Raw genomic sequence first — 243,793 nt, 5'->3', positions numbered from 1 at the left:
GGTGAATTGGCCACACTAAATTGCCCCTTAATTGGAAAAAAAAGGGTACTCATAAAAAAAGCTTTAGGGCAAATGGAGATGGGCAATAAATGATGAACTACCAGTGACCACAGTCCTTTGAATGAATGAAAAAAAAATTACTGGTTTGTCATTTGTATCTTTTTGATTTGATATTTCAGCCAATAATTTTTTCTCGAAAGGTGTAGAGTATATCAACTCTATTTTCACAGTTGATCCACCATTAGCAGCCATATATTCAATACCCTCAGTCCAAAGCTATTGAATTACCTCTATAAACATCACTTTCCATCTTTAATACACTCCTTAAATCCTACCTCATTGGCCAAGATTTTGGCCATCTCTCCTAATAGCTCTTTATGTGGCTCAGTGTTTAGACCATAAGACATAGGAGCAGAATTAGGCCACTCGGCCCATCGAGTCTGCTCCACCATTCAATCATGGCTGATATTTTCTCATCCCCATTCTCATGCCTTCTCCCCATAACCCCTGATCCCCTTATTAATCAAGAACCTATCTATCTCTGTCTTAAAGACACTCAGGTGAATTGGCCTCCACAGCCTTCTGCGGCAAAGAGTTCCACAGATTCACCACCCTCTGGCTGAAGAAATTCCTCCTCATCTTTGTTTTAAAGGATCGTCCCTTTAATCTGAGATGGTGTCCTCTGGTTCTAGTTTTTCCTACAAGTGGAAACATCCTCGCCACGTCCACTCTAACCAGGCCTCGCAGTAACTTGTATGTTTCAATAAGATCCCCTCTCATCCTTCTAAACTCCAACAAGTACAGACCCAGAGTCCTCAAACGTTCTTCATTCCAAGTATCATTCTTGTGAACCACCTCTGGACCCTTTCCAAGGCCAGCACATCCTTCCTTAGATATGGGGCCCAAAACTGCTCACAATATTCCAAACGGGGTCTGACCAGAGCCTTATACAGCTTCAGAAGAACATTCCTGTATTCTAGCCCTCTTGACATGAATGCTAACATTGCATTTGCCTTCTTAACTGCCGATTGAACCTGCACATTAACCTTAAGAGAATTGTGAACTAGGACTCCCAAGTCCCTTTGTGCTTCTGCTTTCCGAAGCATTTCCCCATTTAGAAAATAGTCTACGCTTAGATTCCTCCTTCCAAAGTGTATAACCTCACACTTTTCCACATTGTATTTCATTTGCCACTTCAGTGCCCACTCTCCTAGCTTGTCCAAGTCCTTCTGCAGCCCCCTTTCTTCCTCAATACCACCTGTCCCTCTACAGATCATTGTATCATCTGCAAACTTAGCAACAGTGCCTTCAGTACCTTCTTCCAAATCATTAATGTATATTGTAAAAAGTTGTGATCCCAGCGCAGACCCCTGAGGCACACCACTAGTCACCGGCTGCCATCCTGAAAAAGACCCCTTTATCCCCACTCTTTGCCTTCTGCCTGTCAGCCAATCCTCTATCCATGCCAGGATCTTACCCTTAACACCATGGGCTTTTAACTTATTTAACAGTCTCCTATGTGGCACCTTGTCAAAGGCCTTCTGGAAATCTAAATAAATCACGTCCACTGGTTCTCCTTTGTCTAACTTGCTTGTTACCTCCTCAAAGAACTGTAACAGATTTGTCAGACACGACCTTCCTTTGACAAAGCCGTGCTGACTCAGTCCTATTTTATCATGCACTTCCAAGTGCTTCGCGATCTCATCTTTAATAACAGACTCTAAAATCTTACCAATGACTGTAGTCAGGCTAACCAACCTATAATTTTCCGTCTTCTGCCTCCCTCCCTTCTTAAACAGTGGTGTTACATTCGCCACCTTCCAGTCCTCTGGGACCCTTCCTGCCTCAAGTGATTCCTGAAAGATCATCACTAATGCCTCGACAATTTCCTCAGCTATCTCTTTTATGACCCTGGGGTGTAGTCCATCCGGTCCAGGTGATTTATCCACCTTCAGACCTTTCAGTTTCTCCAGTACCTCCTCCTTAGTAATTGTCACTGCACTCACCTCTGCCCCCTGGTTCTCCTGGAGCTCTGGCATCCCACTGGTGTCTTCCACTGTGAAGACTGCTGCAAAGTAACTATTCAGTTCGTCTGCCATTTCTTCGTTTCCTATTATTACTTCTCCAGCCACATTTTCTAGTGGTCCAATGTCTATTTTTGCCTCTCTCTTACCTTTTACATACTGAAAAAAATCTCTTCCTATCTTCCTTTATATTACTAGCTAGCTTGCACTAGTACTTCATCTTCTCCCCCATTATTGCTTTTTTAGTTGTCCTCTGCTCGCTTTTAAAGGCTTCCCAATCCTCTGGTTTCCCACTAAAACTCGCCACTTTGTATGCTTTTTCTTTAGCCTTTATGCGGTCCTTGACATCCCTCGTCAGACATGGATGCCTTGTCCTCCCCTTGGCATGTTTCCACCTCCTTGGGATGAATTTCTGTTTTGCCTCCCTAATAACCCCCAAAAACTCATGCCATTGCTGTTCCACTGTCTTCCCTGCTAGGCTCCTTCTCCAATCAACTCTGGCCAGCTCCTCCCTCATGTCTTTGTAGTTACTCTTATTTAATTGCAAAACCATTACATCTGATTGCAGCTTCTCCCTCTCAAATTGCAGGGTAAATTCTATCATATTGTGGTCACTGCTCCCCAAGGGTTCCTTCACCTTAAGTTCCCTAATCAAGTCTGCCTCATTATACATCACCAAATCCAGAATTGCCTGTTCCCTAGTAGGCTCTGTCACAAGCTGCTCCAAAAACCCCATCTCTTAGACAAAGAACAAAGAACAAAGAAATGTACAGCACAGGAACAGGCCCTTCGGCCCTCCAAGCCCGTGCCGACCATCCGACCATGCTGCCCGACTAAACTACAATCTTCTACACTTCCTGGGTCCGTATCCTACTATTCCCATCCTATTCATATATTTGTCAAGATGCCCCTTAAATGTCCTTATCGTCCCTGCTTCCACTACCTCCTCCGGTAGCGAGTTCCAGGCACCCACTACCCTCTGCGTAAAAAACTTGCCTCGTACATCTACTCTAAACCTTGCCCCTCTCACCTTAAACCTATGCCCCCTAGTAATTGACCCCTCTACCCTGGGGAAAAGCCTCTGACTATCCACTCTGTCTATGCCCCTCATAATTTTGTATACCTCTATCAGGTCTCCCCTCAACCTCCTTCGTTCCAGTGAGAACAAACCGAGTTTATTCAACCGCTCCTCATAGCTAATGCCCTCCATACCAGGCAACATTCTGGTAAATCTCTTCTGCACCCGCTCTAAAGCCTCCACATCCTTCTGGTAGTGTGGCGACCAGAATTGAACACTATACTCAAAGTGTGGCCTAACTAAGGTTCTATACAGCTGCAACATGACTTGCCAATTCTTATACTCAATGCCCCGGCTAATGAAGGCAAGCATGCCGTATGCCTTCTTGACTACCTTCTCCACCTGTGTTGCCCCTTTCAATGACCTGTGGACCTGTACTCCTAGATCTCTTTGACTTTCAATGCTCTTGAGGGTCCTACCATTCACTGTATATTCCCTACCTGCATTAGACCTTCCAAAATGCATTACCTCACATTTGTCCGGATTAAACTCCATCTGCCATCTCTCCGCCCAAGTCTCCAGACAATCTAAATCCTGCTGTATCCTCCGACAGTCCTCATTGCTATCCGCAATTCCACCAACCTTTGTGTCGTCTGCAAACTTACTAATCAGACCAGTTACATTTTCCTCCAAATCATTTATATATACTACAAAGAGCAAAGGTCCCAGCACTGATCCCTGTGGAACGCCACTGGTCACAGCCCTCCAATTAGAAAAGCATCCCCCCATTGCTACTCTCTGCCTTCTATGGCCTAGCCAGTTCTGTATCCACCTTGCCAGCTCACCCCTGATCCCGTGTGACTTCACCTTTTGTACTAGTCTACCATGAGGGACCTTGTCAAAGGCCTTACTGAAGTCCATATAGACAACATCTACTGCCCTACCTGCATCAATCATCTTAGTGACCTCCTCGAAAAACTCTATCAAGTTAGTGAGACACGACCTCCCCTTCACAAAACCATGCTGCCTCTCACTAATACGTCCATTTGCTTCCAAATGGGAGTAGATCCTGTCTCGAAGAATTCTCTCCAGTAATTTCCCTACCACTGAAGTAAGGCTCACCGGCCTGTAGTTCCCGGGATTATCCTTGCTACCCTTCTTAAACAGAGGAACAACATTGGCTATTCTCCAATCCTCCGGGACATCCCCTGAAGACAGCGAGGATCCAAAGATTTCTGTCAAGGCCTCAGCAATTTCCTCTCCAGCCTCCTTCAGTATTCTGGGGTAGATCCCATCAGGCCCTGGGGACTTATCTACCTTAATATTTTTTAAGACACCCAACACCTCGTCTTTTTGGATCACAATGTGACCCAGGCTATCTACACCCCCTTCTCCAGACTCAACATCTACCAATTCCTTCTCTTTGGTGAATACTGATGCAAAGTATTAATTTAGTACCTCGCCCATTTCCTCTGGCTCCACACATAGATTCCCTTGCCTATCCTTCAGTGGGCCAACCCTTTCCCTGGCTACCCTCTTGCTTTTTATGTACGTGTAAAAAGCCTTGGGATTTTCCTTAACCCTATTTGCCAATGACTTTTCGTGACCCCTTCTAGCCCTCCTGACTCCTTGCTTAAGTTCATTCCTACTTTCCTTATATTCCACGCAGGCTTCGTCTGTTCCCAGCCTTTTAGCCCTGACAAATGCCTCCTTTTTCTTTTTGACGAGGCCTACAATATCACTCGTCATCCAAGGTTCCCGAAAATTGCCGTATTTATCTTTCTTCCTCACAGGAACATGCCGGTCCTGTATTCCTTTCAACTGACACTTGAAAGCCTCCCACATGTCAGATGTTGATTTGCCCTCAAACATCCGCCCCAATCTATGTTCTTCAGTTCCCGCCTAATATTGTTATAATTAGCCTTCCCCCAATTTAGCACATTCATCCTCGGACCACTCTTATCCTTGTCCACCAGTACTTTAAAACTTACTGAATTGTGGTCACTGTTACCAAAATGCTCCCCTACTGAAACATCTACCACCTGGCCGGGCTCATTCCCCAATACCAGGTCCAGTACCGCCCCTTCCCTAGTTGGACTGTCTACATATTGTTTTAAGAAGCCCTCCTGGATGCTCCTTACAAACTCCGCCCCGTCTAAGCCCCTGGCACTAAGTGAGTCCCAGTCAATATTGGGGAAGTTGAAGTCTCCCATCACCACAACCCTGTTGTTTTTACTCTTTTCCAAAATCTGTCTACCTATCTGCTCCTCTATCTCCCGCTGGCTGTTGGGAGGCCTGTAGTATACCCCCAACATTGTGACTGCACCCTTCTTATTCCTGATCTCTACCCATATAGCCTCACTGCCCTCTGAGGTGTCCTCTCGCAGTACAGCTGTGATATTCACCCGAACAAGTAGCGCAACTCCGCCTCCCCTTTTACATCCCCCTCTATCCCGCCTGAAACATCTAAATCCTGGAACGTTTAGCTGCCAATCCTGCCCTTCCCTCAACCAGGTCTCTGTAATGGCAACAACATCATAGTTCCAAGTACTAATCCAAGCTCTAAGTTCATCTGCCTTACCCGTAATGCTCCTTGCATTAAAACATATGCACTTCAGGCCACCAGACCCGCTGTGTTCAGCAACTTCTCCCTGTCTGCTCTGCCTCAGAGCCACACTGTCCCTATTCCCTAGTTCTCCCTCAATGCTCTCACCTTCTGACCTATTGCTCCCGTGCCCACCCCCCTGCCATACTAGTTTAAACCCTCCCGTGTGACACTAGCAAACCTCGCGGCCAGGATATTTATGCCTCTCCGGTTTAGATGCAACCCGTCCTTCTTATACAGGTCACACCTGCCCCGGAAGAGCTCCCAGTGGTCCAGATAATGGAAACCCTCCCTCCTACACCAGTTGTTTAGCCACGTGTTTAGCTGCTCTATCTTCCTATTTCTAGCCTCACTGGCACGTGGCACAGGGAGTAATCCCGAGATTACAACCTTCGAGATCCTGTCTTTTAACTTTCTGCCTAGCTCCCTGAACTCCTGCTGCAGGACCTCATGCCCCTTCCTGCCTATGTCGTTAGTACCAATATGTACAACGACCTCTGCCTGTTTGCCCTCCCCCTTCAGGATGCCCTCTACCCGTTCGGAGACATCCTGGACCCTGGCACCAGGGAGGCAACATACCAGCCTGGAGTCTCTTTCACGTCTACAGAAGCGCCTATCTGTGCCCCTGACTATAGAGTCCCCTATTACTATTACTCTTCTGCGCTTTGACCCTCCCTTCTGAACATCAGAGCCAGCCGTGGTGCCACTGCTCTGGCTGCTGCTGTTTTCCCCTGATAGGCTATCCCCCCGACAGTATCCAAAGGGGTATATCTGTTCGAGAGGGGGACAACCACAGGGGATTCCTGCACTGACTGCCTGCCCTTTCTGGTGGTCACCCATTTCTTTGCCTGCACCTTGGATGTGACCACATTTACATAACTGCGATCTATGACGCTTTCCGCCACCTGCATGCTCCTAAGTGCATCCAATTGCTGCTCCAACCGAACCATGCGGTCTGTGAGGAGCTCCAGTTGGGTGCACTTTCTGCAGATGAAGCCATCCGGGACGCTGGAAGCCTCCCGGACCTGCCACATCTCACAGTCAGAGCACAGCACCCCTCTAACTGACATTGCCTCAATTAATTAAAATTAAAATTAAAATTTGTCCTTTTTTTATAATATTTTTTTTAAAAATTTCAAAGTTACTGTCAACTATCTGTTTCCTAGCACTAGATTTCTAATAGAAATGCGATAGCTAACTATAGTACTCTCCGATCTCTGGCTTAGATATCCCTCTAAATTATAATTAAGTTATTATGTTTAATTAGTTACCAAATACTCCAATTTTTTAAAAAATTTAGTGTAGAATCCCAACCAGCCACTCTGGCCACAGCTTTTCTGTGATGTCACTTCAGTTTCCCCCCGACACACACAATTTGAAAAAAGGTATAAAAGTAAAAATGAGTAAAAATCCCATTTCTTGGGATCCACTACCAACCTGATTTTCCCAGTCCACCTGCATATTGAAGTCTCCCATGATTATTGCAATATTGCCTTTTTTACATGCATTTTCCATCACCTGATTTATTTTCTGCCCCACAACCTGACAACTGCTAGGGGGCCTATACATAACTCCCATCAGGGTCTTTTTACCTTTGTGATTCCTCAACTCTACCCACAGAGATTCTATGCCTTCTGATCCTATATCGCTCCTTGCTATCGATTTAACTTAATTCCTTACTAACAATGCAACCCCGCCCCCTTTGCCCATCTGCCTGTCCTTTCGATAGGACACATATCAATCCTGAGATTACTACCTTTGAGGTCCTACATTTTAGTTTAACTCCTAACTCCCTGAATTCAGCTTGTAGGACCTCATCCCGTTTTTTACCTATATCGTTGGTGCCTATGTGCACCACGACAGCTGGCTGTTCACCCCCCCCCCCCCAAATGTCCTGCAGCCGCTCAGAGACATCCTTGACCCTTGCACCAGGGAGGCAACATACCATCCTGGAGTCTCGATTGCGTCCGCAGAACCGCCTGTCTATTCCCCTTACGATTGAGTCCCCAATCACTATAGCCCTGCCATTCTTCTTCCTGCCCTCCTGTGCAGCAGAGCCAGCCACGGTGCCATGAACCTGGCTGCTGCTGCCTTCCCCTGGTGAGCCATCTCCCTCAACAGTATCCAAAGCGGTATATCTGTTTTGCAGGGAGATGACCGCAGGGGACATCTGCACTGCCTTCCTCCTCTTGCTCTGTCTTTTGGTCACCCATTTTCTATCTCCCTCAGTAACTTTCACCTGCAGTGTGACCAACTCGCTAAACGTGCTATCCACGACATCCTCAGCATCGCGGATGCTCCAAAGTGAGTCCATCCGCAGCTCCAGAGCCGTCAAGCGGTCTAACAGAAGCTGCAACTGGACACACTTCTTGCACGTGAATGAGTCAGGGACAGCGGACGTGGCCCTGAGCTCCCACATCGCACTCGAGGAGCATGACACGGGTCTGGGATCTCCTGCCATGTCTTAAACCTTAGGTTAACTTATAAAACTACAATTCCAAAAATCAAAAGAAAAAAAATAAATAAATAAATAGACAAAATGAAAAGAAAAACTACTTACCAGTCACTTCCCAAGGATAAAAAGCACCCCCTCCCAATCCAGCTTCGAATTCCCAAATTCACTCTTCGCTGTGCTTCACTCTTCTCTGTGCCTCACTCTGGCTGTGTCTTCTCTGGCTCACTGGGAGAACTCACTGGAAGTGAGTTAAAGTTGCACTTTTTAAATTGGCCTGAGTTGACTCCCCTCCCCCCCACCTGCTTTCAGATCAAAGTAGCTTAAGGTGAATGACACTTAACTGCCAACCAGTTATGTGAGTGGGTGGGGCAGCCCCTTGTTAACCTTCACTGCACAATTCTAGATTAATTTAAATTCCTGAAATTTAAAAAGGAACAGTCTTACCGATTCAATTCCCACCTAGCTTCAAATTCCCAAACTCACTCTTCACTGTGCCTCACTCTGGCTGTGTCTTCTCTGGCTCACTGGGAGAACTCAGTTTGATAATGTTCTGTTTCATAATGCTCCTGTGATGGACCTTGGGATATTTTAGTATGTTAAAGGCACTATATAAGTACAAGTTGTTGTTGTGATTCAAATAATGAGAAACAATTATTTCTTCACCTGATTATGTGCTGTTAATCTGGGATTATTTTTTATTGAGCCAATAAACTGTGACCAGGCAATGACTATCTCTAACAAGGGAGAGCCCAACTATCTCCCCTTGTCATCCAATGGCATTACCATCACTGAATCCCCCACTACCAACAGCCTGGAGGTTACTATTGACTAGAAACTGAACTGGGATCAGCCATATAAATACGGTGTCTACAAGAGTAAGTCAGAGGCTGGGAATTTGGTGGGGGGTAACTCATCTCTTGACTCTCCAATGCCTGTCCATTATCTACAAGGCACAAGTCAGGAGTGTGATGCAATACTCTCCATTTATCTGGATCAATGCAGCTCCAACAACACTCAAAACGTTCACCACCACCCAGCACAAAACACCCCATCCACAAACATTCACCCCCTCCAACATTGACAGACAGTGGCAGTAGTGTGTACCATTTACTTAAAAATTTTTTTTAGAGTACCCAATTCATTTATTCCAATTAAGGGGCAATTTATTGTGGCCAATCCACCTACTGTGCACATCTTTGGGTTGTGGGGGCGAAACCCACGCAAACACGGGGAGAATGTGCAAACTCCACATGGACAGTGACCCAGAGCTGGGATCGAACCTGGGACCTCGGCACCGTGCGGCAGCAATGCTAACCACTTGCACCACCGTGCCGCCAGGTGTGTACCATTTACAAGATGCACTGCAGGAACTCACTAAGGCTCCTCAGACAGCATCTTCCAAACCCGGCACCTCTACCACCTAGAAGGACAAGGGCAGAAGATGTGTGGCAACTCCGCCCCTTGCAAGTTCCCTTCCAAGTAACACAGTAGCCTGACTTAGAACTATATCACTGTCCCATCACTGTCTTTGGGTCAAAATGAAGTTACTGTGAAAAGCCCCTAGTCGCCACATTCTAGCACCTGTTCGGGGAGGCTGTGACGGGAATTGAACCGCGCTCTGCTTTCAAAGCCAGCGATTTAGCCCTGTGCTAAACAGCCCCTTAAGAAGTCTTTACAACATCAGGTTAAAGTCCAGCAGGTTTGTTTGGAATCACTAACTTTTGGAGCTTAGCTTCTTCATCATGTTTCAGGGCGACCAAATGTGCTGGATTTTCTGGGACCATCCTATAACTCATCCTTTCATCCCATTTCAGGCCTTTTAGAATGCACTTTTTCAGGCTTTCTGCTGCAGACATCACCCCTGGCCTCAAGATCTTCTCAGCACCCCCCCCCCCCTCCTTTTCCACCCAATGGGCCTCCTCACCTTTACCAAGATGGCGGGCCCAGATTTAGCGCACCGACCCGCCTCACGTTTACCAAGATGACAGGTCCGGCGAGATGGCCCGCACCGCCTCACCTTTACCAAGATGTCGGGTCCGGCGGTAGCGCGCCGACCTGATCCACCTTTACCACGATGGCGGCCGCCGCCCCGCCCGCTGGTCATGGAGGTGCAGGGGGGGCGGGGCGCAGAGTTGGCGCCGGCGCAGTTGCCACGTCTCCGGCCTGAGTGCGGGCGAGGAAGAGATCGTGGTGGGGCGGCGTCCGCCCGGGCGGGAGGCGGATTGCAGGAGGGATCAGCGTCCTCTGACGGTAAGCAAGCGGCCGCCGGGGTGAAGGGGCCTGGAGAGCTGGCCTGCCAGCCGGTGCATCGATCGATCAATCGATGGGTGATCAGGCAGGGCCTGGAGCTGCAAGGCCCGGGCTGGTGCTTCAGGCACCGGTGGTGGGGGCTAGAGTGAGTCACCCTCCCCTCTGTAACAGCCAGGGAAGCGGCCGGCACCCCTCAACCCCACCCCAGCCTGCACCCCCCCCCTCTCCTCAGTCTGCACCCCCCCTCCCCTCAGTCTGCACCCCCCCCTCCCCTCAGTCTGCACCCCCCCCCTCCCCTCAGTCTGCACCCCTCCCCTCAGTCTGCACCCCCCTCCCCTCAGTCTGCACCCCCCCTCCCCTCAGTCTGCACCCCCCCTCCCCTCAGTCTGCACCCCCCCTCCCCTCAGTCTGCACCCCCCTCCCCTCAGTCTGCACCCCCCCTCCCCTCAGTCTGCACCCCCCTCCCCTCAGTCTGCACCCCCCCTCCCCTCAGTCTGCACCCCCCCTCCCCTCAGTCTGCACCCCCCCTCCCCTCAGTCTGCACCCCCCCTCCCCTCAGTCTGCACCCCCCCTCCCCTCAGTCTGCACCCCCCCCTCCCCTCAGTCTGCACCCCCCCCTCCCCTCAGTCTGCACCCCCCTCCCCTCAGTCTGCACCCCCCTCCCCTCAGTCTGCACCCCCCTCCCCTCAGTCTGCACCCCCCTCCCCTCAGTCTGCACCCCCCCCTCCCCTCAGTCTGCACCCCCCCCTCCCCTCAGTCTGCACCCCCCCTCCCCTCAGTCTGCACCCCCCCTCCCCTCAGTCTGCACCTCCCCTCCCCTCAGTCTGCACCCCCCCTCCCCTCAGTCTGCACCCCCCCTCCCCTCAGTCTGCACCCCCCCTCCCCTCAGTCTGCACCCCCCCTCCCCTCAGTCTGCACCCCCCCTCCCCTCAGTCTGCACCCCCCTCCCCTCAGTCTGCACCCCCCCTCCCCTCAGTCTGCACCCCCCCTCCCCTCAGTCTGCACCCCCCCTCCCCTCAGTCTGCACCCCCCCTCCCCTCAGTCTGCACCCCCCCTCCCCTCAGTCTGCACCCCCCTCCCCTCAGTCTGCACCCTCCTCCCCTCAGTCTGCACCCTCCCCTCCCTCAGCCTGCACCCCCCCTCCCTCAGTCTGCACCCCCTCCTCCCTCAGTCTGCACCCCCTCCTCCCTCAGTCTGCACCCCCTCCTCCCTCAGTCTGCACCCCCTCCTCCCTCAGTCTGCACCCCCTCCTCCCTCAGTCTGCACCCCCTCCTCCCTCCGTCTGCACCCCCTCCTCCCTCCGTCTGCACCCCCTCCTCCCTCCGTCTGCAACCCCTCCTCCCTCCGTCTGCAACCCCTCCTCCCTCCGTCTGCAACCCCTCCTCCCTCCGTCTGCAACCCCTCCTCCCTCCGTCTGCAACCCCTCCTCCCTCCGTCTGCAACCCCTCCTCCCTCCGTCTGCAACCCCTCCTCCCTCCGTCTGCACCCCCTCCTCCCTCCGTCTGCACCCCCTCCTCCCTCCGCCTGCACCCCCTCCTCCCTCCGTCTGCACCCCCTCCTCCCTCCGTCTGCACCCCCTCCTCCCTCCGTCTGCACCCCCTCCTCCCTCCGTCTGCACCCCCTCCTCCCTCCGTCTGCACCCCCTCCTCCCTCCGTCTGCACCCCCTCCTCCCTCCGTCTGCACCCCCTCCTCCCTCCGTCTGCACCCCCTCCTCCCTCCGTCTGCACCCCCTCCTCCCTCCGTCTGCACCCCCTCCTCCCTCCGTCTGCACCCCCTCCTCCCTCCGTCTGCACCCCCTCCTCCCTCCGTCTGCACCCCCTCCTCCCTCCGTCTGCACCCCCTCCTCCCACCGTCTGCACCCCCTCCTCCCACCGTCTGCACCCCTTCCTCCCTCCGTCTGCACCCCCTCCTCCCTCCGTCTGCTCCCCCTCCTCCCTCCGTCTGCACCCCCTCCTCCCTCCGTCTGCACCCCCTCCTCCCTCCGTCTGCACCCCCTCCTCCCTCCGTCTGCACCCCCTCCTCCCTCCGTCTGCACCCCCTCCTCCCTCCGTCTGCACCCCCTCCTCCCTCCGTCTGCACCCCCTCCTCCCTCCGTCTGCACCCCCTCCTCCCTCCGTCTGCACCCCCTCCTCCCTCCGTCTGCACCCCCTCCTCCCTCCGTCTGCACCCCCTCCTCCCTCCGTCTGCACCCCCTCCTCCCTCCGTCTGCACCCCCTCCCTCAGTCTGCACCCCACCTTCCCTTCTCTCCCCTCTCCTCCCCTGGGCTCCCTTTGCCCTAGTAAGCCCCCCCTCCTGCTGCTGACAGCCACCTCCAGACCCTTTACCAGTCAGTGTGGCCCAGCTTCCATTCACCGCCGTCCTGCATTCTGCACCTCTAATCCCAATCACTTGTTGCTTCTCTGCTCCTCCACACAGCAAGAGGTCCTGCTTGACCCCCCCTCTTGCCCTGGCTGATCCACCTGGTACAGTGCCTCAGCTTTAAAATTCCCTCACCCTCACCAATTCGCAGCTTTTACTGCTCCGCCCCAACCTCTCCTTCTCTGCCCCTTCACCCACCCCACCTTGATCGTGTTGCCTTCTGCACCCCGCCGCACCTGCCAATTGTGCCTTGCGCTGCCCAGAGGCACCAAACTCTGGAATATACTCACTCTGCTTCCCTCTTTCCGTCCCCCACCCCCTTCCTTTCAGGTTGTTAGTCTTTGACTCAATGGGTGACACTCCTTGTCTCTGAGTCAGAAGGCTCAAGTCCCACCCCAGAGACACGAGCTTGTCATCTGGCATGGCAATACTTGGTGGAGTGCTGCCCACTTGGAGGTTCCCTTTCTCAGATGAGAGGTGACATTGAGCCACCCCCTGCCCTTTTGTTTGGATGCAACATGTGACATAACGCTATTTGACAAAGAGCCCAAATTCCTGCTGGTTTTTAGGCTAACACTTATCCTGCAATCCGCTCCAAAAACAAGCGATTTGGTCAGTTATATCGCTGCTCGTGGAACTTTTAGAATTGTGTAATGCTGTGCTTGTCACTGGTGATGGTGCCTCGGGTTCATGTGCCCTTAACCTCCTTCATCGACGTGCTTCTCTGTGCCGTCTACCGTCCCCGTCCCCCCCCCGGAGTCCATACGCTGCCCGTCGAGGTTGTGGTCCCGTTTCCTGTCACTGCCCCTCTCCTCAGGCACTTGCCTCTGATCTCGGTGCTGTCTGTTCCCCTGAAGGCTGTGTGTTAAGTTCCTATGCTCCCACCATCCCCACGGGGTGCCTGTGCCTTCCATCCTTTGCGAGAGACTTTTCTTGTGTCCGTGTGGTCTCAATCCCCAGATTTTAACCCCCTCCTGCGGACTGTGCCCAGGTTGCGATCGATCTCCTTCCTCCTGCAGTTATATACCTAAGTGCCGCTCCCATTGTTGTGTCCCAGATGTGGGTTTCTGCTTTGCAAGGTGCCTTTTTGAGATTGCTAACCACTGGATCAGGGAGATGCTTTGGGTTGCTGACTTATTGGAATGTTGTCTCGAACCATTAGGGGTTTTGCTTGATACTTTGAGCAGTTGGATGAGGTTAATGCCCTTGGGTGACTGCTGGCAGTTAAAAAATAAGGTTATTTTTAATTCTTTGATGAGATGTGGGCGCTGCTGGCTAGACCAGCATTTATTGTCCACTCCTAATTGGCCTTGAGAAGGTATAAAGTATACAAGAATACTAATATTGCTCAGTTGGAATTGTTTGCTAATTTGCTTGTTTTTAGTAAATGATTTCTGTTTGCTTTTGAATTGCTTAATTCAAACTTGAAACTCTGATCTAGTTCAAGATAAAATGAATGGAAGTTGACTGCACCGTCCACATCGATCATTTCCCATTATTCCTTTGCACAGAACCCCTAAGTTGCCGAAGAAGCACCGACCCGCTGAAAGATCACTCTACTCAGGCCCACTCCCCCACCCTATCCTCGTAACCCCACCTAACCTACACCTCTTTTGACCCTAAGGGCAATTTAGCACGGCCAATCCACCTAACCTGCATCTCTTTGGATTGTGGGAGGAAACCGGAGCACCCGGAGGAAACCCACGCAAACACTGGGAGAACGTACAAACTCCACAAAGTCACCCAAGGCCAGAATCGAACCCGAGTCCCTGGAGCTGTGAGGCAGCAGTGCTAACCACTGTGCCACAATTCTAGTATCATTGCAATTGCTTTGATGCTATTTTTTGATCCATGCAGAATAAAAATCTGGCTGACATTCCAGTGCAGTGCTGAGGGTTTGTTGCACTGTTGGGAGGTACAATCTTTCAGGTGAGAGGTTAAGCTGTGTCCTCAGTTAGGTTTGAAATGCAGGGTCCCAAATGGGGTTGCGGAGACAGCAAATGGGATTGCAAGCTCCCCCTCTCCTGAGAGTGCATCCCACACCGAGATACAGGTGATGTCCCGGGTTCGATTCCAGCCTTGGGTGACTGTGTGGCGTTTGCACATTCTCCCCAAGTCCGCGTGGTTTTCCTCCGGGTGCTCCGGTTTCCTGCCACAGTCCAAAGATGTGCAGGTCAGGTCGATTGGTCATGCTAAATTGCCCCCTTCGTGCCCAAAGGTTAGGTTGGGTTACGGGAATAGGGCGGGGCAGTGGGCATAGGTAGGGTGCTCTTTTGGAGGATCGATGCAGACTTGATGGGCTGAATGGCCTGCACTGTAGGCATTCTATGATTGTTTGAACATCACTGAAAAACACATCATCTGGTCATTCTCCCATTGCGATGGGACTTTCCGCGTGCAAATATGTTGGTGCATCTCCTACATTCCAGCAGTGATTGTCTTTGAAAGACACTTCACTTGCGGTAAAGCGGTTTGGGACATACTGCTGTTGTGAAAGGTGCTATCTAAATGCAAATCCTTTTTTTTGGTTGAGTGAAAACTTTTTCCACATCGCTGTTGCATAAACATCTCTGGCAACCCTTTGCGTCCTTGTTTTCTGTAGGTGATTTCTTAGTTGTTTCCTCTTTATGCTGAGTGTGACTCTATTGGTGAGGCCAAAGTTCAAGAATTTATTTATTTATACTTCTTTTCAATATACAATATGCACTGTATTTGATCCTGTGTGGGGATTCTTTTTTTATTGCTGTTGGTAAAGTTCCAGGATTAACTTTGTTTCCAGACATGTTCCAGTGGCCCGGAGCACTGCTCTGCACTCGTTTGCATCTTTGCAAAGTTATCAGAAAATGTCTTTAGTCGATTATTGTGAAATACATGTCCCGTACATTAAATCGTTTGGTGTTAAAGGGAGGGGGAGGTGTGGGAGTGCTTGACAGGGTAGATGCTGAAAGTTCAAAGATGTGCGGGTTAGGTAGATTGGCCACGGTAAATTGCACTTGTGTTTGGGCAGCACGATAGTACAAGTGGATAGCACTGTGGCTTCACAGCGCCAGGGTCCCAGGTTCGATTCCCTGCTGGGTCACTGTCTGTGCGGAGTCTGCACGTTCTCCTCGTGTGTGCGTGGGTTTCCTCCGGGTGCTCCGGTTTCCCCCCACAGTCCAAAGACGCGCAGGTTAGGTGGATTGGCCATGATAAATTGCCCTTAGTGGCCAAAAAGGTTAGGAGGGGTTATTGGGTTCCCAGGATAGGGTGGAAGTGAGGGCTTAAGTGGGTCGATGCAGACTCGAAGGGCCGAATGGCCTCCTTCGGCACTATACATTCTATGTTAGGTTGGTTTGCTGGGTTATGCGGATAGGGTGGAGATGTGGGCTTAAGTGGGGTGCTCTTTCTAAGAGCCGGTGCAGACTCGATGGGCCGAATGGCCTCCTTCTGCACTGTAAATTCTATGTCTATGGAGGTTTGCCCTTGTGGCAGGGTTTAGGACCAGAGGGCATAATCTCAGAGCAAGGAGGTCGCCCATTTAAGACCGAGATGAGGAGGAATTTCTTCCAGAGGGGAGTGAACCCATGGAATTCTTTACCGCAGAGAGCTGTAGAGGCTGGGTCGTTAAGTATGTTCAAGGCCGAGATAGACAGATTTTTAATCAGTGAGGGAATCGAGGGTTAGAGGAATAAAGCGGGAAAGTGGAATTGAGGATTATCGTATCAGATTAGCTCTGATTTCGTTGAATGGCAGAGCACTCGATGGGCCGAATGGCCTACATCTGCTCCTACGTCATACAGTCTTGTGGGATGACTGTTCAAATTGAGGGAGGTTTGGAGGTTCTTCGTCAGGTCGGTTTGGTTTTGTACTCGTACCCAGTCTTATGTGAAGTATTTTTAAAAAAAAACATGTATTGGTTCTTGCCGCACTCTGCTGTTGGTATCTTGTAAAAGTTCATCTTGAAACCAGCAAACGTTGGCATCTCTGCTTAATTTTTCTCCTGTGACAAATGGCAAAATTAGCCAAGTCTTTATAAACCTGAAAAACGCCTCCACCTGACTTTGCAAATTTGGATTAAGTCACTAAGCACCACTTATGCTGGCTGAACCTCTTTGGATTTAGTCACAGGAAGAGAGCATCTGAAGGTCAGCTGGGGTTTACTAATTCTGCTGTTGTATTAGATTGGTTGCTACCATGTGGAAAGGCAGAATTTCCAGGAAGATGTACAGCAGCAAGAAGTGACTTTCTCTCTTGTGCACTCTTTGTTATATTATGCACCTTTGTTCGTATTATATTTAAATAAGATAATCTTCCATCAACTACCCTGCCAGAAATGCAAAACCTTTTTGTCATGCTAGTTTCCAAGCCTAGTTTCTTCCCCACCCTGATTAGAACTGGTTTTGTTCATCTCTGTAAGATTGGCTGTCTTCTGCTGCTCCTCCTTCAGGTACCAAGCTCCAAGAGGCTGTTGGAGACCATAGATTTATTATAATCTTTATTATTGTCACAAGTAGGCTTACATTAAGACTACAATGAAGTTACTGTGAAAAGCCCCTAGTCGCCACATTCCGGCACCTGTTCGGATACACTGAGGGAGAATTCAGCATGTCCAAATTACCGAATAGCGGGTCTTTTGGGACTTGTGGAAGGAAACCGGAGCACCCGGAGGAAACCCACGCAGACACAGGGAGAACGTGCAGACTCCGCACAGACAGTGACCCCAGTTGGGAATCGAACCTGGGACCCTGAAGCTGTGAAGCAACGGTGCTAACCACTGTGCTGACTTCCATTGATTGGTCCATGATTATGCTTGGCAAAGTCCTGCAGTGGTTTGCTGATGCCTTCTGCAGTATGGCTGACCAGAAAACTCTCCCACTCTTTAACTGCCTGCCATCAGGCATATTGGAAGGATTTACAGGATGAGAACCAACCTGCTTGCCCCACATTATGTATGCTTCTTCCATGGCCATCCAGTCCTGAAGTGAGACTTGAACCAGGAGCTTCTGGCCGAGAGGTATGGACAGTACAGCTGTGCCCCAAGAACATCTGCTGCTGACAAAACCCCAGCTTGGCTCCTCCAATGCCCCTCTAGCTGTCCGCCCTGTGTCAACCTTTTACAAGGATTGTATTGGATTTGTTTTATTGTCACATGTACCGAGGTACAGTGAAATGTATTGTTCTGCATACAGTCCAGACAGATCATTCCATACAGGACATACATAAATACGCAATGTAACTACATAGACATCGGGTGAAGCATACGGAGTGTAGTACTACTCAGTAGTGAAGATGTGTGAAGAAATCAGATCAGTCCATTAGAAAGTCATTCAGGAGTTTGGTAACAGCGAGGAAGAAGCTGTTTTTGAACCTGTTCATGTTAGTGCGTGTTCTCAGACTTTTGTATCTCCTGTCCGATGGAAGAAGTTGGAAGAGTGAATAACCTGGGCTGGAGGGGTCTTTGATTATGCTGCCCGCTTTCCCAAGGCAGCGGGAGTTGTAGCCAAAGTCGATGGATGGGAGGCAGGTTTGCGTGATGGACTGGGCTGTATTTACGACTCTGTAGTTTCTTACGGTCTTGGGCCGAGCTGTTGCCATACCAGGCTGTGAACAGCCTTCACAACCCGCTTGCACGCTTGAGTGCTGCACTGAATTGCCCAGTAATGTGCCCATTCCACATGCTTCAGTGTGCCCATCTCCAGATTCTCAGCTTTCAAATATCTCTCTGAATTTTCTCTATTGTATTTTAGTAAATTCTTCATCCCTGCATTCAACACTGACAAGCTTGGCCAATATAAATTACTGACTTGTGTGATGAATATAGGAAATTGTAATTTTGCAGTAATATTATTAAAACCTGGGTTAAAATGCTTAAAGACCATATGTCTGCCAGAGCTGTGATTAAAAGTGAGGCAATCAGTGATGTTTGCGGGGGGGTAAGTGTTTTGCTAATAGATATTAAAAGCCATTTTACCTGTTTGCAGGTGGAGAGCTAATGTAATGTTGGAATCGGTTGAGCCTGGCTAAACCAATTAAGATACATCTTGTAACAAGAGGCAAAAGAATGCTGTGTGCCTTGAGAGCAGCTGACGTAGCTAATGGGATGGGCCAGGTCTATCTGGGCAAAGGAGTTAATCCCAGGATGTGAAGCTGAGCAGAAGATTTTCAACGTGCTCCTAAGAAAAGGTTTCTCTCTCTGGGACTCTGCACCAAGTTAAGGAAATAAAACCTCGTTGTCAACTTTACATATAAGTGGTATTTGAAATATATGGGTTGCTTAATTGGAATGCAGAGGCAGGTTTCAGGAAGCAAGTTAAGATGTTTAAAAAATAGCCTGTTAAATAGGAAGCTATTTCTTTGTTGCTGATGTGGTTAATTCTGTGTTCTAATTAAGGTTTGTTTTAATATAAAAGTTCTCCACTGGTTAGTGTCATCACCCCTGTCATGCAGTAATATTTCCCCTGAAGACTTCCGGTGACAGCGGGCGGGAGGCGGCCGCAAAATGGAGGGCTCCCGGTCGGCAACGGCATTTTGGGGGCTTTAAGCCCGGTCCCAGGGTCCGCGGAGGCGGCAAAAGAAGGGAGAAGGCACGGAGGAGGCACAGTGGAGACACAGGAGGAAAAAAGGAACAAAGAAAAATGTCGAGGGTGAGCAAGAAAACGGACGGAAAAAAAAACAGCTGGAGGTCCATCGGGGAGTGGAAAGGTCACCGTGGGGTCACCAGGAAAAATGGAGGCTGGAGCACCAGGGAAGGCCGCACTGCTTACGGCTGAAGAAATAACTAAGGTGATGGCTGCGGAATTTGAAAAGCAGTTGGCGCAGATTGTGAAATGCATGGAGACGGTGAGGAAGGAGATGAGGGAGGTTTTGAGTGTGCTGGTGGAGGAGGCGGTTTCCCCGGTGAGGACGGAGGTGCGAGAGCAAGGGGAGGCGCTGAAGGAAGTGGAGAGTCAAGAGTATTGAAAGTCAAAGAGATCTAGGAGTACAGGTCCACAGGTCATTGAAAGGGGCAACACAGGTGGAGAAGGTAGTCAAGAAGGCATACGGCATGCTTGCCTTCGTTGGCCGGGGCATTGAGTATAAGAATTGGCAAGTCATGTTGCAGCTGTATAGAACCTTAGTTAGGCCATACTTGGAGTATAGTGTTCAATTCTGGTCGCCACACTACCAGAAGGATGTGGAGGCTTTAGAGAGGGTGCAGAAGAGATTTACCAGAATGTTGCCTGGTATGGAGGGCATTAGCTATGAGGAGCGGTTGAATAAACTCGGTTTGTTCTCACTGGAACGAAGGAGGTTGAGGGGAGACCTGATAGAGGTATACAAAATTGAGGGGCATAGACAGAGTGGATAGTCAGAGGCTTTTCCCCAGGGTAGAGGGGTCAATTACTAGGGGGCATAGGTTTAAGGTGAGAGGGGCAAGGTTTAGAGTAGAGGTACGAGGCAAGTTTTTTACACAGAGCGTAGTGGGTGCCTGGAACCCGCTACCGGAGGAGGTGGTGGAAGCAGGGACGATAGTGACATTTAAGGGGCATCTTGACAAATACATGAATAGGATGGGAATAGAGGGATACGGACCCAGGAAGTGCAGAAGATTGTAGCTTAGTCGGGCAGCATGGTCGGCCCAGGCTTGGAGGGCCGAAGGGCCTGTTCCTGTGCTGTACATTTCTTTGTTCTTTGTTCTTTGAGGAGACGTTATTGCAGCACGGTGATCAACTTGGATCGCCTCGATGGGGAAAGAGATGCGGAAGGTGATGGATACTAACAAGGATCTGCGTGGAAAAATGGAAGACCTGGAAAACAGATCCAGGCGACAGAATTTGAGGATTGTGGGGCTGCCCGAAGGAGTTGAAGGACCGAAACCGACTGAGTATTTTGCCGCGATGCTGGCAAAATTATTGGGGGAGGGGGAGGATTCCTCCCGATATGAACTGGATCGGGCTCATCGGTCGTGGAGGCCTGTACCAAAGGCGAGTGAGCCGCCAAGGGCAGTGACTCTGTGCTTCCGTAGGTACAGGGTGAAGGAGAAGGTCCTGAGCTGGGCCAAGCAGAAGCGGGTGGTGCAGTGGGCTGGAGCTGGTATACGTGTATACCAGGACTTTACGGTGGAGCTGGCAAGGAGGCGGGCTGCCTTCAACCGGGTGAAGAGGGCACTGTACATTGGCAAGGTGCAGTGCGGCATTGTATATCCAGCGAAGCTGAGGGTGACTTACAAGCTCAGGGACTTTTATTTTGGAACGGCGGAAGCAGCGGAGGAGTTTGCGAAAGCAGAAGGACTGTGGCAGAACTGACAAATTGAGGAATGGCCATGTGTCGATGTAACCTCATGACTGTATTTTCTTCTTTTTTGTATCACTGCGCGCGGGTGTAGAGATTAAAGAAGCCAATGTGGTATATATTTGGACAAGGGAAGGGACGGGACTTTCACTCTAAAGGAGGGCTCTTTGGGGTGTAGGTGGATATGCGGGGTTTGTGTGCTAAAAGGGAATCTTTTGGCTTCCCTAGGGCCGGGCAAGTGGGAAAGGGACCCGGGCGGGGGCCTCCACGCTGGCCGGTTTAAGCCGGCCAGTGAACGGGAGTGAGGTGTGGGGAGGGGCTGCGGCCATCGGAGCCTGGCAGAACAGGGTCCGAGTGGTCTAGCCGGGGTGGAAAGTTGGGGGGGGAAGGAACCGAGGTTGGGAGGAGGAGTTTTACAAGAGGCAATGGACAGGAGGAGCTGGAGACCTGTTTTTTTTTTGGGGTGGGGGGGGGAGCTGTGTAAGATTAAGGGTGACTACGAGTAATCCCTGATTCCTTTTTGCCATTTGTTTATGTAAACATGTGGGTTGAGGTTTGGGAGTTGGTGGGTAGATGGGATCGTTGTTATTATGGGGACTGACATATCTTGCTGATTATTGTTTATTGTTGATGGATGTAAATGTGGGAGAAAACGTGAAAAAGGAGGAGAATAAAATATTTTTTAAAAAAGTAATATTTCCCCTCGGTTTTTACCAAATGCAAATAGTTGGGTTCTGATCTGGAATCTTAACTAAAACTGGGGGTTCCAATCCGGAACCATAACACTACACTGTTTTAGCTACATTCATTAATTTTAGTTAGAAAACGTCTTGCACAATAGAGGTGAATATAATTCACGTGCATTTACTTATCAAACCTATTAACTTATCAAATCATTCATTATGAACCTTGTAAAATCGGTCTCTTCCAGCAGATTATGGGAGTCTGGTATAAATTAATCAGCGACAGTACATCTTAGGCAGGGTCGAGGCTTCTGTCCTGCAAGCAGTACTTGGACTTAATCAGAGTAATCCCAGAGTGCCTCGCTCAAACGATGTACCTCACCTGCCGCTGCTCTCCACGTGCCATGATATGTTTTGTTGAATCTGTTCTTCGTTGATTTGCCTTGCATTCTCCTGGCCAGGGAGACGCTATTCCTCTTGTTCGAATTTAGCACAATAACAACTCCCCACCCCATGCAGTTTTACTGGGTGTGTCCAAGATGCCAAAGTCAGGTGTTTTCTCCTATGTTACAGACCATTCCAGCAGATGGCCTATAACCAAGTAAGTACATGGATCCGTGTTGGAGCCTCAATGTTTTACAATTTGGGTAAATTACTTGGATAGCTTAGAATCCCTACAGCGCAGAGGAGGCCGTTCGACCCATTGAGTCTGCACCGACCCTACTAAGGCCCACACCCCGCCCTATCCCCCTAACCCCACCTAACCTGCAAATCTTTGGACTGTGGGAGGAATCCGGAGCATCCGGAGGAAACCCACGCAGACACGGGAAGAAAGGGCAAACTCCACACAGACAGTCACCCGAGGCCAGAATCGAATCCAGGTCGCTGGCGCTGTGAGGCAGCAGTGCCAATGCTGCCCTATGAAGGTATGGTTGCCAAATTTGCTGACGATACAAAGATAGACAGGAAAGTAAGTTGTGAAGAGAACATAAGGGGGCCCCCAAGCAGACACGGGTATGTTAAGCGAGTGGGCAAATATCCGGGAAATGGAGTACAATGTGGACAAATTGTCGATTTTGACAGGAAGAATAAAAAAGCTCATTATCGAAATGGTGAGAGATTGCAGAGCTCTGAGACTCCGAGGCATCTGGGTGTCTTTGGGCACGGGTCACAAAAGGCTAGTATGCAGATATGGCAACTAATTGGGAAAACTAATAGATTATTGCGAGAGGAATTGAATGGGATGGTTGTACAAGTCACTAGTGAGACCACATCTGGTGTCCAGTGTACAGTATTGGTCATCTTATTTAAGGAAGGATGTAAATTAATTAGAAGCAGTTCAGAGAAAGTTTACCAGCCTAACACAAGGAATGGACGGGTTGTCTTATGAGGAAAGGTTGGACAGGTTAGGCTTATATCCACAGGAGTTTAGAAGAGTAAAATGTAATTTTATGGAAACATACAAGATCCTGACGGTCCTGAAAGGGTGGTTATGGAGAGGATGTTTCCACTTGTTGGAGAATCTAGAACCAGCTTAAAAATAAGGATTGCCCATTTAGGATTGAGATGGGAAGAATTGTTTTTCTCTTGAGGATCGTGACTCTTCGGAACTCTCTTCTTCGAAAGACGGTGGAACCAGGGCCGTTGAATGTTTTCAAGGAAGTGGTAGATAAATTCTTGATGAGCAAGGGGGGTGAAAGGTTACTGGGCATAGACGGGAGATTACACTTAGATTAGCCATGATGCTATTGAATGGTCTACTCGTTTGAAAGCATGTAAAGTGGTTAAAATACCTAGCAGACATTTTTGCTCTCTGCATCTTACTGTTTTTGCAACAAGCATTAAAAAAAGGTTAAAGTTCATATTGTCATTTGTGGAAATGAATACTCGGACCACATGGAACATAGAACATTACAGCGCAGTACAGGCCCTTCGGCCCTCAATGTTGCGCCGACCTGTGAAACTACTCTAAAGCCCATCTACACTATTCCCTTATCGTCCATATGTCTACCCAATGACCATTTGAATGTCCTTGGTGTTGGCGAGTCCACTGCTGTTGCAGGCAGGGCATTCCACGCCCTTACTACTCTCTGAGTAAAGAACCTACCTCTGACATCTGTCTTATATCTATCTCCCCTCAATTTAAAGCTATGTCCCCTCGTGCTAGACATCACCATCCGAGGAAGAAGGCTCTCACTGTCCACCCTATCCAATCCTCTGATCATCTTGTCTGCCTCAGTTAAGTCACCTCTTAACCTTCTTCTCTCTAACGAAAACAGCCTCAAGTCCCTCCGCCTTTCCTCACAAGATCTTCCCTCCATACCAGGCAACATTCTGGTAAATCTCCTCTGCACCCTTTCCAATGCTTCCACATCCTTCCTATAATGTGGCGACCAGAATTGCACGCAATACTCCAAATGGGGCCGCACCAGAGTTTTGTACAGCTGCAACATGACCTCATGGCTCCGAAACTCAATCCCTCTACCAATAAAAGCTAACACACCATACGCCTTAACAACCCTCTCAACCTGGGTGGCAACTTTCAGGGATCTGTGTACATGGACACTGAGATCTCTCTGCTCATCCACACTGCCAAGAATCTTACCATTAGCCCAGTACTCTGTCTTCCTGTTATTCCTTCCAAAATGAATCACCTCACACTTTCTGCATTAAACTCCATTTGCACCTCTCAGCCCAGCGCTGCAGCTTATCTATGTCCCTCTGTAACTTGTAACATCCGTCCGCACTGTCCACAACTCCATCGACTTTAGTGTCATCTGCAAATTTACTCACCCATCCTTCTACGCTCTCCTCCAGGTGTTTTACAAAAATGACACACAGCAGTTGTCAAACAATGGTGTCTATTACTCCTCTGCACTATTGTTGACTTCCTGTTTAGGCTGCAATGCTTCTGCCTTCTACTTTGTTCACCTTTGCCAGACTCTTCCCCTGCTTTAGAAACCTCCTCATAACCCTTCCCCCGGAACATGAATTTAGTTCCACATACTCGCTGCTCCATCTCCCTCCCCGTTTCCCACACACCGTGTTTCCTCATTTTAATGGGCTCGGAAACTGTTTTTCTGTAGGTGCGGAGCATTAAATAAATACAAGGTACTGTTGTAATTAATGATTATTGCGGACAAAAATCACAGAGGTTTTAAAGTATTGATGATAAAAGAGATGATGTTGAATTAACCAATCACAGCCAACTTGTTAACCAATCAGCACCCTTTTTCTCATGCAGTATAAATTGTTGTTCCCTTTGAAATTTGGTATTCTTGCATCTGTCCTGATGTGTGCAAGTCAAAAAACTTTTGTCGGCACGCCTCTTTTTATTCAGCAATACTGTGTTTAAAGTTATTTGAACCATGTGATTACTGCAACTTTCTTCTACGGTTTTGCTCTCCTGGAGTTTCAGGGCATCTCCTGTTTTGATACGTTCTTTGGAGTTTTCGCTAAAGGTTTAGCCAGCTGCTTTTCTCCCAAGCAATTGCTTCGTTATCTAATTTACCAGTTCAAGGTTTGAGCCAGTGATGTGGAATTGTGACACCGACTGTGCACATTACAAACACGCGAGCCAGGATGGTCGAGGAGTGGCGATGGGCAGGAATTTCAGCATGCATCAGCTTTATAACCTGCTGGTGAATCCCGTTAATTGTCAGTCGGACGTTGCACTGGAGCATTATACCATTTAATGGAACAATATATTCTTATTCTGCTGACGGTAAACGCGTGTGTTTCTGTATGGCTGCAAAGTTTAATTGGTGAATAAACACTGGAACTTCAACGGTTGATTGCAATTCAAGCTCGGGCTGAGAACCTTGTTGTTAAGAACATGGAGCAGGAGTTGACTATATGGCGCCTCGACCCTGCTCCGCCATTCAATGCGCTCATGGCTAATCATTGGCCTGAGCACCACATCCACGCCTGCTCTCCATATCCTTGATTCCTTTAGAAGCCAAAAATCTGTAAATCCCGGCCTTAAATATATCCAGTCATGGTGCATCCAAACTCTTCTGGGGTAAAGAATCCAAACAATCGCAACCCTTTGAGCTGAAATGTTTCTCCTCCTCTTGGCCCTAAATGATCGAGCCCTTATCCTGACACAGTGCCCCAATGTGCTAGATTCCCCAACAAAAGAATCACTCAATGTTGACCCTGTCAAGGTCTTTCAGAGTCTTGTATGTTTCATTGAGATTACCTCTCATTCTTTTAAATTCCAGAGGGTGCAGAGTCTTAATTTTACCCCTCATCATAGGACACCCCTCTCATCCCAGTAACCACAATCTAGTGAACCTTCGTTGCACTGCCTCCAATACAAGCAAATCCTTCCTTAAATATGGAGACCTAAATTGAGTAGAGCCGTCCCAAATGTGGATTTGTGAGCAGCACGGTCGCACAGTGGTTAGCACAGTTGCTTCACAGCTCGAGGGTTCCAGGTTCGATTCCCGACTTGAGTCACTGTGCGGAGTCTGCATGTTCTCCCCGTGTCTACGTGGGTTTCCTCCGGGTGCTCCGGTTTCCTCCCACAGTCCAAAGATGTGCAGGTTAGATGGATTGGCTGTGCTAAATTGCCCTTAGTGTCCAAAAAAGGTTGGATGGGGTTACTGGGTTACGAGGATAGGGTGGAGGTGTGGGCTTAAGTAGGGTGCTCTTTGTAAGGGCCGATGCAGACTCGATGGGTCGTATGGTCTGCACTGTAAATTCTATGAAAACTCTGTACAATTTGTTCATTCGAAGATATTGCAACTCTGGTTTTTGTGTTTTGGGGGCATTTAATTGACTTTCCCCTCCATTCTTTGGTGTGTAAGACAAATTTTTCAGTGTCGCTTTTGGAAATGGGTTTACATGTAAAACTCGCTGCCACATGGAGTCGTTGGAGTGAATAGCGTTGTTGCATTTAAGGGGGAGCGAGTTACGTACTTGTGGAAGGGAATAGAGAATATGTTGCCCGAGTGGCGGAGGCCCGTGTGGAGCCAAACACCAGTTGGGTTGAAAGGCCTGTCACTACTGTCAATTCTACGTTACTCAATGCATTGTGTTGCATATAGTAAATAATTGGATGCCCTGTTCTGCAAGGCTGAGAATTTTATACCATGCAAGTGTTAATGTCTGTGCGTGGTGCTTGAATTAATTCAGTACCTCTTAATATCTGGGATGTGATGTAGGATGTCATTAAAGATGCTTCATTGGGTAGCCAACCTAAGAAGGCTACTCAATGTGATTGATGCCCCCGGAGGGCAGAGAGGTGGAGGTAGTGGTGGCAATGGATGCCGAAAAGGCTTTTGACCGGGTGGAGTGAGACTATTGGAGGTGCTGGGACGGTTTGGGTTTGGGGAAGGCTTTGTGGACTGGGTTAGACTGCTATATCAGGCCCCGGAGGCTAGTGTAAGGACGAAATACATCTGAGTATTTTCGACTATACCGTGGGACAAGACTGGTGCCCCCTCTCTCCAATGTTTTTTTGCATTGGCCATAGAACCGCTGGCAATTGCTCTGAGAGCGGCAAGGGTTGGAAGGGAATGGCCGGGGGGGGGGGGGGGGGGGGGGGGGGGGGCGGCGGTGTTAGAACACAAGGTCTCTCTCTACGCGGATGACCTGCTTTTGTACGTGTCGGATCCAGTGGCAGGGATGGACGGGATTATGGAAATCCATGGGGAATTTGGCTGGGTTTCTGGGTACAAGTTGAACATGGCAAAGAGCGAGATGTTTGTGGTGCAGGCGAGGGGTCAGGAGAATAGGCTGAGGGAGCTACCCTTTAGGCTGGTTGGGAAAGTTTTAGGTATTTATGGATACAAGTGGCGCGGGACTGGGACAGGTGCATAAGTTGAACTTGTCTAGGCTGGTGGAGCAAATGAGGAGCGAGTTCCGGAGATGGGATGCGCTCCCGCTGTCACTAGTGGGGAGAGTACAGACGGTGAAGATGACGATCCTCCCGAGATTCCTGTTTATTTTTCAGTGTCTCCCTATTTTCATTCCGTGGTCCTTTTTTAAAACGATCAATAAAATCATCCTGGGATTTGTTTGGGCGGGGAAGTCCCCGCGGGTTAAGAGGGGGATGCTGGAACGGAACCGTAGCGAGGGGGGACTGGTGTTGCCGAACCTCAGCAACTACTACTGGGCGGCTAACATAGCCATGATAAGGAAATGGATGGTGGGTACGGGGTCGGTTTGGGGGCAGGTGGAGGCTGCTTCGTGCAGGGGCACCAGCTTGGCAGCCCTGGTCACGGCTCCTCTGCTGCTCCCGCCAGCCAGGTACTCCTCCAGCCCTATAGTGGTGGCGGCTCTGCGGATTTGGGGCCATGGAGGAAGCACGCGGGGGAAGTGGGAGTGTCGGTCTGGTCCCCAATGTGCGACAACCACCGATTTCGCCCGGGGAAGTTGGACGGCGGGTTTCGAGCGTGGCGGAGGGCGGGGGTGGGAAGGATGGGCGACTTGTTCCTGGAAGGGAGCTTCGCGAGCATGAGGGCGCTGGAGGAGAAGTTTGGGCTGGCAAGGGGAAATTACTTTCAGTACTTGCAGGTGCGGGATTTCGTACGTAGACAAGTCCCGTCCTTTCCACGCCTTCCACCAAGGGGGATCCAGGACAGAGTAGTTTCCAGAGGAGAGGGGAGAGCCTCGGATATTTATAAGGAGCTTATGGGAGCGGAGGACACTGGACCAAGGAACAGAAACTCAAGTGGGAGGAGGAGCTTGGTGGGGAGCTGGAGGGAGGCATGTGGGCAGACGCTCTGAGGAGGATAAATGCAACCGCAATATGTGCCAGGCTCGGCCTGATTCAGTTCAAGGTAGTTCACCGGGCCCACATGACGGTGGCCCGGATGAGTGTGCTAGATGTGCGGGAGGACCAGCGGACCATGTCCACAAGTTCTGGGCGTGCCCAAAACTCAGGGGGTACTGGCAGGGATTTGCGGACGTCATGTCCCGGGTACTGAAAACAAGGGTGGCGATGAGTCCCGAGGTTGCGATTTTTGGGGTGTCGGAGGACCCGGGAGTCCAGGAGCGGATAGAGGCCAACGTTGTGGCCTTTGCTTCCCTGGTAGCCCGGCGACGGATACTGTTGGCTTGGAGGGACTCAAAGCCCCCAAAGACAGAAGTATGGCTGTCGGACATGGCAAGTTTTCTCAGCTTGGAAAAAATCAAGTTCGCCTTACGAGGATCTCTATCGGGGTTCGCCCGGAGGTGGCAACCATTCATCGTCTTCTTCGCGGGGAACTAATCGTCAGCTGGGGGAGGGGGGTAGAATAAGGGGGAAGAATAGGTGGGTCTGTTTGCGAGAGAGGAACTGTTATTTGCACTACTATGTTTTTGTAATTGATATTTGCACACTAATATATATTGTTACTGTTTACAAGGCCAAAAATACCTCAATAAAATTGTTAAAAAAAAAGATGCTTCATTGGAGGTGAAAGGAGAGGTGGCTGGTGAACTTCAGAAGGCGATCAATAGTGAAGTTGAATCGTTAATTGACAATGAAGGCTATGCTTGATCTGTTACTGCACAAAATATGGTTACTCTTAACTTCCCACTAAGGAGCTGTCGATGCTTGATTTAGTATTTCTCTGGTGGGCTGGCTGCAATCAGTCTGATTATGGACTGAACTGCTTGTGCTGACCTATTTCCCCACCGGGTTAGCAAGGTGACTGAGCAACGCAGGTACATTATGCCACAAGAAGTGTGAGTATGTATGCTGGCGTGGGACTGGTCCAGCTTTGAAATCGGCCTGTCGTCAGAATTGTGCCAGGAATCTGTCCGTCTCCGTGGATTTCTTTAAAATGATGTGCTTGCTCAAAGATACAAATGTGCCAAAAATCTCCCAGTGGTCCATTCCAGAACCTCGAGCAGCATCTCCCGAAACTATTGACGTTTTGAATGTGCACTGTGTTTTGACCCAATTGTGTTTTAGTATTCACTTTTTGGTATGCACCTGTTTCAGCTCGTGGAGTGAAAACAAGCATGTGTATTGTGTCCACAAAGCTTGTGTATGTGTTCAAGGCCTGGAGCACCACCAGCTCCTGGGAAAGTAGCTTTAAATATGCAGGAATTGAATGGAATTTGACTTTGCGTTTGTTTGGCTGAGAGGGCTCCACACTGCAGCTTGTACAAGGTGTTTGCATGAAAACACTCATGTAACTGTTAACTTGTTATTCGATGGCCACAGGGATAGAACATACAGTGCAGAAGGAGGCCATTCGGCCCATCGACTCTGCACCGACCCACTTCAGCCCTCACTTCCACCCGATCCCAATAACCCCTCCTAACCTTTTTTGGTCACTAAGGGCAATTTATCAAGGCCAATCCACCTAACCTGCACGTCTTTGGACTGTGGGAGGAAACTGGAGCACCCAAACAAACAACAAACAAAGAAATGTACAGCACAGGAACAGGCCCTTCGGCCCTCCAAGCCCGTGCCGACCATACTGCCCGACTAAACTACAATCTTCTACACTTCCTGGGTCCGTATCCTTCTATTCCCATCCTATTCATATATTTGTCAAGATGCCCCTTAAATGTCCCTATCGTCCCTGCCTCCACTACCTCCTCCGGTAGTGAGTTCCAGGCACCCACTACCCTCTGCGTAAAAAACTTGCCTCGTACATCTACTCTAAACTTTGCCCCTCTCACCTTAAACCTATGCCCCCTAGTAATTGACCCCTCTACCCTGGGGAAAAGCCTCTGACTATCCACTCTGTCTATGCCCCTCATAATTTTGTATACCTCTATCAGGTCGCCCCTCAACCTCCTTCGTTCCAGTGAGAACAAACCGAGTTTATTCAATCGCTCCTCATAGCTTATGCCCTCCATACCAGGCAACATTCTGGTAAATCTCTTCTGCACCCTCTCTAAAGCCTCCACATCCTTCTGGTAGTGTGGCGACCAGAATTGAACACTATACTCCAAGTGTGGCCTAACTAAGGTTCTATACAGCTGCAACATGACTTGCCAATTCTTATACTCAATGCCCCGGCCAATGAAGGCAAGCATGCCGTATGCCTTCTTGACTACCTTCTCCACCCGGAGGAAACCCACGCACACACGAGGAGAACGTGCAGACTCCGCACAGACAGTGACCCAGCAGGGAATCAAACCTGGGACCCTGGCGCTGTGAAGCCACGGTGCTAATCACTTGTGCTGCCCAGGAGCTGCGACAGGAGCAACTTGAACCTGCAACTACCTTTCCGTGAACCCTTTCCTCTGAGGGGCAGCCTCCAGTACTGTACAACCTGCAACTATGTTTGAATTTTTTTTCTTTGACATCTTGCCTGCCAGTTCTTTGCTGATTGCTCCCACCTCTGCACTTAACCACCCTCCGAACGTACTCCCATGATCGAAAAGGTAGGCAGCTGAGCTGATGCTGAAGTGTTGCTGCCCTGGAGCACTTAACAGTGCTTCAGAAAAATGTAATCGTTGATTGATGTATTACAATGCCTGGAGCAGTGGACGAACAATCAGCAATACCGTTCGTTACTGATTTGTTCCTTTGAGCTTTAATATAAACTGAGAGTAATTTGAACTACTTTAATCTTGTGGTGAAATAGTGACAGTTGTCAGACTTGTGGCAGTGCTGGGAGCAATTTATGGTGTAGCCACCTGAGTTGGCCACTTCCCGACTTAAAATGGAGAACCGCAAAGGCTGAAGGGAAATTCAGCCAACACAAGCAAAAACTAGCAGGTGCAAGTTTACTGTGTATTAGACTCTGCAGAAACCTAGACAACATTGATACAAGCAGCCATCTGCATAATATTTTTTCTTTTAAAAATAATTTTTATTAAAGGTTTTCATAAAATATCAATAACAAAATAAGAAAGAAAAAAGAACCCAACAGGATTAAGTACAAAACACAATCTTAAAAAAGCAACCCCCCAAACCCCGTACATAAATAATAAATTAACATTAACACCCCGACTTAACACAACAGGTGTATACACCCCCTCAGACCCTCCAGTGTAAATAACATAAACAAAAATAAAATAATCCCCCCCCCCCGAGCTGCTGCTGCCATTGACCAATGTCTATCGTTCTGCCAGAAAGTCTAAGAACGGTTGCCACCGCCTAAAGAACCCTTGTACCGACCCTCTCAAGGCGAACTTCACCCTCTCCAATTTAATGAACCCTGCCATATCGCTGATCCAGAATTCCACGCTTGGGGGCCTCGCATCTTTCCACTGAAGGAGAATCCTTCACCGGGCTACCAGGGACGCAAAGGCCAGAATTCCGGCCTCTTTCGCCTCCTGCACTCCCGGCTCCTCTGCCACCCCAAATATTGCGGGCCCCCAGCCTGGTCTGACCCTGGAACCTACCACCCTCGACACTGTCCTCGCTACGCCCTTCCAAATTCCTCCAGTGCTGGGCATGCCCAGAACATATGGGTGTGAATTGCTGGGCCCCCTGAGCACCTAACACACCTGTCCTCACCCCCAAAGAACCAGCTCATCCTTGTCCCGGTCATGTGTGCCCTGTGCAGCACCTTAAACTGTATGAGGCTGAGCCTCGCGCACAAAGTGGAAGAATTCACCCTCCCTAGGGCATCTGCCCACGTCCCCTCTTCGATCTCCTCTCCCAACTCCTCCTCCCACTTATCTTTCAACTCCACCACCGAGGCCTCCTCCTCCTGCATCACCTGGTAAGTTTCCGAGATCTTCCCCACTCCCACCCACCCCCCCGAGAGCACCCTGTCTTGTATTGTGTGTGGCAGTAGCCGCGGGAAATCCACCACCTGCCGTCTGGCAAACGCCCTTACCTGTAAGTACCTGAAGGTGTTCCCTGGGGGGAGTCCGTACTTCTCCTCCAGCTCACCCAAGCTCGTGAACTGCCCATCCACAAACAGGTCCCCCAACTTTCGTATCCCTGCCCTGTGCCACCCCGAAAACCCTCCACCTGTTCTTCCTGGGGCGAACCGGTGGTTCCCCCGTAATGGGGTTCACGCCGAGGCCCCCAACTCGCTCCCCCCCCCCCCCCCCCCCCCCCCCACCCCCCCCCCCCCCCCCCCCCCCATGCCGCCTCCACCTGCCCCCCAAATTTGAGAGGGCCGCCACACCACCACCGGGGCTCGTGGTAATACCTCCTTGGAGGGAGCGGGGCAGCGGCGCCGTTGCCAGCGCCCCCAGACTCGTACCCACACAGGACGCCGTCTCCAGCCTCTTCCATGCAGCCCCCTCCATCACCCACTTGCGCACCATCGTCGCATTGGCGGCCCAGTAGTACCCACAGAGGTTGGGCAGCGCCAGCCCCCCCCCCCCCCCCCCCCAATATCTCTACTCCGCTCCAGGAACACCCTTCTCACCCTCTGAGTCCCTCGCGCCCACACAAACCCCATTATACTCCTGTTAACCCGCCTGAGAAAAGCCTTCGGGATAAACACGGGGAGGCACTGGAACAGGAACAAAAACCTTGGGAGCACCGTCATTTTGATTGACTGCACCCGACCCGCCAGGGACAGTGGCAACGCGTCCCACCTCTTGAACTCCTCCTCCATTTGCTCCACCAGCCTTGTAAAGTTAAGCCTATGCAGGGCCCCCCAGCTCCTGGCCACCTGGACCCCCAAACATCTGAAGCTCCTCTCCGCCCTTTTTAGTGGGAGCTCGCCAATCCCCCTCTCCTGGTCCCCTAGCTGAACTACGAACAGCTCGCCCGTCCCCATATTGAGCTTGTATCCCGAAAAGTCCCCGAATTCCCTAAGGGTTCTCATTACCTCTGGCATTCCTCCCACCGGGTCGGCCATATACAGCAGCAGGTCGTCCGCATAAAGCGACACCCTATGCTCCTCCCCACCCGCACCAACCCCCTCCAGTTCCTCGACTCTCTCAGTGCCATAGCCAGGGGTTCAATCGCCAGTGCAAAGAGCAGGGGGGACAGGGGACACGCCTGTCTCGTCCCTCTGTGCAACCAAAAGGACTCGGACCTCCTATTTGTGGCCACACTCGCCATCGGGACCTCATACAACAGCCTAACCCACCTGGCAAACTCCTCCACAAACTCCTCCCCACTCTACCCTATCGAAGGCTTTCTCAGCGCCCATCGCCACCTCTATCTCCGCCTCCCCCTCCCTCGCCGGCATCATGATAACGTTCAAAAGCCTCCGCACATTCGCGTTCAACTGTCTCCCCTTCAAACCCCGTCTGGTCTTCATGGATGATCCGCAGCACACAATCCTCAATCCTCGTGTCTAAGACCTTCGCCAGCACCTTGGCATCTACATTTAGCAAGGAAATCGGTCTGTAAGACCCACATTGCAGTGGATCCTTGTCCCGCTTCAGGATCAAGGAGATCAGTGCCCGGGAGATCGTCGGGGGTAAAGCCCCCCCCCCCCTGCCTCATTAAAGGTCCTAACTAACAGCGGGCCCAATAGGTCCATATATTTTTTATAGAACTCGACCGGGAAACCATCCGGCCCCGGTGCCTTCCCCGCCTGCATGCTTCCTATCCATTTGATCAGCTCCTCCAGCCCAATCGGGGCCCCCAGTCTCGCCACCAGTCCCTCTTCCACCTTTGGAAACCTCAATTGGTCCAGGAAACGGCCCATCCCTCCCGTGGGGGCTCGGATCGGTACAATTCCTCGTAGAAGTCCCTGAAGACCCCATTGATGCCAACCCCACTCCGCACCACGCTCCCTCCCCTGTCCATAACTCCCCCGATCTCCCTAGCTGCGTCCCGCTTCCGAAGCTGATGCGGCAGCATCCGGCTTGCCTTTTCCCCATACTCGTAGACCGCCCCCTGGGCCTTCCTCCACTGCACCTCCGCCTTCCTGGTGGTCACCAGGTCGAATTCGGCCTGGAGGCTGCGCCTCTTCCTCAACAATCCTTCCTCCGGCTCTTCCGCATACCTCCTGTCTACCCTCACCATCTCCCCCACCAGCCTCTCCCTCTTCCCCTGCTCCCTCCCTCCTTGTGGGCCTTTACCCAGAGAGTAGTGGGGGCATGGAATGCACTGCCTGTGGAAGTAGTTGAGTCGGAAACATTAGGGACCTTCAAGCAGCTGTTGGATAGGTACATGGATTACGGGAAAATGATATAGTGTAGATTTATTTGTTCTTAAGGGCAGCACGGTAGCATTGTGGATAGCACAATTGCTTCACAGATCCATGGTCCCAGGTTCGATTCCGGCTTGGGTCATTGTCTGTGCGGAGTCTGCACGTCCTCCCCGTGTCTGCGTGGGTTTCCTCCGGGTGCTCCGGTTTCCTCCCACAGTCCAAAGATGTGCGGGTTAGGTGAATTGGCCAATGATAAATTGCCCTTAATGTCCAAATTGCCCTTGGTGTTGGGTGGAGGTGTTGAGTTTGGGTAGGGTGCTCTTTCCAGGAGCCGGTGCAGACTCAAAGGGCCGAATGGCCTCCTTCTGCACTGTAAATTCAATGATAATCTATGATTAATCTAGGACAAAGGTTCGGCACAACATTGTGGGCCGAAGGGCCTGTTCTGTGCTGTATTTTCTATGTTCTATGTTCTAATGGAGATCAGCTCTCCCCTCACCACCGCCTCCAGTGCCTCCCACACCATCCCCACTCGGACCTCCCCATTGTCGTTGGTCTCCAAGTACCTCTCTATACTTCCTTGGACCCGCTTGCTCACCTCATCCGCCAACAGCCCCACCTCCAAGCGCCACAGCGGGCGCTGGTCCCTTTCCTCCCCCATCTCCAAGTCCACCCAATGCGGGGTGTGAGCCATCTGCATAGTAATGTAGCAGCCATCTACATAGTAATGAGCGATCCCCGGGAACAATCGAAACATTTTAAGGTAAACCAGGCCAAGCCAGACTCCTTGGCGCCAGCAGGAGCCAACACAAAAAAGGTTAACGGACACTTAAAGACCGCCCAACGATCAGGGAACAGCTCCAGTATTGGAGAAATCGAATCAAGTGATTGGAACAAAGTCCAATCACTTGAAACCAGGTACGGGGTCCACCCCGAAGGGCGGGAAGCCCCTGGGGACTATAAAGTAAAGCCCCCAAGTTCAAATCGCCCTTCTTGACAGGGTCACTCAGCAACGCGAAGCAACCCCTGAGAGTGAACTGTCCGGCGTAAGAAAGTAAGTCTCAAGTCAACGCTAGCTACGAGATGGGCGCTACGAGCTACCAGTCCATACCAGCTTTTGAATCCTGCAGACTCAGGACCTGAACGAAAGGCCATTTGTTCCCCTGACCTGGTGGGCCAATTCCGAAGCTAAGTATAGGCCTTTTAGTGATAGAGAATAGTCTAGAAAGTAGAGTTTATGCATGAGTAGTGATTTACTGTGTATAATAAATGTGCTTTGATTTGAATCTTACTAATTTGTGTTGAGTTATTGATCATTACTTGAACTTGAACAATTAGGGATACCACAGGAGTGCAATGCCACAACGTCACAGTGTGTTGGCACATTCCCAAAGTGCATCAATACAAATATCTCATGACAAGAACGAGTCGGATGAAAATCCTCTTCCACCAGGCCACCTGAGACTAGGTTTGCAAGCTAGGACTGTGAACACCAATTATTCTCCTGCGGGGAACGTTTCAGTTGGTATTCTGAGTCGGTGAAATGCGGCTCGGCAGGCACTGCTCGGCCCGCTGCGTCCATGTGGAAAGAAGGCTGCCACAAAAAATAGAAAATGCTAGATAACCTCAGCAGGACTGGCAGCATCTGTGGAGAGAGAACGAAGCGAACGCTTTGAGTCCGATTGACTCTCCACAGATGCTGTCAGACCTGCTGAGTTTATCCAGCATTTTCCGTTTTTGTTTCGGATTCCAACATCCGCAGTAATTCGCTTTTACTTTTATAATAGAAGGCTGCCAAATCCGATTACAGTGAAACATCTTGGGGCAACCGAGAGATTTGCACAGATGTCTTTATTTTCAAATTTCGATCTCTCAATGTTTTTTTTTTTCCCCCCCAAATGCTCATTTATACAGCCTTTTTGTGCTTTGGTCTTCTCTATTCACTCTGTAATAAGCAGTTACTGCTGATGGCTGAGGACTGTTCCGACATCAAGATGCTCACTCTCCTCAATTTAGTTTCTCTCGCTTTTCTCATTGCATTGATGCGAAGGGCCGGTCCTCCAACCCCATAATGGATCTCCCAGCCCTGCCTGAAATAGCGTCATCCTCCTACATGGTGCGCTAAAGTTAAATACTGCAGACACTGGCACATCTAAAATAAATAGCATTAAAAAGAAAGTGCCGGGCTCGGTCTGGCAGCATCGTGGAGACCGAAGCAGTTAATGTTCCAGACCACTGACCCTCCATTAGAACATGGTGTGCCCGTCTGATATTAAGGCAGTTTTTCATGATCATCGTGTTCTGTTCCTCAGGTCGAGAAGATAAAATGAAGCTGAAGGAGATTGAGAGGACAGCCATTCAGTCCTGGAGTCCTGCTTCTCACCATCCCCTCTTTTTGGCAACAGGTAACGTCAGAAGCTTCACCCAAACCATTGGGAAATGTACTCTGCACTGTGATAAACAGCTTCAATTTTGGGATTAGTGTTAATATGTCAATTTTGAGCAAATACATATTTAATGTCCTTTCATAGTATTTTGTTTTAAGATATAATTTGTCAAAGTCAATATTTTCCCTTATGTAGCAGAAAGATTCAACACACTCGTTAAGACAGAATAACAAGCTTTATTTTCGAAAACAACTGCACGCAGTAATGGCTGAAACTTGAAGTCCGAGAGCAGTCAACAAAACTGCTGAGTCTTTCACAAGTTCCGCGCTTTCGCGGAGAATTAGCTCAATATTTATACATTATCATTATCAAGATTATGTGACAACAGTATAGTCAGGAGTTTGATCGGAAATACAAACGGAAGCACAGACCAGATCATGTTAGGTCATATCACTCATACCATTATTTAGTCCTTGGAGGGAACATTGACAGGTCGGAATAGACTTGTTTCTTCCTGAACTTATCTTGTTTTAAATTCCTACGGCCCTGGGTTATGACGAGTTAGTTTTATCAGGAGTTGCCGAGGTCCGGTGTTTTGGAATGGCTCGACCTTCGCTGATCTTTTCAGACTTCAAGTTATGCAGAGTTGGCCTACGGCCATACTAGTCTGAAAATGGTTAGGGCAGCATCCTTTACCTGGGCCTGGCGAGCTGGAATGAGTAGTTTCAGCCTTTCTTATATTGTATCAAACCTTTTGACCAGTCTTCCCATTGACCTGTTTTCCCATCATGCCATTACTTAATTCGTACCATATCACACATTCTTTATACTTTGTGTGAATCAAAGATTCCATCTGCTAAACATGGGCTCCAGAAATCAAAATGTGCCGGAAAGTGGGTCACTTTTCCAGTCAGCCACTCCGTGTTCATTGGCATCAATTGTTCCAGATACAGTTTGAAGTATTTTCTGTTTTTCCCAGCAATGTGCCTCAGCCCCAAGGTCAGATGAAGGCCCACTGCTGGATGAGTGTGACTTTTCCCAATCCCCTTCGATAAATACAGCACAGAACAGGCCCTTCGGCCCATGATGTTGTGCCGAACCTTTGTCCTAGATTAATCATAGATTATCATTGAATTTACAGTGCCGAAGGAGGCCATTCGGCCCACTGAGTCTGCACCGGCTCTTGGAAAGAGCACCCTACCCAAGGTCAACACCTCCACCCAACACTAAGGGCAATTTTGGACACTAAGGGCAACTTATCATGGCCCATCCACCTAACCTGCACATCTTTCGACTATGGGAGGAAACCAGAGCACCCGGAGGAAACCCACGCAGACACGGGGAGGACGTGCAGACTCCGCACAGACAGTGACCCAAGCCGGAATCGAACCTGGGACCCTGGAGCTGTGAAGCAATTGTGCTATCCACAATGCTACCGTGCTGCCCTTAAGAACAAATAAATCTACACTATATCATTTTACCGTAATCCATGTACCTATCCAATAGCTGCTTGATAGCTTTTTATTGCTCTGACAAGGTCAGAGAGATGTAAAAGAGACAAGTTGTGGCCAGTCTTCTGCAGCCCTGGTCTTTGCAAAACTAAATGTATTTTTATTCAGTTATGGGATCTGGCCGTCACTGGCTAGGCCAGCATTTATTGCCCATCCCTAGTTGCCCTCGAGAAGGTAGTGTTGAGGGGCCACCTTGAAGCGCTGCAGTCCCGGCGGTGTAGGCACACCAACACTGCTGTTGGGGTGGGAATTCCAGGATTTTGACCCAGCGACTGTGAAATTGGGGCTAATCTAAACTCGGTCCATGCTGGGATCAATTTTTATTCCCACAGCCTCAGTTGAATTGAACCCAACTTTTCGGCATGAATGTACAATGCCAGGTGATATGGTCTTCGTTTTCCTTCACAAATGTTGAAAGTCCTTTGGTAGAGTAAATGCATCATGCCATTTATTGAACTGTGCAGTGCCTTTAGTTCAGTCGAGTATTTGACAACAGAAAGGGTTCCGCGTAATCTTGATATTCAGTCGCACAATGTAAGACCCTAGTGACTTTCTGAACCTAGTGAATTTCACCTTATTGAAGCAAGGGGGGCCAGGACATAGTTGGTGTGGTGTCAGTAATTTTTTTTTTTATTCCTTCATGGGATGTGGGCGTCACTGGCTGCCCATCCCTGAGGGTATTTAAGAGTCAACCACATTGCTCTGGGTCAAGAGTCACATGGGCTGGTTTAGCACAGTGGGCTAAACAACTGGCTTGAAATGCAGAACAAGGCTGTAACAGAGCAGGTTCAATTCCCATACCGGCCTCCCCGAACAGGCGCTGGAATATGGCGACTAGGGACTTTTCAAAGCAACTTCATTGAAGCCTACTTGTGACAATAAGTGATTATTATTATTATTATTATTGTGTAGGCCAGACCAGGTAAGGAAGACAGATTTCCTTCCCTAAAGGACTTTCGTGAACCTTTTTTTAATAGATATTTTTATTCTCCTTTTTCACACTTTCATCATATTTAGAACAACAAATAATTAACAATAACAACAAATACAATGGCAATCCCCTAGCCAACAATCCCCTTATCCCACCCACCCCCCAACAGCCTTTCAATACAAAACACCAATGAAAAAGAATAATCATTAATTTATATATTCCAAACTTCCCCAACCCCCTCCCTCCCCCTAATGGTCGATTCGTCCAATTCGTGAAAATGCATGATGAACAAGGCCCATGAGTTGTAGAACCCTTCCATCCTTCCCCCTCAACTCGAAGTTTACTTTCTCGAGCGTTAGGAACTCCAGCAGGTCCCCCCACCACGCTGAGGCACAAGGCAGAGAAGCCGACCTCCACCCCAACAGAATCAGCCTTCGGGCAATCAGCAAGGCGAAGGCTAAAACATCTGCCTCCGCACCCGTTTCCAACCCCGGCCGATCTGGACGTTCGTGTACCTGATGGGTATTTTAGAACAATCAACAATGGTTTCATGGTTATCATTAGACTTCTGACTCCTGATTTTGTTTTAATTGAATTCAAATTCCACCATCTATCCAGGTGGGATTCGAACCCCGGTCCTCAGAGCATTACCCTGGATTAGTCCAGTGACGATACCATTGCACCACTGCCTCCCCGAGTGTCAAAGTTTTATTATTAGAAGAAGGAAAGAAAGAATTTGAATTGAACTAGCACCTCAATATCCCATAGTGTTTGGCAGTCAACCTTTTGAAGTGTGGTTACTATTGTAATGTCAGAAATGCAGCAGCCAATTTGTGCACAGAAAGACCTCACCAACAGCAAATATAAAAATGACTGCAAATGTTTTAGTGAGATTGGTTGAAAGATAAACACTGGCCAAGATATTGGAGAGAATGTACTGGCTTTCTGCAAATGGTATCCTGGGTTCATTACACGCTCACGTGCTCTCACGCTCCCACTCACTCACTCACTCTCACTCACTCTCACTCTCACTCACTCTCACTCACTCTCACTCTCACACACTCTTACACACTCTCACACTCTCACTCTCATTCACACTCACTCACTCTCATACTCACTCACTCTCTCTCACTCTCACTCTCACTCACACACTCTCACACACTCTCACACACTCTCACACACTCTCTCACTCTCTCTCACTCTCTCTCACTCTCTCTCACTCTCTCTCACTCTCACTCTCATTCACACTCTCTCACTCTCATTCACTCTCTCTCTCACTCACTCACTCACTCACTCACTCGCACTCTCACTCACTCTCACTCTCACTCTCACTCACTCTCACTCTCACTCTCACTCACTCACATTCACACTCTCACTCACTCACACTCACTCTCTCACTCTCACTCTCATTCTCATTCTCACTCTCACTCTTACTCACACACACTCGCTCTCGCTCACTCACTCACTCTCTCACTCACATTCACACTCTCACTCTCTCTAACTCACACTCACTCTCACTCACTCTCACTCACATTCACTCTCTCATTCTCTCACTCACTCACACTCACACTCTCACTCTCACTCTCACTCTCACTCTCACTCACATTCACGCTCTCACTCTCACTCGCTCTCTCACTCACTCTCACTCACATTCATGCTCTCACTCTCACTCTCACTCACTCAATCACTCACTCACTCACTCTCTCACTCACATTCACACTCACTCACTCACACTCTGACTCACTCACACTCTCACTCACTCACACTCTCACTCACTCACACTCTCACTCACTCACTCACACTCTCACTCTCACTCTCACTCACTCACACTCTCTCACTCACACTCTCACTCACACTCTCACTCTCACTCACTCACTCACTCACTCACTCACACTCACTCACTCACTCACACTCACTCACACTCACTCACTCACTCACTCACTCTCTCACTCTCTCTCTCTCACTCACTCTCACTCTCACTCTCACTCTCACTCTCACTCTCACTCTCACTCTCACTCTCACTCTCACTCTCACTCTCACTCTCACTCATACACTCACTCTCACTCACTCACATTCACACTCTCACTCTCACTCACTCACATTCACACTCTCACTCTCACTCTCACTCATACACTCACACTCGGGCTGTTTAGCACACTGGGCTAAATCGCTGGCTTTGAAATCAGGCCAACGCAGGCCAGCAGCACGGTTCAATTGCCGTAACAGCCTCCCCGAACAGGCGTCGGAATGTGGCATCTAGTGGCTTTTCACAGTATCTTCATTTGAAGTCTACTTGTGACAATAAGCGATTTTCATTTCATTTTTCACTCACAATTACTCTCACACTCTCACACTCTCTCACTCTTCCAGGAGTGATATGAAACCAGATTTGATGCAATCCTATCTGCCATCCACTGACAGTCCTCAGTGCGGCCGGGCTACATTATGTACTGAAGTCTTTGGAGTGGATACTCACCCTCACCCTACCACCTTACATTCAGTACGCCGGTGTTGCATAACTAGTTCACCATTGAGTAATGCAGCATCACCCCAGCCCGGCCTAACCACCTATGATGCACAGGGCCCAGCTTTTGATACACAGAGTTACAGGACATCCAACTTGAGATCTAGTGACATAACATCACTCATTCAACCCACATTTAATGGTGCAGCTTTGTGCGTCCAGCAACACAGTAATGAGCACCTTCAATACAACTGCAGTTAGTTGAATCTTGGTCTTTCCCTATATTCCTACAATGACGGTATATTCGCACTTAATTGCTATAAGCCGTCCTGAGGTGGTGGAAAGTTCTATTTGGATATTAGTTTGTTCTTCCGTACTGCTTGCTTATCTAAGTTACAAGATCCTCGGTTGCCGTCTCCAGTCACTTAAAAGGCCTGCGAGTGTTGCTGCCTTCGTCCAATGGGCACCATCTGAAATTCAGCAAATTAATTTGGCTAAAAGAATAACGGCCATAGCAGTTTTTAAAAGTTGTTTCAGCAGACGATTGGCATCAGCCTATCAATTATTGTTGGAGTGGAAGTCACACCTTTCCTTTGCACTGCAGGTACTTCAGCACAGCAGTTGGATGCCACCTTCAGCACGAGCGCAACATTGGAGATCTATGAGCTGGACTTTTCAGATGCCTCATTGGATGCAAAATTGCGAGGTTGCCTACCTGCTACCAGCAGGTGAGTGGTTGACGTATGATCCTAAACACATGGTAATAAAAAAGACTGTGTTTCCGGGTGCGGCGATGACCAGCTGAGTCGCACGTTTCGGCAGCTCCCGGTGAAACGGACTTTTGGGCTCTTGATAGGAGCCCCAACGGCAATTTTGACGGCTAAAAACACTGTGCGGTAAACCAGAAGGGAATCCCCCCTGGATACGGATGGAAAAAGGAGGAGAGAGTGGCCAGATTGCAGTGGATCCTTTAGAACAGCGGCAAGGAAGGCAAGCAAAAACCAAGATGGCGTCGGAAGGTGGCAGTTTAACATGGGGCCCTGAACAACAAGAGTTCTTGAAATGCTGCGTGGAAGAGATCAAAAAGGAAATGAAGAAAGAGCTGTTGGCCCCGATACTACAGGCGATCGAAGGGCTAAAGGAGGAACAAAAGACCCAGGAGCAGGAGCTTCGGGTCGTGAAGGCAAAGGCAGCCGAGAATGAGGACGATATACAGGGCCTGGTGGTGAAGACGGAGACGCAGGAGGCACATCAGAAACGATGTGTGGAAAGGTTGGAGGCACTGGAAAACAACGCAAGGAGGAACAACCTGAGGATTCTTGGTCTTCCTGAAGGTGTGGAGGGAGCGGACGTCGGGGCATATGTGAGCACGATGCTGCACTCGTTAATGGGAGCGGAGGCCCCGGCGGGTCCGTTGGAGGTGGAGGGAGCATACCGAGTGATGGCGCGAGGACCGAGAGCAGGAGAAATTCCCAGAGCCATAGTGGTGAGATTCCTCCGTTTTAAGGAGAGAGAAATGGTCCTTAGATGGGCGAAGAAAACTCGGAGCAGTAAATGGGAGAACGCGGTGATCCGCGTTTATCAAGACTGGAGTGCGGATGTGGCGAGAAGGAGGGCGAGCTTTAATCGGGCCAAGGCGGTGCTTCATAAAAAGAAGATAAAATTTGGAATGCTGCAACCGGCAAGACTGTGGGTCACATATCGAGGGAGGCACCACTACTTTGAGACGGCGGATGAAGCGTGGACTTTTATTGTGGAAGAAAAACTGGAATGAGCGGGTTATTAAAAAGAACGTTCGAACAAAGTGGTGGGGCGAATGTGGGGGGCAAAGAGGGGTTTTATGTACTAATACTGCGATGTGGTAACTTTTCTCTCTCCCACAGGTGGTGATGGGGGGAGGAGGGGAGGTGGAGGAGATGGGGCGTTGGCCATTGGGGGCGGGGCCAAGGGAGAAGCGCGGGCTTGGTTCCCGCGCTATGATAATCATGGCGGGAATAGAGAAGCAGGAAGGAGGGGGCGTCGCACGGTGCGAGCCGAGGTCACGGGGGGAAGCCGAGGTCAGCCAGAGTTTGCTGACTTCTGGGAGCAACATGGGGGGAGTAATTACGCTAGCGGGGGATCTAGCGGGGGGGGTGGGAGGGGGGAATTACTGGGTTGCTGCTGCTGGGGAGAGGGGGGAGCTGGTATGGGAGAGGATGGGCGGGGGGGCACCGCCTGGGGGAGATACAGCTGCGTGGGAACCGGGTGAGGAGCTGGAAAAAGGGGATGGCTAATCGACAAGGGGGGGGTTAGGAAGCCCCCCAACTCGGCTGATCACGTGGAACGTGAGAGGGCTGAACGGGCCGATAAAGAGGGCACGGGTACTCGCACACCTTAAGAAACTTAAGGCAGATGTGGTTATGTTACAGGAAACGCACCTGAAACTGATAGACCAGGTTAGGCTACGCAAAGGATGGGTGGGGCAGGTGTTCCATTCGGGGCTAGATGCGAAAAACAGGGGGGTGGCTATATTAGTGGGGAAGCGGGTAATGTTCGAGGCAAAGACTATAGTGGCGGATAACGGGGGCAGATGCGTGATGGTGAGTGGCAAACTACAGGGGGAGACGGTGGTTTTGGTAAACGTATATGCCCCGAAATGGGATGATGCCAATTTTATGAGGCGGATGCTAGGACGCATTCCGGACCTAGAGATGGGAAAGCTGATAATGGGGGGAGATTTTAATACGGTGTTGGAACCAGGGCTGGATAGGTTGAAGTCCAGGACTGGAAGGAGGCCGGCAGCAGCCAAGGTACTTAAAGATTTTATGGAGCAGATGGGAGGTGTAGACCCGTGGAGATTTAGCAGACCTAGGAGTAAGGAGTTCTCGTTTTTCTCCTATGTCCATAAAGTCTACTCGCGAATAGACTTTTTTGTGCTGGGTAGGGCATTGATCCCGAAGGTGAAGGGATCGGAGTATACGGCTATAGCCATTTCGGATCACGCTCCACACTGGGTGGACTTGGAGATAGGGGAGGAAACAGGAGGGCGCCCACCCTGGAGAATGGACATGGGACTAATGGCAGATGAGGGGGTGTGTCTAAGGGTGAGGGGGTGCATTGAAAAGTACTTGGAACTCAATGATAATGGGGAGGTCCAGGTGGGAGTGGTCTGGGAGGCGTTGAAGGCGGTGGTTAGAGGGGAGCTGATATCAATAAGGGCACATAAAGGAAAGCAGGAGAGTAAGGAACGGGAGCGGTTGCTGCAAGAACTTTTGAGGGTGGACAGACAATATGCGGAAGCACCGCAGGAGGGACTGTACAGGGAAAGGCAAAGGCTACATGTAGAATTTGACTTGCTGACTACAGGCACTGCAGAGGCACAATGGAGGAAGGCACAGGGTGTACAGTACGAATATGGGGAGAAGGCGAGCAGGTTGCTGGCACACCAATTGAGGAAAAGGGGAGCAGCGAGGGAAATAGGGGGAGTGAGGGATGAGGAAGGAGAGATGGAGCGGGGAGCGGAGAGAGTGAATGGAGTGTTCAAGACATTTTATAAAAAATTATATGAAGCTCAACCCCCGGATGGGAGGGAGAGAATGATGGGCTTCTTGGATCGGCTGGAATTTCCCAAGGTGGAAGAGCAGGAAAGGGTGGGACTGGGAGCACAGATCGAGGTAGAAGAAGTGGTGAAAGGAATTAGGAGCATGCAGGCGGGAAAGGCCCCGGGACCGGATGGATTCCCAGTCGAATTCTATAGAAAATATGTGGACTTGCTCGCCCCGGTACTGACGAGGACCTTTAATGAGGCAAAGGAAAGGGGACAACTGCCCCCGACTATGTCTGAAGCAACGATATCGCTTCTCTTAAAGAAGGAAAAGGACCCGCTACAATGCGGGTCCTATAGACCTATTTCCCTCCTAAATGTAGATGCCAAGGTCCTGGCCAAGGTAATGGCAATGAGAATAGAGGAATGTGTCCCGGGGGTGGTCCACGAGGACCAAACTGGGTTTGTGAAGGGGAGACAGCTGAACACGAATATACGGAGGTTGTTAGGGGTAATGATGATGGCCCCACCAGAGGGAGAAACGGAGATAGTAGTGGCGATGGATGCCGAGAAAGCATTTGATAGAGTGGAGTGGGATTATTTGTGGGAGGTGTTGAGGAGATTTGGTTTTGGAGAGGGGTATGTTAGATGGGTGCAGCTGTTGTATAGGGCCCCAGTGGCGAGCGTGGTCACGAATGGACGGGGATCTGCATATTTTCGGCTCCATAGAGGGACAAGGCAGGGATGCCCTCTGTCCCCATTATTGTTTGCACTGGCGATTGAGCCCCTGGCGATAGCGTTGAGGGGTTCCAAGAAGTGGAGGGGAGTACTTAGGGGAGGAGAAGAGCACCGGGTATCTTTGTATGCGGACGATTTGCTACTATACGTGGCGGACCCGGCGGAGGGGATGCCAGAAATAATGCGGATACTTGGGGAGTTTGGGGATTTTTCAGGGTATAAATTGAACATGGGGAAAAGTGAGTTGTTTGTGGTGCATCCAGGGGAGCAGAGTAGAGAAATAGAGGACCTACCGTTGAGGAAGGTAACAAGGGACTTTCGTTACCTGGGGATCCAGATAGCTAAGAATTGGGGCACATTGCATAGGTTAAATTTAACGCGGTTGGTGGAACAGATGGAGGAGGATTTCAAGAGATGGGATATGGTATCCCTGTCAATGGCAGGGAGGGTGCAGGCGGTTAAGATGGTGGTCCTCCCGAGATTCTTCTTTGTGTTTCAGTGCCTCCCGGTGGTGATCACGAAGGCTTTTTTTAAAAGGATTGAAAAGAGCATCATGGGTTTTGTGTGGGCCGGGAAGACCCCGAGAGTGAGGAAGGGATTCTTACAGCGTAGAAGGGATAGGGGGGGGGCTGGCACTACCGAGCCTAAGTGAGTATTATTGGGCCGCTAATATTTCAATGGTGAGTAAGTGGATGGGAGAGGAGGAGGGAGCGGCGTGGAAGAGATTAGAGAGGGCGTTCTGTAGGGGGACTAGCCTACAGGCTATGGTGACAGCCCCATTGCCGTTCTCACCGAGGAACTACACCACAAGCCCGGTGGTGGTGGCTACACTGAAGATTTGGGGACAGTGGAGACGGCATAGGGGAAAGACTGGAGCCTTGGGGGGGGGTCCCCGATAAGAAACAACCATAGGTTTGCCCCGGGGGGAATGGATGGGGGATATGGAATGTGGCAAAGAGCAGGAATAACGCAACTGAAAGATCTGTTTGTGGATGGGAAGTTCGCGAGTCTGGGAGCGCTGACCGAGAAATATGGGTTGCCCCAAGGGAATACATTCAGGTATATGCAACTGAGGGCTTTTGCGAGGCAACAGGTGAGGGAATTCCCGCAGCTCCCGATACAAGAGGTGCAGGACAGAGTGATCTCAAAGACATGGGTGGGGGATGGTAAGGTGTCAGATATAGATAGGGAAATGAGGGACGAAGGGGAGACTATGGTCGATGAACTAAAAGGGAAATGTGAAGAAGAGCTGGGGGAGGAGATCGAGGAGGGGCTGTGGGCAGATGCCCTAAGCTGGGTAAACTCGTCGTCCTCGTGTGCCAGGCTAAGCCTGATTCAGTTTAAGGTATTACACAGGGCACATATGACTGGAGCACGGCTCAGTAAATTTTTTGGGGTGGAGGATAGGTGTGCGCGGTGCTCGAGAAGCCCAGCGAATCATACCCGTATGTTTTGGTCATGCCCGGCACTACAGGGGTTTTGGATGGGGGTGACAAAGGTGCTTTCAAAAGTAGTCGGAGTCCGGGTCGAACCAAGCTGGGGGTTGGCTATATTTGGGGTTGCACAAGAGCCGGGAGTGCAGGAGGCGAGAGAGAGGCCGATGTTTTGGCCTTTGCATCCCTAGTAGCCCGGCGCAGGATATTGCTAATGTGGAAAGAAGCCAAGCCCCCGGGGGTGGAGACCTGGATAAATGACATGGCGGGGTTTATAAAGCTAGAGCGGATTAAGTTCGTCCTAAGGGGGTCGGCTCAAGGGTTCACCAGGCGGTGGCAACCGTTCGTCGAATACCTCACAGAAAGATAGACGGAATGGGAAAAAGAAGGCAGCAGCAGCAGCCCAGGATCGGGGGGGGGGGGGGGGGGGGGGGGGGGGGGAGGAGGAGGAGGAGGAGGAACCAGAAGGACTCTCAGGGTTGTTAATATATACTGTATAGTATGTATAGGTCGTTGCTACAGATAATTATATATTGGACTGTTAAATTATATTTTTGGAGAGTGTTACTTGTGACAAGGCAGTTGCCAATTAGGGCTAGTTTTCATTTTTGTTATTTATTATTTATTCATTTTTTGTTTATAAAATAGGTCATTGTTATTTGTGTTGTTATAATATTGTGTAAAGGATGCACAATGTACTGTGTTGGTTGACCAAAAATTTTCAATAAAATATTTAATAAAAAAAATAATAAAAAAGACTGTTAACCTTTTGTTAAAAATTGCCCGTACTCTTTGAAAAACAAAGATCCAGAGTCACTGAGATTAGACTTCACGGGATAACTTGTCCTCGTCACTGTTCAAATGTGTTTGTGAGCATTCCTATTGAGGGCATGTTGTTACAAACTTTCCTGTGCATTGTTGGAACGCAGGACCGCACTCAATCTAGTGAGCTAATGATCAGTCCAAAAGAGACTCTTTGCCTCTGCTGTGTGGTGCACCTAGGACAACATTACAAAACAGTATTGGCAGCCCTCCGACATGGAGCCTAATCTTGGAAATGGCGCATAGCCAGGGCAGAGAGGTTTAGATGAAGGATGAACATTGTTTAAATAGAGAATTTCTGTTCTTTTCGAAAAGTAACTCGTATGTGGTGACTGTTGCAGATTTCACAAGCTGATCTGGAGCAACCATGGCACAAGCTCTAATGGAGTCATCGCAGCCGGAGGTGATACAGGAACCATCACCCTTTACAGTGCAGATCAGATACTTGCATCAGGGAACGATCCCATCATTGGGCAGAGTGAGAAGCATGCGGGTCCTGTTCGAGGACTGGATTTTAACCCCTTCCAGGTATTTTTAAAAATGTATCTATTTATTAGGGGTATTTGTAGTTTTTATAATAATAACAGTAACAGCAACAAAAATGGGATCTGTCCCAGGTTACTGAGGGAAGCGAGGGAAGAAATAGCTGGGGCCTTAACAGATATGTTTGCAGCATCCTTGAGCACGGGTGAGGTCCCAGAGGACTGGAGAATTGCTAATGTTGTCCCTTTGTTTAAGAAGGGTAGCAGGGATAATCCAGGGAATTATAGACCTGTGAGCTTGACGTTAGTGGTAGGCAAACTGTTGGAGAAGATACTGAGGGATAGGATCTATTCACATTTGGATAAAAATAGACTTATCAGTGATAAGCAGCATGGTTTTGTGCAGGGAAGGTCATATCTTACAAACCTAATAGAATTCTTTGAGGAAGTGACAATGTTAATTGATGAGGGAAGGGCTGTAGATGTCATATACATGGACTTCAGTAAGGCGTTTGATAAAGTTTCCCATGGCAGGTTGATGGAAAAAGTGAAGTCGTATGGGGTTCAGGGTGTACTAGCTAGATGGATAAAGAACTGGCTGGGCAACAGGAGACAGAGAGTAGTGGTGGAAGGGAGTGTCTCAAAATGGAGAACGGTGACCAGTGGTGTTCCACAGGGATCCGTGCTCGGACCACTGTTGTTTGTGATATACATAAATGAGCTGGACGAAGAGTTAGGTGGCCTGATTAGCAAGTTTGCAGATGATACTAAGATTGGTGGAGTTGCAGATAGTGAGGAGTACTGTCAGAGAATACAGCAAAATATAAATAGATTGGAGAGTTGGGCAAAGAAATGGCAGATGGAGTTCAATCCAGGCAAATGCGAGGTGATGCATTTTGGAAGATCTAATTCAAGAGCGGACTATACGGTCAATGGAAGAGTCCTGGGGAAAATTGATGTAGAGAGAGATCTGGGAGTTCAGGTCATTGTACCCTGAACGTGGCAACGCAGGTCGATAGAGTGGTCAAGAAGGCATACAGCATGCTTGCCTTCATCGGATGGGGTATTGAGTACAAGAGTCGGCAGGTCATGTTACAGTTGTATAGGACTTTGGTTAGGCCACATTTGGAATACTGCATGCAGTTCTGGTCGCCACATTACCAGAAGGATGTGGATGCTTTGGAGAGGGTGCAGAGGAGGTTCGCCAGGATGTTGCCTGGTATGGAGGGTGCTAGCTATGAAGAAAGGTTGAGTAGATTAGGATTGTTTTCGTTGGAAAGACGGAGGTTGATGGGCGACCTGATTGAGGTCTACAAAATTGAGAGGTATGGACAGGGTGGATAGCAACAAGCTTTTTCCAAGAGTTGGGGTGTCAATTACAAGGGGTCACGATTTCAAGGTGAAAGGGGGAAAGTTTAAGGGAGATGTGCGTGGAAAGTTTTTTACGCAGAGGGTGGTGGGTGCCTGGAACGCTTTGCCAGCAGAGGTGGTAGAGGCGGGCGCAATAGTATCATTTAAGATGCATCTAGACCGATATATGAACGCGTTGGGAACAGAGGGAAGTAGACCCTTGGAAAATAGGTGACAGGTTTAGATAAAGGATCTGACGGCGCAGGCTGGGAGGGCTGAAGGGCCTGTTCCTGTGCTGTAATTTTCTTTGTTCTTTGTTAGAAACATGGTACGATAAACATTTCTATCCCCATCCCATTCTTCACACCCCTACCAATAAAACAATACTCTTGCACTCTTTCCCCCACCTTTGGATTTCTGCTTCTGCTGCCATTTTTATTATCTTGGAGAAAGTCGACGAATGGCTGCCACCTCCGGGCTAACCATAGCATTGACCCTCGTAGGGCAAACTTTATTTTATCGAGACTGAGAAACCCAGCCATGTCACTAACCCAGGCCTCCAGTTTCGGGGGTTTCGAGTCCCTCCACATTAGTAGGATCCGCCTCCGGGCTACCAGTGAGGCAAAGGCCAAGACGCCAGCCTCTTTCGCCCCCTGAACTCCCGGCTCTTCCGATACTAGCGAAACCCTGCCAAAACCCTCTAAGCTTCGGGCATGCCCCAAACATGTGGACATAACCCCTTCCAGGTATTGAGACTACATTTTTGCTTTGTTTTGCAAGCAGTGTGTGCTTGAGCAACTCTTGAATCACCACCTATCAGCCCGTATAGTTCTATAGGCTGAAAATATTCATTCCCATTGGCAAAAGTATAACGTCTTAACATATTCCAGTGATGAGAAACTTCAATTATTTACATAGTTTGGAGAAGAGCAGGTTGAGAGGCTGGACAGAGTAGGTGGAGAGCAACTGTTCCCATTGGTGCAAGGATTGAGAACCCGTGGTCATCAGTTGAAGGTAATTGACAAATACGCACGTCTTGTCAACTGCTTAATGTTTGTTAATGTCATGGCAATTATATTGTTCCAGTTAAGAGAAACAGCTGAACAAGTATAAATAGGGGATAGCTGGGACACTAGGCTATGTGGGTTGAGAGCTATGTAGCAGAACATGTCAAAAAACCTCTTGTCAGAAAAGGAAAGCCCAGTCTATTGACTTTGACTTCAGTAATCAGCTTGGATCTTTATTAACATTGGCGACATAAGGAAAAGCATTTTTACGTAGCGGGTAGTTAGGATCTGGAATGTGCTGCCCGAGAGTGTGGTGGAGGCAATTTTAGTCAAAAAATTCAAGAGGGAAGTGGATTATTATCTGAAAAGGAATAATGCGCAGGGTTCTGGGGAGAAGGCAAGGCGGTAATATTAGATTAATTGCTCCTTCAGAGAGTCAGCACACAGATGGTGGGCAGAATGGCCTCCTGTGCCACAACTGTTATATGATTCTACTGACAAGCGTACACAATCATTCCGTTTGTGTGACATATTTGCACATTTACCAATCAGAAGTTTCAAACATTGTTTACTGATAAAAATAGAAGAAATTATGAAACATTGTTGGAGTGGATGTATTGTCATGGACAAATTTATGTTTTCTTACTGCCCGTGATCAATTTTGTTTGTGTGTGTTTTCTTACCCTCTGAATGATTGTCCCAATTTAAATAATTTCAGCAGCAATTTTAGTTTTGAATTCAAAAATAAAGGAGGGTGTTTATTATCTCACTTTGCCTGGAGTTTCAAAATGCAGTCTCACTCACTTGACCTAACCACACTATCACGCACGCAAAGATTAGGGTGAAAAGACAATATCATTACAATTTGCAATTGTGTCAGTCTCTTTCGTTGCAGGCCTATGGTTTCTGAGATGAAATGATATTTTGGTTGAAGTGAACCTCTTGTAAAATTTTCAGTAGACTGCAGGGCCTCTTGTAGTCAACTTCCAGAAGGGTGATCCCCAGGTGAACCTGAAGTTATGAGGTTGGGAGGAGCCATTCAAGGTACGTTTGTTTGTTACCTTGGCTGCTTAGTAGATGTGTAGCTGGTTCAATGGCTACCTAATTGATTCTGTCCAGAACAGCTTCTTGTTGGTTTAAGAGCAGGTAAGAAACATGGCTGTCTTAGCACGTGCCCTGTTACAAGTCCAAAGTCCTTTCCCAAATAAGATGGGTGGTGAGGCGGGTTATATATCCTGTATGATTACTTTTTGCAGCTTTAGAGTTTGCGAGGTAGTGTCTTTGTATCTGAGTGTCCCATTCAATTTGAAATTACCCTTTTGCATTAGTTTCAGGAAAGGGCATTGAGCTAACATCAGTCGCGAAAGTTCCTTTTGTTCCATGTTGAGACGAGGAATGTTTCCATCCACAGGAGACATTCGGTGACTGTCAGGCGGTCGCCTTTTTTGTAGCCCTTTGTGGTTTTTAATACCCTAAAATATTGGCGAAGTTCGCAATATACTGGAACATGACAATATGTATGAAATTGCAGCAGAAAGATGTTGCAGCTTTGGACATCCAAAAGTCTTGCAAATAGTTTATCATGATAAGTGAATGTTTTATTCCAAAGTCAGGAGTGAGATGTGTTGGATTTGGGATGTGCTGAATTGCAGTGCTGTCTTAGTAAACCGTTGTTTAACAGCTACGATATTTCTCTTTGATTTGATTTATTATTGTCACATGTATTAGTGTACACTGAAAAGTATTGTTTCTTGCATGCTGTACAAACAATGTATACCATACATAGGGAAAGGAGAGACTGCAGAATATAATGTTATAGTTCTAGCAAGGTATAGAGAAAAGATCAACTTAATACGAGGTAGGTCCATTGAAAGTCTGCTGGCAGTAGGGAAGAAGCTGTTTTTGAGTCGGTTGGTACGTGACCTCAAACTTTGGTATCTTTTTCCTGACGGAAGAAGGTGGAAGAGAGTATGTCTGGGATGCGTAGGGTCCTTAATTATGCTGGCGGCCTTTCTGAGGCAGCGGGAATTATAGATAGAGTCAATGGGTGGGAGGCTGGTTTGCGTGATGGACTGGGCTACATTCACGACCTTCTGTAGTTTCCAGCGGTCTTGGCCAGAGCAGGCTCCATACCAAGCTGTGATACAACCAGAAAGAATGCTTTCTATGGTGCATCTGTAGAAGTTGGTGAGGGTCGTAGCTGACACGCCAAATTTCCTTAGTCTTCTGAGAAAGTTGGTGGGCTTCTTAACTTTCGTATCGGCATGGGGGGGGGGGGACCAGGACAGACTGTGGTGATCTGGACACCTAAAAACCTGAAGCTCTCGACCCTTTCTACTTCATTCCCATTGATGTAGACAGGGGCATGTTCTCCACTACGCTTCCTGAAGTCGATGACAATCACCTTCGTTTTGTTGACATTGAGGGAGAGATTATTGTTGGCGGACCAGTTCACCAGATTCTCTGTCTCATTCCTATACTCTGTCTCGTCATTGTTTGAAATCCGACCCACTACGGTGGTAGCATCAGCAAATTGTGACCGTTGGCTTTCATCACGGTAGTTCAGAGGGTCGGTGCAGACTCGATGGGCCGCATGGCCTCCTGCACTTTAAGGATTCTATGAATCTATATAAATGTGTGTAATAGGGCGGCATGTGGCGCACTGGGACTGCGGCGCTGAGGACCCGGGTTCGAATCCCGGCCCTGGGTCACTGTCCCTGTGGAGCTTGCACATTCTCCCTGTGTGGGTTTCACCCCCACAACCCAAAGATGTGCAGGTTAGGTGGATTGGCCACGCTAAATTACCCATTAATTGGAAAATAAATGATTGGGTACTCTAAATTTATTTTTAAAAAATAAAATAAATAAATGGGTGTAATCATGTGTGTGGGCATTGTATGTCTATATGTGTGTATAACAGTAATCCCTAGGCTGCTCAGTGGAAATGTAGCTGGTTCAATGGCTCCATTAATAATTCTGTCCAGAACAGCTCTCTGCTGGTTTTTCGGCAGGCAACAAACATGTGCTCTGTTATAAGTCCAATGGCATTGAGCTCGGTGTTGCTGTCAGATTGTAATATGTACATGATCTGAGAAAATTACATAAGCATACCAGGGATTATTAGTTAAATAAAACTCTTAGGCTAAACCAATCACATCACTTGAACAACATGTTGAATTTTGGGCAGAGATTATTCCTTACCTTTTGTTTTTTTTTGTTGTTCGTGGTGGGAATTCTCCATTTCAGGCACAGCATCGAAGCCAATCGCAGAATCTATAGCGCAGAAGGAAAGCCTTTCGGCCCATCGAGCCTGTGCTGGCTCTCCAAAAGTGCATGTCATTGGTGGAGGCATTAAAGTGGAATTGGGAGTACTATTTTCACCCAGAGGCTGCTGAGGATCTGGATCCCACTGACTGAAAGGGTGGTGGAGGCAGAAATCACATTTCGAAGCACTTGAATGCACACTTGAAGGAATGACTTTTCCACATCTATACAATCCCATCCAACACTCCCAGACATGTACAGCGCAGGGTTAGATGCAGAGTAAAGCTTTCTCTACACTGTCCCCATCAAGCACACTCAGTGTTTCTTGATTAATAAGGTGATTGGCGGTTATGGGGAGAAGGCAGGAGAATGGGAATGAGAAAAATATCAGCCATGATTGAATGGTGGAGCAGACTCGATGGGCCGAGTGGCCTAATTCTGCTCCTATGTCTTGTGATCTTACGGACGTACCGTACAGGTTAGATACAGAGTAAACGCAGATTTCAGCTAAATATTGGAAAAAGAGTTTGATTCTCCCACCTCGGTAACCCAACCCCACGTTAGAAATGGTTGAGTGGCTAGCACTGCTGTCTCATGGCGCCGAGGTCCCAGGTTCGATGCCGGCTCTGGGTCACTGTCCGTGTGGAGTTTTCACATTCTCCCCGTGTTTGCGTGGGTCACGCCCCCACAACCCAAAGATGTGCCGGGTAGGTCGGTGGATTGCCACATTAAATTGCCCCTTAATTGGAAAAATGAATTGGGCATTCTAAATTAAAAAAAGAAAAGAAATGGTTGAGTGGATTAAGTGATTCTGAGAACATGCTGACAGGTACAGCAAGAACTTAATGATTTTAAATGTTCGACCCAATTTTGTGGAAAACGGTGTGCCATTTTATTTGCACTGATAGAATCTTATCTTGGTAAAAATCTTGGTGAGTAATTTCACCCTGTACAGCGTGTTCTCCCTTTGCTCTCCCGCTTTCTCCAGTAAATTTTGTGGGATTTGACATTTAACTCTGCAATAAAGTTATACTGACATGGCAGAGGGTTAAGGTGGGGCTTCTTAATGAGCTGTGGTCTCTTAAGAAAATTAAGGTAATAAACATGAGCAAAGTGTTGAGAGCTGGGGGAAGTCCTCCACAGAATTGCCAAATATGGGACAGTGGGAATAGTCGAGCGATTAGCTATAACTGTTGAACCAAAAAAAAAACCCTCCAACGCTAAAGAACAATCTATGGTCGGAAGATGCCATATTGGTCAAATGATGCTATTCACTTTGCCCAAGAGTTTTTTTTTTTGTAATGGCCCCGGTACTCTTGTGTCATGCTACAAAGTGGCAGGAATTGAAAACTGACGTGGGGACAGATTTGGCTAATGAGGTTGTTTGAAAGAAAAGTGCTTTTCTGGGTTTGGTTTTAAATCTTCTGCTCATTTCTCTCTTTGGCTAGATCCCTTTGATCAGCACCCATTTGGAGTATTGCATTTGGTACTGAATACCACCCCCACAGGCAAGGTGTATTGGCTTGAGGGGGATGCAATGCAGATTCACCAGAACGATACCAGGGCTCAAAGGGTTAAATTAACGAGGGCAGTTTGCATAGACGAGAGCTTGTCTTCCCCCGAGTATCGAATAGTAAGAGGTGATCTGATAGAACATTTTGAGATGATTGCAGGATCTGATCGGATAGATAGAGAGAAACTATTTCACTTGGTGGGTGAGGGAGTAACAGCAGGGAATAATCCGTTCGAGCTCGATCTATCTGGAGTGATGTCAGGAAGTACTTCCTCACTCAAAAAAATGCGGAAAGCTTGAACTTTCAGACCTAAAAGAAGCTTGTTTTTTAAAATTTGTTCTTTGGGATGTGGACGTAGCTGGCTGGGCCAGCATTTACTTCCCTAATTGCTCTTGAACGGAGTGGCTTGCTCGGCCATTTCAGTGGGGGGCAGTGAAGAGTCAGCTGCATCGCTGTGTGGATCTGGAGTCACATGTAGGCCAGACCGGGTATGGATGCAGATTTCCTTCCCTGAAGGACATTAGTGAACCAGATGGGGTTTTACGACGATCTGCAATAGTTTCATGGTCATCATTAGACTTTTAATTCTAGATTTTTATTCAATTCAAATTTCACCCTCTACCCTGGCGGGATTCGAACCCGGGTCCGCAGAGCATTCCCCCGGGTCTCTGGATTGCTAGTCCAGTGACAATACCACTATGCGGTTGGGTGTCGATTGAAAATGTTAATACTGTGCATGGTGCCTCTTTTTAAGGTAAGGATATTAAGGGATACGGAACCAAGCTGGGACAAATGTGTTGGGATGCTGATCAGCCATGTTATAATTGAGTGGTGGAAGAGACTTAAGGATCTGAATGGCCGACTTAGGTTCCTATATTAAAATGTTGAGTTTCATTGTGTACTTTTCTCTGCCCTGTTTTGTTTTCACATTTTCTTTAGAGCAACCTTATGGCTTCTGGAGCGAATGATTCTGAGATATACATTTGGGATCTAAATAACTTCAGCACACCAATGACACCAGGAGCAAAGTCCCAGGTATTTTGAACTCATTACTAATTGGTTAGCAGTGTCGACCGTCTTTGATAACACTGGTGGATAGCAGCATGGCGTTAGCAAACTCTAATTTTGAGTGCCAACTGTTGGTGGGGGCAGATATTTTAGGCTCCTCTGTGTGCGTGTGTTAAGCCACATGGAAACAGAATGTTAATCTTGATGCTGCTATATGAGTCCTGGAGTGAATAGATTTAAATCATTGTCAGAATTACCCTCCATATCAGTAGCTGGAACTTACAGTATTTTTCCAAACACTCCATTATTGCACGCTATAAGAATGTTTGTTTAACTTTTAATGCAAAACAAGTAACACCACTCTTTTGCTCTCTCTCTCTCTTTCCTGTCTATCCATCCACAGCAAAGAGAGGTAAGGTTTGAAGGACACATTCTGCAGATGTAGCCTGGTAATGTAGAGATCTGCAGAATTAATCTCCTTTGTTCTATTGCTCCGATATGGTTGCAGTCCTCCACCTTTGTCTGGCTTTCTCTTTACACGCCCTTGCTCTGTGTTGTATCTTAATTCATAGTGCAAGCTACCAGTCGTGTACACGTCCCTCCCTATCACCAGCATTGTCTGTGTAATTCTCTCACCTGCTCTTCCCTCATTGTCCACAAGGAGTGTGTGCCTCCCTGCTCTTCCCTTATTGTCCACAATGGGTGTGCGCCTCCCTGCTCTTCCCACATTGTCCACAAAGGGTGTGTGCCTCCCTGCTCTGTTCTCATTGTCCATAGTGGAGCAAGTCTTTGGCTAATGGTAGAATCCTGTATCAGAAGGTGTACGTAGGAATGGGAGTAGGCCATTCAGCCCCTTGAGCCTGCTCTGCCATTTAATACGTTGATGGCAGATTTAACACTTCAATGCCTTTTGCACCCACTGTCCCCATAAACCTTTATGTTACTGTTGATCAGCAATCTATAAATCTCTGTTTTAAACATACTCAATGATTGATCTTCAACAGCCCTCTGGGGTAGAGAATTCCAAAGATTCACAACCCTCTGTGTAAAGAAATTTCTCCTCTCGGTCCCAAGTGGCTTCCCTCTTATTTTGGAATTGTGCTCCCTGGTTCTAACCAGGTTTGATTCCTGCCTCGGCCAGTCCCAGTTAGTAGACACAGGAGCTCCAGTTCTGAACTTGGTGTTGACTGTTGCTCTTATCCGTTGGGTGAGAGTTTCCTCTGTCTCCCACCACACTAGCTGCAATAGTACGAGTTAAGGGGGCTCATGAAGTCTTTCTGTCATTTTTGGGCTCACTGCCGTTTTTTCTGACTTAATGATATGTTCACCATGGAGTGTTTATACTAATCGACCTGCAAATCCTTCCACCACTTAACACCACTCTCTAAGGAAAGAATGTGAAGACATGAAAACAGCATTTGCAATGTTCATGTCTATCCTCATTGCCTGCAATGTGTCATCTCTTTCTTCCTTTCCATTCTCTTGAAGATATGCACCACATGTGCATTGGTATCTCTCTATCCCCACACTCCACACTGTCTTCACTGTGTTCAGACTATCAGCAGAGTGTCTCCTCCTCAATACATTATATGTGCCTTGCTGTGTCTCTGCCTATGTTTTTGCTCATGCCTCTCTCTCCTTTAGTCCACACTGGCGCCCCTTCCCATCTCTCCATGCTGTCTAGCATCTGTCCACACTCTGATGCACGAGTTGCATGTTGCATGTTAGCCCTGCTGTCTCTTTACGATATATATTTCCCTCTTGGTCCCTCACTTTCGATTCTCTCTCCACCTGTATTGGGCTCTGTGCAATTATATATAAAAATGTTGTGGAGATGCCGGCGTTAGACTGGGGTGAGCACAGTAAGAAGTCTTACAACACCAGGTTAAAGTCCAACAGGTTTGTTTCAAACACTAGCTTTCGGAGCACGGCTCCTTCCTCAGGTGAATTCCTCACCTGAGGAAGGAGCCATGTTCCGAAAGCTAGTGTTTGAAACAAACCTGTTGGACTTTAACCTGGTGATATAAAAATGTGGCAGAATTGTGTCATTTACATACGAATTAGAAGCAGAAGTAGGCCATTTGGTCCCTCAAGCCTGTGATGGTAGAGGCTCCAACCTTCTTTCCACACAGGCACCTGCTCTGTACTTGCCGCCTGTCATTGGCCTGTGTTGGAAGGATTTGCAGAGTGATGTGCAGCATGTTTGGCTGCGTTACGAATGTATCACCTTTGGCCATCAGGTTCTGGGATGAGATTCAAACCTGGAACTTCTGGCTCGGAAGCAGGGATATTGCTCACTGCTCCACAAGATCTGCCAAGACTTGGATACATTGGAGGCCACATAATAATCTTTATTGTCACAAGTAGGCTTACATTAACACTGCAATGAAGTTACTGTGAAAAGCCCCTAGTCGGCACATTCCAGTGGCGGTTCGGGTACACAGAGGGAGAATTCAGAATGTCCAATTCACCTAAAAGAGCGTCTTTCGGGACTTGTGGGAGGAAACAGGAGCACCCGGAGGAAACCCACGCAGACACACGGAGAACGTGCGCACCCTCGTTGTCTGCATGGGCAGTGACGCAAGACGGGAATCGGACCTGGGACCTTGGTACTGTGGAGCAACTGTGCTACTGTGCCGTGCTTAAATGCTCACAGTCCTGGTAGTAATTTACAGCATAAGATACTGAAAAATCCAGGTTAACAGACGATCAAGCGATCAGTGAAGGGTGGCATAAAGATTGGCAGGCCCATAGACAGGGCCATGCCCACAAGAGGGACACACGGAATGAATAAGGAGAGTTGTTGGAATACAAGTGCACGAGCGTAGTTCAGAGGACACCAGTGCCGTGAACAGGATGACCGATGGAGAATGGGGTTCACCATTGTGAATGATTGAAAACATCAGAGCAGGCAAGCAAATGAATAGCAAGAATTAGACAAGAACAATGTACAAACATGAACAACAGAATGGACTTCACAGTCATGGAGACTGTCCAAGATTAGTGAAGCTGTAATGTCAGATGAGCTAGCCAAGCTAGCCACCGCTGGTATGTGGAAATAAATAAGCTACATGCTGGTGCTAACGCCGTGAGATTAAAAAGACTGGGTTTAAGTCTGTTCAGACTGATGAGGGTAAAGGTTTGTTGCTTTTTTGTACCACAACAATTCAAGGGGTTTAGTGCTGTGGTACCATGTCTACACATCAGAAGGTCCCAAGTTGTAATTCTAATCTGATTTTTAAAATGTATTATTTCATGGGACACTGGCATCGCTCAGCATTTGTTGCCCATCCTTAATTGTCCTCAACCAAGAGTGGTTTGCTAGGCTATTTGAGTTTCAGCAGTTTTTTAAAATAATAAATGTAAAGTGCCCAATTAGAGTTTAAGACTAGGGAGGTTATGCTGCCACTGTATAAGGTGTTAGTGAGGCCAAACCTGGAGTATTGTGTTCAGTTTTGGTCTCATTACCTGAGAAAGGACGTACTGCCGCTGGAGGGTGTGCAGAGGAGATTCACCAGGTTAATCCCAGAGTTGCGGGGTTGGATTACGAGGAGAGGTTGAGTAGACTGGGACTGTACTCGTTGGAATTTAGAAGAATGCGGCGGGGATCTTATAGAAACATATAAAATCATGAAGGCAATGGATAGGATAGATGGGGGCAGGATGTTTCCACTGGCGGGTAAAAGCAGAACTCGCCTCAAAATATGGGGAAGTAGATTTAGGACTGAGTTTAGGAGGAACTTCTTCACCCAAAGGGTTGTGAATCTATGGAATTCCCTGCCCAGTGAAGCAGTTGAGGCTCCTTCATTAAATGTTTTCAAGATAAGGATAGATAGTTTTTTTTAAGAATAAAGGGTCATGGTGTTCAGCCGAGTCCACAAAAGATCAGCCATGATCTCATTGAATGGCGGAGCAGACTCGAAGGGCCAGATGGCCTACTCCTGCTCCTAGTTCTTATGTTATGTATTTTTTCCAATTAAGGGGCAATTTAGCGTGACCAATTCACCTACCCTGCACATCTTTGGGTTGTGGGGGCGAAACCCACGCAGACATGGGGGGAATGTGCAAACCCCACACGGACAGTGAACCAGGGCCGGGATCGAACCTGGGACCTCGGCGCCGTGAGGCCGCAGTGCTAGCCACCGTGCCGCCTTTAAGTTTCAGCAGTTGAGACTAAACTCCATGTGAGTAAGTCATATGTAGGCCAGACCAGGCAAAGACGGCAGATTTCCTTCCTTAACGGACATCATTGAACCAGATAGGACAATCGATGATAGTTTCATGGTCGCTGCAGCTGTCTTTAGATTAATATTAGAACGTAGAACATAGAAAAATACAGCACAGAACAGGCCCTTCGGCCCACGATGTTGTGCCGAACCTTTGTCCTAGATTAATAATATTATTAATAATAATAATTTAAATTCTAGGTGCCTCGCTGGCATTTGAACTTGAGGATTAGCCTGAGCACCTGGATTACGGGTCCAGTGACATTGCCGTTAGCCACTGTCTCCCCAATAGCTCTGTATTGAGCTCGATCCCAAATTGGGCTATTAAAATTAACCCCATAGCCTGGACTAGGAATTACGTTCCTGATTGTTCAGTGAACTTTGTTTGAAAGTGTGTGGATGTTACTGGTGTCATAGGGTAGGCACTGGTGTGATTCCTCTGTAGGTAAATAGCCTGTTGACATTTGCCAGCCTGGCTTCCACTTGGACAACATACTGAGCTGTCCATGCCATTGAAAGTGTAGGAGCGTCTGCGAGAACTTATTTTTTGTTAAAGGCAGATGCTCAAAAGTGACCATAATTTTCCTGTGGGTTGATACTCGTCACGATTGATGTTATGGGAATGGAAATGTTGCGTTGATGCATCTTGAGTTTCGAGTTAAGGCATATTGAATTCTGAGGTATAACAGAGTCTTTAATTTTGCACCTGGCCATTTGGCACTTGACTGGGTGTTTCTTAGCTCTGGTGACACCAAGGGCAAAAAGATGGAGGAGCATTCTGATCCCCAGCATTGACCAACTAGGTCAGGGTGAACACAAATGTATAATGTTTTTTAAAAATGTTACATTTTGTAACAGACTTTTTGGCTTCTTTCACATTCTGTTTTGGCAAGGAAATTCAGACAAACAAATTTTAGAAATCCACAAATTCTATAAATTTCTAATGGGGCACAAAATAATGTTTGTAAGAGATGTGCAAAAGTACAATCTTCTCTTCAACTTCACTCGACCACCAATGCATTACTTGTCCCACGTGGCCTTGGGCCTCCCTAACCTGCCAAACTTTCATTGATTTCTAGTGTTGAAGGGGTCAAAACTAAGAGTTGATCTTGAATCTTGTTCCTTCATTCCGTGTAGACGCTGACTTTGTGTAAATGTCGCAACAGCATTACACACCTTCATTCTTGTAATCCCACACAACTCTAATCTCCTGACTGCATTGCTACGCCCCACCATTTGTTGTGCTGCCTTGGCTCCACTCGCTGGAATTCCAACCCCCCCCCCTCTATTTTGCTACCTATCCGTGTTCAAAAACTCTGCTTTTTACCCACGCTATAGGTAATCCCTCTAATATTTCCCTCTCCGGCTCAGTGTCCCTCTTCCATCCATTTGCGGAACACCATGGACCATTTCTAATGTTAAACGTTAAATATAAGTGCAGGTTGTTTCTTTCGTAACTTCTTGTCCGCTGCTTCTTCAGACTGCCTTAGCTGTATATTGCACGAGCCCCACTGAGTTTTCTTTTAAAACTGTCTCGGCTGCTGGAATGCAAGTTTATGTCTGTGCGTGTAGGTGGTGAGAGCGAGATACACTTTAAGTATCTGCTCCGTTGATGCTACTTCCTCAAATTCAGTTGCATGGGTTGGGAGTGCCTTTGAAGGGTGAGTTGTGTTCTGCAGCTAGGAGCCATTCTAACCAATTCCTCTCTCACGCCTTTGTTTAATGGGGCGTTTTGAATTTGTGCAGCCTTCTGAAGACATCAGCTGTGTAGGCTGGAACCGGCAGGTGCAGCATATCCTGGCTTCTGCCCACCCAAGCGGCAGAGCTGTGGTATGGGACCTGAGAAAGAATGAACCTATCATCAAAGTCAGTGATCACAGCAACAGGGTGAGTGCTCACTTGCTGATCCTTGATGTGTGTTCCAGCGCTTTGTGCCCTTGTTTCCAGTGGGTGAAAATGTGACGGTGTTGCTCCAACTGTTTATTGTAACTTGATTTAGCACTTTGTCTTTATTTAATTTCTGTGAGTTGAATATGTAAGAGAAACAAAATGATTTGCGCTGGAAAAAATACATCCTTGTCAAAAACCAAGTCATTAGCACAAGTTGTGCACACTGAACCCTGCACTAATAATAACAATCTTTATTGCCACAAGTAGGCTTACGTTAACACTGCGATGAAGTTACTGTGAAAGGCCCCTAGTCGCCACATTCCGGCACCTGTTCGGATACACTGAGGGAGAATTCAGAATGTCCAAATTACTAACAGCATTTCTTTCGGGACTTGTGGGAAGGAACCGGAGCACCCGGAGGAAACCCACGCAGACACGGGGAGAACATGCAGACTCCACACAGACAGTGACAGGTTGACAGCCTTAACAATGGAATGCAACTGGGCTGTCTCAATCCAGCTCTTAGTAGGCATTGACAAATTCACCAAGTTTCACTTGGAGTGATACAAATGAATAATCTTACAAATAGATGCGGGGATGGAGCTGTCATGTAGTTTGAGCTGGGTTAAGGCACATTATTGAGATATGAAAAGTTGTATTCAGCTTATAATTAGTGCTATACCTGACCTAGTATTGTCTAACGCTGACATTAAGCCTGTGATGAATGTAGGAATTTCAGATGTATTAAATTATATGTATTTGGTGCGGTAAGGGTTAGAATCCTGGGTTAGTGTGTGTGTGACTGCTGCAGTCATGTTTTAAAAAATCCTGGTTTGCCAGACAGCTAGGCCTTTTGGGAGCCAGAGATGCAATTAAAGCATCGTAAAAGTTTGGGCGAATGGATATTTGTTTATATGAAGAGCGTTCCCTGTGACGTAGTTAATTAGAGATTTTGTGTTCCGTTTAATGAGATGTATTTAATGGGAGGATCCAGGGTTGAAGCAGTCAGGTGTTGAGGTTCAGAGTTAGTTTGTGCCTTGAAGGCAAGCTGAGAAGTTTCTGAAGAAATACAGCTAGAGATTCTGCATGGTTCTGACAGGATTCAGGTCTCTTGTTTCAAACAGTCTCTGTACAGCATGTTTTCCTGAGTGCTAACTGTATTTAAAAGTGGATTGGGATCTGAGATGGTTTTGATGTTTGAGTGGAAATAAAGATAGCAGTTGAGGGTTATTGTGTCACTGTATTGATTAGCATTGTTAAGGGGTAATTATAGGCTTTTTCTTGTGTGATAATGTTAGTAATAAAGTTTGGTTTAATATAACATATCCCTACTTTGCGTGAAATCGATCCTTGGAGTGAGGTATCCTTTCCTCAGAGCTGGACAAAAATAAAATAGTGTCCTAGCCACTGTTGGTGACCGGTCCCGTATCGTAATATAGTCCCTGAAATGGGACTTCTGAACACCAGCATCCTTCACCTAATAGAGTCATTATAGCACAGGAGGAGGCCAGTTGACTCATCGATTCAATGCTGGCAATTGGCATTGACGTTTGCCTGAATAAACCTAGCGGTTTGTTCCCTGTAAAGTAACTAGCATGGCTTCTCTTGACCTTTGCAGATGCGCTGCTCCGGAATGGCCTGGAACCCTGACGTTGCAACTCAACTTGTTCTCGCGTCAGAAGACGATCGGATGCCTGTACTGCAGATATGGGACCTGCGGTTCGCCACCTCTCCTCTCAAAGTGTTGGAGAATCACACCAGGTATTAAAACGGCATTAAGGGACAAGTGAGACCACATAGGACCCCAGATGCGCAATTCCAAACTTTGCTTTCTGAAGCAACAAAAAGCGATGGCAGGTGAAGAGATGGGCTATGTGGGGTCGGGAACATGGCGTACTCGGTCGTGAGATGAGATCAAAACAGATTTCATGATTGCTAAGAAACAAACGGATCATGTGCACTTGTGTTTTTGCGGACTTGTCATTTCTTGCAGTGTATGGTTCTGATATTTAAAACGCACTGTACCTTTCCGGGCATTTGTATTCATAGAATCCCTAAGTTGCAGAAGAAGGCCGTTTGGGCCAGCGAATCTGCACCGACCCTCCGAAAGAGCACTCTGCCCAGGTCCACTCCTCTGTCCTATCCCCATAACCTGACCTGCACATCTTTGGATTGTGGGATGAAACTGGAGCACCCGGAGGAAACCCACGCAGACACTGGGAGAACGTGCAAACTCCACACAGTCACCCAAGGCTGGGATTGAACCCGGGTCCTTGGCGCTGTGAGGCAACTGTGCTAACTACTGTGCCGCCTATACCTAGTCCTTTGCTTCTTGTTATTTGTACTTTGTTCTGCTTTATTATTTCTCTTGCGTGTTTGCGCCTGGTTCTGCTCGGTCCTTCCTCCATTCCCAACCTTTTTCTGGGAACTATTCCCTCCCTGTCCTTATTTTTTGGACAGATGCCTTCGTAGTTCTTTAGCCCCAGTCCTGCCCATCCCCTTTCTGCCCCCTGTCTACATAATTGGGTCTGTTCATTCCTACATGGTTTCACTGCAAATGTGGAAAATACTGCTGGGAGGTCAGGGTACCAGAGACTCCTGTAAATACTGAAAAAACTAGGGCAGCACGGTGGCGCAGTGGGTTAGCCCTGCTGCCTCACGGCGCCAAGGTCCCAGGTTCGATCCCGGCTCTGGGTCACTGTCCGTGTGGAGTCTGCACATTCTCCCCGTGTCTGCGTGGGTTTCGCCCCCACAACCCAAAAGATGTGCAGCGTAGTTGGATTGGCCGCGCTAAATTGCCCCTTAATTGGAAAAATGGAATTGGGTACTCTAAATTTAAACAAAAAGAGAGAAAAAAACACTGAAAAAATGAGCTTGCTCACACTATCAGAAACGGAGCGGTTTTCAGAGCTAGGCCCGGACAGCCCCCTTCTGCCCTTAAAGGCTGAGAGAGCAGAAGCAGGCCTACCTGCAGTCCGAACATAAGGATGGAACATAGAACAATACAGGCCCTTCAGCCCACGATGTTGTGTCGACCATTTATCCTAATCTAAGATCAACCTAACCTACAACCCTTCAATTTACTGCTGTCCATGTGCCTGTCTAAGAGTCGCTTAAATGTCCCTAATGACTCTGACTCCACCACCTCTGTTGGCAGTGCGTTCCACACACCCACCACTCTGTGTAAAGAACCTACCTCTGACATCTTCCCTATACCTTCCTCTAATCACCTTAAAATTATGTTCCCTCATGACAGCCATTTCCACCCTGGGGAAAAGTCTCTGGCTATCCACTCTCATCACCTTGTACACCTCTATCAAGTCACCTCTCTGCCTTCTTTGTCCCAGTGAGAAAAGCCCTAGCTCCCCCAACCTATCTTCATAAGCCATGCCCTCCAATCCAGGGAGCATCCTGGTAAATCTCCTCTGTACCCTCTCCAAAGCTTCCAATCATTCCTATAATGAGGCCACCAGAACTGGACACAATATTCCAAGTGTGGTCTAACTAGAGTTTTATAAAGCTGCAGCAAAACCTCGTGGCTCTTAAACTCAATCCCCCTGTTAATGAAAGCCAACACACCATACGCCTTCTGAACAACCCTATCAACCTGGGTAATCCTTTCCGCTAGGGACTTTCCAGTCCATTTTTGAGTTCCTTCCCGGCTATCTTGTACCCCTCTAGAGCCCAGTCAGATCCTTGCTTCCTCAACCTTTGGTAAGCTTCCTTCTTCCTCTTGACTAGAAGCTCCACTTCTCTTGTCAGCCAAGGGTCCTTCACCTTCCCATTCCTTCCTCATCTCAGTGGGCCAAAACTATCCAGCACTCGCAGCAAGTGCTCCTTAAACAACCCCCACATTACAGTTGTGCATTTTCTCAAGAACATTTGTTTCCACTTTATGCTCCTCCGATCTTGTCCAGAAGCAGTATAATTCCTTCCCCCCCCCCCCCCCAAATTAAATACAAAGAACAACAAAGAACAAAGAAATGTACAGCACAGGAACAGGCCCTTCGGCCCTCCAAGCCCGTGCCGACCATACTGCCCGACTAAACTACAATCTTCTACACTTCCTGGGTCCGTATCCTTCTATTCCCATCCTATTCATATATTTGTCAAGATGCCCCTTAAATGTCCCTATCGTCCCTGCCTCCACTACCTCCTCCGGTAGTGAGTTCCAGGCACCCACTACCCTCTGCGTAAAAAACTTGCCTCGTACATCTACTCTAAACTTTGCCCCTCTCACCTTAAACCTATGCCCCCTAGTAATTGACCCCTCTACCCTGGGGAAAAGCCTCTGACTATCCACTCTGTCTATGCCCCTCATAATTTTGTATACCTCTATCAGGTCGCCCCTCAACCTCCTTCGTTCCAGTGAGAAAATAATAGCTTATTGTCACAAGTAGGCTTCAATGAAGTTACTGTGAAAAGCCCCCAGTCCCCACATTCCAGCGCCTGTTCGGGGAGGCCGGTACGGGAATTGAACCCACACTGCTGGACTTGTTCAGCATGACAAGCCAGCTGTTTAGCCCACTGTGCTAAACCAGCCCCTCGAATACCTTCCCATACTGTCTGTTCCTATCCCTCTCCATGACTATGGTAAAGGTCAAGGAGTTGTGGTCACTGTCACTGAATCTGCAGGACCTGCCCAGGAAGTTTCGAATTTCAATGGCCAATTACTCCTCTGGAGAGGGCATGGAAAGGGTTATAGGAAGAATGTGGGAGCCATGGTGTTGAGATCGAAGATAAACCATGATCATTTTGAATGGTGGAGCAGGCTTGAAGGGCTGAAAGACGTACTCTCCTATGCTCTACGCATATGAGTCCGGAACCCTCCGGTAATATCTCCGACTCTGCCTTTGAGCCGGAGACTTTGGAGGGTTCTGGATAATTACCCAGGAAGTGTTAGACAGGATATGAAACCATACTTAACTTTTGGGTAATTATGCAACTGACCTCCTTTCCCCTCATCCGACTCCCAAATCCCCCATACCCTCCCCAACCTTCCAGCTCCCTCCCGCCCGAACAGAACCAAGCTCACCGATCTGCCACCCTACCCAGGCTGGCACCTGCCCCACCCCACCATCCAACCCACTGGCACGTTCATTCACTAACGCCCTGACAATCTATATAACTGTCCCAAAGATTTTCAGTGTGTTATTGAAAGTCTACGTACCAAAATATGGCAGCGAGTGCTGTAAAAAGAGAGGGGTGGGGGCGGAGGGGCTTGGCTCCCCCTGACACGCCTGCACTATGCGGCAGGACTCCCAGGAGATGTACGCTCCACATTTCTGAAGAGGCCTGGGTCGGGAGTCCAGGCGAGAAATGCGGAACTCTGGCGCTGGGTAAAAAAATAGGAGCGGAATGGCGATTGCGAAATCCTACTTGGAGAGCAGAGGTGAGTCTGTCATGGGGAAAGGGTTCCTTGGCAGCTCGTACAGCAAAGTACCGAGATATGGGGAAGCATTGAAAAATTTCAGCAGTTTTAAAATAAATTTAGAGTATCCAATTATTTTTTTTTCCAATTAAGGGCCAATTTAGCGTGGCCAATCCACCTAACCTGCACATCTTTGGGTTGTGGGGTGAAACTTACACAGACATGACATTTCAGCAGTTTTATCTTGCTTTAATTACTCCAGTACTCTTACCTTTTGATCCAAATGGTAGTACGATTCTGTTTACTCCAAACCAAATGTGTACATTCAGTAAGCTCCAAAAAGAACTTTAATCTTTACACACCTGAAGTTGAGTGAAGTTCACCGATTTCAGTAGGCTGGGATGATGCCCTTTATTGGGATCTGAAATAGTTTGTGTTACACAAGTTTGTCCAAGAAAATAAATTGTGAGAATCTGGAATGAATTTACTGGATGGAATCCCCAAGAAGCATAACCTGGATCGAGTTTATGTGAAAGTGGCTGCTGCGAGTGGCTTAAAACAACTAGCCCGTAGAGCTTGAGAGTAACCAAGAAGGAAAGGATTGAAGAGAAACGCAAGTCAGACTGTGAAGAAGTGGGAAAAAGTTCAGGCCACGCATATGGAAATTAAAAGTTTTTTAAAAAACATACATTTCTATAGCCCCTTTCATGACATCAGGACATAAGGAAAACAACTTATAGCCAGTGAAGCACTTTTAAAGTGTAGTCCTTGTTGTCATTAGGAAATACCGCAGCCAATTTGCACTCCGGTTCCCACAAACAGCAATGTGATAATGACCAGACAATCTGCTGTTGATTTTTGAGGGATAAATATTGGGCAAAATCCCAGATGACTCCCCTGCCATTGTAAATGATGCCACGATGGCACAAATAGCACCTCCATTTAATGTCTCGTCTGAAAGACGGCACCTCCGAAAGTGCAACTCCTCCCTGGGTACTGCAGTGGAGTGCCGGCCTGGCTTGTTGTGTCCAAGTCTCTGGAGCAGGACCTGGACTTTCTCTGACTCCGAAATGGGGGTGCTACCAGCTGAGTCGTGGTTGACACAGTGAGAAATGCTGTCAGTCTCGGCAAGTAACAAGACCCCGGCAGGGACTTAAAGACACTGCATTCCTAAAAACCATAAAATAGCGATATAGAAGTCTGGGGTGAAGAGTACCTAGAACAGAAATGAAGCTTAATTCAAACCCCATGGACCTGTGAGAAGGCTAGGCATCACAGTGGAGTAAATTCCAACATTGAGTGAATAAAGAGCGATGTCATTTTTTAAAAAGTAATTTTGTTCTGGTCATTGTCACGAGTAAATGGTATCATGGCTGGAAAGTGACAAGACTGTCAAAACAGCAGAATCACTTTGGATGATTTAATTGGGATGTGTTCCAAGATTGATGTGTTGATGTGTTTAAAACCTTGAAATCTGTTTAATAGAGACATCATAAAGTAACGGGTTGGAAAGCTCTGTACTCCTGGCCATTTTGAAAGTCTGTCAGAGGGGAGTTGGATGTCTGTACAAAGAAAAAAGAAAAGTACAGCACAGGAACAAGCTCTTCGGCCCTCCAAGCCTGCGCCGACCATGCTGCCCGTCTAAACTAAAATTGTCTACACTTCCGGGGTCCGTATCCCTCTATTCCCATTCTATTTATGTATTTGTCAAGATGCCCCTTAAACGTCACTATCGTACCTGTTTCCACCACCTCCTCCGGCAGCGAGTTCCAGGCACCCACTACGCTCTGTGTAAAAAAAACTTACCTCGTACATCTCCTCTAAACCTTGCCCCTCGCACCTTAAACCCATGCCCCCTAGTAATTGACCCCTCCACCCTGGGAAAAAGTCTCTGACTATCCACTCTGTCTATGCCCCTCATACTTTTGTAGACCTCTATAAGGTCGCCCCTCAACCTCCTTCGTTCCAGTGAGAACAAATCAAGTTTATTCAACCTCTCCTAGCTAATGCCCTCCATACCAGGCAACATCCTGGTAAATCTCTTCTGCACCCTCTCTAAAGCCTCCACATCCTTCTGGTAGTGTGGCGACCAGAATTGAACACTATACTCCCAAGTGTGGCCTAACTAAGGTTCTATACAGCTGCAACATGACTTGCCAATTTTTACACTCAATGCCCCGGTCAATGAAGGCAAGCATGCCGTATGCCTTCTTGACTACCTTCTCCACCTGTGTTGCCCCTTTCAGTGACCTGTGGACCTGTACACCAAGATCTCTCTGACTGTCAATACATTGAGGGTTGTACCATTCACTGTATATTCCCTACCTGCATTAGACCTTCCAAAATGCATTACCTCACACTTGTCTGGATTAAACTCCATCTACCATCTCACCACCCAAGTCTCCAAACGATCTAAATCCTGTTGTATCCTCCTGACAGTCCTCATCGCTATCTGCAATTCCACCAACCTTTGTGTCGTCCACAAACTTATTAATCAGACCAGTTACATTTTCCTCCAAATCATTTATATATACTACGAACAGGTCCCAACACTGATCCCTGCGGAACACCACTAGTCACAGCCCTCCAATCAGAAAAGCACCCTTCCATTGCTACTCTCTGCCTTCTATGACCTAGCCAGTTCTGTATCCATCTTGCCAGCTCACCTCTATCCTGTGTGACTTCACCTTTTGTGCCAGTCTGCCATGAGGGACCTTGTCAAAGACCTGACTGAAGTCCATATAGACAACATCCACTGCCCTACCTGCATCAATCATCTTTGTGACCTCTTCGAAAAACTCTATCAAGTTAGTGAGACACAACCTCCCCTTCACAAAACCGTGCTGCCTCTCGCTAATATGACGACTTGCTTTCAAATGGGAGTAGATGCTGTCTCGAAGAAATCTCTCCAGTAATTTCCCTACCACTAATGTAAGACTCACAGGCCTGTAGTTCCCTGGATTATCCTTGCTACCATTCTTAAACAAAGGAACAACATTGGCTATTCTCCAGTCCTCTGGGACATCACCTGAAGTCAGTGAGGATCCAAAGATCTCCAGTCCTCTGGGACATCACCTGAAGACAGTGAGAATCCAAAGATTTCTGTCAGGGCCTCCGCAATTTCCTCTCTTGCCTCCTTCAGTATTCTGGGGTTGATCCCATCAGGCCCTGGGGACTTATCCACCTTAATATTTTTCAAGGTGCCCAACACCTCGTCTTTTTGGATCTCAATGTGACCCAGGCTATCTACACACCCTTCTCCAGACTCAACATCCACCAATTCCTTCTCTTTGGTGAATACTGACGCAAAGTATTCATTTAGTACCTCACCCATTTTCTCTGGCTCCACACATAGATTCCCTTGCCTATCCTTCAGTGGGCCAACCCTTTCCCTGGCTACCCTCTTGCTTTTTATGTACGTGTAAAAAGCCTTGGGATTTTCCTTAACCCTATTTGCCAATGACTTTTCGTGACCCCTTTTAGCCCTCCTGACTCCTTGCTTAAGTTCCTTCCTACTTTCCTCATATTCCATACAGGCTTCGTCTGTTTCCAGCCTTCTAGCCATGACAAATGCCTCCTATTTCTTTTTGACAAGGCCTACAATATATCTCGATATCCAAGGTTCCTGAAATTTGCCATATTTATCCTTCTTCCTCACAGGAACATGCCGGTCCTGAATTCCTTTCAACTGACATTTGAAACCCTCCCACATGTCAGATGTTGATTTACCCTCAAACATCCGCCCCCAATCTATGTTCTTCAGTTCCCGTCTAATGTTGTTATAATTAGCCTTCCCCCAATTTAGCACATTCACCCTAGGACCACTCTTATCCTTGTCCACCAGCACTTTAAAACTTACTAAATTGTGGTCACTGTTCCCGAAATGCTCCCCTGTTGAAACTTCTACCACCTGGCCGGGCTCATTCTCCAATACCAGGTCCAGTACAGCCCCTTCCCTAGTTGGATTAACTACATATTGTTTAAAGAAGCCCTCCTGGATGCTCCTTACAAACTCTGCCCCGTCCAAACCCCTAGCACTAAGTGAGTCCCAGTCAATATTGGGGAAGTTGAAATCTTCCATCACAACAACCCTGTTGCTTTTACTCCTTTCCAAAATCTGTCTACCTATCTGCTCCTCTCTCTCCCGCTGGCTGTTGGGAGGCCTGTAGTAAAGCCCCAACATTGTGACCCTTCTTATTCCTGATTTCTACCCATATAGCCTTGTTGCCCTCTGAGGTGTCCTCCCGCAGTACAGCTGATATATTCTACCTAACTAGTAGCGCAACTCCTGAAGGAGTTGCGCTACTGGTTAGGGAGAATCCTGCCTGAAACGTCTAAATCCTGGAATGTTTAGCTGCCAATCCTATCCTTCCCTCAACGAGGTCTCTGTAATGGCAACAACATCATAGTTCCAAGTACTAATCCAAGATCTTAAGTTCATCTGCCTTACCTGTTATACATCTTGCATTAAAACATGTATACTTCAGGCTACCAGTCCCGCTGTTTTCAGCAACATCTCCCTGTCTGCTCTTCCTCAGAGCCATAGTGGCCTTATTTACTAGTTCTCCTTTAATTTTTTCACCTTCTAACCTATTGCTCCAGTACCCACCCCCCTGCCATACTAGTTTAAACCCTCCCGTGTGACACTAGCAAACCTCGCGGCCAGGATATTTATGCCTCTCCAGTTTAGATACATCCCATCCTTCTTATGCAGATCACATCTGCCCCGGAAGAGCTCCCAGTGGTCCAGATAACTGAAACCCTCCCTCCTACACCAGCTGTTTAGCCACGTGTTTAGCTGCTCTATCTTCCTATTTCTAGCCTCACTGGCACGTGGCACAGGGAGTAATCCTGAGATTACAACCCTTGAGGTCCTGTCTTTTAAATTTCTGCCTAGCTCCCTGAACTTCTGCTGCAGGACCTCATGCCCCTTCCTGCCTATGTCATTAGTACCAATTATGATTCTATAGGTGCGGGCAACTGGGACTAGCTTAATGGTAAAAACTGGGCGGCATGGACTGGTTGGGCCGAAGGGCCTGTTTCCATGCTGTAAACTTCTATGATCCTATGAATATGTACCACGACCTCTGCCTGTTTGCCCTCCCTCTTCAGGATGCCCGTTACTTGTTCTGAGACATCCTGGATCCTGGCACCAGGGAGGCAACGTACCATCCTGGAGTCTCTTTCACGTCCACAGAAGTGCCTATCTGTGCCCCGGACTATAGAGTCCCCTGTGACTATTGCTCTTTTGCGCTTTGACCCTCCCTGCTGAACATCAGAACCAGCCATGGTGCCACTGCTCTGGCTGCTGCTGTTTTCCCCTGATAGGCTATCCCCCCAGACAGTATCCAAAGGGATATACCTGTTCGAGATGGGGACAACCACGGGGATTCCTGCACCGACTGCCTGCCCCTTCTGGTGGTCACCCATCTCTCTGCCTGCACTTGGGTGTGACCACATCCAAATAACTGCTATCTATGACGCTTTCCGCCACCTGCATGCTCCTAAGTGCATCCAATTGCTGCTCCAACCGAACCATGCGGTCTGTGAGGAGCCCCAGTTGGGTGCACTTTCTGCAGATCTAGCCATCCGGGACACTGGAAGCCTCCCGGACCTGCCACATCTCACAGTCAGAGCACTGCACCCCTCTAATTGACATTGCATTAATTAATTAGTAAATTAAATTTAAAACATTTTTTTTTTTTTTTAAATCTGTAAATTGCCCAGATGGTCTAATGGTTGCTTTAAATTTTGTTTTGTGTGTACATTGTGTTTTATCACGGAGGGTGGACTCTCTTTTCCTGCAGAACTCGCAGGCTAGGTGATGAGGTGCGCAAGAACAAGCAGCAATGACTTCCCTCCCTCCCTCTCCAGCAAAGCTTGGTAACTATCCCATTCCTTGTGACTGGAAACTTGTGCTTTAGGAAATGTCCGGCTTTGACTCGAGGTGTCTGCCATCTTCTCCGATAACCTCTCCCCCTCCCATCAGCAATGCTTCAAGTTATATCTTTCCCTGTGAGGAATGGCAGAAAACGGAACTGCATCCTATGGCACCGCTACTTCACTTTTGAAAGGCAGGTTTTGTTCAGTTCAATCTCTGATATTTATCATTTTATCATTCAGAGGTATCCTCTCAATCTCGTGGTGCCAGGCTGATGCAGAGTTGCTCCTTAGCAGCGCAAAGGACAACAGGATCTTATGTTGGAATCCCAACACTGGAGAGGTGGGTGACCATCGCTTGCTGAAAGAGAGTTCAACCTCGTGGCGAGCTATATGCAGTAGAACAGGATTTTATGTGACTCCAGAAGATGTAACTTCTGTACAAACCATGGTAACTGGTCTGTTAATGGGAACAAGTTATTCTTCCAGCTCAAATAACACCAGACCAATGGACAGTTTTTCAAACTCTCTCGATCTGCCGTGCAGGAGCTCTGATTTGATCGTGCACTGACTGTTGCTGTTACTTGATTTCAGGTGGTCTACGAGTTGCCGACAAGCAGTCAGTGGTGCTTTGACGTCCAGTGGTGCCCGCGCAATCCAGCCGTCCTCTCAGCTGCTTCCTTTGATGGGAGAATCAGTGTTTATTCTGTCATGGGAGGGAGTCTGGAAGCACAGAAACAAAGCCACGTTGATAAAGTAAGGAGCCGCAAGCAGCAGTGTGATGTTGATTGAGCGATAAATATTGGCCAGGGTAATCTCCCCTGCTCCTCTTCGAAGCACGATCTATTATGTCCACCCAAGGGGGCAGCCTCGGTTTAATGTCACATCTGAAAGATGGTGCCTCCGACAGTGCGGCGCTCCCTTAGTACGGCAGTGGTGTACCAGCCTTGATTTTTGTGCTCAAATGTCTGGAGTGGGGACTTGAACCCACAACCTTTCAGCTCAAAAGCTGAGAAAGCTATTGACTGGACCACAGCAGACCCAGCCGTAGCTCACTGGGCTAAATCGCTGGCTTTTAAAGCAGACCAAGGCAGGCCAGCAGCACGGTTCAATTCCCGTACCAGCCTCCCTGAACAGGCGCCGGAATGTGGCGACTAGGGGCTTTTCACAGTAACTTCATTGAAGCCTACTCGTGACAATAAGCGATTTTAATTTCATTTCATTTCATTGAGGTGGGAGGCACTGGAGGAATCAACATCGCAAGTGTTGGACGCTGGGCGTTTAGCTTTTATCAAACAACTAAAACCTGAATTTTCTAAGATGTATCCTCTTTAAATAAAGTAGTGGGCCATGTTTTGATTTGATTTATTATTGTCACGTGTATTAATATTCAGTTAAAAGTATTGTTTCTTGCATGCTGTACAGACAATGCATACCGTACATAGGGAAGGAAGGAGTGACTGCAAAATATAATGTTGCAGTTATAGTAAGGTGTAGAGAAAAGATCAACTTAATACGAGGTAGGTCCATTCAAAAGTCTGATGGCAGTAGGGAAGAAGCTGTTCTTGAGTCGGTTGGGACGTGACCTCAAACTTTGGTATCTTTTTCCTGACGGAAGAAGGTGGAAGTGAGTATGTCCGGGGTGCGTGGGGTCCTTAATTATGCTGGCTGCCTTTCCGAGGCAGCGGGAATTGTAGACGGAGTCAATGGATGGGAGGCTCGTTTGAGCTACATTCACGAACTTTTGTAGTTTCCTGCGGTCTTGGGCAGAGCAGGATCCATACCACGTGTGATCTTTTAGGAGAATGGGAATTTCTTATTCCGCATTGCTGTTGCACTTCCTGTAAGTTTTTGTTGAATTGTATTATCACCCTGCCCATTCTCCATTTTGAGCTCCTCACATGCCTCATGCCAAAGTGTAGCCCGCTGTGAAGAAGGAAACTGTTTCCTCGTGGACATCTCCTTTTATGCTGCCCCAGTGATCTACCGACGGGAAGTATGGTCTTATGACATTTATTGCTGCAGTTGCTAGCACCGCCTCGCGCGGACGAGGACCCTGGTTCGATCCCGGGTCACTGTCCTTGTGGAGACTCGGACTGTTTTCATTAGAACGACGGAGGTTGAGGGGCGACCTGATAAGAGGTCTACAAGGTTATGAGGGACATGGATAGAATGGATGGGCAGGCACTCTTTCCCAGGTTGGAGGCGTCAGCTCACCAGGGGACATAGGTTTAAGGTCCGTGGGGCAAAGCTTAGAGGAGATGTGCGAGGCAGGTCTTTTTACACAAGAGCGGGGTGAGTGCCTGGAACGCATTGCCAGGGGAGGTTCTGGAAGAAGTACATTAACGGCGTTCAAAGGCATCTTGACAAATACATGGATAGCATGGGTATAGAGGGGTGTAGCAAAACAACAAAGAACAAAGAAATGTACAGCACAGGAACAGGCCCTTCGGCCCTCCAAGCCCGTGCCGACCATGCTGCCCGACTAAACTACAATCTTCTACATTTCCTGGGTCCGTATCCTTCTATTCCCATCCTATTCATATATTTGTCAAGATGCCCCTTAAATGTCCCGATCGTCCCTGTTTCCACTACCTCCTCCGGTAGCGAGTTCCAGGCACCCACTACCCTCTGCGTAAAAAACTTGCCTCGTACATCTACTCTAAACCTTGCCCCTCTCACCTTAAACCTATGCCCCCTAGTAATTGACCCCTCTACCCTGGGGAAAGCCTCTGACTATCCACTCTGTCTATGCCCCTCATAATTTTGTATACCTCTATCAGGTCTCCCCTCAACCTCCTTCATTCCAGTGAGAACAAACCGAGTTTATTCAACCGCTCCTCATAGCTAATGCCCTCCATACCAGGCAACATTCTGGTAAATCTCTTCTGCACCCTCTCTAAAGCCTCCACATCCTTCTGGTAGTGTGGCGACCAGAATTGAACACTATATTCCAAGTGTGGCCTAACTAAGGTTCTATACAGCTGCAACATGACTTGCCAATTCTTATACTCAATGCCCCGGCCAATGAAGGCAAGCATGCCGTATGCCTTCTTGACTACCTTCTCCACCTGTGTTGCCCCTTTCAATGACCTGTGGACCTGTACTCCTAGATCTCTTTGACTTTCAATACTCTTGAGGGTTCTACCATTCACTGTATATTCCCTACCTGCATTAGACCTTCCAAAATGCATTACTTCACATTTGTCCGGATTAAACTCCATCTGACATCTCTCCGCCCAAGTCTCCAGACAATCTAAATCCTGCTGTATCCTCCGACAGTCCTCATCGCTATCCGCAATTCCACCAACCTTTGTGTCGTCTGCAAACTAACTAATCAGACCAGTTACATTTTCCTCCAAATCATTTATATATACTACAAAGAGCAAAGGTCCCAACACTGATCCCTGTGGAACACCACTGGTCACAGCCCTCCAATTAGAAAAGCATCCCTCCATTGCTACTCTCTGCCTTCTATGGCCTAGCCAGTTCTGTATCCACCTTGCCAGCTCACCCCTGATCCCGTGTGACTTCACCTTTTGTACTAGTCTACCATGAGGGGCCTTGTCAAAGGCCTTACTGAAGTCCATATAGACAACATCTACTGCCCTACCTGCATCAATCATCTTAGTGACCTCCTCGAAAAACTCTTATCAAGTTAGTGAGACACGACCTCCCCTTCACAAAACCGTGCTGCCTCTCACTAATACGTCCATTTGCTTCCAAATGGGAGTAGATCCTGTCTCGAAGAATTCTCTCCAGTAATTTCCCTACCACTGAAGTAAGGCTCACCGGCCTGTAGTTCCCGGGATTATCCTTGCTACCCTTCTTAAACAGAGGAACAACATTGGCTATTCTCCAGTCCTCCGGGACATCCCCTGAAGACAGCGAGGATCCAAAGATTTCTGTCAAGGCCTCAGCAATTTCCTCTCCAGCCTCCTTCAGTATTCTGGGGTAGATCCCATCAGGCCCTGGGGACTTATCTACCTTAATATTTTTTAAGACACCCAACACCTCGTCGTTTTGGATCACAATGTGACCCAGGCTATCTACACCACCCTTCTCCAGACTCAACATCTACCAATTCCTTCTCTTTGGTGAATACTGATGCAAAGTATTCATTTAGTACCTCGCCCATTTCCTCTGGCTCCACACATAGATTCCCTTGCCTATCCTTCAGTGGGCCAACCCTTTCCCTGGCTACCCTCTTGCTTTTTATGTACGTGTAAAAAGCCTTGGGATTTTCCTTAACCCTATTTGCCAATGACTTTTCGTGACCCCTTCTAGCCCCCCTGACTCCTTGCTTGAGTTCCTTCCTACTTTCCTTATATTCCACGCAGGCTTCGTCTGTTCCCAGCCTTTTAGCCCTGACAAATGCCTCCTTTTTCTTTTTGACGAGGCCTACAATATCACTCGTCATCCAAGGTTCCCGGAAATTGCCGTATTTATCTTTCTTCCTCACAGGAACATGCCGGTCCTGTATTCCTTTCAACTGCCACTTGAAAGCCTCCCACATGTCAGATGTTGATTTGCCCTCAAACATCCGCCCCCAATCTATGTTCTTCAGTTCCCGCCTAATATTGTTATAATTAGCCTTCCCCCAATTTAGCACATTCATCCTAGGACCACTCTTATCCTTGTCCACCAGTACTTTAAAACTTACTGAATTGTGGTCACTGTTACCGAAATGCTCCCCTACTGAAACATCTACCACCTGGCCGGGCTCATTCCCCAATACCAGGTCCAGTCCCGCCCCTTCCCAAGTTGGACTGTCTACATATTGTTTTAAGAAGCCCTCCTGGATGCTCCTTACAAACTCCGCCCCGTCTAAGCCCCTGGCACTAAGTGAGTCCCAGTCAATATTGGGGAAGTTGAAGTCTCCCATCATAACAACCCTGTTGTTTTTACTCTTTTCCAAAATCTGTCTACCTATCTGCTCGTCTATCTCCCGCTGGCTGTTGGGAGGCCTGTAGTATACCCCCAACATTGTGACTGCACCCTTCTTATTCCTGATCTCTACCCATATAGCACAAGGAACTGCTGAGGGTTCTGGCCAAAGATGGTATCATGACTGGTGCAGGCGTGGAGGACTGAAGGGCCTGTTCCTGTGCTGTATTTCTTTGAAGCATTTGATTTTCACTACCTCGTTCAAAGTGAAGTGTTGTGTTGTTCAATCCACTAGAGTACTCTAAAATGCCTTTTTTTGATTTTGTTTTTGGATTTAGATTTCTTCCTCATTCAACAATTTGGACCCGTTCGGCACTGGACAGACGCTCCCTCTTCTCGATATCTCACAGAAAACAGGTCATCCCGCCATGGTGCTTCCTTTGAAAAAACCTCCCAAATGGATTCGCCGGCCTGTGGGCGCATCATTCGCCGTGAGTTGTGCCTCATTGTGTGGAGGGTTTGATTGTTGAAACACCATCCCCAATCTTCCCTGGTATCTAAAAGCATGCCTGTACTTTGATACAACAAGTCGCCTAACGGTGGAGTTGTCATGTGCTGTACCTGAAGCAGGAATACCATACCTATGGAGGTATGGTAAATTACAACATCCACAAAAGTCTGCAATGTTAATATTCAAAGCCTGGGTGAACAACCTGTTGCTTGCTTCCTTATGCCTGTCGTTCCTCTCTTCAACGTGGGGGCAGCACGGTAGCATTGTGGATAGCACAATTGCTTCACAGCTCCAGGGTCCCAGGTTCGATTCCGGCTTGGGTCACTGTCTGTGCAGAGTCTGCCCATCCTCCCCGTGTGTGCGTGGGTTTCCTCTGGGTGCTCCGGTTTCCTCCCACAATCCAAAGATGTGCAGGTTAGGTGGATTGGCCATGATAAAATTGCCCTTAGTGTCCAAAATTGCCCTTAGTGTTGGGTGGGGTTACTGGGTTATGGGGATAGGGTGGAGGTGTTGACCTTGGGTAGGGTGCTCTTTCCAAGAGCCGGTGCAAACTCGATGGGCCGAATGGCCTCCTTCTGCACTGTAGATTCTATGAACCCCCCACCATCCCCACCAAGTTCGGCCATAGGCTGGATAGGACTGTTAAACTTGGAACAGTTAGTTATCCCATCAGGTATTTAGTATAGAGTCGGTGCAGACTGTATTTGTATTCTACACTCCTCGGTTGGAAACTTACAAAGGGCAGATTTTTCAGGATAATTTCTGGCTAAAAAGCAGCCAGTAAGCTTTTGTACATTTTTTATTTGCTTTCCTCAATAGTTGTGGGTTGTTATTCTCTTCCCCACCCCCTCCACACGCACACCTTGATGTGCCCATTCAGTGTCTATATGATTTACCAGGTCCAAGGACATCAGCCAGAAAGCTGTTGTCCAGAAAATGTCAGAGATGGTGGTGTAGTGGGATTGTCACTGGATTAGTAATCCAGACACCCAGGATAATGCTCCAGGGTCCCAGGTTCGAATCCCACCATGGCAGATGGTGACATTTGAATTCAATAAACATCTGGAACTAAATTCATTGCCGATTGTCGTAAAACCCATCTGGTTCACTCATGTCCATCAGGGAAGGAAATCTACCATCCTTACCCGGCCTGGCCTACGTGTGACTCCAGACCCACACAGCGATGCGGTTGATTCTTAACTGCACCCTGCTGAAATGGCACCCTGCAAGCCACTTGGTTCAAGAGCATTAGGGATGGGCCCAGCCAGCGCGCCCACGTCCCAAGAACGAACAAATAAAATACAGACTTCTATATTCAAAGAGTGTCTGAAGTTCGGACACAAGATGGAGAAAGCCTTAGTTTATGGATGTTTTTATCACTGTAATAATTTCCTGCTTTGGAAGTCTGCTGAGAACAGTATTAAGCTTTGTTAGTTTGCCCTGAAATCAATTTATTTGTGAGATGGAGACCAGTAAGCCAGCAGCTTACTGGCCCTCAACTAGCCACATCCAGCCATGGAGCCGGCTTTTGTTGGCAGAGCACGAGTGGCGGTCATTGTGGTAGGTTCTGGCCCTGGGCGAAAGTGGACCGTTTCAGGAAAGTCGAAGACTTTTGCATCATTCTCCTTGCATAAAGCCGGGTTCTTTTGAGCTTCGCGTAACTGAGCTCTTATCTCAGACATCCGCAGAGTACAAGATGTCAACGAGAGATGTTGTGTGTGAAGTTGGGTAGAAGCAGCAATGTTGGCCGAGGCACTGAAAGCATTTAAACAGTAAAAGTTAGGTTCCCCGTGCTTGCCAAGATTCTCAGTGCATGTTTTAATGCTTTCCATGACTGCCTAAGAGGACATTCTAGTCGCGTCTTAATGAGAACAAACAATTTCCAGAGCATGGAGATATCTTCATAAACTTAGAGAATATAATTCCTGTCTAATGGTCCTGTTAGAAAGTCAGTAAGATTGGTGTAGCAAAGAGGGGCTGTTTAGCACAGGGCTAAATCGCTGGCTTTGAAAACAGACCAAGGCAGGCCAGCAGCACGGTTCAATTCCCGTAACAGCCTCCCCGAACAGGCGCCGGAATGTGGCGACTAGGGGCTTTTCACAGTAACTTCATTGAAGCCAACTTGTGACAATAAGCGATTTTCATTTCATTTTCAAGTGAAAATGCTCTGCACCTGCACCAATTAATTTTGTTTCTTAAAAGGCAAAATCTCTTACTGAAGTAACATTTATAGTTCGGAGCATACGGATGGTCATAGGCACGTGGAGACTTGCGATTGAATCGGCTGGCTATACCAAATTTCTTTTACAAAGTTGAAAACACTTCAGGGAGGCTGGTTGAGCAAAGAATGTGTGCCTTTTACAAGACACAAAGAAGTCGAGATTGTCTTTCAGTCCTTGTCTTTTACACCCGTGTCTTCAATGTTACAGTTTGGAGGGAAGCTGATCACGTTTTGCAACTCGAAAGCTGCTCCACCACAGATACAGCAGCCTGCTTCACGTCAGGTGTTTGTCAGCGTGGTTACCACGGAAACAGAGTTTTTGTGCCGTTCCAGTGAGCTGCAGACAGCTCTCCAGTCCGAGGCTTTTGTCCAATACTGTCAGTCCAAGATTAATACTGCGCCCACAGACTTTGAAAAGAACATCTGGAACTTCTTGAAGGTGCGTATTACTTTGACAGCTTGCTAAATGCGAGATAAAAGCAAAACAATCCGGATGTTGGAAATGTGAAATAAAAGCAGAAAATGTTGGAACAGGTCTGGCAGCAGCTGTGGAAAGAGAAGCAGCGGAGTTAATATTCCCAAGTCCAAATGGCACTCGCACTCACTCACACACACACACACACACACACACACACACACACTCTCACTCGCTCACTTACTCACTCTCTGCCTCTCTCTATCCCTCTCCTCTCCTCTCTCTCACACACACACACACACACACACTGGGCGGCACGGTAGCACAGTGGTTAGCACTGTTGCTTCACAGCGCCAGGGTCCCAGGTTTGATTGCGGAGTCTGCACGCCCTCTCCGTGTCTGCTTGGGTTTTCTCCGGGTGCTCCGGTTTCCTCCCACAGTCCAAAGATGTGCAGGTTAGGTGGCGTGGCCATGCTAAATTGCCCCTTAGTGTCCATAAAGGTTAGGTGGGGTTACCGGGTTACGGGGATGGGATGCAGGTGTGGGCTTAAGTAGGGTGCTCTCTCTCCAAGGGCCGGTGCAGACTCGATGGGCTGAATGGCCTCTTTCTGCACTGTAGATTCTATGATTCTCACACTCACTCTCTCTCTTTCTCTCACTCTCTTTCTCACTCTCTTTCTCACTTTCTTTCTCTCTCTCACACTCTCTCTCACACTCTCTCTCACACTCTCTCTCACACTCTCTCTCACACTCTCTCTCACACACACACTCTCACTCTTTCTTCCCCCCCCCCCCCCTCCGCATGGCCACCTTGTCCCTGGTTCATCTTTGTTCTCCTATTAACCCATTCTGCTATGCTACCATTAACACCCCGTTTTGTCTTATGTTCATGACACCTTTGTCAATCTTTCCTTTGCTCCGATCTATCCCTGTTCTTGTATTCTGCCCCACCTGGAAGGGAACATTCCTGCCTGCCGATTGTCGCGCGATGTCCGTTCATCCATTGTCGCAGCTTCTGCATGGTCTTGGCCAACGTTCTCTACCTCACGCTGCAGGAAAGGATGTCCTGAAGCGTGGTACATTGGCGAGACCGTGCAGACGCTGCGACAACGGATAAACGGACATCGCATGACAATCGCCAGGCAGCAATGTTCCCTTCCAGTCCGGGAGCACTTAAGCAGTCGAGGGCATTCAGCCTTTGATCTCCGGGTAAGTGTTCTCCAAGGCGGCCTTCAGGACGCGCGACAACGCAGAATTGCTGAACAGAAACTTATAGCCAAGTTCTGCACACATGAGTGCGGCCTCAACCGGCACCTGGGATTCATGTCGCATTACATTCACCCCCCACCATCTGGCCTGCGTTTGCGAAATCCTGCCAACTGTCCTGGCTTGAGACAATTCACCCCTCTTTAACTTGGGATTACCCCTCTCTGTGGATCTGTAAATGCTCATATTCAAAGCATCGAATTGCATCTATGACTCTGTCTATATGTATATATGTTTCTGGAATCTTCTACTTCATTCACCTGAGGAAGGAGCAGTGCTCCGAAAGCTAGTGATTTGAAAGAAACCTGTCGGACTTTAACCAAGATTCACATAGTCAACATTTACTACAAACAAAATAATTAGTCCAAAGTATTGAAGTCCATTTCATAATCATAGAATCTACAGTGCAGATGGAGGCCATTCGGCCCATCGAGTCTGCACCGGCCCTTGGAAAGAACATCCTACTTAAGCCCACACCTCCACCCTATCCCCATAACTCCGTAACCAGGACGCTAAGGGGCAATTTATCACGGCCAATCCACCTAATCTGCACACCTATGGACTGTGGGAGGAAACCGGAACACCCGGAGGAAACCCACGCAGACACTGGGAGAATGTGCAAACTCCACACAGACAGTCACCCAAGCCGGGAAGCGAACCTGGGACCCTGGAGCTGTGAAGCAACAGTGCTAACCACTGTGCTACGTGCTGCCCAATGTTTTAACGCAAGTTTCTATTGGAATAGCGTGTGTGTGCGCGCGTGTGCTTCGCTAAGCAATTGCCACTGCCCCAGTGTGGAAACCAACAGGCAGCTCTGTATCCAATCTTTTTGCTTTTAATACGAGACAATTTTCACCAATTAAATGAACAGAAACTTATTTGGCATCTGTTGGGTTGTATGACTTGGGTACTCTAAATTTAAAAAATATATATTATGAAGATTTTTGCTTCCACCACTCTTATCAGGCAGAGTTCCAGATCTCCATCCTCCTGTGGTGAAGCAATTGCCCCTTGAATCCCCTCTATACCTCCTACCTCTTATCCTAGCCCCATGCTCCCAGAAATGGACATCCTCAAACAATCCAATTACTAGCTCCAAATTAGAGTCGTAGAGTTTTACCTCATGGAAAGAGGCCCTTCGGCCCATTGTGTCTTCTCTGGCCATCAAGCCTATCCTCACCCCATTTTCCAGCACTTGGTCCATAGCCTTTTATGCTCTGGTATTTCAAGTACTCATCTAAATACTTCTTTAAAGGTTGAGGGTTCCAGGGCGGCACTGTGACTCAGCGTGTTAGCCCTGCGGCCTCATGGGGCCGAGATCCCAGGTTCGATCCTGGCTCTGGGGGGAGTTTGCACGTTCTCCCCGTGTCTGCGTGGGTTTCGCCCCCACAACCCAAAGATGTGCAGGGTAGGTGGATTGGCCACGCTAAATTGCCCCTTAATTAGAAAAAATGAATTGGGTACTCGAAATTTTTTTTTTTTAAAGTTTAGGGTTCCTGCCTCTACCACCCTTTCAGGCAGCAAGCTCCAGATTCCCACCACCCTCTGGGTGAAAAAGGTTTTCCTCACATCCTCTCTAAATATCCTGCCCCTCACCTTAAATCTATGTTCCTTGGTTATTGTCCGCTCCACTAAGGGGAAAAGTACCTTCCTGTCCACCCTATCGACACCCCTCGATCAGGTTCCCCCTCAATCTTCTCTGCTGCAAGGAAAACAACCCCAGCCTAACCGGCCTCTCTTGACAGCTGAAACACTCGTACTGTCATTCCAAACAATGAAAGTATATGCCAAATAAGCAATCTGATTACTCCCGCAAAAATGTAAATTTTTAACAGTACCTCTGTTTAAAAAGAACTCCAGTGCCACTCCCCCTCCTCTTTTACCTCCTTTGAACTGCCTCAACCACCCACTTCTGGAACATTAATAAATGTGCCAGAAGTGGGTGGTTGAGGCAGTTCAAGGGAGGTAAAAGGGGAGGGGGAGTGGCACGGGAGTGCACCACAGCTGCAGAAAAGGAGTTAGTTGAGGGTTTGTCTACTGAGTCAGTATGGGTGGAAGTCAGAAACAGGAAAGGAGCAGTCACTTTATTGGGAGTTTTCTATAGACCCCCCCCCCAATAGCAGCAGAGAGATAGAGGAACACATTGGGCGGCAGATCTTGGAAAAGTGCAGAAGTAACAGAGTTGTTGTTATGGGTGACTTCAACTTCCCTAATATTGACTGGAACCTCCTCAGTGCAAATGTTTTGGCTGGAGCAGATTTTGTCAGGTGTGTGCAGGAAGGATTCCTGACTCAATATGTAGATAGGCCGACTAGTGGGGAGGCCATATTGGACGTGGTGCTCAGCAACGAACCAGGCCAGGTGTCGGATGTCTCAGTGGGCGAGCAATTTGGTGATGGTGACCACAACTCCTTGACCTTTACTATAGTCATGGAGAGGGATAGGGACACAGTATGGGAAGGTATTTAATTGGGGGAGGGGAAATTATACTGCTATTAGTCAGGAGCTGAGGAGCATAAAGTGGGAACAATTGTTCTTGGGGAAATGCAGAACAGTAATGTGGGGATTGTTTAAGGAGCACTTGCTGCGAGTGCTGAATTGTTTTGTCCCACTGAGACGAGGAAGGAATGATAAGGTGAAGGAGCCTTGGATGACAAGAAAGAGAAGTGGAGCTTCTAGTCAGGAGGAAGAAGGAAGCTTACGTAAGGTTGAGGAAGCAAGGATCTGACTCTGCTCTAGAGGGTTACAAGGTAGCCAGGAAGGAACTTAAAAATGGACTGAAGAGAGCTAGAAGGGGGCATGAAAAAGCCCAGGCAGGAAGGATTAGGGAAAACCCCAAGGCGTTCTACACTTATGTGAGAAACAAGATGATCAGAGTGAGAGTTGGGCAGATAGTGGAGGGAACATGTGCCCCGAGTCAGGAGATGGGGGAGGACCTAAATGAATACTTTGCTTCAGTATTCACTAGGGAGAGGGACCTTGTTGCCCATGAGAACAGTGTGAATCAGGTTAATAGACTCAAACAGGTTGATATTAAGAAGGAGGATGTGCTGGTAATTTTGAAAAGCATCAGGATAGATAAGTCCCCTGGGCCTGACGGGATATACTCAAGGTTACTACGGGAAACGAGGGAGGAGATTGCTGCACTGTGGCGATGATCTTTGCGTCCTCACTCTCCACTGGAGTAGTACCGGATGATTGGAGGGAGGCGAATGTTGTTCCCCTATTCAAGAAAGGGAATAGGGAAATCCCTGGGAATTACAGACCCATCAGTCTTGCATCTGTGGTGAGCAAAATATTGGAAAGGATTCTGAGAGATGGGATTTATGATTATTTATAAAAACATAGTTTGATTAAAGATAGTCAGCATGGCTTTGTGAGGGGCAGGTCATGCCTCACAAGCCTCATTGAATTCTTTGAGGATGTGACGAGGCACATTGATGAAGGTTGGGCAATATGGTGTATATGGATTTCAGTAAGGCATTTGATAAGGTTCCCCATGGTAGGTTCATTCAGAAAGTTAGGGGGCATGGGATACAGGGAAATTTGGCTGTCTGGATACAGAATTGGCTGGCCGAAAGAAGACAGCGAGTGGTAGTGGATGGAAAATATTCCACCTGGAGGTCGGTGACCAGTGGTGTCCCGCAAGGATCTGTTCTGGGACCTCTGCTCTTTGTGGTTTTTATAAATGACTTGGATGAGGAAGTGTAAGGGTGGGTTGGTAAGTTTGCTGATAACACGAAGGTTGGTGTAGTTGTAGATAGTGCAGGTTACAACAGGACATTGATAGGATGCAGAGCTGGGCTGAAAAGGGCAGATGGAATTCAACCTTGATAAATGTGAAGAGATTCATTTTGGAAGGTCGAATTTGAATGCTGAATACAGGGTTAAAGGCAGGATTCTTGGAAGTGTGGAGGAACAGAGGGATCTTGGGGACCACGTACGTAGATCCCTCAAAGTTGCCACCCAGGTTCATAGAATTTACAGTGCAGAAGGAGGCCATTCGGCCCATCGAGTCTGCACCGGCTCTTGGAAAGAGCACCCTAACCAAGCCCACACCACCCTATCTCCATAACCCAGTAACCCCACCCAACACTAAGGGCAATTTTGGACACGAAGGGCAATTTAGCATGGCCAATCCACCTAACCCGCACATCTTTGGACTGTGGGAGGAAACCGGAGCACCCGGAGGAAACCCACGCACACACGGGGAGAACGTGCACACTCCACACAGACAGTGACCCAGCCGGGAATCGAACCTGGGACCCTGGAGCTGTGAAGCAATTGCGCTATCCACTATGCTACCGTGCTGCCCCCACAGGTTGATAGGGTTGTTAAGAAGGCTTATGGTGTGTTGGCTTTCATTAACAAGGGGATTGAGTTTAAGACCCACGAGGTTTTGCTGCAGCTTTATGAAACTCTAATTAGACCACACTTGGAATATTGTGTCCAGTTCTGGTGGTCTCATTATAGGAAGGATGTGGATGCTTTGGAGAGGGTACAGAGGAGATTTACCAGGATGCTGCCTGGACTGGAGGGCATGTCTTATGAAGAAAGGTTGAGGGAGCTTGGGCTTTTCTCACTGGAGCGAAGAAGGCAGAGAGGTGACTTGATGGAGGTGTACAAGGTGATGAGAGGCATGGATAGAGTGGATAGCCAGAGACTTTTCCCCAGAGTGGAAATGGCTGTCACGAGGGGTCATAATTTTAAAGTGATTGGAGGAAGGTATAGGGGAGATGTCAGAGGTAGGTTAGAACATAGAACAGTACAGCACAGAACAGGCCCTTCAGCCCCCGATGTTGTGCCGAGCTTTGTCCGAAACCAACATCAAGCTATCCCACTCCCTGTCATTCTGGTGTGCTCCATGTGCCTATCCAATAACCGCTTGAAAGTTCCTAAAGTGTCCGACTCCACTATCACAGCAGGCAGTCCATTCCACTCCCTAACCACTCTCTGAGTAAAGAACCTACCTCGGACATCCCTCCTAAATCTCCCACCCCGAACCTTATAGTTATGCCCCCTTGTAACAGCTACAACCACCCGAGGAAATAGTCTCTGAACGTCCACTCTATCCCCCTCATCATCTTATAAACCTCTATTAAGTCACTTCTCATCCTCCTCGCTCCAATGAGAAAGCCCTAGCTCCCTCAACCTTTCCTCATAAGACCTATCCTGCAAACCAGGCAGCATCCTGGTAAATCTCCTTTATACCCTTTCCAATGCTTCCACATCCTTCCTATAATGAGGTGACCAGAACCGCGCACAATGCTCCAAATGTGGTCTCACCAGGGTCCTGTACAGTTGCAGCATAACCCCACAGCTCTTAAACTCAAGCCCCCTGTTAATAAACACTAACACACTATAGGCCTTCCTCATGGCTCTATCCACTTGAGTGGCAACCTTCAGAGATCTGTGGACATGAACCCTAAGATCTCTCTGTTCCTCCACATTCCTCAGAACCCTGCCGTTGACCCTGTAATCCGCATTCAAATTTGTCCTACCAAAATGAATCACCTCACACTTATCAGGGTTAAACTCTATCTGCCATTTTCTGGACACTGGTAATGTCCTATTAATTAGAGTACCTATCTGTTACTGTTACTTTCTTCCAAGCCAACTCCCTGAAATGCTCAGAATTATTTTGCATAGATACATATCCCTTGTACTGGAGGCTTCTGTATGACCTTCTCTGATAAGTTAGTTTTTTAAATCTTATTCACAATTCCTCCAATTCGTGTCTCTTCATCTCCTGTAGGTGCCTGTTAGTGTGCTATTTCACAGCTCTCCAATTCCTTTCTCACATGGCTGTTCTACATTTATCTAAGCATTGATGGAGTTTGTCGACCAGTCATTTGACTGTGAATATGAGCCGAGCGTGATCCTGTCCTTATAATCCCGACTGGGAATTCTCCTGCACAGCCTAGGAGCACTATGGCCATTCCATCGGTTCTCCTATGTTATGGATCCCTGGTCAGCTCTCAACAGTGGCTAATGGACTGGGCCAGATGCCATAACATTTTAAAGTTTTAATGTGGCGCGGAAAGATCGATTCGTTCCAGCAGTGATAATATAAGAAGTACGGCTTGGTTATTTTATAAACAAACTTTATTAAAACAAAAGAAAAGAAAACAACACTTAAACTTTTACTTCAAGCTCTAACACTAACCGATTACATGCAGTTTCTTAACCTTAACACACTAGTTCCCATTAATCAGCACTACATGAACATACAGCTCTCGTTCCACTTACACAAACCGGCAAATGCACAACTTGCAATCACAAAGCTATTTTTCTTCTGTTCGGGATGTTTGTTCAGATTTCTTTTCCTGAGTCTTCTGCCTGTAACTATTCAGAACACCATTTTTTCTCTCTCTCTCTTTAAGCACGGCCTAACCCCCCACACAGAGGTTCTCTTGGGTTTCCAGATTTGAACCTATTATGGTTTCTTGGTTGTTTGCCCACTCCCATTTATTCAAAAGAACAGTTATGCCACTTATATGCAACTAACCTTCCATTGACAAATGGGTCACCTGTCTCTAATGGGATAATGGCTGGTCAAACAAGGTTGTCCCGAATGACAATGGATCTTGAGTGGATCATCCTGGCAGAACCGGGGCATCCTCTGTATCCCCGCTAGCAAGGTTAAGTCTGAAGGGGACAAGGTAACTTAGGCTCTAGGCGTATCCTTGTGAGTCTGCTACTAGCAGTCTTTTCCCTAAATCTATTTAATCCCTAAATTGCCTGCTACATCTTGGACCCTGTTTCTGGACCACGTTCCTAATATCTCCCTATCCCAACACCTAAAATCAGATAACTTAGCACAGACCTAGGATCTCCTTAAATCTGTGTGGCACAGTGCCAATTTGGCGGTGCATTTATTGTTTCGGAAAGCGCTCTAATTAAATGTCAAATACGATGATATGGATTAAACAGTTTTGTGCTAAAACAGATTATTGTTTCCCTTCCTCTAGGTAAACTTTGAACAAGATCCTCGAACAAAATACTTGAATCTGCTTGGCTACAGTAAGGAAGGATTGGATAAAAAGGTAAACACATACAATGGCTTTGGGAATTCGAAGTGTAAAAGATATTCACTGAGCATCAAAGTTATATGGCGAGGTTCGACACTCAGCCTGGTCACTTGTGAGGGTCAGTGGGCGTAAGTGAGGTCAGGCCATTTACTAAAAACTCGTGGTTCTGCACCTGATCTACGAAAAGGTGGTCAGGGCGATGATCCAATAAGTAAAGCTAAGTTGCCTTTGTATAAAAAGTGCAATGTTATTTGAAAGGAGCGGTTTGATCTCCTGAGGTGTTGCTAACTGAGATTCTTTCGGGTTGGGTTTTCATTTTGTATCGACTTCAAAATCCCAAATTCTTTCTATCCTGCCTTTTCCTGCACCCATTCCTGTTGGTGTCTCCTATTGTTGCTCACTCCCTTTGCTTGCCCTTGCCGTCATTTGCTTATTTTCTCTTTCTCTCTCATTTGCTCGGATGCTCTGTGCACCCTATTTTGCTCCCCCATTTGCATGCTTTCTCCTTTCAGTTCCTCTCTATTTAAATAACCTATAGCTGTATTTCATGCTTTATTCTGATTTGCCCTTTCTGAATGTTGCCAGTTACCACGTTGAATTGTCGATTTCAGATTGCCTCGTCTCTAGGTAATGGCGTGCGACTGAAAAGTCTCGAAGTGGAAGCTACTGAGCGCGTGCAGAAGATGCCAGGTGTCTCCAGTCAGGTACTTGCTTCAATTGTACTTATCATAGAATCATAGAATTTACAGTGCAGAAGGAGGCCATTCGGCCCGTCGAGTCTGCACCGGCTCTTGGAAAGCGCACCCTACCCAACGTCAACACCTCCACCCAATCCCCATAACCCAGTAACCCCACCCAACACTAAGGGCAATTTTGGACACTAAGGGGCAATTTATCATGGCCAATCCACCTAACCTGCACATCTTAGGACTGTGGGAGGAAACCGGAGCACCCGGAGGAAACCCACGCAGACACGGGGAGAACATGCAGACTCCACACAGACAGTGACCCAAGCCGGAATCGAACCTGCGACCCTGGAGCTGTGAAGCAATTGTGCTATCCACAATGCTACCGTACTTGTTCCTCATATTGCACTGGCACTGACCCCTATTATATATGCACAATCGTATATTTTGCCAGGTTCATTAAGTCTGTGAACAGAGTTAGTGAAACTGTATTTTATCTGTCAAATAGTTTACTTTGCAGTTTAAGTAAAATTGAATTATGAATTAATGAAGCTGCAATTAAATCTCAACTCCAGACTTTTATTACACGTTTTAAACAGGCAATTGCCATTACCGATACTGACTAGAAACATTCATAGGAGCAGAAGTAGGCCATTCAGCCCTTGGAGTCTACTACACTGTTTAATTAGCTTGTGGTTGACCTGTCCCTTGACTCCATTCATTCAGCAGTCATCCATATTCCTTCTTGGTACCCTTACCCAACAAAAGACCTATTGATCTCCATCTTTTTTTTAAAAAATCAATTGATCCAGACTCCACAGCCTTAGGGGCAGTGTTTCAGACGTCCACTACTCTTTTTTTTTAAAATATTTTATTGTAAATTTTTGGTCAACCATCACAGTACATTGTGTATCCTTTACACAATAATATAACAGTATAAATAACAATGACCTGTTTTATAAACAAAGAATAAATAATATATAACAAAAACTAAAACTAAATGGCAACTGCCTTGTCTCAGATAAACACTCTCCAAAAATATGATTTAACAGTCCAATATACAATTATTTATAGCAACGACCTATACATATTATACATATATATTAACAACCCTGAGAGTCCTTCTGGTTCCTCCCCCCCCCCCCCCCCCCCCCCCCCCCCCCCCCCCCCCGCCCCCCTATCTTTCTGTGAGGTATTCGACGAACGGTTGCCACCGCCTGGTGAACCCTTGAGCCGATCCCCTTAGGACGAACTTAATCCGTTCCAGCTTTATAAACCCTGCCATGTCATTTATCCAGGTCTCCACCCCCGGGGGCTTGGCTTCCTTCCACATCAACAGTATCCTGCGCCGGGCTACTAGGGACGCAAAGGCCAAAACATCAGCCTCTCTCGCCTCCTGCACTCCCGGCTCTTGTGCAACCCCAAATATAGCCACCCCCTAGCTTGGTTCGACCTGGACCCCCACTACTTTCGAAAGCACCTTTGTCACCCCCACGTGATTCGCTGGGCTTCTCGAGCATCTCGCACACCTATCCTCTACCCCCAAAAATTTACTGAGCCGTGCTCCAGTCATATGCGCCCTGTGTAACACCTTAAATTGAATCAGGCTTAGCCTGGCACACTAGGACAATGAGTTTACCCTACTTAGGGCATCCGCCCACAGCCCCTCCTCAATCTCCTCCCCCAGCTCTTCTTCCCATTTCCCTTTCAGCTCATCTACCATAATCTCCCCCTCGTCCCTCATTTCCCTATATATATCTGACACCTTACCGTCCCCCACCCATGTCTTTGAGATCATTCTGTCCTGCACCTCATGCGTCGGGAGCTGCGGGAATTCCCTCACCTGTTGCCTCGCAAAAGCCCTCAGTTGCATATACCGGAATGCATTCCCTTGGGGCAACCCATATTTCTCGGTCAGCGCTCCCAGACTTGCGAACTTCCCATCCACAAACAGATCTTTCAGTTGCGTTACTCCTGCTCTTTGCCATATTCCAAATCCCCCATCCATTCTCCCCGGGGCAAACCTATGGTTATTTCTTATCGGGGACCCCACCAAGGCTCCCGTCTTTCCCCTATGCCGTCTCCACTGTCCCCAAATTTTCAAAGTCGCCACCACCACCGGGCTTGTGGTGTATTTCTTTGGTGAGAACGGCAATGGGGCTGTCACCATAGCTTGTAGGCTAGTCCCCCTACAGGACGCCTTCTCCAATCTCTTCCACGCCGCTCCCTCCTCTTCTCCCATCCACTTACTCACCATTGAGATATTGGCGGCCCAGTAGTACTCACTTAGGCTCGGTAGTGCCAGCCCCCCCATTCCTACTACGCTGTAAGAATCCCTTCCTCACTCTCGGCGTCTTCCCGGCCCACACAAAACTCATGATACTCTTTTCGATCCTTTTGAAAAAAGCCTTCGTGATCACCACCGGGAGGCACTGAAACACAGAGGAATCTCGGGAGGACTACCATTTTAACCGCCTGCACCCTCCCTGCCAGTGACAGGGATACCATGTCCCATCTCTTGAAGTCCTCCTCCATTTGTTCCACCAATCGCGTTAAATTTAACCTATGCAATGTACCCCAATTCTTGGCTATCTGGATCCCCAAGTACCGAAAGTCCCTTGTTACCTTCCTCAGCGGAAAGTCCTCTATTTCTCTGCTCTGCTCCCCTGGATGCACCACAAACAACTCACTTTTCCCCATGTTCAGTTTATATCCTGAGAATTCTCCAAACTCCCGAAGTGTCCGCATTATCTCTGGCATCCCCTCCGCCGGGTCCGCTACATATAACAACAAATCATCCGCATACAGAGATACCCGGTGTTCTTCTCCTCCTCTAAGTACTCCCCTCCACTTCTTGGAACCCCTCAATGCTATTGCCAGGGGCTCAATCGCCAGTGCAAACAATAATGGGGACAGAGGGCATCCCTGCCTTGTCCCTCTATGGAGCCGAAAGTATGCAGATCCCCGTCCATTCGTGACCACACTCGCCACTGGGGCCCTATACAACAGCTGCACCCATCCAACATACTCATCTCCAAAACCAAATCTCCTCAGCACCTCCCACAGATAATCCCACTCCACTCTATCAAATGCTTTCTCGGCATCCATCGCCACCACTATCTCCGCTTCCCCCTCTGGTGGGGGCATCATCATTACCCCTAGCAGCCTCCGTATATTCGTATTCAGCTGTCTCCCCTTCACAAACCCAGTTTGGTCCTCATGGACCACCCTCGGGACACAATCCTCTATCCTCATTGCCATTACCTTGGCCAGAATCTTAGCGTCTACATTTACGAGGGAAATAGGTCTATAGGACCCGCATTGCAGCGGGTCCTTTTCCTTCTTTAGGAGAAGCGATATCATTGCCTCAGACATAGTCGGGGGCAGCTGTCCCCTTTCCTTTGCCTCTTTAAAGGTCCTCATCAGTAGCGGGGCGAGCAAGTCCACATATTTCCTGTAAAATTCAACTGGGAATCCATCCGGTCCCGGAGCCTTCCCCGCCTGCATGCTCCTAATTCCTTTCACTACTTCCTCTATTTCAATCTGTGCTCCCAGTCCCCCTCTTTCCTGCTCCTCCACCGTGGGAAATTCCAGCCGGTCCAGAAAGCCCATCATTCTCTCCCTCCCATCCGGGGGTTGAGCTTCGTATAATTTTTTATAAAATGCCTTGAACACTCCATTCACTCTCTCCGCTCCCCGCTCCATCTCTCCTTCCTCATCCCTCACTCCCCCTATTTCCCTCGCTGCTCCCCTTTTCCTCAATTGGTGGGCCAGCAACCTGGGATGATGCCAATTTTATGAGGCATATGCTAGGACGCATCCCGGACCTAGAGGTGGGAAAGTACTGTACACCCTGTGCCTTCCTCCACTGTGCCTCTGCAGTACCCATTGTCAGCAAGTCAAATTCTACGTGTAGCCTTTGCCTTTCCCTGTACAGTCCCTCCTCCGGTGCCTCCGCATATTGCCTGTCCACCCTCAGAAGTTCTTGCAGCAACCGCTCCCGTTCCCTACTCTCCTGCTTTCCTTTATGTGCCCTTATTGATATCAGCTCCCCTCTAACCACTGCCTTCAGCGCCTCCCAGACCACTCCCACCTGGACCTCCCCATTATCATTGAGTTCCAAGTACTTTTCAATGCACCCCCTCACCCTTAGGCACACCCCCTCATCTGCCATTAGTCCCATGTCCATTCTCCAGGGTGGGCGCCCTTCTGTTTCCTCCCCTATCTCCAAGTCCACCCAATGTGGAGCGTGATCCGAAATGGCTATAGCCGTATACTCCGTTCCCCTCACCTTCGGGATCAACGCCCTTCCCAAAACAAAAAAGTCTATTCGCGAATAGACTTTGTGGACATAGGAGAAAAACGAAAACTCCTTACTCCTAGGTCTGCTAAATCTCCACGGGTCTACTCCTCCCATCTGCTCCATAAAATCTTTAAGCACCTTGGCTGCTGCCACCCTCCTTCCAGTCCTGGACCTCGACCTGTCCAGCCCTGGTTCCAACACCGTATTGAAATCTCCCCCCATTACCAACTTTCCCACCTCTAGGTCCGGGATGCGTCCTAGCATATGCCTCATAAAATTGGCATCATCCCAGTTCGGGGCATATACGTTTACCAAAACCACCGTCTCCCCCTGTAGTTTGCCACTCACCATCACGTATCTGCCCCCGCTATCCGCCACTATAATCTTTGCCTCAAACATTACCCGCTTCCCCACTAATATAGCCACCCCCCCTGTTTTTCGCATCTAGCCCCGAATGGAACACCTGCCCCACCCAACCTTTGCGTAGTCTCACCTGGTCTATCAGTTTCAAGTGTGTTTCCTGTAACATAACCACGTCTGCCTTAAGTTTCTTAAGGTGTGTGAGTACCCGTGCCCTCTTTATCGGCCCGTTCAGCCCTCTCACGTTCCACGTGATCAGCCGGGTTGGGGGGCTTTTTACCCCCCTCCCTTGTCGATTAGCCATCCCCTTTTTCCAGCTCCTCACCCGGTTCCCACGCAGCTGTGTCCCCCCCCCCAGACGGTGCCCCCCCGCCCATCCCACCCCATGCCAGCTCCCCCCTCTCCCCAGCAGCAGCAGCCCAATAATTCCCCCCTCCCACCCCCCAGCTAGATCCCCCACTAGCGTAGTTACACCCCCCATGTTGCTCCCAGAAGTCAGCAAACTCTGGCCGACCTCGGCTTCCCCCCCGTGACCTCGGCTCGCACCATGCGACGCCCCCTCCTTCCTGCTTCCCTATTCCCGCCATGATTATCATAGCGTGGGAACCGAGCCCGCGCTTCCCCCTTGGCCCCGCCCCCAATGGCCAACGCCCCATCTCCTCCACCTCCTTTCCTCCCCCCACCACCTCCTGTGGAAGAGAGAAAAGTTACCACATCGCAGGATTAATAACATAAAACTCCTCTTTTCCCCCCTTTTTACCCCCCTCTTCGCCCCCCATACTCGCCCCACCACTTTGTTTCAAACGTTCTTTTTTTAAAAAATAACCCGCTCATTCCAATTTTTCTTCCACGATAAAAGTCCACGCCTCATCCGCCGTCTCAAAGTAGTGGTGCCTCCCTTGACATGTGACCCACAGTCTTGCCGGTTGCAGCATTCCGAATTTTATCTTCTTTTTGTGAAGCACCGCCTTGGCCCGATTAAAGCTCGCCCTCCTTCTCGCCGCCTCCGCACCCCAGTCTTGGTATACGCGGATCACCGCGTTCTCCCACTTACTGCTCCGAGTTTTCTTTGCCCATCTAAGGACCATCTGTTTGTCCTTAAAACGGAGGAATCTCACCACTATGGCTCTAGGAATTTCTCCTGCTCTCGGTCCTCGCGCCATCACTCGGTATGCTCCCTCCACCTCCAGCGGACCCGCCGGGGCCTCCGCTCCCATTAACGAGTGCAGCATCGTGCTCACATATGCCCCGACGTCCGCTCCCTCCGCACCTTCAGGAAGACCAAGAATCCTTAGGTTGTTCCTCCTCGCGTTGTTCTCCAGCACCTCCAGCCTTTCCACACATCGTTTATGGTGTGCCTCGTGCATCTCCGTCTTCACCACCAGGCCCTGTATGTCGTCCTCATTCTCGGCAGCCTTTGCCTTCACGACCCGAAGCTCCCGCTCCTGGGTCTTTTGCTCCTCCTTTAGCCCTTCGATCGCCTGTAATATCGGGGCCAACAGCTCCTTCTTCGTTTCCTTTTTGAGTTCTTCCACGCAGCGTTTCAAAAACTCGTGTTGTTCAGGGCCCCATATTAAACTGCCACCTTCTGACGCCATCTTGGTTTTTGCTTGCCTTCCTTGCCGCTGCTCTAAAGGATCCACCGCAATCCGGCCACCTTCCGCTCCTTTTTTCATCCGTATCCAGGGGGGATTCCCTTCTGGTTCACCGCACAGTACTTTTAGCCGTTAAAATTGCCGTTGGGGCTCTTATTAAGAGCCCAAAAGTCCGTTTCACCGGGAGCTGCCGAAACGTGCGACTCAGCTGGTCATCGCCGCACCCGGAAGTCACGTCCACTACTCTTTATGTGGACAAAGTGCTTCCTGAGCTCACTTAAACGGCCTCGTAATTTATGATTTAAGTGTGTGCCCTCTTGTTATGGACTCACCCACTGGGCAAATAGTTTATCTATATTGTGATGAATGTAAGAAATTATCATGTTATATATTTCATATATTTTGCAGTGATGTTATTAAAAGCTGGGTTAAGATGCATACAGACCTGGCTCTGGGTCACTGTCCATGTGGAGTTTGCACAATCTACCTGTGTTTGCGTGGGTTTCGCCCCCACAACCCAAAAATGTGCAGGGTAGGTGGATTGGCCACGCTAAATTGCCCCTTAATTGGAAAAAAATAATTGGGTACTCTAAAATGTAAAAAAAAAGATTCATACAGACAACATATCTGCTAAAGCTGCGATTAAGGGGCCTTAAAGGTGAGGAAATCATTGATTTTGTAGGCAAGTGGCCTGCTAATGGGATGTTGTTTATGTCTAAAGGACAACTGGGGTGTAGGTAATTTGAGGGGTATTGTGTTTAGTTTCTGGTTTATGGGACATTTTGAGGAAGGAGGCACAGGAATGCCTTATGCTTTGGGTACAGATGATGAAATTAAGGGGAGGAGCCAGGGCTGTCTAAAAAGTTAGTTCTTCTTAGGATTTTGATCTGAACAGAGGTGTTTCAGTTTTGGACCTGAAAAGCGCGCTCATCAAAGGTTTTGCACAGAGAAAAGCAAAAATAATAATCTTTATTAGTGTCACAAGTAGGCTTACATTAACACTGCAATGAAGGTACTGTGAAAGTCCCCTAGACACCACATTCTGTGCCTGTTCGTGTACACTGAGGGAGAATTCAGAATGTCCAATTCATCTAACAAAGACGTCTTCTGGAGGAAACCAGAGTGCCTGGAGGAAACCCACGCAGACACGAGGAGAACGTGCAGACTCCGCATAGACAGTGACCCAAGCCGGGATTCGAACCCGTGACCCTAGCGCTGTGAAGCAACAGTGCTAACCACTGTGCTACTGTCCTGCTGCAAGTAGAAACCTGGTTGTAATTTTATTCATGAGTGGCATTTGGACTATATTGGATTGCTTAATCGGAATACAAAGGCAGGTTTAGGAAGTAAGTTAAGGTTTCTTCTTTTACTTAAGAACTGTTGCAGCTGTTGACTGTAAAGCTATCTCTCTGTTGTTAATATGGTTAATTCTGTGTTTAAATTAAAGTTTGATTTAACAGTGTTATCACTCCTGTGGTGCAGGAACATTTCCTCACAGTTTTACAAACTTCAAAAAGTTGGGTTCATGTCTGGGATCCGAACAAAATCTACCCAATTCAACCCTTTAATTTTAGAATACCTCAGTTAGATCATCCCTCAACCTCTAAACTTGAAGGAATTCAAGCCAAATTTATGCAACCTGTCCTCTTGATTTGACCTGTTAATTGTGTTGGTGAATCTGTGCTGTTCCCCATCCAAGGCCAATGTGTAATTCCTGGGCTTCAGTGCCCAGGACGGAATAGAATATTAAAGGTGCGGTCTGGCCAAAGCTTTGAACTACAGACGCCCCACTTGCTCATCACCCTGAGGTATAGCTTTACGAGAACGGCTGCAGGGATTTGATATCTCAGCTGCGTGGAAGAATTGGCAAAGAATTGGAGAAGAGGGGGGTGAGAGGAGATTCAATAGTGGCGTTCAGAGTCATTGGCCTGGAGAGGGGGAAGCTGCTCCCATTGCCCGAAGGGATGAGAGCACAGAGGACACTGATGTAAGGTGGCTGACAAAGCAAGCAGCGATGACGTGAGGTAAAACCTTTTTATGCAGCGAGTGTTGTTAGGGGCTGCAATCCGCTGCCCGACAGTCTGATGGAGACAGATGCAATCGTGGCTTTCGAAAAGGAATAAGATAATTATCTGAAGATTTAAAATAAAACATTGTGGGTTATGGGGAAAAGGCAGGGGATTGGAACGAGCTGAGTAGCTCTTACAGGCAGCAGGTGCAGACATGGTGGGGTGAATGTGCTGCAGCCAATTAATGATAGTGCAGTTCAACCTTTTGTAACTGCACTAGCCTTTCGCAATTTATGCATGTGGGCATACAGAGAATGGGTGGGATACCCATGTCCTGATGTTCCTACCAGCCTTACTTTCAATTTCACCTTGGATTAATCACTTACTAGATTTGGAAAGATTGAGTGAGCTTGATGAGGTGGAAATAGAAATTGGCACTCACGGCCCAAGTATAAATGACATTTTTAAAAAGGAGAGGTTGCAGAATAAATGGCAGTACGTTTTTCAGACGTTCCAAAGCACTGCCGGGTCAACAGAAGCTATAAACAAAACTACAGAAGCAGATATTATATTAAAAATAAATGCGAGCGTGAGAAACGGAGTTTGGAAAGAGATTAGGGAGGAGGCAGTGTGAAGAAAGGATCTTTGACGAGAAGTGATGGTTGAAAATTGGAAGGATTTGTCTTGTCGGGCAATGCTTGATCGCAGCCAGCAGGTGGAGCAAGAGGAGCACTCCACATTGATATGAGACAATAATGTGAGCTAGGTTTAGAAACTGCACTGTGAGGATTGGCAGAAGGTATTAAATGTCAGAAAGACTGAGTTCCTAAGGGTATGGAAGTTTAAAATTGAGATTGCTCTTTGGTGTGTGACGATCTTCAATATTATTGATTTTTTAAAAAAAGTTAATTTTAGAGTACCCAATTATTTTTTTCCCAATTAAGGGGCAATTTAGCGTGGCCAGTTAACCTACCCTGCACATCTTTGGGTTGTGGGGGTGAGACCCACGCAGACACGGGGAGAATGTGCAAGCTCCACACGGACAGTGACCCAGAGCCGGGATCGAACCTGGGACCTCGGTGGCGTGAGGCAGCAGTGCTAACCACTGCGCCGCCGAGCATTCTAACTGTGAGCAAGAGTACGGATTTTTTTTTAAAACTCAATTTGTGGTGTTTATTTTATGCCAGATTGAATGCAGGATGCAAACACAATCCGTGGTTCGCAAATGAACACCTGATTCAGTTTCTGTGTGGCTTTATGCTAATAATGTATAAATTTGCAATTTCCCAAACCTTTCAAAAACCGGGCACAGTCTTTTGTGAACTAGTCTCATGTAGCTAAGCCTGTCCTTCAAGACGATGATTTTTATTTTTTGTTCACTTGCCTTTCCAGAGCTCGAGCTCTGAGGAGTCCATAGCAGCAGGAGACGCCCCGGCCACTTCTGACTTCTTTGACAATATTCCAGGACAAAGGCCAGTCTTCGAAATCCCCGTGACGGGAGGCAAGTACTGGAAAGTGAATTTAGAATATAGAGAATATAGAACATACATGAAGAAGGAGGCCATTCGGCCCATCGAGTCTGCACCGACCCACTTAATCCCTCACTTCCACCCTAGCCCCGTAACCCAATAACCCCTCCTAACCTTTTTTGGTCACTAAGGACAATTTAGCATGGCCAATCCACCTAACCTGCACGTCTTTGGACTATGTGAGGAAACCGGAGCACCCGGAGGAAACCCACGCAGACACGGGGAGAACGTGCAGACTCCGCACAGACAGTGACCCAGCAGGGAATCGAACCTGGGACCCTGGCGCTGTGAAGCCACAGTGCTATCCACTTGTGCTACCGGGCTGCCCTGAAACGGTAGCCCTGAAATGGTCCTCAAACTGAGCTTTTCGGCAAAGTTGTAGAAACATGAGATATGCGACCAGATTTTAGAGCTGTCTTTGTCAGAGAGGGCACCTTTGTTCTGCTCCTTTTCCAAACCCTATCCTTCCCTGGAGGGGTAAATGTTCTGGGTCTATGGGCCTATGTTCTGCTGGAGCAGAAGGTCCTTCAGTTCCTTCCTTCAAGTGCTTATTCTTCATGTTGAGTGTGTCAAGCTTGGGCCTGATGGGGTCCTTGCCTGGTATCAGCAGAAGTTTATTTTCCAGCAGTTGGTAACCCGATGGACAGAAATTTGGCTAACTTTCTCTGCCTCCCTCTCTCTCTATAAACTGTGTTGCTCTTAGTGTTCCAAATGCTAGAATGTCCCCCTGCTTCTTTATGATCTCCTTTGAAAAGCACCCCCTCGATCAAACCTTTGTTCTCTTATTACTCTACCTTTTAGTTCAGCATCAGTTCCTGGGGTTTAATAGTTGAAGATGTCTACTGACCCTTGGTTATGTCCCACATGACTGACGAGGTCACATTAGTTCTGCATTGTCCTCAACTGTAGATTAATGATGGGCCTACTTACTGAAGGATAGATCTGTGTGTTTTCAGATACTGAAGGATTGATCAGCCAAGCTCTGCTAATAGGAAACTTTGAAGGTGCAGTCGAGCTGTGTTTAAAAGATGACCATTTTGCGGATGCCATCATTCTCGCCATTGCTGGGGGAGAAGAGCTTCTTGCGCAAACGCAGAATAGATACTTCGCCAAAAGAAAGACAAAAATTTCCCGGGTAAATGCTACTTCAGTCTGCGGAACACATGCATATCCTTGTTTCTCCTCAATGTAAAGTCAAAGCAATAGCTTAGTATTCAAAATTCTGTTCTGTGGGCTTGTAAGTGACATGTTTTACTCCTTTCACTTCTGGGAACTGAGTTTGACTTTGTCTCTGGCTGATGGGATGCATGTCACTTTTCAGCTGGTAGCCTCCCAAGTGAAATAGAGGTAACCTCAACGAGAACTACTTGCAGCAACATGGGTCATCTCATTGAAGTCGCAAAATCGCCAGGTTTAGCAAATAGTAAACATCAAACCTAGGGTTTGGGGGTGACGCACCTGTTGGGTTACAAATAGATTCACTATGTATCTGACCCATGTTGCATGTTGTACCTGACCTGGGAGTATCCTTTTCCTGGTCTGAATAGTGCCTTAATTGGAAGCGCCTGATGCCACAAATACATCGGGAACATGAAGAGCTATTACCACGCACTCCTGTACCATCCAGTGTGGGAATGTTTTCATGGTTGTAATATTTGTAAAAGAGCTGTAAATAAGCAATCGACAATGTTACCAGCAATGTATCCTCTATTGTAAGTGTTGCTGTGATCAATTAAAATGCTTTCACTTCATTGGGGTAGAAAGGTACACAGTGATTGGAATAATATGCAACGTATAGAGGTACATGTGTCATGGTATGGAACCTAGAGCAAGGAGCAAGAATTCTGCAGGAGGGTGAAGGGAATTCAACTTTTCCTTAAAACCTGTGTTCATAACACCAAAAGTTATAGGAGCAGAATTCGGCCATTTGGACCATCGAGTCTGCTCTGCCATGGCTGATATGTTTCTCATCCCCCATTCCCCTGCCTTCTTCCCATGATCCCTGACGCCCTTATTAATCAAGAACCTATCAATCTCCATCTTAAAGACACCCAGTGACTTGGCCACCACAGTCTTTTGTAGAGTTCTACAGATTTAATTAAAATGTAGCAAGGGCGACACGGTGAGCCAGTGTCTAGCACTGCTGCTTACGGCGCTGAGGACCCGGGTTTGAATCCCGGCCCCGGATCACTGGCGGTGTGGAGTTTGCACATTCTCCCCGTGTCTGCGTGGGTTTCGCCCCCATAACCCAAAGACGTGCAAGGTAGGTGGATTGGCCACGCTAAATTGCTCCTTAATTTGTAAAAAAGAACTCGATACTCTAAAAAAAAAATTTTAATGTAACAAAGAGCACTTAGCATTGTAACAACATCACACCAATTTTAATTCACCTGATCTATTTTTCAGACCAATTTTCCTTTAGCATTTTAATAGTTTCAAAAGCAGCTGCGAGAATCCATTTTAACAGAGGTGTTGCAGTCTTAAGCGAGTCAGTCGGGAGGACCGTTTTAAGTAGCTCCTGCATACGGTTCCACAAGTTGTCATGCTTTAATTGCTTGCAGTGTTCGAGGAATACTGAATGTACTCCATGTCCTGTTGCAGCTTGTGTCCTCTGTCGTCACCCACAATTGGAGGGACATTGTCGAATCTTGTGACTTGGACAATTGGAAAGAAGCTTTAGCTGCTCTTTTAACTTACGCCAAACCAGAGGTGTTCCCCTTGCTATGTGGTAAGTTTGCTCCTTCATCTCTACTGTATCATTTTTCTCTTGCCTCTTTTATTTTTCCAATCCCTACTCTCGCAGGGATTTCTTCTGTATTTGCAATTGGTTTTGCACATGCAGGCAGCCATCACCTAAACGACCAGAATTTTAAGGAAAGACGGACAGAGTTAATGTTTTGAGTCTACTACGTCTCTACTTTGGAACTCAAGCCCTATTGGGCTCATAACGTTAATTCTCATAGAACCTCATTGCGCACTTTCCCTCTCTGCGCATGCAGCCAAACCTACTGCGCTTTTCCAGCACTGTTTTTATTTCAGATCTCCACCATCTGCAGGAATTTCTTTTCTATTATGACTGGTATTTAAGTGTGCTTAATGCTGGTGAGCACGTGCAGGTAATTTGAACGCGGACATGGTTCAGGCAAACCCTCACCTGATCTACCTTTTTAAAGCAAGCATTAAAGGCAGCACTGTTTAGCATTAATGTGCAGAGACCCAGACTGATTTTCCCTTGCTTACACAGGGTACAAAGGCCAATCGTGTGTTTTCTTGAACTAACAATACGGAGCAAGAATTGAATTTAGCATCTTCCTGGCTTCTGTATGTCCCAGTTACTCCCAAGATAAATCTATATCCCTCTGTGCCACTTGTTATTATGTGATGGGGATGAACTGAGCTTCCATTCATGTGATGCTGGTTGAACATGTTCCCTGTTGTCAGTCAGCAGATTTTATGTATTGTGTTGCAGGGGAATGTAGAAGCATACGCATTTGAGCAAATAATGATTTCATTGTGCGATCCAGTTCACACTTTGCAGCCTGACTTCCTTCCACTGCCAGTGACGGCCCTGTGAACACCAGCACTTCTCCCAGTGCTGTCCAGGTTTGAAAGGGCCAAAATCCATAACTGGACTGCTTGATTTTTCTTTTCCAAGACTTCAGGTAGACACAGTACAGACAGTACTTTGTTAAAATGTCAACAACAGCACCCAGTAACGTCCTGTGTGTTTGGTTCAATATTAGGGGTCAAATTAGGGTGTCTGTAAATACCCTGTCTCTCTCAAGTTGTTTTAGTCGCTCCCAGGCAATAGCTGCGTATCGAGAATTTATAGTGAAGTGTTCAAGAGAACTCTGATGCAAAATGTCTTAAATGTGTTCAGTTGTAATGCAAGCTTCTCTGATTTGTAAAAAAGTTATGCTTCGTTACATTTAAGCAGTAGGAATTTAAAGACAAATAGTTTTGGATTGAATTGGATTTGCTTATCGTTTCGTGTACAGTGAAGAGCATTTTTCTGCAAGCAGCTCAAACAGATCGTTTAGTACATGAAAATAAAATAAAATAAAAAGAAAATACATAATAGGGCAACACAAGGTACACAATATAATTACATAGACACTGGGCATCGGGTGAAGTATACAGGAGTGTAGTACTACTCCGTAGAGAAGATGTGTGAAGAGATGAGTTCAGTCCATAAGAGGGTCTTTAGCAGTCTGGTATCAGCAGGGAAGAAGCTGTTTTTGAATCTGTTTGTGTGTGTTCTCAGACTTTTGTATCTCCTGCCCGCGGGGGCAGCACAGCATAGTGGTTAGCACAGTTGCTTCACAGCTCCAGGGTCCCAGGTTTGATTCCCGGCTTGGGTCACTGTCTGTGTGGAGTCTGCACGTTCTCCCCAAGTGTGCGTGGGTTTACTCACACAGTCCAAAGATGTATGGGTTAGGTAGATTGGCTATGCTAAATTGCCCTTGGTGTCCAAACAGGTTAATTGGGGTTACTGGGTTAAGGGGATGGGGTGGAGGGGTGTAGACCCGATGGGCCGAATGGCCTCATTCTGGAATGTAAATTCTATGATGCAAGAAGTTGGAAGAGTGAGTAAATAAATAAATAATCTTTTTATTGTCACAAGTAGGCGTACATTAACACTGCAATGAAGTTACTGTGAAAAGCCCCGCGTCGCCACATTCCGGCGCCTGTTCGGGTACACACAGGGAGAATTCTTAGCCGGTTCGGGAATTGAACCCGTGCTGCTGGCTTTGTTCTGCATTGCAAACCAGCTGTCTAGCGGTCTTTGATTATGCTACCCGCTTTCCCCAGACAGCGGGAGGTGTATACAGATAGATGGGAGGCAGGTTCGCGTGATGGACGGGGCTGTGTTCACGACTCTCTGAAGTTTCTTGTTGTCTTGGGCCGAGCAGTTGCCATACCAGGCTGTGATGCAGCCAGATAGGATGCTTTCTATGGTGCACCTGTAAAAGTTGGTAAGAGTCAGTGTGGACATGCCGAATTTCCTTAGTTTCCTGAGGAAATATAGGAGCTGTTGTGCTTTCTTGGTGTTAGCGTCGATGTGGGTGGACCAGGAAAGATTTTTGGTGATGTTTTAATTCTGGCTCCAATTATCGGAAAAATGGTTCGCTGCTGATAGTAATATTAACATTCAGATTTAATTTGAGGAGTAATGACTGTGCCAAAAAGCTGTACAAATCTCACACTGATCTTCCTGTTAATCTGATATTTAATACTTGACATTAATACTAGGCATTGCCTGAGTATAGCCCTCACATTATGGTGGGGCATAAATCAAAGATTAATTTTTTAAAATGTTAATCTGAACAAGATGTATGAAGGGGCAAAGACCTCTGACCCCTCTTCCTCATTTGCCACAAAATGGAGATCTTTGCACTTCGCTGACCAATGTTAAATCCTCTGGGGTCCTTCCCTTCCTCAGATACTCTGGGATCCCGCCTGGAAATGGAGAATGAGGGACAGCTGTGCATGCAGGCATGCCTTTGCTACATCTGTTCCGGAAACGTTGAGAAACTAGTCGAATGTTGGGCGAAAACCCATGAAAGCTCGACTCCACTCGCACTGGAGGTAAGGAGCCTGTTGTTCAGAACTCTGTGCACTGCTGTGTTTATGTATGACAGACATTTTCTGCACTTGTATCCATCGTGGGTCATGCAGGGTTGGGTTTCACTGCTGTGAATTTGAAGCGCGTCTGTATTTGAAATCAGAAATTTACTACATTGCATTTACTGCCCTATGTCTGAGGCGCAACATGGTGAGTGAGTGAACAATATTGTTCTTCCCTTCACTGGAGCTACTCTATCCAAGCTAATCCCACCCTTACTCCCAACCATTGAACCCCCCTTCCTCTCTCTGTTGCCACCTCCCTTCCCTCTAACCCCTCCCATTGCTGTTATTGTTCTGGCCCTCTTGCCTTTTCTTTTCAACTTCTCTGACACCTGCACACACTCTTTTTAACTTATGCTTTTGCTCCCTTTCTCTCTTGTGTACATGTTCCCGCTATCTGACTTCCTACTCCATGAAGTAAGTTGAAGGTGTCGCATGGTTCTACAATGAAAATCTGCCTGCAGATTGATGCTAAATTGTGTGACTCACAACAATGGCCCTTAAGGATGTCTGGGTTAGGAAATGGAGCTGCCGCATTAGATTGTGGCACTCGGTTGAAGCTGAACATTGAAGGATTGTTTTTCCATTGAATTTATACTGTTTCTGTATTGTATATGTTTAATGCTGACTCTGGATGTGAAAGGATTTAATATTCCGAAACCGATCGTTTCTTCGAGTCGAGGGCAGAAGTCGGAAGTGAATGCAATAAGCGCCTGTGATGTTGCGTTTTGCTAGTGAACGGTAAAGAACCCTGAGCCAAAGTCTTTGAATAACAGGCGAAAGGTTCAGAAACCTCCAAGCCAAACCGACTTGGAACTGTATGGCCATTCCGTCACTGAAACACCCTTTGCAGCAGCGCTGTGGGTGTACTTCCTCTCAAGAGGCTGCAGTGGTTCAAGAAGGCGCTAATCAGGGACAGGCCTCAAACGCCGGGCTTGCCAATGACGCCCATGAAAGAGTAAAAGAGACTTAACACTGTCGACGATGAGTGATTAACATTTTAGAAGCTAAGGTTGTGATTTGTGTCCTTCCCGTCAGGACCTTGTGGAAAAGATTATGATCTTACAGAAAGCCATTGAGTTACTCCAGGGCACAGACATGGCGGCAGAGGGCCCAGTCTTTGCGAAGAAGCTGACGCAGTATGCCAGCCTACTGGCCGCACAAGGAAGTTTGGAAGCAGCCATGAGCTACCTCCCGACTTCTTCAGATCAGGTTTGTTATTTTTCTGTTTATGAAAAGATGCTGCGGCTGTTATATAAGTATTCAATTTTCTCCAACATCTAGGCTTAAAGCAGAAGCAAACCCTAGCAGAGTACTTGCAATATAAAATGCCTTCTAGCAATGTTATATAAAAGAGTATGTTGGGGAACTATTGAAGCTGAATTTGAATTCAGAAATATTAGCACATCTCCTCACTTGAGGCTTTTGTTTCATTGAGTAAGAGTGATTAAGGGGAGATCTAATTGGGGTGGTTAAAGATTATTAAATGATTTGATGGGGTAGCTAGAGGGAAACTATTTCCTCCTGAGGGAGACTTCACTCTAAGGGAGGAAAGCCTTCAAACTAGAGCCAGCCTGTTCAAGGATTACGTTGGGAGGCACTTCACACACGGGGAGGGGAGGGTGGGGGGGGGTTGAAACCTTCTCCCCAAAAAGCTGCCGAGGTCAGGGGTCATTGGAAAATGTCAAAAGTGAAAGTACTAAAGATTACGGAACCAAAGTAGATAAATGGAGTTAAGAAACACGGCGACCGTGATCTCTTTGAATGGGGAAATGGGCTTGAGGGATTGAAGGCCCTACTCCTGTCACTATGATCTGTACTGGAGCTGCTTTCAGGACTTGTTTGCAAGAGGGACCCATGTGTGTCTCCTTTTCATTTCCCTGGATCCCAATGACAAGTAATGAATGCCCAGGCAGTAAATCCAAAAGTGTATCCCAAATTCCAGTTTCAGACCAACCGCAACTTAACTACTATTTGATGAGAGGTTCTATAGACTTTGGTAAATGATGGCAATGTGACGTCAAGTCGGAAAAACTAGCTGTAAGACATTGTGAGAACATCATTTTACTTCAGCTCCAAAAATGTGTGAAGTGTAACAAAGTTTATGTGCATTCACTGTTCTCTATATTTAAAAAAAAAATTGAAATTGAGGGACAATTTAGCGTGGCCAATCCACCTTCCCTGCACATCTTTCGGTTGTGGGGGTGAAACCCACGCAGACACTGGGAGAATGTGCAAACTCCACACGGGACGGGACCAAACTCGAGTCCTCGGCTCTGTGAGGCAGCAGTACTAACCACTGTGCCGCCCCGACTGTTCTCTATATTTTTTGAAAAGTAAATAAAAGTATACTGGATTCTGCATTTTCAAAGTAGAGGCATAGAATAAAAAATAAGGGATGGAATTTATCGATTTGTTTTGTCGTGAAGTGTCAACTCGGGTGGGAAAAGCTGACAGTAGCTCACCATCTGCTCTGCTGGCTTTTCCTGTTGTATTTTTAGAGACTGAAATAAAATCCAAGGGACAGGTTCCACAACATTACGCTGCTGGGGCAGGTTCTGAATGAGCTCGGTCCACCAGCAACTTCAACTTTCAGTGTTTCAAGGGGCTGGTTTCGCACAGGGCTAAATAGCTGGCTTTGAAAGCAGACCAAGGCAGGCCAGCAGCACGGTTCGATTCCCGTACCAGCCTCCCTGAACAGGTACCGGAATGTGGTGACTCGGAGCTTTTCACAGTAACTTCATTTGAAGCCTACTTGTGACAATAAGCGATTTTCATTTCATTTCAATGGATTGGGACTCCATTTAAAAAATAAAAATAAAAAAAAATCTAGAGTACCCAATTCATTTTTCCAATTAAGGGGCAATTTAGCGTGGCCAATCCACCTAGCCTGCACATCTTTGGGTTGTGGGGGCGAAACCCACGTAGACACGGAGAGATTGTGCAAACCCCACACGGACAGTGACCCAGGGCCGGGAATCGAACCTGGAACATCGGCGGCGTGAGGCAGCAGTGCTAACCACTGCCACACTGTGCTGCCCGGAGTCCATTTTTAAAAGGGCATCCCGATGTAAAAGAAAAAATGGAAGCCCCCCCCCCCCCCCCCTCTCCCAGTGTACCCCCGACACTGCCAGGGCACACTGCCTGGGATAGGGGCTGTGCTCACCTGTGTGCCTCTGGCGGATTCTGATCGCCGATGCTAATCATTCCAGTGTGTTTAAACTATTTTATCCATGGTTGTGAATCAGGAAGAAGTGATACCAACATTAGCCTCACTTTGAAACCATCCTCACAAAGTATGAAGGTTATGTTAGTAGGACATTGTTATATTTATTGGGCCTGAATTGCATTTGAAAATTTGGTGATTGCACAATAGACTCTCCTGATGTTTTATAAATGGTAAGTCAGGAGATGTACTCCTTCACGAACACAGAAGCATGATTTTAGCACAATGCATTCTGCTGAATGGTTAACAGCAGAATAATACATTGTGAAGTGCAGCCAGCATAATACAATGCTTAGAAAAGTATATGCATCAGTTTCACTTCACCAAGGAAAACCCAATGAAGTCAGAAGAACTGTGCTTTTCCGATTTCTGCCTTCCTTTGACCAAACTTTTCCGGCTGTTCCCACTGATGGGATCTTCCAGTCCTGCCGACGACGACCCCCTGCCACAGGTGCCCCGACAGCGGGAAACCCCGTTGATAGTGGCGGGACCGGAAGATCCTATCGCTGGCCAATGATGGCCACCTTCTGCAGGTTGGAAAATCCAGCCTTTTGTATTTCCTGGCTGTTGTACATTTCGCTTAAACGGGAACCGTTCTCTCTTTCAGTTTACAGTAGCCCAGCTCCGGGACCGACTGTTCCATGCTCAGGGAGAAGCTATGGTGGGTCAGCAGCCCCCCACGTTTCCCTTCAATCAGGTCGTAATGAGGAGTATACGTCCAACTTCCACTCCGGCTCCCACTCCAGCTCGGCAAACACCGCCTCAGAGGCCGATCCAGCCAATCGCCCAGCAGGTAGGCAGCACCAGAGCATCCTGGCCGAATCCCATACCGAGCTTGTGTGCATGTTGTTGCATTCCGATCTGTGACTGCGTCGTCGTCCTGCGATGCGTCGTTTGTCCTGCGATGCGTCGTTTGTCCTGCGATGCGTCGTTTGTCCTGCGATGCGTCGTTTGTCCTGCGATGCGTCGTTTGTCCTGCGATGCGTCGATGTCCTGCGATGCGATTTGTCCTGCGATGCACTTGCTTTCTTGCTATTCACAAGTTTTGCTGTTTCTTCATGCATATTTTTCACAGTGTCATATGCATTTCGTGCTTCTTCCCTTATGTGCTTTTGCTGAAGGCAGAGCTCACTGTATGAGTCCAGTATCGCTGCTTTCTCCCCTTCTGCCATCGATGGAACAAATTTTTAAAAGAATCCGCAAGGGCAAAAGCAACGTCTGATATATTTTGGACATTTTATTGTGAAATTTGTAGCTTACTCCATCCTGTCCTTGACTTATTCTCATGTTCCCGTCAGTATTTGTGTAACTTACTAATGGCTGTCTGGTGCCTGCTGTGCAAATTGTCTGCGATTGTTCTCCATTGCAAAGTGCACTCTCTATAATCGCTCCCAGCTGCATGGAGCAAATGTAACTCGTTCCCTTATTCCCGTCAGTGTTTGTTTGAGGCACTTCCATAAGAAATATGTTGCAGTAATTGTGCAGCTTGCTACTTCGTTCGCTCGTCTGAATGTCTCCTGCTTTTAAAGTTGTATTGTTGAAAAGCCCATGACAGTAGAGGCGTGCCATCGCCAGAACAACTGGAATACGTTGCATCAGTTAACTGCCTAACATTGTTACCCCCTGGTAATAATAGCAATTTTTTGTCTTCTCAGATGCCATATCAGACCTCCTTCAGTCCTCAGGCCCCACTCTGTCCGTCTGCTCCAACAGTATTCACTCCTCAGCCTGTCCCAGTAGCACCTGCAACCGTTTTCCCTGCTCAAGGCATTGCTGGCATGTACTCCAAACCGGGAGCACCTCGTCCCACCTACCCACAACACCCTACCACAGTCTCTGCACCAGGTAATCCGTTTAATGCTTCAAAGCGGATCAGTCACGTCCCGGTTTAAGCTGAATGACATATCGAATTAGATCATGGGATTCTCAGCCCAATGGGCAAGGGGAACAGGAGATTGAGGCAAGTGGAGAGAGGAACCAGTTTATACTTAAATAAATCAACTCGTGGGTAAATATTAAGTGTGCCAGACTCGGGCGGCATGTGGCACAGTGGTTAGCACTGGGACTGCAGCGCTGAGGACCCGGGTTCGATCCCGGCTCTGGGTCACTGTCCGTGTGGAGTTTGCACATTCTCCCCGTGTCTGCGTGGGTTTCGCCCCCACAACCCATAGATGTGCAGGGTTAGGTGGATTGGCCACGCTAAATTGCCCCTTAATTGGAAAAATGAATTGGGTACTCTAAATTTAAAAAATATAAGTGTCAGACTTTATAAATACATATAATATAAAAGCCGTGTGCGTGTGCATGCGCAGTGCGTGTGGGAAGGGGTAAAAGTGGCATTAGGTCTGCACACGCACTGCGCCTGTATACATACACGATCATTATCTGAACTGGAAAGATTTGCAGGGCTGTGTAGGATATATGCAATGTGTGTACATGCGCAGTGCGTGTGGGAAGGGGTAAAAGTGGCATTAGGTCTGCATGCACTGCGTCTGCACACGCACTGCATCTGCACACGCACTACGCCTGCACACGCACGGCGCCTATACATGCACTCAGTCTGTATACATACACGATCATTATCTGAACTGGAAAGATTTGCAGGGCTGTGTAGGATATACGCAGTGCGTGTACACGCGCAGTGCGTGTATGTGCGCAGTGCGTGTGGGAAGGGGTAAAAGTGGCATTGGTCTGCATGCACTGTGTCTACACACGCACTCTGCACACGCATGCATCTGCACGAGCGTGCGTCCGCACACGCACTGCGCCTGTATACATACACGATCATTATCTGAACTGGAAAGATTTGCAGGGCTGTGTAGGATATATGCAGTGCGTGCACATATGCAGTGCACGTGGGAAGGGACAAAAGTGGCATTAGGTGAATTGCTCTTGCACAGAGCTTTCAGGGTCACAATAGGCCCAATGATGACCGCCCCTGCTGTAATCCTACTCAAGTTATGTATGTATTTTTGAAAATAAAGTTGTGTTAATGTATACAGTCTAGAAATTAGGTATTTTTCACTTGGGTTTTGGTTGCCAGTGTCTGTAATGAGTCACATATCTAGACGCAGTGCACTCTCTGCTCCAACGATAGATTTCAGCTCCAATCTCACCACACCATGCATCTTTTCTTTTCCCACTGCACTCAGTTCCTTAATACAATTGCCAATGGGGGACCAGTTTTAAGTCATATTCACTGGGGTTGTGATTGGCAAAACCCACTTCACGTTGGCCCGATGTAATCCACAGATCAAAGAAGCTTTCATCCCATTGGAGTCAACTGCATTTGAACCGGCGTGTGAAAGCCCAGTGTCTGCTGCTTCAGCCAAGCCTCCCCGTGTTCTATGATTGAAACAACGCATTTTCTGCGCTGACCCATTTTAAGTGTATTTTCCCCACATTGCAAGCCCCCAATTGGCGGCTGACTCATGGTGACTGACATGTTAGGTTGTCTTTTGTGCCTATGTCACGTGTCCTAGAGATTAATAGAGGATTATTGAAACTTTGGCCCTTCATACTCTAGGAAACATTTAGGTAGATTCTGTCATTTATTTTATTACCTGTGTATTATTATATCTAGAAGCCATCTCTGCTATTTAATCAGATTTTTAATCAGTGAGGGAATCCAGGGTAATGGGGATAAGCGGGAAAGTGGAGTTGAGGATTATCATATCAGATCAGTCATGATCTCATTGAATGGCAGTGCAGACTCGATGGGCCGAATGGCCTACTTCTGCTCCTACGTCTTATGGTCTGTAACCTCTTACAACCCTCTGAGATATTTGTGCTGCTCCAATTCTGATCTCTGACCTCTTGCGCCTCCCTAATTCTCTCTGCTCCACTACCAGTCGAAATGCCTTCGACTGCCCGGCTCCAACCCTCTAGAACATCTTCCCTAAATCTCTCCACCTCCCTCCTCCTCTGAGATGCTCTTGGGCTACCTGTCTGAATATGAAGCACCTTGGGTCATTTTATTGTGGTATAGGTACTGTGTAAATGCAAATTATTGGCGTTAGGCACAGCGTAGGTTTTAGGCCTTTTAATTTCCAGTGTCCTTTCCAAATTCAGATTTGTTTGGCCTGTCTGGATTAACAATGGTCTGGATACTTGATGTGTCCCTGTCAATTCTCCTGTACGTTGGACAGAGCATAAGAATGAGAAATGCACTGCTGTTGTTTGAGGTTTGAATACAGGAGCCATGAACGTTAGTTCATGCTGATATTTTATGTGAACTGCATTGTTGTTAAGGGGGGATGAACAAAAAAGGTAAAGATAAATACATTGCTGTAATGCCTGAACTTTGATTTATTTTGATGTTTTTCTCCTCCTACCCCCCAGCCTTTTCACAATTCCAGAATTTCGGACAGCAGAAGGTTCCTCCAAGTGGACTCCCAGCCTATCCTCTTCAGAATCCTTTGCCAGGTTCAGGGTTGACTGGTCCGTCACTACCGACAGCCTCTCTCAGCGGTCCGACAATGCCTGGTGTCTCCCTGCCGGGACCATCGCTCATGACCCCCACCTCTATGTCCTCCTATCAACCTTCTAACCCACTGCCACCCAGCCACGGTACACAGCCTGGCACACTGCCAACCTATCCAGGCCATCACCAGCATCAGCCCCACCCTCCTACGTCTCTACCAGGCATCCACTCTACTTTTCCCCACCCTACTGGAACAGGAGGCCCCGGAGCTCCCTCCTCCAAACCGTTCACGTCTGCAGCTGTTCCTCCTCCTCCTCCAACAGGTACTCAGTCTATAGATGCTACCATGCTCTCTGCCACATTAGGTATACGCATTAATTGGACCCATGCCACACTATGCATGAAATTTGAAAATGCTACAAGATGACGCGTTCATACGTTTCTGACCAGCATGTAGTGTTTAGCTATCGGTGAGCTGAACCTGCAAGATGCGAAAAACATACCCACAGATCTGGGCTAGTTTTCAAAGAACAGTTGACAGTCCATTCTTGGACGCAGCAAAGTCAAAAGCCGTGCGTAAATTTCTGATTCAAGAGCACAGCAAATAATACAACACTTAGCGCCTGGTTTAAGCAAAGAAGAGAAATCCCTGTTGTAAAAATCCCAGCGGAGCAATACGTACGATATTTAATAGTTCTGCGGCTTTCATTGTGTTTGGATATTTACAGGTGTGAATTTAAGGTATCATTGCACACTCCTCTCCCCCGCCCCCCATTTCCAAGAATTCTGTTTTCCCCCCACTCCCACCCTCCGTCTTCCTTTCCACAGAATGAGCGGCTTTTCCAACACTGTTTGGCCAAAGAATAGCAGAACATCAGACTTCATGCCTGATGTTCTCGGCTCATTCAGTGAATGGTGCCTGGAAGATTGAGGGCAAGGTGCAAAGAGAACAATCTCAGGAATTGTTCCTTCTGAAAACTAGCCCCATTTGCTCCTGAACCATCTAATCTTTAAGGAAGATGCAATTCTGTTGAAAGAGTCGCGGCCTTGCAGGTCTTCAGCTTTGCACGGACCTCTTTGGATTTATAGCCAGTTGTTCTTCACGCCACTTGTGCATGGCTAGGCATGCAAAGCCGAGAGGAAAGCCTTCTAAATGTCGAACCATATTAATCGCTGGATTAATGCATAAATTAATTTGCTGCAGATAAGAATGCTATGGGGTTTATCATTCATTAGGATGTGGGTGTCACTGGCAAGTCCATTTGTTGTTGCCCATCCCTAAATGCCCTTGAGCTAAGTGGCTTGCCAAGCCATGGCAGAGGGTAGTTAAGAGTCAATCACGTATTCGTGGGTCTGGAGTTGCATGTAAGCCAGACCAGGGTAAAAGCAGCAGATTCCCTTCCCAAGAGGACATTAGTGAACCAGTTGGATTTTCATGGCAATTGATGATCGTTTCATGGTCACCAGAATACCTTTCAATTCCAGGTTTCATGAATTGAACTTCAGTTTGGTTTGAACCCACGTCCCCAGGCCTTTAGCCAGGACCTCTGGCTAACTAGCCCACCAACATTACCGCTGTGCCCCCAACGTTCTCCAGTGATGTTCTTTGGTTCTTGTTGGCAGCTGTTGATTGTAGCACTTGTGTGAGACTGCAGTTTAATCCATCCACCGGTCATCCGAACGAAGACTCCCCTGGAGTTGTAAATAAATAATTTCCTCCTCGTAAAAACTGAGCTATAGGAACATGTTGCTTACCTGTGAAGGGACATGGAGAGTGGAGAAAGCTCTGTTAAAGGTTAGGTGGGGTTACGGGGATAGGGTGGAGGTGTGGGCTTAGGTCGGGTGCTCTGTCCAAGGGGCAGTGCAGACTCGATGGGCCGAATGGCCTCCTTTTGCACGACAGATTCTATGATTCTAGCTAATACAGGGGAAGATGGCTGGGGTTTGAGGGTGACTTTTTGCAACCTTGATTTGAGTAAAATTGACAAATGAATATGAACAATTGACTTGGCTGTCATAACAGTTCCAAATCAGCGCAAGTCCCCAAGATTACTCATTTTATCAAAACCTTGAATTGTTTCTTAGATTTGTTGTAAGTGCACTGGCTGAATTATTTGAGCCGCTCAGAAATGGCTTTCAAAGAAGACGTGGAAATAAACATTATGGATAACTGAAATAAAGTTTATTTTTATTTTTGAAGATCATGTAGGAGCCCGGAATATAATTCATTTCCTCCCTTTCCCTCCACTCCCGTCAAGTTTCAGATGCAAGTCTGGCAGGTTGTGAGGCGCCAAGTGGACGGCATAACATCACCACTGAGGGACAGAGGAAGGGGGCGAATGATTCCTGTGTATCTCCTGTTGATTGATTGGCAATAATACTGCAGATTTCTAGGGGCTGTTTACCCTCCTTCAGAAGGAAGGAAGAACGGAGAGTGTTGCAATAAGTCTGAATAGATGGCCATTCATTCTCGAATTAGTATTTTAAAACCCCTTTTAATCTGATCTCTTGCTGTCAGTTTTTATTTTAGGGTACATTAAATAGTACGAATCCCTATACATTAACTCTTAGCTGAGAACGCAGATTCTACCATCACAGCTCTGTACCAGCTACTATTATTGTGCCAGGAGATAGGTCTGCATTTTTCTCTCTCCTTGTCGAGGAAGATCTTTAGGCAAGATTGTGAGCCTGCATTTGAGAGAATCACGGATGCAGTTGTGCATCCTATTATTCTCCGGCATATTGATACGCAAGCCTACTGTGTCAAGAATTCATCGCCTCTGTTGGCCACTCAGATTTAATTACAATTGAAATTAATTATTTTGCCAAATCATATTTGAATTGCTACTGATTTACTGTAAATCTGTACCATAAATACTGGGGGGAAAAAACAGCAATACAGATAAATATATTGTTATGGGAGAGGTGTTTTCAGAAGAATGTTTCCAGCCTCTTGCCTCACGTTTCTCAGTGTGCCCAAGTGGGATGGGGTGTCTGGGACACTTGGCCCTGTCTAGTATTATGTGGGGTACAAGGAGAGTATTGCATGCCACAATACTCTTGGCCTCAAAATCATGCACAGCTCAAGTCATTTCTAAGAACATTACAATCTGTTATATTGCAGATTGTTTTATGTTCTCGCTCGCACTCCATGCTTCACTGGGCTATCTATCCGCCAATTCACATTCTATTGTATCCATTATTATTTGTTACTTCATTACTTCAGGGTCTCCAGTAATGTCCATATGTAGAGAAAAGGTAGAACTTGTTGCAGTTAGATTTGAGTATGCGACATATCAGATTATATTTATGTATCATGTTTAACTGGGGATCTCTACATTCTGAGTCTACTGTAAATGTACTTGTACATTATTGGAGCGCCGAGTTTTGATGGATTGCATCAAACATGTATGGTGAGTATTGCGAATAGAACTATAGTTGCAGGTAGATGCATTGGAGTCTTTAGTTAATGTCCTTAATTACTCATCGTTATTTAGAATAAGGGACAGGTCATTTAGGATCAAGATGAGGAATTTCTTCACTTGTGGCGAATCTTTGGAATTCTTCACCCCATCGGGCTATGGGGACTCGGTCATTGAGTATATTCAAGACGGAGGTCGATAGATTCCTCGATATTCAAGATATCAAGGGATATGGCGATCTTGTGGGAAAATGGCGCTGAGGTAGAAGATCAACTATGATCTTGTTGAATGACTGAGCAGGCTCGAGGGGCAGAATGGTCAATTCCTGCTCCAAGGGACAGCACGGTAGCACAAGTGGATAGCACTGTGGCTTCACAGCGCCAGGGTCCCAGGTTCGATTCTCTGCTGGGTCACTGTCTGTGCGGAGTCTGCACGTTCTCCCCGTGTCTGTGTGGGTTTCGTCCGGGTGCTCCGGTTTCCTCCCACAGTCCAAAGATGTGCAGGTTAGGTGGATTGGCCATGATAAATTGCCCTTAGTGACCAAAAAAGGTTAGGAGGGGTTATTGGGTTACAGGTGGAAGTGAGGGCCTAAGTGGGTCGGTGGCCTCCTTCTGCACTGTATGGTCTATGTCTATTTCCTATGTCCCTACGGCACTGTTAGGGGACAGTATCATTGATTCGGATCCCATCCAAGATCCATACTGAGTATATTATGAAAGTTCTGTTTGTAGAAGGTGATGGCAACATCCCGCTAATAAAACAGTGCCCTATGATGTAAGCCTCATGGGAAACCATCTGTTCCTAAGAGGCGTACAAATAATAGGATCTTCAATGAAGAAAGTGAAAGATATGAAACAACCCTACTGTTTTCATAGAATTTACAGTGCAGAAGGAGGCCATTCGGCCCATCGAGTCTGCACCAGCTCTTGGAAAGAGCACCCTACCCAAGGTCAACACCTCCACCCTATCCCCATAACCCAGTAACCTACCCAACACTAAGGGCAATTTTGGACACTAAGGGCAATTTATCATGGCCAATCCACCTAACCTGTCCCTGCTGATTTTACCTGCAGGAAGTACTGCTATCTCCAGCTTCTCCAAGACCGAGTTAGGGAACTGGAGCTGGAGTTGGAAGAACTTCGGATCATTCGGGAGGCAGAGGGGGTCATAGATAGCAGCTTCAGGGAATTAGTTACACCAAAGATTGGAGATAGATGGGTAACTGTAAGAGGGACTGGGAAGAAGCAGTCAGTGCAGGGATCCCCTGTGGTCGTTCCCCTGAGAAACAAGTATACCGCTTTGGATACTTGTGGGGGGGGGGGAACTTACCAGGGGTAAGCCATGGGGTACGGGCCTCTGGCACGGAGTCTGTCCCTGTTGCTCAGAAGGGAAGGGGGGAGAGGAGCAGAGCATTAGTAATTGGGGACTCGATAGTCAGGGGCACAGATAGGAGATTTTGTGGGAGCGTGAGAGACTCACGTTTGGTATGTTGCCTCCCAAGTGCAAGGGTACGTGATGTCTCGGATCGTGTTTGCCGGGTCCTTGGGGGGAGGGGGAGCAGCCCCAAGTCGTGGTCCACATTGGCACTAACGACATAGGTAGGAAAGGGGACAAGGATGTCAGGCAGGCTTTCAGGGAGCTAGGATGGAAGCTCAGAACTAGAACAAACAGAGTTGTCATCTCTGGTGATAGTGAGATGAGGAATAGGGAGAGAGAGCAATTAAACACGTGGCTACAGGGATGGTGCAGGCGGGAGGGATTCAGATTTCTGGATAACGGGCTCTTTCTGGGGAAGGTGGGACCTCTACAGATAGGATGGTCTACATCTGAACCTGAGGGGCACAAATATCCTGGGGGGGAGATTTGTTCGTGCTCTTTGGGGGGGTTTAAACTAATGCAGCAGGGGCATGGGAACCTGGATTGTAGTTTTAGGGTAAGGGAGAATGAGAGTATAGAGGTCAGGAGCACAGATTTGACGTCGCAGGAGGGGGCCAGTGTTCAGGTAGGTGGTTTGAAGTGTGTCTACTTCAATGCCAGGTGTATACGAAATAAGGTAGGGGAACTGGCAGCATGGGTTGGTACCTGGGACTTCGATGTTGTGGCCATTTCGGAGACATGGATAGAGCAGGGACAGGAATGGATGTTGCAGGTTCCGGGGCTTAGGTGTTTTAGTAAGCTCAGAGAAGGAGGCAAAAGAGGGGGAGGTGTGGCACTGCTAGTCAAGAGCAGTATTACGGTGGCGGAGAGGATGCTAGATGGGGACTCATCTTCCGAGGTAGTATGGGCTGAGGTTAGAAACATGAAAGGAGAGGTCACACTGTTGGGAGTCTTCTATAGGCCTCCAAATAGTTCTAGGGATGTAGAGGAAAGGATGGCGAGGATGATCCTGGATAAGAGCGAAAGTAACAGGGTAGTTATTATGGGAGACTTTAACTTTCCAAATATTGACTGGAAAAGATATAGTTCGATTACATTAGATGGGTCATTTTTTGTACAGTGTGTGCAGGAGGGTTTCCTGACACAATATGTTGACAGGCCAACAAGAGGCAAGGCCACGTTGGATTTGGTTTTGGGTAATGAACCAGGCCAGGTGTTGGATTTGGAGGTAGGAGAGCACTTTGGGGACAGTGACCACAATTCGGTGACGTTTACGTTAATGATGGAAAGGGATAAGTATACACCGCAGGGCAAGAGTTATAGCTGGGGGAAGGGCAATTATGATGCCATTAGACGTGACTTGGGGGGGATAAGGTTGAGAAGTAGGCTGCAAGTGTTGGGCACACTGGATAAGTGGAGCTTGTTCAAGGATCAGCTACTGCGTGTTCTTGATAAGTATGTACCGGTCAGGCAGGGAGGAAGGCGTCGAGCGAGGGAACCGTGGTTTACCAAAGAAGTGGAATCTCTTGTTAAGAGGAAGAAGGAGGCCTATGTGAAGATGAGGTGTGAAGTTTCAGTTGGGGCGATGGATAGTTACAAGGTAGCGAGGAAGGATCGAAGAGAGCTAACACGAGCAAGGAGGGGACATGAGAAGTATTTGGCAGGTAGGATCAAGGTAAACCCAAAAGCTTTCTATAGGTATGTCAGGAATAAGCGAATGACTAGGGAAAGAGTAGGACCAGTCAAGGACAGGGATGGGAAGTTGTGTGTGGAGTCTGAAGAGATAGGCGAGATACTAAATGAATATTTTTCGGCAGTATTCACTCAGGAAAAAGATAATGTTGTGGAGGAGAATGCTGAGACCCAGGCTATTAGAATAGATGGCATTGAGGTACGTAGGGAAGAGGTGTTGGCAATTCTGGACAGGCTGAAAATAGATAAGTCCCCGGGTCCTGATGGGATTTATCCTAGGATTCTCTGGGAGGCCAGGGAAGAGATTGCTGGACCTTTGGCTTTGATTTTTATGTCATCATTGGCTACAGGAATAGTGCCAGAGGACTGGAGGATAGCAAATGTGGTCCCTTTGTTCAAAAACGGGAGCAGAGACAACCCCGGCAACTATAGACCGGTGAGCCTCACGTCTGTAGTGGGTAAAGTCTTGGAGGGGATTATAAGAGACAAGATTTATAATCATCTAGATAGGAATAATATGATCAGGGATAGTCAGCATGGCTTTGTGAAGGGTAGGTCATGCCTCACAAACCTTATCGAGTTCTTTGAGAAGGTGACCGAACAGGTAGACGAGGGTAGAGCAGTTGATGTGGTGTATATGGATTTCAGCAAAGCGTTTGATAATGTTCCCCACGGTAGGCTATTGCAGAAAATACGGAGGCTGGGGATTGAGGGTGATTTAGAGATGTGGATCAGAAATTGGCTAGCTGAAAGAAGACAGAGGGTGGTGGTTGATGGTAAATGTTCAGAATGGAGTTCAGTTACAAGTGGAGTACCACAAGGATCTGTTCTGGGGCCGTTGCTGTTTGTCATTTTTATCAATGACCTCGAGGAAGGCGCAGAAGGGTGGGTGAGTAAATTTGCAGACGATACTAAAGTCGGTGGTGTTGTCGATAGTGTGGAAGGATGTAGCAGGTTACAGAGGGATATAGATAAGCTGCAGAGCTGGGCTGAGAGGTGGCAAATGGAGTTTAATGTAGAGAAGTGTGAGGTGATTCACTTTGGAAGGAATAACAGAAATGCAGAATATTTGGCTAATGGTAAAGTTCTTGAAAGTGTGGATGAGCAGAGGGATCTAGGTGTCCATGTACATAGATCCCTGAAAGTTGCCACCCAGGTTGATAGGGTTGTGAAGAAGGCCTATGGAGTGTTGGCCTTTATTGGTAGAGGGATTGAGTTCCGGAGTCAGGAGGTCATGTTGCAGCTGTACAGAACTCTGGTACGGCCGCATTTGGAGTATTGCATACAGTTCTGATCACTGCATTATAGGAAGGACGTGGAGGCTTTGGAGAGGGTGCAGAGGAGATTTACCAGGATGTTGCCTGGTATGGAGGGAAAATCTTATGAGAAAAGGCTGATGGACTTGAGGTTGTTTTCGTTGGAGACAAGAAGGTTAAGAGGAGACTTAATAGAGGCATACAAAATGATCAGGGGGTTAGATAGGGTGGACAGTGAGAGCCTTCTCCCGCGGATGGAAATGGCTGGCACGAGGGGACATAGCTTTAAACTGAGGGGTAATAGATATAGGACAGAGGTCAGAGGTAGGTTCTTTACGCAAAGAGTAGTGAGGCCGTGGAATGCCCTACCTGCTACAGTAGTGAACTCGCCAACATTGAGGGCATTTAAAAGTTTACTGGATAAACATATGGATGATAATGGCATAGTGTAGGTTAGATGGCTTTTGTTTCGGTGCAACATCGTGGGCCGAAGGGCCTGTACTGCGCTGTATCGTTCTATGTTCTAACCTGCACATCTTTGGACTGGGAGGAAACCGGAGCACCCGGAGGAAACCCACGCACACACGGGGAGGATGTGCAGACTCCACACAGACAGTGACCCAAGCGGGAATCGAACCTGGGACCCTGGAGCTGTGAAGCAATTGTGCTATCCACAATGCTACTGTGCTGCGGTTGTTCTTGTGGTTAGATAAACCTATTGGTTTGTGCTAGCTGGGCCTAGCTATCCTAATTTTAAAAAATAAATTTAGAGTACCCAATTCATTTTTTTCCCATTAAGGGGCAACTTAGCGCGGCCAATCCACCTACCTTGCACATCTTTGGGTTGTGGGGGCGAAACCCACGCAAGCACGGGGAGAATGTGCAAACTCCACACGGACAGTGACCCAGAGCCGGGATTGGATCTGGGACCTTGGTGCCGTGAGACGGCAATGCTAACCACTGCGCCACCGTGCTGTCCCGCTATCCTAATCTAATCCTAAAGTTACTCTAGTTCACAAGACATGATCTACTTTCCACCATGCAATAATAACAATTTGTCACTATTTAGCCAATCGGTCTCTGTTATCTCTTGGAATGAACTAGTGCAGGGAACACTTATTCTTATCCAAAAATCTGATCCTGACCATTATCATCTACTGGTGCAACAGCTAATGGGGTGAATATTTCAGCAGGTCTTGGCAATGTGGTGTTCTACTCTTCAAATCCTCTCCAGAGATGACAGCGGGGCTAAAATATCCAGACGTCTGTTGTGAAATTCCCCAACTTTGCTGAACCAAGTGCCTCACCTGAACAGGCCTACCAAACCTTTCCTCATATTAACCAGACTGCGTCGCCTGACACAGCTTTATGCTGCCGTAATACAACTGTTTAGAATTAGCAAGCAAATAACTAAACTACATGGAGTTCACCTTGTGACAGTTTGCAAAATGTAACCCTGGTTTATCTATGATTGCAGATAATTTCCTGCCCTAATTCCTCTTTTTATCTAAGAAGGAATTTGCTAGTGCCGGCATTCTGGTTCATAGAACGTACAGTGCAGAATACGGCCATTCGGCCCATCAAGACTGCATCGACCCACTTAAGCCCTCACTTCCGCCCTATCCCTGTCACCCAATAACCCCATCTAACCTTTTTGGTCACTAAGGGCAATTTATCATGGCCAATCCACCTAACCTGCACGTCTTTGGACTGTGGGAGGAAACCCACGCAGACACGGGGAGAACGTGCAGACTCCGCACAGACAGTGACCCAGAGGGGAATCGAACCTGGGACACTGGCGCTGTGAAGCTACAGTGCTATCCACTTGTACTACCGTGCTGCCCACAAAATATTCTACCGTTTCAGGAGGATTTAGTATATCAACTCAGACACGACCATGTTAACAAGGGCTGTAAATTAACTGAACAATCTGCTCCGACTGTTTAAGGCGTGAGGTTCTCAAGGTTTTGGTATCGGATAAAGGCCTGCAGACCATTGTCCATAGCTGCTCGCAGGCCCCCTCAGCTGCCAGAGTTCGCCTGCGGGGTTCCCTTTTTTATTTGTGGCCCACGTTTGACTCTTTGGTTCCCCCACCATTGGCTAGTGCTATTTACTTCTTTCGGACTGATGTGTCGCTTCTGCTCAATTCTGCTGTTAGGTTGGCGTGTCAATTCTATAAGAGGGGGCAGTGCTGCATGCTTCTTGACCAAAGTACTCGCCCGGATTGCATGATGGTAAAGGATGGCAACTTGTGGATGTATGCTGCAAGGCTTGGTGTTCTTTGCTATGTGCCCTGTGTCTTGGTAAACACAAAGGAGAGTAGCCACCTCTCGTCCCCTTGTTCTAATATCTATATATATATAGTTGGCTGAATTAGTATTTATCTGCTTGTGTGTAGTATGCTGAGTGTTATTTTGATTATCCATAGAACCTTCCCTGTATTCTTTGGTTTTTCAGGATTCCTTCCATGGCTACAAAACCGCTCTTGTGCATCAGGTGAAAGGATAACAAGTGTCCTGGCTGGATCAGCTAGCCTTGTATGATGGATTTTCTATTGAAACGCTAGTGTTCTTCATGGCCTGTATCTCTCTCTATACATCCGAGATCTTTTAGATTTTTCACATCCGTTTTCACTCCTTTTCTTACAGAAAGGGTTCTTCTGTACAAATCAAAGATTAAGCTATAAACTGGTCTTAAATCTCTTGCACACAGTATGAAGAACACTGCTGTTCCTTTTGTTCACTTCACATTTAAAAAAAAAAACCAAATAGTTCAATTTCTTAATTGGCGTGTTTTCTGAGAATTATTTGAAGTTGCTTTTGCGACTAACATGAGCTGGGATTCATGAATTATGTTGCACCGATCCACTTTTCATTGAAGCTTTCGTTTTGTTTTCCTTTTCGTTATTTTTCCTTCATTTCGACAACCCCCCCCCCCTCCCCACTTCCCCATTACCCATTAAGTTCGATATTTCTTCATTTCCAAGTTAGGCAGGTGCCCTCCTCTGCGTGCCCGACCTATTGATGATGAAAATGCCTAACAATGCACTTGAAGACTTGTACTAATAACTTAGTAATTAATGGGTGGTCCATTGTGGGCTTCAACTGACCTCTGTGGTAAGGTCACAGACTTTGTGATGAAAGGTTGTCCCTGCTGAGATTCATCTTGAGGTTGTGACTGTACATCAAACAATGCATTGATGGTACAGGGGCGGCAATGGAAAACTTTAAATATATCATTATGCCCAACCCAGTGCTTTTCAAAGATTCGTTCAGGGAGCCCGGGGGTAGATTATGCTAAAGTGCTCTCTGGTACCAAGAGGGGACCGTGTCTGAAAGCATTAAAACGTTGAAGCTTTGCGATGTTGACTTTTATCATGCAAAATAAAAAAGCAATAAATGCCGAGAGTGAGCTCGATGTAATAGTATTGAAGTGATTGCAGACTTTTTTTTTGTTGAAAAAGCGTCTTTGTCAGCGGTGTGACACACGAGGTCTCTTTGCATATACACGGTCTCATGTTATTTACTTTAAATAGGTTTCCAGGACGGATGGAATGATCCTCCTGCGGTACGGGCTGGGCAAAGAAAGAAAATGGTGAGTCACACGTTCGCGCTAATCATACAACCTGTGTTTTTACTGCCGTTGCGAGCAATTGGCATTATGCACCCTCGCACCTCAAATGAAATTCTGCATCTTCTGGTGGTCACGGGGAGCGTGCAGGAGGCAAATAGGAGCCGTAACTAGGACATTATTCCCATGGTCTCACTTTCCAATTTCCTCCACTCCATTGGACACTCTGGCATCATTCACTGCGCGCACACACACACACGCAGACTGACCTGTCCTTCCTTGCACACAAGCTCCACCGTTTGTTTATCACCCCAAAGCTGCGTTGACACAAAAGTGATACTTTTCCGCTTGACTGAAGTAGGTTTCTAAAATATGAATTACTGCTGCGTATTTTGCCACATGATTGAGTTTTTCCTCATTTGCAAGTCTTCCAACATCAGCCGTGTCAAAGGAAGTGTAAAATGTTAAAACTTGGGCTTGGAGGGGATGGGGGAGTAATGTTGGTGTCCACCATTTTAAGCCTCAAAATAATATTTCCAAAAACATTTGCAATGGAAACTGGATCTTGTTGAAGTGGCCTTCTTGCCTTCGTGTCAAACTTATATTAACTAAAATTAAGTTCTTTTGCTGCTGGATAGTAACAATTTGGACATATCGCTCTTACAATAACGGGGATTTCTTGCGAATTGTCGCACCCATGTAAATAGTACTTCTGTATTTCTGTATGACCCCCATCATGTGGCTCCACTTGTGAAATATTGCTTTGACCTATCTTTAAGAATATAACATGAGAAATAGGAACGGGAGCAGGTCATTCTGCCCCTCTGTCCTGCTGTGCCATTCAATTAGGTCATGGATAATGTGATTGTGGCTTCAACTCAACCTTCTTGCCTTGAATATATTCAATGACCCAATCTCCACTGCTCTCTGAGGGAGAGAATGCCAAAAATGAGCAACCCTCTCGGACAGAAGCAATTCCTCCTCGTCCCTGTCTTAAATGGGCGACTCCCTTATTTTGAAACTGTGCCCGCCAGTTCTAGATGTCCCCCAGCGGGGAAACATCCTCTCAGCCCCTAACCTTTTGCATCTTCATCCTTTTGCACACGTCTTTTGAGATTACGTGAAAAGCCGACCTTTGTTCTTGGAAAATTCACGTATTATCATTTAATATCTGACAAGTGTTACTGGGAGAGCTCCAGATTAGCTGAGCCAATGACTGCCTGAACCGTACACCACCCTGCCTGAGCACAGTCATTTTATATTTTCCACCACAAATCTGCCCACTCTGTCTGGGAACTAAATCCCTTGTTAAAAGCATTCAACGCGCCCTATTTACTTATCTTTCTTGAGAAGCCAGGAAAGAGTCCAGTGTGCAAGAAGACCTAGGCTCGTCAGACCAGCCAGGGTTGGAAACGGGTGCGGAGGCAGATGTTGTAGCCTTCGCCTCGTTGATCGCCCGAAGGCGGATCCTGTTGGGATGAAGAGCAGCCTCTCCACCCTGTGCCCTGGTATGGCGGGGGGACCTGTTGGAATTCTTGACTCTTGAGAAGGTTAAGTTTGAACTGAGGGGAAGGATGGAGGGGTTCTACAATTCATGGGCATTATTCATCATGCACTTTCAAGAACTGGATAACATCGAACATTAGTTGGGGGGGGTGGGTGGGTGGGAGGGGAGGGGGGTGGTGTGTGTTGATGGTGACTATGGGTGATTCCTAATCCCTTTTTGTCATTTGTTTATCTGAACATGCGGGCCAATGTTTGGGGTCTGGTGGGAAGATGGGATCATTGTTATTGATCTGGGGATTGACATATTTGTTACTGATTATTGTTTATTGTTGGTGGGTGTAAATTTGGGAGAAAATGTGAAAAAGGAGGAGAATGAAGAGATTTTTTTTTTTTAAAAAGAAGACCCAGGCGTAAAACGATAGAAGAGGAATTGAGTTGGTTCAAGATGCACCAACAAAGAAGGAAATAGCTTGCATTTATGCAGTGCCGTGACATCCATAGCAATATAGGGACAGGAGGAGGCCATTCAGCCTCTCGAGCCTGTCCCGCCATTCAATTAGATCATGGTTGATCTGTGACCTAACTCCATTTACCTGTCTTTGGCCCATATCCCTTAATAATAATAATCGCTTATTGTCACAAGTAGGCTTCAATGAAGTTACTGTGAAAAGCCCCATATCTTTGCTTAACAAAAATCCATCTATCTCAGATTAAAAATTAACAACTGTTCTAGCTTCGAATGCTGTTTGTGGGAGAGGGTTCCAAACCCTTTGAGTGAAGACGTTCTTCCCAACATAACTCCTGAACAGTCAAGCCCTCATTTTTAGTCTGTGCCCCCGAGTTTTAGAATCTCCAACCAGTGGAAATAGTTTATCTTTATCTACCCTGTCTGTCCCTGTTAATATCCTGAAGACTTCGATCCAATCACCATTCCAAGTGCCCTGAGGATGTGGCGACTGACTAGCCCATTTCAGAGCGCAGTTAAAAGCCACTCATTTTAATGTGTGACTGGGTGTCATAGTAAGGACACCAGGTCCCCTTTTCTAAAGGATATGAGTGAACCAGTTAGTCATTTACAGTCTTTATCAGCTTCATGGTTGCCTTTTATTGATATCCGTTTTTATTTGCCGATTAATTTTGAAATTGTATTTCTCAAACTAACATGCTGGATTTAAACCCATTCTCTGAAAAATCTGGCGGTGCCTTAGGTAACCGTTAGCTACCGTACCCTGGAATCCGCATTCACCATTGAAGTCTAAACCACACCCACACCAGAAAATCCAGGCTATGAAGTTTAAATCCACATTCCCATTAATTTGTGCACATCTCAAACTGTGCACGCTAATGGATATGCAATTTTGAGTAACTGTTTGGGGTTGTGGGGTGAGATCAGAACACACAATTCTTTTGTGGGGAAGAGCATCTGAGCAGCTAATGCTTCCTTGGGGGATCTGAATAAACTACAAATGGGATTTGAAAGCCTTTGAAGCTTCCAGTTTGTTTTGATTGGATTTTATTGTCAAGTATATCTACTTCATTGGGTGAAAGAATCAAGCGAATGATCCAAGGAAGGGATTATAGATGGTGGAGGAAAAGGGCTGGTCATGTGAAACTTGGGTTGTTCGTTTATACTGCTCTATAATGCCAGTCAAAGTAGGAGGTATCTTTTTTTTAATGTCGACAGTAATCCTCTACCCTAATCTCTCCTTCTCCTCTGCTCCCAACAGATAGCACAAGAGCAAAATAAGCCATTTTATCAAATAAGAACAATCAAACTTCCAAATCTGAATTGAGTCCGCTTGAGTGCTGGTTGAATTCATACAAAGTTAAACTTTATTTGGGGAAGCACCGAGTGTTTGTTGGTCCTGCTCGAAATGATTTGGCTGTTTTGAAGGCGAAAGCTGTCCTCCATCTTACTGGGCCTATAATTGCCTTCAGTAGATTTTACAGTTCAGCTGAGTGACATGATGAGCTTAGGGGGTTAATCTGAAAATCCTTTTAGCTCTGGATTCATGGAACCATTAACTGCAATTTCAGTTTGTGGTGATGTCTCCGCAGTGCCTGTAGTTCAGTCAGTCTGTGTCACTTGTAGTTACTGTCAGATGTGTTAACATTGTGCCAGTGATGTTAACCCTTCAAACGGCATGTTTCAACATTGATTGGGGAACCGTCAAGGGACAGAATAACCCAAATATGTCCAAGGAAAGTGAAGATCCCAATGATCTTTTAAGTTGCTGTTATCCTGACGGCTATAATGCAGAAACCGAAGCTCAAATTAGATGCAGGAGTGGAAAATGGAGGCAAAGATTCCACAGCCATCCCACCAGTCTTGAAAACAAGCGGCCCTCATTTGCCTACTCCCTCACATTTGTCTAGCTCTTGGTTAGGTTTATCCACATTGTCTGCCTTCCAGGGCAACTAAACAAACTTTGCAATCTTCTTCAGGTTGTTTTCTGTTAACTTGTGTTTTAAATTCAGAGTACCCAATTATTTTTTTTCCCAACTAAGGGGCAATTTAGTGTGGCCAATCCACCTACCCTGCACATCTTTGGGTTGTGGGGGTGAAACCCACGCAAACACAGGGAGAATGTGCAAACTCCACATGGACAGTGACGCAGGGGCGGGGATCGAAACCGGGTCCTCGGCGCCGTGAGGCTCCACCGTACCGCCCACGTTTTCTGTTAACTGCTATTAGTCTGTGATCTGGAACATGAATGTAATGGAGTTGATAATTGGTGGCAGCTGTGTTCTCTTTACAGCACGTGAAGCCAAATCGCAGGAACACTGCCATATAGGTTTTAACAATATTTGACAGATTTGATCGTTTCAGTCTTACAAAGAAGGGTTATTTTGAACACACTAATTTTCATAGTGCCTTTAGCGTAATACAATATCCCCATGGCGCTTCATAATCATAATCTTTATTATTGTCACAAGTCGGCCTACAGTGACACTCCAATGAAAATCCCCTAGTCACCACACTCCAGCGCCTGTTCGGGTACACAGAGGGAGAATTCAGAATGTCCAATTCACCTAAAAGCACGTCTTTCAGGACTTGTGGGAGGAAACCGGAAATACCCAGCAGTCTGCCAACAATAGGTTGGCAAAACACGCAGACACGGGGAGAATGTGCAGACTCCGCACAGACAGTGACCCAAGCGGGAATCGAACCTGAGACCCTGGCACTGTAAAGCAGGAGTGCTCATGGAAGCATCAAGCAAAATGTGACAACCACGCCATATAAAGATATTAGCGCAGGCGACTAAAAGTTCAGTCAAAGAGAGAGGCTCTCAGAAACCTCTTCAAGAAGGAGACAAATATGGAGAGGTTGAGATGCGTTTAGGGAGGGAATTCCAGAGCTAAAGGCACATTTGTCAGTGGTGAGACAGAACAATTCGGTAATCTGCAAGAATTGGAGCAATGCAGAATGCTGGAACTCTGCACTGTTTTGCCTACCTATTATTGGCAGACTGCTGGGTATTTTTCCAAGCTGTTACCTCTTGGTGGTAATCTGCAAAGATAATGTAACATTGTTGTTCAAATCGGATGCATTTTTATAATTCCTGCTCTAGGTGTTGCGCTCGACAGTGACCATCATACAAACCTTTGGCCAGTTGTTTGAAAGTGACATGACGGCTTAACTGCTTGCCCATAGCCCATGGAACAAAACTCTGGTTGGTTCAGGCATTTGTAAAGTCATCAAGAATCTGTCAATGTTGGGCAAGGCATGTAGATGAGAAATGAACTATTTCCTTTGCTACTGCCACTAGTTTACCTCTGACGCACTGTCTTGGCAATAGGCTGGCGTCAGCTGAAGTTTGTCTTGACCTTTTCTCCGGCATCTTCATTCGCCTTAATGAATGACTGGACCAAGAAGGTTTGAACATTATACATTTCTGGTGGTCACGTTGGGAAGTTCGCCTCCTTCTTTCTCGAGTGCGATGACTACGTTGTGCCTTTTGATTTGTAAATTATATTGTTCAGTAATTCGATTTTCATCAACGACAACAACAGAAGTAAGCTCTGTTATTTTTTCTGCTTCTTGCCAGATCCGTGAAGACTTTTTCTTGGAAAATACAGGCCCATCTCCCTTGGCCGTTATCATGTTTTGCTTGCTCACCAAGACTTTGGCATTTGTAGTGGAAATAGTACTGACCTCCAGGAGCAGAGTAGGAACCAGAAGAAATTTGGTCCTTTGGATTTTGTCCAGGTGCCTTGATTCCCCATCATGAGATGTGGGGAGGCAGTGGCGTAGTGGTATTGTCACTTGACTAGTAACCCAGAGACCCAGAGTCGTGCTCTGGGGACCCGGGTTCGAAACCCGCCATGGCAGATTGCGAATTTTGAATTCAATATTTAAAAAAATTTAAAACATGGTCGATTGTTGTAAAAACCCATCTGGTTCACTAATGCCCTTTGGAAATCTGTTGTCCTTGCCTAGCCAGGCCTACATGGGACTCCAGATCCACAGCAATGTGGTTGACTTGTAAATGCCCTCACGAATGGACAATAAAAGCTGACCCAGCCAGCGATGCCCATATCCCATGAACGAATAAAAAATACCCTAATATTTTGGAGTAACACCAACATCTAGCAAACCTCGCACTGCACGTCAGCTCATTTGGAGTGCATATTGAAGCTATATCTTTTCTACGCTTTTTATGTGCTTGTACATTTTCTTCATTATGAAGAGAATCGTGTATCTTAATCCAAAGTGTTTTATACGTCTTGGGTACTTGAATCCCAGTTTTCCATATGTCGTACCATCGTTTCATACTCGTGGTTTGAAATTCTGAATCGTTGAATGGTCTTTAAGCCTACTTCATGCTTTTGGGAAGAATTGAGAGGGCGTTTGATTTTCACTCGTGACACTTGTAGCCAGGTTGCCGTTTTCTGTCTCCAAAATATGTAAGAATATTTATAAACTGAAGAGTCATTAGTAGTTCAGCCTTCGATAGATTTATCGTACTTACCTGACCATGTCCACAGTCACCTCAGAAACATACCTTAGTTGAGTTAGAAAGTGGTCCTTCCCGCCTTTGTGAACTGCGGGAGATGCTGCCAAGTGGGTGACTTCAAAAAGGACAATGTGCTTTATGTAGGCTGGGAAAGGGAATTTAAATAGTAACACTGGCGAAATATTCAGTGCACCTCCATGGATTACTGCAGCATAGTTCAAAAGAGCAAGAGATTTTTTTCTTGACTAAATCATCTGATTTGTAGAGGGATTATAAGATTTATAGAGGGAGCAAAAAAAATCTTTGCTGCTGTCACAAATAATTAATTAGTCCCAGTTGCACAGTAGTGTGATATTCTGCATTTGTAAGAGAGAAGAGTTTGTTACTACTGCACACTATTCTCCTGGCTACTCTTCACACAAACCTGGAGCCGGTGCTGATTTTTGAAACAAGGGGTTCAGCATGTACACAGTGTGTGCGGGAAACATAGAATCCCTACAGTGCAGAAGGAGGCCATTCGGCCCATCGAGTCTGCACCAAGGCTACAAAAGAGCACCCCACCTAGGCCCACTGCCCCGCCCTATCCCCATAGCCCCACCTAACCTGCACATCTTTGGACTGTGGGAGGAAACCGGAGCACCCGGAGGAAACCCAATGCAGACAGTGGGAGAACGTGCAAACTACACACAGACAGTGACCCAAGGCTGAAATCAAACCTGGGTCCCTGGCACTGTGAGGCAGCAATGCTAACCACTGCGCCACTGCCATGGACAATGGAATTTTACAAAATCCGGTTTTAGTATGCTATTATCTTAATAATCTTTATTGTCACAAGTAGGCTTCCATTAACACTGCAATGAAGTTACTGTGAAAAGCCCCTATTCGCCACATTCCGGCGCCTGTTCGGGTACAAGGAGGGAGAATTCAGAATGTCCAGTTCACCTAACAGTACATTTGTCGGGACTTGTGGGAGGAAACCGGAGTACCTGGAGGAAACCCATGCAGACACCGAGAACGTGCAGACTCTCCCCAGACAGTGACCCAAGCTGGAATCAAACCTAGGACTCTGGCACTGTGAAGCCACAGTGCTACCCACTGTGCTGCCGTGCTGCCCTATAGAACTACGGCCAGACTTGACCTTACAATGAAATGAGTTGTTGCCTTTTCTTAAAAATAAATTTAGAGTACCCAATTATTTTTTTCCAATTAAGTGGCAATTTAGCGTGGCCAATCCACCTACCCTGCACATCTTTGGGTTGTGGGGGCGAAACCCACGCAGACTCGGGGAGAATGTGCAAACTCCACGTCGACAGTGACCTGGAGCCAGGATTGAACCTGGGGCCAGGATTGAACATTGGGCCAGGATTGAACCCGGGTCCTCAGCGCCGTGAGGCAGCAATGCTAACCACTGTGCCACCCTTAGTTATGTTTTTTTTAACCGGAAGTATCTTTCTGTCAGGCGTCATGCAAAAATTGTATTGATGTTGTATCGCTAGTTGGTGTGTAGAAATGATCAGTATTCTGATCTTTTTGAGCCCTGTTCCAATCTGTTCTCTTGGTAGCTTGGCGGCCTTTATACGTTTGCTAATTCATAACATGCTCTCTATATAATCTTCCAGCTACCTGATAACTACACTCCTCCGGCTCCCATTACTGCGCCCGTCGTGAATTTCTCCACAGATATCCAACAGCTCCGACCCCAGGGTTTCACTCCTCAGGAAATCAGTCAAGGGCCGCCCGGTGCTCCAAAAGAGGCCAATTTACAGGTGCGTTCGCAGCTTTCCTTCTCCCAATTAGCACCAAAATTGTGCCTGTGGCATAATTAATGAGAGGTGGGAATGCCTCGTTATTCTTTAAGATGCTATAATATACAAGGGGAAAACAATATTCAATGACCACATGAGCATGGCGGTCAAAAAAGAGACTGTTGCATCAATATATAATTGCAGACCTCCTCTCAGATTCCTTATAGCAACTTGGGAACTTTTAACACAGCAGCAATATTCTGTGAAGCAAAATACATTTATTGAATGTGGATTAGATGTTCCCAAAACTGAGGGTATTGCCGAGGTTATCATGGAAGGCACAAGCCCATGTGTCTGTCGTCTATGCCACCATTCAACTTGTTTCCTCGCTGTTGTTTCAAGTTGAACAAGACCGACCGCAACCTGCGTTTCCTGTTGGAAGTTTGAGCTGCACTTCCAACTGCACATTCTCTCTATCTCAAAGACCATGTACCCTCACCTCCAAAAGCATCACCGTTCTCTACTTCTTCCTCCATCTATTTACTGCTCACCTATACTTCTTTCAATTCAAGAAATGTGACTTCCAAGTGCGCTCTCGGACGACTCCATTTCTCCTACCTTCATAAGCTCCAGCTCCCAAGTCTGTCTTGTCCATCGCTCTTCTGCATGATGGGCTCCCGGGATATCTATGCCTCAAATTTAAGATTCCCATTGTAGTCAACGCACTTCATGGCCTTGCCCCTCTCATTCTCCGAAACCTCTTCCAGTCCTACAAATCTCGGCTGCCTCTGTATTGCCCAACTTTGGCCTTTTCCATACCCAACGTACTTTTCTCCTTCTCATTGGTGGCGTTAAGTCTGAAATTGCCTCACTAAACCCCTCTGCCTCTCAGATCAAGCCCTTCCTTCAAGCCAGCTCTTTTGGCCAATCTTCAAGTTACCCTTCCTATATTCTTTATTTGCCTCAGCTGTGGACATCATAGATCCAAACAATATTAATTACATAGATACTGAGCATGGGAGATAAATTGCAGATGCTGTAGTATCACCACTATCCCAAAAGTGGCATATATACAGATTAAGCAGGACAAAAGAATCATCTTGGGTGTTCATTCTAAAGTGGCTACTGATGAACATGTTGTGGATCCAGTGTCCACCCTAATGAAATCACTGTTTAATAGTCCATTTTCAACTTCATTCTCCCAATTAGAATGGTTAGTTCTTGTTTAAGAAATAAAGGAAAATGGAATGTGGACGGTAGAGCAAACTGATTAGATTCTTCAAATTTCGCACTGGCTGATGGAGGTGGAGGGATCACTGTCTTTTGGGCGAAGGGATAAAAGGAAATGTGCTCCTCTTTTCACACTGACATTTTGACTCTCGTTAGCCTGGTGTTGCCTCCTTTAATTCAGTCGTGTTGATTTCACCTGCCTCCATTTTGTTTATTTTATTTTTAAAATTTCCAATTAAGGGGCAATTTAGCGTGGCCAATCCGCCTACCCTACACATCTTTGGGGATGAGACCCACGTAGACACGGGGAGAATGTGCAAACTCCACACGGACAGTGACCCGGGATCGAACATAAAAAGCAAGAGGGTAGCCAGGGAAAGGGTTGGCCCACTGAAGGATAGGCAAGGGAATCTATGTGTGGAGCCAGAGGAAATGGGCGAGATACTTTGCATCAGTATTCACCAAAGAGAAGGAATTGGTAGATGTTGAGTCTGGAGAAGGGGGGTGTAGATAGCCTGGGTCACATTGTGATCCAAAAAGACGAGGTGTTGGGCGTCTTGAAAAATATTAATGTAGATAAGTCCCCAGGGCCTGATGGGATCTACCCCAGAATACTGAAGGAGGCTAGAGAGGAAATTGCTGAGGCCTTGACAGAAATCTTTGGATCCTCGCTGTCTTCAGGGGATGTCCCGGAGGACTGGAGAATAGCCAATGTTGTTCCTCTGTTTAAGAAGGGTAGCAAGGATAATCCAGGGAACTACAGGCCGGTGAGCCTTACGTCAGTGGTAGGGAAATTACTGGAGAGAATTCTTCGAGACAGGATCTACTCCCATTTGGAAGCAAATGGACGTATTAGTAAGAGGCAGCATGGTTTTGTGAAGGGGAGGTCGTGTCTCACTAACTTGATAGAGTTTTTCGAGGAGGTCACAAAGATGATTGATGCAGGTATGGCAGTGGATGTTGTCTATATGGACTTCAGTAAGGCCTTTGACAAGGTCCCTCATGGTAGACTAGTACAAAAGGTGAAGTCACACGGGATCAGGGGTGAGCTCACAAGGTGGATACAGAACTGGCTAGGTCATAGAAGGCAGAGAGTAGCAATGGAAGGATGCTTTTCTAATTGGAGGGCTGTGACCAGTGGTGTTCCGCAGGGATCAGTGCTGGCACCGTTGCTGTTTGTAGTATATATAAATGATTTGGAGGGAAATGTAACTGGTCTGATTAGTACGTTTGCAGACGACACAAAGGTTAGTGGAATTGCGGATAGTGATGAGGACTGTCAGAGGATACAGCAGGATTTCGATTATTTGGAGACTTGGGCGGAGAGATGGCAGATGGAGTTTAATCCGGACAAATGGGAGGTAATACATTTTGAAAGGTCTAATGCAGGAAGGGAATATACAGTGAATGGTAGAACCCTCAAGAGTATTGAAAGTCAGAGAGATCTAGGTGTACAGGTCCACAGGTCACTGAAAGGGGCAACACAGGTGGAGAAGGTAGTCAAGAAGGCATACGGCATGCTTGCCTTCATTGGCCGGGGCATTGAGTATAAGAATTGGAAAGTCATGTTGCAGCTGTATAGAATCTTAGTTAGGCCACACTTTGAGTATAGTGTTCAATTCTGGTCGCCACACTACCAGAAGGATGTGGAGGCTTTAGAGAGGGTGCAGAAGAGATTTACCAGAATGTTGCCTGGTATGGAGGGCATTAGCTATGAGGAGCGGTTTAATAAACCCGGTTTGTTCTCACTGGAACAACGGAGGTTAAGGGGCGACCTGATAGAGGTCTACAAAATTATGAGGGGCATAGACAGAGTGGATAGTCAGAGGCTTTTCCCCAGGGTAGAGGGGTCAATTACTAGGGGGCATAAGTTTAAGGTGAGAGGGGCAAGGCTTAGAGTATGAGGCAAGATTTTTACACAGAGGGTAGTGGGTGCCTGGAACTCGCTACCGGAGGAGGTAGTGGAAGCAGGGACGATAGTGACATTTAAGGGGCATCTTGACAAATACATGAATAGGATGGGAATAGAGGGATACGGACCCAGGAAGTGTCGAAGATTGTAGTTCAGTCGGGCGGCACGGGCTTGGAGGGCCGAAGGGCCTGTTCCTGTGCTGTACATTTCTTTGTTCTTTGAACCCAGGTCCTCAGCACCCCTGAGGCAGCAGCTAACCACTGGGCCATCATGCCACCCATATATCCTGTCTCCATTTTAAAGCAATTAAATTTAATGGTGTCCAGCCCCCTTCCCTGAAGGATATTGCTGTACCAGTTGTCTAGTGGCAGTCCACATGTTACAAGATTTAGCACAATTTGCTATGGTTGGGATTTGAACTCTCAACTCTCGTATGTATGATAACCACCAGGTTATCCGATCCATGTGGGTGTAGGAATTTTACAAATGGATCAGAACACTCACACACGTGACAAAAGCAGAATAACGGGGGGTGGGGGGGATGCAGAATAGACATGCTTTGTAGAAGTAAGATTTTTAATATATTTCACAATTCCATTAGTGCTATCTTTATCTAACTTTTCTTTAAAATTTAAGAGTACCCAATTCTATTTGTTCCAATTAAGGGGGCAATTTAGCGTGGCCAATCCACCTAACCTGCACATCATTGGGTTGTGGGGGTGAGACCCACACAGACACGGGGAGAATGTGCAAACTCCACACGGCCCGGGGCCAGGGTCGAACCTGGGTCTCAGTGTCAACGGCAGCAGTGCTAACCACTGTGCCACATGCCGCCTAACTTTTATACAACTTTAATAACATGAGTATAAAACTTGTGCATCCACTCCACACACAACAGCAAGTTTTCCAGCAACTTTACGATGAATTTTATATTCATGCACATTGACCTAGGGATTGCTGCTGAGTTGACTACTGGTGTGCTTGACTTTGCATCAAACTGTAGCTTGATGTGGAAAGCGTGCAGCTACTGTACAGCCGATGCCGCTTGCCTCGAGCTCCCTCTGTTTGGATACGGGTAATCTACACAGTAATTTGCTGTCTATGTTTTTTTAATTCATTGTCATTTGCAGCCACTGCAGCAGCTGCCCACAGAGAAGATTGTGAAAAAGCAAATCCCAGAAGAGCACATGGTGTTGAAGACAACCTTTGATGGGCTGGTACAGCGATGCCTTTTAGCTGCTGGTGACCCTGTATGTCGCTATTCAAACAGTAATCCAGTCATTTGAAATAAGTAGATTACCTATCCGTGTGCTTGTTTCGTGTGTGTGTGTGTGTGTGATGAAGTGGTGCGTGTTATATTATGAACAAAGAGAACAAAGAAAATTACAGCACAGGAACAGGCCCTTCGGCCCTCCCAGCCTGCGCCGATCCAGATCCTTTATCTAAACCTGTCACCTATTTTCCAAGGATCTATTTCCCTCTGTTCCCTGCCCGTTCATATATCTGTCTAGATGCATCTTAAGTGATGCTCTCGTGCCCGTCTCTCCCACCTCCGCTGGCAAAGCGTTCCAGGCACCCACCACCCTCTGCGTAAAAAAACTTACCACGCACATCTCCCTTAAACTTTCCCCCTCTCACCTTGAAATCGTGACCCCTAGTAATTGACACCCCCACTCTTGGAAAAAGCTTGTTGCTATCCACCCTGTCCATACCTCTCATAATTTTGTAGACCTCAATCAGGTCCCTCCTCAACCTCCGTCTTTCCATTATGGTATGTATGATGTGTGGAGTACTCGTGCATGTACCCATGAAGTTGGATTGAAATTAATAATAATAATCTTCATTATTGTCACAAGTAGGCTTACATTAACACTGCAATGAAGTTACTGTGAAAATTCCCTAGTCGCCACACTCCAGCGCCTGTTCGGGTAGACAGAGGGAGAATTCAGAATGTCCAATTCACCTAACAGCACGTCTTTCGGGACTTGTGGGACCATCCGGAGGAAACTCACGCAGACATGGCAAAAACGTGCAGACTCCGCACAGACAGTGACCCAGGCCGGGAATCGAGCCTGGGACCCTGGCGCTGTGAAGCAACAGTGCTACCCACTGTGCTACCGTGCTGCCCATATAGAACTCGGTTTCCATTTCAAGGATTTTCAATCTATCATAACAAACACATAGGATTATGAACACAGAAGCTTGAATTCTCTTTACATTTACTTCTCCCACAGAAAGGCCTTCCCAGTTATCTTAAATGATTTGTCTTAAATGATTCACCTCAAGTAACTTGCATTAATTTTGCAGGAAACTGGCTAGAACATAGAACATTACAGCGCAGTACAGGCCCTTCGGCCCACGATGTTGCGCCGACCTGTGAAACCACTCTAAAGCCCATCTACACTATTCCCTTATCGTCCATATGTCTATCCAATGATCATTGAATGCCCTTAATGTTGGCGAGTCCACTACTGTTGCAGGCAGGGCATTCCTGCCATAATAGTCCACAGTAGAATAAAGCTTAACTGCGTGGAACATTGGAGGCAGTGAATTAACATCTAATACCTTTCAGTCTCAGGGCAGTGAGTTTCTGAAGTGTCCTTTATTAAATATGGATTACTGAGAAGTCGTCCCATGATGCAATTATCTCAGTAGCACCATGCTCTCTACCTAGCTACAGTAAGCAGAAGGAAATTGCAGATAGAGCCATCTTTTAACTTTCACGTACCAAAGGACCTGCTTCCAGAGGAATCAGAGCTCAGTGCCTCTACCTTTGGATTACCGATAATTCCAAATGCCAACGGGTAAATTAGGAAATTGTACCTGTGAGTTGTTCGCCTAATAAGGTTATTATCCCATTGAATCATTCCCACCTAGCACCGCAAAGCTGGCTGCAAATTCCTGCAAGCACAGTTGTTTCACAAGGCTTTTTGAACCTAAACATGCTGATAGACATCTCCTGGGGAGATGGTGGTAATGCCACTGGAATCGTAATCCAGAGACCCAGGCTAACACTCTGGGTCATGGGTTCAAATCCTCCCCCCACGGCAGCTGGTGGAATGTAAATTTGATTAATAAACCTGGAATGTGGAGCTATTCTGAGTAATGATGACCACGAAACTACCAGCGATTGTCATACAAACCCACCTGGTTCACTAATGTCCTTTAGGGAAGGAAATCTGCCGTCCTTACCCAGTCCAGCCTACATGTGACTCCAGACCCACAGCAATGTGATTGATCCTTAATTGCCATAGAACCATAGACACGTTACAGCACAGAAGGGGGCCATTCGGCCCAACTTATCCGTGCCAGCCCGAGGACCAATCCAATCTTCCTGCACCTGGTCTGCAGCTTACAGAATTTAAGTTGCAGATTCAGGTACTTTTTTAAACGAGTTTAGGGTCTCTGCCTCCACCACCTACTCGGGCGGTGAATTCCAGACTCCCTCTGAAATGGTCAAAGGTAATTAGGGATGGGCATTGAATGCGGGCTCTGCCAGTGATGCCCACACTCCATGAAAAATAGAGAGCTTCAAAACTGTAAATTTTCTACAAATTGTGCGTTATCAAAATGCAGCTAGATATTTTTGTTAGAACACTTTGCACCGCAGAGCATTTTAATATGATAATCTGTCAGGAAAGAAACATTTTGCTCAAAAGATTTGGTGCGTAGGTCTTAGTGCAGCACTCACGGGTAGTGTGATTGTGGAGCCTCCCCTTCCTGGGTGGCAAGGGTGCCCCACTGCTCAAATTGGATTTAGTGCTGAAGAACCCGAGTTGAGACTGGAGCCTTGTACTTTATCCGGATTATTTCTAGAAACCACACTCACTGATGGGAGATTTTCCGCATCTGGATGATGACTTTATCAGACGCAAATTCCAATTAAGGTTTCCCGTGCTCTGATTAAGTAAATCCACTGTTTTTGTTATGGGGTGGGAGGAAGGGATAGTGTAGAAAATTACTCAACTTTATTTGTGCACAGCTCGGTCTTGATCTGTTGACATTTATCTCCAGGCCGCTGCCAAAATAGCCAGTAGAATTGAAGCGAGCTGGAAGCTGAATGCCCTGTGTTCATAATGAACACCTTGCAATGTGTTAGAAATGTCATATTAACCTTCTGAGGCAAGGTTATAATTGCGGTATTAATATGAAGGAACTATTCTGGCCAATACATTGATATCGCACATGCTCTTACAGCTGTAGTGACGTGTTCGACCATACAATTTATGACTGAGTGTACTGTTAATTCACTGTTTTATTTCTGGACCAAAATATGTGCCACATTATTTCAATGCCTTGGGCTGACTGGTGTAAAAGATTTAGTCAATAAAACAGCAAATTACTGAAGAACCTTTGCTTCTAAGTAGGTGATCCAAACCGCCCCATTCTAACTGCTTATTCAGTTTGAGCCCTGAGCTGCTCAGGATTTGTGGCTTGCTTGAACCTTGATCCATTGCCAAGACCACTACCGTCCGCCTATGCAAAATAATCCAGCAAAGCTTCCGCCCCACAACCTGTGTATGAAATAATTGTGCAAACGTGCACCAGTGACGGTATTGGAAAACCCATCCAAGCCCACAAAACTGCAGTGCCTTCTACATCACAATACATAGACAGTCCACTCGAAGGCCACTTTGGGGGTGGAGACAAAACATACAAAGCACAAGACAGTTTTGGAGGAAAGAAACCTGGGTGATGCCTCTTCAACCCCCCTGAGGTGCTTAAACTAGAATGGGAAAGTTGAATATTACTCTGGCCCTTATTAATGCCTTACAGTACCAACCTTTTCTTTAGGAATTTATCTCCGGCTCAGCCCCGAACAGGTCCAACTCTTATCCATACCTTTATCATCACAAAATCTCATTTCTTCCAACACTCACCTTACCAGTCTCCTGTACTGTGCCCTACATAAAGTTTAATCATGCAGAGCTCTGTCACCTGCATTGTAATCACCAAACCTATTGCCCATGTCTTCCGTGGCCTCTGTTGCCTCTTTAAAGAGAAGCACAAAGTACTGGAAAAATTCATCCGGTCTGGAAACCGAAACAGAGTTAACGTTTCAAGTGGAGTATGACCCTTCTTCAGAACTTCTGTCTCCCAGCATATAATCTTTATTGTCACAAGTAGGCTTACATTAACGCTGCAATGAACTTACTGTGAAAAGCCCCTAGTCGCCACACTCCAGCGCCTGTTCGGAGACACTGAGGGAGAATTCAGAATGTCCAATTCACCTAACAAGCACGTCTTTCGGGACTTGTGGGAGGAAACCGGATCACCCGGAGGAAACCCACGCAGACACGGAGAGAACGTGCAAACTCCGCCCAGGCAGTGACCCAAGCCGGGAATCGAATCTGGGACCCTGGAGCTGTGCTACTGTGCTGCTGTCAATGCCTTTTAAGAGACAGAGAGTCGAGACCTGGGCCAACCTTTCCAGAGTCTGCACCCTCCCTGGATTCACTTCCTTTCCATCTTCAATATCCTTGTCTCGGTTCCACTTCCCTCCTCAGCTTTACTGATAGTCATAGATTTAGTCATAGAATTTACAGTGCAGAAGGAGGCCATTCGGCTTAGAAAGAGCACCCTACCCAAGGTCCACACCTCCACCCTATCGCCATAACCCAGTAACCCCACCCAACACGAAGGGCAAATTTGGACACTACGGGCAATTTATCACGGCCAATCCACCTAACCTGCATATCTTTGGACTGTGGGAGGAAACCGGAGCACCCGGAGGAAACCCGCGCACACACTGGGAGGATGTGCAGGCTCTGCACAGACAGTGACCCAAGCCGGGAATCAAACCTGGGACCCTGGAGCTGTGAAGCAATTGTGCTATCCACAATGCTACCGTGCTGCCCAATGGTATTATCGATATTCTCAGACTCGCTCTTTGCTTTTCCAACTCTGCTCTCTCTCTGGGTCCCTCGCACCTGACCCATCATTGGTGTTGGCGCCTTTGTGTTCTGGCGCTATTTCCTTAAACTCTTGTGGCTTTTCTACCGCTCTCACTTTTAACAAAAAAGCACTTCCATTGAACCTTCGGACATCTGTCAAATATTCTCCCCTCCCCTTGTGCTCTGATCTTTACTAAAGTGACTCGAGATATTTTATTAAAAGAAGAGCGCAAGTTGCTTATTTCCAGCAGAATCCATATGCTGCACCACTTGATATAACCATCAGCAGAACAGACTATTGTACAGGAACGTGATTCAATATAGTTTCATCAGCACCTCATGATGTGCAGGATGGTTTTCAGAACGCCTTTCAACCGGTTGTTGCCATAGCTACATTAGTTACTGTCTGAAGTCCTGCATTTGAAATTCATTGATGAATCACTCTTTGCTTTGGACATTAATGCTTCCATTTTTTTTAAACCATACATTTCCAAGCAAGGTATCATCTTGGCTTTGCTATGTTGATGTCTGTCTAGTTTTCTCAAATTGCTGTGGATGGCTGCCTGTCTGACTCTCTTTCCCTTAACCTGGGTATCCCAAAGCTTTTCCAGTTTCCAACTCGCTCTTCATATTATTGACTGTCTCCACTCACTGTTCATCCTCATTCACATCCCCATTGATACCTCTATGCAGTCAAGAACTCCCATTATACTCAACCTTTCCCTCTTGAAGTGGCTGAATCACAATAGTTTGATTTATTTCAGCGGAACAGTTAAAATTTTGTTTTAGTTGCTCAAAGACTTTTGTTCATTTGTAAATCTAACCAACAGATGCCATCTCTTCGCTTTGGTAAACTCACCCCCCACAGCATTCCTCATCCTGTAACATTTTTGGCCTTGCAATCTCTGCCTTAAGTGTAAAGTTTCACATCTCCAAAGCAAAACTGTCTCCAGAAGGTCAGTTTATCCTTGCACTGCATAGTTCTTTTTCTCTATGCAACCCTTACCTTAATCGAGAGCGCTCAAAATATGTTCCACTTACTTTTAAATAATCCTTTCGAATGGACGGTTCTTTTTGCATCTATATATTGGGTGGGGTGACTGGGATAGGGTGGAGGTGTGGGCTTGGGTAGGGTGCTCTTTCCAAGAGCAGGTGCAGACTCGATAGGTCGCATGGCCTCCTGCACTGTAAATTCTATGATATATCCATCAATCTCAATTTTGCATAATCTGCACCCACTCCCCACCTTTTTAAAAAAAAAAAATCTTTTTTTTTTTTAATTTAGAGTACCCAATTATTTTTTCCAATTAAGGGGCAATTTAGCGTCGCCAATCCACCTACCCTGCACATCTTTGTGTTGTGGGGGTGAAACCCACACAGACGTGGGGAGAATGTACAAACTCCACACGGACAGTGACCTGGGGCCGGGATTCACTCCCCACCTTTTTACTTCTCCGTCTAATCCTGCTCCGCTTCCCATCCAATTGAATGGTACCATGGTCAGTAATTTTCAGAGTCTTTGCTTCTTTTCCATAGAATCCTTATAGACCATTCAACCCATCAAGTCTGCATTGACCCTCTGAAGAACACTCTCCCTGGCCACCTCCCCTTCCTAACCCTGTAACCTAACCTGCACATCTTTGGACTATGGGAGGAAACTGGAGCACCCGGAGGAAACCCACACAGACACTTGGAGAATGTGCAAACTCCACACAGATAGTGACCCGAGGCCAGAATTGACCCGGGTCCCTGACGCTGTGAGACAGCAGTGCTAACCATTGTGCTGCCGTGTTTCTTCGTTGTCATACAGACAACCTTTCCTACATTCTAAGTGGTTTCAAATAAATACTAATTCCCCCAGTCTCGTACTCAATAGTTCTTTTGCAGAACTTCAGAAATGTGGGTGCCCTCGCTTCACTTGGTCTTCATCTTCTCATGATCTTCAAGCTTTTGGGATCCACACAGCCAATTACTTCCTCATTCACCTCACCTACTCTTCAGGCATGGCTGCGTCCTGTCCTCTACCATCACCTGGCATCTTTGGTTGACACAGAAAAAAGTTGAATCCAAGTGTTACAAGGCTACATGTATCTCACTGCACAGCCAGTGTTGACTGCCAGATTACTCGCCATCGATATCTGAAAACAGTCATATTTTCTTTTTAAATCCCTGTCTAAAAAACAGCCCAATAGAGGATAATCACTTCAGCTTTCCATTGCTGCACTATATCCTATCGCACCCGAATTACGGAGCTGGGAGAATTTTGCACTTCTGGATGTTGCCAATCCAAGGAATTGAAACCTGGAGACAGAAGTAAATTAATTCTGTAACATAATATTTTTGTGCGTGAGGGAGTATGTGTGTGAGTTGAGTGTGTATGAGAGTGACTAAGTGAGTGAGTCTGCCAGGTGTGATATGTACCTGTGAACCAATTTCACAGCAATCTGCGTTAAATCATCAGCAATGCATCATGGTGATTGATTATTCTGGTGATTTATGGAAAGATTGCGTTTTGTGCCTTGTCTATTTCTATGCACTGCATGCAAAAAGCAAAACATCGCGCACCAACTTAATCTTAAAAATTGCCGAGGCTGAGGTTTGAATAGCTTCATTCTCTGAGGCAGGACTGTTATGGAATACTGGCTGCCCCTGTTTCCACCCTGAATCACACTCACTGGATGAATTCTGAATCATTCCACAGCAAACGAAGAGAAAGCTGGATGACGCTGCAAAGCGACTGGATTACCTGTACGACAAACTGCGGGAGCAGACGGTAAGCAGGAACGCTTTAAGCAGAGATTATGGTGAGGCATGTGTAGTGATCTTTACATGGGTATGTACATAAGGGGTTAATGGGAAATTGACCCATTAGGGGGCAGCACTGGCGGGTATAAAAGCCAGACGCAAGCGGCTCTCTGCCTCTCTTGGTGATTATACTGTGAAGAGAGCAGGAGCATAGATCTAGCTCAGGGCTACTAGTGTGGTCAGACATAGCTACTGTATATAAACGTTGTAACCTTTCTACTGGTATTGATCTTAAAGTAAGAACTTACGCAGTTGTTAAATTCTGTTACTCCATAAACCTTTCAATACCTCTGGACGACTTTGAGCCTTCTTCATCGAGGTGCAGAAAGCCTCTGCTGCAACTGGATTGAGTAATGCATGTTACATACAGTAGTTCTACCAAACACACTACAGTAAGGTAACAAAAGATATCTTTTGTTAGCTTCGTTAAGTTTAGGGGCTGGTTTAGCACAGTGGGCTAAACAGTTGGCTTGTAATGCAGAACCAGGCCAGCAGCATGGGTTTAATTCCCTCCTGACCAGAAATTTAACTGGATATAAATACAGTCCACAATTGCAAGTCAGAGTCTGCAGCAAATGTCTCACCACCTGACATCTCAAAACCTGTCCATCGTCTACAAGGCACAAATCAGGAGTGTGATGGAATACTCATCACATGCCTGGACAAGTGCATCTCCAAGAACATTGGAGATGCTGGACACCATCTAGAACAAAGGAGCCCACTCAACAGACGCCCCAATCCACCAGCTTAACTCCTCGCTCCGTCCTCCACAGGCACAGAGTGGCAGCAGCACGTGCATGTTGAGGTACAGCAGCTTGTTAAAGCTCCTTCCACAGAACCTTCTAAACTCTTGATTCCTACCACCTAGAAGGACCAGGGCAACAGATGAATGGGAATACCACCATCTGCTTGTTCGCCTGCAAGCCATACACCATCCTGACCGGCAATTACATTGCAGCTCCTTCACTGTCGCTGGGGAAATATCCTGGAACTCCCTTCCTTCACAGCACAGTGGGTGTACCTATGCCACTGGGACTGCAGCGGTTCAAGATGGAGGCTCACCACCACCTTCCCAAGGGAAACTAAGGATGGGCAATATATGGTGGCTTAGCCAGTGATGCCCAAATCCCATGAACAAAAAAATTCTTGTCCTGTTTCTGCCCCAAGGGCTGTTGTGGTTCACCTACCCTCGCTCTTTGCTGAGCTCAGCGAATCTGGGATAGATCGGAGACTGTCAAGAGACCTTGAGTGAGTTTTGGCTTTTGCATATATTTTTTTAAAATCCATTCTTTGCACCATTTGTACGTGTTTTCTTTCTGAGAGATGCCCTTAAACATAACAGGGCCGAGCCAACAATGATCATCTCAAACCTCTCTGGGCTGGAATAATTAAAGCTGAGATTAGGTTTAGTGACAAGTTCAGTGCACTTTACTAGATATATTTGTGTAAGGAAACTTGAGTGGCCACAAGAGCCAAGGCGATAATGCTGAATGAAAGGCTACATTGTTAGAGGATTAAAAGCAGCCGCCATCTGCGATCGCTCCAAAATCATACCTGACACATCAGATAAACTAATAGTTGTTTGCATCTTGGTGGTTCTAATGAAAGGTCCCCATAATTGGGATGGGAACCTGGAGCTGGTCCGATGCTGCTCTTTGGTCCCGTTATATGAATGGTACGTTCTGCAGCGTAGTTTGACGGTATTCGTCTGTCGGCATGTGCTCATTTGGGCGGGGGTGGGGTTTGGTTAAGGAGGTTAACACTTTGCAAGCACTGCTGTTCGGAACCATTGACAACAATTGTATTTTCTGTTGCCCAGCTTTCCCCTCACATTCTGAGCGGACTGCACGAGATTGTGCGGAACATTGAGGAATGCAATTATCAGCAGGCGCTAGCTGTCCATACGCACGTTGTGAGCAGCAGCAATTTCAGCGAGATCTCTGCCTTCATGCCAGTCCTGAAAGTGGTGGTGACCATTGCGAACAAGCTCAACATCTGAGGAAGCTGCCGCTGCCGAGTTTCACACTGACTTGAGGATGAGGGCAACTTGGGATGGTTGAATTGTTTGCTTTTCTTTTTCCTTCAGTGTTTTGATTCGTTGAATATGAAGAAAGTGTTGACGTTTGCGACATTTAGTGAAGCTTCTCTTTTGAAAGTTCAGCTTTTGTATCTGTGAAATGCCACCATCTTGGGTTCTTGGCTTTTAAATGAGCTTGAACCAGGTTGAATCTGGTTCATTTCTAACGTTACAGTTCTCTTCAGAAAGTTCTCCAATAAACACCCATTGGCAGGCTCCAGACTCCGAGCTTCTGGATTGTAGTTGCCTTGTAATAGACGTAAACTGCTTGTTTACTAAAGGTCAATTGGGCAGTCATAAGACACCTGTACAGCGCTTTGTGTCGAGGGACACCATTTTCTCACCCTGCAGTCACTGATGTCCCACAAATAGCTAGAGTATGGGCAGGAGTTACTTCAATGCTGGTTAAACTGTTGCTGTCAGTAACACTGCCATGGACAGAGGTGCAATCAAGTAAATTAGCTTCATTTGAAATTTATGAATCAGCCAGATGGGAGGCGATGGGAAAACAGGAATCCTTCCCGATTCTGTGCCCCACTCATCGGAGGGTGCAACGTGTGGGCATGCAAGGCGACAACCAAACATTTCAGCTCGGAGTTGCTCTTTTGTGTAACCTGGAAAAGTTTGAGCGAATGAATTTTCTTTATCTGAACGGAGGAAAGCGTTGCCCCTTTCTCATTCAAATGTCTTCTAAACCGTGGGTTTGGGGAGAGGTTGAAACCTATCAAATGCCACACTGTACACATCCAGATAATCATCATCATCATGGTGGCGATTTTGATGGTCTGATTACAGGAGATGAGCGTGGTGACTGACGTTGTGGGATCTGGCTGCCAGCTTGAATTATAGAACTAAAGTTGGCACAACAATGCGAGCTGAGCTTATTTTTATAAAACGCACACTGCGTTGGAAATCTTTGCAAACGCCAGGACACTTTACGGTCTTATTCTTTGCACTCATGATTCGCAACTTACCCCAGTGAGATATTTGGTCTCTCTGTCTGTTGCCCATTGTTGTCCCAATAGATCCCAGTGGATTCTACTATAGATAAAATAGCCACCAGTCGGACACAGTTTGTCCTGTGGAAATGTTCTAGTTATTTTGGTGATATCAGTGTAAGCAGCTTTTTATGATTGCACAAAGAACCCAGTTACTGTGCCTCAGAGGCACTCAAATGCATAAATGCTGCCTTGTCCGCACAGATATTTATGAACTTATTGCCACAATAACACATTTTTTCATTCAATATTGTGTATATGAAAAAAGAATAAAGTTTTTCAATTGAAACCTTGTCTCAGTTTTGGAAATATAAGGATTTTGGAGCTGAAAATGAAATGAAAATCGCTTATTGTCACAAGTAGGCTTCAAATGAAGTTACTGTGAAAAGCCCCTAGTCGCCACATTCCGGCGCCTGTTCAGGGAGGCTGGTACGAGGTGGTGGTGATAAAATGGTACTGTTGCTGTATCACTTACACTTGATCCAGAGACGCAGGTAATTCTCTGGGGACCCAGGTTCAAATCCCACCATTTCAGTGACACTCTATACATCTGGGTATCAACATATGCAGCACGGTGGCACAGTGGTTAGCACTGCTGCCTCACAGCGCCGGGGACCCGGTTAGATTCCCACCTTGGGTGACTGGAGTTTGCATGTTCTCCCCATGTCTGCATTGGTTCCCTCCGGGTGCTCCAGTTTCCTCCCACAGTCTAAATATGTGCAGGTTAGGTGCGTTGGCCATGCTAAATTGCCCTTCGTGTTCAAGAGACTAGGAGATAGGGACAGTGCAGACTCGATGGGCCAAATGGCCTCCTGCACTGTAGGGATTCTATAACACGTTCATTTTTACTGGATGAAGGGCAATCACTGTTTTTTTCCATAGAATTTACAGTGCAGAAGGAGGCCATTCGGCCCATCGAGTCTGCACCGGCTCTTGGAAAGAGTACCCTACCCAAGCCCACACTTCCACCCTATCCCCATAACCCAGTAACCCCACCAAACACTAAGGGCAATTTTGGACAGTAAGGGCAATTTAGCATGGCCAATCCACCTAACCTGCGTATCTTTGGAGTGTGGGAGGAAACCCATGCAGACACGGGGAGAACGTGCAGACTCCACACAGACAGTTACCCAAGCTGGGAATCGAACCTGGGACCCTGGAGCTGTGAAGCAGTTGTGCTAACCACTATGCTACCGTGCTGCCCCTTCAAACACTCCCCTCAATGCGGTTTCAAAGTAAAAGAACGAACTGCACATCATAGAATCCCTACAGTGCAGCTGGAGGCCATTCGGCCCACTCTGTACTGACCGTCCAAAAAAAGCACCCTGCACTAAGCCCACTGCCCCACCCTATCCCTGCACCCCAACCTACACATCTTTGAACACTAGGAAATATTTTAGCACGGCCAATCTACCCAACCTGCACATCTTTGGACTGTGGATCGAAACCGGCTTATGACTCTGTAGTTTCTTACGGCCTTGAGCCAAGCAGTTGCCATACCAGATTGTGATGCAGCAAGGTAAGATGCTTTCTATTGTGCATCAATAGAAATTGGCAAGAGTCAATGTGGACATATAGCGTTTCTTAAGGATGAAATTCCAATTTATCCAGATATCGGAAAAGAAACTCATTTCAAAAAGAAAATTCAATCTCAACAACTTGGGAGTAATAAAGTACATTTAATGTACTAAATGGCAAACTTTTTTTAAAAAATGTTTTTATTCTCCATTTTCACATTTCCCTTCAAAATTTACACCCCTCCCACAAACAGTAAACGGTAACAAATACAAAATCAATCCCCTTAACAATACCAACGATCCCATCCTCCCACCACCCCAAACAACAACAACAGTCCACCTGTCAATATATGCATCCAATAAAACAAACCCTCCCACGGTGGCAACAAAAAACAGGAGAAAAAGGAGTCCGGGACTCCAGTGACCTATAGAGTCCACTCCTGCCCCCCCCCCCAACCCGACACTCAACGCCATCCAACCTCTGAAAGAGTACCGTACATGATACCCAAGAGTCTCCAACTCCTCCCGTCCACGGCCTCTTGTAAAACTCCTCCCCCCAACCTCTGTTTCTTCCCCCCCCAACTTTCCACCCCGGCTAGACCACTCTGACCCTGTTTAGCCAGGCTCCGATGGCTGCAGCCCCTCCCCACACCTCGCTCCTGTTCACTGGCCGGCTTAAACCAGCCAGCGTGGAGGCCCCCGCCCGGGTCCCTTTCCCACTTGCCCGGCCTTGGGAAAGCCCAGAAATCCCCTTTTAGCACACAAACCCCGCATATCCACCTACACCCCAAAGAGCCCTCATTTCGAGTAAAAGTCCCATCACTTCCCTTGTCCAAATATTTGTCCACATTGGCTCCTTTAGCCCATACACCCGCAAAACAAAAAAATATGAAAATACAGTCAGTCATGAGGTCACATTGGCACATGGCCATTTCTCAGTTCTGCCACAGTCCTTCTGCCTTCGCAAACTCCTCTGCTGCTTCCGCCGTTCCAAAATAAAAGTCCCTGACCTTGTAAATCACCCTCCGCTTCGCTGGATATACAATGCCGCACCGCACCTTGCTAATGTACAGTGCCCTCTTCACCCGGTTGAAGGCAGCCCGCCTCCTCGCCAGCTCCACCGTAAAGTCCTGATATACACGTATACCAGCTCCAGCCCACTGCACCACCCGCTTCTGCTTGGCCCAGCTCAGGACCACCTTCACACTGTACCTACGGAAGCACAGAGTCACTACCCTTGGCGGCTCACTCGCCATTGGTACAGGCCTCCACGACCGATGAGCCCGATCCAGTTCGTATCGGGAGGGATCCTTCCCCTCCCCCAATAGTTTTGCCAGCATCACGGCAAAATACTCAGTCGACCTCAGTCCTTCAACTCCTTCGGGCAGCCCCACAATCCTCAAATTCTGTCGCCTGGATCTGTTTTCCAGGTCTTCCATTTTTCCTCGCAGATCCTTGTTAATGTCCATCACCTTCCGCATCTCCTTCCCCATCGAGGCAAGTTGATCACCGTGCTGCAATACCGTCTCCTCCACTTCCTTCAGCGCCTCCCCTTGCTCTCGCACCTCCGCCACTGCGCTCGCCACCTCCGTCCTCACCGGGGAAATCGCCTCCTCCACCAGCACACTCAAAACCTCCCTCATCTCCTTCCTCATTGTCTCCATGTATCTTGTAAACTGCCTTTCGAATTCCGCAGCCATCACCGTAGTTATTTCTTCAGCCGTAAGCAGTGCGGCCTCCCCTGGTGCTCCAGCCTCCATTTTCCTTGGTGACCCCGCGGTGACCTTACCACTCCCCGACGGACCTTCAGCTGTTTTCTTTACGGATGAATTTTTGCTCACCCTCGACATTTTTCTTCTTCTTCACTGTGCCTTCCTGCTTTTGCCATCTCTGTGGACCTTGAGACCGGGCTTAAAGCCCTGAAAATGCCGTTCCCGAACGGGAGTCCTCCATTGTGCGGCCGCCTCCCGCCCGCTGTCACTGGAAGTCACTAAATGGCAAACCTACCATTTTTGTAAGGAGATAAAAAAATTGGGAGATGGGGGAAATACAATAGATAAGTGTCTGTGGATTATGTCTGATGAAATACCAGGTGGAAGATTAATCTAAAAAATTATGGAATTAAAGTGTGGGTACCAAACTGAATTAAAAATGCCTACCAAGGAAAGGGGGTTAAAGGATATAATATCAATTTTTAAATTGCAGATTTGGTGTAAATCTAAATGATGTACTGGAGTTAATGTTTGGTCCCATTACAGTCTGACTCACTCAAGAATTAAAAACATTGATACAGGCTAAAAAAACTAATTGAATTCATTTACAATTAAGTAATATACAGAAGCAACATATCAGCAGTGCAATTTATAATTTACAATTGATCTATAATACTCAGGCGATCTCTTAAAGTACCTTGGCGGGAAACAATAACCTGTCCTAATTGCAGACTTTCACTTAAAGGTTTATGATTCAATCGCTAATCAAATTCTTTAATTGAACCCAGAGAAAGCTGAGACAAAATAAAGAATATACACAAATCTGCACTTTATTTCCCCCAATTTAGTTGAAGATAGGAGTGCAGATTGATTGTGGTCAAAACAACAGTCCCATTTTGACATGTACCAATAATGCGCCATCTCCTAATCTTCATCTAAAACTAGACTATTATTTTGAAGACCTTGTAGAATGCTAATAAGTCATTAAACACACTGTCTGAATCCGAGTTGGCTTTTATAAGACAAGATCTGCCCCCCCTGGCAAACGTATGTCTCAATAAACTCAAACACAATGCAGCTCACACCTAAATAAGTGTTCAGTGGCTGGCGCGTAATCAAGCCACCTCAAAACTGTCTTACGCTTAAGAGAGTGGGTGGAAACTGTTTCTGATGAGACTTGCTACAGCAGGCACGCAAACTGAACAGTTCAAAGGTACTTGACGCTGTGTGGAGTTTGCACTTTCTCCCCGTGTCTGTGTGGGTATCCCCCTTGTGCTCCGGTTTCCTCCCACAGTCCGAAGATGTGTAGATTAGGTGGATTGGCCACACTAAATTGCCCCTTAGTGTCCAAAAGGTTAGGTGGGGTTACAGGGATAGGGTGAAGGTGTAGGGCGCTCTTTCCAGTGGCAGGTGCAGAGTTGATGGGCCGAATGGCCTCATTTGTAAATTCTATGACTCAAAACTCTGTTCAGGAAAGATTGCCTGAGGCTGTTCCTGAGGAGGTGGGTGAATTCTGTCACTGGCATTTTGTAAATATGCATGGATAGATTTCCCTAGGCTCGCTAATTTACTGAAAAAGTGCAAGTCAAGAACACAGTTGTCCAATTTGTCTACTTTTCCCGCTGAAATTTGTGTGCTTTGGGAAAAAAAGTCTTTCTGATTGAGTGGATCCATATTGTCAGACTTTGGGTTAGGTCCCCAGACATTTAAATGGTAGTTTTCAAAGTGGGATGTGGGTGCAATCGACCTTTGATGTTTTTTGGGAGGTCGGGTGCAATGTGAATTGGATGCAGGATAATATTTCCTCCACTTTGGCATATCCCAGTTCTGCTTGTAGGTCACACACAGGATAAAACTCAACACTGCCGTTCAGATCAACGTACTGGGTTAGCCCTGAATTCCCATACCTCAAATCAGCTCGGAAGTGTTCAATAAAGAGTGCAGGAAGGGGGGCATGCCAGGAACAGCACCAAGCATGCCTAAAAAATAAGGTGTCAACCTCATGAAGCTGCAACACGGGACTACTTGCATGCCAAAAGGTAAATGCAGCAAGTGATAGACCTAAAATATCTTGCAACAAAGCTCTGTAGTCCTATATTCAGCCGTGAATGGTGGTGGGCAATTGAGTAACTCACTAGAGAAGGAGGCTCCACAAATATCCCCATCCTCAATGATGAGGGGAGCCCAGCACATCTGTGCAAAAGATGAGGCTTTGGTACAATTTTCAGCCTGACGTGCCGAGTGGATGATCCATCTCGTTCTCCTCCGGAGTTTCCCAGCATCACAGATGTCAGTCTTCAGCCAATTTGGTTCACTCCACGTGATATCAAGAAATGGCTGAAGGCACCAGATGCTGCAAAGGCTACGGGCCCTGCAAATATTCCGGCAATAGTCTTGAAGACTTGTGCTCCAGAATTTGCCACACCCCCTAGCCAAGCTGTTCCAGTACAGCTACAACACTGACATCTACCTGGCAATGTGGAAGATTGCCCAGGTATGTCCTGGACTCAAAAAGCAGGACAAATGCAACCCAGCCAATTACTGTCCCATCAGTCTACTCTCAATGATCAGTAAAGTGATGGAAGGGGGTCGTCAAATGTACTATCAAGCAGCACTTACTCATCAATAATCTGCTCAAGGACGCTCAGTTTGGGTTCCGCCAGGGCCACTCCACTCCTGACCTCATTACAGCCTTGGTTCAAATATGGACAAGGGCTGAATGCCAGGGGTGAGGTGAGAGTGACTGTATTTGCCATCAAGGCAGCATTTGACCGAGTGTGGCATCAAGGAGCCCCAGCTAAACTGGAGTCAATGGGAATCGGGGGTGGGGGGGGGGGGGGGGGGGGGGGGGGGGGAACTCTCCACTGGTTGCAGTCATACCTGGCACAAAGGAAGAGGATTGTGGCTGTTGGAGGTCAGTCATCCCAGCTCCAGGACATCACTGCAAGAGTTCCTCGGGTTAGTGTCTTAGGCCCAACCATCTTCAGCTGCTTCACCAATTACCTTCCTTCCATCACAAGGCCAGAAGTGGGAATGTTCGCAGATGACTGCGCAATGTTAAGGACCATTTATGATTCCTCAGATACTGAAGCAGTACATGTCCAAATATAACAAGACCTGGACAATATCCAGACTTTGGTTGACAATTAGCAAGTAACATTCTCATCACACAAGTGCCAGGCAATGACCATCTCCAACAAGGGAGGTTCTAACCATCGTCCCTTGATATTGAACAGAAACTTAATTATGCTAGTCATATAAATACTCTGGTTACAAGAGCAGGTCAGAGGCTAGGAATCCTGCAGTGTGTAACTCACCTCCTGACTCCCCAAAACCTGTTCAAGGCACAAGTCAGGAGTGTGATGGAATACTCCCCACTTGCCTGGATGAGTGCAGCTCCAACAACATTCAAGAAGCTCAACACTATCCAGGACAAAGCAGCCCCGCTTGATTGGCACCCCTTCCATAAACATTCACTCCCTCCACCACCAACGCACAGTAACAGCGGTGTGGACCATCTACAAGGTGCACTGAAGGAACTCGCCAAGGTTCCTTCGATAGCTGCTTCCAAACCCACAATCACTACCGTCTAGAAGTAAGAGGGCAGCAGATACCTTTTTTTTTATTCAAAATTTTTGGCCAACCATAACAGTACATTGTGTATCTTTTACACAGTAATATAACAATATAAATAACAGTGGCCAGTTTTTTAAACAAGAAATAAATAATATATAAACAACATCAAAATTAAAAAACAAAACTAAATGGCAACTGCCTTGTCCCAAATAAATACTCTCCCAAAATACAATTCAGCAGTCCAGTATACAATTACCTATAACAACAACCTATACATATTATACTTATACACTAACATCCCTGAGAGTCCTTCTGGTTCCTCCCCCCCCCCCCCCCCCCCCGGGTTGCTGCTGCTGTCTTCTTCTTTTCCATTCCCTCTATCTTTCTGTGAGGTATTCGACGAACGGTTGCCACCGCCTGGTGAACCCTTTAGCTGATCCCCTTAGGACGAACTTAATCCGTTCCAGCTTTATAAACCCTGCCATGTCATTTATCCAGGTCTCCACACCCGGGGGCTTGGCTTCCTTCCACATCAACAGTATCCTGCGCCGGGCTACTAGGGACGCAAAGGCCAAAACATCAGCCTCTTTCGCCTCCTGCACTCCCGGCTCTTCTGCAACCCCGAATATAGCAACCCCCAGCTTGGTTCGAACTGGACCCCCACCACCTTCGAAAGCACCTTTGTCACCCCCACCCAAAACCCCTGTAGTGCCGGACATGACCAGAACATGTGGGTGTGATTCGCTGGGCTTCTCGAGCATCTCGCACACCTATCCTCTACTCCAAAAAATTTACTGAGCCGTGCTCCAGTCATATGCGCCCTGTGTAACACCTTAAATTGTATCAGGCTTAGCCTGGCACACGAGGACGATGAGTTTACCCTACTTAGGGCATCAGCCCACAGTCCCTCCTCAATCTCCTCCCCCAGCTCTTCTTCCCATTTCCCTTTCAGCTCATCTACCATAATCTCCCCCTCGTCCCTCATTTCCCTATATATGTCTGATACCTTACCATCCCCCACCCATGTCTTTGAGATCACTCTGTCCTGCACCTCCTGCGTCGGGAGTTGCGGGAATTCCCTCACCTGTTGCCTCGCAAAAGCCCTCAGTTGCATAGACCGGAATGCATTCCCTTGGGGCACCCCATATTTTTCGGTCAGCGCTCCCAGACTTGCAAACGTCCCATCTACAAACAGATCTCTCAATTGTGTTACTCCTGCTCTTTGCCATGTTCCAAATCCCCCATCCATTCTCCCCGGAGCAAACCTATGGTTATTTCTTATCGGGGACCACACCGAGGCTCCCGTCTTTCCCCTATGCCGTCTCCACTGTCCCCAAATCTTCAGTGTAGCCACCACCACCGGGCTTGTGGTGTAGTTCCTCGGTGAGAACGGCAATGGGGCTGTCACCATAGCCTGTAGGCTAGTCCCCCTACAGGACGCCCTCTCCAATCTCTTCCACGCCGCTCCCTCCTCTTCTCCCATCCACTTACTCACCATTGAGATATTGGCGGCCCAGTAGTACTCACTTAGGCTCGGTAGTGCCAGCCCCCCCCCTATCCCTACTACGCTGCAAAAATCCCTTCCTCACTCTCGGGGTCTTCCCGGCCCACACAAAACTCATGATACTCTTCTCAATCCTTTTGAAAAAAGCCTTCGTGATCACCACCGGGAGGCACTGAAACACAAAGAGGAATCTCGGGAGGACCACCATTTTAACCGCCTGCACCCTCCCTGCCAGTGACAGGGATACCATGTCCCATCTCTTGAAGTCCCCCTCCATCTCTTCCACCAACCGCGTTAAATTTAACCTATGCAATGTACCCCAATTCTTGGCTATCTGGATCCCCAAGTAGCGAAAGCCCCTTGTTACCTTCCTCAGCGGTAAGTCCTCTATTTCTCTGCTCTGCTCCCCTGGATGCACCACAAACAACTCACTTTTCCCCATGTTCAGTTTATATCCTGAAAATTCTCCAAACTCCCCAAGTATCCGCATTATCTCTGGCATCCCCTCCGCCGGGTCCGCCACATACAACAACAAATCGTCCGCATACAGAGATACCCGGTGTTCTTCTCCTCCCCTGAGTACTCCCCTCCACTTCCTGGAACCCGTCAATGCTATTGCCAGGGGCTCAATCGCCAGTGCAAAAAATAATGGGGACAGAGGACATCCCTGCCTCGTCCCTCTATGGAGCCGAAAATACGCAGACCCCCGTCCATTCGTGACCACGCTCGCCATCGGGGCCCTATACAGCAGCTGTGCCCATCTAATATACTCATCTCCAAAGCCAAATCTCCTCAACACCTCCCACAAATAATCCCACTCCACTCTATCAAATGCTTTCTCGGCATCCATCGCCACCACTATCTCCGCTTCCCCCTCTGGTGGGGGCATCATCATTACCCCTAGCAGCCTCCGTATATTCGTATTCAGCTGTCTCCCCTTCACAAACCCAGTTTGGTCCTCATGGACCACCCCCGGGAGCAGCTGTCGGGGGCAGCTGTCCCCTTTCCCTCGCCTCATTAAAGGTTCTCATCAGTAGCGGGGCGAGAAAGTCCACATATTTCCTGTAAAATTCAACTGGGAATCCATCCGGTCCCGGGGCCTTCCCCACCTGCATGCTCCTAATTCCTTTCACTACTTCCTCCATTTCGATCTGTGCTCCCAGTCCCACCCTCTCCTGCTCCTGCACCTTAGGAAATTCCAGCTGGTCCAGAAAGCACATCATTCTCTCCTTCCCATCCGGGGGCTGAGCTTCATATAATCTTTCATAGAATGCCTTGAACACTCCATTCACTCTCTCCGCTCCCTGCTCCATCTCTCCCTCCTCATCCCTCACTCCCCCTATTTCCCTCGCTGCTCCCCTTTTCCTCAATTGGTGGGCCAGCAACCTGCTCGCCTTCTCCCCATATTCATACTGTACACCCTGTGCCTTCCTCCACTGTGCCTCTGCAGTACCCGTTGTCAGCAAATCAAATTCTACGTGTAGCCTTTGCCTTTCCCTGTACAGTCCCTCCTCCGGTGCCTCCGCATATTGCTTGTCCACCCTCAGATGTTCTTGCAGCAACCGCTCCCGTTCCCTACTCTCCTGCTTTCCTTTATGTGCCCTGATTGATATCAGCTCCCCTCTAACCACTGCCTTCAGCGCCTCCCAGACCACTCCCACCTGGACCTCCCCATTATCATTGAGTTCCAAGTACTTTTCAATACACCCCCTCACCCTTAGACACACCCCCTCATCTGCCATTAGTCCCATGTCCATTCTCCAGGGTGGACGCCGTTCTTTTTCCTCCCCTATCTCCAAGTCCACCCAGTGTGGAGCGTGATCCGAAATAGCTATAGCCGTATACTCCGTCCCCCTCACCTTCGGGATCAACGCCCTTCCCAAAACAAAAAAGTCTATTCGCGAATAAACTTTGTGGACATAGGAGAAAAACGAAAACTCTTTACTCCTAGGTCTGCTAAATCTCCATGGGTCTACTCCTCCCATCTGCTCCATAAAGTCTTTAAGCACCTTGGCTGCTGCCGGCCTCCTTCCAGTCCTGGACCTCGATCTGTCCAGCCCTGGTTCCAGCACCGTGTTAAAATCTCCACCCATTACCAACTTCCCCACCTCTAGGTCCGGGATACGTCCTAACATGCGCCTCATAAAGTTGGCATCATCCCAGTTCGGGGCATATACGTTCACTAAGACCACCGCCTCCCCCTGTAATTTGCCACTCACCATCACGTATCTGCCCCCACTATCCGCCACTATGGTCTTTGCCTCAAACATTACCCGCTTCCCCACTAGTATAGCCACCCGCCTGTTTTTCGCATCTAGCCCCGAATGAAACACCTGCCCCACCCATCCTTTGCGAAGTCTAACCTGGTCTATCAGTTTCAAATGCGTCTCCTGTAACATAACCACATCTGCCTTAAGTTTCTTAAGGTGTGCGAGTACCCGTGCCCTCTTTATCGGCCCGTTCAGCCCTCTCACATTCCACGTGATCAGCCGGGTTGGGGGGCTCTTTACCCCCCCCCCTTGTCGATTAGCCATCCCCTTTTATCCAGCTCCTCACCCGGTTCCCACGCAGCTGTGTCCCCCCCAGGCGGTGCCCTCCCGCCCCGCCCCGCCCACCCCATACCAGCTCCCCCTTCTCCCCAGCAGCAGCAACCCAGTAAATCCCCCCTCCCCCCCTCCCCCCCCGCCCCCGCTAGATCCCCCACTAGCGTAGTTACACCCCCCATGTTGCTCCCAGAAGTCAGCAAACTCTGGCCGACCTCGGCTTCCCCCCGTGACCTCGGCTCGCACCGTGCGACGCCCCCTCCTTCCTGCTTCCCTATTCCCGCCATAATTATCATAGCGCGGGAACAAAGCCCGCGCTTCCCTTTTGGCCCCGCCTCCAATGGCTAACGCCCCCAGCTCCTCCACCTCCCTTCCTCCCTCCCCCACAACCTGTGGAAGAGAGAAAAGTTACCGGGTCGCAGGGTTAACAACATAAAAATCATCTCTCCCCCCCTTTTTCCCCCCTCTTCGCCCCCCATATTCGCCCCACCACTTTGTCTCAAACGTTCTTTTTTAATAACCCGCTTATTCCAATTTCTCTTCAACAATAAATGTCCACGCCTCATCCGCCGTTTCAAAGTAGTGGTGCTTCCCTTGATATGTGACCCACAGTCTTGCCGGCTGCAGCATTCCAAATTTAATCTTCTTTTTATGAAGCACCGCCTTGGCCCAATTAAAGCTCGCCCTCCTTCTCGCCACCTCCGCACTCCAGTCTTGATATACGCGGATCACCGCATTCTCCCACCTACTGCTCCGAGTTTTCTTTGCCAATCTGAGGACCATCTCTCTGTCCTTAAAACGGAGGAATCTCACCACTATGGCTCTGGGAATTTGTCCTGCTCTCAGTCCTCGCGCCATCACTCGGTATGCTCCCTCCACCTCCAACGGACCCGTCGGGGCCTCCGCTCCCATTAACGAGTGCAGCATCGTGCTCACATATGCCCCGACGTCCGCCCCTTCTGCACCTTCAGGAAGACCAAGAATCCTTAAATTCTTCCTCCTCGCATTATTCTCCAGCACCTCCAGCCTTTCCACACATCGTTTATGGTGTGCCTCGTGCATCTCCGTCTTCACCACCAGGCCCTGTATATCGTCCTCGTTCTCGGCAGCCTTTGCCTTCACGACCCGAAGCTCCTGCTCCTGGGTCTTTTGCTCATCTTTTAGCCCTTCAATCGCCTGTAATATCGGGGCCAACAGCTCCTTCTTCATCTCCTTTTTAAGCTCTTCCACGCAGCGTTTCAAAAACTTGTGTTGTTCAGGGCTCCATATTAAACTGCCACCTTCTGACGCCATCTTGGTTTTTGCTTGCCTTCCTTGCCGCTGCTCTAAAGGATCCACCGCAATCCGGCCACTTTCCTCTCCTTTTTCCATCCGTATCCAGGGGGGATTCCCTTCTGGTTTACCGCACAGTGCTTTTAGCCGTTAAAATTGCCGTTGGGGCTCTTATTAAGAGCCCAAAAGTCCGTTCCACCGGGAGCTGCCGAAACGTGCGACTCAGCTGGTCATCGCCGCACCCGGAAGTCAGGGCAGCAGATACCTGGGAACACCACCACCTGCAAGTTCCCATCACACCGCTCACCTGACTTGGAACTATACTGACACCACATGGACTGCAGCGGGTGAGGAAGGCAGCTCACCACCACTTTCTCAAGGGGTAATTATGAGAGTTTGGCTCAAGATAGAATAGAGCTTTGTGTAAACTGGGATGTCAAGGCTTTGTAATCGCTTCCGCTTTTGCACCAGCCAAATTGCAGTAACGGCCTTGGGAATGGTTCCTAATTTTAAAGATAACTATAACTAAGCTGAAAGCAACAGAATGCCGTAATGTAGGCCTCCTCTAAGGGGGCCGTCCTCAGAAAAGAAACAGTGTCATATATTGTATATAAGCTACTGTCGGATGTATTAACTTTGGCTTGCTGCTGTACTCCCCCGAGATACAGTGGTGCAACTCCGGCCGTGAATAAACGTACGTTGAAGTGACTTGGTGTTCGATTGATCATTTCATCCAGACTGAAGGGAAACAAATTCTCAATTAGAGATGGACAATAAATGCTGGCCTAGCCAGCGACACCCACATCCCATGAAGGAATTTAAAAAGCCATCTCTGTGCAAAGACACTGCTGCTTCCAGCTAACTTGGTTTGACTTTCCAGCTGTGATCACAACACCTGGATCGAAACTGTTACCCAACTCAATTCACTGTAAGCCATCTTTACCATCAAAGCAGCTGCTCATCTGGGCTGCAGCCAGACTTGGGGCTGGAGGTGGTCAGGTGCTGCGGCCACTCCAACCTATGAGAGTTCCTGAAACACTGATCAATTGCCAACCTTGACCCTTGTCGCTCCAGTCTCCCTTGTCCAGGGTGGTTACCTGGGTCACTGTTTGCCTCTCCATTCCAAATATCTCCTGTGGGGTGAATGAGGTTACACCTGGGAGAGGGGGGGTGAGGGTTAAACACACACACAGACACACACAGACTCTGAATGCATTACATACAACAGTGAGTAATGGGGCAGGGACTTTAACAGCACCAATGTAGGAATTATATACAGAGCGGGTGTGCACCGAAGACTGGACACTGATGCATGAAAGGGTGGAAAACGGATATTTCAGTGCAGTCCCCTGGTCCAAATATCAGCATCAACTCAGGTACCAGAAATACAAAGGCCTATTCGGCAATATTTATTGATTGTATGATTAAACCCAGGCTCTCTGATTCAAGGGAGCCTCCAATCAAACAAAGTGAAGAATATTATTGTTATTTTTAAAAACTGTAATTTGACATTAAAGTTTATATTTCGACCAAAATTAGAAAAGGTGGGGAAAGGGGTAGGGGACAGAGGAGGGGAAACACACACACACACACCTCCTCTCCTCACAACACTCACCCACTCACCTCCAAAACCAAAATTGGCCTGGAAATGTGGGCAAAAATGTATCCTGAGAGAGGTGAATGGAACTTTAATCCTCGATTATTCTCCCACAACCACCACCACCGCCGGTTGGGTTTAGTGATCGTGTGTGTTTTGAGGTTGTTTGCAAGCATTTGTTGGTAAAGCCACTTGTTCGGGCATAATACTTGCAGTAACTTCTATTCAATGAACAGTGTGAGACTCCACAAATATTCCCCCCCTCCCCACCCCACCCCTCCGCCCCCGCTTCCCCTGAGCTCTTTCAAGCAAGGCCAGCTCCCTGAAAGAAAGCCGAGGTGACATTGTTCAGCAGCTGCGGATTGGAGGCTGATTAAAGGCTTGAGTCTTTGTCGCTTCAATAAAGGGAGCCTTGATGTGTGAAAGAGTAATGCGCGGGGCAAGACATGGGCACGGAACTCCTCAGGAAACACGCACATTTTCCCAAACTTTAAGAGGGAGATCTAAGGTAGCGTGAAAAAGGGATTTGCATGTCCAATGAAGCAACGTAAGAACACGTCTTGCCCGCTTGTTCAATGTTTAAATCCCCCCAAAAGTTAATTAAACTTGCATTATACAGTAAAGCAACTCGAAATCGCGCCAATGTTGAGGTATTCCATGGAGATTAAGGATCCTACAATGGGAATAGAATTTGCATGGTAAATGCTAATATGGCCAATTAGATTGGGAGCTTGTAACCTGGCTGGGCTCTGAGAGAGAGGCTCCAGCCAATTTGTCTACAATCTTTACACTTCTACCCTCTTTTATTTATTTTTTGTTCATATCACTTTGTTCTTCGTTTCGTGTTGATATCTCTCCAATTTCCAAACTGCTTTGTCCCTTAAAATTAAAAAAAGAGACAGGAAAGGGCGATAAACAAGTCTTATCAAGACATTTTACATGAGAACGAATATCTGCAAAAATGTGTCAGAAATGGTTCGGGCTAAGGGTAGAAAGCCAAGTGTTTTATTTAACACACGGGAATAATTGGGGTAAGTTTCTGCATCACCTAATCTGGTAGATCTGACGGAGCAAGAGACTCCAGTGATTCAAGTGTGGCAATTTGATAAGTCAGACCAATGTGCAGATATAGGCACCGTGTATGTATCATACATCTCCCCATCTCTGCGTGGGTTTCCTCCGGGTGCTCCGGTTTCCTCCCACAAGTCCCGAAAGACGTGCTGTTAGGTGAATTGGACATTCTGAATTCCCCCTCTGTGCACCCGAACAGGTGCCGGAGTGTGGCGACTAGGGGCTTTTCCCGGTAAATTGAAATGAAAATCACTTATTGTCACAAGTAGGCTTCAAATGAAGTTACTGTGAAAAGGCCCTAGTCGCCACATTCTGCCGCCTGTTCGGGGAGGCTGGTACGGGAATTGAACCGTGCTGCTGGCCTGCCTTGGTTTGTTTTAAAAGCCAGCGATTTAGCCTAGTGTGTTCATTTAGCCCAGTGTGTTAAACCAGCCCCTTCATTGCAGTGTTAATGTAGGCCTACTTGTGATAATAATACACACACAAGTGATGTTGTAGATATATACACACACACACAAGTAATGCTATAGATATATACACACACAAGTGATGTTGTAGATATATACACACACACACACAAGTAATGCTAGAGATATATACACACACAAGTGATGTAGATATATACACACATACAAGTGATGTTGTAGATATATGCACACGCACAAGTAATGTTATAGATATATACACATACAAGTGATGTTGTAGATATATACACACACACACAAGTGATGTTGTAGATATATACACATACACAAGTGATGTTGTAGATATATACACACACACACAAGTGATGTTGTAGATATATACACACACACACAAGTAATGCTATAGATATATACACACACAAGTGATGTAGATATATACACACATACAAGTGATGTTGTAGATATATGCACACGCACAAGTAATGTTATAGATATATACACATACACAAGTGATGTTGTAGATATATACACACACACACAAGTGATGTTGTAGATATATACACATACACAAGTGATGTTGTAGATATATACACACATACAAGTAATGTTATAGACATATATGCACACACAAGTGATGTTGTAGATATATACACACACACAAGTAATGTTATAGATATATACACATACAAGTGATGTTGTAGATATATACACACATACAAGTGATGTTGTAGATATATACACACACAAGTAATGTTATAGATATATACACATACAAGTGATGTTGTAGATATATACACACATACAAGTAATGTTTTAGATATATACACATACAAGTGATGTTGTAGATATATATACATGTACAAGTGATGTTGTAGATATGTACACACAGTAATGTTATAGATATATACACACACACAAGTGATGTTGTAGATATATACACACACACAAGTAATGTTATAGATATATACACATACAAGTGATGTTGTAGATATATACACACACAAGTAATGTTATAGATATATACACATACAAGTGATGTTGTAGATATATACACACATACAAGTGATGTTGTAGATATATACACACACAAGTAATGTTATAGATATATACACATACAAGTGATGTTGTAGATATATACACACATACAAGTAATGTTTTAGATATATACACATACAAGTGATGTTGTAGATATATATACATGTACAAGTGATGTTGTAGATATATACACACACAAGTAATGTTATAGATATATACACACACACAAGTAATGTTATAGATATATACACATACAAGTGATGTTGTAGATATATACACACACACAAGTAATGTTATAGATATATACACATACAAGTGATGTTGTAGATATATACACACATACAAGTGATGTTGTAGATATATACACACACAAGTAATGTTATAGATATATACACATACAAGTGATGTTGTAGATATATACACACATACAAGTAATGTTTTAGATATATACACATACAAGTGATGTTGTAGATATATATACACATACAAGTGATGTTGTAGATATATACACACACACACAAGTGATGTTGTAGATATATATACACACACAAGTGATGCTGTAGATATATACACACATACAAGTAATGTTATGGACATATATGCACACACAAGTGATGTTGTAGATATATACACACACACAAGTAATGTTATAGATATATACACATGTACAAGTGATGTTGTAGATATATACACACACACACAAGTGATGTTGTAGATATATACACACACACAAGTGATGTTGTAGATATATACACATACACAAGTGATGTTGTAGATATATACACACACAAGTAATGTTATAGATATATACACATACAAGTGATGTTGTAGATATATACACACATACAAGTAATGTTTTAGATATATACACATACAAGTGATGTTGTAGATATATATACACATACAAGTGATGTTGTAGATATATACACACACACACAAGTGATGTTGTAGATATATATACAAACACAAGTGATGCTGTAGATATATACACACATACAAGTAATGTTATAGACATATATGCACACACAAGTGATGTTGTAGATATATACACACACACAAGTAATGTTATAGATATATACACATGTACAAGCGATGTTGTAGATATATACACACACACACAAGTGATGTTGTAGATATATACACACACACAAGTGATGTTGTAGATATATACACATACACAAGTGATGTTGTAGATATATACACACATACTAGTAATGTTATAGACATATATGCACACACAAGTGATGTTGTAGATATGTACACACACACAAGTAATGTTATAGATATATACACATACAAGTGATGTTGTAGATATATACACACACACAAGTAATGTTATAGATATATACACATGTACAAGTGATGTTGTAGATATATACACACACACACAAGTGATGTTGTAGATATATACACACACACAAGTGATGTTGTAGATATATACACATACACAAGTGATGTTGTAGATATATACACATACAAGTGATGTTGTAGATATATACACACATACAAGTAATGTTTTAGATATATACACATACAAGTGATGTTGTAGATATATACACACATACAAGTAATGTTTTAGATATATACACATACAAATGAACTTGTAGATATATATACATGTACAAGTGATGTTGTAGATATATACACACACACAAGTGATGTTGTAGATATATACACATACACAAGTGATGTTGTAGATATATACACACATACAAGTAATGTTATAGACATATATGCACACACAAGTGATGTTGTAGATATGTACACACACACAAGTAATGTTATAGATATATACACATACAAGTGATGTTGTAGATATATACACACACACAAGTAATGTTATAGATATATACACATGTACAAGTGATGTTGTAGATATATACACACACACACAAGTGATGTTGTAGATATATACACACACACAAGTGATGTTGTAGATATATACACATACACAAGTGATGTTGTAGATATATACACATACAAGTGATGTTGTAGATATATACACACATACAAGTAATGTTTTAGATATATACACATACAAGTGATGTTGTAGATATATACACACATACAAGTAATGTTTTAGATATATACACATACAAATGAACTTGTAGATATATATACATGTACAAGTGATGTTGTAGATATATACACACACACAAGTAGTGTTATAGATATAGACACATATACAAGTGATGTTGTAGATATATGCACACATACAAGTGATGTTGTAGATATATACACAAACACAAGTGATGTTGTAGATATATATACACACACACAAGTAATGTTTTAGATATATACACATATACAAGTGATGTTGTAGATATATACACATACACAAGTGATGTTGTAGATATATACACACAAATGATGTTGTAGATATATACACACACACAAGTAATGTTATAGATATATACACATACAAGTGATGTTGTAGATATATACACACATACAAGTGATGTTGTAGATATATGCACACACAAGTAATGTTATAGATATATACACATACAAGTGATGTTGTAGATATATACACACATACAAGTAATGTTTTAGATATATACACATACAAGTGATGTTGTAGATATATATACACATACAAGTGATGTTGTAGATATACACACGCACACAAGTGATGTTGTAGATATATATACACACACAAGTGATGCAGTAGATATATACACACATACAAGTAATGTTATAGACATATATGCACACACAAGTGATGTTGTAGATATATACACACACACAAGTAATGTTATAGATATATACACATGTACAAGTGATGTTGTAGATATATACACACACACACAAGTGATGTAGTAGATATATACACACACACAAGTGATGTTGTAGATATATACACATACACAAGTGATGTTGTAGATATATACACACATACAAGTAATGTTATAGACATATATGCACACACAAGTGATGTTGTAGATATGTACACACACAAGTAATGTTATAGATATATACACATACAAGTGATGTTGTAGATATATACACACATACAAGTGATGTTGTAGATATATACACACATACAAGTGATGTTCTAGATATATACACACACACAAGTAATGTTATAGATATATACACATGTACAAGTGATGTTGTAGATATATACACACACACACAAGTGATGTTGTAGATATGTACACACACAAGTGATGTTGTAGATATATACACATACACAAGTGATGTTGTAGATATATACACATACAAGTGATGTTGTAGATATATACACACATACAAGTAATGTTTTAGATATATACACATACAAGTGATGTTGTAGATATATACACACATACAAGTAATGTTTTAGATATATACACATACAAATGAACTTGTAGATATATATACATGTACAAGTGATGTTGTAGATATATACACACACACAAGTAGTGTTATAGATATAGACACATATACAAGTGATGTTGTAGATATATGCACACATACAAGTGATGTTGTAGATATATACACAAACACAAGTGATGTTGTAGATATATATACACACACACAAGTAATGTTTTAGATATATACACATATACAAGTGATGTTGTAGATATATACACATACACAAGTGATGTTGTAGATATATACACACAAATGATGTTGTAGATATATACACACACGCACAAGTGATGTTGTAGATATATACACACATACAAGTAATGTTGTAGATATATACACATACACAAGTAATGTTATAGATATATACACATACAAGAGATGTTGTAGATATATACACACATACAAGTAATGTTGTAGATATATACACACACACAAGTGATGTTGTAGATATATACACACACACACAAGTAATGTTATAGATATATACACATGCAAGTGATGTTGTAGATATATACACACATACAAGTGATGTTGTAGATATATACACACACACAAGTAATGTTATAGATATATACACATACAAGTGATGTTGTAGATATATACACGCACACAAGTAATGTTATAGATATAGACTGGATATAGATATAGGGGCTGGTTTAGCTCACTGGGATATATTGCTGGCTTTTAAAGCAGACCAAGGCAGGCCAGCAGCACAGTTCAATTCCTGTACCAGCCTCCCCGACCAGGCGCCGGAATGTGGCGACTAGGGGCTTTTCGCAGTAACGTCATTGAAGCCTACTCGTGACAATAAGCGATTTTCATTCATTCATTTCATTTCATAGACACATACAATGATGTTGTAGATATATACACATACATAAGAGATGGTGTAGATATAGACACACACACGTGATGTTGTAGATATATACACACATACAAGTAATGTTATAGATATATATACACACATACAAGTGATGTTGTAGATATATACACACACACAAGTGATGTTTATAGATGTACACACACACAAGTGATGTTGTAGATATATACACACATACAAGTAATGTTATAGATATATACACATACACAAGTGATGTAGATATATATACACACAAGTGATGTTGTAGATATATACACATACGGGTAATGTTATAGATATATATACACACACAAGTGATGTTGTAGATATATACACATACACAAGTGATGTTGTAGATATATACACACAAATGATGTTGTAGATATATACACACACACAAGTAATGTTATAGATATATACACATACAAGTGATGTTGTAGATATATACACACATACAAGTGATGTTGTAGATATATGCACACACAAGTAATGTTATAGATATATACACATACAAGTGATGTTGTAGATATATACACACATACAAGTAATGTTTTAGATATATACACATACAAGTGATGTTGTAGATATATATACACATACAAGTGATGTTGTAGATATACACACGCACACAAGTGATGTTGTAGATATATATACACACACAAGTGATGCTGTAGATATATACACACATACAAGTAATGTTATAGACATATATGCACACACAAGTGATGTTGTAGATATATACACACACACAAGTAATGTTATAGATATATACACATGTACAAGTGATGTTGTAGATATATACACACACACACAAGTGATGTAGTAGATATATACACACACACAAGTGATGTTGTAGATATATACACATACACAAGTGATGTTGTAGATATATACACACATACAAGTAATGTTATAGACATATATGCACACACAAGTGATGTTGTAGATATGTACACACACAAGTAATGTTATAGATATATACACATACAAGTGATGTTGTAGATATATACACACATACAAGTGATGTTGTAGATATATACACACATACAAGTGATGTTCTAGATATATACACACACACAAGTAATGTTATAGATATATACACATGTACAAGTGATGTTGTAGATATATACACACACACACAAGTGATGTTGTAGATATGTACACACACAAGTGATGTTGTAGATATATACACATACACAAGTGATGTTGTAGATATATACACATACAAGTGATGTTGTAGATATATACACACATACAAGTAATGTTTTAGATATATACACATACAAGTGATGTTGTAGATATATACACACATACAAGTAATGTTTTAGATATATACACATACAAATGAACTTGTAGATATATATACATGTACAAGTGATGTTGTAGATATATACACACACACAAGTAGTGTTATAGATATAGACACATATACAAGTGATGTTGTAGATATATGCACACATACAAGTGATGTTGTAGATATATACACAAACACAAGTGATGTTGTAGATATATATACACACACACAAGTAATGTTTTAGATATATACACATATACAAGTGATGTTGTAGATATATACACATACACAAGTGATGTTGTAGATATATACACACAAATGATGTTGTAGATATATACACACACGCACAAGTGATGTTGTAGATATATACACACATACAAGTAATGTTGTAGATATATACACATACACAAGTAATGTTATAGATATATACACATACAAGAGATGTTGTAGATATATACACACATACAAGTAATGTTGTAGATATATACACACACACAAGTGATGTTGTAGATATATACACACACACACAAGTAATGTTATAGATATATACACATGCAAGTGATGTTGTAGATATATACACACATACAAGTGATGTTGTAGATATATACACACACACAAGTAATGTTATAGATATATACACATACAAGTGATGTTGTAGATATATACACGCACACAAGTAATGTTATAGATATAGACTGGATATAGATATAGGGGCTGGTTTAGCTCACTGGGATATATTGCTGGCTTTTAAAGCAGACCAAGGCAGGCCAGCAGCACAGTTCAATTCCTGTACCAGCCTCCCCGACCAGGCGCCGGAATGTGGCGACTAGGGGCTTTTCGCAGTAACGTCATTGAAGCCTACTCGTGACAATAAGCGATTTTCATTCATTCATTTCATTTCATAGACACATACAATGATGTTGTAGATATATACACATACATAAGAGATGGTGTAGATATAGACACACACACGTGATGTTGTAGATATATACACACATACAAGTAATGTTATAGATATATATACACACATACAAGTGATGTTGTAGATATATACACACACACAAGTGATGTTTATAGATGTACACACACACAAGTGATGTTGTAGATATATACACACATACAAGTAATGTTATAGATATATACACATACACAAGTGATGTAGATATATATACACACAAGTGATGTTGTAGATATATACACATACGGGTAATGTTATAGATATATATACACACACAAGTGATGTTGTAGATATATACACATACACAAGTGATGTTGTAGATATATACACACAAATGATGTTGTAGATATATACACATACAAGTGATGTTGTAGATATATACACGCACACAAGTAATGTTATAGATATAGACTGGATATAGATATAGGGGCTGGTTTAGCTCACTGGGATATATTGCTGGCTTTTAAAGCAGACCAAGGCAGGCCAGCAGCACAGTTCAATTCCTGTACCAGCCTCCCCGACCAGGCGCCGGAATGTGGCGACTAGGGGCTTTTCGCAGTAACGTCATTGAAGCCTACTCGTGACAATAAGCGATTTTCATTCATTCATTTCATTTCATAGACACATACAATGATGTTGTAGATATATACACATACATAAGAGATGGTGTAGATATAGACACACACACGTGATGTTGTAGATATATACACACATACAAGTAATGTTATAGATATATATACACACATACAAGTGATGTTGTAGATATATACACACACACAAGTGATGTTTATAGATGTACACACACACAAGTGATGTTGTAGATATATACACACATACATGTAATGTTATAGATATATACACATACACAAGTGATGTAGATATATATACACACAAGTGATGTTGTAGATATATACACATACGGGTAATGTTATAGATATATATACACACACAAGTGATGTTGTAGATATATACACACATACAAGTAATGTTATTGATTATATACACACATACAAGTGATGCTGTAGATATATATACACACACAAGCGATGTAGATATATACACACATACAGGTGAAGTTATAGATATAGACACATACTAGTGATGTTGTAGATATATACACATACACAAGTGATGTTGTAGATATATACACACACACACACACACACAAGTAATGCTATAGATATATACACATACAAGTGATGTTGTAGATATATGCACACACACAAGTAATGTTATAGATATATACACATACATAAGAGATGTTGTAGATATAGACACACATACAAGTGATGTTGTAGATATATGCACACACACAAGTAATGTTGTAGATATATACATATACACAAGTGATGTTGTAGATATATACACACATACAAGTGATGTTGTAGATATATGCACACACACAAGTAATGTTATAGATATATATACACATACATAAGAGATGTTGTAGATATAGACACACATACAAGTGATGTTGTAGATATATGCACACACACAAGTAATGTTGTAGATATATACATATACACAAGTGATGGTGTAGATATATATACACACATACAAGTGATGTTATAGATATATACACATACATAAGAGATGTTGTAGATATATACACACATACAAGTGATGTTGTAGATATATGCACACACACAAGTAATGTTGTAGATATATACATATACACAAGTGATGTTGTAGATATATACACATATACAAGTGATGTTGTAGATATATACACATACATAAGAGATGTTGTAGATATATACACATACAAGTGATGTTGTAGATATATGCACACACACAAGTAATGTTGTAGAGATATACATATACACAAGTGATGTTGTAGATATATACACACATACAAGTGATGTTGTAGATATATACACATACAAGTGATGTTGTTGACATATACACACATACAAGTGATGTTGTAGATATATACACACATACAAGTAATGTTATAGATATATACACACATACAAGTGATGTTATAGATATATACAAGTGATGTTTTCGATATATACACACATACAAGTAATGCTATAGATATATATACACATACAAATGATGATAATAGCGCACACACAAATTGTGCAATATATATATATATATATATACGCACGTGATGCTATTGATATAAATACGCAGCTGCACTTTGGTTTTTAACAGGCAATGTACACCCTAACTCACTCAGAGACAAAGCTACTTATATTGTGACCTCCACCCGTACTGGGTGCTTGTGTCCCCTCTCTCTCTTGTCCCCTGGGTGGGAATCTCAGCACTCGTCCCACCCCAACATGTCCAAAGTGCACCTGTCTGTAACTTCCAGTCTGTTCTCTCAGTTATCTGCCTGTAACCTCCAGCCTGTTCTCTCCATTATCTGCCTGTAACCTCCACCTGTTCTCTCTGTTATCTGCCTGTAAACTCCAGTCTATTCTCACTGGTCTCTGTCTGTAACCTCCAGCCTGTTCTTTCAGTTATCTGCCTGTAACCTCCAGCCTGTTCTCCCAGTTATCTGCCTCTAACCTCCAGCCTGTTCTCTCAATTATCTACCTGTAACCTCCAGTCTATTCTCTCTGTTCTCTGTCTGTAAACTCCAGCCTGTTCTCTCAGTTATCTGCCTGTAACCTCCAGTCTATTCTGTCATAATATACACCAGTATATCATGGTGCAGACACACACACTGATGGACACACAGCAAGACCAAAAAACACACACAACACCGCAGCCAATCACCAGTTAGAGCACACTCACTATAAAGACAGGGGGCATCAGAGTTCCCGCTCATTCGGGATGCAGCCTCTCAGAAGGACAGAGCTTACAGCTTACAGCACAGATCTTCACCATGTGCTGAGTGCATAGACTGGTTAGGACAGGCATAGGTCTTTAGTTTAATCTAATATTGTGTTAACCCACAGTGAAAGTATGTTCAACAGTTTCTAACTTAATAAAATAATGTTGTTCTATTTTAAGTGTTGGTGGCCTGTATGTGTTCCACGGATCCAGAGCACCCAACACATCATGGTACCAGGAGTTGAAGGATGTTAGAACTTCTTAGACCTACCTGCAAGTGACCTGCCTTCCACCAGCATACAGCCATCCTGCAAAATGGACAGCGTCCGCACGGCGCCGCTCCGCATCACCGGTGACCTAGGGGCCAACTGGAAGATATTCAAACAACGCTTCCAGCTTTACCTTGAAGCCACAGATTGGAAAGCTGCCTCAGTCACCAGGAAGATCGCTCTCTTCCTATCCACGGCCGGGGAACATGCCATCCACATTTTCAATTCTCGCAACTTTGCTGATGGTGAAGGTAAATCAAAATTCAAGACGGTCCTCCTTAAGTTTGACAGTCACTGCAACACCGAGGTGAATGAAAGTTTCGAGCGCTATGTATTCCAACAGTGTTTGCAGGGTAAGGATGAACCTTTCCAGTCCTTTCTCACCCACCTCCGCATCCTTGCGCAGTCCTGTAATTATGGGTCCACCTCCGACTCCATGATACGCGACCAGATCGTTTTCGGTGTTCAGTCGGACCCCCACGCCAGCAGCTCCTCAAGGTAAAGCAGCTCACCCTAGCGATTGCCATCGATACCTGCGTGCTACATGAACACGCCACTAGTCGGTATTCCCACATCCAAACGGCTGAAACGGCGCAGCAAGGCCCCCACGAGGCAGAACGTTCCAAGCAATCGAGCAACTCCAGGGCCTCAGCCTGGATGAGGGCGGCCATTTCATGCACTTTTCGCGGACTCCCGCGCTTGTGCGCACCGAACGAGGGGACGGCGACGTCGACGAACGTACTACGCAGGCGCGCACCATGTACGATCGCACCGCGCATGCGCGGTGGCGCAGCGAACGTACTGGCGCTACAACGTGCGGCAACTGTGGCTCCGCCCACTTAAAGCGGCAATGTCCTGCCAAATCCCGACGTGTGGCAAACTTGGCCACTATGCTGCTTTCTGCAGATCAGCTCAGCCTGCCAACTCTCGTCGCCCCAGCCAGCCTCGCAGGAATGTTCGGGCCATTCAACCCACGGTCACCGAGCCCGATTCGGACCTGCTACCAGATATTGACACCGAGGATCCGAAAGCACCTGTTCAAGTCGGTATCATTACAAAAAACAGGGTGTCCCCGAAGCAAAGAATCCAGCCTCTATCGGTATACAGCATTGATCCGGACGATGAGTGGTGTGCCACCCTTACGGTCAACCGGTCTGAAATACGATTCCGCCTGGACACTGGTGCCTCCGCCAATCTCATTGCGTGGTCTGACCTCCAAAGCCTTCGTGTCAAACCAGCCATCCTGCCATCAGCCTGCCAGCTATTAGATTATAATGGCAATGCCATTGCTGCCAGCGGCTCGTGCCAACTTGAAGTGACGCACAGGTCACGCAAAGGCATCCTTTCCTTTGAAATCGTGGGCTCCTCGAAAGCCTCCCTGCTTGGCGCGCAGGCATGCAAGTTGTTGAACCTAGTTCAGAGAGTTCACTCTCCCTCTCCTGCTGACGCGTCTGCCTTTCAGGACACTGACTTCAGGGCGCAGTTCAACGCCATTATCAACCAGTACCACAACGTCTTCGAGGGCATGGGCACGCTCCCGTACACCTACAAGATTTTATTAAAACCGAATGCCATGCCTGTGGTGCACGCACCTCGCAGGATCCCAGCACCCCGTAAGGACCGCCTCAAGCAGCAGCTGCAGGACCTCCAGAACCAAGGAGTGATTTCCAAAGTCACGGAACCGACCGACTGGGTCAGTTCCATGGTATGTGTAAAAAAGCGTTCTGACGAATTGAGAATTTGCATTGATCCCAAGGGTCTAATTCGCAATATTATGAGAGAGCACTATCCAATTCCCAAGCGCGAAGAGCTCACATGTGAGATGGCTCGCGCCAAGCTCTTTACCAAACTCGACGCCTCAAAAGGATTCTGGCAAATCCAGCTCGATGAATCCAGCAGGAAACTCTGCACATTTAACACCCCCTTTGGAAGATATTGTTACAACAGGATGCCGTTTGGGATCATTTCTGCATCAGAAGTGTTCCATAGGATTATGGAACAAATGATGGAAGGTATTGAAGGTGTTCGCGTCTATGTCAATGACATAATCATTTGGTCCACCACCCCGCAGGAGCATGTTAGTCCCCTCCAGCGCACATTCAGACGTATACATGAGCATGGCCTCCGCCTCAACAGGGCCAAATGCTCTTTTGGTCAGACAGAACTTAAGTTCCTCAGGGACCACATCTCCCAATTGGGTGTGCAGCCGGATGTGGACAAGGTAGCTGCCATCACAGCTATGAAAACACCAGAGGACAAGAAGGCGGTCCTCCGATTTATGGGCATGGTCAATTTTTTAGGGAAATTCATCCCTAACCTCGCCTCTCATACCATGGCTCCCAGGAACCTGGTCAGGAAGACGACAGACTTCCAATGGCTCCCTGCCCACAAGTGCGAATGGAGAGAACTCAAGGCAAAACTGACCACGGCCCCGGTCTTAGCTTTCTTTGATCCAGCAAAGGAAACCAAAATTTCGACAGATGCCAGTCAATTCGGCATTGGGGCAGTGCTCCTTCAGCGTGCTGAGGCCTCATCATGGGCCCCCGTTGCATATGCGTCACGTGCGATGACCCCCACGGAGCAGCGCTACGCACAGATAGAAAAGGAGTGCCTGGGCCTTCTGACCGGTCTTGTTAAGTTTCATGATTATGTCTACGGACTTCCTCAATTCACCGTCGAGACCGACCATCGCCCGCTGGTCAATATAATACAGAAAGACTTGAACGACATGACGCCTTGCCTCCAGCGTATTCTTCTCAAGCACCGGCGATACGACTTCCAGCTGGTATACACCCCAGGCAAGGACCTCACCATTGCTGACTCTCTCTCCAGGGCAGTCAACACTCCATGTGACCAGTGGGATTTGTCTGCTAGGTTGACGCCCATGTGGCATTCGCGGCCTCCAATCTACCTGCCTCGGATGAACGCCTCGTCCAAATTCGCCGCGGGATGGCGGCTGACCCCTTGCTACAGCGTGTCATGCGCCACCTAACGGATGGGTGGCTCAAGGGCCAATGCCCTCAATTTTATAATGTCAGAGATGATCTGGCGGTAGTAGACGGGGTTCTTCTAAAACTGGACCGCATTGTCATCCCGCATAGCATGCGCCAGCTTGTCCTGGAACAGCTACACGAGGGCCACCTTGGCGTGGAAAAGTGCCGCCGACGGGCCCGAGAGGCAGTGTACTGGCCCGGCATTAATGAGGACATAGCCAACACAGTGCTCAACTGCCCCACTTGTCAGCGCTTCCAGCCGGCCCAACCACGTGAGATCCTGCAGCCCCATGAGTTGGTCACGTCACCATGGCCCAAGGTGGGCATTGACCTGTTCCACGCGCTGGGTAGAGACTATGTCCTGATCGTGGACTACTTTTCGAATTACCCGGAGGTGATACAGTTGCACGACCTCACCTCGTCTTCAGTCATTCGTGCATGTAAAGAAACCTTTGCTCGACACGGCATCCCGCTCACGGTTATGTCGGACAACGGCCCCTGCTTCGCCAGCCAAGAATGGCCCAACTTTGCCAGGCGGTACAATTTTGCCCATGTGACGTCCAGTCCCCTGTACCCCCAATCCAACGGCAAAGCAGAGAAGGGAGTACATATTGTCAAACGGCTCCTATGCAAGGCTGCTGATGCTGGGTCTGATTTCTAACTTGCCTTGCTGGCCTATCATTCCGCCCCACTGTCCACTGGCCTGTCGCCAGCCCAATTACTCATGAGTTGCACCCTGAGGACGACGGTGACGTCCATCCATGTCCCAGACCTCAACCACGTTCCGGTCCTTCGCCGGATGCAGCTGTCTCGTGTACAGCACAAGGCGGCTCATGACTCCCGTGCAGCTGATCTCCCTGCTCTGGCTCCAGATGACAATGTCCGCGTCCATCTTCCGGATGGTGGCTGGTCTGCAACCGCTGTTGTCCTTCGGCAGGTGGCCCCCCGCTCGTTCCTGGTTCGTCTACCGGATGGCTCTATTCTGCGCCGCAATCGACGCGAGCTTCAATGATCCTCCAGTGCTGCCTCGCCCTCCTGCTGACCCTGCCATGGACTATGCAGAGCTCCCTGTCACTCTGCCTCCCCCTGACTTTGACGCAGTCCAGCCCACTCCTGAGCCGGCGGCTCTCGACCCACCCTTGAGGCGGTCAGCCAGAATTCATCGCCCACCTCAGAGACTAAATTTATGAACATTTCGAATTTATGGACTCTCTGAATTGTTTTGTTGCTTTGTTTGATCGTTTCCCTGGTTTGTATATAGTGTTGATCTCGTTACTATTGTTGCATACTGCTTCTCTGCACCAGGCACCTTCCTATGTAAATAGCTTAGTTCTCATGTACGTAGTCCTGTAAATATGTCTTCGCACCCCACACGTAGTTAGGAACATTCTCACCACACATTATTTATTGCCACACACATACATTTTTTTAAAGGGGGGATGTCATAATATACACCAATATATCATGGTGCAGACACACAGCAAGACCAATCAACACACACAACACCGCAGCCAATCACCAGTCAGAGCACACTCACTATAAAGACAGAGGGCATCAGAGTTCCCGCTCATTCGGGATGCAGCCTCCTACAAGGACAGAGCTTACAGCTTACAGCACAGATCTTCACCATGTGCTGAGTGCATAGACTGGTTAGGACAGGCATAGGTCTTTAGTTTAATCTAACATCGTGTTAACCCACAGTGAAAGTATGTTCAACAGTTTCTAGCTTAATAAAACAGTGTTGTTCTATTTTAAGTGTTGGTGGCCTGTATGTGTTCCACGGATCCAGAGCACCCAACACATCATATTCTCTCAGTTATCTGTCTGTAACCTCCAGCCTGTTCTCTCAGTTATCTGTCTGTAACCTCCAGCCTGTACCCACAATTATCTGCCTGTAGCCTCCAGTCTATTTCTTTTATAGAATCATAGAATTTACAGTGCATAAGGAGGCCATTCAGCCCATCAAGTCTGCACCGGTCCTTGGAAGAGCACCCTACTTAAGCCCATCCTATCCCCGTAACCCAGTAACCCCACCTAACTTTTTTTGGTCACTAAGGGCAATTTATCATGGCCTAACCTAACCTGCACATCTTTGGGCTGTGGGAGGAAACTGGCGCACCCGGAGGAAACCCACGCAGACACGGGGAGAACGTGCAGACTCCGCACAGACAGTGACCCAAGCCGGGAATTGAACCTGGGACCCTGGAGCTGTGAAGCAACGGTGCTAACGACTGTGCTACCGTGCTGCCCTTATCTGTCTGTAACCTGCAGCTTGTTCTCTCAGATATCTGTGCTGTACCCTCCAGCGTATTCTCTCAGGCTGCACCGACAGGGTGACACTCTCTCTCTCTCTCTGTTGCCACCCTCCTGACCCACTGCAGTAACTATTGAGCCAGGACCTGAACACACTCCAGCGGGGGAATACTTGTGAATCACTGAAAATTGCTTTAACCCTGGGCCAATCGCTCTCAAGAATCACCCGATTGATAAGGATTTGAAAGGCTTTGTGAAAGGGTTTAATAAATTCCATTTCTTTCCGAAATAAAGGTCCCTCTACCATTGCAGCGAGAGCTCAGTTTGTCCAGATGTCAGTCGTGTGTTTTCAAAGGTTTGGTCACATTTCTGGGTAACAGATTGAACCGAAGAGGTTGATGCCAGTCTTCAGTGCAGCTATACCAACCAAACGAGAAATCTTCCAAAATACTAGGCTCAAACCAGAGTAACTGGACAAAATGAGACGTTCACTCGACTCGTCTGGCTGCTCTTCCTCGTTGTCTACTCTCTGTCCTCTCTCTTCCTCTCTTTCTGTCCACTCTCTCTCTGTCCTCCTCTCTTCCTCTCTCTCTGTGTACTCTCTCACTCTCTCTCTCTCTGTCTTCTCTCTCCTCTCTCTCTTCCTCACTCTCTGTAGTCTCTCTCTCTGTCCTCTCTTCCCCACTCTCTGTCCTCCCTCTCTGTACTCTCCCTTCATATTCTCTCTTCCTCCCTCTCTCTGTCCTCTCTCCCCTCTCTCTATCCTCTCTCTGTCCATCCTATCCTCTCTCTCTCTTCTCTGTGTCTCTCCCTCTTCCTATCTCTCTTCCTCTCGATCTCCTCTCTCTGTACTTTTTCTCTTCCTCTCTTCTCTATCCTCTTTGCTCTCTCCCTTCTCTCTTCCTCTCTCTCTCTGTGTCCTCCCCTGCTCTTCCTCTCCATCTATCCTCTCTCTCTGTCCTCTCTCTCTCTTCTCTTTTGTCCTCTCTCTCCCTCTCTCTGTACTCTCTCTTCCTCTCTCTCTGTACTCTCTTCCTCTCTCTCTATCCTCTCCCTTTGTCCTTTCTGTCCTTTCTCTCTGTGTCCTCCCTCTCTGTGTCTCTCTCTGTCCTCTCTCTCTCTGTACTCTCTCTCTTCCCTCTGTCCTCTCTCTCTCTCTGTACTCTCTCTCTGTACTCTCTCTCTTCCCTCTCTCTCTCTCTGTACGAGTATATATTAGCACAACAGAGCTTCACTAGAGCTAATAAGAATTAATGCAAATACATAACATTTCCTCCCCTCTTAAGTTGAACGTCCCCAACAAGTTCAAAAGCAATTCATCATGAACAATAGTCAATAAATCAGACTGTCTGGTCATCGTCTCTCTCGGAAACGGATGACAGTGAATCTCTGGCATTTTTTGCTACCTCTGTTCCCGTTTTTGCACTAATGTCATCGGTGTTTGGATCAGCCAACGTTGGCATCGCAACTAGAGGCTGTCCCCGTTTCTGATCAGAATGGGGGGTGAGGGTGGGGCGCTGCTTTCCTCAACAGCGTCTGTTAGTGTTGGGGTTGTAGGGAAGGTCAAGTCATGACTCTGTGGGGCTGAACCTGGATTTTCCGCAGGCCCCATTCCACTCTTCCAGCCAGCAACTAGACTACATGTTTCCTCTGGGTAACGTCACGTCTGCTCTGGACAATATAAGAGGACTAGTCTGTCCAGAGATTGAGGCAGGAACTCATTTCTCCTCCGTGGAGTAATTCCTAGTCAAAACTCCTTGACCTTGATGGAAAATTCTGTGCTTTGCCTCGCTTTCCCGCCATTCCAGTTGTACTTGCTGGTGCTATTGTACGATCTCTTTAGTTTTCGGCGGTTTTAACAGATCGAACAGGGAACGTAGTTGTCTTTTCATCATTAGTAATGCAGGTCGTGGAATGTGTGGCGTTCCCATACACCAGTAGAAACTTTTTAAGGTGTTTCATCAGCGAATCTTGATCCCTGGTTGCTCTCAAGGTATGTTTCATGGTTTGGATGAAATATTCAACAAGTCCATATTGTGTTGAACACCATGCTCTTGTAAGAAACTTTTGAATTCTTGTGAAACAAATTGAGATCCGTTGCCATTTATCAGTTGTTCAGGGAATCCAAAACGACTAAACACTTCTCATAGCTTCTCAATAGTCTTCTCCAGTGAGGTAGGCTTCATCACAGTGACCTATGGCCTCCTGGTGCGAGCATCGACCATTACCAAGGACATATCTCCTTCAACAGAGTCCAGCAAAATCCACATGCACGTGTTGTCAAGCCTCTTCAGGCCATTCCCTTGGCTGCAGCGGTGTTAAGGGTGGCAGGTTTCTTACCTTCGCACAGGAAGAACATGTTGCAGCTTTCTCTTCAATTTCTGCGTCCAATCCAGGCCACCAGAAAAAAAACTCTCGCTATTTCCTTCATGGGTATGACACCGCAATGGCCCTCGTGTAGCTTCTCCCACACCCGTCCCCTCAATGTTGGCAGAATAATCATTCTGAGCCCCTACAGAAGACTTCCTGTCTGTGTGCAGAGGAGATTCACTAGGTTAATCCCAGAGCTGAAGGGGTTGGAATACGAGGAGAGGTTGAGTAGACTTGGACTGTACTCATTGGAATTTAGAAGGATGAGGGGGGAGCTGATAGAAACATATAAAATTATGAAGGGAATGGATAGGATAGATGCGGGCAGGTTGTTTCCACTGGCGGGTGAAAGCAGAACTAGGGGGCATAGCCTCAAAATAAGGGGAAGTAGATTTTAGACTGAGTTTAGGAGGAACTTCTTCACCCAAAGGGTTGTGAATCTATGGAATTCCTTGCCCAGTGAAGCAATAGAGGCTCCTTCATTGAATGTTTTTAAGATAAAGATAGATAATTTTTTGATGAATAAAGGGATTAAGGCTTATGGTGTTCGGGCCGGAAAGTGGAGCTGAGTCCACAAAAGATCAGCCATGATCTCATTGAATGGTGGAGCAGGCTCGCGGGGTCAGATGGCCTACTCCTGCTCCTAGTTCTTATGTTCTTATGTACTGACAGCTCCAATCTCGGAGTAGTAGGTTTTCAGGTCAGATACTAGTTCCAAAGTCTTCCCTGGTAATACCATATCCATCACTTCTGAGGTATCCGATCGCTCTGAGTGTGTTTCCTCGCTTGTTTAGAAGTGACTGGCGAGTTGTCTACTTGTTCAAATGAGAAGATATTCCCATTTGAGTAGTCTAACGAACCACTTGATCTTGAAAGTCCATCCACATAGCCATGTAGAATTGACTGTCGGTACTTGATGGTATAAGTCTGTGAAGACAAAAGCAGTGCCCATCTCTGCATTCTACTTGTGGCACGTGTCGGAATTCCCATGCGTGGTCTATAAATGGTAGCTAATGGACGATGGTCCGTCAACAATGTGAACTTTCGCCTGAACAGGAATTGATGATAAAACTAGAACCAGAGGACACCATCTCAGGCTGAAGGGACGAGCCTTTAAAACTGAGATGAGGAGGAATTTCTTCAGCCAGAGGGTGATGAATCTGTGGAACTCTTTACCGCAGAAGGCTGTGGAGGCCAAATCACTGAGTGTCTTTACGACAGAGATAGATAGGTTCTTGATTAATAAGGGGATCAGGGGTTATGGGGAGAAGGCAGGAGAATGGGGATGAGAAAGTATCAGCCATGATTGAATGGCAGAGCAGACTCAATGGGCCGAGTGGCCTAATTCTGCTCCTCTGTCTTATGGTCTTATGGTCAATTGGTCTTATGGATGGAATTTCTTTGCTCCAAAAATGATCCCTAATGCTTCCTTTCCAATCCGGGCATCGTTATTTTGCTCAAGGTTTGAGAAGGAACAACAAAGGGTCTTTCTTCACCCGATGGTATGATGTGAGAGACCACCGCTCTTACACCATAAGGAGATGCATCACAAGCTAACTGTAAGGATAATGTGGGATCAAAGTGCCTGAGAACTTCAGATTTAATATTTAACTTGCATGAAAGCGTTATTGCAAGGCTCTGTCTACTTTCACATCTTGTTCTGGCGCAAGAGGTTACGTAACGGTTTCAGAATCGTTGCCGGGTTTTGGCCAAATCTGCAGGAGTTCAACAATCCCAGAAAAGAATGTAACTGGTTACAATTCTGAGGTACAGGCACCTCTGTCGTGACCATAACCTCTGAAGGAGATTGGCGAAGGTCAGTGGCGTCAATCACATGTCCCAAATACTCAGCCAAGGATTGGAAGAACTCATACTTGGTCTGACGGACACTCAGGTCCTAGTCTCACAATCGCTGGAGATTGGCATCCAGATTTTGAATGTCTACCTCTTCATCTCTTCCAGTGACTAGGGTGTCATCCAGAAAGCACTGGACTCTGCTCAGCCCATTCAGGACCTGATCCATTGCTCCCTGCGACAATTTAGGAGCTGATGTGATACTAAACGGCAATCTTCATTCCCAGAACAAGCCTCCATGTGTCACGGAAGGTCCCATAACTTCTTCTCCACATTCATCTGTAAATACGTTTGGCTCAGATCAATTTTGCTGAAATGTTGGCCCCTTGCCAGTCCTGCAGACAAATCATCACTGTGAGGTAATGGGTACTGTTCAGCATATAACACTGGATTTCTGATGATCTTGAAGTCCTTGCAAACCCTTAAGGATCCATCATTCTTGCTGACTGGAACAACTGGCGTGGCCCATTCATTGATGCTAACATGCCTAATGGCACACAGTACCGACCCTTCCTTCAAGCATTTTGCTTGACTTCCTCATTTTATTTTCAGTTTAACTGTAATATCTTTCGTGCTCCCTAATTCCCCATCAGATGCAACAGTGTGCTTCTTTGAAATTTTTACAAGGCAGGAATCTCCTCCATTGGTCATCCTGTTGATTTCGACCCATTTCAGTTGAATTTTCTCCAACCATGTTCAGTCCATCAACGCTGGGCAGTTTCTCTTTACTACATGTCGAGACAAATCTGCTGTTCGCTGACTTCCGGTGGCCGTATGTAGGGGGAGGACATATACGAGGTGGCTCCCGCTACGGTATTGTACTTTTAACTCTTTTCCCCAAGTCTCCGGGGGTATTTTGTAAAAGCCCATTTGATCAGTGTGGCACAATCAATTACTCATGAGACGAGAAGTGACAAAGTCAATCGAAGGCTTTACTAAGCAAGACTTGTTCCCCAGCAGCTCAGTTACAGAATGCGGCTGCTGGGAGAACCCAGGTTCTTATACTCCGTCTTACTGGGTGGAGCCAGCAGGCGTCAGATCCAATCAGGACCCAGTGTCTGTCTACCAATAGCCTCTCGGCATCACAGGTAGCATATTACCCCTAATACATACCACCACATTCACCCCTTGTTAAAAAAGAAACCGGTCGTCCTTGTCGATAGTCTCAGCCCCGGTGGTGGTGCAGGTGCTGGCTCGGGCACTGTCGTCTCTGGGAGCGTCGCGCTGTTTGTTCCTGTTTCACTACTCCTGGGCGGGCACGGGAGGAGGACCGATCCACCCGGGAAGGGAGCGTCCGTGGGGTGCGCCGGCGGAGGGAGGGGGTGATTGATGTTGGGGGGCTGTGTGTGGTTCCGGCGGGCGCCAGGTCCCGCAGGGAGACCGTGTCCTGTCGGCCATCGGGGTACGCCACATAGGCGTATTGGGGGTTTGCATGGAGAAGATGAACCCTCTCGACCAACGGGTCTGATTTGTGCGCCCGCACATGCTTTCGGAGCAAGTTGGGACCTGGGGCTGCCAGCCAGGTCGGAAGTGACGTTCCGGAGGAGGGCTTCCTAGGGAAGACAAGGAGGCGCTCGTGAGGCGTTTGATTAGTTGTGGTACACAGCAGCGACCGGATGGAGTGGAGGGCATCCGGGAGGACTCCCTGCCAACGGGAAACTGGGAGACCTCTGGACCGTAGGCCCAGTAGGAAGGTCTTCCAGACCGTACCGTTCTCCCTCTCTACCTGACCGTTCCCCCGGGGATTGTAACTGGTCGTCCTGCTCGAGGCAATGCCCTTGCTGAGCAGGAATTGACGCAGTTCGTCGCTCATGACGGAGGACCCCCTGTCGCTATGGATGTATGCGGGGAAACCGAACAGTGTAAAGATGGTGCAGAGGGCTTTAATGACCGTGGCCGCGGTCATGTCGGGGCAGGGGATGGCGAAGGGGAAACGGGAGTATTCGTCCACCACGTTTAGGAAGTACGTGTTGCGGTCGGTGGAGGGGAGGGGGCCTTTGAAATCCAGACTGAGGCGCTCAAAGGGACGGGAAGCCTTTATCTGGTGTGCTCTATCTGGCCTGAAAAAGTGCGGCTTGCACTCTGCGCAGATTTGGCAGTTCCTGGTGGCTGTTCAGATCTCCTCAACAGAGTAGGGGAGGTTGCGGGTCTTCAGAAAGTGGTAAAATCGAGTAACCCCCGGGTGGCAGAGTTCCTCGTGGAGGGCTTGGAGGCAGTCTACTTGTGCGTTGGCACATGTGCCGCGGGATATGGGATCGGACGGCTCGTTCAGCTTTCCGGGACGATATAAGATCTCATAGTTATAGGTGGAGAGCTCGATCCTCCACCTCAAGATCTTGTCGTTCTTGATTTTGCCCCGCTGTGCATTATCGAACATAAAGGCTACCGACCGCTGGTCTGTGAGGGGAGTGAATCTCCTGCCGGCCAAGTAATGCCTCCAATGTCGCACAGCTTCCACTATGGCTTGGGCTTCCTTTTCTACTGAGGAGTGGCGGATTTCTGAGGCGTGGAGGGTCCGGGAAAAATAGGCCACGGGGCTGCCCGCTTGGTTGAGAGTGGCCGCCAGAGCTACGTCGGATGCTATCAGCCAAGATGGCGGCGTCCATGGATCGCACACGGTCGGGGGCGGACAAAATGGCCATGCCCATGGATTGCACGTGGCCGGTGGCACAAGATGGCGGCGCCCATCGTCCCCGCGTGGAGTCCGGGACCCAAAATGGCGGCACCCGCTGGCCGCACATGGATCGTTGGGGGGGTTGAGTCTGCTGTCCCCATTCTCCCCCGGAGATTGCGGCGACCCCCCGGGACTGGCACACCGCTGAGTAGTGCCCCTTTTTTCCGCAACTTTTACAGATGGCCGAGCGGGCCGGGCAGCGCCGCCGGGGGCGTTTCGACTGCCCGCAAAAATAGTAGCGGGGCCCACCCGGGTGGTCTGGTGCTCTGGCCGTGCAGGCTTGCGGGGAGGTGGGGGTTGCCGGGGAGTTGGTCGCAGCGGGGGTCCACGGAGCCCAAGGGGCCACGTCGAGGGAGGCCGCAAGGGCCCGTGCCTCTATGAGCCCTAGTGAGTCTCTCTCTAGCAGTCGCTGGCGAATTTGGGATGCGGTCATACCTGCCACAAAAGCATCCCTGTTTAGGAGCTCCATTTGCGCTTACCGATGGGCAGTTGCAGTTCCTTCCCAATATTAGCAGCGCGCTGTAGAACTCGTCCAGCGATTCTCCAGGGATTTGCCGTCTCATCGCGAGTTGGTGGCGTGCGTAGACTTGGTTTACGGGCCGAATGTAGACCCCTTTCAGCATGGTGAGCGCCGTCGGGAAATCCTCCGCGTCTTCGATGAGCATGTAGGCTCACCTTGGAATGCAGGACCTGCATTTTCTGGTCTTCTGTGGTCCGGCCGGGGGCCGTTCGGAGGTATCCTTCGAAGCACGCTAGCCAGTGTTTAAATACGGCCGCTGAGTTTGCTGCATGGGGGCTGATTCGCAGACACTCCGGGGCGATCCGGAGCTCCATAGTCTTTTAAGTTTGCTTAATAAATTGTGCCACGAGACGAGAAGTGACGAAGTCAATCGAAGGTTTTATTAAGCAAGACTTGTTCCCCAGCAGCTCAGTTACAGAATGCGGCTGATGGGAGAACCCAGGTTCTTATACTCCGCCTTACTGGGTGGAGCCAGCAGGCGGCAGATCCAATCAGGAGCAGTGTCTGTCTACCAATAGCCTCTTGGCATCACAGGTACCGTAATACCCCTAATATATACCACCACAATCAGTAGAATAAGGTGCCCACATAAGGGAAATGCCCAGAAAAACGTGAAAGAAGCAAATCGTCGATGGGGCTCGTTGGTGGGGAAAATGTCCGAGGTAGCTTCTGCGACTCCAGTCACTCCACTAATCGCAGAGATGCTTACAGGCACCGTGGCGACAGAATTTGAGAAACAATGACGGATTGTGTTGCAAGTCGATGCAAGAGGCCCTGGCTCACATTCGGTTGGCGTTGGAGAAGACCAACGAGATGGAAAAGTGCATGGCACTGTGATACAAGGCGTGGAGGCGACTCTCTCTCTCTCTCTCTCTCTCTCTCGAGGCATAGAGACCAGGTTGCCTCTCTGGAGGTGGAGATATCTCTGATGGCCGATGTGAATAAAGCACTGAGGGCCAAAGTGGAGGATTTGGGGAATTGTGCCAGGAGGCAGATTATTCAAGTTGTGGAGTTGCCAGAGGGAATGGAAGGCCCAACTCCCACAGATTAGTTTGCGAAGATGTTTGAGAAAATGGTGGGTGTGGGTGTGTTCTCATCCCCCCCGAGCTATATCGAGCCCAACAGTCCCACCAATAGACGCCATGTCCCAATGAACCAAGACAAGCAGTTATCCTGCAACCATGACATCACTACAAGAATGGCTCCCGAGATGTACAAAGGTGCATTGCGACCATAAATGGAAAACCCCGCCACTAGGCTTTATAAAGACTTGCGTGCAGAGCAGGCAAAGACGCGTGTGGCGTTTAACAATGCCAAAGCTGCCCTGTATAAAACTGGATGCGATTTGGGGTGGAGGACCCGTTGTGGCTCAGTGTCGCTTTGAGGGGAAAGACTATTTTTTTAATGCTCTCTTATTGTGTATATAATTATAGTGTGCTCATATTGTGCATATAATTAGAGTGTGCTCTTATTGTGCATAGAATGTGTGCTCTTATGGTGCATAGAATTATAGTGCTCTCTTATTGTGTATATAATAGTGTGCTCATATTGTGTATATAATTATAGTGTGTTCTTATTGTGTGTATAATTATCGTGTGTTCTTATTGAGTATATAATTATAGTGTCTTTTATTGTGTATATAATTATCGTGTGCTTTTATTGTGTATATAATTATAGTGTGTTCTTATTGTGCATAGAATTATAGTGTGCTCTTATTGTGTATAGAATTATAGTGCTCTTATTCTGCATATAATTATAATGTGCTCTTGTTCTATATATAACTATAGTGTGCTCTTATTGTGTGCATAATTATTACGTGTTCTTATTGTGTGGATAGTTATAGTGTGCTCTTGTTGTGTATATAATTGTAGAGTGTTCTTATTGTGTATCTAATAATAGTGTGCTCTTATTGTGTATATAATTATAGTGTGTTCATATTGTGTATCGAATAATAGCGTGCTCTTATTGAGTATATAATTATAGTGTGCTTTTATTGTGTATATAATTATTGTGTGCTCTTATTGTGTATATAATTATAGTGTGTTCTTATTGTGCATAGAATTATAGTGTGCTCTTATTGTGTATAGAATTATAGTGCTCTTATTGTGCATATAATTATAATGTGCACTTGTTGTATATATAACTATAGTGTGCTCTTATTGTGTGTATAATTATAGTGTGCTCTTATTGTGTGTATAATTATAGTGTGTTCTTATTGTGTATCTAATTGTAGAGTGTTCTTATTGTGTATCTAATAATAGTGTGATTTTATTGTGTATCGAATAATAGAGTGCTCTAATTGAGTATATAATTATAGTGTGTTCTTATTGTGTGTATAATTATCGTGTGCTCTTATTGAGTATATAATTATAGTGTCTTTTATTGTGTATATAATTATCGTGTGCTCTTATTGTGTATATAATTATAGTGTGTTCTTATTGTGCATAGAATTATAGTGTGCTCTTATTGTGTATAGAATTATAGTGCTCTTATTCTGCATATAATTATAATGTGCTCTTGTTATATATATAACTATAGTGTGCTCTTATTGTGTGTATAATTATTACGTGTTCTTATTGTGTGGATAGTTATAGTGTGCTCTTGTTGTGTATATAATTGTAGAGAGTTGTTATTGTGTATCTAATAATAGCGTGCTCTTATTGAGTATATAATTATAGTGTGCTTTTATTGTGTATATAATTATCGTGTGCTCTTATTGTGTATATAATTATAGTGTGTTCTTATTGTGCATAGAATTATAGTGTGCTCTTATTGTGTATAGAATTATAGTGCTCTTATTGTGCATATAATTATAATGTGCACTTGTTGTATATATAACTATAGTGTGCTCTTATTGTGTGTATAATTATAGTGTGCTTTTATTGTGTGTATAATTATAGTGTGTTCTTATTGTGTATCTAATTGTAGAGTGTTCTTATTGTGTATCTAATAATAGTGTGATTTTATTGTGTATCGAATAATAGAGTGCTCTAATTGAGTATATAATTATAGTGTGCTTTTATTGTGTATATAATTATCGTGTGCTCTTATTGTATATATAGTTAGCGTGCTCTTATTGTGTGTATAATTATAGTGTGCTCTGATTGTGTATATAATTATAGTGTGCTCTTATTTTGTGTATAATTATAGTGTGCTCTTATTGTGTATATAATTATAGTGTGCTCCCATTGTGTATATAATTATAGTGTGTTCTCATTGTGTATATAATTGTAGAGTGTTCTTATTGTGCATCTAATAATAGTGTGGTCTTATTGTGTATATAATTATAGAATGTTTTTATTGTGTATCTAATAGTGGTGTGCTCTTATTGTGTATATAATTATAGTGTGCTCTTATTGTATATAATTAGAGTGTGCTCTTATTGTGTAACATAATTACTCACCTGAGGAAGGGGCAGTGCTCCGAAAGCTAGTGTTTGAAACAAACCTGTTGGACTTTAACCTGGTGTTGTAAGACTTCTTACTGTGTTCACCCCAGTCCAATGCCGGCATCTCTGCATCATAAATAATTATAGTGCGCTCTTATTGTGTGTATAATAATAGTGCGCTCTTAGTATGTATATAATTATAGTGTGCTCCTATTGTGTATATAATTACAGTGTGTTCTTATTGTGTGTATAATTATAGTGTGTTCTTATTGTGTATCTAATTGTAGAGTGTTCTTATTATGTATCTAATAATAGTGTACTTTTATTGTGTAGCTGATTATAGTGTGCTCTCAGTGTGAATATAATTATAGTGTGCTCTTATTCTGTATATAATTATAGTGTGCTCTTATTCTGTATATAATTATAGTGTGCTCTTATTGTATATCTTAGTGTGCTCTTATTGTGTATATAATTATAGTGTGCTCTCACTGTGTATATAATTATGGTGTGCTCTTATTGTGTATATAATTATGGTGTGTTCTTATTGTGTATATAATTATAGTGTGCTCTCATTGTGAATATAATTATAGTGTGCTCTTATTGTGTACATATTACAGTGTGCTCTTATTGTGTATATAATTATAGTGTGTTCATATTGTGTGTATATTTATAATGTGCTCTTATTGTGTATATACTTACAGTGTTCTTTGATTGTGTATATAACTATAGTGTGCTCTTGTGTATATAATTGCAGCGTGCTCTTGTTGTGTATATAATTATAGTGTGCTCTTCATTGTGTATATAATTATAGTGTGCTCTTATTGTGTATATAATTAGTGTGCTCTCATTGTGAATATAATTATAGTGTGCTCTTATTGTGTACATATTACAGTGTGCTCTTATTGTGTATATAATTATAGTGTGTTCATATTGTGTGTATATTTATAATGTGCTCTTATTGTGTATATACTTACAGTGTTCTTTGATTGTGTATATAACTATAGTGTGCTCTTGTGTATATAATTGCAGCGTGCTCTTGTTGTGTATATAATTATAGTGTGCTCTTCATTGTGTATATAATTATAGTGTGCTCTTATTGTGTATATAATTATAGTGTGCTCTTATTGTGTATATAATTACAGTGTGCTCTCATTGTTTATATAATTAGAGTGTGCTCTTATTCTGTATATAATTATAGTGTGCTCTCATTGTTTATATAATTAGAGTGTGCTCTTATAGTGTATATAATTCCAGTGTGCTCTCATTGTTTATATAATTAGAGTGTGCTCTTATTGTGTATATTATTATAGTGTGCTCTCAGTGTGAATATAATTATAGTGTGCTCTTATTCTGTATATAATTATAGTGTGCTCTTATTGTGTAGATAATTATAGTGTGTTCTTATTGTGTGTATAATTATAGTGTGCTCTTATTGTGTATATAAACACAGTGTGCTCTCATTGTGTATATAATTATAGTGTGCTCTTATTGTATATATTAGTGTGCTCTTATTGTGTATATAATTATAGTGTGCTCTCACTGTGTATATAATTATGGTGTGCTCTTATTGTGTATATAATTATAGTGTGCTCTTGTTGTGTATATAATTATAGTGTGCTCTTCATTGTGTATATAATTATAGTGTGCTCTTGTTGTGTATATAATTATAGTGTGCTCTTCATTGTGTATATAATTATAGTGTGCTCTTATTGTGTATATAATTATAGTGTGCTCTTATTGTGTATATAATTACAGTGTGCTCTCATTGTTTATATAATTAGAGTGTGCTCTTATTGTGTATATAATTATAGTGTGCTCTCATTGTTTATATAATTAGAGTGTGCTCTTATAGTGTATATAATTCCAGTGTGCTCTCATTGTTTATATAATTAGAGTGTGCTCTTATTGTGTATATTATTATAGTGTGCTCTTATTGTGTATATAATTACAGTGTGCTCTTATTGTGTATATAATTACAGTGTGCTCTCATTGTGTATATAATTATAGTGTGCTCTTATTGTGTGTATAATTATCGTGTGCTCTCATTGTTTATATAATTAGAGTGTGCTCTTATTGTGTATATAATTATAGTGCGCTCTTATTGTGTATATAATTATTGTGTGCTCTTATTGTGTATATAATTATAGTGTGCTCTTATTGTGTGCATAATTATAGTGTGCTCTTATTGTGTATATAATTATCGTGCGCTCTTATTGTGTATATTATTATCGTGTGCTCTTATTGTGTATCTGATTATAGTGTGGTCTTATTGTATATATAATTATAGTGTGCTCTTATTGTGAATATAATTAGAGTTTGCTCTTATTGTGTATATAATTATAGTGTGCTCTTATTGTGTGCATAATTATAGTGTGCTCTTATTGTGTATATAATTATAGTGTGCTCTCTGTGAATATAATAATTGTGTGCTCTAATTGTGTATATAACTACAGTGTGTTCTTATTGTGTGTATAATTATAGCGTGCTCTTATTTATTATATAATTAGTGTGCTCTCATTGTGTATATAATTATAGTGCGCTGTTATTGTGTATATATCTATAGTGTGCTCTTATTGTGTATATAATTAAAGTGTGCTTTCATTGTGTATATAATTATAGTGTGCTTTTATTGTGTCTATAATTATAGTGTGCTCTTATTGTGTATATAATTATAGTGTGCTCTTATTGTGTATATAATTATAGTGTGCTCTTATTGTATATATTACAGTGTGCTCTTATTGTGTACATAATTACAGTGTGCTCTCATTGTGTATATAATTATAGTGTGCTCTTATTGTGTATATAATTACAGTGTGCTCTGATTGTGTATATATAGTGTGCTCTTATTGTATATATTAGTGTGCTCTTATTGTGAATATAATTACAGTGTGCTCTTATTGTATATATTAGTGTGCTCTTATTGTGTATATAATTACAGTGTGCTCTCTGTGTATATAATTATAGTGTGCTCTTATTGTGTATATAATTACACTGTGCTCTCATTGTGTATATAATTATAGTGTGCTCTTATTGTGGATATAATTATAGTGTGCTCTTATTGTGTATATAATTACAGTGTGCTCTGATTGTGTATATATAGTGTGCTCTTATTGTATATATTACAGTGTGCTCTTATTGTGTACATAATTACAGTGTGCTCTCATTGTGTATATAATTATAGTGTGCTCTTTTTGTGTATATAATTACACTGTGCTCTCATTGTGTATATAATTATAGTGTGCTCTTATTGTGGATATAATTATAGTGTGCTCTTATTGTGTATATAGACTTCCGGGTGCGGCTATGCAGAGCTAGGTCGCATATTCGGTAGCTCCCGCTTGGAACGGACGTTTGGTCTCTTTTACAGGGCCCCAACGGCATTTGTTTGACATTTCCCGGTGTGGCAAGAAGACTGCAACATTCCCCTGATAGTGTCCCCCAGGAATGTTATGTCTTTTGGCTACCAGACCCGGCAGAAACAGTAAAAGATTTGGCTGCAACAGGATAAACATTGCCTCTTCCAGCATGCAGGAGGGGGAAGGGCAAGCTTAAAGCTGCAAACTGACCTGAGGGCCTTTATCAAAAGTGAATTCTAACAGCAGAGGGAACAACTGTGAAAAGTTCTCACCAAGGCCACTGAAGAAGTGGGGACGAGGCGTCCGGTGGCGGCCATGGAGGAGTAGGTCGCGCATTCGGCAGCTCCCGTCTGGAACGGCCTGTTAGACCTGTTTCACACGTTTCCACAGACATTTTGGGGCAGATTGGTGAAGCGAACACTGCCAAAAGGATTCCCTCTCGAGACTTTTGGGCTCTTTTCAGGACCCCCAAGTGCACTTTTCCGACGTTTCCCGGTGTGGGAAGGAGTTAATAATAGCTCCCCGTCAGTATATGGCTTTAACTAGGAGCGGGGTGACAAAAAAGGTGGTGGTGGACCAGAAGAAGGGAGGGAAGAAGGACAAAATGGCGGCGGGCGGAGACCAGGCAGCGTGGAGGCAGTGGGCGAAGGAGCAACAGGAGGGTATCCAGCGCTGCCTCAGAGAGATTAAAATGGACCTGCTAGAGCTGATGAAGGCTTCTATTGATGAGCTGTTGGAGAAACAGACGGCCCAGAGGGTGGCGATTCGAGAGGCTCAACAAAAGATCTGTGACAATGAGGACGAGATCTTTGTCCTGGCGGTAAAGGTGGAGGCGCACGAGGCGCTCCACAGGAAATTGCAGGAGCGGTTCGAGGAGATGGAGAATCGGTCGAGGCGGAAGAATCTGCGGATTCTGAGCTTCCCGGAGGTGCTGGAGGGGCCGGACGTGGGGGCCTATGTGGTCACTATGTTAAACTCGCTGATGGGAGTGGGGTCCTTCCAGGGGCCCATAGAGTGTTGGCGAGGAGGCCCAAGGCTAACGAGCCTCCGCGGGCGGTGCTGGTGCGGTTCCATCGGTTCGTCGATCGGGAATGTGTGCTCAGGTGGGCCAAGAAGGAGAGGAGCAGCAGGTGGGAGAACGCGGAGGTTCGGATATATCAGGACTTATTGTGTACATAATTACAGTGTGCTCTCATTGTGTACATAATTATAGTGTGCTATTATTGTACATATTACAGTGTGCTCTTATTGTGTATATAATTATACCGTGTTCTTATTGTGTGGATAGTTATAGTGTGTTCTTATTGTGTATCTAATTGTAGAGAGTTCTTATTGTGTATCTAATAATAGTGTGCTCTCATTCTGAATATTATTATACTGTACTCTTATTGTGTATATATTAGTGTACTCTTATTGTGTATATAATTATAGTGTGTTCTTATTGTGTGTATAATTATAGTGTGCTCTCATTGTGTATATAATTATTGTGTGCTCTTGTGTATGTAATTGTATTGTGCTCTTATTGTGTATATAATTACACTGTGCTCTCATTGTGTATATAATTATCGTGTGCTCTTATTGTGTATATAATTATAGTGTGCTCTTATTGTGTATATAATTACAGTGTGCTCTCATTGTGTATATAATTATAGTGTGCTATTATTGTATATATTACTGGTGCTCCTATTGTGTGTATAATTATAGTTCGCTCTCACTGTGTATATAATTATAGTGTGTTCTCATTGTGTATATAATTATACAAAGAACAAAGAACAAAGAAATGTACAGCACAGGAACAGGCCCTTCGGCCCTCCAAGCCCGTGCCGACCATGCTGCCCGACTAAACTACAATCTTCTACACTTCCTGGGTCCGTATCCTTCTATTCCCATCCTATTCATATATTTGTCAAGATGCCCCTTAAATGTCCCGATCGTCCCTGCTTCCACTACCTCCTCCGGTAGCGAGTTCCAGGCACCCACTACCCTCTGCGTAAAAAACTTGCCTCGTACATCTACTCTAAACCTTGCCCCTCTCACCTTAAACCTATGCCCCCTAGTAATTGACCCCTCTACCCTGGGGAAAAGCCTCTGACTATCCACTCTGTCTATGCCCCTCATAATTTTGTATACCTCTATCAGGTCTCCCCTCAACCTCCTTCGTTCCAGTGAGAACAAACCGAGTTTATTCAACCGCTCCTCATAGCTAATGCCCTCCATACCAGGCAACATTCTGGTAAATCTCTTCTGCACGCTCTCTAAAGCCTCCACATCCTTCTGGTAGTGTGGCGACCAGAATTGAACACTATACTCCAAGTGTGGCCTAACTAAGGTTCTATACAGCTGCAACATGACTTGCCAATTCTTATACTCAATGCCCCGGCCAATGAAGGCAAGCATGCCGTATGCCTTCTTGACTACCTTCTCCACCTGTGTTGCCCCTTTCAATGACCTGTGGACCTGTACTCCTAGATCTCTTTGACTTTCAATACTCTTGAGGGTTCTACCATTCACTGTATATTCCCTACCTGCATTAGACCTTCCAAAATGCATTACCTCACATTTGTCCGGATTAAACTCCATCTGCCATCTCTCCGCCCAAGTCTCCAGACAATCTAAATCCTGCTGTATCCTCTGACAGTCCTCATCGCTATCCGCAATTCCACCAACCTTTGTGTCGTCTGCAAACTTACTAATCAGACCAGTTACATTTTCCTCCAAATCATTTATATATACTACAAAGAGCAAAGGTCCCAGCACTGATCCCTGTGGAACACCACTGGTCACAGCCCTCCAATTAGAAAAGCATCCCTCCATTGCTACTCTCTGCCTTCTATGGCCTAGCCAGTTCTGTATCCAAGTGTGCTCTCATTGTGTATATAATTATAGTGTGCTCTTATTGTTTATATTATTGGTGTGTTCTTATATTTAATTATGTATTCCTTTATTTTATATATTATTAGTGTGTGGTCTTATTATATGTAAGTATAAGTCCTTTATTTTATATAAAACTGCCGTGTTCTCTTATTTTTTAATTCATTCTTAGGGTGCGGGCGTCGCAGGATGTGCCATCATTCATTGCCCCCCCTTCTAATTGCCGAAGAGGAGACAATTAATAGTCAATCACATTGCTGTGGGTCTGGAGTCACATGTAGGCCAGTCCAGGTAAGGACCACAGATTTCCTTCCCTAAAGGACAACAGTGAACCAGATGGGTTCTACCGACAATCGACAATGGTTTCATGCTCTTCATCACACTTTTAATTCCAGATATTTATTGAATTAAAATTTCACTAACTGTAGTGTCGGTATATACAATATATAATGGAATAATGTGTATTGCTCATTTATTTATATTTTGAGCCCAGCACGAACGCTATTGTATCTACATAACAATGCCACACAATACTGAGATGGGTTACTTGCGTCTCAATAGGGTTTGATGAACTAATAAACACAGGAGGCGATTGCCATATAAACATGACAGGGTATTCTTCTCATTGATAATCCCCGGCCTGTTCTGTCAAACAGATGGAGAATCTTCCAATGGGAAATCAGGATCATGGGCCAGTTGGAGAGTGGGTTAAGTTCTGTGCGGCAAGGAGTGACTTTAGGGTTTTTATATGTACATAGAACATACAGTGCAGAAAGAGGCCATTCGCCCATCGAGTCTGCACCGACCCACTTAAACCCTCACTTCCACCCTATCCCCGTAACCCAATAACCCCTCCTAATCTTTTTGGACACTAAGGGCAATTTAGCATGGTCAAGCTACCTAACCTGCACATCTTTCGACTGTGGGAGGAAACCGGAGCACCCGGAGGAAACCCATGCAGACATGGCAAGAATGTGCAGACTCCGCACAGACAGTGACCCAACGGGGAATCGAACCTGTGAAACCACAGTGCTAGCCACTTGTGCTACCAGGCTGCACAAAGTGCCGCACACGGAAACAGGGTAGCACAGTGGTGTGCACTGTTGCTTCACATCTCCAGGGTCCCAGGTTCGATTCCTGGCTTGGGTCACTGTCTGTGTGGAGTCTGCACGTTCTCCCCGTGTGTGCGTGGGTTTCCGTCGGGTGCTCCGGTTTCCTCCCACAAGTCCCGAAAGATGCGCTGTTAGAGGATTTGGACATTCTGAATTCTCCCTCTTTGTACCCGAACTGGCGCCGGAATGTGGCGACTAGGGGATTTTCACAGTAACTTCATCGCAGTGTTAATGTAAGCCTACTTGTGACAATAAAGATTATAAATATTAAAATCCTGAATTGGCAGAGGAGTCAGGCGTGCCCCAGTGTGTAAACATCAATCCTCGTCAGTGCTCAGAACAAAAAGACTAACCGTATATATCCCACCATTGCTTCAATTTGTCCACACCATCAGCCAAGGATTGTCACATTGTTTTATACATTATAAAACTTTTGTTTTGAAGCGAGGGCTGTAAGTGCCCTGGGATCCAACTGACCCAATGGCACGGGGCTGGCATTAATGGTTACGACTTTCCGGAATGCCATCCGTCCCGTTTATTTGCTGGGTTATATGTGCTCACACAAACCAAGCAAAAAACATTGTGATTGATTTAAAGCATGCCAGCTGGAACCGTTGAACATGGCCGAATGCAGACATCTCTGGTAGGTGTAAGTTGTTTTAGGCTGCACCCCTTTTCCAGTTTTCTGAAAAGCCTTTCGCGCAGTTTTGCCACGCTCCTGATCTACTGAGAGGGGTGTGGGGGGATGAGGACCTCCTTGTGAACCTGCACCTGGGCCTGGCCAAACTTGCCATAAACAGGTCCAGGCAGCGGGCGACCGAGCGTGCCATCCAACCGGACTGTCTGCCCCATTACCCACGGCTACCTGTGCACCCGGGTGTCCTTGGAGGGAAAGCATAGGGTGTCCACAAGCTCTGTCGGGGCCTTCCATACCCTATGGGCACCTCAGGGTTTGGGGTGTTGCATTGGCCCCTTTAAGTCACATTTCAGTTTGATGTTTTAAGTCTCATTTGTGTTTTGTTTGTTTAAGGCGGTATTCCGTTAAGGGGCTGCCCTTTTTAATTTGCCCCTCAGTTTATTTAATTTAGTTTCTTTGGTTCAATCATAATAGTTGGAGACATCCCGGGGAAAATCAACCCGACCCATCTCAGAGTCTCACTCTGCACCCACTCCTGCAGCTTAGGTGGGGTTACAGGGATAGGGCAGGGGGTGGGTGGGGTGCTCCGTCCAGGGAGGGGGGGGGGGGGGGTCGGTGCAGACCCGAAGGGCCGAATGGCCTCCTTCTGCACTGTAGGGCAGACCAAGCTCAAATCTATAAATAACTGCAGCCAGAGATTGAGGCAACCGGGTCCCATGTCCACAAGGGAGCAAGATCAAGTACTCTTTAATTACAAAATGACACAATGGCTACACTTAACAACAACGAAAAACACTAACATTGAGAATCTACCAGATCCCAACGCGCCAAAATAAAACGTCCGGATCTCACGGTGCAATAAATTAACGATGTACAAAGTGCTTAATGTTTCTGGGTATGATACAATTAAATTGTCTTACAGCAGAACCTCTAAAGATTTCAACACCATTATGTTTCCTGTACCGTTGTAACATCATCAGCGGGTCAGGATTTTGAGCTGGTTATTTGGGTTCTGTTGCTTTTTAAGCAGAAAGATTGGAGTATGTATTCAGCTTGTATTTTTTTTGTGGTAATTACACCTCACATGAACTGGGGAAACTGACAGGTCTAAGCTGTGTCAAATCAAATGTCCAGGATTTAGAGATCTTAGATTTTTCCCTTGGACTCTGGTTAATGCCACGCGTGGAAAGCCAATTTGGTAGCTGGGCTGTAAAGTAAAATAAAGTCGCCATAATCCCAGATGACCATAGGTTGCTTTCCCCTTTAAGGGGGGAGGAGCTGACTGGTGGTGATTTAACCGGAGGATCGCCACACCTCAGGCGAGGAGCAAGATTGAGAAGGAGGGACCTTCATGAATAACCTCAGCCAGTACGGAACTTGAACCAGCGCTGTTGCCGTCCCTTTGCATCACGAACCAGCTTTTCAACCAACTGAGCTCTGTACACATCTGGCACCAATTCTAATATAACCTGAGCTCAAGGCCCAACCATTCCTAAGAGGATGTGTCCAGCTCCGCTGCTAAAATCATCGCTCTCCTTAAGCAACTACCTCCGCCATATATGACACTGCTCTGAGCACAGGCAGAAACCTCACTTCAATCAGACTAGACCTGTACTCACTGGAAGAATGATAGGTCATTGAAACGTATAAAATTCTGAAAGGATATACTGGATACAAGAATGAGGTCTGGCTGGGCATCTAGAACAAGGGATAACAGTCTCAGGATACGGGGCAGGCCATTTAGGACTGAGATGAGGAGAAATTTCTTCACTCAGAGGGCGGTGAGCCTGTAGAATTCTCCACCACAGAAGGCTGTGGAGACCAAGGCACTGAATGTATTTATGAAGGAAATTTCTAGCCTCTAAAGGTGTCAAGGAGAGAGGGCGGGAGTGTGGTGTTGAGATAAAAGAATGCTTTTTTTCTTCTTTCATGGAATGTGGGCAACTATTTGTGACCCATCTCTAAATGCCCTCGAACGAGTGTCTTGCTCGGTCATTTCAGGGACCAGTTAAGAATCAGCCACATTGCTGTGGGGTCTGGAGTCACATGTAGGCCAGGCCAGGGTGTGGACGGCAGATTTCCTTCCCTTAAGGGCCATTGGTGAACCAGATAAGTTTTTACAGCCATCGATGATAGTTTCATCGTCATCTTTACTGGGACTGGTTTTCGATTCCGGATTAATTAATTGAATTCAGATCCCTCCAGTTGCCGTGGAGGACCCCTGTCCTCCCGAGGGTTCACCTGGGAATCTTCATTGCAAGTTTGTTGAAAACCAAAACTATTTGTTCGCCAAGGATATGAGGTGGAAGCAAAGAATTTAACATGGAGCCTAAACAAAGATTAATCATGATGAAGTAAACGGCAGACCAGGCTTGAGTGGCTGAATGACCTACTCAAGTTCCTAAATTTTGTTTCAAACAGAGCACAGTGAAATCCCGTTTTGATACTTTTCATTTTGTGGCCCATCAGCATTGCCTGCAGCCTCTCCCCAATTCTGCTCCGTTAATGAATAAACGGGATGATAATTACCTCAGACTATATTATTTCCAGGGCTGCCTGCTATAAGTAGATTGGTTGACAGAGAATAAAACCTTTCAGGGTGGGATTAATTCCACTTCGCAAAGGCCTTCCTGGATTGGGGCCTTTACGCGAGTGGAATATCAAATGATGGAGCGGTGAGGGGGTATTCGGAGTGAGTCCTAGTGCTGGGGAGGATCGCCAACTGGCATCGCCTGTCAGAACATTACGGGCGCATTCATCACTGTAATCCATTGAGTGGTTGGACCTCGTGTGAGAAACATCCAGCTTTGGAGTGTGAGCACAATTCCTGCCATTCTGTGAGTTACAGGACACGGTAACGGTTCCAAGACTCCCAAGCTGGGTGGACAATCTCTGGCAAGTAATTGTTGTGGGCATGCCTCCAGGAAGGAACATCCAAAATACTCACTTCCAGCCAGAACACTGGAACAGGATGCAACCATGGAGACAGCAGATATGTTCCATTCTAACATCCAGGCCAATTCAATTGAACCACTTACCCTTTAGTGCGGTTTGTTAATGAGGGCAACACGAATGCACCCGGTGTTGCTGCAATGTGGCAACTAATGGTTGGATAAAGGTTCCGGTAGTTCTTCCTGGAGGAAATTCCTCAACTTCCACAGATCCAGATGGAAACCAGCAAAGAGAGGGAGAGGGTGAGAGAGAAAGTGAGAGGGCGAGACAATGGGCTGGATTCTCCATTCTGGAGACTAACGGCGGGACCAGTGGTTTTCTATCACCCCGAAAGCGGCGCTGGTCTTGGAGCGTTTCAGGACATCCCGATGGGCTAGCACCGGCGCCACGTGGAACTAGTGCAATTCCAATGAACGCTGGCATGTGATTCGCCGTCGTCGGGATTGGCACTAGAGATCCTGACAAGCTGCAGCCGGATACGAGCACCCCACTCACCACACACTCTCACTCCAGCCAAGACGATGCCACTCCAAAGAGCGGCACCGAGGTTTGCTGATGCTGAGCTGGAGACCCTGTTGGATGCCGTGGAGGGGAATTGGAACACCCTGCTTCTCGGGGTGGGAAGGAGGCTGCTACCCACGGACATCAACCGGGCCTGGGAGCAGGTGGCAGAGGGCACTGTGGGCCCCACCGGCAGGACCGGCCAGCAGTGCAGGAAGAAGCTGCATGACCTCCTCAGGATGGCCAGGATAAATCACTGCCACTACCCTGCCCCTGACACCAGCCCCCCTCCCATACCCCTCACACCCCCCGCCCCGCACCCCCGTGCGACCCCCACCAGGTGGACTGGTAAGCAGTGTTGGGCAAGGATGGGTAACCCCCCCCCCCCCCAGGCTAGCCAGGGTGGATCACCACCACCACTGTATCCGAGGCACCACCCCTGTCCTACACACCGATAGCGCCCGCCCCCCTCCAAGAGGGCGATTGAACCCTACCCGCCAGTAGTTGGCACGCACCCCAACCTGCACCACAATGAAACTGGCAGAGGACCCCATGGCTGTCATGCACTTGAGAACAGCCTGAGGTCACGAAGGGCGCTATATAAATGCAAGTCTTTTTTAAATAAGCTAAAATGGAGGAGCTGGGTGGGTGGGGGAGCATGGAGAGAGAAAAGCTGGAAAAAAGACAAACGAGGAACACATATTAATGTGAAAATGTGGGATGAAGGTTCTAAACTGCCAATCTCGGAGTAGCAACAAGAGGATAATTTGGTCTTAAAGACACTGTTAGTGTAGGATTTACTCTGGTCTGAACCCCACTACGTCACCAGGAACTGTGCTGTCTCAGTGTACTGGTCTCTCTGAGAAGTGAGATATCTTGCAACATCTCAAATATAAAACAAACAACAGTCTGTCCATCTTCACAAAAGGAGCACAGTGCTTTTCTTTTTAAAATAAGAAGTCTTACAACACCAGGTTAAAGTCCAACAGGTTTGTTTCAAATCACTAGCTTTCGGAGCACTGCTCCTTCCTCAGGTTGGACATTAACCTGGTGTAAGACTTCTTACTGTGCTCACCCCAGTCCAACGCCGGCATCTCCACATCATTTCTTTTTTTTTAAACTAAATTTAGAATATCCAATTCATTTTTTCCAATTAAGGGGCAATTTAGCCTGGCCAATCCACCTACCCTGCACATCTTTTGGGTTGTGGGGTGAAACCCACGCAAACACGGGGAGAGCGTGCAAACCCCACACGGACAGTGACCCGGAGCCGGGATCGAACCTGGGACCTCGGCGCCGTGAGGCAGCAGGGCTAACCCACTGCGCCACCGTGCTGCCACCACATCATTTATTTTTAAACATCTACCTCTGACTTTGCTAACCCGGAGGCCATGAAGTGGGGGGAGTGGGGCATTTTAAAAATAGGTATAATAAGTCTTGGCTCATTGTCACTGGTTCAGTTCAAGGTGGGATTTGGCCTCCGCCCAAGGCGGGCGTCTTTCCTCTTTGAGCCGCTCTGGTTCCTGGATTTTTTCTCCAGCTTCAGGCAGAAGTATTTGGTGATGGTTTTCCGGCACTGCTCGCACCTCACAGCGCAGCACCAGTGGAACTTGCAGTGGCAGCTGCTCAGCACCTGGGCCCGCCTCTCGCCCACGGCCAGCCCGCAGTCCCCGCACAGCCTCCGGCAGCTCCGCTTCTCCCACTTGCCCAGCTGCCTGCCCTTCTTCACGCACTCCCGCCCCTCCGTCCCCGGCAGCCCCAGGGTCTTGTTCTCCAGGCAGTAGTCCGGCGAGTCCTCCAGGTGCACCAGCTCCTTCTTGGGGGCGGCGCTGAAGCTCTCGGGCACCGCCCCCCGGCTGGCCGCACTGTTGCCCGCCCCCTTCAGCAGGTCGATTTTCAGCGCCCTGTGATACTTTTCCTTCAGGTAGGCGCCCACCTCCCGGAACTCGGGCAGCTGAAGCCAGCAGGTTTGCGTGGTACAGCTCCCAGACACACCGTGACACTTACATGTTCGCTTCATCGTGCCTTTAACTGCCTGGAAAATAAAGATTGTATATGCAAATATATATGTTTGAATTTACCATCTATCCAATAAATTCATATGGCAGAAAGAGGAGGTTAATGTAGCGCCTCTCACTATCCCAGGCTCAGTAAGAAGTCTTACAACACCAGGTTAAAGTCCAACAGGTTTGTTTCAAATCACTAGCTTTCGGAGCGCTGCTCCTTCCTCAGGTAAAGGGAGGAGCCTAAGGAAGGAGCTGTGCTCCGAAAGCTAGTGATTCGAAACAAATCTGTTGGGATTTTAACCTGGTGTTGTAAGACTTCTTACTGTGCTCACCCCAGTCCAACGCCGGCATCTCCACATCATAGCCATCCCGGGCTCCACAAGGCCCTTTGCAGCCGTGGTGGCACGGTGGTTAGCACTGCTGCCTCACAGCGCAAGGGTCCCAGGTTCCATTCTGACCTTGGGTGACTGTCTTGTGCGGAGTCTGCACGTTCTCCCCGTGTCTGCGTGGGTTTCCTCCGGGTGCTCCGGTTTCCTCCCACAGTCCAAAGATGTCCGGGTTAGGTGAGACTTAGAGGATACGGTGGGGAAGTGGGCCTGGACGGGGTGCTCTTTCAGAGGGTCGGTGCAGGCCCGATGGGCCAAATGGCCTCCTCCTGCACTGTAGGGAGTCTATGTTTCTACGGAATACATGGGGAGTACAGTCACTGTCATAATGTGGGGCAGCCGGGTGGCCAATCTGTACGCAGAAAGTTCCCATGGAAATATTACCGCGAGGAAAGAGGTCATTCGGCCCATCATCGTGCCATTAAAAAGAAACTAGCCGCTGACGTTAATCCCATTATCCAGCACCTGGGCTATATCCTTGCAGGTTTCAGCATTTCAGATGCAGATCTACTTTTCGGATGAGTTCAGCGTTTCAACCAAACTCAAACACCAACTTAGGCAGTGAATCCCAGTAGCCCACCGCACCTCTGGTTGAAAGCTTTTCCTCGTGACCCCTCTAATCCTTCTACCAATCACCTTAAACCTATCACAAACCATCAGCTGAGAGTAACCAGAGTTACCTATTTAAGTGACGTGGAAGAGGAATGAATATTGAAGGGGAAAGAGCTAGCCAGACAAGCAAAATTGCCATCATGCTCTTCAGATGGGTAAATACAGTTGTCCCCTGACTTGGGGAACTAGGCAAATAAATTTATTGATGTATTAGAGCTGGGCCTCGTCTTTATGGGGATCAGGGGTTATGGGGAGAAGGCAGGAGAATGGGGATGAGAAATCTATCAGGCAAATATTGACTGGAAAAGATATAGTTCGAGTACATTAGATGGGTCGTTTTTTGTACAATGTGTGCAGGAGGGTTCCCTGACACAATATGTTGACAGGCCAACAAGAGGCGAGGCCACTTTGCATTTGGTTTTGGGTAATGAACCAGGCCAGGTGTTGGATTTGGAGGTAGGAGAGCACTTTGGGGACAGTGACCACAATTCGGTGACGTTTACGTTAGTGATGGAAAGGGATAAGTATACACCGCAGGGCAAGAGTTATAGCTGGGGGAAGGGCAATTATGATGCCATTAGACATGACTTGGGGGGGATAGGTTGGAGAAGTAGGCTGCAAGTGTTGGGCACACTGGATAAGTGGAGCTTGTTCAAGGAACAGCTACTGCGTGTTCTTGATAAGTACGTACCGGTCAGGCAGGGAGGAAGGCGTCGAGCGAGGGAACCGTGGTTTACCAAAGAAGTGGAATCTCTTGTTAAGAGGAAGAAGGAGGCCTATGTGTAGATGAGGTGTGAAGTTTCAGTTGGGGCGATTGATAGTTACAAGGTAGCGAGGAAGGATCTAAAGAGAGAGCTAAGACGAGCAAGGAGGGGACATGAGATGTATTTGGCAGGTAGGATCAAGGAAAACCCAAAAGCTTTCTATAGGTATGTCAGGAATAAAAGAATGACTAGGGTAAGAGTAGGGCCAGTCAAGGACAGGGATGGGAAGTTGTGTGTGGAGTCTGAAGAGATAGGCGAGATACTAAATGAATATTTTTCGTGAGTATTCACTCAGGAAAAAGATAATGTTGTGGAGGAGAATGCTGAGACCCAGGCTATTAGAATAGATGGCATTGAGGTACGTAGGGAAGAGGTATTGGCAATTCTGGACAGGCTGAAAATAGATAAGTCCCCGGGGCCTGATGGGATTTATCCTAGGATTCTCTGGGAAGCCAGGGAAGAGATTGCTGGGCCTTTGGCTTTGATTTTTATGTCATCATTGGCTACAGGAATAGTGCCAGAGGACTGGAGGATAGCAAATGTGGTCCCTTTGTTCAAGAAGGGGAGTAGTGACAACCCCGGCAACTATAGACCGGTGAGCCTCACGTCTGTTGTGGGTAAAGTCTTGGAGGGGATTATAAGAGACAAGATTTATAATCATCTAGATAGGAATAATATGATCAGGGATAGTCAGCATGGCTTTGTGAAGGGTAGGTCATGCCTCACAAACCTTATCGAGTTCTTTGAGAAGGTGACTGAACAGGTAGATGAGGGTAGAGCAGTTGATGTGGTGCATATGGATTTCAGTAAAGCGTTTGATAAGGTTCCCCACGGTAGGCTATTGCAGAAAATACGGAGGCTGGGGATTGAGAGATGTGGATCAGAAATTGGCTAGCTGAAAGAAGACAGAGGGTGGTGGTTGATGGGAAATGTTCAGAATGGAGTTCAGTTACAAGTGGCGTACCACAAGGATCTGTTCTGGGGCCGTTGCTGATTGTCATTCTTATCAACGACCTAGAGGAGGGCGCAGAAGGGTGGGTGAGTAAATTTGCAGACGACACTAAAGTCGGTGGTGTTGTCGACAGTGCGGAAGGATGTAGCAGGTTACAGAGGGACATAGATAAGCTGCAGAGCTGGGCTGAGAGGTGGCAAATGGAGTTTAATGTAGAGAAGTGTGAGGTGATTCACTTTGGAAGGAATAACAGGAATGCGGAATATTTGGCTAATGGTAAAGTTCTTGGAAGTGTGGATGAGCAGAGGGATCTAGGTGTCCATGTACATAGATCCCTGAAAGTTGCCACCCAGGTTGATAGGGTTGTGAAGAAGGCCTATGGAGTGTTGGCCTTTATTGGTAGAGGGATTGAGTTCCGGAGTCATGAGGTCATGTTGCATCTGTACAAAACTCTGGTACGGCCGCATTTGGAGTATTGCATACAGTTCTGGTCACCGCATTATAGGAAGGACGTGGAAGCTTTGGAGCGGGTGCAGAGGAGATTTACCAGGATGTTGCCTGGTATGGAGGGAAAATCTTATGAGGAAAGGCTGATGGACTTGAGGTTGTTTTCGTTAGAGAGAAGAAGGTTAAGAGGAGACTTAATAGAGGCATACAAAATGATCAGGGGGTTAGATAGGGTGGACAGTGAGAGCCTTCTCCCGCGGATGGAAATGGCTAGCACGAGGGGACATAGCTTTAAACTGAGGGGTAATAGATATAGGACAGAGGTCAGAGGTAGGTTCTTTACGCAAAGAGTGGTGAGGCCGCGGAATGCCCTACCTGCAACAGTAGTGAACTCGCCAACATTGAGGGCATTTAAAGGTTTATTGGATAAGCATATGGATGATAATGGCATAGTGTGGTTAGATGGCTTTTGTTTCGGTGCAACATCGTGGGCCGAAGGGCCTGTACTGCGCTGTATCGTTCTATGTTCTATGTTCTATGATTGAATGGCGGAGCAGTCTCGATGGGCCGAGTGGCCTAATTCTGCTCGTATGTCTTATGGTTTGCCCATCAAAGGATTTTTTCATGGTGAAGATGATTAGGGCCATTCAATAATGGTTTATTTATGGTACCAAATAAAGCTGGACTAGCACATAGTTCAGTTAAACAGAACACGTGGGCAAAATATTTTAAATTCAGCATTTTTAATCTGAACTTCCAGGTGTTATTAGAGAAGAACTGAGGAGTGTAACTATTGTTCATATAAATATCAAAGTTTATTATTACTAATAAATCATTAGATTAGTCCAGATATAAAGAGTTTAAAAAAAAAAGAGAGTTCAAAATATATCATTTTGTTCCTGGGATGTGGGCTTCGCTGGCTCGACCAGCATGTGTTGCCCATCCCTAATTGCCCCGGAGAAGGTGGTGGTGAGCCGGCTTCTTGAGCCGCTGTGATCCATGAAGTGTGGGTACACCCACCGTGCTGTTAGGGAGGGAGTTCCAGGATTTTGACCCGGCAACAGGGAAGGAACGGCCAGTATATTTCCAAGTCAGGATGGTGAGTGACTAGGAGGGGAATCCCCAGGTGGTGGCGTTATCAGGTGTCTGCTGCCCTTGTCCTTTTAGATGGTAGTGGTCATGGGTTTGGAAGGTGCTGTCTAAGGGGCCTTGGTGAGTTGCTGCAGTGCATCCTGTAGATGGTACACACGGCTGCCACTGTGTGTCTTTGGTGGAGGGAGGGAATAATTAAGGTGATGAATGGGGTGCCACAAGCTTCCTGATTTTGTTCCTAGCTGATTTTAAGGTTCAGAGTCTGGAGTGTGTGTGTGGGTAAGGCGGGGGGGGGGAGAGGTGAGGGTGAGGTAGGAAGGTCTTGAGGTGCAGTGGGTAGCATCCCTACCTCTGGGCCAGAAACTCTGGGTTCAAAGTCGCAATTCGGGACTTAATGGCCATTGGAGCTGTGTTCGTAATGTAGCCAAACAGCTTTGATTTTCAGCCTGTAAATCTTTTCAATATGCCTAACGGCTTGTGCAGCACGGTGGCGTAGTGGTTAGCTCTGCTGCCTCATGGTGCCGAGGACCCGGGTTTGATCCCAACCCCGGGAGTTTGCACATTCTTCCCGTTGTCATGTGAGTGTCCCTTTGAGAAAGGTTTGGTCTCTTATCATGTGACTTGTAGCATGGCTTTAGTGATGTCATTTTGTGAGTGGAGCTGGGCTGTGGCTGTCAGGTGAGAGGGGGTTTGTTTTTGGTTTCAGTTTTTGTTTGGTTGCTTTGAACTGCAGAAGGAAGAAGTCTTTTCCCTGTTGTTCTCTGTTTCCGTTTTCCCTGATCTGTATCTCCTTTTCTCTCTTTTTGTTCTGCGAGGACTATTCTTTCCTTCTCCTTTGCCTCTCTCTCCTTTTCTTGTGCCCTGATCTGTAATTCAAGCAGCTTTAATTCTTTTTCATGTTCAAACTGTTTCATCTGTAATTGAATTCTTGCCAGTTCCAATGATTCTGACTGTGTCTCAGGCAATTTTAAATGCTCAGCTACTGCCGCAATTACCTCTTCTTTCCGTACTTTGTCAGGCAATGTTAACTGCAATGTTTTTGCCAATATTAAAAGCCTTGTTTTATTCGTTTGTAAGGTACCACGCGCGACTTCTCCACCCCCAGAAACGTCTGAGGCACTGAAAGAGCCATTGCCCACAACACACTCCCTACTTAAACTGCTGGGATACAACACCTGAAAAGCAAATACAAAGATGCTCACCCCTCACTGTCAATTAATTCACTAATCCAACCCAACCACGAAGGATAGACTTTTATCACACGAGCCTCCAATTTGTTAAGGGTTTAGAAACTCCAAAGTGTGTTGTGAAGTTCACTTGACCAATAACCTTTGTCTTGAATTTGGCTAGGTTGAGCACCAAAGCCTTTGCTTCAGGTGTGATTCATCAGACGTCCTAGGCGCTTTAATCAAAACAAGGTTTATTCTAAGAATTTAGTTAACATATATATATATATATATATAAACAAAACAATAATTTTTTTATCAATTACAAACATAAGGACAACACAACAGCTGCAGTAATCTATGTATATAACATTTAATGAATTCCCCCTTAGCTGTTCCAATTCAATAACAAAATCCAATAAACCAAAACCCCTTTCAAGGGCGTGGCCCAGCACACTGTATTCTCACTTGACTGGGACTGGTCCTTTCCCTGAGATTCTGATCCAGTTACAACCAGCAGTTTCAAATTCCTTCCAGAAAACAATTCAATCTTTAAAATTACATAGGCAGTTTGCCGCACCCAATGTACTTTTCACTGGAACAGCTTTTAAAATGAGAACAGAGAAAAACAGGGAAAACGCTTCTTCCTTCTGCAGTCCAAAGCAACCAAACGGAAACTGAAACCCAAACACTAAACTCCCTCTCACCTGAAAGCCACAGCCCAGCTCCGCCCACAAAATGACATCACTGAAGCCGTGCTACAAGTCACATGATAAGAGACCAAACCTTTCTTAAAGGGACCCGCACATGACGCCGTGTCTGCGTGGGTCTCACCCCCACAACCCAAAAAGATGTGCAGGGTAGCTGGATTGGCCACGCTAAATTGCCCCTTAATTGGAAAAATAAGAATTGGATATTCTAAATGTCTAAAGGCAGGGGGTAAGAGTGGGAGAGTTTCCCGTCCGCTACAGAAGAAAAGGGCAGAGGACTGTAGGGATTATGTGATTATGGACCAATCCGATTGACGTCCATGATCGCCAAGGCCCTTAGGGCTTGGTACCTGGAGGAGGAGGTGGAGGGGGGGAGACAGAGAGAGAGAGATGTCTGATCTTTACCTTCCTCCCAGCCTCATTGTTGTGCAGGTTCATGGCCGCTCTGGCATCCTGTCCAGTCTCCAGCGCGTCCACAAACTGTTTGGAAATGCTTTCCCCAAAGCCAACGTTATCGCTGCATCCTCCCCACAGCCAGCCCTGGCCCCCTGCAGCCAAATAAAGGGAGCCACGTGTTATTGAGGCCGTCGCCGCCGCTCTAGAGAGTTTCTTGTGGAGGACTGGTGGCCAACACTTACCCAGCTGTCCGTTCCGTGAATCGTCGCACCCGCAGTTCTCAAAGTCCCCCAGGCTGCAGTTTCGGGTCAACGTGTACATCACCCCGGCGGAACTAATGGCGTGGACGAAGGCAACTTCTCTGTTCGCTGGCGGGGTTAATGAATTCCTGTTAGCCCACATTTCGCACAGAATAATGCCCCGAAGAGAACATGCCCGTGATCATTACACAGAGAATCCCAGACCCGGGGGGGAGCCCACATCAGAGGGTCACTGAGAAAAGGATGTCGGGGAGGAGGAGGGGGGGGGGGGGGGAACAATGCCCTGAGAGTGTGGATAGATGTTGAGAATGGACAGAGCAGCTTCTGAACAGATACGTCCCAGATAAAAGCTGAGATAGTCTGTTCGAGATAAACAACAAATGAATGGAGAAAGAAGCAGAAAGAGAAACATCCAGAGATAGAGATGGGTTAATGGACGTAAATAATCTGCCATGATGGAGTTGAATGGTCTCCTCATACTCCTTAATAAAAAAGACAAAACTCACAAGGACACAGCGAGTGAGACTGGCAGAAAACATACCAGAAAGATTTACATGCAGAGGAGTTGGATAGATGCAGGAAATACAGATGGGGTAGATGTGCACTGGCAGAGTCAGGGAATCAGAGAGAGACAGAGAGGTGAAAGATCCCAAAACAGTATTACATAACAGGGAGAGAAGGGGAGGGGGAGAAAAACAGGGAGCGAGAGAGAGAAACACTGTGGGCGGGATTCTCCGTCTCGCCAGCTGGCCAATGGAGTTTCCCATTGTGGGCATCCACACGTCGTCGGGAAATCCCCAGGCGTGGGTGCGCTGCCAGAGCAACGGAGAATCCTATTAGCGGAGAATCCCGCCTCGGGAGAGAGAAATACAGAGAGAGAGAGAAATAAGAGAGAGAGAGAGGTACGGAGTGAGAGAAACAGAGGAATCGAGAGGGAGAGAGAGAAACCGGGCAGGGGGGAGAGAAACAAACAGAGGGGGGAGGGAGAGAAAGAGACAGGGAGAAAGACACACACACACACAGAGGTAGCAAGAGAGAGAGAGAAATAAACAGAAACACAGAGAGGGTGAGAGAGAGGGACACACAGGGAGTGAGTGAGAGAGAAACACGGGGGAGAGAGAGAGAAACACAGGAAAAGAGAGAGCGAGAAACACAGGAAAAGAGAGAGAGAAACACGGAGAGAGGGAGAGAGAAACACGGAGAGAGGGAGAGAGAAACACAGGGACAGAGAGAAACAGAGAGAGAGAATCACAGGGAGGGAGAGAGAATCACAGGGAGAGAGAGAGAAACACAGGGAAAGAGAGAGAAACACAGGGAGAGAGAGATAGAAACACAGGGGGAGAGAGATAGAAACACAGGGGGAGAGAGATAGAAACACAGGGAGAGAGAGATAGAAACACAGGGAGAGAGAGATAGAAACACAGGGAGAGAGAGAAACACAGGGAGAGAGAGCGAGAGAGAGAAAAACACAGAGAGAGAGAGAATCACAGGGAGAGAGAGCGAAACACGGAGAGAGAAACACAGGGAGAGAGAGAATCACAGGGAGAGAGAGTGAAACACAGGGAGAGAGAGCGAAACACAGGGAGAGAGAAACACGGAGAGAGAGAGAGAGAGAGAATCACAGGGAGAGAGAGAGAGAATCACAGGGAGAGAGAGCGAAACACAGGGAGAGAGAGCAAAACACAGGGAGAGAGAGCGAAACACAGGGAGAGAGAGCGAAACACAGGGAGAGAGAGCGAAACACAGGGAGAGAGAGCGAAACACAGGGAGAGAGAGCAAAACACAGGGAGAGAGAGCGAAACACAGGGAGAGAGAGCGAAACACAGGGAGAGAGAGCGAAACACAGGGAGAGAGAGCGAAACACAGGGAGAGAGAAAGAGAAAGAGAATCACAGGGAGAGAGAGAGAGAGAGAGAATCACAGGGAGAGAGAGAGAGAGAGAGAATCACAGGGAGAGAGAGAGAGAAACACAGGAGAGAGAAACACAGAGAGAGGGAGAGGAGAGGAAACAATACGTCTGAATTAAAGTACAATGGATGCAATCTAACGGGGGAATCACTGAGTGCAATAGGAAGCTGGAAGTGCCGGGTACTTCCCAGCGGCCGACCCGGCAAGTCTGAGACCGGTATCTGTGGTGAACCACTGTAATAGGAGATGTAAGGTAGGACCTGCACTACAGGTTCGCCGGTAGCTCCTGCCGGCTGGCTCCACTCACGGAGAACAGTATAAATATGTATGACCTCAAGTGCCCTGCCATTTCGCCAGCTGCAGCAGGAGGCCACACATCTGACTGTAATAAAGCCACAGTTGTACCCAACCTTCGTCTTTGTGCAATTGATCGTGCATCAGTATCTAACGCCAGTTAGGACTTCATCGTGGAAATGGCTGTCCTTCCAGCTGATTTGCCTGGACTGTGCCCGGCAGCTCCCCGCTAACAAGAGGGTGTACCTCCAACACGCCTGTCCCCCGCCATCGCCACCCCCTGGAATACATGAATCCTGCAGCTCACAATGCCCTCTCTCTGTCCCCGCAGGAGAGGTTGGCACACAATGGGCGGCACAGTGGTTAGCACAGCTGCCTCACAGCACCAGAGACCCGGGTTCAATTCCGGCCTAGGATGACTGTCTGTGAGGAGTTTGCACGTTCTCCCCATGTCTGTGTGGGTTTCCGCCGGGTGCTCCGGTTTCCTCCCACAGTCCAAAGATGTGCAGCGTAGGTGGGGTTATAGGGATAGGGCTGTGGTAGACCTAGGTAGGGTGCTCTTTCAGAGGTCGGTGCGGACTCAATGGGCACCTGCAATGCGTGGCACCGAGGCTAACAATGCTAGGGTGGTGACCGCAGTGGAAAGCCTGGAGCACGAGGTCAGCAGCATCAGTGATGGTGTCCAAGGCGTTGCTGGGTCGGTGACGGCCATCAATGAGCTCCAACACCATGTCCCAGTTGCCAGGGAATGTGTCCCTGATGCAGGTGAACGTTACCCAAGCGCTCCACAGCGTGTCCCAATCACTGAGGCAAGTGTCAGAGACACAGGCAGACATTTCCGAGGCACTCCAGGGCGTGGCCCAATCACATCAAACATAGAACATACAGTGCAAAAGGAGGCCATTTGGCCCATCGAGTCTACACAGACCCACTTAAGCCCTCACCTCCACCCTATCTCCCCCATAACCCAATAACCCCTCCTAGCCGTTTTGGACACTAAGGGCAATTTATCATGGCCAATCCACCTAACCTGCACAGCTTTGGACTGTGGGAGGAAACCGGAGCACCCGGAGGAAACCCACGCACACACGGGGAGAACGTGCAGACTCCGCACAGCCAGTGACCCAGCAGGGAATCGAACCTGGGACCCTGGCACTGTGAAGCCACAGTGCTAACCATTGTGCTACCGTGCTGCAGAGAAGCATTCATGAGGACGTCGACACCATGTTACAGACAATGGGGAGCCACCAGGACTGGCAGAGCCAGATGGCACAGGGGCCACTGGAGCTCATTCCAGTCACCTCTCTATCCCAAGTGACCCCCAGGTACCTACGGGCACCGTCCGGGAGAAGGGTGCGCCGGTGGCCGACCCGGAGCCTCCCTACAGGAAAGCAACAGTGGTCACCATCTCTCCCGGGGCCCCCAGCAACCCACCCTCCCCCCAACACGGTGGTCCTAGATCTGGAGCCCCAAAGTCATACACCACCTGCAGGTGATGGGTGTGGACGGGCGGCCAGCAGGAGTCAGACAATGGCAATATTGAGGAGCATCAATGGGTTATCATCACCCTCCTGCCTTGTATATTGACCCTCTGACAGTGTCAACACAGGTCCATCACCCTGGATCACCAGGCCCTTGAAGGGTGGAACGGGGCGGTGGCATGGGTGGGTGGAGGACTGGTTGCGGGGAGGGGAGAGGGGAGTCGGGGAGGAGGATGGATTGGGAGGAGGGATGAGTGGGAAGGGGCTGAGATGATGCTCAAAGCCACATACTATGAGAAGCGGGCAAGGATGAGGGCCTCCCTGGCCCTCAGGGCACGCCAGACCCTCGCCGCCACCTGTTCTCCACTCACCGGCTGCTCCTGCGAGTCCCCACGGGCCTGTCCACCAGCCCCTCCTGGTCCGGCCCTACCTTGTCCTCCTCCTATCAGACAAGGTCACATGGCCCTCTTCCTCCGTCTCCAGCATGCCGCCCCACTGCTGTGCCAGGTTGCGGAGGGCACAGCAGACCATCACAAAGCTGGCGACCCTCTGGGGAGTGTACTGCAGTGCAACATGGGCCTCATTATACCGGACCTCCCAGGTCCTCGATGGGTAACCCTTATCCCCCAAGAGCCAACCTGCAATTCTAGGGTGTTTCTCAAAGACGTCGGGGAATTCCGACTGCCCCAGGATGTAGCAGTCATGCACACTCCTAGGGAAGCGTGCACACACGTGCATGGCCCTCAGGTGGTAGTCGCACATGAGCTGGGTGTTCAGTGAGTGGAACACTTCCTGTTGATGAAGGACACTCCTGGATTGCCCTGTGGATGATCTTGTGGGCTGTAGGTTGTGAGATGCAGGACAAGTCCCCATTCGAGCACTGGAAATCTGATGCGTAAAAGTTCAGGGCTGCAATGGCCTTGAAGGCCACTGGGAGCAGTTAGTCTCCTCCTCCACGTGGTGCCAAGTCCGCAAGGCCATGTTACTGGTGTAGCACTGTCCCCTTGTTGAGTCGGAACCTCCTGTGGCACATGCTGTCCAACATCTCCTCGAACAACCAGCAACGCCTGTACACCTTGGGCCATCGCTGGCCTCCCCACCTGGGTCACTCCCTGACCTAATGGGCGGCCAGGTCCTCAGGATGTGGAGCGGGCCCCCTGCACAGGTGCTGCAGCCTTCAGCACCTGACTGCTTGGCCTGCCATCAGCACCGTCAGGGCAGCTGCTGCGGGGTCCATAATATCATCCATCATTTGATATCTGTAAGGAATGGGAAAGGGTGAGTGACCGACAATCGTTTGCCCATTCCACCCGGGGACTCTCGTGTCCCACAAGCCTCCCCCACCCTTACGTCCCCCACCTCCTCTCACGCTGCCATCTGATGGGCCAGGTGTGCTGGGGGACACGGCCCTGCGCATTGCCCTGGGCACCAGGACCCAGACCCCTGCTAAGAATATTACCTGAACCGGATCCACACACATGCTCCCTCTGGTTGCGGGGATATCCCCTGTGCTGAAGCCCAGTTATTGGGTGTTTGACTGTTGGCCTCTGTGGTGTTGACACCTCCAGGGTTCAGACGGAGTGTCCAGGCCTCACAGCCTGATTAAGGCACTCGCCTGCGACATGGCACGTCTACCCATGGGAATCCACTTGAGAATATTTTGTTTGTTACACGGTCAACACTAACAAAGATTTGAAAATCAACTGCGTAACATTCCACATATCACACTAGCCAGTAAACAACAAGGAAAAGTCCCCATTCTATATTGGTACTAACACAAAGCTATATCAGCCCATTTTCTCAAAAAGACAAACACAGAGTATCCCCCCCCCTCGGAGTTCCTCAACAGAAATGGAGGATAAGCCTGAGAATGTGTTATCATGTCCAGAACTTTGTCGTAGAAATGATCTGTCCATCAGTCTGTGACTTGTTCTTTTTAAAAAATAAATTTAGAGTACCCAATTATTTTTTTTCCAATTAAGGGGCAATTTAGCGTGGCCAATCCACCTAACCAGCACATCTTTTTGGGTTGTGGGGGTGAAACCCACGCAGGCACGGGGAGAATGTGCAAACTCCACAAGTACAGTGACCCAGGATCGGGATTCGAACCTGGGTCCTCAGCGCCGCAGTCCCAGTGCTAACCACTGCGTCACTGTGCTGCCCTAATGTGTGACTTGTTCCACGTATCGGTGCCATTCTCCGTCCAGGAGCCGCAGCTATGCAGGCCCCTCCTTCACGGCCCAATCTCACCGGAACCAAATCCTGCCATCCACATATTCCACTGGCTCTCAAGGTGCAGTTGAACATCCTTGACTTCCAGAGTGTTTTAACCCGCGGTGACATGCCAGTTACATGGAGTACTCACCACACCAGTAACAGAAGCATCAGCAATTAGCAAAAGCATCTCTTCGACGTCGTAAGCAGATCCCCCAACCCACCCGGCCAAAAATAGGACAACAGCTCCAGAGCCCCCGGGCTGCATACCCAATTTTAAGGGCGGGGGAAACTCACCTTCTCCGATCCCCTCAGTAGCCACTGTGCTGGCTTCAAATTTGAAAATAGGTGTGCTGAAGTGCGCCCCCGCGCGGCCGCTCGCTGGGGAGCCGGTGAGGTCACAGGAAGCCATTCGATCGGGAGTCTCTCCCGTTAACGAGATGGAGACTGCCCTTAATTGGGGATTTCTGGTTTCTTTCCCCATCCGGGTGGGTTCCAGAACCCGCCAACTAGAGCCGGACAGTTAGATCAGAAACCGATGGGCGCCCGACGCGGATCCCGATTCCGGCCTCTCCCGTGATTTAACCAGCTCGCATGGATCCGCGCCTGGCGAGACGCGGCCATTAGATCGGGGAATCCCAAAGCATTGAGAAATGGATATTGATCTGTAAAACAGTCATGACATAGAAGCTAATCCAACGGAAAGGTTAACTCTGCCTGTTTCCAGCAAATGTATTTGAGATTTGCAGCATTATTTCTTCAGTAGAAGTGAGTGGTGTGGAGTTGGGTCTGCTGTGTGAAGCCCTGGCTGGATGGGAGAGGTGTCTGATACATGCACAGTTGCTGTTTGTATTGAATACTTGGGTTAGATTTGAGTCAGGGGGAAGCATCTTGCTGACCCAGGGATGGATGGAGAGACAGAGAGAAGTGGGTGGGTGTGTGTGTATGTGTGTGTGTGTGGGGGGGGGGGGGGGGGGGGGATGGGGGGAGATGTGTGTCCTGTCGTGTTGCATTGAAGAGGGACACCGCCTTACCGCTCCTCAGACCGCTGTGAGTAGAGAGCTGCAGAGCTCTCTCTGGGCAGTTCCACCGATCCCAGGCGAATTGGTGCTTGCATTCCTCAATGCCACTCTGGGCGCCAGCCGCCACACTGCCGGAGTAGATCAAATAAGCCTGGGGCAGGGAAATAGCATGTTAGAAACAGGGGGCGACATGCCCGCCCACCCCCAGACTCCTAGAGGAGACCCGACTGATCTGAACCAGGGACCAAAATCCCACCTCACTAGTGAGGGAGGAACATTTCCAACCTTGTACTAATCATGGAATTTACAGTGCAGAAGGAGGCCATTCGGCCCATCGAGTCTGCACCGACTCTTGGAAAGAGCACCCTACCTAAGCCTGCACCTCCACCCTATCCCCATAACCCAGTAACCCTACCCAACACCAAGTGCAATTTTGGACACTAAGGGCAATTTAGCATGGACAATCCACCTAACCTGTACATCTTTGGACTGTGGGAGGGAACCGGAGCACCCGGAGGAAACTCACGCAGACACGGGGAGAACGTGCAGACTCCACACAGACAGTGACCCAAGCCGTGAATCGAACCTGGGACCCTGGAGCTGTGAAGCAATTGTGCTGACCACTATGCTACCGTGGTGGCCATACTTCCTTACTTCCCCGCATTAAATCCGATCAGGTTCAAGCACAGAGCTAAATTGCTGGCTTTGAAAGCAGACCAAGGCAGGCCAGCAGCATGGTTCAATTCCCGTACCAGCCACCCCGAACAGGCGCCGGAATGTGGCGACGAGGGGCTTTTCACAGTAACTTCATTTGAAGCCTACTTGTGACAATAAGCGATTTTCATTTCATTTCATTTCTCCCTTCCCCAAATCCCCATCAAATCTCCCCATCTCTGTCCTCAATTTCTCCGAAGAGCAGAATCCTCTGGAGTAGAGGATTCATTCTGAGCAAATACATCTCGCCTCCTGCCAATCATAAGTGGCCCTTATTCTGGGACTGTGACCCCCCACCCCCCCAGTCAGGGGAAACATCCCCCCCCCCCCCCCCCCCGCCCCCCCCCCCCCCCCCCCACCCAACTCACCCTAGTATCTATCCCCCCAGCCAAACCCTTATAAAATATATTTCAGTGAACTCACCTCTCCACAGAAAGGGGGATAAATTCTATCGCCCCCACACACACAACCCTGTCTGTTTTAAACGGTGTTATTCAAATTCAAGGGAATGTGTTGGAGCTGCAGATGTTTGGCATGTTTCAGGAGAGATCGCCACTAATCTGTTAGAATCCGTTACACTCGGGTCAACCTCCAAACCTCTCTCCGGTTTCCCGGTTGAGATTTTTATTTGTGTGTGTGGAGGAGGAGGGGGGGGGGGGGGTTTGCAAAACTGATTCGTTCAACTGTTCCAGATGTTCCTTAAGGGGAAAAAAAAACTATCCCAACATTATCATTTCCAACTCCAAAAAGACAGAAACAGAGTAAATCTCTCTTAAAACGGCCCTTTGCAACTTTTATCATTTTCACTGTAACTTCATTGCAGTGCTAATGTAAGCCTACTTGTGACACTAAGACATGTTATTATTATTCATCTTCATCGTTAAAAAGAAGCGTATTATTAATAGGACGAGCAACAATGTTCTTACCTTCGAACCAGTCATTAAGAAATTATTCACTGACCTGAAACAGAAACAAAATCGAAAGATTAAAGTGTAGAAAATTCCCAATTTTCTGCTTGGAAAATATCTGGGGCCGTTGTTTTTTGGGGTGGGTCTTCAGTCCTTCAAACAGCTTGGGATGAGATTTCTCCCACCCCACCTCCTCTGATAACCTTTGATATTAGGGCCCGTCATGTGACTGGGAGACAGAGAGTGGAGGAAAAGGCAAGGGAAGATCCCAGAATCTTTGTCTGGGAGAATGAGACTGGTGAGTACAGGAGCGAGGCGCGGTCAAACGTGTGAGGGCAGAGGGAGCACCCCCTGTCTCTCCCTCTGTCCTCCTAACTTACCAGGCTTGGTACAACTTCAGGTAGATGCTGAAGATTAAGAGGGAATGCAGTGTGTCCTGGAGAACCATCATCCTGGAGAATGGCAATCACAGTAATCAGAGGTGAATCCGCAACAGCGTTGGTTCCTCGCAGCTTCTGTTGTGTGAAGTTAGCATGTGTGAAGGAGGTTGATGTGAAGTGAAGTCTCCTCTCTCATCCTAGCATCAGATTAGCTGGTTAATTACGGATTTTCCTTCTCTCCCTGGGCTCAGCCAATCACAGCTCAAGTGGGGAAAGGGGGTTTGTGAATTGATCAGATACAGACTCCAGGCTCTTAACCTCGGGGAGAACAGCGAGGCTGAGAGAAAAGATCGGACAGAGAAATGGAGACAGAGAGATAGAGAGAGAGAGATAGACACCGAGAGAGACAGAGAGAGAGAAAGAGAGAGATAGAGAGGGAGATAGAGGCAGACGGAGCGAGAGATAGAGAGGGAAATATAGACAGAGGGAGAGAGATAGAGTCAGAGAGATGGACAGAAGTGGGAAGATAGACAGAAAGTGACACACAGATACAGAGGGAGACACAGAGAGAGGGAGAGACACAGAGAGAAGAACAGAGAGAGAGAGAGACAGACAGCGAGAGATGGAGACAGAGATAGAGACAGAGACAGAGAGATGGACAGAGGGAGAGAGACACACAGGAGTGGAAAGAGAGAGAGACACAGAGAGATAGAGGGAGACAGAGAGAGATAGAGACAGAAAGAGAAATAGAGACAGAGAGAGATAGAGACTGAGGGAAAGTGAGACACATGGAGAGATAGATGTAGAGGGAGAAAGGGAGATAGAGAAATAGAGACAGAGAGATAGATAGAGATAGAAACAGAGAGAGAGATAGAATGATGCACAGAGAGAATGAGAGACAGATAAAGACAGAGATAGACAGAGGGAGAGTCAGATGGATGACACACACAGATAAAGAGAGATCAAGACAGATATAGAGACAAGAGACAGGGGGAGTGAGAGATAGAGAGACAGAGAGAGATAGACACAGGGAGAGATAGAGACAGAGATAGAGAGAAACAGAGATAGAGAGAGAGGGAAAGAGAGACAGAGAAAGATCGAGAGCGACAGACGGGAAGAGATAGAGAGTGCAGAGAGAGATAGAGACAGAGCGAGGGAGAGATAGAGAGAGTGACAGAGAGAGAGATAGAAACAGAGGGGGAGAAAGATAGAGGCTTTTGCTACTAAGGAAAGATGCAAAGCCCCCTAGTGTGGAAGCTTGGATCAATGACATGGCAGGGTTCATCAAGCTGGAGAGGATAAAGTTTGCCTTGCGAGGGTCTGTGCAAGGGTTCTCCAGGCGGTGGCAACCGTTCCTAGACTACCTCGCGGATCGTTAGGAGGTCAGCAGCAGCAGCGGCCCAAGGGCAGGGGGAGGGGGAGGGGGTTTCTTTTGAGGTGGTGTTTGGGTAAAGGTGTTTTTTCCCCCCATTTGTGTTTTTAAATGTTATATGGGGGTTATTGTATAAGGGAAATCCAATGTATAATTTCTGATTGTTGTATTCTTGTTTCTTTCTTTTTGTTGGGGGGGGGGCTTCTGTTGAAAATTTGTTGAAAAATTTGAATAAATATATATTTTTTAAAAAGAGAAAGATAGAGACAGAGAAAGAGACAGAGTGAGATAGAGACAGACATAGAGACAGAGGGAGTGAGAGATAGAGAGGCAGAGAAAGATTGACACAGGGAGAGATAGAGACAGAGGGAGAGAGAGATAGAGAGACAGAGAAAGATAGAGAGAGAGAGAAAGAGGAATAGAGGCAGTGATTGAAAGAGAGGCAGAGAGATATAGAGACAGAGAGATAAAGGCAGAAGGTGAGAGATAGAGAGAGAGACATGGAAAGTTGGAGACACAGAGAGATAGAGGCAAAGAGACAGAAATAGAGAAATATAGAGACAGAGAGAGAGACGGAGACAGAGTGAGAGAGAAAGAGATAGATAGAGACCGAGGGAGATAGAGTCAGAGGGAGAGAAAATAGAGAGGAGTTTGTATGTTCTTCCCCTGTCTGCGTGGGTTTCCTCCTGATGCTCCAGTTTCCTCCCACAGTCCAAAGATATGCAGGTTAGGTGGATTGGCCATGATAAATTGCCCCTTAGTGTTTGGTGGAGCTACTGGGTTACAGGGATAGTGTGGGGGCGTGGGCCTAGATAGGGTGCTTTTTCAGTGGATCGGTGCAGATGTGATGGGCCGAATGGTCTCCTTCTGTACTGTAGTGAGTCTATGAGAGAGTTAGATACAGAGAGAGATAGAGACAACGGGACAGAGACAGGCAGAGAGAGGCATAGAGACATAGATAAAGGCAGAGAGAGACACACACACAGAGCGGGGGGGGGGGGGGGGGGGGGCAGAGCCAGAGAGAGAGAAAGAGAGGGATAGAGGCATGGAGAGAGACAGAGGAAGAAAGTAATAGGGAGTGATAGAGACAGAGGGAGAGAAAGATAGGGAGAGAGCGTCAGAGAGAGATAGAAACAAAGGGAGACAGATAGAGACAGAGAGATAGAGACAGAGATAGAGACAGAGGGAAAGAGATAGATAGAGAGATACAGACAGAGGGAGAGAAGGATAGAGAGTGACAGAGGGAGATAGAGGCAGAGAGAAAGACAAACAGAGGGAGAGAGACCCAGAGAGACAGAGATAGACACAGAGAGATAGATAGAGAGGGATAGAGACAGAGAGATAGGCAGAGAGATAGAGACAGCGAGATAAATAGACAAAGAGTCACAGAGGGACACACACATAGAAAGATAGACAGAGAGATAGGGACAGCCAGAAAGAGATGGATACAGAGAGAGGCAGAGAGAGAGGGGATAGTGGGAGAGAGAGAGAGAGACAGAGAGATAGAGACAGAGAGTGGATAGATGGGGGAGGCGGGGGGGGGTCAGGACCGACAGAGACAGACGGAGAGAGAGAGAGACAGAGAGAGGGATAGTGGCAGAGAAAGACAAAGAAATGGAGAGAGTGATAGAGACAGAGAGTCAGAGAGGAATAGAGTCAGAGAAAGAGAAACAGAGAGAGAGACAGGGATAGAGACAGAGAGAATGAGAGATAGAAACAGAGAATGGGAGACAGAGTGAGGGATAGATGTCAAAGAGAGAGAGAAACGGGGGAGGGAGAGACAGAGAAAGACACAGAGATCGAGTCAGAGAGGTGGAAACAAAGAGAGACATAGACAGAGAGTCAGAGAGAGAGAGACACACAGAAAAATAGAAACAGTTAGAGGCAGAGAGAGGGGATAATGGGAGAGAGAGAAAGAGAGAGAGAAAGAGGGAGAGACAGTGATAGAGACAGAAATAGAAACAGAGCTACTGGGGGTGTCAGAGAGAGAGACACAGAGAGAGAAAGACGAGGATGGGAGTTAGAGAAAGGGGAATGAGAGGTAAAGAATGACAATAAAGAGTAGAATTAAAAGGAACGCGGAGAGAATTACAGTCAGCGATGAACAAAACGAAAATACAAAAAGAGAGGAAAGGGGGAATATCAGGAGCATGAGAAGACAAACATTTAAGTAGAATAAGAGAGAGAAGGAGAGAGAGAGAGGCAATATCGGTGCTGTATCTGTGAAATTGGATGTGCTGCCCTCGGACTGGAGTTATACCGCTACCTGACCCGAAAGGAACATGCTGGAGGTCATTGAAATGATAGAATCATTTTCTGGGGAAGGGATTTTCTCTAATGAGGGGAATTAAAGCAGGGAGAACTTTGTCCTCACCTCTCTCCCCCAGAAAGGCTGCCGAGGGTTAGGGTCAGACGGAGTTAATTTTAAACTGATATTGAGAGGGGTTTGTTTTCAAAGACGAGGTGGTTTAAGGACATCACAAAATGTTGATCAAGGGAGGGTGAGTGGATTTAAGGTGCGATTTGACAATGATTGAACAGCAGAATAAGTTCAAGGTGCTGAATGCCTCCCTCCTGTTCCAACTAGAGGGCTTTGGAATGACAGCTTAAGTGCAAATTCACCCACAACCCCACAAAGCTGCCTGCAGAGAAATTATACTTTCAGCTGACGCTGAGAGAGAGGTGGAAACAGAGAGAGACATAGAGAGTCAGAGAGAGAGACAGGGCAAAATAGGGACAGATAGAGGCAGAGAGAGGGGATAACGAGCGAGAGAAAGAGAGAGACAGGGTGATAGAGACAGAAATAGAAATAGAGCTAGTGGGGGAGTCAGAGAGAGAGACCATAAGACATAGGAGCAGAATTAGGCCACTCGGCCCATCGAGTCTGCTCTGCCATTCAATCACGGCTAATATTTTCCCATCCCCATTCTCCTGCCTTCTCCCCATAACCCCTGATTCCCTTATTGATCAAGAACCTATCTATCGCTGTCTTAAAGACACTCAATGATTTGGCCTCCACAGCCTTCTGCGGAAAAGAGTTCCACAGATTCACCACCCTCTGGCTGAAGAAACTCCTCCTCAATTCCTCACAGAGAGAAAGACGAGGATGGGAGTTACAATGAGAGGTAAAGAACGGGTGAATTTCCACCTAACCTGTCATTCCAAAGCCCTCTAGTTGGAACAGGAGGAACGGATTCAGTACCTTGAACTTATTTTGTTGTTCAATCGCTGCCAAGGCGCACCTCAAATCCAGTACCCACATGTTCTTGCAACTTTGCTGATGAAAAGTTTGAACAGATCTTCAGAGACACACACAGATTGAGTGGGGAGGAAACTGTGCTAAACTGGGGATGACATGAGCATGAGGGATTAGGAATAATCAGGGTATGAATGCCTCTGTGGTAAGTGGTCTCCGGGTGTATTTACCCCGCAGTCTGCGGGAAGCAAGGAGAGAAAATGCAGCAAATACATGTAGCACACAAAGACTCCGAGAGACGAATAGAGTGAAGTCGATGAGGCTTTATTAAGCGTGACTGTTTCCCCCGCAGTTCGGTAGTAGACTGCCTGCGGGGGAGGACTCCAGGTACTTATACTCCGCCTTCAGGGCGGAGCTAGAGGTCAACGTCCAACCAGGACCCGGGATCTGTCAGCCAATGACATCATGGCTTCACAGTCCCACATGACCCCTAATGCATACTACCACATTCACCCCTTGTTAAAAATGAACCCGGCGGGGTGATGCTTCGCATGGTGGTAAAGGTTTACAAGGCTGGTCCTGGGAGGAAAACTTTCACATGTTATAACAGTATGTACAAGGTGTTTTTTTTTGTTGTTTCAAACTATTTACAGTAATCGTCAGGAAAAGACAAAATATTCTCATTAAAAGTCCACAAAGTCCACATTGTACTGTTAGATCGACGCCACGAGTCGGTCGGGCGGTCTGGTCGTCCGTGTCGATCGCCTCGGCCCCGGTGGTGGTGGTGGTGCTTGTTTCGGTGTTGTCTTCTCCGGGAGCCTTACGGTTTCAGCTTGGGCTTCATTCCTGGTCGGGCCTGGGAGGAGGACTGATCCTCCTGGGAAGGGGGCGGTCGCGGGGTGCGGCGGTGGCAGGAAGGGGGGGGTTGGGTGATTGGTGTCGGGGGGGTGTGTGTGTTGCCGGCGGGCGCCAGATCTCGCAGAGAGACCGTGTCCTGTCGGCCGTCGGGGTACTCCACGTAAGCGTACTGCGGGTTCGCGTGAAGGAGGTGAACCCTTTCGACCAACGGGTCCGACTTGTGCACCTGCACGTGCTTTCGGAGCAAGATGGGTCCTGGGGTCGCCAGCCAGGTCGGCAGCGACGTTCCAGAGGAGGATTTCCTGGGGAAGACAAGGAGGCGCTCATGAGGCGTTTGGTTAGTGCTAGTACACAGTAGTGACCGGATGGAGTGGAGGGCGTCCGGAAGGACCTCCTGCCACCGTGAAACTGGGAGGTCCCTGGACCGTAGGGCCAGTAGGACGGTCTTCCAGACCGTGCCGTTCTCCCTCTCTACTTGCCCGTTCCCCCGGGGGTTGTAGCTGGTCGTCCTGCTCGAGGCTATCCCGTTGCTGATCAGGAACTGGCGCAGCTCGTCACTCATGAAGGAGGACCCCCTGTCGCTGTGGACGTATGCGGGGCAACCGAACAGTGTGAATATGGTGTTCAGGGCTTTAATGACTGTGGCCGCGGTCATGTCAGAACAGGGGATGGCGAATGGGAAGCGGGAGTACTCGTCCACCACATTAAGGAAGTATATTTTGCGGTCGGTGGAGGGGAGGGGTCCTTTGAAATCCAGACTAAGGCGTTCAAAGGGGCGGGAAGCCTTAATCAGGTGCGCACCATCCGGCCTGAAGAAATGCGGTTTGCACTCTGCGCAGATGTGGCAGTTCCTTGTGACTGTACGGACCTCCTCTAAGGAGTATGGGATGTTGCGGGACTTCATAAAGTGGTAAAACCGAGTGACCCCCGGGTGGCAGAGGTCCTCGTGGAGGGTTTGGAGGCGGTTAATTTGTGCGTTGGCACATGTGCCGCGGGATAGGGCATCGGACGGCTCGTTCAGCTTTCCGGGACGATACAAGATCTCATAGTTGAAGGTGGAGAGCTCGATCCTCCACCTTAAGATCTTGTCGTTTTTGATTTTGCCCCTCTGTGCATTATCGAACATGAAGGCTACCGACCGTTGGTCCGTGAGGAGAGTGAATCTCCTGCCGGCCAGGTAATGCCTCCAATGTCGCACAGCTTCCACTATGGCTTGGGCTTCCTTTTCCACTGAGGAGTGGCGGATTTCTGAAGCGTGGAGGGTTCGGGAGAAAAAGGCCACGGGTCTGCCCGCTTGGTTAAGGGTGGCCGCTAGAGCTACGTCGGAGGCGTCGCTCTCGACCTGGAAGGGGAGGGACTCGTCGATGGCGCGCATCGTGGCCTTTGCGATATCCGCTTTGATGCGGCTGAAGGCCTGGCAAGCCTCTGTCGACAGAGGGAAGGTCATGGTCTGTATTAGGGGGCGGGCCTTGTCTGCGTACTGGGGGACCCACTGGGCGTAGTATGAAAAAAACCCCAGGCAGCGTTTCAGGGCTTTTGAGCAGTGCGGGAGGGGAAATTCCATGAGGGCGCGCATATGTTCGGGGTCGGGGCCTATTATCCCATTGCGCACTACGTAGCCCAGGATGGCTAGCCGGTTGGTGCTAAAAACGCACTTGTCCTCGTTGTACGTGAGGTTCAAGGCTTTAGCGGTCTGGAGGAATTTTTGGAGGTTGGCGTCGTGGTCCTGCTGATCGTGGCCGCAGATGGTTACATTGTCAAGATACGGGAACGTGGCCCGCAACCCGTGTTGATCAACCATTCGGTCCATCTCTCGTTGGAAGACCGAGACCCCGTTTGTGACGCCAAATGGGACCCTTAGGAAATGGTATAATCGCCCGTCTGCCTCGAAGGCTGTGTACTTGAGGTCACTTGGGCGGATGGGGAGCTGATGGTAGGCGGACTTGAGGTCCACGGTGGAGAAGACTTTATATTGGGCAATCCAATTGACCATGTCGGATATGCGGGGGAGAGGGTACGCGTCTAGTTGTGTGTACCTGTTGATGGTCTGGCTATAGTCTATGACCATCCTTTGCTTCTCCCCTGTCTTTACTACTACCACCTGTGCTCTCCAGGGACTATTGCTGGCCTGGATTATGCCTTCCTTTAGTAGCCGCTGGACTTCGGACCGAATGAAGGTCCGGTCCTGGGCGCTGTACCGTCTGCTCCTAGTGGCGACGGGTTTGCAATCCGGGGTGAGGTTTGCAAACAAGGACGGGGGTTGCACCTTGAGGGTTGCGAGGCCGCAGATAGTGAGTGGGGGTATTGGGCCGCCGAATTTGAAGGTAAGGCTCTGTAGATTGCACTGGAAGTCTAATCCCAGTAATGTGGGGGCGCAGAGTTGGGGAAGGACGTAGAGCCTGTAGTTTTTGAACTCCCTCCCCTGCACTGTTAGGGTAACTATGCAGAAGCCTTTGATCTGTACGGAGTGGGATCCTGCAGCTAGGGAAATCTTTTGTGCGCTGGGATGGGTGGTCAAAGAACAGCGTCTTACCGCGTCGGGGTGGATAAAGCTCTCCGTGCTCCCGGAGTCGACCAGGCATGGTGTCTCGTGCCCGTTTATCAGCACCGTTGTCGTCGTCTGGAGTGTCCGGGGCCGAGCTTGGTCCAGCGTTATTGAAGCGATACGTGGTTATCATAGAATTATCATAGAATTTACAGTGCAGAAGGAGGCCATTCGGCCCATTGAGTCTGCACCGGCTCTTGGAAAGAGCACCCTACCCAAAGTCAACACCTCCACCCTATCCCCATAACCCAGTAACCCCACCCAACACTAAGGGCAATTTTGGACACTAAGGGCAATTTATCATGGCCAATCCATCTAACCTGCACATCTTTGGACTGTGGGAGGAAACCGGAGCACCCGGAGGAAACCCACGCACACACGGGGAGGACGTGCAGACTCCGTACAGACAGTGACCCAAGCCGGAATCGAACCTGGGACCCTGGAGCTGTGAAGCAATTGTGCTATCCACAAGGCTACCATGCTGCCCCCTTGTTGCGCCCCCCCCCTGCACCCCATGTAGTAGTTGTAGTAGTTGAGCGTCTTCTTCGAACCCCGTGGAGCCGTCGACACTGGGGTCCATTGTTGCCGTCCAAGATGGCGTCGGGGTTGAACAAAATGGCTGCCCCCATGCATCGCACATGGCTGGGGGGTCACAAGATGGCGGCAGGGGTGGACAAAATGGCCGCCCCCATGCGTCGTACAGGTCTGGGGTGGTCCAAGATGGCGGCGCCCTTCCTCCCCTCGTGGTGGCCGGGACCCAAAATGGCTGCGCCTGCTGGTCGCACATGGGGCGCTGGGGGGGGTTGGGGAGTGTTAGGAACACGCGGGGCTCCCTCATCTCTGGGGACAGCGGTGGTCGGGACCCAAATTGGTAGCGCCGGTGGGGCGCGGGGGGGGGGGGGGGGGTTTGGGGGGCGTTAGAACCCCCTCTTCTCCGGGGAGAGCGGTGGTCGGGACCCAAAGTGGTAGCGCCGGCGGGTCATACATGGGGCGCGGGGGGGGTGTTGGGGAGCGTAAGCGGCGTGCAGGGCTCCCTGTTCTCCCGGGGCAGCGGCGACCTCGCGGGACCGGCACACAACCGCGAAATGGCCCTTTTTCCCGCAGCTCTTGCAGATCGCTGCGCGGGCCGGGCAGCGCTGCCGGGGGTGTTTCGCCTGGCCGCAGAAATAGCAGCGGGCGCCACCGGTGCGACTTGGTGTTTGGACCGCGCAAGCCTGTGGGGTGTCCGGGGGGGGGGGGGGGGGTGGGTTTGTCGCGACGGGTACGTACGGAGCCCAATGGGCTGCCGCGCAGTCGGGGTCGTAGGCGCGGGTATTTCACGCGGCCACGTCTAGGGAGGCTGCTAGGGCCCGTGCCTCTGAGAGTCCTAGCGACTCTTTTTCTAGAAGTCTTTGGCAGATTTGGGAGGAGTTCATACCTGCCACAAAAGCATCGTGCATTATCATGTCCGTGTGTTCATTTGCGTTCACCGACGGGCAGCTGCAGGCTCGTCCCAAAGTTAGTAGCGCGGCTTAGAATTCATCTATCGATTCTCCGGGACTTTGCCGTCTCGTTGCGAGTTGATAGTGAGCGTAGATCTGGTTTACTGGGCGGACATAGAGACTTTTTAGTGTTGCGAACGCCGTCTGGAAATCCTCTGCGTCTTCGATGAAAGAGAAAATCTCCGTGCTTAACCTCGAGTGCAGGACCTGTAGTTTTTGGTCTTCTGTGACCCGGCCGGTGGCCGTTCTGAGGTAGGCCTCAAAACAAGTCTGCCAGTGCTTGAAAGCTGCTGCCGCGTTCACTGCGTGGGGGCTGATCCTCAGGCATTCCGGGATGATCCTGAGCTCCATCGTCCTTTTTAGTCATGCTTAATAAATTGTAGCGCACAAAGACTCCGAGAGACAAATAGAGTGAAGTCGATGAGGCTTTATTAAGCGTGACTGTTTCCCCCGCAGTTCGGTAGTAGACTGCCTGCGGGGGAGGACTCCAGGTACTTATACTCCGCCTTCAGGGCGGAGCTAGAGGTCAACGTCCAACCAGGACCCGGGATCTGTCAGCCAATGACATCATGGCTTCACAGTCCCACATGACCCCTAATGCATACTACCACAATACACAGCAAGTCCAGCAGCATCTGTGGAGAGAGAAACAGATTCAGGTCGAAGACCTTCCGTCAGGTTTATTCTTGTCTGCATTCTGTGGGACTGGGGCCTGTTCCTGCTAACCTGGGTTAATGGGACTTTAAACCTAATTGCAGATTTGCCTAACATCAGACCATTTGTGTGTGTGTGTGTGTGTGTGTGTGCATCTTTTGATGAATTCTTTTTTAAATTATAAATTTAGAGTACCCAATTCATTTTTTCCAAATAAGGGGCAATTTAGCATGTTCAATCCACCTACACTGCACATCTTTGGGTTGTGGGGGTGAAACCCACGCAAACAAAGGTAGAATGTGCAAACTCCACACGGACAGTGACCCAGAGCTGGGATAGAACCTGGGACCTCAACGCCATGAGGCAGCAGTGCTAACCACTGCACCACCGTGCTGCCCTCGCATCTTTGATGAATGACCTAAATGAACAAATTGTGGGATAAAAATGCAGTTCCTTAAAGGGGCACTGCATCAAAGTAAACAGAATCTCAAAGAAAATTTAAAACATCAAGAAGTGATTGAAAGGGTGATTGCACACTCCAGTCCCCGCGGTGCCCATCGGGTACGGGAGGTCTCGATGATGTTGTCAGACCCCGCGTACTCCTATTCCAGGGTCACCCAGAAGTGAATATACATCAATGTGTGCCTGAGATGCAACAGAAAAAATGCAATGAGCTCACCAAGGCTCCTTAGACAAACCCACCACCTCTACCATCTAGAAGAACAAGGAGAGTATGGGAACACCACCACCTGGAAGTTCCCGCCAAGCCATTCACCATCCCGACTTGGAACGATATCGCTGTTCCTTCTCTGCTGCTTGGTCAAAATCCTGGAATTCCATCCCTAACAGCGCTTTGGGTGTACCTACATCACAGGGATTGCAGTAGTTCTGGAAAGTGGCTTGCCACCACCTTCTCAAGTGCAATAAGGGTTGGGCAACAAATGCTGGGCCGAGCCAGCGATACCCACATGCCATGAACGAATGATAAAAAAGCATGGCCAACTAAAGCGATAACTGTAAAACTATATGTTTGAGTTACTTTTCCCAAATGAGGCAATCGATTTTGAACAGTGTTCAGGAAATGTTCCTCGATCTCCCAGGGTCAGTGAGAAAATATCCTTGAAGACTTCAGATAAATTATAATTTATAATGGACTAGGGGTCTCGAACACAGACAGCGGGGTCAGTCCCCCTGACAATCATCAGGTTTTACTATCTACAGGTCACGCATGAAATAAAACCAAATGCTCAGAATAAGGTCATTGTTGGGACTCTTATTTTACCTTCAAATAAGAACTGGTAGTCGGGTTGGAGGAAGGTGTCAAAAATATGACTTTATTGTTAATTACTCACTGGTATACACTTGAATAAGAACTAACTAAAAACTTAGAAACAAAATATCAAAAAATACATTAAAAAGTCAAGCACATGGCAAAAGCATTAAGCACAAAATAAATCACTTTAAACACAAACAGATAGATGATTCAAGAATTCAGGAACAAAGTTGAGGTCCTACTTTAAAGGGAATTCTTATCTCTGGTTTAACCCCTCATTTACTTTCATTGACTTCTAATTCTCAGCTGAGACCTCCCGGTTTGTTCAAATGAATGTCTGTTACTTAGAGGATAACTTGTTAATCAAACATTGGACATTACTTAAGATTGACTGGTGCCTATCAAAACTAGCGAATCGTCTGCATGCACAATCTTAGGAAAAGTACTGGATATGTTTTCTCACACTTGCCATATTCCACAGCTTGGCAGAGGCCTAGATACAATTGATTAGTTGATTAGACAGAGAACAAAACGTTCTCAGTACTGAATACAATGGTTAATTAATTATATGAGAAAATGACTGGATTCCCATAGTTAGGACACTTTTAATATTTTTGCCTATTCGCTATATGCATTCAACTAGCCCCTTCATGAATAAAACTGTGTATAAAACTAGACTCGATCAGTCATTCACTGAAATCCTCCGTGAGAATTTATGTTGGGAAAACAAAGACAATTCTGGATTCGTTTGTACCCCCACCGCATGATTCTTGGCAGAATGCCGCTTGCTGGTGGCAGGATTCTCTGTCGCCGCTGCTATCAATGGGATTTCCTGTTGATGACACCCCATGCTGCGGGGAAACCCGCAGACAGGGGTGCGCTGCTGGCAGGAAGAGATCCCCCAACGGCCGGAGAATTTCGACCAATGATTTTAATTCCAATGTCTTTTGGCCTGTTTCCAATGTTCGTTAGGTCTGGCCTACATGTGACTCCAGATCCACAGCAGTGGGGTTGACTCTTAACCCGTGAAGGAATACGAATCATATATTACGGAATTAATACAGGAATATTAGGCTAAGAGTTAAAAGCAAATTACTGCGGGTACTGGAATCTGAAACAAAAACAGAAAATACTGGGAAATCACAGCAGGTCTGACAGCGACTGTGGAGAGAGAAGGGAGCTAACATTTCGAGTCAGGAGGACTCTTTGTCAAAGCTACTTCAAAGCTACTTAAAAGTTACTTTGGACAAACTCACATTAAATCATACTGTAACAGGAGTCAAAACAACATTGTTAACTCCCTTCACAACAATGTGAATTTACTGTTAAGAAATAGATACACCTAAAAAAGCATTATTCTATGGTCCTTGCATTACATTTTTTTATTTTTGAAAATCTTTTTATTGGCTTTTCTCATATTTATAAACAGTTGTTACTTATATACATTACATTTTTCTTGCCCTTGCTAATTTGCTTTATTTTACAGAGAGGTTTGTTTTGTCCTTCATTTGACTAACTGTACGTACATCTTGCTGCCCTCTGGATCGGTCTATGATACCCCCTCCTTCCCCCCCCCCCCCCCCCACATTGGTTTCAGCACCATTCCTCTTCTCTTGTGGTTTCCCCATTTTTCTCCCCCCCCCCCCCCCCCCGGGTTGCGCAGTCTTTTAGTTCTTCATCTTTTTTTTTCTTCCCTGGCTTACTCCTCGTTGCTGGCCTCGAACAGGTTTTGGAACAGGCCGACGAACTGCCCCCAAGTATCCAGGAAGCCTTCCTCTGACCCTCGGGTGGCGTACTTAATCTTCTCCAGGTGGAGAAATTCCGAGAGGTCAGCGAGCCAGTCTGCAGCTTTGGGCAGTGCTGCCAATCACCAGCTGAACAGGATTCTCCGGCGTGCGATTAGGAAAGCAAAAGCAAAAGCGTTGGCCCCCTTCCCCATGTGTAGCTCTGGCTGCTCCAATACGCCGAAGGTGGCCACTATTGGGCATGGCTTCACCCTCACCCCCAGAACCTTGGACATTGCCTCGGAGAAGGCTGTCCAGAACCCAGCAAGCTTGGGGCAAGCCCAAAACATGTGGGTGTGGTTGGCCGGGCCACTCTGGCACCATTCACATTTGTCCTCCATCTCCGGGAAGAACCTGCTCATTCGGGTTCTGGTCAGGTGCGCTCTGTGCACCACTTTGAGCTGCATTAGGCTTAGCCTTGCACAGGAGGAGTTGGAGCTCACCCTGCTCAGTGCTTCGCTCCAGAGTCCCCATCCCACCCCTGTCCCGTTTGTCCTCCCATTTTTGTCTGGTCCCGTCCAGTGGTGTTCGGGCTCTGTCCAGCAGCTGTCTGTATATTTTCCCACACAGACCTACCCACTTCTCGCTGCTTGTGCCTATCAGGTCCTCTAGTAGTGTGCTTTCTGGGGCCTCGGGGTACCCAACTGTCTCTTTGCGGAGGAAGTGCTTTATTTGGAGATGTCTCCATTCCTGTCCTCTTGATAGTTTCCACTTCCGCGTCAGTTCGTCCAGTGTCGCCAGTCTGCGCCCTACGTAGAAGTCCCCGACCGTCAATGTGCCCCCGTCCCGTCTCCATCTTTTGAAGGTGGCATCTAGCATGGCTGGGAGGAATCTGTGATTGCCGCAGATGGGGGCCAGAAGGGACATTTTGGTTATCCGAAGTGCTGTCTCAACTGGGTCCACGTTCTCAGCATGGCCGCTGCCACTGGGCTCGTTGTGTACCTTGTTGAGGAGGATGGAAGTGCTGCTGTGGCCAGGGCCCGCAGGGTTGTTCCTTTACAGGATGCCTCCTCCATTTGTACCCAATCTGTGTCGGGTTCTTGTACCCATCCCCTCACTTTTTCTGCCGTTGCTGCCCAGTGGTAGTATTGTAGGTTCGTTAGAGCCAGGCCTCCTCTGACTTTCCCTCTTTGCAGTGTTGGTTTGGGAATTTTCGGGTTCTTGCCCCCCACACAAACGCCATGATTAGCTATCTATGTTTTGGGAAAAGACCTTGGGGATGAAGATCGGGATGGATCTAAACAGGAAGAGGAACCTTAGCAGTACGTTCATCTTGATCGTCTGCACTCTTCCCGCCAGGGAGAGTGGGAGTGAGCTCCACCGTTGAAGGTCTTTTCTTACTTCCTCCACCAGGCTGGTCAGGTTCCACTTGTGGATCTGTGTCCAGTCTCTGGCTATTTGGATCCCCAGGTAACGGAATCTGTTCTGGGCTGTTTTGAATGGGAGTCCCTTCAGCTCTGTCCCTCCCCCTTTTGGGTTCACTGGGAATGTCTCGCTTTTGCCCAGGTTAAGTTTGTAGCCCGAGAAAGTTGCAAACTCTTTCAGTATTTGCAGTATTGCCTTCAGTCCCTCCTGTGGCTTCGAGACATAAAGGAGCAGGTCATCTGCATGGAGTGAGAGTTCTTGCCATTACATGAGCACATCCAGTACCTCCTCTGGTAATTAAACCATAGTCAGATAAAAGAATGCTCAGCTTCACATCTTATCTTGCTGGACCCTGTCCCTTCACTAAGCAACATTGGCCAACATGACTGACACGTGAAGTCCAGTTTTCAGGAACAAATTCAAAATAACATTCCCAGCAATTGAACGGACACAATCGTTATGATAGATGATGCTTTCTCCAAATATAGGATACTAATCGGAGTGATGTATTCTTGATCAAATTAACATCTTCCACGTAATCATTAATTATAAATAGCTCAGATCTTCAGATTTGTTAGATTCTAGGGTGGTGCAGTGGTTAGCACTGCTGCCTCACGGCACCGAAGACCTGGGTTCGATCCCGGGTCACTGTCTGTGTGGAGTTTGCACATTCTCCCCGTGTCTGCGTGGGTCTCAACCCACAACCCAAAGATGTGCAGGGTGGGTGCATTAGGCAAGCGAAGATTGCCCCTTTATTAGAAAAAAAAAGAATTGGGCACTTTAAATTTTTTTTAAAATTTGTTAGATTCTAATAGATTGACTTCAGACCTGATCTGAACCTAAAGAATCTCACATATTCGGGGATTAAGGTAATATAATTTCAACATTTGATAGATATCCTTCCTCACGTTTGAAGTTCTTTTTTTTTAAATTTAGAGTACCCAATTATTGTTTTCCACTTAAGGGGCAATTTAGCGTGGCCAATCCACCTACCCTGCACATCTTTGGGTTGTGGGGATGAGACCCACACAGACACGGGGAGAATGTGCAAACTTCACATGGACAGTGACTCGGGGCTGAGATCGAACCCTGGTCCTCAGGTCCGTGAGGCAGCAGTGCGAACCACTGCACCACCGTGCCACCCCTCAAATTAAGTTCTATATCTGTGACAAGTAAAGTCTTTTTCTCTTACAGAAAAAAGAACTAGCCATTGTTTCTCTTTGGGATTTGTCTAGCTTACAATTTATACCTTTTGAATAACCATCACAATTGCATGCTATTTTTGTAGAATAAATTTGTGTGCTTAAAACTTTAATCATCTCATTTAGATTTCTGTATCAAAGACACACGAGCCCTCTACTTCTCTTGTGGTGTCAAGAAAATACACTGATGTGTTTCACCCAGACCCTTACAATATCCGAACAATTACAGTCTATTTAAGGGTTAGTTGCAGAAAGTCCGTCAAGGGGAAGTTAATACTTCAGGTGGATTTCAATCCTCCAGTCAGAGGTCGAGCAGAGCTTAATTACATGTCTTTGGGTCTAGCTCCCTCTGACTGAAGTTGAGGGGAATTGAACAGAAGGTACATCCGATCCATAATAGACTTCGACGATTAATAAATGTTGTAACACTGTCCTCTGAAATGGTCTGGCAAGCCATGCAGTTCAAGGACAATTCGGGATGGGCAACAAATGCCGGCCCAGCCAGCGACGGCCACATCCCGTGAAAGAATAAAGAGAAAGAAATTCTGATTTCCTATGTCCTTTATGAAGGCAATTCATGGATGCAAAAATACTTTGCAGCCATTGATGGAAGTTGATGTGTACACTGCAGGTGTATCTACTGTGCGTCCATCAGCCAGGTGCCTACATTGATGACCATTGACAATATTGTCTTGGGATAATATAATTCACAGTCCCAAAGACCACAGCATGTGGGAGCATCAAGCAAACCAGATGGTGTCAGGCTGGGGGAGTTTAAAAGCCTGAAGGTTGGAGACGAGGGATAAAACGACAAAAAAAGGAACTCCTGCATCCACCGGAGTTTAGAAGAATGAGAGGGGATCTCATTGAAACATATACAATTCTGACAGGGCTGGACAGACTGGATGCAGGGATGTTATTCCCTCTGGCTGGGGGTGTCTCAAACAAGGGGTCACGGTCTTAGGATATGGGGTAAGCCATTTAGGACTGAGATGAGGAGAGACCTCTTCATCCAGCGGGCGGCGAAGCTGGAATTCTCATGAGGCTGTGAAAGCCACGTCACTGAATGTATTTAAGAAATAGATAGATTTCTAGACTATAGGGGTGTCAAAGGTTATAGGGAGAGAGCAGGAGTATGGCGCAGAGATAGAGAATCAGCCATGATCACACTGGATGGAGGAACAGGCAAGATGGGCCAAATGGCCTATTCCTGCTCCTATTTTCCCTGTTTCTATGATTGAAAGAGTAAGAAGGGCACCAGAGGTTGGAGGAGGCAAAGTGGACATCCAGGAGGAGCACCTGTAGGCCGAGAATCATAAAGACCATTCTATCCCCTTGTAGTCTGTCTGTGTAATTCCCAATTTTGGGAATGCAAATATTGACTCGTACGGCAAAATCGTGAAACAGGCGCCGTGGCTGCTGAGGGTGAGAGGGGGTTACGGTAAGTGTCCAACATCACCATAGTTTGCTGACAGACGTGCCGCTGGCCGGGGGACCTCTGCCAGGGCCGGGGGGAGTAGCAGGGAGGTGGGCTGTGGGGTCGGGGTGGACAGGCACGGAACACCATTCCCGCGGCCTGCAAGGCAGCCATGCATCTGCGCACGCTGCTGACTGCTCACTGTGAACCTAGGGCCACAGGTCATATGGGTGTCCCCCTAGGTGCCCTCTGGCCCCAATCCGACCCATCGGTGTGATGGGCACTCTCCAGCGCAACCAGTGCCATCTTGTTGGTTGGGATGAGTGTGTGGGGATTGTAATGTGTATATGCAGCTGCAGCTTGCCAGCCTACTGAGTGTCAATCGCGAACCCAGCGAATCTCACACCGTTTCTCATTGGAATCGATTGTATTCCACATGGCGCCAGTTCGAGCCCCTCCACAGTCGCTGAATCAGCCCAGCTGCGGCGCCCATTTTGCAGTCGTTGAAGTCCACAAATCCTGCCCCGGCGTCAACACCTAGTCTCAGGAACGGAGAATCCAGCCAAAGAACTGTCTTGAAGTCTTCGGATGATTTGGTGTTTATACTGAATTAAAGTCACTGCGGACGAAAGGGTATGAAAGAGGCAATTACACTATTTGGATGCAGATGGACGAGGAGCCATTGTGGAGAAATATGATTGTACCAGAGGATGGTCTGAGGGTAGTCTGCCATGCGTAAAAACTGCCATGGGTTTAATTTGTTCTCCATAACTACACACCAACGGCAATCCCTCCTCCCTCACTAGCCAGTGTTAAAGTTTCATGTGGGACTCGTCTTCACATTTACCCAGACTTCCATCATCATTAACACAACCAAATATCTCACCGTCCAAATAACTGATAAATAAAATGTGGGTGCAGTGTCTGTGTATTTATTTGCGAGATGGCATTCATTGTCCATGTATAGGGGCTATGTCCCGGGGCTGGTTTAGCCCAGGGCTAAATGGTTTGCTTTGAAAGCAGGCCAGCAGCACGGTTCAATTCCCGTACCAGCCTCCTCGAACAGGCGCCGGAATGTGGCGACTAAGGGTTTTTCACAGTAACTTCATTTGAAGCCTACTTGTGACAATAAGCGATATGTCTCTTTCTGGTTGTTCTGCGGCGTCTGTTGTATTGTTGAGTATTTACTGGAAGTGTGCACTTGCTGTGTATATGCTTACCCCGTGCATATATAAATGCAGTCTATGTATTCACTCCAAGTGTTGCCTGGATTTTCCAGACCCCCGGCGGTGGGTTTTCCCGTGGCAGAGGCAACTCGCCATTGGCTGCCGGTGCGATCTTCCGGTCCAGCCAATTATTGTCCATCCCTAATTGCCCTCGAGAAGCTGCTAGTGAGCTGCCTATTTGAAACTCTGCAGTCCATGTGGTGTAGGGGCACCCACAGTGCAGTTAGAAAGGGATTTGACCCAGCGACAGTGAAGGAATGGCCGATATATTTCCAAGTCAGGGTGGTGGGTGACTTGGTGATGGTGTTCTGCTGTCCTTGTCCTTCAAGATGATAGCAGTCGTGGCTTGGAAGGCACTATCGAAGGAGCCTTGCTGAGTGATTTGCACCGATTCCAATGCAAGGTTTGCAAATCCATAATTTGCATGGATTTGCCTGCAATTAGCGGGTTGGATGCCGTACGCTCCACCCCTCAGGTAGGAGTCACGTAGGCGTGAATTGGTGCACGTATTTACAAGCGGGTTCTGGGTGTCATGGCGGTAGGGGGGGGAAGCGTGAAGATAAGAAAGCGTTCAAAACTTGTTGGTGGGTAGCCACCTGGACCACAGGAAGCAGCCAGGAATGACTTGGTGGCAACTGCTTGGACTAGGGGTGTCCCCCTTGGGATCGAGGTGGCCTGGCTCAGATCCTCCCGAGGCCCCCCCCCACCCTATCGTGGTAACCCCATATAACCTGCACCTCTTTCGACACTAAGGGACAATTTAGTACGGCCGATCTACCTAACCTGCACATCTTTGGATGTAGGAAGAAACCGGAGCACCCGGAGGAAACCCACACAGACACAGAGAGAACATGCAAACTCCACACAGACAGTCACCCAAGGACGGAATTGAACCCGGGTCCCTGGTGCTGTGAAGCAGCAGTGCTAACCACTGTGCCACCGTGCTGCCCCGGCATGGTGATCAAGGGGATGGGCATGAACAAGCTCAATCACCGGCCCACCAGGTGTTGACACTCCTCAGCAACGCAGCCCCACTGCAGAGGAAGCATGGGATTGGCAGAGCTCACCCCACACAAAGGACATATGAACCATGGCCTTTAGCACCCTCCTTGGCATACCATCCCTCTCAGAGTAGGGGCATCACCTGTGATACTATCAGCTAGTCCATCCCTCAGCACCAGGTGCTGTCTGCAAGCCCTACCTGTCTGCCTTGCCCCGGTTCCTATCTATCCTGTCCCTGGCCAGGAAACCTGACCAGCTCTTTGTCACAACTTCTGTATTACACCCAGGCCCCACAGCACGCTGCAATTAAGCTCCCAGGAAACGCACACTTCCCTCACTCACCCCCATCAGTAGGACCTGCACGCACACCAGCCTCTTATCATGGAGGCAACTGGCACCTCACGGTGATTGTCCCCACCACACGCAGTTGCCACCTGGCTGCTGCAGCCATTGCGGATGCACAGAGGCGAGAAGACCAGGGCCAGCCCAAGGAGCACTCTGCACAAGAGGAGCCTGCCCCAGAAGAGCAGTGATCAGTGAGGCTGAAGTGCCGGCCGTCCACTAGGCCGAGGAGATGCGAAGGAGGCAGCATCACACTGCTGCCCCCTTGCCCTCTCAATGATGGCGTCACCGTATGGGACATTCATGCGTCATGGGCATCCCCCCCGCCCCACTTCCCACCCGGCAGATGCTCTACAACCAGGCCCAGCTCATCCTCCAAACCCGTTAGCCAGAGGTTAGAGACAGGACGGACTGGTGGTGCAAACATGTTTAACGGTGACCAAACACATCGGTGTGCCCTAACCCCTAACTATCATCTATGTGATACACCCATGCTGACTTCAGTATTATACATCTTCTTCGGGCGAAATTCTTCGGTATCGGCGTGATGTCCGCCGACCGGCGCCAAAAACGGCGCAAATCAGTCGGGCATCGCGCCGCCCCAAAGGTGCGGAATCCTCCGCATCTTGGGGGGCCGAGCCCCAACCTTGAGGGGCTAGGCCCGCGCCGGACTAATTTCCGCCCCGCCAGCTGGCGGAAAAGGCCTTTGGAAATGACATCTCCGCGCGGCGCATGTGCGGGAGCGTTAGCGGCCGCTCACGGCATCCCCACGCATGCGCTGTGGAGGGAGTCTCTTCCGCCTCCGCCATGGTGGAGACCGTGGCGAAGGCGGAAGGAAAAGAGTGCCCCCACGGCACAGGCCCGCCCGCGGATCGGTGGGCCCCGATCGCAGGCCAGGCCACCGTGGGGGCACCCCCCGGGGCCAGATCGCCCCGCGCCCCCCCAGGACCCCGGAGCCTGCCCGTGCCGCCTTGTCCTGCCGGTAAAGTAGGTGGTTTAATCCACGCCGGCGGGACAGGCATCCTAGCAGCGGGACTCCGGGCCGGAGAATCGCGGGGGGGGGGGCCGCCTACCGCCGCGATTCCCGCCCCCGCCGAATCTCTGGTGCCGGAGAATTCGGCAACCGGCAGGGGCGGGATTCACGCCAGCCCCCGGCGATTCTCCGACCCAGCGGGGGGTCGGGGAATCTCGCCCCTTATCTTACTTGGCCTACTGCTCCTTCTAGTTGTGACCCCAGACAGCACATCAGAAGTGGAGGCAGCCTGCTGCATGTCTCGTCCTCTGCCCGGTGATGCCCTTGGCGGCCGTCTTCTGGAGGGCCTGGGCTTGGATGGGCACAGCCGAACTTTGGGTGTCACAGGTGACAACTTGTCACCCTGTTCTGCCCGCTGCCCATGAGATGCGCCAGTGTCAGGTTGGGGGCGTGGGTGAATTTGGAAGAGCTGGGGTGTTCCAGCGTGGACCCCATACCTCAAAGAACAAAGAAATGTACAGCACAGGAACAGGCCCTTCGGCCCTCCAAGCCCGTGCCGACCATGCTGCCCGACTAAACTACAATCTTCTACACTTCCTGGGTCCATATCCCTCTATTCCCATCCTATTCATGTATTTGTCAAGATGCCCCTTAAATGTCACCATCGTCCCTGCTTCCACCACCTCCTCCGGTAGCGAGTTCCAGGCACCCACTACCCTCTGTGTAAAAAACTTGCCTCGTACATCTACTCTAAACCTTGCCCCTCTCACCTTAAACCTATGCCCCCTAGTAATTGACCCCTCTACCGTGGGGAAAAGCCTCTGACTATCCACTCTGTCTATGCCCCTCATAATTTTGTCGACCTCTATCAGGTCGCCCCTCAACCTCCTTCGTTGCAGTGAGAACAAACCGAGTTTATTCAACCGCTCCTCATAGCTAATGCCCTCCATACCAGGCAACATTCTGGTAAATCTCTTCTGCACCCTCTCTAAAGCCTCCACATCCTTCTTGTAGTGTGGCGACCAGAATTGAACACTATATTCCAAGTGTGGCCTAACTAAGGTTCTATACAGCTGCAACATGACTTGCCAATTCTTATACTCAATGCCCCGGCCAATGAAGGCAAGCATGCCGTATGCCTTCTTGACTACCTTCTCCACCTGTGTTGCCCCTTTCAGTGACCTGTGGACCTGTACTCCTAGATCTCTTTGACTTTCAATACTCTTGAGGGTTCTACCATTCACTGTATATTCCCTACCTGCATTAGACCTTCCAAAATGCATTACCTCACATTTGTCCGGATTAAACTCCATCTGCCATCTCTCCGCCCAAGTCTCCAGACAATCTAAATCCTGCTGGATCCTCTGACAGTCCTCATCGCTATCCGCAATTCCACCAATCTTTGTGTCGTCTGCAAACTTACTAATCAAACCAGTTACATTTTCCTCCAAATCATTTATATACACTACAAACAGCAAAGGTCCCGGCACTGATCCCTGTGGAACACCTCCTCCTCCCTCAGGGTGCTCGCTGGCCCCCGGGCTACTCCATTGACAGAGGGGAGGCTGGAGTGAGCTCCGGAAGCTCCGCCGTCACCTGGCATTGTCAGCCCTGCAGGCCCACCCTTGTCTGAGCCATGGTCTCGATGCTCTCAGCCATGGTGCACTGAGACTGGATCACGCCCCTCAGTGAGTGAGACCCCTCACTGCCTCGGTCATGTCCCTCTTTGACTGGCGCAGGTCAGTCAGTGCCGGGCCAATGCCCTCAGCCATGGTCCTTTGTGACAGGGCCAAGCTCTGGAGCACCACAGCAATGTCCATGTGGGCCGGGGACATGTCCACCTGTGATTGGGCTCCCGAGTCCTGCGCCTCAGCCATCGACTGCCCCTTGCCATGGATGTCTTGACCCATGGCTCTGGCTGCTTGCCCCAGACTTTCCACTGCGGAAGCTACCCTTTCAGTGTTGGCCTGGGTACCACGCATTGTCAGCACCATCTCCCGTGCCTGAAGGTGATTGGACTCCTTCAACTGTACCTGCAGGTGTTGGAAATTTGCTGACAACCCCCCCTGTAATTTCTGGTTGTGTGTTTGCACCTGTATCAGTGATTGGATCATACGTTCCATATGCGCAACACCTGTTTGGATGACAGCTGTCCCTTGGGATTGGGCAGCCCTCTGACCATCTGCACCCTCGGGAGACCCCTGCCTCCACCTGATGTGCCTCTTTCATGGTGCTCACCAAAAGGTGACCCAGGAGCCTGATCATTAACATTACCCACCGAGGTGGCAGTCTCTGTGCTGGTGGAGGGTGTAGGCGACAGCAGCGATGAGAAGTCAGTGTCTTCTTCGGACTGGTACCCTGTAGCATGCTGGGAATGCGGCTGGGGGGAGGGGGGAATCTGACCCCGGACGGCCCGGCCTCGACTAATGGTGAGCCTGCAAGACAAGGCATGGGGTGAGATCTTGGGAAGGAGCGGTCTGTGGGAGAGGGGTGACTCACTTTCTAGAAGGACATCAGCGTTGCGTTGGGCTCTCACTTGTTTACTGAGTGCCGACCTCAATCGCAGCCATTGCCTTCTCCTCGGCCTCGCCCACGAGCAGCATGGCCCTCTCCTCAGCTGGGATGTGGACCCGAAACTCTGGAATGGCTCCCCCCAACTTTTGGCGCACGCACCTATTATGGGCCGCCTTATCCTCGGGGACACAGGAAGGACAGAGTGAGGCACTGAGAGGAGAGTTTTACGGGTGTCTGTAGATAGTGGCATGTGTGTGCAAGGCCAAAGGGGATGATACATGTGATGGGGTTTGGTGTTGAGTGGGTTGTAAGGGAGATGGAGTTTTGTTGACCTCTGGGGGATTGGGGGCTGATGTGAGGAGTGAGGGACGGGAGTGATGCCAGGGGTACAGAGGTGGTTACTCACCTCAGCTGCTCGAAGGAGGTCGTTCATCTCTTTCTGGCATTACGTTGCGCTCCTCCAGGGGAAGCTGGCAGTGCTGACTGCTTCTGCCACCTCCTCCCAGGCTCTGTTCAGGAGGGCGGACTGGGGGTGAGGGTGTCCCTCCTCTCCTCAATGGCATCGAGCAGCTGGTCCACTTCAGACTCCCTGAATCGGGGAAGGGGGAGGCAGCTCTTCTCACTGCCATGTTCTTGGCCGGAATGAGGAGAGCGCGTAAAAATAGTTCCAGCTTG

At 47.1% G+C, this 243,793-nt stretch overlaps 2 protein-coding genes across 6 annotated transcripts; one reads left to right on the top strand and one right to left on the bottom strand.

Annotated features, from left to right (window-relative positions):
• The first annotated feature begins 10,245 nt into the window (after positions 1-10,245).
• Positions 10,246-149,238, top strand: sec31b (SEC31 homolog B, COPII coat complex component). 5 transcript variants are annotated; one of them, XM_072491798.1, is made up of 27 exons: positions 10,246-10,352; positions 36,929-37,021; positions 42,514-42,637; positions 48,767-48,953; positions 56,982-57,077; positions 63,023-63,163; positions 64,785-64,927; positions 74,661-74,760; positions 75,012-75,173; positions 79,643-79,795; positions 82,245-82,475; positions 90,689-90,763; positions 91,360-91,452; positions 101,094-101,202; positions 102,187-102,365; positions 103,832-103,958; positions 106,674-106,819; positions 107,897-108,070; positions 110,692-110,877; positions 111,740-111,929; positions 114,426-114,830; positions 124,712-124,750; positions 125,790-125,848; positions 133,908-134,054; positions 138,306-138,425; positions 145,771-145,842; positions 147,694-149,238. In XM_072491798.1, the coding sequence occupies exons 2-27, from the start codon at positions 36,943-36,945 to the stop codon at positions 147,871-147,873; spliced, it is 3,717 nt and encodes a 1,238-aa protein (XP_072347899.1). In that variant the 5' UTR covers positions 10,246-10,352; positions 36,929-36,942; the 3' UTR covers positions 147,874-149,238. The 5 variants fall into 5 exon arrangements, with proteins under 5 accessions (XP_072347899.1, XP_072347900.1, XP_072347902.1 ...); XM_072491799.1 differs by lacking the exon at positions 124,712-124,750; XM_072491801.1 differs by lacking the exons at positions 10,246-10,352; positions 42,514-42,637 and having other exon boundaries at positions 56,984-57,077.
• Positions 149,239-202,577: 53,339 nt separating this feature from the next.
• On the bottom strand, positions 202,578-220,657 carry wnt8b (wingless-type MMTV integration site family, member 8b). The gene is made up of 6 exons (XM_072491797.1): positions 219,915-220,657; positions 219,553-219,586; positions 217,925-218,063; positions 210,977-211,102; positions 210,744-210,886; positions 202,578-204,238 (listed from the first exon to the last, which is right to left on the bottom strand). The coding sequence occupies exons 1-6, from the start codon at positions 219,983-219,985 to the stop codon at positions 203,660-203,662; spliced, it is 1,092 nt and encodes a 363-aa protein (XP_072347898.1). The 5' UTR covers positions 219,986-220,657; the 3' UTR covers positions 202,578-203,659.
• Between the last annotated feature and the right edge of the window lie 23,136 nt (positions 220,658-243,793).

The sequence above is a fragment of the Scyliorhinus torazame genome, chromosome 28 (assembly GCF_047496885.1).
Source record: "Scyliorhinus torazame isolate Kashiwa2021f chromosome 28, sScyTor2.1, whole genome shotgun sequence".
In the NCBI taxonomy this organism is placed as follows: domain Eukaryota; kingdom Metazoa; phylum Chordata; class Chondrichthyes; order Carcharhiniformes; family Scyliorhinidae; genus Scyliorhinus; species Scyliorhinus torazame.
This window is presented reverse-complemented; position numbering and strand designations above follow the sequence as displayed.

Excerpts from the sequence above, each read along its gene's own strand:
- sec31b (XM_072491798.1), top strand. The coding sequence starts at position 36,943 with ATGAAGCTGAAGGAGATTGAGAGGACAGCCATTCAGTCCTGGAGTCCT. Across the intron at positions 111,930-114,425 it reads TACCACAGTCTCTGCACCAG|CCTTTTCACAATTCCAGAAT; the intron begins GTAATCCGTTTA and ends CCTACCCCCCAG. Across the intron at positions 125,849-133,907 it reads CTGGGCAAAGAAAGAAAATG|CTACCTGATAACTACACTCC; the intron begins GTGAGTCACACG and ends ATAATCTTCCAG.
- wnt8b (XM_072491797.1), bottom strand. The coding sequence starts at position 219,985 with ATGATGGTTCTCCAGGACACACTGCATTCCCTCTTAATCTTCAGCATC. Across the intron at positions 218,064-219,552 it reads TCTTAATGACTGGTTCGAAG|GCTTATTTGATCTACTCCGG; the intron begins GTAAGAACATTG and ends TCCCTGCCCCAG. Across the intron at positions 211,103-217,924 it reads TCACAGCGGTCTGAGGAGCG|CGAACAGAGAAGTTGCCTTC; the intron begins GTAAGGCGGTGT and ends TAACCCCGCCAG.